The 288,358-nt window shown below is 40.7% G+C and overlaps 1 protein-coding gene and 1 long non-coding RNA gene across 10 annotated transcripts; one reads left to right on the top strand and one right to left on the bottom strand.

The window, feature by feature from the left end:
- Positions 1 to 14,895: 14,895 nt before the first annotated feature.
- Positions 14,896 to 213,151, bottom strand: NOL4 (nucleolar protein 4). Of its 9 annotated transcripts, none has more exons than XM_021292056.2 (12): positions 212,577 to 213,151; positions 177,427 to 177,576; positions 165,987 to 166,098; positions 165,363 to 165,475; positions 161,282 to 161,414; positions 99,666 to 99,949; positions 64,514 to 64,693; positions 63,578 to 63,769; positions 49,245 to 49,358; positions 27,186 to 27,366; positions 23,075 to 23,155; positions 14,896 to 16,861 (listed from the first exon to the last, which is right to left on the bottom strand). In XM_021292056.2, exons 1-12 carry the CDS (start codon positions 212,784 to 212,786, stop codon positions 16,668 to 16,670), a joined length of 1,944 nt encoding a protein of 647 aa, XP_021147731.1. In that variant the 5' UTR covers positions 212,787 to 213,151; the 3' UTR covers positions 14,896 to 16,667. The 9 variants fall into 9 exon arrangements, with proteins under 9 accessions (XP_021147731.1, XP_021147730.1, XP_064909512.1 ...); XM_021292055.2 differs by having other exon boundaries at positions 212,520 to 213,151; XM_065053440.1 differs by lacking the exon at positions 212,577 to 213,151 and adding an exon at positions 211,690 to 211,938.
- LOC110361061 (uncharacterized) lies at positions 118,729 to 127,726 on the top strand. The gene is made up of 3 exons (XR_002417390.2): positions 118,729 to 118,831; positions 126,150 to 126,223; positions 127,568 to 127,726. It is a non-coding gene; the product is annotated as an uncharacterized LOC110361061 (long non-coding RNA).
- Positions 213,152 to 288,358: the final 75,207 nt, after the last annotated feature.

Genomic DNA, 288,358 nt, shown 5'->3' on the forward strand with positions numbered 1-288,358 from the left:
GGGTGGTGAGGCACTGAAACAGGCTGCCCAGAGAAGCTGTGGATGCCCCATCACTGGAAATGTTCCAGGCCAGGCTGGATGGGGCTTTGAGCAACCTGGTCTAGTGGAAGGTGTCCCTGCCCATGGCAGGGGGTTGGAACTGGAAGATCTTCAAGGTGCCTTCCAATCCAAACCATTCAATGATTCTATGAAATGATAAACTAAAGTCTAGGAGTCCTACTTTGTGCACTGACAGACTAAAATATTTTTCCTTGTTTTACATTCTGTATAGGAAGGGCAGATTTTTTTCTCCTATTTCAAGTACTTCAGTGCAATCATAGTTTTTACAATATGGACAGCTTAGTACTGTTTTCATATTTACTTAGTTTGTAAAGTATGTAAAAAACTCATTAGATTTGGGATTCCTCCTAGAAACAATTTATCTGAATAACATCAGCCAGTAGCCCAATGAGAATTGTTGTTTTAGTTATGATTATTTTTCATTTTTACATGTTGGCTTTCATTTTTCATGTCTTGTACTTGGATATTGAACTTTTTGTCATGGCTTGATGAGTTGGTTTTCTTGCTTCATCTCAGCACATCAACAATACTGAAAAAGGGAATCACTTTCAGGTAACTATTCAGTGTCTGTCTAAATTGATTTTACTCCCTTCTTACAGTTTGCAGTAGACATCAGTTACTGGCAACACTGGTAAGCTCCTTGAAGGTCTGAGAAAGGACACAAAGACCTGAATCATCAGGTGAGTCTTCGCTCCAAGGTGTCTGATTTCCCGTATCATTCCTTAGTCACATGAGGCAATGCAGAAGTCTGAATTAATATGTTCATCTCTTCTGCGGGTGAACAGGGCTCTAGCATCCTTCCCAGTGCTTGCTATGCGAGAAGTAAACATGGCTAAAATCCCCCAAACCTCTCAATCCTGAATAAGCGAGATAAATAATATATTTGAAGGGAAGAGCATGTTAAAACATGGTAGCTCTCAGGTAACTGAGCCCATACTTTGTTGCAGATATTTTTCTTTAATCATTTTCCTGGCCAGTATTACTATTTATCAAAGCTCTCTCTTGTTTAAGCTAGGTCTTGCTGCCTCACCGCTTGTGTGCATGGTCCTGCAGTGCAGCCATTATGCTGAATTTGTGACACAAAAGTAATTACTGTGCCAAACCCAACCAGCTGCTGTTTAAAAAAGAAATCCCCCAAAATCCAAGAAACAAAACCACTGGATTGTGCCTAACAATGCAGAATTAGATGGTAGAGGACAGGGAAGCTTAATTCAAGCGTTAATGTTCACCGAGCTAGCAGGGACACTGGAAATGAATGGCAGAGTAAGTAGCACGTTGAATACACGTCTCCCCCAAGTTCGCTCCATTGTAAGAGCCCTTCTCAATGTACAGTGTTGCCACAGTACAAGGCACACAGAGAGCCAAATGCTCACTTAGGGTGAACAAAAGCCTGTCTCCTGCTGTTGCTTAATGCCATAACTTTTATTAGCAGCAAGTGACAGCAGTTTAGCCTCCTTTCCTTTTTCTAGATGATTACATCCTTAAGCCGATTGACTGTGTTGACTAAAGGCAGCTGTTGATCCACACTCCTTCTGCTTACACACACAATGGCACAAGAAGAAAAGAAACGCCAGATTTTGTGTGTTCAGGATAAGCTTGCGGTTTTGATTGCCTGAACAGAGGTGAAAAATTAGTTGCTGTGTCAGGAGCCTGGGATCCCTAATGGCACAGTTTCCACAGGCCAAGGGAAAGCGAGTGGGGAGCCCAAAACTGAGGCTCCCTCCTAAGGTCTCTTTCCCTTCCCTCGTGCCCCTGACATGGGAGGACAAGAGGGGGTGGGGACCACAGTAATAGTGTGCATTTGGGTTGGATTTGGGACACTAACCTTATGAAGAGAAAACCCTACCAAGAAGAGGGAGGATTAGTGAATCAAATGTAAATGCAACCTGTGTTCTTTCCACACAGCTAAATGTAGATGTGTAAAAGTTAAATTTGTTTTATTTGTGTGTGCGCATGTGTATAGTTGTTGTTAATACCTAAATCCTTTTCCAGCACCAAGTCCAGGCAGGTGCTCTGCTCCATGCTCAGGAGACCCTCAGAACATCCAAAGTGGCAGTTGTCATTTTTGTGAAGGCTTAGCAGTGCAATGCCAGTGCATGGGGATGTGAAGATGGTGTTGAACAGTCAGTTCACTGAACCTGCAAGCTATCCTCAGAGCTTGTAATTGGCACTACAATAGGGGATGGCATTGGCAAAGGATTCCTCATAACTGCAAAATAGCTGAGAACCTGGTTCTTGGAGAGGTACTCCCTTTTAAGTAAATTGTCTGTGTGAATTGGCACAAAATTTTACCCAGGAGGAAAGATGACGGTGGAAGTGGCATTGCAGTTATAATTAGCCAATTAAGCTTTTTTCAAGGAAAAACATGTCTTAGATATCACGTTATCTGGTGTAAATTAATGGAAAAAAGCAGTCTCTTTCTGCAAGCTTTTAGGAGACAAATTTCCTGGCTCAGTTTTTATTTGCTGCAATGCACAGTAAATACATCAGTTAAAGGTCTCAGGAGAGGCTGATCTAAAGTGAAGGCTCCTGCCACTCTCTTATCTTAGGTGAGAGGCAGTTTGATGTTGAAAGGAGCATCAAAGAGCAGGTCCTCATTTGCAAAAAGAAAATACAAATGAAGAAAGCGATTTTTTTTCTTGTGCACACACCAGTGAGGCAATGTGGCTGCAGTAAAAGGGTTATAAGCACAAAATTCTGATCTGCACTTTCCTCCCTGACAAAACTGGGGGATATCTGCTCAGGAGCCTCTCTAGCTAATACAAAAACACACACTGAAAAGTTGTTCCAGGTGAAATCCAATTGAATATAGCCAAAATACAATCACAGCTTTTAAAGGGATGGTCATGTGGGAAAAAATATTTTGACATGTCAAACTGGAGTTTGCAAAAATGGTTAAAAAAAAAGGTACTTTTCCTACTGGGAAACTGTGCCATCTGTTTTACTGCTTTGGATGCTGCAATAGGGAAAAGCTCATTTTGTTGTGCTGCTTCTTCCTAGAGGGAAAGACCAAACAACAAATGAGAAATGCTGGCGTCCTTACTAATGTTTTGCTCCTCTCTCTACGTATACCTAAGCTCCCATTCATATTTATGTGACATGAGATGATTTATGCAGCTGAAGCATTGGCCAGACATCCCGCTTGTAAACTGCTTGATTCTGCCTTGTGCAGTGTGAAAATGGATTTATGCACAGTGGAAGAACTTAACAGGGATGACAATTTGATAACTGACATTGTTACGGTAATTTAATAAGAGGAGAAAACCTGAAGTAGATCTCAAAAGCTTGAGTAGACATAGATAATAGCTCACTGGTAAACCATATCCTGAGGAATGAAAGTGCTGCCAGGGTGCTGTCAAATAGGGAAATTCTATTCAGTAAAGAAACAAGACACATTAGTGAAGCAGATGGCTTTCAAGGTGGTAACAGAAGTATGATTGTGGGTCTGAGTTGGAATAAAATGTTTGAAAGGTTCAAAGTCCAATGGAGTCAATACTGAGAAATGGAAAAATGCTTTATCTTTGTGAACATGCCAAAAAGTTGCTTTTAGAAACATTTTGGAAAATTCTGCACCCATTGATGGAGTGGTGTGGTAAAGTATGGTGGATGTGGTCTACCTTGACTTCGGTTAAGCATTTGACACAGTCTCCCACAGCATCCTCGCTGCTAAACTGAGTGAGGTCTGGATGATCGGGTAGTGAGGTGGACTGTGAACTGGCTGAAGGAAAGAAGCCAGAGTGTCGTGGTCAATGGGGCAGAGTCCAGCTGGAGGCCTGTATCTAGTGGAGTCCCTCAAGGGTCGGTACTGGGACCAGTACTATTCAATATATTCATCAGTGACTTGGATGAGGGAAGAGAGTGCACTATCAGCAAGTTTGCTGATGACACTAAGCTGGGAGGAGTAGCTGACAGGCCAGAAGGCTGTGCTGTCATCCAGAGACCTGGAGAGTTGGGTGGGGAATAATTGAATGAAATATAACAAGAGCAAGTTTAGAGTATTGCATCTGGGCAGGAACAACCCCAGGTTCCAATATAAGTTGGGGAATGACCTGTTAGAGAGCAGTGTAGGGGAAAGGGACCTGGGTGTCCTGGTGGACAGCAGATGACCATGAGCCAGTACTGTGCCCTTGTGGCCAGGAAGGCCAATGGCATCCTGGGGTGTATTAGAAGGGAGGTGGTTAGTAGGTTGAAAGAGGTTCTCCTTCCCCTCTACTCTGCCCTGGTGAGACCACATTTGGAATATTGTGTCCAGTTCTGGGCCCCTCAGCTCAAGAAGGACAGGGAACTGCTGGAGAGAGTCCAGCGCAGGGCAACAAAGATGATTAAGGGAGTGGAGCATCTCCGTTATGAGGAAAGGCTGAGGGAGCTGAGGCTCTTTAGTTTGGAGAAGAGGAGACTGAGGGGTGACCTCATTAATGTTTATAAATATGTAAAGGGTGAGTGTCACGAGGATGGAGCCAGGCTCTTCTCGGTGACAACCAATGGTAAGACAAGGGGCAATGGGTACAAACTGGAACACAAGAGGTTCCACTTAAATTTGAGAAGACGCTTCTTCACGATGAGGGTGCCAGAGCACTGGAACAGGCTGCCCAGGAAGGTTGTGGAGTCTCCTTCTCTGGAAACATTCAAAACCCACCTGGATGCCCTCTTGTGTAACCTCATCTAGGTGTTCCTGCTCCGGCAGGGGGATTGGACTGGATGATCCTTTGAGGTCCCTTCCAATCCTGAACATTCTGTGATTCTGTGATTTTAGTTTCAACTTACCGGTGCCTGATTACAGTTCATACAAATCTGTTTTCTATATATGTTCATATGGATATTTTTGCCCCAACAAAGGACAGATGATATAAGGGCAGAAGGTCTGCAAGTCAAAAACACCCCAAACCTTGACAAGGACAACCGTGCAAAAGGCTTTAACATAGCTCTTTCAACCCATCCCTAGTGTCTTCAGAATAGTCCATCAACTGGTACACCACTTCAGTTAAAAGGAATTCAAGCTTACCTACAGCAGTCTGTGTAGGATACGTCTGTAAAAGCGACTTCTCAGTGATGAGTTTCCAAAAACCTAGGCCAAACCAGCAGCTTTACTTTTGAGGTAGGGATGGTGTCTTTTACATGACCACTCTGCTCCCTTAATTAGGACAAAGCAGAAATTAATTATAGCTTCAACTGAAGCTAAAACCCAAAGTGAAGTGGCTTGTTTGGGCTCCTGGGCACAGGAGCTGAGGATGCAGGACCTGGGACATCCTGATCTGTGGTGCACGTGCCCCTTGCAGACACTGTTGTGTTTAACCACACCTCTGCCCTTTCCAAGCCATAGTGATTGAGACGCCCATGGGAATGTACATACACCAGTAACCTCTTCAAAGTGAAAGAAAACCCTCAATTTAGACAGAAACATCTCTTTCATTGTGCAGAAAGAGCTGCCTCTATTTATTTTGGTTATCTCTACCAGTAGGTGTCATGATACAGCAACCTGTGAAAATTCTTGGTGTAGTAGGAGATAAGTGGTTAAATTAACACTAATAATTAAGGGATTTTATTTAAATTAACGGATGTCTGTGGTTAATTTTGCTAGATGCTACCACCCAGACATTGGTCTCCTTGTTTTGCGTGTCCTGCAAATGAAAACCTCTGCCACTACCCAAAAATTTCCTTTTTGATGCCTGTATAACATACCCTTTTCCCTTGTTCCAGGAAAAGAACCTGTCCTTCAGTGGGAAACACTAATAGGGAGGTGGGTAAGTGACTGCGGAGTGACATTCTCTGAAGAAATTAATGATAACTTCTCCTTCAAAGAGACTGACAACAAATTGCACAAATATTTGCTACATCTAAGAACAGTCCGCTTAGATTTTTTTTGTCACACATTGAAGCACACTCACAGCTTTGTCCATTTTGTGATGATCCTGGTTTCATCCTGTCTGGGCTGGGAAATTAATTAAAAGCAATGGTAATATGTCAGAGAGTCAGCCAGGTGCCTGGCTTGCTAGGATCATCTCCATTCAGTCAGGTTGCTGTGCCCCACTGAAGCTGCAGCTGTAAATGTACAAAAGTCATAGGAAAGTATAACTGTAACTGCATGTCACATTTTTTCCTTGCCCTTTCCTCCTGCTACAAGGACACTGAAAGAAAAAAGCTTTTAAATAAGCGTAAAAGGATGTCATATTAATGTCTGCATTCCACAGTGGGGTACATGACCAGAAAGCAGGCAAGTTTTTTAGCACAGGCACACTGGTGTTCATGGAGATGGGCTGCTGCAACTTACAGGGTGACACCTTCACCATGACAAGCCTGCAGAGCAGGACATCCATGCAAGCTGAGGGCACAAATGCCAGATAAGAGTGTTTAGTTTTCAAGCCTTTGCTTGTACAGATGTATTGCAAATTAAAGAAAATAAAGTAGCAGTGATTTTAAGTTGGATCCAATTGCTGGCCTGATGACTTCTGAATATGTTTCCTGCTCCCAATGAAAGCAGCTGTTAACATATTTTGAGTTAGGTTTGGGTTTTTGTTTGTTTGTTTTAATTTATTAATCTTAGCCCTTAAAGACTGTGGTTGCAAAAACAAACAAACAGACAAACAACAACAACAAACAACATCATGTTACATGAAAGGGCCTGTTATTGTTCAGTAAGAGAAGAAAAAACAGAGACTAGCATCTTATTAGGAGTATATAAACCCTCCTTCGTCTAGCCTTGCTTCATGTTCTCAGCAAAGCTCTTGCTCTAAGCTCCAGGGATCATGTAAAACCATTCTAGGTACTTTTTATTATTTTTGCAATCCATATTTTGGAGATAATGTTGTGGTTTTAAGGCATTTGTATTTACAACAGAATTTATGGATTCTTAAAAGTTTAATATGAGAAAATAAATGGAGTCTTATTAAATGGATTCCTCAGGACAGAAGGAAGCAAAATACTTAGGAATATGCATTTCCTCTTAGGGAAAAACCCCAACCCTACAAATTCAGTAAAGAAGCCAAATCGAAGTGAGAACAAATATAGCATGAGGTTAAGAAGGCACCGTGGAAGTGTAGAGGGTTAACCAGGAGGACCCCATGAGTGACCTCTAGTCAGGCAAGACTTGACCAAGATCTTTTAGCTCAGACTCACTGACTACTTGGGTCTTGCTTGAGTGTTGGATATAAAGCAACACTGCAATAAGCACTGCCACCTGCAGAAGAGAATCAAAACTGCTTAATTCTTAATAAAACTTCTTTAGTTTGGCAAGTGTGGGTTTTAGACAGCACATGTCTGCCATGTCATATTGTCATCCTTGAAGGAAATGAGACAAGATCAGTACATTATTTTGGTATCTCTAAATACTTCGGGGAGAAGTCCGGTCTCTGTTGAATTCCTACCATAAATACACTTTGGGAAGAGAGAGTGACAGTGACACAGGAGCCAGTATTGGATAATACTTACCTTAAATCCTATTCCTGCTTACCCAGGTGTTTCCCAAACAGAGACAAAAGTAGCTACCCTCTTCTGAGGCCCCTTCCACAGACTGGTTTTAAAAACTGCTTCCGCTCAGCAGCTTGCAGAAACACAGGTCTGGTTGTTCAGTGCCAAACTCGGCCAATTTTCCACTTATCTCTACTTTGGCCTCAGTTTTAAAGCAATATTCTCACATAAAGTAAAAGTGAAATATTCACAAGAAGAATCTACCACTGTATACCTGCTTGTCATGAATAACAACCACTTCAGAGTGGTTTACCCTTTATTAGTATCCATGCTAAGTCTGCTACTCGGCAACTAAATTTTACAAGTAAATATTAACAAACTAGCTAGTAGGTTTCAGTGAATGAACACAGAGGTTCTGGCACCCAAACCAAATGCTTACTCTTTTTTGAACTGGCAAAAAATCAGTTAGTAGTGAAAAGGCTTTTTACCTTCATCTCAGAGCTATCAGCTTTCTAGAAAGCACCATATAGTCAGAGTATTTGGCACAGAACTCCCAGCTGGGCTGTGATCACTGGAAGAACTATTATAATGAAAGACATGCAATCAACTCTGCTTTTCATCCAGGTAAATGATGTGATTTGTCTGATGTTTCAGCTGAATATCTTTCTTACTGTTTTAGTTGCAGTTACAGCTGAAGTCACAACTTGTCATAGGGTCACCCTATTCTTGAGGTTTGCCAAAGCCTGAACTGAGTAAAGCTATGGCTTAGGTGAACGCCTCTCACTTTTATAAAGATTTTCTAAGCTCTTAGCCTGAGAGCTGCTCTCTGTTCAACAAAGGCCATCCTTTTTCCTATTAAAGTGTGGCCCTAATACAGCTGTTATTCACAGCCTGGGACAGGATTTGCAATGTTTGACCTGTAGGTAAGTCTTTCTAGTAGTTACTAATACAAATCTAGTGAATAAAATGTTGACAAGTAAACTGTGCCCACTCAAAATGTGTCGAGTTGTCTTTGCTCAAGTAACCTAAGAGAAACAGGTCTGGGTCTCCAGAGTCCTTTCAGGACTTGGGGCTCATCAGGGCACATAATGCCTCCTGATTTCCTTCATTGTATTGTGTCATTCACACTGTATTACCATAACAATGACATCCTCTCATTGGTGGGGAGCAATAGAAGGCTAATAAAAAATCAGTATCCATGTTCGTATTCTCATTCTTCCCAACAGAAGAAAAAAGTGGCCTTTTATAGTGACTAGGATGGGCAGATGGCCTTTCTTAAGCAAAGATTAATTTTCACTTCTTTATATCATAAAAAGTAGCATCTAGCACGATGTACAAAGTGACAGCTAATAACCATATTTCTCTCTCAATTTCTTGACAATGGAATCCTCTTTCTAGTTCTAAAATATCAGTCTGGAGCCCCAGTGACAGTGATAGAACAAAATGCCACTCAAAGGTTTTCTGAACTACTGAAACATCCCCAAACTGCCCACAACACCTGAGCCACAGCATTTAAGGGTGACAGAGCACTGGAACAGGCTGCCCAGGGAGGTTGTGGAGTCTCCTTCTCTGGATACATTCAAAACCCACCTGGATGTGTTCCTGTGTGACCTCACTTAGGCGTTCCTGCTCTGGCAGGGCGATTGGACTAGATGATCTTTTGAGGTCCCTTCCAATCCCAAACATACTGTGTGTGATACTGTGTGTGATTTCACAGAGATTTTCCACAAATTCTTCAGCCCAAAAATATCAGGAATGCAATGACCAGCCAAGAAGCCACTAGGAATGAGAACTTTTCTGTAGCATCATAAGTAATCATAACAGCCTGTTCCTTTGCATACTGTAGTAATGGGTCAAGACATTGATACCTTTGGGATCCTATCCAGAGGGACCTTGACAGGCTTGAGGAGCTGACCTATGTGAACTTCACAAAATACAAGGTTAAGTGTAAGGTCCTGCACCTGGGCCAGGGCAATCCCCGATATCAGTACAACTGGGGGATGAATGGATTAAGAGTAGAGAAGCACTTGGGATACTGATGGATGAAAAATTGGACAAGCGCCGGCAATGTGCACTTGCAGGCTAGAAAAACAATCCTATCCCGTGCTGCCTAAAACAGCATGGCCAGCAAGTCGAGGGAGATGATTCTCCCCCTCTACTCTGCTCTGGTGAGAACCCAGCTGGGATACTGTGTCAGCACAAGAAAAACATGGATCTGTTGAAGAGGGTGCAGAGAAGGACAAGAAGAATGTTCAGAAAGACACAACACCTCTCCTCTGAAGAAAGGCTGAGAGAGTTGGGATTGTTCAGCCTGGAGAAGAGAAGGCTCTGAGTAGACTTTAATGCAGCTTTTCAATATATATAAGAAAAAAAGCATCTTTTTACCAAGGCCTGTAGTGACAGCCTAGCGGAAGGTGTCCCAGCCCATGGCGGGAGGGGTTGGACTAAATGATCTTTAAAGGTCCCTTCCAACTCAAACCATTCTATGATTCTATCAGGATCTACATGATTTGGTGTTTGAACTGCTGAACTTAAATCAATAACCATGTGGTAGTTTTTTAGTTGAGCATGATCTCAAGCCCTCCATCAGCAATGTTCGTAAGGTAACACAGTGACAAAGAACTTGGCAGGGACAATGGACAGGGTGTGCCGCAGTCTTTGACACCCTAGTCCAAAGAAGAGGGTGGATTTCCACTGTCAGGATTTCCCCACATAGCAGAAGAAATCTGGACTCTACATACTGTAAATCAACACTAATAATAACTTTTTTTAAAAAAAGGAGCAATTGCATGATTTTGTACTTTAGCACTAAGACTATTAAAGTTTTCCAAATGTGGACCTCAACTGTATGCTGCAAATTAAAGATACATATTAAACCTATAGTTTTGTGGGGTTTTTTGGTATAGTTTAATGTTTGCATTGAAAATAAAAAAATGAGATTGGACAAAGACATTAAAAAGAATTAGCCTGTGCCTCTAATTATTAGAGAACAGAGCTGCAAGTAAAGCATGCCTTGTAGATTGCAGTTTTCAAGTATCAGGGGCAGCAATGAACACTGATAAGGCTGCCTGCTGGCCAGGGCACTCAGGGCTTTTCTCAGCTAGAGGCTATTCCTCTGCATAGCAAATCTTTCGCTCACTGCTACAGAATATGAGGGGAAATAAATAGGTCAACCTTGTGGCACTGAAGCACTCTGAGTTTGCAATCACAAATAAAATTAATTCAAAACAGTTAAATAGAGACATGTTTGAAAAATTAGTATGTTGCCCTTTCTATTTTTTGCCAGTTTTTCCTAGTGTTTTTCCTGCTATGAGTGCTTCACCATGTCGTGACTGAGTGTAAAAAACAAACCAGCAACAAGAACTCATTAGCAACCCTACAATAACAAAACAGGAGCCTTACTCCCCTCTTTCCAAGGGAGTAGTATTAGGAAAAACTTCAATTAAAAATTATTTTCTAGAAACCTTGAAAATTCAGCAACACTGTGACAATGTTTTGTTTTGTTTTGCTTTGTTTAATTAGCTACTGTGATCCACCTCCCTGCTAAGTCAAGGGTTGCCAGGCTCTCAGGGAAAACGAGGACAACCCTATCTGTGCACAATTGGTAGACTGGATCCTTCTCCCAATCCTTCTTACACCATAACTTTATAGTTGGCTTCCTACAGCAAAGGTGTAATTACAAAACAAATTATAAATTACATATATATATATATATATATATATATTCACAATAATTAGAACTCATTTCCATTGTGTTTCAAGACATTATTAGAAAAGGGAATAAAAAACTTTGCATAAAAAAAATCTTTCTCCACACTCAGGGAAGTTAACTGAACTAGGTGGCACAACATAAAGCTTCTGTTCATAAAGAAGTTATTAATTTTACAGCCTTTCCAGCTCCTTTGTGCTCCCCTTTTCAGTGGTGAAAAAGAGACTGAAGTAGGTTATTTGGGTTAGAGTAAAAAACCATTTCTGCACCATCTTCTCCAACATTTGATCCAGTCCTGAGGACAGCACAGCAGAAAAAAAAAATAAAAATCTGATTCTTGAACTTTATGTCCTGCGGTTGGCACATCTGGAGTGCAGGTTATAGGGGCAGGACATTGCAAAGGAGTCAGCATACCTGTTTTGGGCATTCATGGATTGTATGACCTCAAGCAATTCCTTTGCCTTTTGTGTTTGATATTTTTTTATATATAGTACACCATATGACATCATCCTCAGCAATAAAATATGGGGTTGGATGGAGCAGGATGTGTGTCCAAAGTGACCCTTGCTTGGGGACCAGCTGGGCATCATTTTGCTGGTGGGAGGTGGTGAGTCATCGCCTTTGCATCACTTTTTTTATTCTTATTAAACACTTATAAAATTGATCCACTTCTTTTCTTTCCTTGCTTTGGCCCTTCTGATTCCCACCCTGTGCCACTGTGGGGAGTGACTGAGTGACAGGGTGGGGGCTTCCCTGCCAGCCAGGGACAACACACCACAGCCTCAAGCTGCTGTAGGCCATGGGCATGCATTTAGAAAGCATTCCTATACGCTTGCTCCATTCTTCTGCTCTGCTGTATCAGCTACATATTTATCTCTTGTATTTATTAACAGAGCCAGGATAGAGGCTGTGCAAAAAATTAGTCTTGCCCGGTACAGCCATTTTATATTCTTAAATACTTACTCCAGTAACCATCTATGCGGTAATGCTAGATTTCGGCAACTATTTCAGAATTTATTTTCATGTGCTTGTAACTTTTTCAATAGTGCTTGGAGTCAGGGCTAGATTCTCACTCCAGGATCTACTGAGATCAGCTTTTCTTCATACAGAAAAACATGTCTTCCTCATTAACGCCTTACAAGCCACTAAAGGACAGATTCAAAGGAGTTTTGAGAAATTTATGGGAAGCTTTTAACACAGTGCTAAGAACCTGAAAGAAAGGAAATTGTTCCTTATTTCGGTGGAGTTTTACCAACAAAACTTAGTTCCGCTGAAACTGTACTCAGCATGGACTCAGAATATACAACAAGAATATCCAATCCCTTCAGTATAACTGTTTTTCAATAACTTTTATAGTGATGGTCACGTACATGTTCATCTGCTTTTCCTCATTCAGAAAATTCATTCTCCATACAGGATGGGCAGCTTTCAAACTGTCAAACACTTGCTTACCTACGTATTGTCTTTCTGTAGCTTTAGGTACTCACCATGGGTGATATGGCAGTGTTCTCCTTTGATGACAGGCAGCATGGTGCCAACGTGGAAGAAAACTTTTGACTTCAGATCTCTTTTCATGTGTTCTGACTCCAGTTTCCCAGCTGACATTGAAAGCAGTAAACAAATCTGGTTAGTTGCTAAGCTGGTCAGACTGTCCGCTCCCACAGCCTACGGTTGCATCTAAAGCTGTTACCCACAGTTTCTTGCCCTATCAATGAAATCCAGCCTGGAAATCAAGGAGAGGAGAGAGAAGCATGGATAAATTACTTGTCTTCCCAGTGTGGATGTAAGCCTGAAGGGACTCAACCCACTGAGATCATGGTCAAGTTTGGTACTTCACTCTGGGTGGGAACACCTTGAGGACTGAAGGTATTAGAGGTCTTAGAGGACCTCTCCCAAGGAAACTCCAGGATAGTTGGGAAAATGTGAGACTATCCCAAGGAAGCTCAGCACCTATCAGTCTGCACTGATGAAGTTCTGTAGTGAGACAATCAATTTGAAGAGCTGGTGCAAGAAAGATACTGGTTATAAGGATCACACTTTTCTGAAGGCAGCCTTAAGCACTCATACTCATGGGACATGTCCATGCTGGAAGGGACTGGCCTTATCCTAACAGCAATACTTAGGCTGAGAGGATCAGGCATTTATTACAGAAGATATGGAAAAGAAAAGGAAAGGAAAAAAACTCGGAAGATACTTCTGGATGCCTGACTCAGTCTATAGCTAGAGCAAGCACTTCTCCACCTCCAACTGCACCTTTATTTCCTTAAGAAGTCCAAGGGAAGCAAAGAGTAGGTGGCTTTGAGACCTATTCTAGATCCAAGAGGTCAAATTTAATTGCAATTCTTGGTTCTAGACTTGCACACACAAAAGAGGACTGATGTCTATGGTCTCTCCTTCGCAGAATGGGATTGAATTTCAGTAGCCTCTTAGAAGAGGAAATTAAAACTACAGCTGAATCTATGATTGTTCTAAAGAAGAGAGGAATAAACCCAGTGCTTAGAGGGGGAAACAGTTATAGAGTAAAAACCTCATCAGTCTGCTGGAATTTTTTATAGATTCAGGACTGAAAGCTAAGTAACTGCATGAGCCTTTAGAGAAGGACAACAATGGCTCCTATAACAGAAGGTGGCCCTAAATATTTCAGAGAAAGCAGTCAGAAGAAGAGGATGTGTGTGCTATAGAAGACATACTTGGCGAACTATCAGGGTAGGCTGGGGGTGGAGCAGGAAAAAGGGGAAACTAACCATAGGCCTTGAAGGTCATATGGTGACCCCCAACATTGCTACTGCTCTCTCAAGAGGAGTAACTGAGGAAGAGGAAAGAGGAGTCAGAGGGTAGAACACTGAAGTAAATCTCTTACCTCCTCTTACTCTAGTCTCTTGTCTTTACCTGGATTTAGCAAGACAGCTTGGAAAGCAGTGAGGCTGCCCAGTTGAGAAACATTCCTGGTTGGCAAACAGCCTCTTAGACAAACTTCTGGTTGCTGCATACTTGGCAGTTTGAGGCACATTGTCCTGCAAAACAGGACTAAGCAAGCTTGGAAACCTAGGCGTAGTTGTCACTCTCTTTACTGGTGGAAAATGTACGCCGGAGCTTTTCTTCCAATGAGGCCCAAGCAGTAACCTGGCACAAGGTACCTGCTTCCCTCCTGGTGTGCAAGACACAGAAGAAGCTGTAGATATTTGTAAGTGGAAGAGAGGAAAAATGGCACCTGGTTCTCAACAGACTGTTGAATGCCTGGTGAGACAAAAGCTGAGGGAACCACACATCTATGGTACAGACAAGCTATAGGCTTTCACAAGCATGGTGAGAAGTTAGGAGCAAATGCATTGCTCAGGTGGTTGGTACCAACCAGCAAGAATTTGCAACAATATTCTTGTAACCAAGGTCAAATGGCTTTAAAAAGACATCCAATAGATTTCTAGAGAATAAATGTAGGGTGGTAAAATGGTGTTGCCTCCAGCCAACTTAAAATTATAAAATGCTAGTGATTGGATCTCATGATTTATGGACCACCCACTTCTGCTCTTACTGAGGAAATTCTTCATTAATGCGAAGCTCCAACTAGATCAGCCTAATGGATTGACTCACTAATTTTGAGAACAGAGGTTTGGATGTCCACATGAATTGGATCGGAAGGCCCTTTTTCCTGTTTAAAGACAATAATACTTATAGCTTTAAAGGCTAGATCAATTTAAATGTTACAATGTTTCACAATCATGTATTTAAACACAGAAATCTGTTTATTTACCCAAACAAAACAGAGGAAATGATTCCAGCCCTCAGGTTTTGAATTCTCGTTTAAATATGTGAACATCAGTCCACAACTTAGAGATGTTTGTGTATCTATGTACCTCCAAAATACTCATATTTCATAGGCTTTTTCACATTAATATTCACCAACAGTATCACAAAAGTTCTTTTTCTTTTACATAACTGTAAGCAACAGTAATTCTAGAAACACTAGAGAAAAAAAAGCATAGCAATGTCCACAGTTACAAGAAAAAGTGCACATTACTTGGTCACAATCACAGTCATTACTTGGAAAACTATATGTAACAAGTAGATATAAAATATCACTGATGCCTTAAACTCATTGTCAAAAATGGAATTACATAAAATTTTGTACATGAAATAAGGCAAATTTAGGAATGCACAAGAAACTTGTTATTCAACAAAAGCTAAACAACAGAACAGATAGTACAGTAAGCATAAACTAAAGTACTTTTTCTATATACTTAAAAATAAGCCTGCCATAGTGCACAAAGAAAACACCATTAATGTGTAATCAATATTATAAAATAAGAAATAGAGGGGTTGGGAAGAGTGGGGGAGGGGAAAGAAGATTTTTATTATAGTTGCAGCTGCATCCATTTACAGTTTTGTACAGGTTTTAGCTAGGCCTGGGAATTCTACAAATCATACCAAGAAGTGTCATTGACCTTCCTCCATAAGAATTTTGCTTAAATTAAGGAAAACAAAATAAATACACGCAGGAGTGCAAATTTTCAGATTGTCACTTGCAACCTCTTCACATTCATCATCCACGTCCAATCACAACTAGAGGGATTTGTATAGGACAGCAGCAGTGATCATGGAATTAGATGAGCTCGCCATAAGAAATCAATTTATCTTTTTTTTTTCCTCAATGATATGTCTTTTTTTTTTTTTTTTTAAGAAAAAAACCCTCAACTCTTTATTAATTGCTAATAAAGCTGCAATATATTACAGAATGGAGTTGAGAATGGTATGAATGCAGGAAATGCATGCTTCCTTTGGAAGGTATTCTGTAGATGACAAGTTACAGTACATGGGGGAAGAATTATCCAGCATCAAGAGTTACTCGTTGTAGAAAGAATATGAAGTTGGGGAGAAGGGCACAGTCAGGGGTTCAAGAGAGGAAAGGGGGACTTACAATAGTTCCTCAAAACATTTTCAGGACCAGTGAAAAAGTTTACCAAAGTAAAAACAAAAAATCTTGAATGAAAACAAAAATCTTTTGTTTTGTTTTTTATAAAAATTACATTTTTTTAAAATACAAGATCCTTTTAATTGCAATTGTGCCCTGTAGCAACAGGACATTTGGCAACGTTTTGCCATATACTGCAGCTTTAAGTCCAATGAGTCAGTATCACATTCCACTAATATTGCACTTGGATCTTGAACCATTTTTTTTTTTTAAACCATCACAGCATCTTCTGTTTCCTCCACTTGTTAGAACGAGTTAATTTCTAGCCACTTTTTCGATATTTATGCTGACACACTAAAACAAAAGCAATAGGCTGGACACAGTAAAGTACCTCAGAAATACCAGAGGTCGTAGTTCACTTGGAGCACCTTAACACATCACTTTATGGATCAAGAACAGTGTGGCATTATGGTAATTAACTCTCCTAAAAGACTGTGCAGTAACTGAAGTGTGTGCTCTGGGAAATCAAAATGTCATTAGTGGAAACTCTGAGATAAGACCAGGCCAGTGCGAAGGTCACATGACTCAGTTCTGCTGCAAAATAAGGTTTTCCAGTTCATCTGCAGAACGCAATAAAAACGCGGCTGATTCTCGGTACCCTGCCACCAGCTGCCTCACTGCATTTATTTCAGTCGGACTCAGCTGGGGTCTAGAGCTGGAACTACTGGAGGATCCAGAGCTGGTTGCTAACTGCCTCTTCATACTGAGATCTGTTGGACCTGCAGATAACAAAGGAAAAGAAGAGAAGCTTCAGAACTCGCTGCCAGAGACATTTCACAGGTTTGTAGCTACAAATGTGGACTAGCAAAATCTGCTCTCAGCTGAGCGTCAGTCAGAAGTAGCACAGACAAGAAATTACCGTTCAGTTACCAGTTGCCTTGATAGGGACCACAGCAATTTATTTTTATATATGACAGACACCCTTTAAGTTCTACTTATGTAACACAAGGGGCAAGTCCACTGCCAGTAGAAAATCAGCCTTTGGTGGTATCCCAACAGTGCAAGCTGCTCGCACCCCAAGACTGCCCTGGGATCTGACACTGGTGAGTGGCAGAAGGTTCATCTCCTGTGCCTCCCCCAGCTCCAGCTGCCATCATAGCCTTCATGGCAATCTGCACACTTGCAGTTTTTATCACAGAATCTTAAACTTATGTTCCCAAGGTATCTATTTTCACATTTTATGCTTCAATCAGCACGCGGACAGATTGTGAATCCCTTACAGATGCAGATAAATGGCCATTCACATGACTAGCCTTGATGCCGTGTGATCACTTAGATAAATAGGCTGGTGACAATCTGGCTGCTACAGTGAGGAGGACACTGTCATCTGCGGGGGCTGCATACAGCTGGCAATGTATCTCAAGGACCCTGTAAGGCCTGAACACTGACAAGAGAATCTGCAGCCATCACCATGTTGCGTTGGCAGCTTAGACCAATACATTTAGCACTTCTCATCAAACAATATTCTCAAGAACATGTGTGCTGCATGAAGAAGACAGCACTCCTGAGGGAAGTCTGCAGGTTACTGCCATCAGCAAAACCATCTGCCCTCATGAAGTCTGGCTTTGCGTGGAATTTCCCTGATCATTTGACCACAGTTATTAATCAGCTAAGATGTCGGTTGCTTTGATGTTTGCATTTTCCACTTAACACATTTTTTCTTCCTGGGTGTAAATTTAGACAGGTGGAACTGGACTGAGGACTTTTTCAGACATAGAAGGCTACAGATGGCAAGTATACCTATGAAGCAGTTTATTATGTGCAAATCTGGAAAAACACTGCTCATTCATTTTGACAGTGTGGCAAACCTATGCTTCTGGCAGGCAGAAAATCAGACTAGCCTGACCTCAGTATTAACACTCTCCTGGAAACTGGGATCAGGTTATCCAAAGCGATGTATCTTGCTTTCCTATGAGAAAAACATCACTGTTGAATTTCATCTGGACAATGTATGTCACTGCCAAAGCTTTCTCAGCATTGCTTCAATGAATGAACCTTGCTTCCTGAAAATACTTTAAAATTTAGCATATTGAACTACAGAATACAGAACACATCAACTCACACTGCAGAAGTTCTCCTAAATATTGCCACTAGAAACACAAGATTCAAAATGATTCTCACTATCCTAAGCACTAATGGAAAGAAATGTACTGATTTCCAGAAGCTGAAGGTCTGGTCATAAACCTTACTTATTTTTCTGTCTTTTATGTTTATTCAGAGCTACAGCTGAGACGGCAAAGAATGTGGAGACTGCCATGTCCCCACACTCACTGAAGTTAATGAAAATCTCCCCTTGAGTGAATGAAAGCAGAGCTGGGACTATGAAAAGAAACTACTCAAACAGAAAGGTCCTTTTAGATTTTACTTCCTACCATGCAACGGGCGTGAACAGCACTTAGCCTTACAACTCTATTATCCAGTTTTACACCAGCATAAATGAACTGACTTCTAAATGACTTCTAGTGTACAAAGGATAAATAAAAGGACAATTAGCTCAGTGAATTTGTTTCAGTGTGACCGCACGCTGCAGGGAAACCATCACAGTGTGAAGAAGCTCAGAGGATATTTCTAAGTAAAATCTTAACCCAGCACAGGGAGGAAGGGTATACAAATCATAAAGCCAGCTGGGCTGAATGGTTGTAAGAAGCCATTAAAGACTTCTATATTTATTGAGGCGGTAGTGAAAAAGCTACCACTGACATATTGAGGGCATTGTGCTCCATATGAACCTACTTTAACTTTTATGTTCTTTCCTTGACTCTCATTCATGTCACAGCCAAAACCAGACACACAGTATATTGCAGAACAGAGCTTCTGTGGCAGAGCATGTCTTTTTCTGAAACAGAACTGAAGAGCTTCTCTCATTGGTAATTCTGATTTTTAAGTGATTGTATAGGCTATTCTTTTACTCATAAGCAGAAAATACACAGAAATGTGCTTGCTTATAGCTCTGAGGTTTTCCTTACAAAAACTGATGACACAAAGTAAAAGCATTGATTTGAAAGGAAAACTAGGAGAAGATGAGATACCCAGCATGCGTAAATTGGTGTAACTCCTCACAAGTCTATAGGGTCACAGTGATTTACACAGACTGAAGATCTGGCCCTGTATTTCTGGATGTCCGGATTAACTCTTCGGAACATATATCTTTGAATCCTTGAAGGTACTGGAAATAAAGTTTTGTGCAAGTACAAATCTGCAGCCTGCATACACAAGGAACCAGCAGGTCCCAGAACTTCTCTTGGTCTGAGAGATTTCTGCTATATACAGAGTTCTTATATACAAAGGAAATAAGAAAATTTGGATTTTAACTTACCTCAGCTGCTTCAAACTACTTGATTTTTTTTTTAGTTTCTATACACTAGAAAAAAAGGATTTTACTTCACTCCTCAACTCCTGTCTTGTCCTTAACAAGTCACAGTGCTGTCCTCCTTCCCCTCAAAGACCCCCGAGCGAAAAAGCAAAGAAATACACACACACACATACACACAGACACAAGTGTTCCTGGCTGTGGTTTCAGGACAGTGAGTACACACGTGCTTTTTGAGGAAGGGAAGCTGCAGGTGCTGGCAGAGAGGTGAAGAGAATGAGAACAAGCCATGCTTGATGTGGTGATAAGGATTTTAGTTCTTCTTTTAATTATTTTATGTGAGAACTACAACTCACCTCCAAAGCTTGGCTATGACAGCTCAAGCTTTATATCTTGAAGAATACTTCCTGCAGACTAGCCCCAGCATGTGTTACACTGGTCTCATCTTTTAGTAGCTGTGATAGACACTCACTGGCAGTATTACTGATTCTTGAAGGTTGTCCTGGCTGCTATAGGCTAAATATGCTATAACTTACCAATAGCTTCATGAGTCATAACTGGTTGTTCAGAAAACAAGGAATAAATACATCTTATTCTTATAGTGTAGATTTTTCCTGTGTAATTTTATGCAAATCACCTACTGAAACACCGGAACCTCAATCTTACTCATAAATATCCACCACATTTCTTGAAACAGACAAATAAATCACAGATATTCTGAAGGATTAAAATAGCTGGTTAAGGTAGACACTTCATGTACCTCTGTCTTCAGAAGCCGTCACTACAGATGGCTAAGTTTGGAGAAAGCTGAACAGCTTCACCACCATTTCTTTTAAAACTACCCTTACTTTAAATAGAACTATATCCTTAACATACTTAGAATTATTGATTAAGCTGCCAGTCTTCACAGGAACAAGTAAATGTATCCTTAAACAAACAGAAATCTGGATATTTTTGCCATGAATTTTGCAGTGTCCAGTTCCTCCAAAGTAATACTGCACATTTTAGCACACAGCTTACTATCTTGGAGTACTTCAGAACAATTAAAAATCTTGATTGCAAACATCACCAGGTTCCACAATGTCTCTGTGTGCAAGCAAAGACTAAGCACATATCACAGAGATGAAGACAGGATATTTATTTACTTCCCTTAATGCATACTATTATAACTCACAATTGTTACCTCCTGTGTTTTGATAAGAGCACAACATTCTCTTAAGCAGTGGGTTAAACAAATTGCTGAGACAGATCCTTTCTTTTATACTTTTTCAGAAGACTGAAGTATCGTTCCTCTGCCTCTTGCCAAGGCCACCTGATTGACACTTTAACGCGGGAATATTTTTGATTTACCACCTCAGTCCAGTTACATAGACCTAATTTCCCCAGTGAGGTGAAATTGTTCTTGTTGGAGCCACATCAAGCTGAATATAAGAAGTCTGAAAACCCACTCTTCATGTGCTAGACAATCATTTATCAAATTAGCTGCTAGGAATATCTGCCATTAAATACACTGTGGGACAAATGGCTTTTCTGTAAATTGCAAGACTTAAATGGAACTGGCTATTGCCTCATGCACTACTCATTAGCACCATGATTTATATCAAACTCCCAAATATGGGTCAGATGTAGATGTACTGCTACTGATTGCTTAGACATTATCAACTGTCTCAGCAAAAATCCCTTAAGAATTGTATGCTGTCGCTGGGTAGCTACCAACCGTATAATTAACAACTACTGAAAGAATAATAAATGTGTCAAAGACTCTCAAAATGGTTATCACTATTTCAGATAATAATTTAGAATAACAAAAATAATTTTAAAAAGCTGTATGTGCTTAAGCATATATCCTTCTACATTTTCATTAAGCAACATTTTTCATCAGTGAAGAGGTAAAAAGAAGTGGCACTTATTTATACAAAAGTACATTTGCGCATGCTTTGAAATCTCTCTTGTATATCATTTCAATTGCAGCTATTTTCCTCTCCCAGTTTTCCCCAAGAGTGGCTTTAGAAGTATGTACTAAATTCTTACACACTCCAATAAAACTAAATAGAAACAACTATCAAAGTATGCTACTTTTTCCAAATCAGAAGTATTTATTATTGTAATAATGTTTCATTGTGATATTATGCATCTGCCAATGTTTCTTTTCCTCCTGCCTTCAAACAGAGAGCAGATGTGCCTAAAACTATTGTTTCAAGTGCCAGGAGATCTCAGATCAAGAAAACGGGGACTAATAAATTGGAACTTTTAAGCGCCTTTGTCCCTTTTACAGCTTTCCCTCTGGAAAACATGCCTTTACTTAGTTTAGATAGCACAAAAAAAAATGCTGGGTCGCCTGAGGAAAGAGACGTGAAAACACAGAACTGCCTATAGCCACTGAAAATGATGCATTCTCAACAATCAGCAAACACATTGGTTTGTGATGAAATGATTATGTGAGATCCTCCAGGAACGTTTCCTACCCACCACAGGAGATTAATTATGTGGCCTACACCGCTCTTGCCTTGATGGCTGTCCCCTGAGCTTTGTGCAAAGCTGGAAAAGTGAGATACTGGGCAGTACATCCACAGACATTGCCTCACCATTTCTATGGTGGTAGCAGACTAACACCTGCATATGTCTTGTATCTGACAATTTGAAGAGGAAGAGGAAGTGGGAAGTGGAATGTGGGAATAATCTTAATACAGAATTCAGTCAGTATTTCCCAGTAAGAAATTCCCACCTTTGCTACAACATAGATCAAACCATTTAATTTCTCCCAACCCCACATTTTGCCCTTCTTTTTTAATGGAACTTGAACACACTCTCTCAGGTTCCCAGCTCTATCACTCTTGTTCTGCGTCCCTTCATGCCCCAGGCTCCAGCTGTGTTAGATACAAGTTGTTTTGTCTCCACTCTCTCCATTTCGATGTCATTAGGGTAGCACTGAGAACAGAAGACTGTGCAAGAGCAGACCTTGAAAGAGCTGGAGAGAGCAACCACAGCAAAAATCCCATTCAACCCCTACATCACGGCCAGCCATGTTGTGGGTACCTTTAAGAATTAACTACATACTGGATATTCTCAGTTGGACTCTTTTTTTTTCCCCCTAGTCTATTGCTGAGAAGCCCGCACTGATCATGTGAATGCAAAGATTTTACAGAAGGTTACAGCTTCACCAAATTCACAGCGCAGAAATGAGGCACCCTTCCTACTGTCACATGTGAAAGTGGACAAGAGTGCTGGGCGCTCTGTCCCTGCCCCAGAGCAGCACAGCCATGCTGGTCACTGGGGCTCAGCAGCATCAGCTCCAGGAGCTTCCCCCAGCCACCCCATCGTGTTCTGCAGGGCTGCAGTGCCTGAAGGACCAGGAGGCAGAAGTACCAGGAAGGCACACGGGTAAGAGGCCTGGCCAAGGTGGGGAATGGCTGGGAGAGCACAGCCATTGTGGGCTTCTGGAAAGGAGCAGCAGGGAGAGGGGAGCGGTTTGGTGGCAGTCCAGCAGCTACTGGCTGGACCACAGGGCCATTGGTCATGGTCTGTGGGCCCACCTGTGGGAGAGGAGGTTAAAAGAAAAGCCTGCAAGGGCTTAGGATTTGCCTGTGGTGTGAACATGTTCGTATTCGGCAGGAGGACTCACCTGAGCTGGAAGGGGACTGGACGTTTGTGGTGCCTGGGATGCAGTGCTGAGTTGCAGCTGTGGTGGAGGTAGGCTGCAGATCTGTGTAGAGAAACAGAGACACAACAGCTGCTTTATCTTACCATGACCTGCATGGCCAGTCTGCCATCGAGTCTGAAACACCTTCCCTTTATATACAAGGAGAAATGACTGACATTTCTGCCTAGAAAAACAAGCAAGAATACAGAAAAAACAGCCCCAAATCACCTCCAGGAAACCAGCAATGGCAACAGAAACACTTTCCGCAACTCTTAGGGAAAACAGACCTCAGGAAACCAAGTGGCTGTGGAGAGCAACGCTCTGACAAGCCCGCCTTGGCTTCAGAGAGTGCTTGACAGCTGATAGTCATCAGGAGAGGGTGGACAGTGACCTACAGGACAGAAACACGTGGGGAGACAAGGTGATCCCACTCTGTCAGGAGAGGCTCAGGCAGCATGCAGAGCCTTTGATGCTTCTGGCAGCAGCAAGGGACTTTGCTCCCAACAGAGCACTTTGTCTCCTGTTCTCGCCTACCTGCCCTCAAGCTGGGTGTCCCTCCAAACTTGGTCCAGGTGTGATGGAGCAGGGCCAGCTGAAGCCCCTGTGGCTGGCTAAGGGCTGGCAAGCAAATTTTTTTTACACCCACTAGGATACTACATCCTCGAGATTCTCCATTCAGTTCTTTAGCAGGAACTGTACTAGCCTTAAAAAAGAGAGGCATGAAAATCCACCCTTCTCAAAGAGCAGCTCACCTTTAACACCTACGAGAATCGAGGACAATGTGCCCAAAGGCTTCTCCCCAGCCCATGTACAGGCTGACAGAGGTTCTGTCAACCCACAGGTTGCTTGGTGATGGGGTGAAGCTTTCCAGACAAGCTGGCTTGGCCTAAAGGCTTTAAAAGCAGGGGGGAAAGAGACCTTGGTGCTGTAAGCCCTTTCTGCTGTGCTTTTTTCCTGCCCACAATAAAGGAGGAGTCACTGTACAAGCTGTTGCATTCTGATTGCTCATATTGAGTAGTTGCATGAAGGTCTGCCCCATACAGTTGTGTAAGGAGTTAATTATAGTTCTGTAATTAGCCATGTGGAAGGACAGGCTGAGGAGGGAAGAAATGTGACAGCAGGCACCGAGAGGTCCTGAGTCTGAGACACCAAACAGACAAGCAGACAGCTAAGTCTGTAAGATGGGATCAGAGTAGGGATGAACTTTATAGGGGAGGAAATGACCAAATTTAACGAGTCACAGCACACAAAATACAGGCATCAGTTGGGTTACTAGACAGGAGAGCTAATTGGACATAGTAATTATATTACTGTGGGGGAAGGTCCAGAAAAAGATATTCAAGCAGAGAGTTTTATCTAGCTTTTCCAACTTTTTTCTGCTTTAGCAGACTATATTTGTTTATACATACATCCTGACTGAGGTGTACATTTATTTTAACACTAGGGGAACATTTGTAAATCTGACAAGAACATTTGATGGATTACTAAATAGAAAAGGAAATGCATTCTTAAATTACTTCTTAGGTCTTGAAAACAATTTGCAAGCAAATATCCTCTTCTCCAGAGAGGAAACTCATTAACCATCCTAATAGCCTTGCTTATGTTTGGAACAAGAGTTCTTGAAACACAATAACGGTTGCAAACAACTGTCCTGTGAAGTCTGTCAGGAGGGCAATGGTTACCCCTCTCAACTGCAACTCCATCAGCTCCTCTTAGTCTGCAAATTGAAAAGCAAATATCCATGGACATATCAGAGAGGACTGACAGTTCCCAAAGAACTGGCCTCCAAGTCCTCCTATTTCTCCAGCAGGGAAACTAGCTCAGGGAGCCAGAGCACTTTACTCTCAAAAGCCAGGAGATAATTAGGTTGGCTACTGATTGCTTTTGGTTCAATGAAACTAAGAAAGTGATGGAGTTGACTTTGCACAATTTTCCTAATGATGTTCCTGAAATGGCAGGTGGGTCACAAACCAGCAGCCAGCTAGACTGTCAGCATTGACAGCTGGTTTCCAAATGCTGGCACACAGGCTTTCAGTTTGTGGAGCTTACATGTTTTGGATCCTGTAGGATACCTGTGGAGAAGACGGACGCCTTTGCACAAGACGGACACATTTGCACAATGCTCTAACATTGCACAGCCATCTGGGAGAGGCACGATGGTTTACTGCTCTTTCGAAGTAAGAGGACATACAGACAAATTTTTCAAGTGCAAGCAGAGATAGGCAAGGAAGAAGATATGTTTGAGCATACATCACTATGCAAACCGTGAGCATCCACTGGTCTCTTCACCCCAGCGATGCTACAGAGGGCAATGCAGAGCTCTGCACAGCTCCCTGGCTGTGATAGCTGTGCTGCATCCCACAGTTCCTGAACAACCACTGTTTGTCCTGCAAAACCCATCCTTTGCTTTGATTGTAAAAAAACACTGGATTCCTCTATGTTAAAGGTAGAAATAAAACATTGCTTCTAATCAGAAAGCAACACTAATTTATTACGTGGAATTTGTACCTCTTCTTTTTTAAAATTGCACGCTGTAGCAACATAGAATACTTTTCCCTAAATCCCACAATTCACTGAAAATGAGAGTTATGAAAATGTATTCTGTTACAAGCGGTTTGAAGGAAAGTACACAAAACAATTGCTGTGCCTCACAGTTTAAGACTATGTAAAACAGGACAATTCTGGTGGCTTCTGCTGACAAATAACAAATGGAGAGTTTAATCCTGCTCTTAGTTGGGTGAATGAGTAAATGCCAACTGCTTTCCCTGGGAACTGGCTTGGATCTTCTCTGGCTACAATGTAAAGGACAGTTTCAAAGTTCTTGTGCATTTTCGCAAGAAACTACATTTCCATGGCCTGTCTTATTCTTATGAAAATAGTTGATCAGAGATCATATTTAGTACTTCAGATGTGTTTTTCATGCTTATGGAAACAATTGTAATCATCATTATTCACTCTCTTTAAGTCAAAGACTTTTGATAACTAAAATATTATATTTTTAAAGCCTTTCAAAAACTTAATGCACATCATTCACAGACCTTTGAGGCTTTTAGGGATGGGGGGTGAGGAAACAGACATGACTGAAGGTCACCAGGACACCACGTACCAATAACTCCTTGCAGGCTGCAGCCCTGACAGCATTTTGAAAATTCCTTACCATGTTGAATGTACAGGCTGTAGCTGAACAAGTACCATCTTGCCTAAGTCAGCCCACACACCTGAAGCAGGACTCTCTTCAGCCACAGAGGGATCAGCCAGGACAAAAATCCAGGGATTATTCTTGGAGGCAAGAAGCCTCAGGCTTCCAGAGTAATCACTTTTCTCTGACAGACAGATGATACCCTTGTTATCAGAATGGGCAAAACTTTTCTTTCGATCTGAATTTGTATGAAATCAACGTGGGGAACTATTTCAAACAAATAATACACTTTGCTTACATTTGTTCGTTACGAATGCTTGCTCATGTAAGAAAAAAGGAATGCTGTCTAAATAAATGACACCACTGTCCTTTTCAGAGGAACATACAACCTCACAGTGACACGTAATTAATTACCTGTATCATTTTTAGTTTAGCATATAGATGGATATGCTGATTTCTCATTTAACACTCAGTATGCCAGATCATTAACTGAAGTAAATTAAAGTAGCTGGGGACCACATGAGAAATCGAGGTCAATTCATTTGTGCTACAAAATATGGAGCTCAGTGTTTTCAAACTCCAGGCACAAAGATACCAGTGGCCTCATTTTGTGATCAGCATAGGAGAGGACAATAATGACAGGGCAGGTCCTCATAAAGCCAAGCAAATCAACTGAAGATCTGGCTTTTTTTTTTTTTTTTTTACTCAGCTTTGTTAGGGACTTCAGGTTCAGTCTCACCCTGTTGTGACTTAGTCCCTTGAAACTGGAAGGAGACTAGCATGCAGTGAGCAAGTATTTTTGCTCAGCAGTAGCTGTTTGCAGGATTGTGCTCCTGCTCATTATCTGATAATAGCCTATGGATACTGAACCCCTTGGACTGGCTTTCTGTACCGCAGGGGGAAACATACACACGAGCACATATGCACACAGGCACATTTTGTAAGGAAACTCACCGCTGCTAGAAGCATCGTTGAGATTTAGCAGCCCACCTCCGAGCCCTCTGTAACTATGGTAACTGTAGGTCCCATTGCCATTGATGTACAACACCTCCTGTGAGCTGGAAACAGCTGATGTTGAGTAAGTGACCTGGGCTGGCTCCTGTTTGTACTGCTTGTCAGCTGGAGCTGCCTCGTCCTGAAAAAAAACAAACAAAGGTTTTGCATTATTGCTACATTTTACCTCTCACAAGAGGGCCTTTTCCATCAGTAAGACTCCACATCTATTGCTTTCAGAAAAAGCATTATACATGTTAAACAAGCACAGATGTATTTCTGATTGACCCAATATCAGCTGAAAAGAAACAACGAAAATAACTGAGAATACAGGTTTCCTACAAATCTGAGAATATTCATGTATTTGTGCTCCACAAGCGAACCATACTGCTTCTCAAATGAGGAGATCCATCCTCTTACCCTGAAGAGCTCAGAATCTCCTGCAAAATCCAACTCCGCTAGAAAAAAGATATTAATTTCTGAGCACAGGAGCGACTTCTCCGAGCCAGAGCATTGTATCTTTCTTGATAAGACAAACTTATACAAAATGCAGCAACTACTTCTTTTGATGCATCAGACTCAGAAATGACAGAAGGAACAGAGAAGTGGAATAAAACAGCATTTTCTATGTTTGCAGAGGGCGGAGTGAGTGTCCATTCACACAAGGGCCAAGTGGGAAGGATGCCTCTACAAACATGACTTTTAAGCATTTGTTATCTGTGTATAATTAGCAACTGTTTGTACACCATGAGTTCCCCTCAGTGGTCCCTGTTTGCCCCTCAGATGCTTGCATGATATTTAACAGGATTTAGCACAATAGCCCTCCAGTTTACCCTTAAAGGAGATGATACTTTCAGGTGAAAGTGTATTTTTCCCCATCTGCACTTTCTGTAGCTACTGCTTAGAGCACCTCAGCTCCACTCATGATCACAGAATGCCCCTGTGGCAACTTTCATAATGATGCAACTGAAAAAAAGAAAAGCATTTAGAGAAGATTTAATGTGTTTTAGTAGTTGGAAACAAGGAAAACTATCAGTGTGTGACTGCTCAGCCTACCACAGGGACCTGAGTGCCAGAATTTCTGATTTAGTCTGCAAATGTATTTGAACTTTTTCTTAATTTCTTTTAATGTGTAGACGTCTTGTGTTTTTTGTTTGTGTTTTTTTTAACTAGGCCTGATTTTACACTCTTATCTGATGAAAATATATTTCAGTGATTTCAAACAAAGTGGATCTACAGAAGATCAGTATTTAGAAAACAGAGGTGAGAATGTTTGCAGACATTTTCAGAGTAGTTAACTGAAAAATTATCTGTTAGAATTATCTACCCTTTGTACAAGATTTTATCCATTTTATGTCTCTCTATTCTACACAACCCTTTTATGGTTGCTAAATATACCAAACTTATCAACAATGCTATAAAATATGTCAAACCTTTCTTACAGTGTTTACTTAAATATAAGAATGTATATACCAGCACAGAGGCATCAAGTAGTTCAAACAATGTCTACTCTCTGTGTCGAAGCAAAAAGGATTCTGAAGCTGCTTTCCTGTTGTCATTGGTTCCACCTCTCAAATAAGACACTAACCACTTTTCCAAGATGAAATTGTCCCTGTCTTGTAGATATTTGTTGGTGAAAGAGACTTGGGCACAACTGAGATGACTCAGGAGAAGGTATATATATTATTAACAGAAATGTTAATATTTAATACAGAACACTGAACCATCAGATGATTAATTCCATAAACAATCGGAATGAGGCCTCTTGGGCACTAATATGAGCCAAGGCAAAGCTTTGCATTTTTAAGAGAGTTGGCCAAACTGGACTTCTATGCATTTTCTTAAGTAATAATAATTTAAACAAAGGCCCAGTGTATTTTTGCCAGGAATTCGACTTTAATGTCATTTACCTTTTATCTCCAAAGGTCATTGCTGTCTCTTGTAAGAGAAAACGTATTATTTTCTCAGATAAAATATTCATGAGAACTTCATTCATAGTGAAGTTATACCTTGGCAGCAAAGCTTAACTCCTTGTCCAAATCTTAAACACTCTCAAGGCCAAGGATGTTCTGCATCCTTATGTCTAAAACCATATGATACTGCCATAGACTCACTCAGAGTTGTATTTTATTCTCACAAAGATCGGTAAGGGATCTTCTCCAAATTTATCAAAGACTGGACTGTGTTCAAGGGGTGCAGTACAAAGAGGACTGAGCAGAGTATCTCAGGGCCTGTCTCCTTAACCCGACTGTCTGGAAACCACAAATTTGCTGTCCCTGAATTTACATGTTCCCCAGAGCCCCCCCAGTCAGTGCACTGAAAGCCTATGGGTGAGTTTCTTGCAGAGCTGATGCGCTGAGCTTCCAGCAGAGCACAGCAAGCGGGGCCTGGCCGGAGGGCATGGCCAGGGCTCTGGGGGCACCTTGGTGCGCACCAGCCCATGTGGTAGAGCACGTGGCCAAGAAAGTGGGAGACCGAGTTCTGGCTGCTTCTTGCAAAACGCAGTGAAGAGGCGGAAAATTTGGGATGCAAGGTCTTGCTGGCTGTGGTGAGGAGGGGGCCTGAACTCAGAGCTGCCATCTCCTAGCAACCAGGCTCACAGCAAAACTGGGGTGGGAGCAGCAGCTGAGGCTGTGCCACTGTGTGGAAAGAAATGCACATTTCGGAGAGCTACAGAGATAGCAAACAGAAAGGGAGCATGACTCAGTTCCCTTTCAGTGAAGGGCTGTGCTGGGAGGCTTCTAGCCCTGCTGCCTCCTGGCTATGCCCTAATGCAAAATTCAGAAGCTGCTCTGAGTGCGGGAATCCAAGGCTGGGGCTGCGCTGCCGTATGGGGAGCTTTGTACCAAAATAATCGCAGGCCCGTGCAACACCGTGGCATGTCATGGTGTGCTGGCACATACTAAGAAAAGATTTCATGAAATATTGCATGACCTGTATATTGAAGAAACCCTGCTCTGCTCTGACTGATATTCTGAGCAGCTAATGAATAATTTAAGAGGAAATACCATCCACAGCAATACAGATGCTACTGCAGAATGTCATGGCTGTGATACAAAGAGCAAGGCTCACCAGCAGTGTCCCAGTCTCCTGTTCCCCACGACAGTATACACATTTCTTCTCAAAAAGTCTACTCTTCGGGGAAGCAACTCTAGCAATGCCATCACTCCTTTCTGTTCCCCATCTCCTTCACCACCACCAAAATAACACAAAAAAGTAATAGCCTGTGAACATAAAAAACCCTGGCAAATCTGTGCTGCACTGAGTTTTGATGTCAGAAATGCTGTGTATTCCCATTAAGAGAGAGCAGTGCTATTGCCCTTACTCCACTGTCAGCAACAGGCATTGCTAATACGTAAATGTAAATCCCAAAAGCAGTGTGTCTGCAGACCAGCTCACATTGACAATGCAAGGTGACCATAAAGCTAACAGAAGTCCTCCAACAAGTATATAAGTGGTAATGTCCCCAAACTGGCAAAGATGGTGATACGCATTTAACTCCTGCTGTCTACCTGAAGTGTCTACCAGATTGACAACTCTTAGAACACCAGCTTTTAACTGGCCCTTTGTAAAGGTGATTTTTTCCCACTCAATTAGAAGAGAGACAAAAAGGCAAACACATTTTTGCCTCATGTTTCTTGATACTTCTTTAATATGTTAAACTGAAAAATGTGGATTGCATGTTGTTCTTGTCAATAAACACTTCTCTTAGAGTAACACTTTGAGGTTAGGAAAACTCAAGTGCAGATTAGTCTTCAAACAGACAGGCAAGCCAGGGATCCAGTATTTGCATACAGTCTCACATTTTTTCAGCAAAGGAAAAAAATTCATTCACATGAAAAAACAAACCATGCTTTCATGTGCTTGAAGGTTTTTTTTAGCCTCAATAGCTTGTAGTATGGCTTTAGAAGAAATGAGATAATGTTTCATATATTTTTCCCATTTGGAACCCACCAATGTATTTCTGTGATTTTTGAATCAAAAGTAAAATAAATAGAAACACATGATAAAACCATCTAGCACTTTTCAAAGCATACCTAATTAATCCTCACAATACACCTACTAGATAGGACTTTTATCACTGCTTTTCAGAAGGTAAGATTCTGGCAACAGCCAGCACTGCCCAATATATAAAGTGCCTGAGCTCTGCAGCCATAACAACAGAGCGGGATTCTATTTGTGTAACTTAATTTTTACAATAATGGTAAGAAATTCAGAAGTTCTGCCATGGGGCAGCCTGCTGAATCTGCAGGGGGCTGTAGGGCTGTGAGCTCTCTAACCATCTCAGCTCTTGCACAGAGAAGCAGCTGCTGGCTGCCTCTTCCCTCTCCTCTGCCCTGGTGAGGCCACATCTGGAGTACTGCATCCAGTTCTGGGCTCCCCAGTTTAAGAAGGTTAAGGAATTACTGGAGGGAGTCCAGCAGTGGGCTATGAAGATTATTAGGGGCCTAAAGCACCTTACTTATGAAGACAGACTGAGAAAGCTGGGTCTGTTCAGCCTGGAGAAGAGAAGACTGAGAGGGGGATCTTATAAATGTTTATAAGTATCTCAAGGGTGGGTGTCAAGAGGATGGGACCAGACTCCTTTCAGTGGTGCCCACTGACAGCATATAGGGCAATGGACACAGACGGAAGCACAGGAGGTTCCATCTGAATATGAGGAGAAGCTTCTTTACTTTGAGAGTGCCAGAGCACTGGAACAGGCTGCCCAGAGAGACTGTGGAGTCTCCTTCTCTGGAGACATTCAAAACTCACCTGGACACATTCTTGTGAGATCTACTCTGGGTGAACCTGCTTTAGTAGGTGGGTTGGACTAGATGATCTCCAGAGGTCCCTTCCAACCCCAACCATTCTGTGATTCTGTAAGCATCCATCATCGCCTGCATGGGGCAAGGTGCTTAAAGGATGAACCACAGGATTCCTGGCTCCCACTGCGGGCCCAGATGGTGGCCCCTGGAGACAACTGCCATTTCCCTGCCCATGACCAGATCATGTATACCCTGTGCTCCATCTTTTTGAACTTATTTCTTACTGTCTCTTCAAAATCCCTGACTCCTTTTCCCATCCTCCTTACTTCTCCACTTTCATCTTCTACCCTACATGTCAGTCTTCTTCCCTAGCAAATCCTAATCTTTCCAAACAAATCTCTTGGTGCCTGAAACCTGAGCAGCTTCAGCAACTCAAGCCCTTTCCTAATTCGTATTTAATCAGTGTCACATCCACTGATGGTCCCATCTAAGATTTTCTCTCTCTCCTCAAAACCCTGTCAGTCTTTTAATCCTCAAAATTCACAGGGAGCAAAGCCAGGTTCCACAATTAGCCAGGGCAGGTCCTGTTTTCAACTCACATTTTTTGCTAGTAATATCTGATCCTCTTTCACCACTAGTTCCTTAATTCATCTGAGTGGTTCCTTCATATCTCCAGCCTCAGCTACTCACTTCCTCATCTGAGCCCATCCCATAATCTACTTCCCCTTCATCCTTTCTTATCTTTGCTCCTGCCATGATTCACAGCCCCAACTCTCTTCCCATCATTTCTACGTTGAGATCAGATTCCTAGGTGCACCCACCAAAATTCAAATAATCTCAGAATGTAGGAACTAAAATGTTTTGACCATGTAAGCATGAATACCCAGTATCACATCCTCGGCATAAATGACAGCTCTATATTGTCAAGACCAAACACAGAGCCTTTTTTTTTTTTCAGGAATCATAAATACATGTAAAGATCGAACTGCCCTTAAAAGAAAACATTTTCCTCACTGTTGAAAATAGCTGAAGTTTTCTCTGAATGAGTTCAACAGACAGAAGACGTACAGAACAGTAAATGCAGTCCCTGGGGACTGAAGGTCACGAATTTAACACCAAAATGCATACCTACTATTCTAATGGGAAGTGTCAGGCAATCTTAATAAATGATGATACTACCAACTGCTTGGATGACACACATTGTTCTGACAGAACACTGGATCTTTCATTAGCTTTAATTACTTTAAATTAATTCTCTAGTGTTTGACCCAGCTTTTAATTTTGTGACCAATATCCTGGAAGCCTAGACAGCTAAACGTTATTTTGACACATCACAGTAGGCTAAATTTTCCTTTAACACTGCAGTAAGTCTGTTGACTCAGTGTGCTTAGTGATGGTAGATGGTTTCTGCAAATGACGGATGTGTGTTTTCATTTCAGTTTTGTTTTCCATTGCACATTCTTTCTTCTCTCTCCAGTTACTAAGGTTTGTGCTGGGATTACTACTCACTAAATAAAACCTGTTCAAGACTAGGGAGGCCTGAATGAAATGAAATAGATCTACATAATTCACTGAGTTTGGAATCCAAATGAAGTTTCACAGTAGTCCTTTGTATTGGCTGACCTTCATATTTAAAGTACTGAATATTTATAGTCCTTTAAAAAGACAACACATTTTAATATTGCAGGAGGTGTTCTTACAGCTGTGATCTAAGCACGGAGGCAAGGTAAGGTTTGTAGAACAAGCAATACTTTTTCTTAAATCAGGGGAAGAAGTTCTGTGCCCAAAAGCTGATCTAATAAAAGATACAACCTCCTCCAGCAAGCCTTATTTCTCTTACAACACAGAGAGCAAAAGCCAGATTTTCAGTTGAAGTCAGCAGAGTTTCAGTACTCACAGAGAGAAAAGCCAAGCATTTGCTACAGGTTCCCTGGCGAATTTGTGCACAGAAGTTAATTCATGTGACCTGTTTGCCATGCTGCATCATGCTTTCATACCTCAAAACTATTTTGAATACAGTTCTACAAAATTCCTGGTTCCTATATTGAGGGATCATTCATCCAAAGTTAACAGCTACCTGAGATTTTACCTCATCATGCCAGACCCATTGCTAGAATCTTGATAGTCTGTTTAGCAAAATATTTCAAACATACCACAGATATCTTTTATTTGAGGGGCAAAGGTATTATCTGGTAACTTTCAAAGACAGATATCTATATTTTTATATACATATTTACATCCAGATATCTATCTTTGGGTATTTCTCCACCTCTCAGGCTAGTTACAGTATTCATTAAAATGATGCATCCATTGACAGTCCCACAACCTGTTGTCCAAAATCATCAGGACAGACAGATTTAAAAAACAATTGCACCTCTGGACAGAGTCCTTCCCCTTTAAGTTTACTTGTCTTTCATGAACAGCATTCCAGGTCTTCAGCAAGGAATAAGGCACTAGAATTATGGATGAGGTCTACGCACAACCAGCAGAAAGACCCCTGAGGATTCCCCCAGAAGTACTAACAATAAATTTTAGCAAACTGGCTAAAATAAAACACAAAGTCAAATAATATCACAGAACTAACACCAGATATTCTTTAGATTGGGAAGTGTTTTTATAATTCAGTGGTGGACTTAGCAGTAAAATCAAGAGGGCCATAATTGCTGTCCTCAGGCATGCACAATATTTATCCTCTTGTAAAGAACTTTCTGTTTCCCACCCTCTGTCATCAGATCTAGACCATGTTTTTCTCTGCCACTCTCTCTGCATTATTTTCTTCACTTTTCCTTACTTACATCAAGTATGTAAAAAAACGAGAAAGCCTGTTCTTGGGTGACATAGTACTGAATTTGTAGCTCAGTTGGAACTGGGTATTCCAGCTAAGCTGAACATTCATGCTTTAACTGTGAGTCTATAATCTCATCATTACTGGAGAGACATCAGTCTCAGATTAGAGTTTTCTGGCTCCTGCTCACGGAAGCAGCTGCCAGGGTAAGGGGCCATCACCATCCTCACAGGGCAGGGCATTTAAAACAAGATGAGCCATGGGATTCTTGGTTCCCATTGCAGGGTCTGGAAGGTGTCCCCTTCCTAAACAGCCAGAGATTTCTGCCTTTCCCCTGCCTGTGACTCAGGAGTGCACACCCTGTGTCCCACCCTCCTTGAGTCTGTCTGTCATCTCATCATTACATGGAGAGCACATCAGTCTCAGTGCAGAATTTTCTGGCATAGATGTAACATTATAGGAAAAAGTGCTCCTAGCATGCAGATGTAACTGTATTGAACATGTTGCTGCCAGAAGTCTGGGTACTGATTTTGCTATGAAGTCCAGTATCAAAATAGTTTTCATATTTTAGAAAAAAAATATATATATTTTTTTAGATGTTGAGCAAATATTGATACAATCTAATTGAGGTAAATCAGGTGTAACACAGAGTCCAGTTAGGCATCTGAAATCCCTGTAATGCCAATAGCCATGTGGGAACTTGAAGAACGTCTATACAAATATTAAGTTAGCTGCCAAGAGTTCAAGGGCCTCCAAACTGTCCTTCTGACACAAAGTAGAGAGCCAAGAAAAGAAACAACAATGCTTCAGTTTCTGATTGGAAGGGCAGTAGGTTCCTTCTGCTTTCAGGTTATTAACACTGACACGAACTGCCAGCATCAGTGCTGTCACCAGGCATCAAAAATGACACTAACCAGTGTTCAACAAAGAATGAAAGCATGAGACTGACATGGAAAAAGAAAATCAAAACAAAAAGGTGCTGTTGTGTAGAACAGAGAAAAATGAACTTCAGCCTTCTGCATATCTGATAGAATGACACATTACTTATGGAATGGAATGGGTATGTTAACCTTAAATAAAAGGTTAGCATTTTCACATTGGAGTGTTTGAGTCTTACTTTTTTCACCTCTGCCACTTCACCTGCCGAACAGAAAACTTTTTTGGAAGAGGTTCTCAGATGGCTGTTGTAAGGAGTTGTCAGAGAACAATTTTTTTTGGAGCAATAGCAAAGCAGAGGGGTCATTTTTCATAGCCTGTCAGATTTAGCCAGTTCATTATCCACTGTGATAGCAGAAGAGCAATATGAGCTTTTAGAGGTCTCTGGTGTTGTTGGTTGGGCATGGAGACACAGAAGAGCTATTCCTACATAGATAACTGGGATGCAAAGTAACTGGGGAAAGAGAAACTGGGTTCTTCTAAAGGATCATGTTTCCCTCTGTCCAAATGGAAAAGGATAGCACATATCTTTTTCTGTTTATCTAGAGATAAACTTACTGTTCTTTACTGATGTTCTAGATAGCTGCTTTTTAAAATATACTTTCTGTGGTGTTCCTTTCTGCACCAGGGGCAAAGGTATGCTGAAAAGTGTAACTCAATGTAGCAATTACATTTGAGGTGGACTAATGACAGAAAGCGTCCTGCAAGTTAACTTTCTCTATAGCTCCTGCTGTTCTTGCCTTAGGGTGCAGCTATCACCCTTCATAAGATATTTCATAAGTTATATTGGATATAGTCATGCGCCCTATTTATCTAGACAATTTTAATGTATGAAAAATTTAGTTAGCTAATGGTTTCACCACTATTATATGAAAGTTGTCTCAACACAGAAGAGAGGCACATAGTGCAAGACTGTACTGCACATTGCATGCGCAGCAATGACTTCCTCAGTGCAGTTTTAAATGATGTGTCCAGTGACGGCCAGCACAAGATTACAAACAGCCATGGCATGTAAGAGGCAGAACTGGACCTGGTTTGAACACATAAACTGTGCCAATGTCTTTGAGTTTTGGCAAAACTCCTCTGCGGTCATGGCATATTTCACAAAGTATATGTGAAATTTCTCATAGAGAAAGTGGTCCAAACTCAGACAAAGGGACACAGGTACCATGCAAAGAGCAGAAGAATCTTTAGGGCCACCATTTTCTGCTTTGCACAGGAACACTAGAGAAGAGGGGCCAGGTAGAACTTTTGCTCCTTCTCATTGTACCAGCAGAGAGATTTGTCAGGGCCTAGGCTTCATGGAGAATTTCTTCCTGTCAGAACAGGCAGAAGACAAAGGTGGATTTTAACTCTGACTTAAAGAACAGCACAGCATGGACCTTGCCTTGGGCCTTATCATAAGTTACTGATTAGGCCTTGTTTCAATAGCCAACCTTGAGAATCTCCACCTCCTCTATTTGTACCTCCCCACCCACTCTCAGCCAAGATTTTCCTTCCAATGAAATCCAGTTTCCCATGGGAGACTACATCACCAACTCCTTCAGCCTGGTGCAGAGGATGGAGCCAGAGAATACGAAAGGACCCTTCCCTTTCCCGAGCTACCTCCACAGAACTCTCAGCCTAAGACAGCTTAAGGCACAGGACCACGGGAGCAGGCTGGCTAAGCTTGCTCCTAAGAGAGCTCCTTTGGTGTGTGCCTGATCCCAAAAGTGAAGGACCGCATCACAAACTCCAGGGCCTACGATGCCCCTGCTGAAATTAAATTAGCTAAAAATCTGAAGAAAAACAAGTTAAAACTTCAGTAGAAATGAAGTACAGGTTATGTTATGTTCATTTTTATGTTGCTGCATAACCCCTCTAGTCCTTTCAAAGCCAATTTCTTTGCAGCGGCCAGCATCTTGCAGCAGAACACGGGTACATGTTTTTTGCTGCTTCTTCATTGACAGGCAGTACAAATGGAGGAATCGGAATATCTGACCTTTCTTCCAAACAGAAACAACATAAACAGCAAGACAACAATGTCATATTTCCCCATCCCAAGCGCAGTTTTGCCTGCAGGTGATGGTGCTGAACAAATCGATGTATTGCTGAAATTGATGCATGATGACAAAGGCGTAACAGTACTTACTGCTGAACCACAAGGATGCAAAGTGTGAGAAATTCCTCCATTGCGCTGTATTCCTCTCATTCAGAACAAGCCCTAATTTGCCTGAGGCAGCTCCACTTTTATGATCACAATCAAGCATTTTTCTCTGCGTTTTTCATATTTATGTGTACTGTTCTCCAGAAATTATGTCAGTGAGGCACTCCTATAGGGAGAAACATTTCTGTTCCCCCTTGCAAACGTGCCATTTTTTAGTGACTACCATGGGCTGGATCAGCATCATTGTGTTCAGTGCAGGAGGAGTATGGCACCAGAGCACCAACAGAGAAAATTTTAAACTCATGAATCAAATGTTTAGGGAGCATGCAGAGGAAAGTGTGTGGGAGTATCAGAGCAATGCTTGTGCCAGCTTTGCAGATTTATTACTACAATATTATCACGGTCAACATAATTAAACCTCCCACTATAGGTCTCTTCGTCTACTGCATTACAGCTGATATCACTCCCACCACCAACAGCATATTTTCTTGACACAAAACAGCTTTCCATACACCTGCTAGTTCTGGGGTGCAGAGATGCAACTAATGAAAAAGACTTCATTGGAAAATTATGGGGTATAATTTGGACTGCTGAGTGTTTTTACCTATTTCTCTTCTGCCACACATTTTCTGTTAATATCACATATACTGGACTCTGTGGCAGTGGGAATGGACCAAAGCACTTTATATTGGATTCTAAATTAAATTATTCTTCATTTAAAAACAAAAGATGACAGCCTAGACATGAAGCATTTGAGGTTAATGTTGAATTAACTTCCTCAGTTCCAACTAATTAAAAATGTCTGTGTGTTCTGCTTTGAAATGGAAAAAAACAAGTGCACTGGAGATTCCAGCCTATTGCCATATTTATAGCACTGTGTATCTTCCAAAAGTAAATTCTAGTGGGAGTTATAGATAGCTGTCTTTAAAAAAAAAAAAACAAACAGCTTTCTTGTCTGTTAGTGATTATTTTTTTGCATGCACTTAATAACTGGTTCTTGTTTTCAACAGTAGGTTCAGATATTTTAAAGATGTGTTTGATACATTTGGTTGCTAATAATTTTATTTGAAATCTGTGTTAAAATTTGAACTTCAGGTTTCTCAAAACCAAAATTCTTTCTAGTAATTCAATGCAGGATGTCTGTTTTGTCAACACTGCTCCAGGTACTACTTGACTTTTACAGCTTAAAACAAAAAAATAGAAAAAATATTTAAAAAACAAAGGTATATTAAAAAAACCCTGACCTCCCCACCCTGTCTCAAACCATTTATTAGGAAGAAAATGTCTTGCTATTGAAGAAGATCTGCTCTAAATTTTTGACAGAACTTGGTGCACATCCTTTAACTTCAGTACTGTGAGGGTTCTGCATTTTAAAAGATTCAGTAGATAAGAAGTGATGCTTTGGGTTATGGCCTTTTGATTCCCCAGTCGTCAAACCAGAGTAGCACAAGCCATTGGAAGAAACAGAGAAATGCACTTTGGCCTTTGGAGGACGTACTTTCTGATTTGCTTCATTAATGGAGACAGTAAAACCAAAGTTCAGTACGAAATACCATGAGTAATAAGCATGAAATTTGTGCACTGCAGTACAAATCTGTTCCCCAAATATTCTCATTTCAGGGGAGGATTCTTCTGGCACAATGCCTGGGCTGCTGGCCGCAGCCTGCTTGGCTGCCTTGCCCTGTGCCTTGTCTCTTCAGCAGCTGGTGCTGCTCCCAGGCAATGCACTCGGGCTCTTGCTCCCACAGCTTGCTACATTCTCCTTTTTTGTTTTCTTAGAAAAATATGTTTCTAAATTTAGTTTAGAGACATCAAGCCAGTTGTTGAATCACAAACATGTTCCTGCTACCAAACATAGGCAGTCTGTGCATACATTTCTACATACATTTTCTGCATGGAGAATTGCACTGTTCTAACGGAGGAATACATCTGAAACCATTGTGCAACCGGGAGTAATCTATGATTGTTTAAAGTCTTCTAAATCTACTAATTCATTAACCAAAACAAAAATATGCCACTCTTGAAAAATAAGAGTTTGCGCATGCACACCGGGTTTGCATTGATTTCATTAAACTGGCCCACACTCGGCATGATAACAGGGATTTACTCACCAGAAACATTATTCCCTGCCTGCGCTGTACACAGGAGGGTGTGTACAATCAAGTCATTAGCTAAACATAGGAAAGGAAAGACAAAATCATGCTTATAACATGCTTGTCTCTATGCTAGAAACATCTGAAAGACATTCAATATATTCTTGCCATATGAAAGGAAGGGATAAGCAAAATGCTTTCTTTTCCTGGCTTTAAACATGGGAGCTGGAAGAAGAAAAACCCGGACTCCAAAACCTCCATCTCCTACACCTGAGGAGAAAACTTCTATATCTACATTTCCACCAGCCTTTCCTCTTTGTCCCCTTTTACAGGACATGGATATTAAAGACACAGGCTGTTCTGGTCCCTGTTCATTTTCATTCCCCCTGTGGTAGGAAGGGGGAGAAGGTTGTTTAAAAGTTCCTGTCCAATAAACAACCCAACGCTCTATTTCTGAGCCTTCAGCTTTATCAAACTGTAGAATAGAACACTTACACTGGCATCAATTTTACTTCACATTCAAGATCCTATTGCAGCTCAGAGTGCTTAAAGTGTTCTCTGAAACCAGCAGCTTGAAATTCAACCATATATGCTCAGCACGAAGAGCCTTGAAAAATAAAGCATTTTCTAATTTAATGATCTCTGTGTTGAGGTGAAAAATTAGCTGCTCACCTTAGGGCCTCACTGTAAATCCAAGGCATGAAATTATTTGCAATTGCATGCCTTGCACATTATTCCTTTCCAACAGATGTAGCAAATTTAATGTAGGTTGGGCTGCAGCATGGAGGGAGGGGGGTTGCCCTGTGATACTCAGCAGACCCTTCCAGCTGCATCTGCTAATAACAGAACCATACCCAGCACTGCTGAAAACAGGAATTTTACCACTGACTTGAAAGGCAGCAGGATTTAAAATTACAATGCACACCACTTATTTTCCCCTCCTTGACAATGTGGCCAGTGCATTCTGGGTAGGAAGCAAAGTTTCCCAATACTAGTACATAATTTGATCTCTTGACAATAATCCACAAGCAGCTAAATGGTGCCTGCATAACATTTTGTGCCTCAGTGGTTAAAGCATACCATTTGAAACCACAAAAGCAAACCAAAGACCAGCTCAGAAGTAAAATAATCGTTAGGTGGGGAAATGATGGAAGTGAACAAGGCCTGAAATGCAAACTAGCATGTGGGTATCCAAGGACCTTGCAGTTATCTTAGTGATCATTTTGAACACATAAAAAAGGATAAAGTACTGACGTACAGAATTCCCTATTAAATGCTAAATCACAAAGAGATGTCTGAATACAAAAAGCTATTATTAATAAATCTTCTGTAGTGTAAGAGGCATTGAGCTCTTTACAAGTTAAAACTACTTTTGCCTTTTGTGGTTTTTGGGATTCCGGTTTCTAATTGTTTACTTTATGTTAAGTGAACTATCCGCTTCCTTTTGCTGTTTTATATCATCTAAGATGCCACATGCCTCTCATTCTGAAGTCAAAATAACTTTGAGTTTGAATTTTTCAGGTCTGATGTAAATATATAGCAGAGAGAGGACATGGCCCCAGATGTGCCTTTCCCATCCTCCAGAGCAAATTAGGCTCTGTGACACCCAAGAGGAAGGGACTCCTGATGCTTTCTCCTCAACCTCTAACAAGGATGTATAGTTGATATACTCTTCCCACATACTGAATAGCTGTGGCAAAGACTCCATGTCCGTGAAACAAAACCTCTTCTTCATGCTTCCTCTAAATTCGCAGCTTTCTGCCACAGCAGCACTGCCTCAGCAAGGCATTCTCCAGCCTCCTCTGAGAGATATTTTTGCATAACTCTCTGCTTTGTAACCAATATTGTCCAAATCTGCCCTCAATACAAAAACACATCATATAAACAGAATAAAGAGAGCATTTAAGAACCCTACAATTTGTTTCTTCCTTCCTCCTGGGAGCTGCAGTATGCACTGATCAGGAAAGAGAACAACAACATACACAAGGGGACACAAATGTATCTCCTTCTTCCTTCTTTCCTGCTGCATGAAGAGTGATAAAGGAATCAACTGCTCAGTGTGTCAAGATGTAGAAGCTGTGCAGTAAGCGGCACAGCTGAAACACAACTTCTCTGTCCTCAAATGTGAAGGTTTAAGGTCTCTTCCCCCTCACTGCTGAAAGCCAGAGATGGTGATCCTGAAATGGAGGTCCATGCCCTCACTGCAATTCAGATTTTTAATTAGTTTCTTCCAAAACAGTTTCACAGTTACCTGTAATTTGTCCACCAGTAATTTCCTTCCATCTTAACAGAGATACAAAATGTTCCTGGTCTGCAACAGCCAGACTTTTTTTTTAATAAAACTGTACTTGAAGAGTCTTTCTTTAGGTCAGCCTCCTATTACATGCAGAGAAATAGCACCAGAAATTGTGTGGAGGAAGATCATTAACATCTCCTCACAAATCCCAATTTCTTTAAAAATTAACATTTAGCAATTAGATATAAATGGAAGGAAACACAGTAGCAAAGATTTCCAAGTGGCAGTACATATGCACTTTTATTAATATTCAGATGTATTGCATTAGCACAGGACCTGCATCCAGCCTGCAACCGGCACTTGTTTCAAGCTGCTCTATTCAGGTTGCTGCTATGACAACTATCCAGAGGCAAATGCCAGGTCAGCTTCCAGCATATGTACCTAGGCCATAATTGCTTTCTCAGAAACCTAGTAGCCACGGTAGCCCTACTACTCGAACAGCTAAAAGCAATATTGTTAGAATTACTAAATGTTGTAATATTCTTAACACCCTAGTCATATGCTACTGAAGCACTGAAAACTTTACATTCGTCTTCCTTTTATCCCATTTGTCTTCCTTTTATCCCTCAAATTAGAATGGGGGTGAAGAATGTGTTTAAAGTACCTATTTGCAAATTATGTTCATTTATGTTCATCAGTGTAAACCTGGGATCATTAAACTCTCTCTTCCTTGGGGGTTTGATATTATCTTTCACTCCACCACAATGATTATTGATATTTAATTTGCCTGTTTACAAATCACAGCAGGGAAAAAAATTATAGCTGTCATCTTGATGAGAGGTTTCTTAAAAAGTGTGTTCAGTGTTTATCATAAAGAACTTCTTCATGGCATTATAGTGCATGCTAGTCTGTGCACAGTATCTAGATTTGTTCTTATCAACTTGAAAAGCTCAAATAATCAAAGACTTTTTTTCTACTGAGTTTAGCTTTTATATTAAAAAAAAATGGGAGTTTCCATAAGACTCAGAACTATAACCTGCACATTTATCCTAATCTTACATCATATCTTTTAACCCTATGATTAAAAAAGAAAAACAACAACAACAAAAAGACATTTAACATTTATACTGAGGGAACTTTTTTCAGATGCCTAGCAGAGAGTGACATAATTAAGGCAGAAATAGAGATGAAGCAAGTAATACTCTTGGAACTGCAAAGTTGTCTTGCAGCCATCTCCAAATATGATCTCATGTGAAGAATTAAAGTTAGTCTGCATATAACTAGTTTGCTCAGTGAAAGGGAAATTGTCTGTCATGCATACATGGAGACATACACATATCCTAATAGCTTCATTGTATTGCCTCCCATTTGCCTTGTAAATAGTGATAACAAACAGCTGAATTAAATCAAACTAAAGAAATTACAAATTTTACAAGAAAAGTATTATATTCTGATGTCTGTGCAGTGAAGGCATGAGGACAACACCTTTGTCAGACTATACAGTTGTCTGACTTGTTATTTTCAGCTAGTCTCTGGAATGAAAATAAACTCTATCCTTAAAATTCCCATTTTTAAAACATGAAAATGCAGAAAGCCTTTTTCTTATCACGTATATTCTAGAAAATACTGACTGACAAGCACTCTGTGAAGAGCCTACTAACTTAAAAAGCACCTGCTCTGGCTGAGAAATACCTTTGTTAGGACAGGAGATATGTAAGACAACTTTCATTTTCCTCCAAGCTTCAGCTCTCTCTGGGCTCAACTTGTCATTTGCTATGTAACTACAAGAGAATCATACATTGCATGTCTGATTACTTGGGGCAGAAGGATGACAAGTATATGTAGCTTGCACCTTTGACTACCCAAAAAACTCTGCATGCCGTGGTAGCCCTTTGATGACATTGCTTGCTAAAATAAAGGTCAGATTGCTAAAACAACATGGACAGAGTGCAGAAGAGAATCCAGTCCACAGCTTTGTGGTCATATCTGACCACTACTTTCCTATCTACAAATACAATAATGAATTCTCAAAGGCCCAGATTCCTAACTAGTAAAAACCACATGGTGCCAATGAACTTACATCTATTTTCTAAACGATCTGGCTAACTATACATGACACGTACATAAAAAGGTTAATACACTTCTACAGACAGGTATTCTATGACGCGGTGCTTTTCCTGCTCCAATATTCATCCTCACTCCCAGGTGCTCACACTTTGTCTTGATCACCAAAAACTTATTTCAATTAGAAAAAAAATGCTCATTTGTAAATTTTGCAACATGACAGCATGCAAAAGAATAAATTCTAAACAACTCAACAATGATGCAAATGGCAGCTGTTATAAAAACCACTTGTGTCCAAATAAGGGTGAAGGCAATTTTTTGCTACTACCACTCTTATTTGCTTTTCCAAAGAAAGATTTTACCTTTTCATCTTCCTTAGCAAAAACAAAGGGCAGGTCCTCTCATATATTAACATATATAAACTACTATTTCCTCTTAGATCTACTCTTGATTAATTTTCATTGGGCTTTTTGATTTCAGACAGGACAGCAGCAAGACTAATCCACCTCCACTTTCCAAAGAGTACCACGGCCCACCACTGCTCCAGGCTGTTCTGTGACAAGGATTTATAAAAACCCCACCACACACACACCTGTTTGGAAGAAGCAGAGACTAACAATGGTTAAGCTCTTAAAGTGAAACTTCCACTTCTGTGACAGATGACAAGCAGAGCCGCAGAGCCGAGGTAGCCCACAAAACAGCCATCCCAGCCTCTGCTCACCACCCAGGACAGTAACGGCTGGATGAATTTTCCCAGATTTTTCTACTTATTTAACCATTTCTCTTTTCCCCAACCAAGACACAACTTTGTAAAGCGAAGGACACAACAAAAGAAGTAATCCTATTCACCATGTGTAATGAATGCATGTAAAACGGGCTGAATGTTAGCTCTGCTTAATTTGTTTCATGGCTCCCTGCTTGATACTAGTCCAGAACCTCCACTTCAGTGCAAGTGCTTCACCCTAAATGTTGCTAGAGTTGTAATAAAGATCTTGAAGGATTGTCACAGAAAAGCATCCCAAGATATCACTCAGAAGCATGGGAGATCTTAAGATTTCAGATAATGTCTCTTCTATCTCTGAATGAAGCAAGTCATAGAAGTTCAATCCAATTACTGTTTCTACATTTTCTATCAGTTGCCTTGAAAAAAGCCCTCAAAATACAAGACTGGAGTTGCCCTTTTTCAGTATTCAGACTAAGCAGAGATGATTTGGAGAGCAACACAAAAGTGCTGCATTGCCTCTGTGCCCACTGCTCGACCTGGACTGTGGAAAGATCAACCAAAACCAGCCCAGTGTAGTTCACAAGCATTTTACCGTTTGGCAGTAGTAAACTTACACAATTTCAGTGTACAGATCTATACAATTTATGGGAGGGAATAAATTACTTTTAATGTCAGACAGAATAATAAAAAAAAAAAAAGTGGAAGCAACAGAACTCTTCATTCAGGTAATAGGTACCAAATATGTAATTTCAAGGCACTTAAGCTACTGGCCAACTAACAGAGCATGATCTCAAGATAATGAAAATGCACTGTAGTTAAAGAGAGCACATGAGTATCATCTAAAACAGTCAGACAGGCAAAGCATTATAGTCCAAGCTACCATGACCTAGTAAACACATTTATATTCCTCACAGAGAAGCCTCAGAAACAGACAATGATTTTATTGTTGCAGTTTTAAAAACTATGGGAAGTCACTAGTTTCCCAACAGACAAGATCACATTGAAAAAGAATTATTTTGAAAATACAGAATTGATGCCAGTGAGACCAGTTTTCAGTAACTTACTTTTAAAATTGGTTTTTTACAGGCAGAAATTTTCATCCTTGAGTGAGGAAATACAAAGATCAAGTGAGTGGAATTTAAGGTCTACAGGTAGAAGGATGGCTTCTTCCTGCTTCAGACTTATCAGACTTAATTTCACTAGATCAGGGTTATATTGAGCACTGCAGCTATTGGAAATACTTCTAAAAAGTCATTAATAAGATGCACTATTTGTGTGGGAATAAACACACACACAGTTGAAGAGGTTTCTTCTGAAGACATAACAAATCTGTGCACAGGCTTATAAGTATATAAAGCCAACCTCTTATGTTTAATACTTGTGAAAGAAACAGCTAATAGGCATGAGCATGGTCAATATCTGTTCAAAAGAAAAACTGAGCTATTAGAAGTTTACACAGTTTTGACTTTTAAGCTGTTTCTTTTTGCTGAGCAATAATTGAGATGGTTTTTCATCAAACCACTGTTAAACAAACACTGTAGGCAAAACCATATTTTGTTTGGAAATTCAAATTCTTTTACCAAAGTACAGATCTCCATTAGGGTCGTACATGCGGCATGCTCAGAATGTCCTGCTCATGCGCTGTGCCAAGGAGAGGAGGAACAATGGAGAAGAGAAGGAAGAAGCACAAACAAGACAAGAAAAGGAATTCAGGAAGCTGATCAAGTTTTTTCTTATCTTCAGGATAGGGCACAACACTCCCAGTGTTCTTGATACACTCACAATTTATAGGTAATATTCTGTGGTGAGAATGCAAATCACACCTCACTTTGGGGCAGATCACCTCTCTGGAGAATAAAAGGCAGATCATCACTGGGCTGTATGCAGGAATAAGGCAGCTTTAATGCAAAGCATCCCTTCAGCTCTAAGGGCAAGCGCAGAACGAGTGCTCTTACCGGATTATTTTAACAATCCACCTTCCAGGACTGTCTAATGCTTGTCCTCCATTAGAAGATCTCTTGATATAACTTATGAAGTGGTAATTTTCATTATCCAAATCTTATTTCCCCTTTCCTCCTCCCAAATTTCAATTGAAGGGTCCTCAAAGCCTGAGTCCACCCATTGGTATAATGCCCAGTCTTGGAAATTTATATTTAAAAAGGAAAAGTAGAGCCATGTTAACAAGAAAACAAGGTTACATTTTTGTTTTTAAGAGCTATGGAACTGTAAAAACAACATACTGAACCAAACTTTTCCAACCTTTCTCTATTTAAGAAAAAAAATTTAAAATAATTCATTTTGGATACACGTACAAAAAGTAAAGGAAATTTAAAACTAAATAAAAGGAGAAAAATTGGAAGATGAGAAGGAGAGCCTTTTTACCTATAAGGCACTCTCCTTGGATGTGACGATAGAGATCCACTTCCCATCTCGGCACAAGAACCGAGCATAGTAGTGTGTGTTCAATATACCACTCAGAAACATTCTGGAATGCTTTGCTCTCAGTCTGCTTTGTTAACGTCACAAACTGAGAATAAATAATTACATTTCAATGGAACTGGGGATAGAACCAAGATTTTTTACTTCTCTAATGACTTAACTATTCCATCCTGCAGGGGTGGAATTTCTCACTGTAAGTTTTATGAAGCTACCTTACACATATTCCCATATATTTTTTCCCAGCCAAAACTATTCAGCAAATCTATCCTGAATTCACAAATAGTTTTGCAAGCACCAAAGCCACATCAACCCAGCAAGTTTACTGCTTGCCAAATCAAATGGCTGGTACTATTTGCATCTGCCTCCAGAGTGTTCTCAGAACTCACTGCCAAAAAGAGGAAGGAGCTGAAAGAAGCAGAACCCAGCACCTGTTCTTTGTAGGCAACTTTGTTAATTTAACATCACAGCTGTAATTAAGATGATCAGTCTGGAGCCATTCTGCCTATGGATTTTCAGTTCCGTAAGTAAAAATAAAGACATACCTCTCCCCTCAAATGTACCTGCTACCAAATCCTTCCGTGACAGTAACACCACAAATTAAAGAAGGAAAAATCCTTTTAATAAGCTGGTTTACTTCTGTCTATAGTTTCAGAATTGTTTTTCTTTCAATGGCTCTCTGGCTGTTTTTTTAATTGTTACTGAAAAATCAGAGAACAAATAAGAGAATATAAAACCTACACAATCTGTATGAGCACCACTTCTAAACTAAGCCATACTTTACAGTACTTCAATAACGCATGTAATCTGTAAATATTAAGGCAAATGTACCACAATTATGACAATACTATCAAAAAATATAACAGCAAAAAGAAAGAGCAATATCTACTCTCAGCTCCTAAAAGCTATTCAACAGTAGTAGGAATCTTTATTCAGTCACAGCAGGACCTGAAAGAACTCAATGGACTATGTATAAAAGAAAGAAAATCCTTTAAAAGATGCTATTTTCCACCAAAAAAAAAAAAGAAAAAAGGTTCATCTACCATGACTGAAGCATATTTTGAAACCAGTGAGATATCTTACTTTATGAAAATCACGAGGAGAAATAAAGCATAATCATATTTAAAATAAGAATGTTAGACACTCACTGTATCTTTGAAGCAACAAAAATTATCAAAGCCTGGAACAATCTGTCATTTTGATTTTAAAAAATTGAAAGAAATCATGCAATTCTCAGCAAATTAAAAATAATGAAACCCTAACATGCACTAGAACAAGTGAATAATCACATAAGAAAAAAATAAAAGAAATATTGATATAAGCTTTACAAACTCAGTAATAAAGTAATTGACGGCATTTTGGCTGAGATCACAATAACTTTTCTGTTTCAAGCAAACAGGTATTTTCAGAGACACACTATTTCTCCTTACATTTAGAAATGCGTACACATTTTGAAAGAGAATATCTGCACAGATAAACACACTGACTCATGGATACATGCATCATTTCTGTTATTTATGGAAATCATATATCCTGGATGTTCTGTCCCTTTAAACTGTAGTATGCAGAGTACACAATCTGCCCTCAAAATCCACAACCGTTAAAAAGCAAATATATAGCTTTATCCAGCTGGACATTATAAATATAGTAGGCACTCTCATACGGCTTATGGAAATGTAGACAAAGACATACTTGTGTGTTCATTTAAAGAACTACGGCTTTTGTATTTTAATTATTCTTGCTAGCAAGAAACGTATAAGTGATTGCACCACCCTCCTGCATGGCATCCTATGTAAATGAGTCCAGTGCATTTATAAATATGGATGTGGTAGACCCCCAAACAACACAGTACCTGCTGTCTATCCAACCGCATCCTTTTTGCAGCATTTCGGCTTTCACTCTCACAGGCGGAAGCCAGGATACTCTCTGCAACTGCTGAAGTAAGGTGTGAGGGAATAGGTCGTGACTATGAGAGAAAAAAGAAACACAGAAATTATTTCTAGCATAATCCACGGTATCCTTTTTCAAAGCACACAATACCGTCACTTAGGCAGGAAAGTCCGCTCATTGAAATGTAGTTTATACCAACAAAACAGGGAAATGGAACTTGTAAAGATGAAAAATGAAACTAGTTAGATGTTAAAGCTGCAGCTGATCCACAGATCCACGAGCCCTCTCCCCCCACAGCTCTATTGTCCAGAGTGTTTAGTCGGGCTCATTAAGCTGTACTTTGAACAGACAGTGGCATATTCTCTGCGTTCCAGCAGCACCCTGGCCATCTGATTCTTGTTAAGAAAACTGAAAGGCTTTTTATCCTGTACAGCATGTGACAGAGATGAGTAGTGGTTTTTTATAGTCACAAAAAAAAAAAATTACAAGCCAAAACAAAACATAAAACCCCAAGTGATAGGGTTGAAACATCACTCAAAACATAACAGATTGTCAGAACATTTCAGAGCAGTCGCAATCTGTAGTATATGAATATTTGGATCCCTTGCTGCAACATGACTGATGTGATTAAAAAGACTTAAAAAAAAAAATATCTGTTTTTCTTTTGATAATGCCAGCCTTCCAACAATGCAGATATTTTGTGGTTCAACTAGATATGGTTCATTTTTTTCAATTCAAAACCTCTTATTATTAATTTCATAGCACTTACATGTTTTAGATTAAAGGTGCCATGAATACCAAAAAACCAAGGGAATGCTAAAATCCATTGCTGGTCGTGAACTCCAATATGGTCTTCCGTACCAGTTCATTAAGAATAATATTGACACACCTATTTTCCTAATCACATGCAAAACATTCTTTCTAAAAACTGAAGCTCACAATAAAACTAATATTTTTCATTAGTATGCAAAGATATATCTGAACTCCCAAGAAAATAAATGTGAATAGTAACCCAGACTCTGATACACACATAAGCCTGTTCCAGAGACTGCAATTTATTGAACTGGTTCTGGACTTCCATAAGTTTTCAAAGCTTCATTGAACTCCAAAGGACTATGTAAATTTGTACCTACTGAGAAACTGGCTGTATGTCTGGGGGGTTTTAGGTGTTGGTTGGTTGGCTTTTGTTTGTTTGTTTTTCACGTGGTTCAGTTTTTGGTTTTGTTTTGGTTGGTGTTGGGGTTTTTTGTTGTGTGTTTTTTTTTTTTTTTTTAAGTTATACCTTCTGCTAAAACCATAATTATGGACTTGTTATGACATGTCACTGCCTTTTGGAAGCAAGTTTTGAAGTATTCCCATTCAGTTCTTAGACAAGCTTAGAACAGATTCATTATCTTGGTTGAACTGATTTTATGGTTTTTGCAACATTCCAGAAACTGAGGAGCCAACCATTACTAATATTCCGTTTTTACTTTTAAAAATTAAAGTCCATTTATTGACTTTGTATGTGCTGTGCACAATGCTGATTTTTTACCTGACACTGTACATTCTCTAATGCATGGGACCACAGCCTGTCTGGGACCAGAACCTGAAGCAGCTTTTAGAAATAAACAGGGATTTATGGGTCTCCCTCACTCGTGCAATAGGTTTATTTCTCCCCACTCATCCAAGAGCAAGCTCCCTGACACCAGAGTAACAGCTGAGTAAGAAAGACAATCAGAGGCTGCAATACTACAATGAGATATACCTGGATTGATTTGACAGAACAAACTATTGAACTTCTTTCTAGTTTGTACAACAATGCATTCCCATGAACTTTTAAAAATAGATCTAAGAGATGAATGACACTGATGTTAACCCCTGGTGCCATTACAGAAGTTAACAGTGTGGTACAAGCAAACACCTTCCTCAGAGCTGCAGAGGAGGGAGCAAGGCTTTGCAGAAGGTTTTCACTGACAAAGCACTACATTTATTATTTTGCCTCCCTAGAATGGTGATGTTACTCTGAACATGCTGTTGCATCACTTAGCCAGGCTATATCCCTCCGTGTATTTGGCAGCCAAGTATCACTGTACATGCCACTGTTTTACCGATGGTCAAGGTACATTCACCACCTTGGCTGGATGGAAGTCTCAGTGTGGTTCTCTAACAGTGGCCACACAGTGACATTCTTGAAAAATTATGAGTAAACACCTGAATAATTCCTCCAGCTCGGGTCTTTATTTAGAGCTATAACCATATCTATACATTGATGGATTTTTAGAGGGTGACATATGAGCCAAAAAAGAAACGTTCTAAACAAAAAGTAAAACGAACCCATGTTCCTCCAGCTTCTTTGTTTATGGGAGACAATAGGTTTATTGAAGTGTTTTATAAAAGAAAAAAAAATAGTTACCATAAAAATCAAGCAGTCACATGGTTTTATCTGAAAAGGAGTGCAGTGGTTATGTGTTTGCTGTTGAAATATTGAACTCAAAATTAGAACCTGCAAAAATGAGGAAAGCTTCAGGTAATGGAGCATCTTCCTCTTGAAATACATGTTAACCCATACTTTCTATCACTCATCACTGCAGCTGGCTGTTGATATATTCATGTCAAAAACCATCTAGAGAGAACCTTAGGGAGAATGTAATGAATGCATGGTTGAATCATCCAGGGACTAAAATACTATAACAAAGCACAGGAGAAAATCATCTGATTAAGGTTCAGGTTCTACCAGCTTAACTCAGGCAGAGCACTAGTTTGGCACTGACAAACACAGTCCTCTGTCACTAGCAGCAGAGCTGTTAAAAAGGAGATTTTCTGTTCCATGAGATGTCGTATCTGTGAAATGTCAAAATGATCAATTTTGAAAAGCCTTGCCTAAGAGGAAAAAATACTTTGAAACAATCACTTTTTAAAAGAAGTTTCAAAATAAACTAAATTACTAGCCCCAACTTCTAAGCTCAGAGGCTCCTTCTGCCTTAGCTTAAGTTCTTCATCTTCTATACTTCTGATTATTCATGATCTCTAACATGACTACCAGCTATGAAACCACATCTGTAAGAAGCTCAAGCATCCCAGTCGCTATGGGATTCTGAACATTTCTCAATTCCCTACCCAAGGCCTTGGGACACATGGCAAAAACAACATCACTCAGTTCTGCAGAAAGGAGCCTGCAGATCTCAGCCAAAGCCACGTTTTCTGGGTTTCCAGGATCACTTCTACAGAGCTGAGGGCTGAGTGCTGGTTCCTGCATGTTTGGGACTACAGCAGGAAATGTGGGACCCAAGAAGCCCTCATTTCCAAGGGCTCCCATGTTCCCCCCACAATCCTTGGATCCACAACCTGCCCACTGGACTAGCAGGAAACCAGGTTTCATTTTACTGGAGTTCGTAAAAAAAAAAACCTTTGACAAACCAGCATTTCTTAGAGGAAAAAAAGAAAAAGGCATTATAAAATTAAAACCTGACCAGCTTTAACTTGTAGAATGCAGCTAGTGTTGTTTGATACATAATGTTCACAGCCCCATACTGGTATTTTTTCACTTCACAGTGATGTAAGGCAGGAAATAACTACACTGGGACTACCCATGCCTAAAATAATAGAAGCAAGCCTCTAAACTTCAGTCTACTAAAACGAGCGATCACATGGCAAAATTAGAAGGCAGGATAACATTTTTGTCATTTTGAAACAAAGACAGATAGAAAAGAGGCATGTGAAAATTTTACAGAAACTTTCAGGTGAAGAGATGAATAAAACTTAAAGGGAAACCGGTAAACAGCTTAATACAGACCCTCTGAGAAGACTATATGCCTCTGTGCATCACACAGCAGCAGTATATAGAATTCCTTCTATTTATTTAAAAACACAATACTGCTTGTGAACGCACTAAAACAGCAGCCACATTTTGAACACACATTGTTCTTAGGTTTTGTACATCTCTTCAGCTGACGCACGACTAACATTCAGCCTCTAACATGATGTAGGCGAAGAGCATTTCGACAAAAGATGTAAGGGAAATTTGCTATGTTTTATGTACATGCACAAGTCTCTGGTTTTAACATCTGTTGAAGAGACTGACATTCAGGAAGAGGTTGAAATTCTCTCAGTAGACCAAGGCAGATGACCAACCATCTCCAGTCTTCTCACATTTGAAACTGCATTTCAAGGCAATTTAAACCTGATTCTTGAGACCACCACAGACCCTGGAGATGATGATGATGACAAAGCAACAACCACACTTAACCACCATAATGGACAGGAACATTTGCATGGTTTTAAAGGAAATCATTTTTGTGCAAATTATTGACAGATACATTTTTGCAGAATTCTTAATGAAAAGTCAAATTAGGTGATACATCTTTGTAGTCAAATAACTGTTGGTCTGCTTTAAAGAAAATTAAAGCCAATGAAGATCATTTGATGGCTTTTGTGATCTCTAGATCTGGCTCTCAACAATCAAAGCATCTTACAACAAGCCTTTCTGGAGTTACGGAGCAGGTCTGCAAGGTCGCTGACGTTTTAGTAGTTGAAATCATAAATCCTTTGTCCAGATTTTCTAGAAATTAGCTCCAGTAGTATAATCTCTGATTCCGTAAGATAAAAGAGACTAGCACTTTCAATATGCTGTAAAATACCCATTTGCAGTACACCAACTGTATACAGTATCATCAGGTCTTCTGTTTAAAGCAAGGTACCTTTGCAGTATCTTCATGCGAAACATAAAATACCCTTTTTGGCATATTCACAAAATTTCTGTATTTCTATACGGATTTTAAAAAACCTGTGATGTTCTAATTTCAAATGTACATTTTTGGTATAAATGTACCAATTATTGATATAACAGATTAATTATATTTCAGTCAAAACCACTAGGAGAAGTATATTCACCAAAAAGAAGTTAGTAGTCTCCTGTATGTCCTGTACTCCTGTGGTTAGAGATCAGTTGTCTCTAAGGTACCTTGGCACTTTTGTGAAATCCAGTATTTATTTAAAATAAAAGCCAAAGTTGTCATACAGAGGCTTGGTCTAGATACTCTTACATGTTACACCAGTCTGACTCAGTTCTGAAAAAAATAGAGCTATCTGTTATGTCAGATAATGTACACACATGCACACTTGCTAAAATGCCAAACCTCATAACCTGACATCTGTGCACAGATACTACCTTCTAGTTTAGGCCAATTAGCAGTGAAAAAGGGATCTTTCCATATAAAAGTAGCAAGCACATAAACATACAAGTTACTTCATTTTGTTCATAGAGACCCTAATATAAATGGACAAACTCTAAGGTAAACGTGGGAATGAGAAAATATTTTAACTATTACTCACACTTGAAAAAAAATAGTTCCAAATTTTCCAAGGAGATTTGGCATCTGAAGGTGAAGATGAATGCCCAAGATGCCTCACTGACAGTAACTGAGTTTTTCCAGAGGTGCCACTAAGCACTTTGCATGTTGGGCTCCTAACGACATGATACTCCCCTAGTGCTCTCCTGCACGTCAGCATTTCCCTCAGGTATCGTAAGACCAGTTCATTTCCAAAATAAAATATTTCAAATACGCCACAGCTCTTTCATAAGAGCTTATTGAGATCTAACAATGTGTTAAAATCCCCAACTTATGTATAACTGTATGCAATACCTAAATGGCATGTTTTTCATAAAAAACATTCAAAATACTTTACAAGACAGGGTACAGATTATCTTCAAATGAGGTTTTTTTAAATCAGTGTAATGCAGTGAAATGTATGACAGAGAACTCTCCTACACGGCACAGTTACAAAGCATTCAGGAAACTTTCCACAGAGTATTTTTAAATTTAGAGACTGAAGTACAGTACTGCACTCTATTGGATGAACTTTTATAATTGTTAGTTAGAACCAAACGGCAAAATACGAACAACCTGACTGGCATTTTAATGCTTGTAGCCCTGTGTTTCAGACAGGGTTTTGATATATTTTGCTCAGTCTTGTGATCTTGTAATAAATACTCAATTGTAACACCTCCTAAGGAATTCAAAGAAGTAACTAGAAATATTTTCTTAAATGGAAGAAGTTTTTTAAGATGTTCAGTGATGTTCACACTAGTTCTTTAAGTTTTCAGCTTTAAAATACATTTAATTGAAACATTGAGTGTTGCACCCTGATTATGACAGCACCTAAATAGATCCACATATATCTTCACATGTCCACATTCCTGTCTAAATGTTACGTAAGTGACACATTCCAGCCAAGCACTGTTCTGCTGCTGCTGCCACTGCTGTGCTTACAGACAGGGCTTAGTCTGAGAGCAGTTTCTGTGGGGCTAGTGGAAATTTTAAACAACTTATGTGAACAATAGAAAAAAGATCTGACTTCATCCACCTAAACCTCAAGCATTTTTTCTAAACTAGTTACCTAGGGTTCCTTTTTGTTTTGTTCAGACAGGTATCTCCAGAAATTTACCCAGGAGACAGCTGAGGATGAATCTCTCTGTACTGGTTCGTCTAAGCACTTCACTGATTGCTCAGGGAGCCCAAGTCAACTAATTTCTCTAGCAAACAGGTAAGATTACCTCTGTCATGAATTTATCTGGTATTTCAGAGTGAAAGAGAACCCCAGGCATTGTCATGCTGAACTAATCCCTTCTGAGTTAGGTGGGGATTGGATTGGACACTTCAACAATTTACTAGCAAAACTCCAGAGGACTAGGAAAAACTGAGTCTGGTTTAACATCATTTTCTGTTTCTTCTAAACAAATACACTGAACTGGCTCCTCTACTATTAAGCTACCAGCACAAATCACCTAATCAAGTAACATTGCAGCAGAGGTCTTGATCTAAGTCAGAATCACAGCATAAAAAAAACTGACGTATTTACTACTTTTTTTTCTGATTTCAGGCTGATTTCAGGCTGAACATTCTTTTACACTAGATTTTTTTTTTTTTTTTCCCATTAAAAAGAGGGGGTTTTTCTATATCAGAACTTACTGCCATTTTGGAGTGGTTTGTTTTTCTTCTACATTCAATAAAAAAGTGAAATAAATGACAAAATTGCATTCCCGTCTTTTCCTCCCTCACAGAATGTAAAATACTAATTACTATCAGGTTGTTAGGTGCTTTCAATTTTTTAGTTTTCATTCTGTTTCCAAATATCATGCCTTTTTCAAGGCTAACTTCTTCACATTTTCCAAGGTCACTAGAAAAAGTGTAACAGCTTCTGCCACTCACTTTTCCAAACTTGCCTATACTTGCAAACGTTATTTATTGAAAAGCAAAATGTATCTGAGACAGATTTAAGGCAGTTCTGAAAAATCACATCAATATTCACTTAACTGTTCCATGGGAAACAAACAAACAAACAAACATTTAAGAACCTTAGGGAAACTGTTTCTAGATTATTATTTTTTAAGGATATGTGAGACCTACTGCAAAAAGTCAAAGTTGACCAAAGAGAAACTTTAACCTTTTTCAACCAGGTTGCCCATCAGACTTACATTAGCTAACCACTAACAAGAGTAAGATGCTTAGAAAGGAACGCGACCCATCAATGGAGGTTGGGGTATAGTAGGAAGCAACACCTATTATTAATTGTAGATCTTCACATAACTGTTCTTGTGGTAATTTTCTTAATGTTCCCCACTTTATTACTCAAGATTAGGTATGCATCCCTGGACCAACAGACTCTCTTCTGCCAGAAGTTGTTTATGACCTTTCTGGCCATAAAAGGCCTAGAGGACTGAAAAGCAATATAACCGCAAGGGCGGCTGGACCATTCAGCACTAAATTCAATAAATAATGAAAGCTTCCTCTCTCTGAAGCTGAAACTTAAAAACAGAGGCCAGATATCTATCCCAAGAAAATTTAACAAGGCAGATTTCACAAAACACACCCCCTTCTGAAAACCAGTCCCCACCAAAGATGTTCAGTCACCATATAGAAGCACTCCAAGCCACTAGACACCTCTAAAGCATCAAAATCAACATGTGCACAGTTGCAAATTGTTAAAATGCTTCTAACAGTCAGTTGGCACAACCAAATGCAGAAGCAGGGAAAACACATGGAGCTTGGTTATATGTTACTGAGGCTGGCGACAGGACAGAAGGAGCTGGGATGAAGAATGCTGGGATCTAACTGAGGAACTGCCTTCAGGCATAGTGTGACTCCTCTGACACATCCAAATTTGTCTTTGGAGAAGGAAACACATTTCTGACTAGTCTTTTCTATCCAACACATAAGAACACTTAGCCCTTTCATACTGCTGCTTTGTGTTACAGTAGTGCCTAGGAAGAAGGGATTTCCTTTTGCTTAAATGAAATGAAGAATCTCTTTGAGAATGGGAGTTTAAGACCTTGCTCTTGCATTGGGATACACATAGAAAAAATGGTATAACTTTAGAAAGGATACTATAAGATGCAGTTTCAAACTGAATGCAGTAAGACTGAGGAGAACATGAAGATGGGTGGAAGCAGAACATAGGAAGAAAACATAATTATTAAGTTAATTCAGCCTCATTTGATTATCTCTAGCACCCAATTTTTTTCTGGACTGTAACTAAATAAGTACATACCACATAACCACAGCAGCTACCTACTATCTTTTTTTAATTGGTAGTTTTCTGTACAGACGCTGGGAAAATTCTAAAGCATGGATTTTAAAAACATTAGTGAAACAGGTCGTTTGACCATTTCAGGGAGAAAATTCCTCTTGTATAGCATATATAGGTCACAAAACATTGAATGTATATAAAGGAATTCTCATTGTAGCAGTCCTTGATAAAGAGGCAGTAACATATTTTTTCTTTTGCTTATGAGCTAATGAAGAGGGAAAATAAATATTTCTTTAAGAACATCAAGAACTTTAAGAAATTCACAAAGTGCTACTGGAAAGCACAGGTGGAAGCACAACCTAGAGGTCCCATGCAAAAGTCAGTGATTTCAGGACTTGACAAACTTCCCTCACAACGGAAGATTCTGAGCAAGGTCATAGACTTTAGTAAGAGAACATCCTCAATGTCCCATAAGCAAGAGACAAAGTGAGGAGAAAAACAGTCTTACGATTCATGACAAAAATTTTGCTGAGAGATTTGCTTGTGTCAGAATGAAAATGGCATAATTACAAGCTGAACAGTCAAATGGAGAAAGCTTCTCTAATGTAGAAAGGGTACTCTTCATTGGAATATTTGTAAGAAGAAGCTATGCAAGCTGCCTTGAGTCCACAGAAAATTATCTGTCATAAATAGAAATAGAATAACTACAAGCAACCACTTAAAAACATTAATACTAAGAAACATGTTAACTAACAATATGAACACTCATGAGACTGAGTCTTTCCCATCGCCTCAGAGCTAGAATCGGCCTGCTATGCAGCCAGAACTGTCATTTGGATTACAGATGGCAAGTAACTGACAGAAGGAGGCTTCAGGCACGCTTTTTTATCTTTACCATGCAGTCTTACACTAATTTATCTTAGTGTTTACGTTTTCTCTTCACTTTACAACACGACACTGTAGGTAGCTGCACTGTTCCACGCAGTCTGAACTGTCATATGCCATATATGAGATTATTTTCTTTTTCTCTTGCAAACAGATGCTCAAAATGTAGCATTCTGAACCTGAACAAAAAGAAAAACTTGTGTTTAATGTGTCTACAGCAAAAGGCATCTCCTGTGGAGATTATTATCTGACATCCTATTTAATATAAAGACGGTAGCAATACTGCTCCGGAGGAGATCATTATCCTGTTTTGCTATATTTGAGGACAGCACCTGATTCAAATCAACACCAACATGTCCTTTCATGATTGTTTTGAACAAAAGTTATTATTCAGACAAAGGGATTCTTTTCCACTGTCACAAACAGTAAGTACATTTAACATCCAGCCAAGTGCCTCTGTCCATGGTAGCATTTTTTTAAAACCGCTTATAATCAGAATCACAGAATCACAGAATGTCAGGAATTGGAAGGGACCTTGAAAGATCATCTAGTCCAATCCTCTTGCCGGAGCAGGAACACCTAGATGAGGTTACACAGGAAGGTGTCCAGGTGGGTTTTGAATGTTTCCAGAGAAGGAGACTCCACAACCTCCCTAGGCAGCCTGTTCCAGTGTTCTGGCACCCTCACCGTGAAGAAGCCTCTTCTCATATTTAAGTGGAACCTCCTGTGTTTATACCCATTGCCCCTTGACCTATCATTGGTTGTCACCGAGAAGAGCCTGGTTCCATCCTCGTGACACTCACCCTTTACATATTTATAAACATTAATGAAGTCACGCCTCAGTCTCCTCCAAGCTAAAAAGACCCAACTCCCTCAGCCTTTCCTCATAGGGGAGATGCTCCACTTCCTTAATCATGTTTGTGGCTCTGCCCTGGACTTTCTCCAGCAGCTCCCTGTCCTTCTTGAACTGAGGGGCCCAGAACTGGACACAATACTCCAGATGGGGTCTCACCAGGGCAGAATAGAGGGGAAGGAGAACCTCTCTCAACCTACTAAACACCCCGCTTCTAATACACCCGAGGATGCCATTTGCCTTCCTGGCCACAAGGGCACACTGCTGTCTCATGGTCATCCTGCTGTCCACCAGGACCCTCAGGTCCCTTTCCCCTACACTGCTCTCTAACAGGTCATTCCCCAACTTATATTGGAACCTGGGATTGTTCCTGCCCAGATGCAATACTCTAAACTTGCTCTTGTTATATTTCATTCAATTATTCCCCACCCAACTCTCCAGGTCTCTGGATGGCAGCACAGCCTTCTGGCGTGTCAGCTACTCCTCCCAGCTTAGTGTCATCAGCAAACTTGCTGATAGTGCACTCTCTTCCCTCATCCAAGTCACTGATGAATATATTGAATAGTACTGGTCCCAGTACCGACCCTTGAGGGACTCCACTAGATACAGGCCTCCAGCTGGACTCTGCCCCATTGACCACGACACTCTGGCTTCTTTCCTTCAGCCAGTTCACAGTCCATCTCACTACCCAGCCGTCCAGACCACACTTCCTCAGATTAGCAGTGAGGATGCTGTGGGAGACTGTGTCAAATGCTTTACTGAAATCAAGGTAGACCACATCCACTGCTTTGCCATCATCTCTCCACCTGGTTATGTCCTCATAAAAGGCTATGAGGTTGGTCAAGCACGACTTCCCCTTGGTACAGCCATGTTGACTGCCCCTAATGACCCTCTTATCCTTGATATGCCTTGAGATGGCACCAAAGAGAAGTCGTTCCATTACCTTTCCAGGGATGGAGCTGAGGCTGACCAGTCTACAGTCACCCAGGTCCTCCTTCTTGCCCTTTTTGAAGACTGGAGTGACATTTGCTTTCCTCCAGCCCTCATACATCTCTCCCGTTTTCGAAGACTTAGCAAAGATGATGGAGAGTGGTCCAGCAATGACCTCAGCCAGCTCCCTCAGCACCCGCGGGTGCATCTCATCTGGACCCATGGATTTGTGGATATCCAGATTGCTTAATTGGTCCCTAACCCAGTCCTCATCAACCAAGGCAAACTCCTCCATTGTCCTGACTTCCTCTGGGGCCTCAGGGCTCCTCAGGACAGCCTCCAGCAGTGTAGACAAAGACAAAGAAGGCATTCAGTAACTGCCTTCCCTGTATCTTCTGTCACCAGGGCACCCACCTCATTTATCAGTGGATCTACATTGTCTCTAGTGTTAGCTTTATCCAGCATGTATTTGAAGAAGCTTTTTCTGTTGTCCTTGACCCCTCTTGCAAGGTTTAATTCTAAGACCTTAGCTTTCTTAGTTGCCTCCCTTCGCCCTCTGCCAACAGCCTCACATTCTTCCCAAGTGGCCAGCCCCTCCTTCCATGATCTGTAAATTCTCCTCCTCCGCTTGAGCTTGACCAGCAGTTCCCTGTTTAACCAAGCAGGTCTCCTGGTTCCCTTCCTTGACTTCCTACGTGTCGGGATGCTCTGATCTTGAGCTTGGAAGAAGCAGTCTCTGAATGCTAACCAACTATCTTGGGCCCCTTTACCTTCAAGTACCTCTTCCCATGGGATTTCCCCTAGCAATTACTTGAAAAGGCCAAAGTTAGCATTACTGAAGTCCAGGGTTGCAATTCTGCTTGGTATTCTGTTCCTGCCGCATGAGATCCTGAACTCCATTATCTCATGGTCGCTGCAGCCAAGGCAGAAGATACTGATACAGTAATTTAGAAATCAGAAAATAATTTAAAACAACAAATGGATATGTATTACATTTTAGAATTATTCCAGGCATAAACTTAAGCCACAATTTATTCTCTTAGGAAGTTAATGGGAGCTTCTCAAAAGACTTTGGATAGTCATTGACTTGTTTGCCTACCTGTAAACAGGGAAGCCGGACAGATTTCCCTTCAGGCCCAAGAGGACTGAAAACTTTGGCATGAGTTTCAATGCCTTGTCACTTCCATTCACAGGCAGCAAAGTCAATATTTTAGAACGGTAATTTGTTTGTTAAAAAAAAAATAAAGCCCATCATAAACTGTCATGGAACTTTATTTAAAAAAAAAAAAAAAAAGGAATATTTCTGAACTATAAAGATTGCCTATTTGGATCACGTTCCTGGTAATCTCTGCTCCTTTTCCCCTCCCTGGAATAAATTTGATCCTGCAACATTTATTCATATGAAAGTAACGTTTGCAAATGTACACTGAATTCAAGCCAGCCTCGCTGTTATGGGTCAGCTGGGTCATATTGCAAAACAGTTGTGCAAGTCTTTCAGATGACAAAAAAAGAGCCAGTTTACGTAACTGCTCATCAGTGTGAATAATGACAGTAATGAGGCCATAAATTGGAACAGTGAGGACATTTGCTGGTATCAACTGATTTTGTAAGTATTTTCAATTGAAAGTACAGCAAAATAAAAATATTTGGCACCATGAAAGTTGAGCTTGATGTTACTGCATTATTTTCAGCCAGGGTGAGTAGATGCAATTTCAGGCTACTTAGTGTATTGTAGAAAATATTTACTTTCTGTTTTCCTTATTTTATTTTGGAAGGAGATACAATCTGACAGGTACACCACCAGTCAATCTTTGGCACTTTTGTATGTACAGATGTCCTTTATTCTACCTGTCTCTCTTCATCTGCATTTCCATTGTTCAGAAACAGTGGTATCTCCGTGTTTCAAACAATCAAACCATGCAGTCAATTAGAATCACAAACACATACAAAAATTATTTTCTGTTTTTGCTTTTTGTGTTAGCCAATAGTGGTCCTGCCCTACAAATAAACCTGATATTTTGTTCTAACATCTTACACAGCATATGGAAATCATAAGTATTCTGCAGAGACTGCAGGAAAGAGAAAGACAGAGAGAAAGAGAGAAACAGTAAGATTCAATCATCATCTCCAGTAATTTTTTAATGTAATCAGTGGGTTTGCAGATGATTCACTTAAAAAAAAATAATGATATGTTTAATCACTAAATGATATTTATTTGTAATGATGAAGTGATTTTACTGTCATCTAAAGGCAAGAGAGATAGCTAAGGCACATCAAATATAAGGCGTATAGCAACCTAGCTGCTTCCAGCTTTCCAGGGTATTGGAAATATTAAAGTATTTTTAGAGATAATGAAGCTGCCAACTAGTGAGAAGACTTATTATTTACCCACTTGTGTGCTACTGAGTAATATATTAAAATATTAATGTCTGAAAACACCGACAGTTGTATACTGTCATGGCTTTCATGGTCTTTGATGCAGTTACAATTACTAAACCATTGGGATGCTCAAACTGTAAGCTTGATGTCTGTGTTTTAAAACCATTTAATGTGTTTTGCACACCTATATGTCAACTGAAAGATTTCAAAGCAGTAACTGTTACTGATGGGTCATAGGCTAAAATGTACAAGAGAAAAACCCATTGCCAGTGTGACATTACTACACTGGGCATTTGCTTCAGTATCGCATTTCTCTAGAAAGATCTAATTTTTAGAGAGCTCACAGAAATCAAGTTACCAAGGGCACTTCAAAGAATAATCCATCTTACTGCAAGACTTTTCCAGGCAAAAAAATCTCTAACTGTAACCCAATGTAGGAAATAAGTCACTATATATGCCATCATTTGTTCTCCTTCCTTATGCTTTGTTTTGTTCTTCTTTTCCTAAACATTTACACTAGTTCATCTCATGAACTCTGGTGTCTCAAAGCATTTTTAAACCAGTGAACAAAAGGAATAAATTCAGGAAGAATGAAGGAGGGGAAAAGAAACCTCTGACCTGGTATTACCAAAAAAATACACAAACGAAAAAAAGACACTAAGATGAAAACAAAATAGTGCCATGGATTTACATATGGGGTTTTGATGGAAACTAGGGCTGGGTTTTAAATCAAAACTCACCATCTCAAAACCACTTCTTTTCATCCGCCTGCAGGACTTGAGGTAAGTACGTATGCGTTTTCTGGCACGCTCTTGATACTCAGGGAATTGTCGCCTGCATGAGTCAATGATAGCCTGGATCTTTTCTTTGGGCTGCTTAGAGATTGGGACCATTCGGTCCAAGTTTTCATCTACAAACAGCCTGACAAACATCTGTTGGCAAGAGGGAGACAGAGGAGATGGGTTTGGAGGGCGGCTCTCTTCTCTTTCTAGCTTCCTGTCTTGATTACTGATAGGAAGACATTTTTTTCTATCCAGTGAAGAGCTTTGTAATGGGAAGCCAGAAATATTAAGCAAACAGTTCTTTAAAGGGTTATTTTAGGGGGCTGATTAAAAAAAAAAAAAAAATAGACAAGAAAAGAAGAGTCTATAGGATACAGAACTTGTGAGATAAACCAGAACAGACTGTGAAAATAGGCACTACTTAAGTTTCATTATTAACAATAAGCTGTGATTGCTAATCATTTTATTGAACTGAATCTCACTTTTTCTTTGTTTGAACAATTGCTTGGGTTTTCATGCATAATTACACACATTGGGAAAGCAGCTGACCACTGGAAAGGTCTTCTGATAAACTAGCTACAGCCCCTTTCCATTCAATGGGTGACCATGCACATACACACATCCACATACACACAGACACAGGCGCACACACACACATACAAAACAAAGCTTTGTTTTCCTCACTGGTAAAGATGGCACTCTGCCTTAAAATTCTAAATAAAACACAGTAAATCTGTTGTCTGTTGGCAAGAGTTTAATGTGCATTAAAATAATAATTGAAATAAATCCTGCAAATTAAATTAATGTGCCTTCAATATTGTCAAACTTACCCATAAATAAAAATATAAAAGGAATAGTAGAAGTAAACAAGGCAACCAGTGCAAGAGGACTTACGTTAAAAGCTTTCAGCCGCTCTGCTTCTACCCCATCTGATTCATTAACCTTCTCAGGATCTTCCTGCTCATCATGGTCATCCTCATCCTCATCTCCTCGATTCAGAGACAGGTCTTCAGCCCCTCTGTCTACACTTTCATTCTTGCCAGAGTCATAGCTTGAATAGCTATGTGCAGGGGACTGAAAACAGACAAAAAGAATATGTTTGTAAAAATTCACCATGGAAATCAGGTCTACTAATAAAAAAAACTTTATAAATATTTATAAAACTTTATAAATATTTAAAGAATTCCATGATTTCTTTTTCTTCTTTGTTCAACACAAAGTGTTCATAAGAGCAAACAATTCACAATAATATTCAAGTCAGTCCTTTAAAAAATGTGACCAGCTGCAAATTCAGTAATTAGCAAATGAATTACCTAGAATAATTACAGTCAATATGAGATTTTTGCCATACAGCCTTGTTTAAGCACTACATACAGAAGTTTCTTACAAATACCAACTTCTTTGTATTAGCCAAGATTGAAATACAGGGCAGCTGATTTGCACAAAACTCTAAAGGATTAAAAATTAACACTTTAATCCAAAGAGGATTTAAGTAGGAAACACTGATATTAATCCAATCAATATGAAATGTTATCAAGAGCTGCAACAAGTTAGTCAAAATGTGGAAATGATTATGTCCTAGTTTCACTTGCAATATTCCAGAATGAACTAGTGATGTGTAGCTCTATTACCATTTTGAATGATCTTCTGATAATCATATAGTAAACCCATTTTCTATTTGCATATAAGCATTCACAATTTTCCCCCAAGGAGAACATTCAACTTGCTGGATAAATCAGATGACCATCTCATTAAGGTGTATTCACTTTTAGGACCAAAAAGTTTTCAATTACCAAAAGTCGATATAGTGCATTTTCCCTTGTAATATCAAGATTTCAGCTAAGCATTTCCTCTGCACACACTTCTAACTGTAGACCACAAAAAGACATCAGTAATAAAAAGCCCTCTACAACTTAACACTTTAAGATCAAAGTTTTCCCCCAGTCACACAAAATTATCGAAGAGTATCTTCACCAGAGCTGCCAGATTCACATTTAGGTAATTCAGAGCAAAACTTTACTTTTATAATATTTTAGTCCTGTAATATTTCAATATTTTCCTCTCTTACTTCAAAGCATACTGTAGTCTATTAACTTCAGAGAGTCCTGAATCAGGTGCTACATGATGAACTTCACCTATATGCTTTTCTTAGGTGCCTCCTGCCTAAATGTCACCAAAAGTCAGCAGCATAAAGCCTCAACCAAAAATACATTTCAAATACTTAAAATCACATGCCTTCATCAACATTCTGAGCCTCCTAAATTCTCTTTATTTCAGGGGTGTTTTCACCAATCTCGGGATGAAGCTGGGCAGTGAGGTAGGAGGCAAAGGCTAACAAAACCATTAATCTTTGAGGTATAGTTCTTGCTTTATATTCTTACTCCAACTTCTTTTTTTCTTTCTCTGTTTTCATTTTCAGCTTATGCTGGTCCTTTATACACCTTCATTTTGCATTAACTCACATTCATTTCCTTGCCTTAACAGCATTCATGCTCCAAGCTTTCCTTTATCTATCCTCCCCAGACAATATTTTTACGGTACAATTCCCCTTGAGTTTCACTTTCTAATCCCTGATGATCCCAACATCAGATCTTGCAGCCTCTCTCATCCCCTTCCTTGAGTCTCTTTACCCTCTAGATCAGGGGTGTCAAACTCATGTTGACTGGGGGCCACATCAGCTTTGCGGTTGCCTTCAGAGGGCCGAATGCAATTTTAGGACTGTATAAATGTAACTACTCTTACATTAACACAGGCCTAAAATTACATTTGGCCTTCTGAAGGCAACCGCAAGGGTGATGTGGCCCCCAATCAAAATGAGTTTGACACCCCTGATCTATACCACTCTCCATTCCCTGGACTCTTATAGCGGACATAGGGTGAATGAGAAAATATCAGAAGAGCCAGCCTCTGGATACAAACACCTACAAGTAGCAAGCTCAGCATCACCTCTACTCTTCCTACAGCCTATGACTGCATAGTTACAAGGCAAGAAATCAGCCAGGGTTCAGGATGGCAGCCATGAGATGAAATGGGGAGACTCGTGAGACCAGCAAAAAAACCCTGTTCTTTTTCTTGACACACTGATATTTTGTTCTGGAAAGACGATGAATATATAGATTGCTGCCCATTTGGATAGCTCTTCCTTGCAGGAGGTGTTGAATCCATTGAATTAAGAGGCTCCAGAAAAACATGGTTCTATCCCGATAATGGCTATAACTTCACAGAGTGTCTAGCATATATAAGCACCAGTATTTAACCTGGCCAATGGCTACTAGGATGCAGACAGCTGCAGCCTCATAGCCTGTTGTGAAGGAGTAAGAAGAGTGATTTTCCTCGATCTTGAAGAAATTCCCAGAAGAAAAATTTTAAAGAAGAAAGTTACAATTAATTAATTGTTACAATTATTGTAATTGTCTGCACGTGCTATGCAGAGGAAAACCTGACCTAGGCTGAAAGGCTTGTTCTTCTGTACTTCTTTGTTTCACCTTGTACAACAGCTATACAGCATGCAGAGGGCTTCTAGACAATGAAAAAAACACTTCATATGCTAGGTGCCACAAAAAGCTGCAGTAAGCAGAAGCTACTGCCCTGAAGAACCCTAGTGTCTGAAACTCTTCTTCTGAAAACACTTGATTTCACGTGAGTCATTTCATCAGACTAAATCCAATTAGACTACTCATGTGCATGAAGCTAAACAGATGCAAAACTGATTTCAATATGTACATATGTTTGGGCTGGATGCCAAGACCATAAATTATGCACCAGAATTGAGATGTGCATTTGTGAAGGAAATAAATTCAGGCCAAAATAGATTAGATGTGTCCCTCAAAAATGTAATAGTGATTTTTTAATTTTTTTTTTTAAGAAAGCATTGCAAAGATCATTGTCCAATGTCGTCTTCAAAATATTCATTTCTAGAACAACCTTAGCATCCTAAAGGAACCGTGGAGAGTAACACACTCTGAGAAAGCTGCAAGGCAGGAATCCATATTTATTCATTATGGATTTGAAGACGGTATACAGTACCACAAGAAAAGTGGGTTTTTTTTCCTAGCTGTTGCATCAGCAAACTGAGGGAAAATGTTACAAAAGCTCAGTTAAGAATAAAATTTCTACCTTTCTGTATTTCTGCACAGATGAATATTGAGTCAGAGAAGGAACAGACTGTTTCTCCCACTTGTGTTGACTCTGCAGTTGTGCAAAAGCTGATAAGCATTTTCTTTTGGTACTCTATTAAGCAGCTGCAGTGCTAAACAAACATGGCATAGGACAGCAGAAGAAAACTTTTCCTTAGTACACATTCCCCAGTTTGATGTCTTGCACTGTCCTTTCAAAAGGCTGCTCCCACCTTTGTCAGACAGAAACCTGCTCATTCAGATTCCTGTACACCCCTTATCACATCCATTTTTATGGTCCGGCAGTAAACTAGACTGGAGAAGTGATGTTAGTTAAAATGTGTTTGGTGTGATTTTTTTTCCTTTTTTCCAGTCTATTTAAGACCAGGATCAGTTCTTGGCTTCAGTTCATCACCTGAGAGCACAAACCTTTGCGCTGACAAGAGTGTGTGAGCAGGGAGGGGATAGAAGGAACATACGCGTTTCTGCTGGCAGCAATGCAAGATCAGAGCAATCTTGGAGAAAAAGCATTAATAAACACAAGATGTCTCACAGGTGAAACCTTTGTGCTTAACAAACGTGTGTTGAAAAAGAAAGTGACAGCAATGTAAAATGAGAAATTATTCAAGGAGAACAAATGAGGCCCAGGCTAAGGTCAAGAGTATTCCCTTCCCCAAACATTTAGGTGATTATAAAGTTGTCTTAAAAATAGAGAGATGTTGATAGATATATTCTGGTCACTTTGTCCTTACCCTTTTCTGAAGGTTCCGAGTTCATTATTTTAATATCTTCCTTGCAATAATAAGTATTAGACATTTCTGCTTTATAAAAATCAAAGTAAAGGCTCTTGCCTAACAACCTGCTTTCAGGAGCATGTGACAAGAAATATCAACACCTTTCCAATACATTATAAGTCAACAACAAAAGTCACCTGAAGTAAGGTAAGTGTCAATTCATACAAGAAAAGACGTGGGAGGACATCACAGGGTCACGTAGTTCATCTTCCTGCCACAGAACAAGGTCAGAAAATTGTTCCCGTCCACTGTATGTCTGGTTGTTATCTTAAGACTTCCAGTCACAGAGATGCCATGTCCTCTAGACAATCTGCATCAGCGTTCCACTGTCCGCGGAATTATCAAAATATTCTTAACACCCACCTCTGACTTTCACAAACGGTGCTAGAACTATTTCTTTTTCATCTATCTACCACATACTGCAATGGAGGACAGGTGTATGTGGAGAAGAGAGAATTCCATACTTACAAGAATCTTTCAGACATCTAAGGACCGTTATCATGTCCCCTCCCCTCAAATTTCTCTTCTTGACAAATTCATTCATGCCATGAAACTCATGTTTTCCAGATTCGTAATTATTATCACTGGTCTGCTCTGGATGTTCTTTCTTTGGTCTGAAACTTTCTCAAAGAGCAACTCCCAAAACCCCAAATTGTATTCCATTTGAGGCCTTTCTATGAAAAATATATTCTTTTATTGCTTGACTGATTCCTAATACGCTTACAGCAGAAAAAGCTTATCCTTCTCTAACATTTGCAAGAGAAAATACCCCATATATGCAAAAGACAGTAATGCAGAAACCCCACAGCTGCCAACAGAAGTCATGCTGTTATTTTGTAAGAAATAAAGCAGAAGTAATCCAGAACATTAATAAAGATAAAGTCTACTATAGTGTCGCAGTGCCAGGTGGGCTCAGACACTGGTATATGGCCATCAGACATGGTTTGGAGGATGATGCAACCTGAACTCATCACAGGAGGTTTCCCCCAGCAACTGACAGCAGAAGATACTTGGCTATTTCAGTGAGTGTACAAAGACAGCTATGGATTACTGGATTAAAAATTATTCAGCGACAGGATGTTAATTACTGAGACTGGTTGTTTGTAATGCCCAAAAATTTGAAAATCATGGCTTTAAGATTTTTTTTTTTTAAATGCCACAAGGGAACAAAAGGCCCCACCTTTTCGGGAAAAAAAGCCCCTGAAGGAATCATAACAGATTATTTTTCTTTTTTTTCCTTATATTTTTTTTCCTTTTTTTTTTCTTTTTTAATGAAGCTTCATTTTTCACTTTTAAATTACATTTTACATTTTCACTTAGTTGGATGGTGTATAATTCTTTCAGTTGTTACACTAGACACTCGTGAAGGCCAGCATTCCTGTGAGCTGCCTCCATACTGCATGGAAAGGAGTTGTGAAGGAGGCAGAGATGAAAACACTACTGGCTATACATGATTCTCTTCTAGAAATCAGTCTCCGTATTTATAAGAGTTACTAAACAAAATATTTGATGAGTAAATAAAACCATAATCTGAAGATGACAGAGTTCTACTCATTCCCTCAGTCCTACTTCCAATTCTTCCTTTCTTTTCTTTCTACATCTCAGTCTTTCCTCCTGTACTGCTGAATACACAAAAGTCTGTGATTTCAGCAATTAATCTTGCAAATTAGGGGTGCATATTTTCCCATGTGGTATTGCATATACATATTTTTATAGAAACCATTCCTATGATACAGAAAGGGATCAGAATATTCCAAGTAATAGGACAAGAGGAAATGGCCTCAAGTTGCACCAGGGGAGGTTCAGATTGGATATTAGGAAAAAATTCTTCACAGAAGGGGTTGTCAGGCATTGGAACAGGCTGCCCAGGGAAGTGGTGGAGTCACCATCCCTGGAGGGGTTTAAAAGGCATTTAGACGAGGCTCTTAGGGACATGGCTTAGTGCTAGAGTTAGTTTAGGTTATGGTTGGACTTGATGATCCTGAGGGTCTCTTCCAACTGAAATTAGTCTATGATGACGCCAGCTTTGACTGCTTTGAAGACTCTCTTTTTCCAGAATTGTCAATTAAATTAGAAATTTTTTTTTTTTTCACATTTACATGTTTAACTGATTCTAAATATTACAAGGTTTTTGAAAAAAAGTGTAACACTGATTTTCAGTGAACTGACTGTGAGTAAGAAGCATGCATTTTATTTGACATAGAAAAGAAATGAAAAGGTTAAGCCTGTAAGGTTAAGGGAAGATTTATGTCCTATATTTTCCTCTTAAAGTTATATTTGAAATGAATATTGGATTCTTAGAGTCGCACTTTCCTGTGCAAACTGTAAATTTTTCATATTGCATGGAACTTGACCACAGGAGGTAGTGTTTTCTTGTTTTTTTTTTTTTTTTTTTTAAATTAGATGTATAACATATGTAATATAAATAACTCATTATAAAACATAAAATACACTTGGGACATGCATGCCTTTTTAGTATTAAAAGAGATGAAACTATGAATTAGAACGTTCCTATCTCTTTCTCCTCAATTCAAACGGTAAAGCAGGAGGTATAATTGGAAAACTAAGGTTCAGCTACTACCCTAAGCAATCCTCTTTCAGTTTTTATAGATAAAAGTCCAGCCCTCTATTATTTTTCATTAATAAGCCATTTTTTCTACAGTCTCTCTTAAATCCTATGCCTTTCTCTCTTCCAGACTTTACCCTTATTATCTTTTTTACACAGCTCCTTTGAACCACCATACTGTCGTGTGTGTGAAAATCTGCTGCCCATCATTTTTCCTCAATACAGAAAAGACTCTGAAGTCGCAAATACAATTCCAGCATCTCACCATTTGTTTCGAGATCCAATTAACCTCATTTTTATAAACTTGTCACACACTTGCTCATCTTACCCATTTCTTTGCATCTGACTACAACCAGTTTGCTGCCCTTGTTACACCACAATTGGCCTTTCCAGCTCCTTCATAAACTTTCAACCTTGATAATGTGAAGGCGTCACTGCGTATAATTCTGCTATTTGGAGCATGAGGATAACAGCATTTTTACTGGAAGAATGGAGAGCTGAAATCTAGGGTTTCAAAGGTTTGACTCTATAAAAACATTACCTAACATGTAAAGTGTTGTGGGGCAGATTGTAAAAGATGTTTTTACACAAAACTTGTATTACACTGAAATGTTAAAAGATCTTTTCTGTTTGATCTGTGTTAACAATGTCAGCTCTAGAAAGACAACTGTTCAGTTATTTACAATAGGAACTAAGAAATAAAAATATTTTTCTCCTGAATTATCTTTGACATGGTCACTTCTCCAGAGTCATTGTTTTTATAGCAGTTACTGGGAGAACAGTGACTGTTCCTATGACTGTTTGCTTGTTCTTTCTCGGTAATTAGCCAGTCTATATCATATTATCTGTTTGCTTATATTAATAATATTCCTTTCAACAGAAGCACATTATTAGCAATACACAGAGTAAACTGTGACTTACCCAAACACTTTCATCCCAGCAAGATTGATCTGGACAGATAGAAGCTTGGATAATTGAAAGATAAGAAATAATTGAAAGACCCCCTGAAATACAGAACTGCCTGTGGCATACTTTCTCCTTTTAGCTAAAATATAGTCTAGCCTAGGTCTATTCCCATTGGTATTGATTGACATTATTGAAATACATCACTTTGCCCTAATAGAAATAACCTCAGAAATTAAGTAGAGAGTAAAAACAGAGAGGTAACTGAGAATGCTCAGTCAAGTAGATGAATGAATTGTATTTAGAGGTGATAGTTTAATGAGTTTCTTTCTAATTAATCTACAACAAATCTCCTGTTACCTGATTCGGCACCTTCAGGAGGGCTCGTAATCCTTCTCCAGCCATTCTGGAGGGAGAGACTTCCTGGAGGATCAGAATAAGCGTGCCTGAATCTCCCTAGCCCACCAGTATTGAGGGTACCAAGCCAGAGCCGATTTAACAGTGCAGGGGACTTGCCTACTTCCCACAGCTTCTGTTTTACAAATTTGTTTTATTAATGACTTCTAGAACTCCTGTCACTGATGTTGGAAGACAGGTATCTACAATCAAATACTAAAAACCCTAGTTATACGACGCCCAATTACTGGTCATATTGCAAAATGCGGCTGCTGTGTTTTTGGCAAAAATACAATGTCCTTTATGGGAGTTGAACAGTCAAAGCTAAATGGTGACAGACTCAAATAAAAGCCTGAATTATTTTTGCCATCATACGCCATTATTTTGAAGCCTTGAAAGGATCTGACAGTGTTTCTGTGAATTTGAGAAACAGAGGCTGCCATGTAGGGAAGCTCCATCACAAACTTCTGAATTTCTGCAAACCATGAGCCAATAGAGGGTTTAAACATTTCCTATAGCACACGCAAAACCAAACCAGAAGATGTGAATGAAGATGTTATACTCTTGTACAAGCCTACCTTACAGAAAAAAGAAAACGTACCTTATTATCAAAGGTAAGGAATCTTCAGGAGTGGTCTCCTAAGAACAGCACTAGCACAGCTTGCAGGTACTACCATAGTTCTGTGAAGCCAAGCACTTGAGAGTGTCCTATGTAGTTCTTGTGCTTTTGTCAAAATGCATCAATCAAAACTACTATTGGAAAACTACCATTTCTAATTTTTGATGAAATTTTGACTTTTCCCAAGAACTTTTACAGATTCCACACGGATTCCAGAGTCTTCCATTTGTCAAGGTTTTTTTCCTTTTTTTGTGTTCCTTTTTAAATGAAATAGTGACAGTTTATATGAGGATTAAGGAACATTTTTATCACAAAATACATGTCACTGACTACTGAGGTTTATGTTACAGGCAGCTAGTGAGCATTTTTGATGACACATTCTCTGGTCAATTGTTAGACTGGCTGGTAAGAGCTACAAACTATTCTGCAAAAACACTGGGCTATTAACTTATTCTTGTTCTATTTAAATGGAGAACAAAACACAATGCAGGCAACACAATTATGAAGTAACTAAGATGAAGAAGACCTATATAAACCTGAATATCACAATGACAATCACAGTGCAAGCCTCAAGACTCTCATTCCTCTCTTTGCAGCCTGTCCACATCTAAGTGACAGAAGACTAAGACGTAACCGAGCACGTCAGCAGGGGTACAACAAACAGCTGAGTTTCATAGGAACTCTCCTGCAAGGAAACAGCAGAATCCCTGACAAAATACAAACTACCCTTCAAAGAGCCCACTTGCTGGCCAATAGTGCTATACTTATTGTTAGAAAATATCTCAAACTGCTGCTAGCTTTCAAAACAACAGTAGTTGCTGAATACACCTGCAGTCATGGCCTCTGAAGTCTGACTTAGGTACAACGTTATTGTCAGCAAAAGCAGGAACTGAGATACAGGAGTGAAATAATTTATTGAGTAGTAGTTTAAATGTTCCAAGCTTACAATTTTATTTCTAGATTTTTACTTTCTTAGGGGTATCTGTATGTGGGGAAACAATATCATCATAAATACAGAAGAGCACAGTTTCTCGTTAACATGGCATAATCAGATGTTATATTTCAGTCTTGATCGTACTGCTGCTGGAAAACCTAAGTAGAAGAATGTTCTTTGCTTTAGCAGTGAGGAATGCAAACGACATGCAATTCACTGCTTTAGTCATGGTCCTCTTGTCAAACATCTACAATGAACTAGAAAACTGCCACAATCTTAGTTATTTTTTTCTTTCTTTGGTATTGCTTCTGTTCATGCTACTTGGTTTAGTTTAAACCATTTTTCCCAAGCTGCTTTCTCTTAAAGTCTTTCATTCTTTTCTTTCTCTTTGAACTCATTATGCCTTTAGTTCTTATTGCTTCATTCTCCTTTTGTGCTGTTCTCTTGACTCTCACACTATTTCCTTCACATCTTCCTCCCTAGATATATCTCTGCTCCCTCTTGCCATAAATTTATGCTGTGAGACCAAAGTGTTCAATAACCTGTTTTCTTCTTCAACTACAAACAAGAAACATAAGGCTATTTTCTCAAGTCCCAAAGTATGAACCTAAACTGGGAAATTATGTGCTTACTTGTGAACAACATCCCTTGAAGATATGACTGCCAGCTATAGGTCCTTGCTGAGATAACTACAGCCACAGACAATCTGAAGACTTTGTACCTGCCCCTTTACTCCATCACCCTTCTCTTCCTCTCACTCTTTACTATGACAGTTTTCTATTCCTCCAAAGAAGCTCAGGTATACGCAGACTTAGGGCAACAAAGATGATTAAGGGAGTGGAGCACCTCCCTTATGAAGAAAGGCTGAGGGAGCTGGGTCTCTTTAGTTTGGAGAAGAGGAGACTGAGGGGTGACCTTATTAATGTTTATAAATATATAAAGAGTGAGTGCCACGAGGATGGAGCCGGGCTCTTCTCAGTGGCAAACGATAGGACAAGGGGTAATGGGATCAAGCTGGAACACAAGAGGTTCCACTTAAATTTGAGAAAAAACTTCTTCTTAGTGAGGGTGCCAGAGCACTGGAACAGGCTGCCCAGGGAGGTTGTGGAGTCTGCTTCTCTGGAGACATTCAAAGCCCGCCTGGACATATTCCTGTGCGACCTCACCTAGGCGTTCCTGCTCCAGCAGGGGGATTGGACTAGATGATCTTTTGAGGTCCCTTCCAATCCCAAACATACTGTGATACTGTGACACTTCTTCCATCTGCAAAGCAATGGTCCCAAGGAGCAAACACATTCACAGGCGAAAGAGTTCAAGTTATATCAGTAAGTCAGGAGATAATACTTTTTTTTTTATGCTTACTATCACGCTGCTCTCCTGTCTCTGTGAATCCCGGGAAAGCTGAAGATTAAAGCTAAGAAAGAGCCCTCCAGGTTGTACAAAGTTTCAAAAGAAACTTCCAGAAAGTAACAGCTGAGACAGGTGTAGGGATAGTAATACAGCAGCACCACAGGGTTTGTGTGTCGCAAGAGCAGCAGCAGCAAGGGAGAGGAGAATTTGTTTTCACTAGGTAAAGAGAATAACAAAATGAAGGATGCCTCTGTCCCATTCTTGCTTGTACTTTGGTAAAAGAGTGCTGTTTGGGATCCAGAAACTCAGCAACTCCCTATGAAGCCTGCCAAAGGCTACACAGCAACTGGACTTATTAAACACATAGTTACACACTGAGCTGCAGACCTATATTTTCTAATAAGGAGGGAGGAACAGCCTTTTTTTGTCTTAACACCTATGAGTAAGAAAAACACAATGCATAGAACAAAAGTGGGAAATAACGAGGTAGTAAAATGATGATTGGGACAAGAGAAGGAAAATGGTCGAATAGCAGACCTTTCTTGGTGAGCTCTTTCTGAATTTATCAGTTCTTCCCTGTGCTATTTTCCTCTTCCTATTTCATTCCTACAAAACGGCATTTCAGAAGTTCTCCCACCTTTCTCCTTTCCAGTCTGAGCATGGCAAAAATGCAAACATTTGGGAAGAAGATTAAAAATCAGTCAGTGGAAGCAGTGGAGGAAGGAACTCCAATTCACTTGCCTCTATCATTTGGGACAAATTTAGGCTCTCCCTCCTTCAGTTTGTGTTGCTCAGTTACCACAGTCACACGTCAGAACGGATGAGAGGAGACAGTCCCGTCACTCCTCTTCTGATCATGGGAGTCTGACTGATCATATACATCTTCAGAAGTACAGATTAGAGGCAGCATATTGAGAGACAGACTCATTCAAAAAACCAAAGCAAATTGATTAATGACATGCATGTAATGCAAAATAATCTGTTCAGTACTGAACAGCCATTTATGACATGCTAGAGATTGATGTCTTTAAGCGAAAACTAGGAATACAACAGGGCAAAACACAAAGTTGTTGCAAATACGAGAGAAGCATATTGCTTACAGAGAAGTATAGGGCACAACCAGAGAATGAAGGACTAGCTTGTTCTTGCTTTTCCTTTCTGCTTTTTGTCTCAATCTGCTTATAGCAGCAATCTTTTTTCCTTTGTTGCTGAGCTTTATAAATGTCTGTGGAGGTAAATCAGCTGGACTGTGTTAGCAACTAGCCCTGGGAGACAGAGGCTAATTGCCTTCATTATCATTTAAGAGCCAGGTGGGCAGATTTAGAACTTGAGACAAATCAAGAGGGGACAGATGACAGGGCTCCTGAACCGGGAAGACTGTTCTAGGTTTGCAGCGGTCTGAGTAACAGGGCAGCAGCTGAGATGGCTGAAGCTGATGGAACAGATTACTGATTAGTTCCTTACTTAACTACCGCAACTAAATCTTTAGACTGATTTGTAAGAAATGCAAGTAGTTTGAGCCTTCTTGTTTAGGGAAGAAGTAAAAAAGCATTTATCATAAGTAAGCCAGATGTATTGCTTGAGGTTAGCACATGACAGCAACCATGAGAATATTGCAGGAGAATTATACATAAATGCAATCTCTAGCCATTAGTCCTGCAGACGGATGCATCCTTAGGACTGATATGAAAAGAGCACCAAGAAACAGAAACAATAAAAGAACCTTTCAGTCCCAAAGCCACACTGGCTGGGGTCCTGTTAAAGACATACATGGTCTGACATTTTGGGGGTGGGGAATGGAGGACAATATTAATAAAAACATTAAACATAACTCCCAAAAGAAAAGGTAATTCCCGATACAACTATTCAGGGAACCGATTCTGAACTACAACACAGTTGCATTAAAGAGCAAATGTTCTTCCCTAGAAGAATCAAAGAGATCACAGTAGCCTCCTAAATCCCTACCGATATCATTAAGTATCTCCATTGGATCAGAGCCCCCTCAGTACCATCCTGAAGAAAACAGAATAATCCATAAGTTGACCTGCTTGAAATGGTACAGCACTTTCTAACTTGTACAAACATTAGTATATATTTGATAGAAAAGTGAGCTAGAACTTTTGTGTGGCCTGGTTATAAATGAGTCCTGGGATTTTATATGCAGCCTGTTAAACTCTCAGGCTTTTGAGAATAGAACCATCCTGATCCCTCCAGGGCAGCCTGGCATAGTGTAAGCTCCCAGAATAGGTGCTGTTTGGAAAGGAAACTGCACTTCTGAACTTGACTCCACGCTCCAGTACTCTCTGTGATTTCTTGTAGCTGTATAATCTTTGTTTACAGTAAAATGTTTCTGTTACATTGGTATTTAGAGCTCAGAGGGAACCATGAAGCCATCAAGCAGCACAGAAGTTTCCAAGACGATCTAATAGACCTGGACTGTAAAAGCTCAAAATCATTTACAACAAACAGTATTTTTAGCGTCTATTAGGAGAGGTATTTTGAGTTGTAAATTCTAGGGACCACTTTATTACATGCATTCACTTTATCTTACTAAATCAGTGCACAAGGCTCAGCTCTTACCACCATCCAGCAATGTAGAATTCCCCTAGCAAAGTAGAAAATTCTATCTGGCAAAACTCTGCTTCCTCCAAAAAACACATTCAGTCCACATTGTTGTAAATGAAGAGTTCTGGGAAGAAACTAGCTAGAAGTATTACAGAAAAATGCAATAAATCAGAGTGGGCTGTGCATTTTCTAATACTGATATAACGACTCAATGCCTGACTATGGATCAGTGAACAACTATAAAAACTGCTTTGTATCTTGCTCCAGACCAAATGATTTAATCTTCTCCACCCAAATTCAGGAAAAAGGGATTTGATCCTATATTAAGTCCGCTTATCGCATGAAAAGAACTAGCTGAAAAGTTCAGATCCAGATCTGAACTGGCCTAAAGCTTTAAGCATTTGTGTCTGTTTCTATTTGCTTTCTTACATTATATGACTACTACTTTATCCTTAGCTTCCATAGAGGAAACCGAAAGAACAAAAAGGAAAATATATATATATATATATATTTAAAAATAAGTCATCCATATGTCTAGAGAAAGTGGTCCCCTCTCATGGTGCAGCTGCCTGCACTGCGTGCTCACCCATTTTCCCCTTTCACAGAGCTCTATCTGAGTTTAAGACATGCAGTGCTGCGATCTGCAGGCTGAGATCCTTTTGGAGTATGAATGGGGAACTCAGCTTTCATGTGTTGCATTTTACTAAACCCAAATACAAGATGCACAGAATGTGAAGGACAGGAGAATATTCTGTCATTGTCACTGCAAGTAGCATTGACTCTGCTCTGTCATGTGGGCGGGCTGCAGATAAAACAGTAAACAGGAGCTAATTTAAAAAACTGCAAGGCAGGGCTAACTTTAGGGAAGTTCCCCTTTCCTAGTAAATAACCAGATTTAAGGAACCTATGTAGAACGATCTCTTTCACACATGCACTATGCTTCCCTTAGTGCGCCAGGCCTGCTGCATACATCCAGCAGCAGCAGCTGGCGCTGGCATCCCTGCAGCTCTCTGAACTTTGCTGCATGAAACTTGCTTTCTGCCTAGTGAGCTGCATCAGGGACAGCTTGGAGCTGATTACATAGAGTAGAAGGTCATGTGGGGTCAAAAAAACACCCACATACCCAAAAAGGGTTTATCTGCCAAGGTTTGCACTGTGATTTATGTGCCAAGAAAATGCCAAGAGTTTTTATCCCAGGATCTTTACTGGATCTTTATGATCGATTAACTCAACATCGTGTGTGCTAAGGCTCAGGGTACAGTCTAAATTCTGTGGATTTGAAGTTAGCTGCACAAAACAGAAAACAAACTCATCTGCTCTTCTTGTCTTCATTGATTTTCGCATGCAAGAGTTTTCGAGATCCCCTGATGTGCATCTAGAAAGCATCTCAGCTGGTTATGTAGCTAGGCACTGGGCATCAGGAGCCATGAATCTCTAAATGTAAATTTAGAGACTCATGTAAATTCTCTAAATTTCTCAATCAGTGACTCAGCTCACCAGAAGGAATTTGTAGGGGGTCTGAAAAGGCTACAGTGTATTTATGTTGTAGCTAAGGGACTACAGGCAGATTTTCTAAAATCCAAAGGAAAACTTTATGACTGAGAAAACAGTCTCCAGACAGGTTTCCTAAAACACACAAGTACCAGTGCTATTTTTAAAGGTACATACACCATCAAGCTTTAAAATGCCATAATTTATAAGACCAGCAATGTTCACTCGTCTGAAAGGCAACATCTGTAATATTACTTTGTGTATTTTGTTTTTGATTCCAACTTGCTATACTACTCGTCAGTCTTCTAGTCGAGTAAATAGAACAGGATTTCCTTTTGTAGACCCTGGGCCTGCTACCCCTATTGTAGGGCTCTACTTGAACACGAGGATCTGTTCACGTGGGGCATAGGATACTAATAGCAACTCCGATACTACTGTTTTTAAATGGATGTGATGATATGGGCTGAAGTTATTGAGTTTTTCTATGCAGTAAATTCTTTCAACAGTGTGATAAGCAACAAACAAAATACAGGGATGTGACTCACTCTGGCAGTCACAGCTCATCTCTACAAGTCCTGTAAATGAGTAGCTTTAACATCTGCTCAGTGATTCCTATGCAGAAATATCCAGTATATTAAACAGGTTTATCTTCAAAAAGTAGAACTGAAGAACCTGACATCCTATTGACTCATGTCCTAGATGGCCAAGTCCTCACCAGCACCCCTTCTCCATTTCACTCCACGTCTCTCCCTCTTCTTACAGGGCAACAGTTTGTGGCTTGTTGGGGGCTGGGAGAGAACTCATTGCCCAAGCAGCTTCTGCCTCTCAAAATGAAAGGCAGTAACCTGGGTCTTCCTACTTGAGTCAAATGCAGATTTTCACCAAACTTGTGGCAATTCAACATTGTCAATATTCCTACCTTGTCACATCATGTTGAAATTGATCGATAGTTTCAAAGGTTAGGCAGGGACAGACAAATTGACAGAGCATAAAAGACTTTTTTAGAAAACAAAATCAAAACAATGATCAGTGCCATAAACATATTTTCACATTGATACAATAAACTGCACCACAGGGACAGCAAACTGGTATTTTTTCTGGATAAAATTTTCCTCGTAGCCAAGGTTTTAAAAAGCATTTCTTACCTGAGACGTGAGTAAAACAGGAAGTCTGGCATAAAATCTCCAAATAACACTTTGCATCTAAATGTATTTTCATGGAAAGTCATACTTTGAAAAGATCTAACAAGTTATCTTGCAAATTCTTGTCCTAGGTAAAATGAATTTCAAAGTGGTGTGTGGGAGGTATCCATACAGAGAAGAATCACAGATTTATTAGTCATTTCCATAGCACTTTAAGCATGTACTATTATTTTCTGGATATATGTACAAGTATGAACATGCTCTGTGGCATTATTATGTAGTTCACAATACTGAATAAGGCTGGGAAATAATATTTTTTTTCTCTATTTAATGTAATTTAACCTCACTGCTTGACTGAAAGCAAGAAATGTAAAGTGAAGGTTATGCAAAATCTGTTGAAGGCATGAAATAACTTTCATGAAAATTATTTGATAAGGTCACGTTCTTAAAAAAAATCAACTTTCCAAGTAGCTACTTTTATTTAACAAACCTATGAGATGTTAACTAGTGTATGAAGTAATATGTCTGCACACAGTCACTTTCAACATACTGCCTTCCAAAGCCCTGCTCTTAACACATTATGTGTGACAAATGAACCATCCAGTAGTTTTTAATTGTGATCAAATTCTGCATTATATGCTTGATCAAAGTTTCACATGAGCTTCAGGACACCACCAGCTTTCTTTAAAACCACAAAAACCCAAGTTTATAAGCTGAAAATAAAAATTTCTACCATTTACCATGCAGCTCTCCAAAAGCCGGGGGATAAGATACACGGACTACTCTCCTTAATAGCGTTATCAGTGTGAGAAAACTACAGAAGAGCTTACAACCTTTTTGGCCAGAGCACTCGCTTTTTACTACCTCAAACTCCTTGATTTGCAAAAGAATTCCCTGTGAGCCATCCCTCAGCAAACTCCAAAGGGAGGATGGTGTAAGCTACTTTTTCTTCAACCTTCTTCTTCATGAAGCTTTGCCAAAAGTGGGACTGCAGAAAATATCACTGGAGTCTGGCAGGTCTACTCTCACCTTGCAAAGAAGATGGAGCAAAATCATCCAGTTGCAGGACTTCAAAGACCTGGAGAACTTTCTGGGTTTTTTCCTCACTACTTCTTACCAAAGGCTTCTCACTGAAAACTAACCACAAGGTATTATTTCCCCTACCACCACTCTCGAAACATTTTCTAATATGTTCATGCTAATATCTTAAATAAGCAAATAATTGATATTTATCTTGTTAAAATTAAGCAAATACAGTGTAATTGTACACACACCACAGAAGGTATTAAAGTGTTCGAAGTCTTCCTCTCCTCTCAAGAGGAAACACTACATCACTTGGTTTTGCTTTGTGTACTACACCCACGATTTCCAAGGTCAGTATTTCAGTAGGTGTTTTACAAAAAGCCTTGATTTAAACCTGAAGCCTATTTATCTTGTTTTTTTTCCTATTCTTTTCGTGCAAATAAAGCATTCTCCAACCTGACACTTCTTGAGTAATGTTTCTCCAACGTACTTTTGTATTTTCTAATGATTTTTTCATCCTAAAAAAAAAAGTAGCACTGGTCAGTCCTAATAACCACAGGCAAATCCCTGGTTTGGCACATCTCTGAAGATCTACAGCTGACAGGAGCATCATGGGAGCAAAGCTAAGGCTTTGCTGCCTCATGTTTTGTAAAGCTCATGTTTCACAGGCTTTAAATAACTGGAGCTATGGAAACACTTTCTATGAGTTAACTTTGCGCACCAGAAATGGTTTACCTTGGTTAGTTCTTCACTTGATATGATCACTGAAAACTGCACTGCCCTCAATTAACTAAATCAAGGTAAGAACATGTTTTCTTCTGGAAGGATGAAAAGCTTTAGGTTAGGATTAGGGAGGCTCATTAATTTTTGAAATTAAATGCTGCCCTTTTGCTTTCCCATATCTTGGATTCTGCGTTTCCAGCAGAGACAGAAGTAAACACCTCTACCATGTGAGACAGGTGGCTGTAGCCTGAGCACAGCCCACAGATATTTGCCCTTGCAGAGTTAATACAAGTGCTCACATGGGAGCTTTCCTCTGTCATTTTCTGTCATTACTCCCTACTTTCGTCAGGACCTTGAAGGCACCCTCAGGTCTTATTTTTTCTGGCCACTTCTCCTGGGACCTCCACCTCTGTGCCCCTTCCCAGGAGCCCCACAGCGGCTGAGCTATTCTGTGGGCAAGTGGGGACCAGTGGCATCCCCAGCTGCTCCTGTCCTGCTGCCTGCCCGTCTCACACCCAGCTGGGACCTGCTCACCCCCTCCCGCTTGTCTGCCGGTCACTGGGCTGGTGGTGGGACCTGTCCTTGCCAGGAGCCCTGCCTTGCAGGCTGTGGGGTGCCGTGGGGCTATGTCTGCATCAGGAAGGGCACTGATCATGGGTCATGACCACTCTCAGCTTCCTGGTTGCCTTCCCTTATGCAGGAGCCTCGGCCTTGCTGCTCTCTGACAATGCTGATGATCAAATCTGCTCTAAGCACTGACACGCCATGTGCAGGAATAGTTCCCTTCAGTGCTCTGCTTTTGAACTGCTACACACAGGATTATTTCCTTCCTTGTTCTCTGCTTAGAAAAACTTTTGGAATAGCTTCTTCAAAAGTACTACATGAAAGTATTATTTCATCCAATCTAGTCCCATATTCAACAAAATCTACAGCTCTGTAAAAATATTACTAATTTCGTTTTGCAGGCTACTTGCTCAATTAAATCTCCATAGCATTACACTGGTCCTCCAACAGTTCCAGAATTTTTGCTCCTTTTGATACTTTAGCAAAGGTAAAAGCAATAACCTGAAATGTGTGCTCCCAAGATCAGATATGAATGTCTCCTATTCTTGCCAATCTCACCACTTGTTCTAATCAATAAATTGTCTTTCTGAGCCCTTTTTTTTCTGAAATGAACAATGACAAGCAAAGGTCACTGAAGTAAGGCACCGGTAACATAAAACTCAGACTGTGAATTGGGTTTTGAATGGGCACCTTTTGTGACTCCTCCACTGACTTTTGCCTTCATACATTGTAGTGGAAGCAACAGGGGAAACTTCTGCTTGCAGCACAAGTGTAAGAATAGATATTGAAAGTAATGAGATCACCTGTTGGGATAATCCTGTATGAAGAGCTGATCACCATACAGAGTGGATTCACTTTTTGTGCTGAACTCTCTCAATAAGTAATTATGTAGCAGATCACCACACAGGTGACTTGGATGAACTTGAGAGGCTGATTAAAGAATAGCTCCCAACAGCACAGGAGACAGGAGGTAAAAATATAAAAAGTCATTTATGCCAATTAGGGTGAACAGGCAGATGAACGGAGGGCCTAAAATGACTGCATGGCAATGGAAATTTCATGTCCTGGCTACAAAACCATTTCAAAGTAGAAGGAAGGAAGAGGGAGGCTGTTGAACATCCAGCCTTTAACCTGAAGCAGAAGGACTTTGCAGAGCACTGCAAGAGATGTAGTGCTAGCAGATGTAAATTTTTGCCCTCAGCTGTGTATATTCCTTATTATTTAAAGTTTAAAAGCTCTTAATTTTATAATCTTTTTATGTTTTCCATGTTACATGTTTCAGTTAATACTTGCCCCAAAAGCAGTAAATTATAAACACCATGCCCAGCTGCTGTAACACCCATAAGTGGTATGTGTAAGCTACTGCAGGATCTGTTGGTGCCAACATTAGTTACATGGCTTTGGTGGCTGAAGCGTGTAAGTTTTAGAAAATGGCTGCTGGAAAATGAATTGGTAATTTAAAGGTGTGTACAAAGGCATGCTGTCAAAAGCGCTTGCCAGAAACACATGGAAAGTACATAGGCCTATTAAGCAGGACATAAATTTAGCAATCAGCAGAGTGCTCAGCCGAGCAAGCTATATATACCAGCACTGTGAAACAAGGATTGAATGGTAAGAAGTAATATTTAAGGACAAAGTCAAACAACTTGCTTGATACAGATACACAGATGCCCATGCACATATTTTGTATATAAATTTAAAACCTAGATTTAAAGTCTAATGCTTCAGTGATTTCAATTATTATTTTAATTTTGAGTGTTTTTTTCATAATTAAGAAGAAGACATCACGCTGTTATATAGCTTCAGACAATTATTCTGACACTTCTACAGCCTCAGCATCCTGCAGTTCTCTCAGTTTTGGCTACTTACTCATTACTTAGCTCAATCAATGATCCAATCAGCAAATTACTGTCTGTATCCAGCCCAGCTCTGCAAGGCCAGAGCCATGTTCTAAGACACATGTAAAGAAGTTCAGAGACCAAATGTTGGCCTCGTATCCTCAGGAATATAAAAAAGACTACAGCATCAATGTCAATGGAATTAACTGCAGTTTGTACCAATTACTCGACTGTCAGGAGAGGAGGCTATGGGGATGTGCAAGGCAGTCTGAAAAGGAACCAGATGACTGAGTGAAAGGCAACTGAACCCCATTGCTATTTTAGGATGGAACAGGAAGAGTGTACAGTGCTGGAAAATACGACAAAAGGTCAGCGTGAGAGAGACATCCTTCCAGAGAGGTGTACACTGGCACGGACTACCCTGGAGTCCCTACAAGGATGCCAAATGCCCATCTCTATGCAGCTGAATCCCAACTGCTACCTAAAACCAAGATGAAATGCCATAGCTGCTAATGTCTGTATTATATAAATACATTATATACAGGGAAACTATATGACTAAATTTAAGGTTTATTCACATAACTATTAACAATGTAGTCCACAGGATCTCTTGTACATATAGATACATGTTTTCATGATGAGGGATGGATAGATTTATCAAGACAATCAGTGAAATTGTCAACCTCATGGTTCCAGCAAAGCACAAATTAAAACAAACATTTTTGAAAACTGCTTTGAATTCTATCTATGCTAATAAAAGCCGAGGAAACTTTCCAATGGCTATTGAATTGAAGTTGACTCTGCCTTTTTATGCTAACTGAACAGTAATGTCTAGAGATAAGGATTAGTACCATGATTGATGTTCAGGTATAGCACACAGGAAACAAATGACATCTCCAGCTTTCCTGTAGATTGTTTGGCTTTGGGAAAGTCAATGAATTATGTCATGCCTGTATTTACTAATCAATAGACAGTGATGGAATATGCTTGCCTCATGGGACTGATCCAATATTACGCTGATTTATTTTTATTGATGTTTTCAGAGTCCCAAATGTGCTACGTAAACCCAAAGAATTAAGATATGGGAACCTCTGACAATTAACATATTGATGAAGGTGCAAATATCTTGTTCATGTTGTATAATGTACAGAATTTTCTTATTAGAAAGAGTATATCCTAAAATTTAAATTAACTGTTTGAATTATAGATGTTAAATGACAAATGCAAAAAGTAACACTGCTGCATCATATGTGGTTGAAGAACATAACTCTCAACTAAGAAAAGATAATTAAAGGCGAAGCAAAAGTTTTGAAGATCTTGCCACCACTGACACTACCTATATCACATGGGCAGAGTAGTTCAAGTAGAGATAACTGAGTGTCTCACAGCTGAACAGTAAATTCACACAGCCTAAAATAATTTTTATAAAATTTGGTATTTGGCATATATAGTCCTAGATATAAGTTCTTGGTACTATAAACATCATTATAAAGTGAGCATTAAATGGGAAAAAAAAATCAAAATCTAAACATAGAAATGGAGAAACAGAGGAAAAGCAAAGCAGCATAGTCCCTGCCAATTTGCTATTATTATTTTTTTTAAAAAAAAGGAAGATAAAAAGTGATCTCAGCAGATTTTCTCAACAGAGTTTAGAGATAGTCTTAAAAACTACTTACCTCATACTTACAAGAATGATCTTGAATTGGCATAGTGAGTGCAGTAAGAATAAATATCCTCTCCTAGGTTTTATACCCCAAACCGGATGTATGCAGGGATAAATACTAAAGACGATGAAATATAGACATGTAGGCCAGGTTTTTCAACAGCTTATGCCTGGGAGCTGGCACTGTGGGAGGCTAAAAGCCTTTTTGGCTCTTTAAGCATTCAAGACACTTCTACAAAGTCATAGATTATAAGTTCAGAAGACAATGCCTGCACTGCAGAACATCACCTGGGAACTCTTGAACAGGATGGAACAGTTGTCACCATTTTCCTAAATAACATGATCATGCCAAATAACTTGCTGATTAATTAGAACCAATATTTATAACAACAACTACCTTATGTAGAAACTTTCGTGATATAATTAAATACTTTCATATGCATGGTTGGTTACAATCATTGTAAAAATGTTTTATCTCAATTTCAATCTAACTTAAAAAAAAGTTTAATCTGTTGAGTTTTTAATAACTTTGTTTTCTAAAATAAAAGCCAATCTATTAACTGGTAAGAACCAGTGAGATCTGTGATGAAGTCACCACTGTTTTATCTCTAACAAGGTAATTCCCTCTTTGTGTAGCAAGTTTTTCAGCTTCTTGGTGTTTTGTCACTTATTCAAATCCACTATGTTTTCCAACATGTTTTTCCAATATTACATACACCTGTATATTTTTGGTGTTTCCTGAAAGCACGGTGGACACTTAATTGCATTATGTATAGACATGGATTTTAAAAAGCATCTAATGAACCAACACAGAAGCGTCAATCATGTGAGACAGTCATCTTTAAGGTGCAACTGACACAAGAAGCATTTTCCAAAAGATGCCTGGATCTCATTCCTCCATCACTGCATCTCCCAGCTGAGCCAAGAGGGTACAAGGTGGCACATGTGCCCCAGACTCATCTGACTTCTGTATCGCTAAACACAGCTCTTCCTTCTAAGCAACACACTGGGGGAAACAGGAATTTTAAAACTTTTATTCTCAGTCATTGATTACAGTTTTTGATACAGGTCCAGTCCCACGGGGTTCCAACTGCAAAAGAATTTTTAAGAGTATATGACTAGCTGTACAAATTGAGACAAAGATAACATGCATTTAGAGGAGGTCCAAAAAAACTTACATATCACTGATTCAGTACAAAAGGCCCATATGTCTTTTTGAGAGCTGATATAGAGCTCACAGTATAATGTTGAGGACTGAAGACAAGCCATACTGGGGCCGTTCAAGGTAACACATAAGGAAACGAACTCACCTCTCCCTGTTTTTCACGCAGATTCTTTTATTCATCCTGAGACAGCACAGACCAGGAGCTCAATGGCAGAAGGTAGAGGGCAGAAATTCTGAATAGTTCTGCCGGAGCGGGTCCAGAGAAGAGCAACACGACTGGTGAAGGGACTTGAACATAAGACCTATGGGGAGAGGCTGAGGGAGCTGGGGTTGTTTAGTCTGGAGAAGAGGAGGCTTAGAGGTGACCTCATCACTCTCTATAACTACCTGAAGGGGAGTTATAGCCAGGTGGGGATTGGTCGCTTCTCCCAGGCAGTTAGCAATAGGACAAGGGGGCATGGGCTTAAACTCTGCCAGGGGAAATTTAGGCTGGAAAAAAAGAAATTCTTTCCAGAGAGAGTGGTCAGGCATTGGAATGGCCTGCCCAGGGAGGTGGTGAACTCGCCGTCCCTGGAGGTTTTTAAACTGAGATTGGACATGGCACTTAGTGCCATGATCTAGTAAACAGACTAGAGTTGGACCAAGGGTTGGACTCGATGATCTCTGAGGTCTTTTCCAACCCAGTTGATTCTGTGATTCTGCAATTCTGTGATTCTGTATCTTCCTGATGGAGTCAGAGAATTCCCAAATGCAATGGGAAACACAAGAGGAAGAAACACATTACTTCATGACCTCTACCCAAATATAAAAAGGAATCAGAAGCAACATACAAGATATCATCCTGATTTTAATTAAAACGACCATGAAAGACAATCATACACTCTTGTCTACTGGAGCGCCTGTACTCAAAGGTTATGTATCTGTCATTGCAGGTACTTCAACAAGAGATACAAGCTCTTCATAAGCTCCTGATTCACATCTGCGATTCTATCAGGTTTGGCTCATGGCCACTGAAAATGACTGTTCTCATCAGACAAGAAGAAAAAAAGAATAAATAAATAGATAAACATTTAAAAGTGTGTGTGTGTGTATGTATGTATATGAAGAGTACAGCACATATTGGTGCTCATCAGATCCTGGGAGTAGCTCATGGCATACTGATGATGAGAAGAATTAAGAAAACACACAATAGTTGTGAAGGGACTCTGAGAATGACAGCCTGAGACCAAAGCAACTGATGAGAAGCAGCATCTATATGGGAAATATTCCTTTGTACTATGCAAAGACCCAAGCAACAGCTGCAGTATTTCAGAGAAACACTATGAGCTCCAAGAAACAGCAGCTTAATAAAACTCTACACATGCATATGGAATTCATCCAGTATTAAAACATTTCATGAGATGTCATACTTACATGGGTGGAATGAAAACTCACACCAGTTACAGATCCCTGCCTTCAGCTGCGTGTTTTCAAACTTACTCATGTTTTCATATTCTTTCATCAGTGCCCAGTGAAAAGTAAATGTTTTCTGTTTACACAGTTTTCAAATACTAGTTTCCAGGATCTTTTGCTGAGTGTGCAAGAGTACTGTTCGGTAATATTTGTAACGGTCAGTGGCTTATTCACTAACAGGTATTTTTCAAAATTATATGATTGCTCTTTCGACTGTGTTCAGTAAACTTAACACACATTTCATAGTTTTGAATGCTCATCTACATCACCATCCCCTCTCTGCCTCCATAGCTAATGTAGATGTTTTTTTCATTTTGTCTTTGAAGTATTCAAACTCAGTCACTGGTAGAGGCGAAATATAATGCAGGATGTTTTGATGAAACATATGGCAGACAAAACCCCAAGCGGACTGATAAGGATTATTGGAGGCTGTTCTTTTTCACTCCATATTCTGCTGGGAATAAGATACTGCTAGAGACCATCTGGGAAATCCACCTAGCAAATCCCTTGTTGTTGCAGGGATCTAGGGCATCAATGATAATTCCAGTACCTCGCTTTTTTCTGTGGTGCGTTACAGCTGAATCATTTTTGTTTCCTGTAAGGCTGAAGGTTACTTATCAGAACTTCATGGACGTTGCGACATTTAGTGAGCTGAACTGCTGCATATCCTCTTGGAGTAAATGTCTGTTACCAAGGCTTCCTTACAGTCCTCTTTTATGGTAATTGATATTTTTATATATATCTACTATTTTGTTCCTAAAAACAGGATTCCAGATAGGTCTTCCTAGGATTCTGTCCTGGTTTTGTCTGGGATAAGGTTAATTTTCTTCCCAGTAGCTGGTATAGTGCTGTGTTTTCAGTTAAGTAGAAGAATGTTGATAATGCACTGATGTTTTGGTTGTTGCTAAGCAATGCTCATATCAAGTCAAGGACTTTTTGGCCTCTTGTGTCCTGCCAGCAAGAGGTTGGAGATGCACAAGAAGCTGGAGGGTGGAACACGCAGGACAGCTGACTCCAACTGGCCCCATGGTTATTCCACACTGTAGGAGGTCATGCTCAGTATGTAAACTAGGGAAAAGTTAGCCAGGGGGCTGCTGCTTGGGAATTGGCTGGGTATTGGTCAATGGGTGGTAAGCAATTGCATTGTGCATCACTTCTTTTATATATTCTTTTATAATTATTACTATTTTTTCCTGTTCTGTTCTATTAAACTATCTTTATCTTAACCCATGAGGTCTACCTTTTTTTTCTGATTCTCTTCCCCATCCTCCTGCGGGGTTGGAGTGAGTGAACAGCTGCGTGTGATGTTTAGCTGCCTGCAGGCTTAAACCACAACAGAGAATTGAGAAGAACAGAGAAGAATTAACAGAAAAAGCAAAGCTGAAGCAGCAAAAGGAGAGTTAAAAGTCTAGCAATGAAAAGAAAGATGAAAGAGAACAAAATAGTTGAATTCTACTTCTCTTTCCTTCCTCTATTGACCTGTTCACTTCCCTCACATCACCTTGCAAATCCAGTTACATGAATAAGTATCCAAAAAAAGCATTCAGTGTTCCAGTGTACCTAATTATTCCCAGCAATTGCTATAGAGGGAAAATGGAGAGCACACAAAAGCACAGTTTGAAGGTGTATCAAGTATTCAGCAAGACATTTGACTACTGGCATTCATTCAGCTAAAAACAAGATTAGAAAGTGAGATGTTTGTAAGACAACTAATAAAAATTGTATTTATTTTAAAACTTCAGCAATGTATTCTTATAAAAGTCATTAATAAAAAATCTTTGACTTCTTTCCTCCCTTTCTTCAGCAGCTGACTTGGTATATAGAAAAGAATTTAATACAGGGAGAAAAAATTAGGGATAACATTTCAGGGTTATCAACTTCTTGAATAACAATATAGTTTTGGAGGAGTATAACAGGTATAAAGTGGTCAGTTATCAAGCTATTCATCACAGATTAGTTTTGAGGATCAGCTCTTCAACCTCTGCATCTGAAAAATAATTAAAAAATGCAGCTCATTAGCTGTAAATAATATTAAGACTAAACACAATTGCAGTAGGTAGCAATTATCGCTGCCCCATTATATTTTGCTCAATTTACCATCAAATAGTATTTAATATTCCAACAGCAAGATTTGCTCTCTGTCTTTTTCTAGTTAGTAGAGGAGCTGCATATGTGATAATAGAAGGAAAAGAAAGAACTGCAGTGAACCATTTGACCTGGCAGGACTTCAACACAAATTCAATTTTCTTCCTAAGAAAAAAAACCCCAAAACCACAAAAGCAAGAGTTGGGAATTGAAGATATTAATTGTATGCAAGGCCCAGCCTTGGAGGTACCTGTCAGGAAAAAATTCTGTTTGAGGTCAACAGGAATTTGCCTGAAAGGTACAGACTTGGGTCCCCAGGCTGTTAAGTTACGAAAACATCTTGGCTGTAAACAGGGAGGGAAGGAGCAAATTTACGCACCTTACCTCATTGATTGCAGATGCACTGGATAACTTTCTCTCTTGTCTGAACAGATGTCCAGCCACTAAAACCAAGTTGGACAAAATCCTGCATCCCTTCCAGGTACAATTGCTTCTGTTTCAGTATGAGGGACCAACAATTCCAAAGGTGAGTGTGAGTGAAGAGAGACAGCTGGATCTGTGAGTCATACACATGCAATCGAGAATCAACAGCACCACTGTCTGATATTTTACCAATATGCAGTTGTTCCTTTTAAAAAAAAAAACTTCTGAGGAAATTTTAAAAAGGTCACATTAGAAGTTACTCTCATCCATGCCAGCTTTACATTAGCTGGGATTTCATATGCATACGGAGACAGATTGTATTCTCCATTACAGATATGTAAATCTGGAGTAGCTTCATCAACTTCAGTTTAATTGTTCTGGATTTACATCATTGTAACGAATGCCCTGCAGGAAACCAATTTCATTTTCAAGAGCTTTCAATGAACATGAAAATCTGCTACTAAATGTGCTTCCAATGGGAGGAATTAGACATAGAACTGATGTTATCATAGACAAAGAGCTTTGATGAATGTGACTGTTGGAGAATGCTAGAGCATTCATCTTTTCTGACAAACACTGCTCTGATTTTTTCATGCACCTGTAGTTGTCCCTCTTCAAAACAACTTTCTGTTTAGCTATTTATTGTGAGTAACCCCCAAAGTTAGAAGATTCAAGTCTGGAAAAACAGTACTTTATGAATTCAACTTCTTTTTTAAGCAAAAGGCTTGCTAAACCATTAAACTAACATCAATTTTTTGGTACCAAAAAGCTCCTCAGTGGCACGTAGCAATTCCTGTATCAAAGAGCAGCAAAAAAGAAGAAGATCTTTTTTTCTTCATGGGATTATACTGCTTTCTCCAAATAACTAATAAACTGAGTTTTGAGCTAAAAAAATGTGGGCTTTTCAGCTTTCTTATTTTCTAAAAGTAGGGGAGAGTAAAGCCAAGGTTTTCGAAAAAATGGTAAAGCAAAATATTAAGGGCTCAGTCCTTACAATGAGATCAAACTATAAAAACCCTGTGTATGACGTAGGAATAGGGAAAGTGAAAACAGGCCAGTTTTTCTCACTCTTGTGATGTGAGTGGGTAGGAAAAAATGAGGAGATCATAAAACTCCTTGGATGCACTTTTTCCTCTCCTTTCATTAATGTTGTCTATGCATAGGAGAAGAGAAGGGACCTATCTCCTTCCATTGTAGTGTATCTGTCTCCCAAGGAGCTGGAAAAACATTGGCATGCCTGCTACCTTTGCACAAATACGAGTATAACAGAGCAAGAAAAAGATGCATAGTTCAACAGAACATTTGAGCTTGCCTTCCCACACCAAAGATGTGAGATGCAAGCCAAAAAATCTTGCAGCCTTGTACCACCTACACATGATGACAGCAAGGGTGAAATTCAGCTTCAGTTCGTTTGTCATTTTTACTTTTGAATTTCAGTACAGGCTACTTCCAAGGATTTAGTGAAAAGCAGCAATGACAGAATCCATCCGATAACAATTAAGGCACAGCTGGAAGAAGTCACTGACATCTCTCTGGTGCTGTGGTGGGAATGGTGGAAGCAGGCTGGACCCTTGTGGAGCTGCAGGCTCAGTCTGTGCTGATGTCTTGCTGTTCCACAGGGTGCGTATCATGCTGGCTTTGCATTCTGCCCCACTCTTATGTTGTTGCTTGCTCAAAATCTAGTATGCCATTAACTGTTGTAACGTGTCCTGCCTATACCTTTCACCAGACTTTGCTTCCCTACTCATAGGTTATTCGTTAGAGTAGCAAACAGAATTTAATGTTAAACCTCTTCCTAGTCTTAACAATTAAGCCACAAAATAAGGCTGTGAAACACCTGGACTTCAGACTCTTAAGATATTTGCTTCAACAAAACACCAGTTAGTAAAATGTGGCATCGCTTTAACGCTTTCTACCTGACTATGGAAATGAAATAAAATCTAACAATTAAAACAAACAAACAAATCTAATTTCCTCTTATGCTAAAAAAAAGGAAAAAATAAATGACATCTCCAACACCGTTCTTCAACATGCCCAGTTCCCACAGTATTTTACGTCTTGCTTCAAGTAGATGCACACCTGTTTCACATTTCATTAAGACATTTTAAAAATAAATTACTTCCTAAGTGACTCAACAAGCTACTATTGGTCTGCTTGAAAGCCCACTGTAACTGCTGAGGACTCCACTTGCTGTGGAAAAAGTTATATGCCACTTATATTCTGAACATTTCCCCAAGCAAACCTGCAGATGAAAATACAGGCAGAGGGGAACTAGGCAGTGACTTCACATGCCCCAGAGACACAATGTCAGATGTGATGATATTCACTGGATATTAGGAGTGACCTTTCTTATTTTACTAAGATATGATCATATCTTTAAAAAGGAGAATAAGAAAGAAACACATTAAAACTCTACCTTATTACTCAAAGATGGTGTCCATCTGTACCTAAATTCATGTGCATTTTTGGAAACCAGCTGGATTCATGATGTACCATCAGCATACAACAGGATATCTGTATATTTGTTTATTCAGGTCGGGCTGCTTGGATGGCTCTGCCTGGTTTCCTTCAGTAATGATGAGCTTCAGCAAATCAGATGTTTTAAGATTCTACTTCTGGACTAACCACTGAAGATGACTTAAGTTTTAACTAGAGCAGTGTGCAGGAACTTCAAATGACTCTTCACTCAGGATCTCACATATGCTCCGGCTTTCAGATGCAAGGTTACAGTCTTTAAATACCTTCTTAGAGCAGGACCTGTGTTAAAACTGCACAGTCTGCCAGGCCAACCCACCATGGTGTAAATGCATCCATTACAACAGCAGTCTGAAGCTGTAACAGTTGGGAGCAAGCAAGGCCTGGCAGTGGCCCATGACAATAACACTGTTTTTTATATCAGGGTGAAGAAAGAAGCTTGAGAAACACTTCAAAAGCCCAGCATTAAAGGAGTGACAGAAAGTAAAATCTCCCTTTTACAAACTACATGAAAGCTCTGCCTTGTTGTGAACCACTGTAACTCTAATAACACACACATTAGAAAGCAGTATTATAATTAAAGGTCATTGTATGCAGCAATCATTATTTACTGTTCTCTCCTTTAAAACTGCTTTTCTTACCAGACTTAGAGAAAAATTACTTATCTTGTGCACTTCTCCATGCAGCAATTACACACTTGAGCTAAACATAATGCATATTAACTTAGCCTACCATACATCCAGAGGGCCTCAAGTTGTCCAATTTTTCTATTAGAAATTTTGTCTGGTAGAAAGAAAGAAAACATTAGCCAACTGTCTGCAATTAGTAGGTATCTGGACAAAATGGACACATGGTGTGTGTCCTCGTTACCTCATTTTAATGTATCTCTTAGGTATTCATGGTCACTAGCACATGTTTCTATCTGGGAAATCCCAAAGAGAAGTTTTGCATATTAGGAACATCCTTTGCAATACAGACAAAATGAAGTATTTGTAAATCCAGGTAAAATACGTGGCGCAATATAAGTATGGCTGGTTAGCTCAAAAACCTGCTTTCCCATACTGTATCACATTAACCTTCTCATCCTAATGCAGAAGAGATAAATTCATTTAAAAGAAGTAGGCCTGCTATATTTCATGAAATAAATGACGTGGAAGAGATAACACTATATAATGAGCTTCCAAAGTAAAATATATGGGCTAGGAAAAAGCAATAACACAAGAATCAGAAATCAAAAATCTCAGTACTACAGAGACTTATGGTCATACAGAAACCCAGCAATCTCACATGTAAGCATATAATGATCTAAAATAATTTATATGTGCACTTAACTGTTTGAATACATAGAATTGCATTTGCAGAGAATTTACAGATAGTCTTTTGTAGTACAAAGACCTAGCCCTGTTAAGGTAAATTCATGCACAAATTTTTGCAGCTATAAAAAATTTCACTGCCTTCAGTTTAGCCCTAAATGGTTGCAGAAAGTTCTACTGCCATGAACATATGAGTCTTACTGCAGCATCAGTTTCCTAATATCAGTTTAACAAAAGCATACATATAAACTATATATATACACATATACACACTTATATAGACAGATACTTACATATATATATTTAAGACTATGAAAACCCATTTCTTTCTTGCAAAACATTTGTTTCAGTGAATGGGAAAACATTTTGGACCAGGTTTTAAGGTTATGTTCCAATTTGGCAACTCCCTCCACTGCACTCAGCATGTGGTCTTTTCAGACAAATAAGATGTTACCACATATACTCACTGCCTGAAAACGAGGATTCAGAGAGTAAAGTTACATTGGCGACTGAAATGTGATTCTTGTTTAAAGAGTGTTATCAACATCAGTTTTAAAAGTCATATTCTGAAGTGACTGAACAGAGCGTTATTTAAATAGAATACTCTGATAGTTTGAAAAGTCAAACTATATTTATTCACAGGGTTACCTAATCTCCAGTTATTCATGAGTCTTCTCAGGCAAGAAAACTTAATTTATTATTCTTTAAAAAAACTACATTTCTTACAAATCACTAATGACTTCCTCTGTGTACATTAGAGAGACCTGATTTTGGGAAAGTGTTAAGTATCCCTGTTTTAACATCCGAGGCTCTTTCACAGAATGAGGTCACTATCCAGCAAACTTTCCATATAGCATAAGCATACAGTTGCTTCAAATAGATATTGATAAGATGAATATTTTAAAAATCAAACTTCCACAAAGGAGTAACTATTAAAAAAAAAAAACCAACCAACAAAAAAAAAACCAACAAAAAATCATTTTCCTATTAGCTGTCAGATTTACAAAGAAAATATGATGGAAAAATTATCATCTTTTCCCCACTGCTTCTTCTGATCATATTTCTACAGCATTTACAAAATTATCAATCAGAAGTATATTCCCAAATGGTGGAGCCCATCACTACACAGGTGAAGGAAATATCATTCTTGTAAACAGCATTGTGCAGGCAAATACCTACAACATAGTTGAACAAAACTGCTTATTTCCAGAAAAAAAATAAAACTCCCTCCAAAATCTTTGCTTTTGTGGAGGAGGTATAATGCATTGATTATTTTCTTTAAAAAAAAATTTAAAAAAAAAAGAAAAAAAAATCTTGGCTCTAGCGACAGGTCAGAATGGATGCAAGTTCATCAGAGAAATTAGGGTTTCAAATTTAACTAAACATCTTTGATGCAATACCCAAAAAGGAGAGCCAGATAGAGTATGTAGGGAACATGTCAGCCAATAGATCTTCCCTGCTCCAGCCCTTTGCCTGTGCATTTCAGAGTCCTGGCCATTTCAAGCAAGTAACATCTTCTGCAGACTGAATGGGCCATTGTAGAAACTAAAGGAAGTATAATATGTTACTTCCTGCAATGCTAGCCCAACAGTTAAAATATCTTTCCCTTCATTTAGAAACCAGATATTTTCTTCACTAACTTCTCACATAACTTTTCTCAATTCCTTGCCACATAAAGATACCATAAGAATACTACATTATAAGAAGTGGCATATCAGTTTGATATTTAGTGAACACTGCAGCTGATTTTTCTCATGAAAACATGATTAGAGGTTACGCTAAACACTGTTGCTTACCCATCACTACCAATGATGCCACTATTCAGGTCTAATCGTGTCTGATAACTGTGTAACTGTGAACAGCTGGAGGTTAGATGCTCCAAGAGCACTGGGAGAATTCGTAGACAGCTTTATAAACAATCCACATACTTGGTGTACTCTGAGTAAAAAGGATATGTGAGAGCTACCTCCTAATAACTTTGTTAACCTTACTCGTTCTTTATTTTGTTTCCTTTTTGACAGAGAATTAGAGATCTGGCTAGTTCTTTGTGGTACTCTAGTCCAAGTGCATCTTCTGAGTGCTGCACCCAACTGATAGTTAGGCCTTCTGCATTTTTGAAAGTTAATTAGCTCAGTAATGGCCAGAACACTTTTCTGGAGGCCCTGAATTGCCAGGGGAAGGCAAGAGTATCGTCTTAATCAGGCCCAGGGCTCGTAAAACATTCTCTATTTCTTTAGCATGTAAGATAACGCTTAAGGTAAAACAGCAGTAATTATTTATGTGAGTGTATATGTATGTATATGAAACACTGAGATGCTGCACAGTCCCAAATACATTGATGGTTTTTGTTCCTTCTAAAAATATTCTATAACTTTTTAAAATTTAAAAAGAGTAGAATTCATCTGTAAAATATGAAATTGGCCACAAAAACAGTCTTTTTCTCTATACTCAGCTTACAAATCTCTGACAATTTCTCGTTTATCCCATGAGTGTTTTCTTCCTGAAGTCTTCACTCCACATTTAACAATCTTTACTTCATACCTAATAAATTGTATACTTAAATGAACTGTAAACATCAACATGAATTTCACCAGGACAAAAAGGGGAGACAAATCTGCATATTGTTGGCAGTATAGAGTGGGTAGCATGACAGTGAGCGATGAAAGAATATATGAATGTGGGGAATGATTCAGGCCTCTTAGAATTTGCAGAAAAACAAAGAATGAGGTGGCTTTGATTGTGATCTCAATTCATTACAAACAGATTTTTAACACTTTTTGATACATTTTTTTTTTTGCATCTTAGTTGTAACTGATTAAAATTGGAAATGTAACATTAGGTTATGTTCTTGTTTTAGCTATAAATGAGTTCCACTTTAAGACTCCTCCCTTCCTTCACCAAGCTTATTTGTGTATTTGCAAGAGTAATGGCAGAAGCTGCAATGTACCTCAGGCAAAAGAGCCTGTGTGTCTATCAGTATTTGGGTGACTGGCTTATGAAAGGTTCATTGGAACAATGTGCCCTGGAGCAAATGAAGATACTGTTCATATTAGCCAATTTGGGACTCGCTGTACAACAGTTAAAGTACTGAGTAAATCCAGCACTGGAGTGTGTACACACTCTGAGACCAGAGCTGTTCAAAACATTTCCAGTAAAACTAAAATTTGTGGAAACAAAAATATGCCATGCAGATTTCATAAAGATTTTATGGAGAAGGTTTTGGGACACATGATTTGCTAAACTGGGATGGCCAAGAAAGAGAAAGCCTAACAATCTCCCATTTGGTCTCCCTTCTACCCATCAAAACCAGACACTAGAGTTAAAAAAATGTTTCAAGTTTTTATTTTTACTCTGCAGGCAATGAAGACAGGAGTTAAAACTTTAACATAAAGAAATGTTGTTCTCTAGACATCAGTCATGTACGATCCCTTTCTGGATACACCTAGAAAAAGTGATTTTCCATATCACTCCTATTTCAAAGCCCTGAAAAAAATGTGGCCATTCGAAGTATAACTATGTTGTCAGATTATTTTGTAGTGGGCTACTGAAAGCTAGTGGCTAGCATTAATAGTATTTGGATCCAGTATTAACATCCTATTATTGCCACTGTAAAAGCAGTAATCCAGTTGGGAGTTAACAGATAAAAAACAAGAACTTTTCACCAATAAGATCAGTGGATAAGTCAGGCCATTTCTTCAGTAAATTCAGTTTTCTCATGAAAAACACCTTCCTAGAAAGCTAGCTATCTAATCTATATGATCTGTCTTTATCTACAATATAACCATCCTTGCTTCTCCTTACTCACATAATGGAAACTACAGAGAAAAGCCTTTAGGGGGATTACAGCTTCTTAAAGCAAACTTGCCAGTTTTAATTCAGGTTAGGTGCCTGCAAATAATCAAGAAGGAACCAAATCAGTTCCTTTCAGATGCTGGTAATTCACACATAGTAATTTGTTTAGGCATACACACTTAACACTCATACGGATTCGTTCTACAGATACATAATATATGTAATGAGATGGTCATCTCTAAATAATCATAGATATATGTATCCTACTATACATACATATATCTATGTATTACATTATATACATATCTTAATATATATATTTCAAACGGATAATGCAGACAGTTCTCAATAAATGGACCAATAAAATTCATGCATGATGGAGAACTGCACTGGTTTTTGTCAGTGTGTCAGCAGAATATATATGCCTATATATATGTATCCACCCATGTACATCCACAAAGACTTAATGTATGTATGCATCATATATGTGTAACAGAGCATACAAAGCTTTGCATAGCATTTGAGTAATGATGTGACAAACATTAAACACATTGCATTAAGTGCTTAGCTGGGAATAACCTTTTGTTTGGCCTCACAAATCTTTTCCTTTTCTAAGCTACACACTTCATATCTGGAGCATGTGGAAGCATCTTACCTTGCTTCCATTTTCTCTTGCCTCCCGTTCCATCTTGAGATCAGAAATTAGGAGAGTCTTGTATTTGTTCTTTCCATTACTGCTGTGATCATCTAGTCTGTATTCTGAAGTCAGCTGAGCAGAGAGGGGACTGTCACTCAGGTTCAGAGGCTGCTCATCCTGCTCCAGATTTGTTTTGCCATTACTGTTGGTTTCTGCCATCTCCCTGCAGTGTGTTCCCCCTGAAGCATTGGAACTGTGTCCCACGGTCTCATTGCCATTAAAACTCTCTGCGGCTGAATCATCTATTAAAAAATATATATTTTCAGTCACATGCCACATCATCACCTCTGTCCAGTTCAAACATAATTTAAACCTTCACAATGTTTTTCAAAATAGGATGAAAATGGTTTATATTACTAACACCAGTACATTTCTGCAAAATGTACACACACATTCCTCCGTGTTTGAAAGCAAAAACTTTATGTAAATCCACAAAATATTACTAAGTTAAAGGAAATTATCTGGGCTGACACCTTAGTGTCACTATGTACACCAAAAGATAATTATGACAAAGGAATTTTAGGGACAAAGTGTTAAAGTCTGCCTTAATCCATCTGTCCGTCCATATGTCTATAGATCTATATAGATTCTTATACCATGCTCATCACTGCAGTATTGCATATTTCTGAAATCAACAGAGATGCACATGGTACTGTGAGAGAATCTAATTCTCAGGTTCTAAGGGTGCAGAGCAGCATATGTCATATTCATAAACATCCTCTTGCACATACATACAATGTAAATACATCTGATGTATTCACTGCTGGCAGTAGAGATTATACTGGAAAAGCTGACTCCAGAAACTAAGATCTTATCTTTGTTTCGTTCAGGTTTTCATCCACTTTTTACTCATTCATTGTGTGTCTTAATATATTTAAAAATACTGCTCAATAAAGGACTAAATTATCGACCTGAAAGCTGCATCTGAAAACTCTGGATGTGGTGTTGTTACTCCTAAGACTTTACAGCTGAAATCTATGATTACCGTCTCTTCACATGCTTATGGTTTTGTGTATCCTGTGTTTGCCAGCACTGCAATTTGCCACCTGTGCTTCTACTCAGCCCTTCTTTACTTCTAAACAATCTTTTGGCCAACAGGCCACCTAGTAAAATAATTCATCCTTCAATTGATTAAATGTCAGCAGAATTTGGCCCTCAATTTGCTTACTTCTTGTTCTCTAAAGCACCTCTTCTTTGCTGGCTTACATGGTTTTGCCAGTGGTGCAAACACCTGCCCAGGGCTCTGCAAGCCTATGCTTATCGCAGAGTGTGAAGCTGGAAACAAAACCAGGGGGTTAGCAACCAGAAAAGTGTACAGATTGAAACTGGAGATACATGATGAGATGGACCTTAATATATTAGTACCTTCATGTACCATCTGCTTTTGGGCCCTTCTAAACAACTTCCACGGAAAAGAAACAAACACATTTACGTACACATGGAATTTCAAAAACACCAGGACACATTCTTTAAAGGATGTGCTCAGAAACACTCCTGTTTGAAACTACATGATCAATCAAATCGTTGACTCTCCGTCATTAATACAGTAAACAACACAATTATTTACCACCCTCAGATCTGAATTTTAAAAGTGAAGAAAATATTGTTTAAATGGGTAATGATCTAATTCAATTAAGTACTTAGAGAGCCATGGACAAGCCATCATACATCAGTGGCTTACTTGCTATATGCATTCAACACTTTTATGTCATAAAGTATACATGACTGAGCACACATTCTGAGCATTTTTTAAAACTTCTTTGTTTTGTAAACCTGCAAAAAAAATCTAGTTGCACGAAAACACATAATAAAAATCATAATTTAAATGCTGTTACTTAAGGAACGGGGTTTTTTTTGTTAACAAAATGCTTTATAATTAATGGCTGCAATAAAAAATAAAGCTATGTTTTGGTATGTACCACTTTCATATTACCTCTCACAAATACAAAGGTATATACAATAAAAGGCATAACATTCCTAGAATAAGACTTTTATATGTGTACACTAATTCAACTTGCAACAATTGAAATGTTCTGATTTAAAAACCTGGGGCTACTTAGGGATTTCAGTTACGTAAATTAATAAGGTGAGCAAGATTTATCCATAATAAATTTTCTGTCATGCCCTGAGAGTTATGTGTTACAGGGCATAACACATTAAAAGGTTAAAATTCTAAATGCAGTTTCAGAAAAATATATGAAATTTTATTATTCTGAACTAGAAAATAGCATTCTAATACAGTCTTTAAAAAATAGCCATATTTACAATTAATTTTAAAAGTTCTAGGATACCAGAAAGAAATCCAGATTTCTTTATTTAAGAGAGAAATCCTTTGGTTACTGCTGATTTGTGTTTAGGACTGTTAACAGATAACTGGCTTCTTGATTATCAGTTTAACAAGTGACAGTTAGTTTCAAATTAATTAAATCAATTACTGAATCGGTCACTGAGTGAGAGATGCTCCTCCCTTTGAAGGGCTCAGAAAATTCCCTGCTGCTGGGAGCATAGAGAGGAACAAGTGAGGAACCAGAGGTTGCAAAGAGCCACCTAAAATCTGGGGGCACTGGTTACTCTGCAGCACACAAGTCTGATCCTTTGGGAACTTCTGTGTGCTGGCACCCGGGTCGTGCCAGTGCAGAGGAGCCACTGCCAAAACACAGAGGGCTAAATGAGAGTGAGGGAGTAAGAAGAGAGTTGTGCCTAGAGCCAGATCCAGGAAAAAACAAGTGCAAAGCAAGGATGTTGGTTTTGGCTTGCAATCATAAGCAATAATGTTGGTTGGTTTTGTTGTTTTCATTTGTTTTTTTTTTTTTCCTGTATGATGAATGGTGGACAACAAAAACTTAGGTGTGTGAGGCTGCTACAATGCAAAAGAAAAAAAAATAATTAAACAGATGTTAAAACAACCATTGAAAAAATTCCTCACATGAGTAAATGTGAACAAGCATTATAATACTTTGAAACAAGAACACAGTATTTACATGATTTTAGCTTTGCTTAACAAAAGCTTAGTTACTTGATGGTAAATCTTAGTTTCTACTATAAAGTCAAATACCTGCTTTTGTAGTCATTTAACCTTGCTTGTTAGAAACGGGAACTATTGTCTGTCAGGATAATGTTCAGGAGAATGGCTACAATAGCTATAAATCACACTTTTGCCAAGTAAACATAAATATGTGTTACCATAAAAGAGATCGAGAAAAAAATAGTGGTTTTTCACTGGTAGTTCCTTACAGATGTTACCAAGGTAACTAAACGACAAGGTTTAGTACATTTCTCATCCCTGGGCAGCTGGTCTATTTTCGTCAAGCATAAGGCTACTCTAATGCAAGAGTTTCTGAAGTATCAGAAACACGGACCGCATCAGGAACAACTGGTTTTGGGGAAAAAGGCAGGAGGGTCCGGCCCAGGAGAGGAAAGGTATGTTCACCCCCAGATACGGTTTTCTCACCTTTATTTATCACATCTCAGCAACAACAAACTGCTAACACAGAAAGCTTGTTCTCTTACCAGAATTTTTTTCCTCCATCCTGCAGAGGCGGTTTGGGGAGAGCTGTGTGCAAGCCTTGGGGAGCCAAGGCTTGGCCCAGCTATGGCTGCTGGCGAGGGTCACTCAGGGCAGCTTGCCAACAGCTCTTCTGTCAGGACAGGGACACCACTAATGGTAGGCACTGAGGGGGAGAGGCCGGGGACCCATCCCTGGGGCAGCGGAGAAGGCTGTGGGAGTGCAGTTGGGGAACACAGTGGCACCCCTGGGACCTGCTGACATCATGGTGGCAGTTGGGGCAGCCTGGGCCCGGCCCCTGCCCCTCACCAGAGTCCCTGCGGAGGCCAGGCCCAGCCCGGGCATGCAGCCATTAACATGGGGCAGTGATAAGAGAAACAACAATATTTTAGAAACCCCTAGGTCTAATGTAGCAAGACTAAGCATAATGTAACAGAAACCTAACAGAGAAACAATAGCTCTGTAGAGACTGGACATGAGGCAAAGAGGGATGTCCTTGGCTTGCAAGCTGGGAAAGCGGAATGTTCCACTAAATGAAGAAAGCTACATGACTTTTGCTGAGTAGCAGCACAACATGACAATACGCATGCTCAAGAAATTAGGTCAAGAAGCCAACACCAGGGGGGCACCAGGCTGTGAAGACCACTGGGGACCACTAAAGACCCCTGATGAAGTTTGGGTTTTATGGAGAGACCTTCAGGGAAGCACTGGTGAGGCCACACCTTGAATACTGTATTCAGTTTTGGGGCCCCCATCACAAGAACATTGAAGTACTGGAGAGAGTGCAGAGGAGGGCGGTGAAGCTGGTGAGGGGTCTGGAGCACAAGTCTGATGAGGAGCGGTTGAGGGAACTGGGGCTGTTCAGCCTGGAGAAAAGGAGGCTGAGGGGAGACCTTATCACTGTCTACAACTGCCTGAAAGGAGGTTGTAGTATGGAGGGGGCTGGTCTTTTCCCCCACGTAGCAAGTGATAGAACAAGAGGAAACGGCCTCAAGTGGTGCCAGGGGAGGTTTAGATTGGATATTAGGAAAAATTTCTTCACAGAAAGGGTTGTCAGGAATTGGAACAGACTGCCCAGGGAAGTGGTGGAGTCACCATCCCTGGAGGTGTTTAAAAGGCATTTACATGAGGTTTTTAGGGGCATGGTTTAGTGCTAGAGTTTGGTTAGGTTATGGTTGGACTTGATGATCCTGAGAGTTTCTTCCCACTGAAATTATTCTATGATTCTATGGTTCTACGGAGCCCGTCACAGGTGCTGGGAGCTGTGAGGGAAGGGAGCAGAAGGCTTCCCTGCCCCTCACTGCGTGTCAGGGCAGTCACAAAAGAGGCTGTGGGATGAGTTTACATCTTCATCACCTCCCAGGGTCACCACTATCCACAGGCATTAGCCACGACAGTGAGTGATGGCCTACTTGCTCCGGGGAGGCCACATGCCCAGGAACTGCAGTTTTCAAACCCTTACCCTGGCACTCTGGAAGATTAGAAGTGCATCTACAACTGTTTGTGTTACTTAAACCTGAAAAGGGAGAGTGATTCTGACTGCAAAACACATATGCGTTTCACTTCTAAAAACCACCCAGCTGGTGCCTTACCTACACAGAGATCCTTCTCAAGGGATCAAAGAACATCACTCATCAGAGAAACACTCCAAGAGCAGACTGAGGGTACCTCTGGATTGGGCAGCAGCCTCCTTGCTGAAGCAGGGATCACTGTCTAGGCTTAGGCATGGACTTCTCACTCATGGACCGGTACTTCTTAAACCTGATGCCAAGACCTCTTTCTACCACCTTGCACAGAGCTCCGCACCGATCCTCTGCTCTGACCAACACCCTCTGGGCAACTTTAGTCCAAGTATTCTCTGTGTTAGGGATAATGCTCAAAACAAGAACTGCAGTGATTGTCCTACTTGAAGTTCATTTATTATTCATCACACTGCATTAAAGCTTCCAGCTCATTGTTCTAGATCACCTTGAGGCCAACCAGACACAAAGTTACACCGGCTTTGTTTTTGCACACTTGAGAAATCCAGGCTCCTGCCTGAGAACTCTCCAGGCTCACTGCAGTCACCACAGTGTTAACTTATCCTCCTGCATTTGAAGGAAACTGTGAAATGGTGGAAGACAGTGCCAAAGAAAGCCCAAGCACACAGATGCTCTGAGTATGAATTTTGATTTTCAGAAATTCTGCATCCTTCACTTCAATTATCTGCACAGAATTTCACATTATCATGGCCTAAACTTCTGCCAAAACCCAGTTTCTCTGTATTTAGCACCGCGGACTCTACAAGGTGATTTCCATGACAGCTGATAGTTTAAGGGCACTCTGATTTAGAGCGGACACAAAGTTTTAATTTATAGGATTATATTCTCCTAGCAAACAATATCTAGATTTATGAATAGGCAAACAGCATCTATTGCTAGAATTAGAGATTCTCCTGTTATATATTAAAATACAGTTCTTCCACCCAGAGAGAATTGACTTCAGGCCAGATATGCCAAATGCTCAACATTGTTTCAGTAAGAGTGCTTTCTGAAAGTAAAGCAAATTGAAGTGTGCATCAAATCTGGCTGGAATAACAAGTCCTTCAAACATCAGTTTTCTGAGAGCACAAATATAAGATTTAAACTTTGATATAAGGATCATTGAAGTACAGTGAATCTCAAACCAAGGTACATACATACAACTCTCACTTGTCTCCTTGAGAGAAAAATCTCCAGATGTTTTAAAGGATCTCTTGCATTACTCTTAGCCATCTATTTCATACTATAAATAATCCAAATAACCTAGACTTTTCATATTCCTTGCAAGTAAATCAGGAAGGAATCAACAAGCCATTCTACATAAAGACAGATCTACATAAAGACAGAATCCTCTCCCTCTCTCAAACTAGTTCTCAGGCTAGAATTCAATTAATATTTAGAGCATGCTTAAATAGTTTACACAGCTGAGATTTCAGCTACCTGAAAGGTACTGCATATTTTACTAGTCAGTAACCCATAATGTTGGCCGTCAGCTATAACAGCAGTAGTGTGACTCAGTCCAACAGCCTTACAGCCACATGGAAGCTCAGATCTGAAAGGACAGCCGTGATGACAGGTCAGGGAGATAAGGAACCCTCTCATTAACATTAAGAATGAAGTAAGAGCCCCATGACATGGAAGCAACTCTAACATAGCTTCCATTTTGCCATGAAGCAAGGCAGATAGTCTACTCAGGAAGCAGACAAAAGAAACAAAGGAAAGGCAATTAAACTTACAGCACCTTTTGAGCACCTCTTTTGAGATGTTCTGACCACATGAGAGTGTCCCACAAGCCAAAACTATTCCTGGTGATAATAAATCCAATTAATCACACCAAGTGAACGAGGCAATTGTTGGGGCCACTTTGTTCATGCTGGTCTAAGAGGTGAAGATGGGAGAGGAGCACATATGCAGCCCGAACAGACACGGATGCTCCAAGGCAGCATGCACAAGGGTTAAATGAACACTTTGAGTGGGTTGCCTGTTGACAGAGCATCTCTCAGAGCTGCAGCTACTGTAGGATGGGTAACTGTTCTTTCTAAAAGGAGGAGGCTGGATGTGAATGACTTGAGTGGGATGAGTGAGACTGAAGCTGCTGGCTGTGCAAGAGCAGGCTGTCAAGGTGATGTAGAGTGCCGACTCACAGAAACTTCTGTAGTACGAAATAACTACGGAGACTTTTCTAAAAGAACTGGTAAAAAGGTGAGGTCACATTTCACTCCCACCACTTTTCACAATGACCATTTAATCCCAATTTGTCACAGTTATGTATTCAGTTATGCTTCATTTACATCACAAGTGATGCTTCAAGCAAAAGTTTAATACATAACTTAAAAGCCAGTCAAAATCAACTATATCTATTCATCTTCTCCATTCCCTTTCATATTATGACAAAGAGCAGGGGTTGAATTAATGGAGGTACAAAGGTGATTTCAGACCCTCTATTATTCCCATTTTGTAAAGCATAAGAATGGCCATAGTTGGTCAGATTAAAAATCCATTTAGTCCAACATTTTATCTCCAGCAGGGGCTATTAGGAGATGTTTGGGGAAAAGAATAAGGAAAGCACATACAATTCTTCCTCCTATGGCTTGCTGAGCCCTTAATAATTTCCAGCTCAAGGTCTTTCTGAGCTGGATGTGGTTTCCAGCAACACACTGACTCTCAACAGATTTCTTTTCCATGTAAATATTTCGTCTCTCCTTGAACTTGCGTAAACATCAAGCACCCTTCTCTGCTCCTCCAAAAAGTTACAACCACTGTTTCTGTTCCCACTAGAAAGTCAGGACTATGTTGAGGAAACAGGAACAGGAACTAAGAGGTGGGCAAGAGCTTTTGCAGAGGACAGAAGCAGGGTGATGTGCACAGAGCTCAGTCCCTTCAATTCACAGTGAGACTGCATTTGCTCCATTGCAAGAATATGCATTAATTGTCCTCTTCAGCTAACCTCACTAATGTTAATAATGCTTGTTCTCCTTTTGATACATGTAGCTTTCCTGACCTGGTTGGCTTCTGAAAATTCAGCTATGGACCTTGCTGCACTGAAATTTGAACCTGAGACGTCTATCAGTTTTAGTGTGATGCCAATAAATTAATCTCTCACTGTTGTTTGCAGTGGTTGAGGAATAGGTCAGGAGCTCTTTCATATGATCAATCACTGCATGTGTTTGTGAAAAGAAAAAAGAACAAAGTAAACTACAAAACTAATCCTTAGCACTGTCAACAAGAGTACAGTAAACATGATATACACATGCACATATACAGTGGAATCCGTATTAGCCATGCTGTAAATCCTATTTCATTATTAAACAAAACCCCCGTCGATTCACAGTTTTTTCCACGGATAAATGTCTCTTCTTGTTGGAGGCACAAAACAGGCAGATATTTTATTCAATTATAACATTAAATAACAGAACAGTGAACAACTGCCACTCCATGACATCAGCAACTATCAGAAAAATAATCCTGCGCTGTCAGTCACAGTGATATAGAAGGGCTCATTTATAAAGCTTCATGAGTGATCGCATGCTTACTTTGCCTGCAGAGCTACTGTCCCTGCATATATATAATACAACAAGGAGATGAAGCAGAATGGCTATTAGGAGGGTAGTGCACATGGAAATAACCAGTTGAATAGCTCACTGGGTGCACAATCATCTTATTATCACTGTGTCTCTAGTTTGTAGTTGTGCTTTGGCATTTCCACTTCAACAGACATAGCCCTCACTGCCTCTGGGGAGAAAAATCTCTGTCTTTCTCTTTACTCTGGAGAAACCTCTAGGGCACTTTGTGTGGCAAAGGGTTTATCAAGCAGATCTCAATACAGAAAACGTGGAATTCTTCTAAAAGTTTTGGTGTCACATATGGGATCATATTTGAATGTTTGCATGTCATCTGGCCTTGAGAATTGTGGCTTAGAGCTCTGTCTCTGGACAAGCATTGCAGGAGCAACTTCTCACTCTGATAATGTATCAGTGATGCCAGAGGTATTGCCTTCAGCTCACCCCAAACAGGACACCAGAGCAGTTTGTTGATATGAAGCTGGGAACTGAGGAAGGCTGGCAGACAGGCAGGAAAGCAGGGCTCAGGACAGACTAACTCCAAGTTTTGAGATTCACTGAAATTCCAACCATGGACAGAACACATATGCGACAAAGATGCTTGAGATGGCAACACGCTAAGGAGAAATGTGAAGTCTTTTCCTTAAAGTGAAAAGAGGTAACCTAAGAGATCTCACCCACTCCTCTTTCTTGCGCAGCCTGGAAGAGGCTTATGCTGCTCTAGCTAAAGGCTGCTGAGAGCAGCAGCAGCTGCTGCCATTCCTAGCAGCAAGAAGGATCTGGTGCTATGCCAGCAACAGACAAAAAAGTAACATGTAGGTTCATGTTTGGTGCCTAAACATCAACCCCAACAGGGCTGAAAGGAATCATATTCAACTTATCTGCCACTCAAACCTACTGCATGTGTGTGATGTCATATTTTACTTCATCAGGATCTGCCAGAAGATAAAAACAAAGAGGAAAGGTCAAGTTGGAGTCAGGAGACGAAATTCTCTGCAGACTGGATACTGGCATTTTTAATAAAATCCTTTAAAGCCTAAAATTTAGCCTACCAGCTTTGGTGTGTTGAGTGGGTCTTTCCTTCTTGAAGGGTGAAGCCCCAAACACAACCAAGACAAATGATCATTTAGCAGCTCTGCACCCCGTCAGCAAAGGCAGCAAGGATATTGGGGAAGATGACCTCAGGCTCATTAGACCCTCTCCATCAGTAAAACTGGGAGAGAAAGAAAGGAGAAGCCTTAAGAGCAAACAGAAATTACTGCTTTGTGCTTCATACATCCTTCTCAACATTTCACCCAAACTCCTACATGGGCCTCCTAGTACAAATTGCTGGGTTTGCTTGTCTGTTATAGTTCTACTAGAAAAAGAAGCAGAAGGTTCCCCTTGAAATATGAAAAAAATAATATGTCTGTTAATATTTTGCATATCACTAGAAGACTACAATGAACTAGAAATAAGAAAAAATCTTACATTACACGCCCCCCTTGCCAAAGAACAACAACAACAACACTGGGAAAATCTATGCCCAATTGTAAGAAAATCAAGAGTTCCACTGAAGTTCAACAGATGCTCTTATTATATTTTAAGTTTTATTTCAGAACCATTCTGAAGAAGACTTGCAAGCATTCTTTGCTTTATATTTGTAATGTATACACCATCTCAGTGGCTACAAAGTAGCTATTTAGGTGCATAAAAGAAAGAGTAACTTTAAGTTCAAAATGCCCTGTCAGACCAATATTTTGGGTACCTCTATAATAACGAAAACAGTTTATTCAAGTTGACAGCATAACTCTCAGTAACAATATTTCTACAAATAGTTTGGACTCATTAGACCTTTAACCATCGATTTTGTAGCTCTGTAGTTTGGGATTTCAAATGACAATTTAATTTTCTTTACTTTTTTACACAGAAAAGTATACTTTAAACACTTGTATCAAGTAAATTAAAGCCATTTTGTTATTTGCAACTGTATATTAAAAGCTAGGACATGAAAAATCCTTCATAATTAGAAGTGAAGACATTTCCTACCGTTTTTGTAATTTTTTACCAGTTTTCATTTGATAATGTTGGTAAAATCAACTGGTTTTTTTTGCAAAAGGTTTGGTTTTCACTCTAGAATAATCCTGTCACATCCTTTCCAATCAGTTCTCTCCACTCACACTAACATTAAGGCTTTCAGGAAAATTTCCGAACTCAGCAGAGAGTAAAGTAAGTGCCTCTAATATTCACATACTGAAATTCAGTTTAAAAATAGGTAATAAACATGTAATTGAGAACAACTAGAAGAAAAGTACATGAATTATGAAGTAGGAACTTACAGCCTTTGTACTTCGTCATAATTTTAGCATTATGAACAGCGTCCTAAAACTTCCTTGATACATTAGGAATGTGGATGTTAGTGAATCTAAGAGGTCAGAACACTAAATATCCAAGTTTAGGACTCCATTAGGGTTGCTGTTTCCTTATTTAATGACTGTGATGTAATTAATGTTTTTGCTGAGACAGAATATCAGTGAGTCAAGTGTAGGATTGTGTTACAGACAGACTGTGGGTTTAGCAATTCAGTGAAGAATTCCAGAGCTTGGAAAGCTGCTCTTATAAACTCAAGCAAATCAACATTTTTAAGGGATATAAATTGCATGTCCCTTTCCAATTCAGTTTGCTTTTTATTCTGTCACTTTAAAATGCTTATGGATGTCCATGGCAGAATGTATAATACATTACTGTTTCCTGATTTGAACATGCCTTGGGTAACTACAGTGTCTCCTCACTGCTTGAGTGAAAACAGTATTCTGGTCACGCAGGGCAACACTCCATAACAAACTTGATGGCCTTTCTCCATCTGGCAAGCAATCATTTTTGAATTTTTTACCCATTATACTTTCCTAATTTTATTTTTCACTGTATCTAGTGAAAGTTTAAAATATTCAGCATCTACCAAGGCTTGGCACCAGCCCAAACACCAGCAAAAGAATGCAAAAAGGTAGCAACAGCCACCAATGCTAAGGAAGCTTTACCTGAACACAAAAATGTTGCCATTGAGGTGAACGAAATGAGCCTATTGGGAGTCTCCCTAACACGTTGATTACAATTATAGGCATCAAACAAAAGGGAGAAAAATAAATAGTGATGATGACTGGTCTTCCTTTGATCAGTTCGAAAAATCTCTCTCACATAGCAAATGTCAAAACTGCCATGAGAAATGTACATGTGTTTTCATACACCAGGCATTAGAATTAGCTTGGGAGTTTACAACGGTTATTACTTTTTCCTACTAAAAAATTGCATGGCCCAAGACAGGAGAATCCATAATCCTGTAATATAACTTTGGTTGAAAAATGACAGATTTGCAGACTCTGTCCACAAACAGCCATGATTTGAGGTTTTTCCACCAACTGGGTGATATCAGGAAGAAGATAGCAGACTTCCCATGAAGTATTTATTAATACTACAGCAAGGCCTCTTCTGCCTTCATTCAAGTCATCACGTAAATCCCAACTGCCTCATAACACTACACATAGACATGTTGACACCCAGTGTGACTGGCAAAATTAAAAAATGCTCTTTCCTTTTCAGAAAATCTTTTTGGCAAAAATAAAACTTTTTTTTTTTCAGAAATTATTTTTGGTACAGATATGAAATTTTTTTTGTTTGTTTTACAATTCCCAAAATATAGCTGAGCATTTGGTCACACGTCATCTGAAAATGGACTAGAATAAGAGGTATCGGAAGAGAAAAAAGAATGATTTTGCTAGATGGTCTGTCAGCCCAATAGCTCTGGCAAACCAAGTAAGTACGATTCAATGCCCAGAAACTTCTCAAAGCCCCAAGTACCTGACAGATAGTCCTGCCATATCCACTGTTATTCCTCAGTTGAGCTGTGGACTTGAAATTTTCACTGTCCAACCACCTGAATAAGCACTGCATCTCTTGTTTTGAACTTTCCCTCCCACTGCAATTGAACAAAAGTGTAAATGAAAGATGGGAAAACTTGAAAACTCTTTGTGCTTGAAAAATTTGGCAGATTTTTGCTTTAATGTCAACATCATCTTCTTCTGTCGAAGAATACCTGAGACAGCTCTAATTTGAAATATCTCCAACAGATGGCAAAACCCACTTGACAAGTGTGGTGAAAATCACTGGTGTGGAGTCCTTTTTATGTAGATGTCATTACCCAATTCTCAAGCAGTCTGTTTTCCCAAAATGCACTTCTTTTTAACTTCAGCACTGAAATCTGCAGTTTCTGGAGTTTCCTACACTTGGAGTCCCTGCCAAACTCAACACCACATATGCTGCTGTAAAAGACTGAGGTAAAATACAGGGAGTAAAGGCTGAGCTTTTGTTTTGGAAGTGGACTTATGATGACAGCACATTTGCAGACATTAAAAGGACTGGTAGTGTTAATGCAATTTCTACATTATGTGGTAACCACAATATGAGCCATCAAAACAAATCTTCAGTAGTTTATACAGTAGCAAAGGGCACAATATAAGGACATTAGTGAATAACATGGCACTCTGGCCCTTGGACTTGATACCCAAAACATAGTTTTGATGAGATCATGTTTGGTTTGCTGCTGTCTGGAAGCGTTCACAAATCACAGATGCAATCTGCTGCTGTTGCCATCAACCCACATATCCAGCTGTCTTCTTCTCCTCAGCATGTTTCAGAAAACAATTTCAACCATAATGGCTAGAGAAATGACAAACTCAAAATGACTGATTATCCACCTAAAGACAGACCATTAAAGGGGTCCACACCAAGATATAATAACTAAACTATTGTCAGTAATAAAGTTGCGGTGAGAAATTAAAATGCACAATGCATGAAAAGACTGATCACTCAAACCTTCAGCTCACGTTCATTCTCATAGCCCCTGTAAAACTCCAAGTGGACTCTTCTGGCAACAGAATGACAGAAACTCTGGATTCCCATTGTATAACTTTCTACCACAATTGCAATTTCAATACTACTGATGTTATAATTTGATATTTGGAATCTAGAATAAACCTCAGCATTGTTCTAGAGGATGCAGGTATATCCCTCATGCTCCTAGTAGCCACCTACTCTTATGGTCTCACAAATGACCTCTGGAGAAGACTGAAAAATTCAGTTTGCTGTGGCTAGAAGCATACAAAACTAGAATAATTGAGCTACAACAAGAACAATTCCACTTCTTTTAGTATTTGGGCTGTCAGCCAGACAGCGTGTGGTATCTCAACTACCACTAGAACCAGAGAACTTGCTCCAGGAAATCTTGGTTTCTCTCTCTTTGTATTTGGCCCTGCTGAAAAACCACATTGCTGTTTTGGTTAGCTCTTCAGCTAATATAAAGAACTTAGGGCGCAGAAAGCCAAAATGCCAGCAGCACAGCACTGAGAAAGCACTTTTTAATCAACTCATACAAAGCTGGCCAGAAGAACACCACTCAGAGGGCTGAAATCTACCTCTAGATGCATATGATCTTAATCTCATTGGAGTCAACAGAAGCCAGTGTGTGCAGCCTGGGAAATAATTTATTCCATTAATGAAATTTACATACAATTAGTGGCTTCAGAGTTTTACTTTTGAGGAGAAAAAGAAAATAAAGAGGTTTTAAATAATGAAAATATTCCCATGTGGTTGGCTGTTACTGTTCCAAATTAGGGGAAACTGTCATCTAAAAAGACATTTTTTCAATCCTTGCTATTTGTCTAAACAGAAGAAAAATACAAATATTAATCAAAATATTTGAGCTTAATAGACTTAAACTTCTTGTTTCAGCTGAGGATACACTTCTTTCATTGAGGGCCACTTCTGCCGTCTTCAAATTGGTCGTTTATAGTCTCTTTGGAAACACAACATATATACCTACCCTGTTTCCCCAAAAATAAGACAGGGTCTTATATTAATTTTTGCTCCAAAAGATGCATTAGGGCTTATATTCAGGGGATATCTTATTTTTCCACCAACAACAATCTACATTTATTCTTCAACAAAAAATCAACATTTATTCAAATATAATAATGTCTTCACATTCTGGAACATCAGCATAACTCTCCAAACCCTGAATTCCATTAATTCCATTATGAATTTCTTGTGACTCTATTTCCTTTAGAACCATGGGCCCCAATTTCTCATGTCTAGCAATGGCACTTTCCTTAAATGAGAACCTCTTGTCCATGGAGCCTGCTTGTAGCGCATTGGCAACACAACTGTCAGGTGTCAGTCAGGTGTCTGCTTTTCTTGGTGAAGAGTCTATCTGTCCTGCTGCATTCTATTGCCAATTAATTTTACTTTTTTACATGTATAGCTGCCTGGACACTATTTACATTGACTTATTTTATGAACTGTAACTAGGCCTAATTTTCTGGGCAAAGCTTATATTTGGAGAATCCTGAAAAATCATGCTAGGGCTTATTTTCAGGGAAACAGGGAGCATTTCAAAGGAATTACAGAGGCAGAGATACCTCAGGAAAAAAAAATGCCTTGCAACCAATGTCACTACTATTACTTTTTTCTTACTAAAATGTGACAGATAAATCTCTGATATGGACAGACATATACATTGCATGTGTTCAGTTTTGGGCCCCTCATCATAAGAAGAACATTGAGGTACTAGAGAGTGCAGAGGAGGGTGATGAAGCTGGTGAGGGGTCTGGAGCACAAGTCTGATGAGGAGCAGGAAAAAATTCTTCATGGTAGGGGTTGTCAGGCATTGGAACAGGCTGCCCAGGGAAGTGGTGGAGTCACCATCCCTGGAGGTGTTTAAAAGGCATTTAGATGAGGTTCTTAGGGACATGGCTTAGTGCTAGAGTTAGATTAGGTTATGGTTGGACCCGATGATCCTGAGGGTCTTTTACAGCTGAAATGATTCTATGATTCTATAATATAAACTTGTTATTTCTGTTATTGATTTAATGAGAACACCAGCAGCAAGATCGCTGCTGGGACAGAATAGGGTTTGTGATTTTATCATATTTGTGGATGCAAAAAGACAGCCAAGTTCTGTAAGGTACAGCATACCACCCAGGAAATGCTGAACACCTTACCTATTTTTCCATGAATGAGTATCTCAATGAAAAATGGACAAATTGTTAGTCATGAATTCCAAAGGGAGGTTGTAGGCAGAAGCGATGCTGTACAAGTTGGTGGGGAGAGTGTTTTGCGATAGTGACAAATGTTTCAAGGAAAGAGAGTGACACACTATCAACAATATTTTTCTGATTGGTGTCATAATTCAAAACCTTGATCCGACGAAACAGTATATACATTAAATCATCCCATTTACTTTTACAGAATCATGGAATGGTTGGAGTTGGAAGGGACCTCTGGAGATCATCTAGTCCAACCCACCTACTAAAGCAGCTTCACCAGAGCAGATTGCACAGGAATGTGTCCAGGTGGGGTTTGAATATCTCCAGAGAAGGAGACTCCACAAGGTCTCTGGGCAGTATTCCAGACACAGTACTCTCCGAGCAGAGTACTCCAGATGTGGCCTCACCAGGGTAGAGGGGGAGGAAAACCTACCTCGACCTGCTGGTCACACTCAGATGCATCGGAGAGTATAATGTCAGCCAGTTCACCATCTAGCCAGCAGACAGCCTGAACGCTAGGAGAGAAGGCAGTTCAGAGACACAGGAAGAAGGCAGTTTGGGGAGAGGACAATACCTGCAGGAAGCAGGAATGTTAGCCAGAAAGGGAATGAGGAGAAAAGCCTGGGCAGAGGAGTGACCCACTGCTATGGGGAAGCCAGCAGCTCTCCCAGCAGGAGTGTGCCGTGGAGGAGCCCTGGCAAAATATGCCAGGTCTATTATTCTTAAGAGTTTAGGGACTCTGACATTTTTCTATACAGAAAGCAGAGTCACCTCTGCTTTTTAGTTTCTGATAACTCAAGAAAATCAATTTTATTGAATTGAAACAGATTTTATACAGGAATTACCTCAAGTTTGGAGGCCTTGATGTGAGCACTCTGTACCAGTTGTACCTGCCCTGATATGATACAGTCCCACTGCTACCAGGAGCGTTCCCATTGTTTTCTCAGAGGAGAATGGAACACAGGTCATGGGTTTGGGTGCCTGCTTGGAACCTCACTGTGCTTCCTCACGTTCAGTTAGTCCTGTTTACAGTTGGTGCTTAAAGCTGTCTAGAAATGTAGATGAGGAATTCAAGTCTCTTTGTGAAAACTCAGGCCTAATAAAACTTGGACCCACTTCCTAAAATCACACATTTTGCAGAAGACAAGAAAAAGCTGAGACATTTGACCAGCCAACATTATTCCATACACAAGTTAAATGCTGGAGAAAAAAAAAAAAATGAAACACATCATGACCTTGAGATAAATAATCCACCTTCTTGGCTAATTAATTTAATAAAAGGACACACAAGGTAGAAAATTTGTGCAGTTAACTGTTTAAAAGTTTTTAAAAGGTGTAAACAACTATGTTAAAAGGTGTCACTCTAAAACATAGCCTCCCAGTGGTGGTGAAAATAAACAATGAATTCTCTGGCTAATGTTTCCTTGTGTTATTTTATCACTGATTTTTAATTAGTAATTTAATTTGACAGATAATATACACTGATTTCTTAGTGCTCACTCTAAAGAAGAACATTTGATGAATTTTTTCTTATCCTGCCCCCCTCTTTGCTTGGCATTTGTGTGTACTCCCTGTCACCCATATGTCCACCACAGACTCAAGCCTGAACAATGACTTATAAGCTTCCGTACCTTTTATGTTTATTTCTATAGTCCTCCACATAATAGATGTACACTGGCTACTCAGTTTTTTAAGTATCAATACAAAGAAGATAGACATTATCTTTGTTTATCAGTTCTGTTACTATTTGGTAGACCAGCCAAACAAAAGAATCAGGGAAGACCATTCTTGTACTAACCAATCTGGAGCTTGTGTGTGACTCTTTCTGTGCTGCCCTGGGAGGGCAGAGAAGAAACCGACTGTCCCTTCACTGCCTGTTCCATGGACCCAGGGAATGCAACACAGGGCTCTCATCAAATCAGTCAAGATGCTTTCCCTTTTTACTCTATAAACACACACAGAAATGCAACATATGCTGCTTCTTTTAGTGGACTGTGTTTATTAGTTTTTTGTAACGATAAACATTTTAGATATGAGAAAAACACCTATCCTTCAATGTGAAAACAGATTTTTTACTTTCTCGGTATTGTATTAGCATGAATCACTAATGGGCCCCATTAAAACAAAGAGTCTATTTGTCTGCATATGAATATGCAAGTATGTATTGCAGAAACACACGCACACATGCATTTTATACATATAAAACACATATATGCATAAACATATCTAAGATAATACTGTTATATATTAAATAGCCATTAAATAATGATGAAGTTATTTTTTATTTAAAACTTAACAGAAAAAGCATGCACACTAAAGATGGAAAAATACATAGGCTGAACCTATAAACTCTGCTGAAAAAAATAAGTTTAGGAAAAGCTCACAGTAATCAAAAGCAGACAGTGAAAATCTTACTGCAAACAGTCTAGTTTAAAGCTGGGAGCCTTGAGCATCTATTAAAGTGAAATACAGGACCATGTCAAAGAAAGCCAGAGCATTAACATAGCAGAAATGGAATAGCTAGAATACCTTCTGTTTAACTCTACCGGCAAGAAAACAAACACACAATTCACACGCTGCATCATGCCACACACCACCTTAATTTAGCTACATTAAAATGAGTTTTTCTCAAAGAAAAGCTTGTATTATGACTATACCTTTAAAAAGCTCATGTTTTCTCTGTTTGGGCTTTAATATGAAGAAAAAACAAGGCTGAATCAGTAGCTGTAAATTTTCATGCTTAATTTGATAGCTCAGCACTTTTGCAGTTGAGTTTGCAGCACACACAGATCAGTTTCCTCATGCTTTCCCGCTTATTTTTCAGCACACAGGAATTCCTGAGCACACTGCACAGTGCACACACAATTTGTAAGGCATGCTCATCATCAGTTGCTCAGCTTTATGCACCAAATGAGACATGCTTCAGGTTTCTAGGTGCGCGTCTCACGACGACGTTTTAAAATTTGATCTCCTAGTTTCCAGGGAACTGAGGCTTTGAATCTATATTGGAAATACCACCTGAACGGGTGAAACTTATTGGTATTCCACACAGCCTCCTGCTGTCATACCACTGTTGGCATGGGACAGTCTTCACCAAGACTTAGAAAACCTCATTCAATATTCCTCTCTGGAGGTTCTGACACTTACTGTGAATTCTGCTCTTCAACTTAAATACCAGTGTCTGTGGCAGGCCAATTCTATCATTGCAGATACAGCATCCCTCAGGCGAGGTCCAACCTTTCTCTCGCAGTGCACCCAGGGATTAGCTTGACTTCCCCTAAATTCTCTCCAGTGCACAGTACGAGCTAATCTTTCCTGTAGGAAGCAGGAGACGGGGTTGCCATGACAACAGAGCACATTCTAGCAGTGAGACCACTGAGATGAGCTGAAAAGACGACAGTGAAACATGCACTCAGCCTTCCTCCGGGACTACGGGCTTCTTCCTTCAGGATTTAATTCCCCTGTAAGTTTACTGGCAGGCTGGGAGGCTGATTAGCTATGTATTTTGCCACGAGGAGATTACTAGTTAAGGACATGGTTGAGAGATCATAGCATTATTTAGTGAAGCTGCCATTCGCGCTTATGTTAAATTGCTGATTTTTATAAGCAGCGTGGCTGCTTTTAAACCACTACTTGTTCATACACATTAGTCCTACACTTAGCCCATGCTAACATCTCACTGTATTAAGAAAAAGAAACAAAGTCAAAAGCCAAGTCTTGCGCTTCAGCTTTGGTTTTCCAGCATATTAGGCACGTGCTCTTTCTTTAATGGCTTTACACTCAGACACACACAAGCACACAAAGAGCACAGTATAACATCTGTGTTTGAAGCTCAAAGGTTTCTGCCGATGGGGGAGGGAACACCGAGAAAAGCAAATCACAGTGGCCACGTGTCTTATATAAACGACAAAACAGCCATAATGAGCTTTGGGAGCCCTGTTCATCAGGCAAAAGAAAATTGAGTCATCCATACTGTAAATATCAGCTATTTATGGCCCCAGAATAATGTCTGGATCCTATGCTTTAAATATTTTTTTCTCGATAACAGAAAGCTTTTACAGTCTCTGCATTTCAACAATTTACACATTTTTAATTGCTCAATCAAATGTTAATGCAAAGGGGTTTCTTTGTGTTTTAGTTTCTCTTACAAAACCACACAACATGGTATTGTGGTAAATTCTCAGAGGCTGAAGCATGACTGTCTCCTGTTATTTCAGACACAAGCATGTCTCAGCGAGCTTCCACATTAAAGAAGCAGCAACTGAGAATGTAAAGCCAGTTTCTAATTATGTTTTTACCATCCATTTGCACAGAATAAATTTCTTCCTCCTTAGTGCCTTCACTTTGGAGCATATAACATATGGCTACACACAGGACAACCCATCAGCCAGCAAGATACACCCGTCCCCTCAGCACCTGTAATGGTTTGCCCTGTCTCAGTACTAAAAGAGCTAGAGATGAGACAAATCTACACCCTCTGAATCCACCTCTCTTCTCATAAAAGAAAAGAACCTCCATTACAGTCTCTAATACATGAAAGAGCCCGGTGGCTGCATTTAGGCAGAACTCCTGTGGGTATGGGGAGGGGTGGGGCAGCTGAAACAGTGGGCAGTTTATATACATATAACAGCTTTCCCTATAAAGTAAGTTATACAGTAGAGCTGGAAGGTTAGTCCCAACTAACAGCCTCATTAAACCACAGAACGCTGGGAATAAGGCCTTGGTTGGAGCGGGAAGGTGCCATTTCAGGGAGGCACCTCACTGCCTGGAATGGGTAAGGAAATTGTTAGGAAGTGTGGGGCAACAGGGCAATGGGGAAGTCTTGGCTGGGTCTCCTAATTGTCACCAAATCACTGCTTTTTCCTGGTACTACACTAATCGCATTTACAGTGAGAAGCCCCCAGATGAAACCCAGTCAAACAAAAACCATGCAATTTATTTTCCATGGCTAGGCAATATTGCACTTCTGTAGCTTTGAAAAGTACCTCAGTGTTACATAACCCTTACGGTTTTACCTTAATTTAGGTCTTAGCATGTGCCAGGCATATACAGGCAGAAAACAGGGTCCCTCTGAATCTGCTGGCTCTGACTCGTCCCACAGATTGCTATGTAGATGAATAACACCACACAGTATAGCACCTGTATTTATTACCATCTAATCAATGTTAGGTTTTTATTATTTTTTTCCACTTTTCCACTCATGGTCTAAGCAACTGGAGAAATGCCAAATCATGTAAGTGACATATGGTTTCGCTTTTGAAATCATCCAACCAGAATTCCCAAATACTGAAAAATCTTTGGCTAAATAATTTTCAGCTTGAGAGATAATATTTTACACCTTCAGTTCCACTGGGAAACACTGATATTTGTAGGCATGCAAATTGGTTTTGAGGAAAAAGGGCATATAATCAGATGCTGAATGATGTTACAGATTTTTCCTGTCATATGTTGTCTCCTCATAATGTGAAAAGAACAGTTAACAGCAAGATTAATGCGGTGAAAATAGCTAAACTACTATTATGGTTAATCAAAGTGAAGTTCTGTTTCTTTTTTGTTTCACAAACTACAACTGTAGAAAACAATAAATATTGCCCTTAGAATGCAAACTTTCATTTCCTAATGCTCATGTGCAGAACTTCCACTTAATAATACTGAATCTTGTGTTTCTGGAAATTCAGTCTTTCAGCCAAATGCAAAACATAAGTTCTATGTTCCTTAGTTGCTTGACCGGGAATGGACTCCCATACCAGCACCCTAAACAAGTAGCATCCAGTTACTAAAATGGGTCCAAATTTACCCTGACTATCTCCTTCCCATTTCTGGCTGACATTTCTTGGGTTTTATTTCAGATGAATACCTAAATAATTCCTCTAGCAGCAACACACCCTCCCACACACATGTGGAAAAACAGAAGCACTTTAAATGTGCAAAGTTCAGAGATCTGCTGGAACATCCAATCCAAGAGCTCACAGGTATCCCCACTACAAACATATATCCCTGGGTATACCCAGGGACAGGTAACAGTTTTGGTGTACCCAGGCAGAGCTTGCCACAACAAGGAATAAGAGAAAATGAAAGGTGATGATACGTATTTAAGCAATCTATTTAAGCAATGTACAAGCAACATACTGCAAGCAAAGATGTACACTTCTAAGGCTCAAGTAGAAACCAGCTCTAGGTCCTCAGCAGAAACAAGCTGCTCCCACTGCTCTTATAAGTCTGTTCTCTCTTTTCCAAAGGTAGACTCTACTTTTATGAAGGGTGGAGTCTGAATTTGGCCTTTTATCTACTCTCTTGCTTGGGAGGGGGATGAAAGGTGAATACACAACAGCCACTTTTCCGCTCAACAGGACACCCACAGTTTAAAGACAAGGCATGGGAGCTCAGAAGATACATCCTCCCCTGTGTTTCTGCATGAATTCACACCTTTGGCCACAAATGAGGAGTCTGAGGATTTCATGTTGAAAATAAGGAGGGAAAAAGACAGAAAAATGAAACTACATATAAGTTCAACACAAAAAGCTGACATGAGAAAGTGAAGGTTTCTGTTTTGATTTCCCATCTTTTTCTTTACTATGCTTATCTGTGAAATCACCATTGAATTCTCACTTTTATTATATAGTTTCTGTACATAGCTGTTCACAGAGTCCTTTGAAATTGGTGGATGAAAGGAAATATCAATCTTATTTTTCAGAACTATTCATTTGAGATTAAATAGTGCTAAATGCTGAGCCCTGAACAAAAGCTTTAAGCACATGTAAGTCTTGCTGCAATAGAGCAACAGTGCCCAGTACTTTATAGGATCAAACCTGTGATTTGGGGCTTTAAAACCCCTAATTCTCTATCTTTACCTTTCTCTTTTTAAATATATCTTGGTAACTCAGATACTGCTTTTGTCAGATGAATTCCTTGTACAAAACACTGAGTGACCTTCAGTCCTAAGGTAGTGGTAAATCAAGAAGCCCACACCAGCACAAGCTGTACCACCGCCTTCTGACGGCAAACACCCAGTTTTCATATTCTAAGCACAAAACTAATGGCGCAGAGCTAATAATCAGAATGAACCTAAATACGCAAATGAAAAAGGAAATTTTTGCTTTTGCACTTCGAGAGTGTAATAAAACTATTCTTCAACATAATCTTATTTTATTTTTGGAAATGTGTGACATAATTAAGCATTTCCCTCCTGTAATTTTGTCCACTGGATCATATAGGCAATCAAGACCTATTTCTGGTACCTCTTAGACTGTTTTTCTCTACCTGTGGTTCCTCTCAATTCACTGACTTTACCCAAGGTTTACAAATATGAGTAGGTATTAGCAGAATCAGTGTCCAGGAACTTTTAATCAAATTATTTTTAAGTAATGACACATATAAGAACATACGATTTTTTTTAATAATCAAAATGATGAAAATTACTGTGATTTCATTCTAGCAGCCAAAGTAATTCATACACAAAAACTAAACCAGCTTATACTTGTAAAACTGAAATATCATTTTGTCTTCTTAGGCAAATGCTTTGCATTTTGGGAATGTAGTGCCAAATATAGAAATACTCATTGACGGGATAAGCTACCTCATTGTGAGACATGGGCGATATTAAACAACGTTAAACAAAATTATTTCTACACTGAAATAATAAATGCAAGATTAGGTCAGATGTTCTCAGTAAAATGCTCTTTTTTCTAGACCTGTAAGATTAGTTTATCAGACTGAGAGTGGTGGAGAGGCACAGCAAAGATAAAAATGCTCTTTCAAATGTCTGCTGCTTATATATCTTCTAAAAACTGAATTTTATAACTGTCTTAAACAGGCAATGAGGTTGGAATGAGAAATCTCCAGAGGTCCCTTCCAAATTCAACTGCTCTGTGATTCTGTGAGTTACATGGGCTACTTTGTGGCAGTATAGTCTCTGTTGAGTGAGACCAACAGGAAAAGATTACACCATACTTATGTCTGATAGACGTTCTTATTCAAAAAGACCATATACAAAAAATAACAATTACTTTGAAATACATGTTGTTATTTCCAGCAATAAGCTTTTACCACTCTCCTGCAAGAGGGTAGGAACAGATAGACTCCCCTGACCCTGACACCAGGCAACAGCTAGAGGTGTGCCTGATAAGAGCGTGAGCATGTTTCCCTGGCTTACCCTCCCACCACCCAGCTATCTTTAGGTTGCACATTTCCTAAACCTGGCCTTCTATATGTTGCCTACATAATGGACCACACTTGGAAGTAGGTTCTGACTTTTGGACAGCTAGAGCAGACTGACTTGTGTCCATGCTGCTCGGTGCAGGACAAGCTTTGTCCACACTGCAGAACCCTTAACCTGTCTGTCTCATCTGCTCCTCACTACAAGAAAGACAATGAGGGTCTGGAGTGTGTTGAAAGAAGAGCAATCAAGATGGTGAAGCATCTGGAGCACAAGTCTGATGAGAAGCAACTGAGGGAACTGCAGCTGTTTAGCCAGGAGAAAAGGAGACTGAGGGGAGACCTTATCAGTCTCTACAACTTCCTGAAAGGAGGTTGTAGCATGGAGCGGGTTGGTCTCTTCTCCCAAGCAACAAGCAATAGGACAAGAATAAACAGACTCAAGTTGTGCCATGGGAGGTTTAAATTGGATATTAGGAAAAATTTCTTCACAGAAAGGGTTGTCAGGCATTGGAACAGGCTGCCCAGGGAAGTGGTGGATTCGCCATCCCTGGAGGTGTTTAAAAGATGTGTAGATGAGGTTCTTAGGGACATAGTTTAGAGGTTGGCTTGACAGTGCTAAGGTTAATGGTGGGACTCGATGACGTTAAAGGTCTTTTCCAACCTAAACGATTCTATGATTCTACAATCTGCCTGGTAACCCCAAAGTAACCAAATCATGAGACAGACTATCAGAGTCTTCCACAGCAGCGGTTGTAAAAGTACAACAATGACCCTGCATTGTAATGTCCAAGTCCTTGAAGAGACTTGGTTGTCATGTTCCCAAGAGTAGCCGGAATGTGCACTGCATGGACACGGATTGCATGATCTGGGCATCAGACCTGGGTCTGAAAAACGCAAAAAGCCTCATTAAAGTCATTAAAGACTCATTCTTGCCTTTTAAAGCTCTTCAAGGAGCTCCATTATTTTCTTTTTTTTTTTTTTTTGTTCTTTGAGCCTAGGTAAACTTTGGCATCTACAACATCCTTTCGTAATGCACAAAAAAGTATCTTCTTTTACTTATTCTGGTCCTGACCTCTGTCAATTCCATCTGATGGCCCACGCATTTTGTATTATGAGAGACAACAAATAATTTGTCCATCTTAATCTTCTTCATGCTGTTCACAACTTTACAAATATCAGTCATGTCCTCTTGAATTATCTTTTTCTGGGTTAAAGAGTCACAGACAATGTAGTTCCTTCTCTCATGGAGACAATTTTGTATGTTTGGTCTTCCTTATCACTTTTCCCCATACCTTTTATTCTATATGCTTTTTAGAAAAGGGAGGGCAGAATGGCACCGTAGGTACATAAATTTACACAGGGATGTGACAGGAATATAAGAATTGCTATGCTGGGCCAGAGAAAGTCCATTTAGCCCAATATCCTGTCTTTGATGGTGGTGAAAAAGGAGATGCTACTGTTCCCTATTTTGCTGTCCATTTTTTTCTTAGCAGATCCAATTGTTGTTCATCTATATTAAGTGTCCTTCTATCTCCAACCTTATCAAGGTTTGTGTGCCAGAAAGCTTGTCTACTTTTTCCAACTGCACTAGCTGATTTAACATCTACCTACAAATCACATTTAACCCATATCTCTAGTGCTACTTCTACCAATTCATAACACTATTTTTTCCAACTGCACTAGCTGGTCTAATATCTGTCTACAAATTCTGTTTAACCTGTATCTTTAGTGCTATTTCTAACAATTGGCAACACTCCATCTGTTTGTCAACCATTACAGAGCATGGATCTGATGTTTTCCTAGATCTTTTTACTATCCCCCCAATAATATTTTCCAAGATGGTAACAGCCATTTGATGCAACTGTACACTTATATAAACTGTGGACTGTACTTCTTCATTACTTCACATTCACCACAACTGAATTTCTTATGTCATTTTATCATCCAGTACCATGAGATTCCTCTGTAACTCTTTACAATCAGGATTCATTTTATGATACTGAGTACTATAGTCTTGTCAACAACACGTGTCAGCTTGCTCTCCAGTCTTTTTCCAAAATGTTTATGAATATTTTGCACAGTAAGAACGCTCCTGCAAATCCATTTAGACTCCACTGCTACCTCCCTCCACTGAGAAAACATAATATTTATTCATATTCTCCATTTCTGTTTTTTTCAGCCACTCAGATACTATAGAACCTTTAGGAGGGGCCTTGTTAAAAGCCTTTAGGAGACCCAGAGGGACTAAGTTTTCATCCCTGTTGCTGAGGCCTACCCACCTTCACACCAGATCTGCACTGGAGCAAGCAAGCGGGAATAGCCCCGCACAGGCCTTGCAGAGAGCTAACAGTTCAGCTGACAGGGTGTTTGGCCATTCCAGTGCTCCAGCTTGCAGACCCTGACCCTCTTCTGTTCAGCACACAGATGTACCCTACACCAGGCACAAGATCAGGGACTCTATAACACGCTAATACTTTCAACCCTTAATGGGTTTGAACTCCTGATTCTTCCTCGGTACACTGTATTTCTACAATTAGAATTTTGCTCCTGCATAGAAACCCTGTTCTTCAGGGCAGTTTCTACCACTGTGACCAGTGAAGACCTCTGATTTTTTTCATTTGCAGTTCCCTGGATACCAGCTGCAACACTGAAAGATTCACATTCTCTGTCTTCCATTTCAATACAAGATGCTTTAAAGGTCAGATCATTTCTGTCTACCTAAATATAAGTGTGAGAATTAAACTATAAATTCTCAAATAGAAAATTTAAGGAACAGGCACTTAAAATACTTAAATTAAATATGATATGGGTGCTATCACAAAAAGGTTGCCTTTAGCACCACGTAAATTTGGACAAATGAAAATGTTCAGCAATGTAAAACCTATTCACACTCTGAGATAACAGAGCCAATTTCCAAATCGATGTTTTTCCAAGTTCAGTGCTATTCCTGTTACACAATGGTAAAGTATATGCTCTTAATTTATTTCTCTTCTATATCTGTTACTTTTAATATATACATTTAACTCTATTGAAGAAGCTCATTGATTTTTATTTAGCTTTATTCATGTGAATTTTCCTCTTTAGACTTGTGTCTTTGTGCATAATCTACCCAAATGGAGCAGGCTGGCATCAGACCAAAAAAAAAATATTAAGATGACCAGTGTAATTATTGCTTTCTTGTTTTAGTGAAATCCAAGTGTTTATTGTTCCAGCATTGAAAAAATTAATATACAACCTTTAGTCATGAAAAGAAAACCTAGTCTAAATTAGCTTTATAGAAGTAATTTCTGCTTCATTGCTGATATTTATGATACTATGAGATATTGATTAATTTTAAGGACAATCAGTAAACATGCTAGGGCTTACTTTTCCTCTCTCAGTCTTCTGTGCTTATTTCCCACCTGTTTATTTCCTATCCAGGAGCAGAAATAGCTCTACTGGAATATGTCTTCTAAATACATAAATAATTTCCCATTACCTAAGACAAAACAAAACAAAAAACCACACCAACCCACAGCATAATGCAATTGCAATAGATATTATCAGTATGATAAATGCTTTTCATAGTGCTCATGGTTTCAAATGAAATTAATTTTAGAAGATGCATCAAATTTCCTTCTTATTACTCCAAATCATGTCACTACAGTACTTTGGATGACCTACCGTGCATTTCTGTGTTTGAATGTGTTTAGGTCTGTTTTCAATGTAACATGAAGTCTGATTTCCCCTTATATAGTATTTGGTGTTTCTAGAATTTAACAGCTCTTTTTTACATATAGCAATCTAAGTTACTGTTAAAGAGAAAGATACTGATATTTTAAAAAATGCTGGAAATACAATGTAACAAGACATGATGAATGAAAGGTCTGTAAACAGAAAGCTTTGAAAGACCAGTCATGCCAGGCAGGAAGTTCTATTTAATGCTCCCTGAAGAATTTACGAATTCAGAGCAGGATAACATGTTTTAAGTAATTTCTTTCTTAAAGATCAAAGAAAATAATGGAGTTTACATAAACCATATTGGCTGATGATGTTTCTCTAGGAGCTCCCATTTATGGCAGATGCACAGAGATATCAAGATGAAGGAACAAGAAAAGTGACACCATGTTAATGGCCCAGCAAAGTCACAAAAAAGCATCCCAACCATTTATCTCCTAAAATCTATGGATGAATATTTTATATAAGACCAAAAGAATCAAAATCAAAAGTGAAGCAGTTTATGTTTTCTTTCATAACTATAAAAAGAGGTAAGAAAGATATGCTAGCCAGCTCTGGCTTTACAAACCATCATAATCAAGGATCATACAGTTTGGGAAAAGAGTTGAATGCTCAAGTTTTCATTCTGGTTCAGTATATGTTGCTATATTTGTAAGAAATTTATCCATATTATCCCATGGCTGCTAGAAAGAAAAATGTGGAAGAGAATAAGGTGGAGCTAAGGAATGTGCAAGCTGTGAACCAGCTGTTTTTCAAACACCCAGTTAGACAGGTAGATCTAAGGCATTCTAAGCATCGCTGATCTGTACTGGAATACGGGCATCAGTTCTTTGCTTTGCTATGAGGTGCATCTCTGGAAAACTTACACAAGATCCTGCAGAAATAGCATGTTAAGAGGACATGAGGAAGACTATGAAGAAAACTTTACTTCCTCTCACTATTTCCACCTAGTTCTCAAGCTCTGCTAAGTTTCCTCAGCAGGTACATAAAGAATAATTCTTTGGCCCTGGTAGGAGCAACAGCTAAACTCAATTTCCAGAGGGCAATTATGAAACTGTCATTTAAATTCTCACCAGAAGAGACAGCAGTTGACTGATTCAGTATCTCAGCTGGCATTAGACTCAAAGAATTATATGAAGAAAATATTCCAAGAACACCTATCCTGCAGTAAATTATTTTTATATTGCAGGTAAATAAACAAAAGCTGAGACATGAGAGCATTACCTGGGTCATAACCTTGGTTGCTTACTTCATCTGCTAGCTAATTCTCACAGATAGACATTAAAGCTGAGGAACATCTAATAGGGACAGAACAGAGATGGCACCATAAAACTGATCTAAGAGCATTCATTGTAGAGGAGGAAAGTGGGGGAAAAGAGATATCACATCCACAGGGTATTCTAATGCTCAAAGCACATGGATAGTAAGCAGAAAAAAAAAAGACTATGTCAAGACGGTGATTAATATTTTCTTCCTCTCCTGCTTTGAGAAAAACAAACATTTAATCAGTGAATTTGTGAAAAATAAACTCCAATAGGCTGCACAAAAGTACTACCTGAATGAATAGTACTACCTGAATAAACTTCTATGGACTGTCTACCCCAAAATATCAAATAAAAATTAAATAGTCTTTAAGTCCCAGCTGAAGTGAAAACTTTCCCTGTTACTTCTTCCCAATGATGGTGCACAACTGGTCTGCAGTACACTACCAGATAAAGCACTACTTTTATAATAAGGAAAAGGCCTACAGCAAAATCCATTAAAATCTGTGGGAATTACTGCTGTGACTTCAGCAGTCTTGAGAAATGGTACATCTTGCAACATCGGTGCTCTACCTGGTAACAGTTTGCTCACAGCAAAGACATGCTTTTAAATGTATTCTCTAGTCACAACAACATAAATTCTGTGTATGTGACCTCTGAATACCTTGATTAACCTTGCTTACTGAAGATCTAGTCTACTGATGACGTGAAGGTTTGCATCGGGGCCCAAGCACTTCAGATACAGATGGGGAGGATGATGTGACATTCACTACAAACAGTAGGGACAAGCAGCGACAAAACCATTTGAGGGTCCCATGGTGCAAAAGACCTTCTAATTAAAGACATGAAAAATATGCAAAGTTATACTACATCTTAAGGAATTCAAGTGCCATTTCCTTCCCAATCCTCCATCTCATGGCTGGTGCCTCTGAAACAGAAATGCTAAGAAGTCTACTGTGAGTCAAAATTGGTGAGGCTAATATTGATGGCTAGTCTTGGTACCAGCCTTGCCCCAGCCATGTAGTGCAGCACTGAGATGAGTGGAGTATCATTGTTAGTTCCCACCTACGCACCCATTCTGAAACTCCCACTGGCAAACACAATTCAGGAAGACTGTTCCCCACCAACGCTCAGATTACATAAAGGCTTTGATTACATCGAAATGAGAATGACAAATTTTTTCCCTTACATCTCAGGCTTGAAGGTTTTCAATGAAAGAACGAAGTACCTTTTATTTTTTAATTCTTATTCACATTTCCTTACAACATATCATTAAAGGCCACGGATGCAAGGAACCACTTTCTAAAGCCAGCACCCTGTGGTACTGGTTCCTCAGTCAGAAGGATGGATGTGTGCTTCTGTTTTTTTTCCTTGCAAAACTGGAAGGATGTTGCCGGTAGGCATGTCTCGCAGGGCTGTCTATGACACCTGTGTCTCCACTGAGCTCTGCCTCCCAGGTGTGTACGAGTGCATCACTCTTGGCACAGAAGAGAGAGATGAGTGTGGCACCAGCAGCCAAGCTGATGGGTCCAGCAGCAGCACAGAGCAGCCACTAAGAAGCACGCCCGAGCATCGCGTCCAAGCGCGTGCTTGGAGGAGGCAGACACATGCAACTCAGGTAGTGAGTCCCTTACAGTTTACTTTTTTATATTCAGGAACACAATCAAACAGAGTCAGGCTTTGTTTTAGAGATATTCTTCTTGCCATCTGAGAAAAGTGAAGGAAGGCTGCATCTGGAATATTGTGTTCAGTTCTGGGCCCCTCAGTTCCAGAAGGACAGGGAACTGCTGGAGAGAGTCCAGCACAGGGCATCAAAGACAATTAAGGGAGTGGAGCATTCCTTATGAGGAAAGGCTGAGGGAGCTGGGGCTCTTTAGCTTGGAGGAGACTGAGGGGCGACCACATTCATGTTTACAAATATGTAAAGGGTGAGTGTCACAAGGATGGAGCCAGGCTCTTCTCAGTGACCACCAACGATAGGACAAGGGGTAATGGCTTCAAACTGGAACACAGAAGGTTCCACTTAAATATGAGAAGAAACTTCTTCACAGTGGGGGTGACAGAACACTGGAACAGGCTGCCCAGGGAGGTTGTGGAGTCTCCTTCTCTGGAGACATTCAAAACCCACCTGGACGCCTTCCTGTGTAACCTCATCTAGGTGTTCCTGCTCCGGCAGGGGGATTGGACTGGATGATCTTTTGAGGTCCCTTCCAATCCCTGACATTCTGTGATTCTGTGACATTCTGTGAAAAGAAAGTGAGAAAGTGTTGGCGGAGACAAGAGGGAAAGTAGAGAGAAAAAAAGGCAGAAGTGAAGAGCAAAGAACTTGCCTATTTTTTGCCCTCAAATAGATTTTCTTTGAATTGTTTGCTTGGTTAGTTTCTTTTTTAAGTATTTGTGCTTAATATATGCACACATGCAAGTGCCTTAGCACTTACATGCCCTGACTTGTATCAGGTCACCATTATGCCAGGCATTGTACCCACACATAGTAATAAGCTCCCTAGCCTAATGCTTAATCAAGCAAGACAAAAAATAAATGGATTTAAAGCAATATTATCAGCACCATTCTCCAGACAGGAAACCAGACAAACAGAAATCAAGCAACTTGACCAGGGCAGGGGTAAGTAGGAAAGAAATGCAAACCCACTGAATCCTAGTTCTGCATCCCCTCCTTTCATGACCAGAGCAGGGCTTGCACTCTGGTCACTTCCACAGTGATACTTTTGCTGCCAAGACATTTTCTTCTACAGCCCCAAAAAGATTAATTTTTTCAGAGAGACTTCATTTTCATCTGGCCTGTTTGTTTCTTTGTGTAACCAGTGGTACAGGCAATTGGAGGATGTATGACAGAAATTCAGGTTACAGTCAGCCTTTATGTTGGCTCATTACGACAATTAGCAGAAAGCAGACTGAAAATCAAACAGCAGGTTTGCAATATAGCATCCAACTGAACACCGCCTTTTCTTCTTGTTTTGCTACAGATTGTCTCCCTGATGCTTTGTTAAGTGAAGGGAATCCCCTCACTGCCTCTATCTGCAGCACTTGCTTGCTTGACACTATGAAGTGCATACCATCAAGTATTGGACATATAGAAGTGATGTCTGGAACTCTAAAAACAAGCACAAATAATCACAGTGGGTCAAGCAAAGGTTCATCTTGCCAAGTAACCCAATTCTAAGCAGATGCTGAGCAAAAGAGCATCAGAACAGTAAAATATGATGATCCTTCTAGTACAACCTTGCAGCTTTCAGCAATCAATACTTAATGATCTTCTCTGAGTAAAGATTTTAAAAAACTGTTTCAAATAGCCGTCAGTTGACCTATGTTTCAGGACTATGTTCACCCCACTTTTGAATTGTTCATTTTTTTCATCTTCTGCAACATTCTGTGACAATAATAACAAAACTTAATGTTATCCTGTGTGCAAAAAATGTCTTTTGATTCTTATTATCACACTGTTTGGTCATTTTATTTAGTGTCCCAACTTTCTACAGCATGAGAAACAGTGTAGAATAATACCATGTTTACCGCTATACACTGCTAACAACTGTACAGACCCCTGTCATATACTTTACTCAGACATCTTCTTTTTTCCAAACCAAAGAGTCCAGGAGTTTATTTAATGTCTTTTCATTCCGTGTTACTTTCTATTTCTGTCCTTCTTCACGATATCTTCTCTAAGCTACAGCATCTTGTGCTAGTATCTGTTTTATAACGTCAGTTTTCAAGGTGCAATAATGCAATAAAGTTAAAGGAAGCACACAGAACATATGATAATGAATTTGTATTTTGTATGTAAAATATTTTATAGTGTTTAAACAGAGTTTGAAGTAGCAGTAAAGATTTTCAGCTAACATTCCTCTATAAGTGTACAAATATGTGATCCATTTATGTATAAAAGATTAGGAACTACAGATTGGCAAGTTCAAATCTGCTACTCTTCCATATAAAGCCATCAAACACAAGGGGTTTCGGTGAAGACTCTTCTGCAGAGGAACATACAACCTGTTTGTAAAGCTCAGATCAGTGGGTCTGATGGGCTGGACTCTCACTACAGGCTTTTAGGGTACGCATACTTATTTCCAGCTAAGAAATCCCACTCAGGAATACAGCAGTATGCATTAAACTCTTCCCTCCCCTTTTTAGCACACATCTATAAGAAGTATCAGAGAACACATCACAGATGACCTCAGCTTTTGTATGGTACAACAAAGGTCCCTAGAAAAACTCAGTCTCAAACAGTATGGAGTGTATACAACTGAAGTTACACATAGAAACAGGTAGGAAGCCAACGTTGTTCAGTCAGTAAATGATAAGGCATCAAAAATGGGATGCATCTTAACTGTGCTTCCATATTACAGATGTCATACTTCAGGCTTTAGATTTTCACAGTATGAAAAGATACTGGCAGTCATGCAGTGGTTACTATTCTAGAAGATCCCCAGGAGACTGTATTTATTTTGGTAGAAAACTGTTTCTGAGGATAGCTTCACGGGAGATCCAGTCCATCTCTTCCGGAGCTTCCCAAGGGGACAGCAGTCAGACAACCTCACTTCAGCATCCTTCAGCACAACACAAACAACATCATGCAGGACATTGACTCAGGACAAGCAGACAGCCATTGTCAGTGTCTCGTTAGGCTGTCGTGGGAAGCAAAGGCCTCAGATAAAGGGATATTGGTATTCCAGCCACTGAATCTATGGTACATATAAAAGCCACATTTTCCCTGCACATATTTAAATGTATATTACTCAATACCAGAAGGAAACTCTTTCCAAGGCTTTTTTTCATCCAACTTGCAGCACACAAACCCCAGTCCCATCTCTAAGCCACAGGCCTGAGGCCATTCTATTTATAGACACCCTAGCCTTAAGTAAAATACACAGTATGTTGACTCAGTTAATAAACCAGCACCATAGATGGCTTTCTCCAGCGTATTATCCATATCCAGTTCACTGAGTCTCTGGTACTTAATTAATGCGTTTAATATGAATACAGCATCTAAATGCTTTAAGTTGCCAAGGCTTCTGATCTCACACATAAAGTGACAAGAACTCCAGAAACTTGAGTTATTTATCCATAAGGTTCGCATTCATTATATCAAGTGCCCCAAATTAGAAGCCCAAAATTCTCAACATTATTAGAGAAATCATACATATATACATAGGTACAGATATATCCTGAAATTTGCATTTTGTTTAGCAAAATGGATTTTTGCATTTCATTTAGGTGTTTCTCCGGGTCTTGCTTGAATAAGCATTTCTGCTTACAGTTCTCCTAAAAATCAACTAAATTTTCTGGAGAACTGAAACAAAAAATGAAACAAAAAATGCTTTTATGGTCCTGAGGATGCTTTCATTGTGAATTCAGTCAAATGTGATGGCTATATCTGCGAGCCTGAGAAAGGGCTGGGAATCTTGTAGTGAACAATATCCATCTCATTTACTCCTAATGCCTGAATTGTGTTTCTGGCAGAGGTCCCAGCCCAAGACAGTGGTGAGCAAAGCGAGTGCTAATAAACTATCATTTGATTCTCATCATCTCCTCACAGGGAAAGGAAGGCGGGGGACAGAAATTTGCCATATTCTGCTGAAGGGAAAAAGGAAATAAGGTGCCTTTTCCTAGTCTAGATATTCCTTTTCCCCCCAAACATACTAATTGCAGAAACAAAAAAAAGAAGCTGTGAAGGTGTTCACATAATGCTGACATATAAATAGATACGGGGAATAAAGCTTTGAAGAGGTGAATTGCCACTTCTGGGGCAAGGATAACTAGGAATCAAACATCTGGAAAAAATGCCATGCTGTCTCCACCCCTTCTGCCATATAATTTAAACACTGCATTTTAGAGCTAAAACCAAAAATGCTTCCATTAGTTTTGCTACATTGAGATTCTGTAAGTAATGCCCCATTAGCCTCACATAGTTTACATCTGTTTTTACTTAAATATGAAAAACATGACAGCCCATGCTCACGGTATGTCTTGTATCTTTCTGTCCCTCACACTAATAATTTTCAGCATTTGCTTCTCTCAAGTATGGGATGTTCAGGAGGAAAGCCAGACAGTCCCAATATTTTGCCTGTTGCCCAGCACTTTAAGAACTACTCAGGGTTGTACAGAAGCTACAGTCATCACGAGGTCTCTACGGGGGACCTAGCACCAGAACAGTTTGTAGGGACTATTAAGAGACAGATGATGATGATGATGATAACAATTAACAACAACAACAACAACAACAACAATAACAATAATACTCTATAGCTTTTTTCCAACCAAATTTCTCAACACTAGATGACAACAGATAAAATAATTCTTCAATCAGGAGCTGAGATATAAGGTGGTGAATGGACAGTAATGAATAGGACAGACAAATGCCTGGAGAACGCAGCCCTTGCCCTTGCTTTTGTCAGCTACTCTGGCTGTATCTGTTTTGCTCTATCCAGCTTCACTGGCAAGGCTCCTTTGGAGCCCTGACAGCAACTTAAAATTACCCTTTCCTTGTAACCCCAGGGAGGGCAGAGCAGCTTCATGGCCTGCTGTCCGCAGAGGGGAATCCCTGTTGAGTTGCTGGATCCAGACAAGCGCAGGAAGATGTGATTACGCCTCCCAGCACTTTCAAGACTGAATCTGCTCTTTTGCCTTTCACACAAAGGATCTGAGCAATTCTCAAACTGTTCAACGAAGAAAGCAAAGATATTCTTAAAAGAACTAATTTCACAGGTCTTTCTTAAGGAAAGCACTGCCCTTTTCATGTGGCATTTCCTCTTCAAAGTGAAGAAGGAGAAAAACAAAATAGTTCCGTAAGAGGCTGTCCTGGTTTTGTTAAAAACAAGTTTCTATTTCAGTGAATTTTGCCTGTCAGCTAAAGCCTTCATATTAACTGCATTTTCCTGGAGAACCAGACACATGTTTTGGTAAACCTAGCAATGGAATGCAAACTTATTGATAAGCACGGATGGACATCTCGCGAGAGGGGCGACGAGAAGCAAGTGAGCAAGAAACTGACCAACTGTGTATAACATTCCATTCACGTGAATACTTCATATAAAAGTGGGAGATCACGAGGATCTCGTCCCTTTTTTCCCTTTTCCCTTTTTCCTTATGGCCGACATTAGGAGAGGACCTTGCTAGTCATCCCTGAAAACTGAGGCCTAGTGAGAGACTGAATCCAGCTCCGATTGGCTGCAGAGTCTAGTCCAGGACTTTGGTTGCCGGCTCTGCAGTTGCTGAGACTTTCAAGATTGGTTTTGTATATTTTGTATTATTTTCTCTATTCTTATTAGTAGCATTAGTAAAACATTGTTAATTTTTCCAACTCTCTTCTCTCTGTCCTTCTTTTCCTCCCAATCGCCTCTCCTTAGTGGAAAGGGGAGAGAGGGAGGGGCAAAAAGGGGGAAGTGGGGGGGAGAGGGGGTTAACGATACATCTGCCAGGGTTTTATCGTCACCCCGCAATCTTAACCCTCGACAGAGGCAATGAATGAGAACTATCTTGGGCATGACTTGTGTACACAGTGGCCATTTAGACATGGGTTTACCAATTCCCTTTGTCTAACGATTTACCCAGAGTTGTTTTGCTATCACACTAATGATTTCCCCTCTTATTAAAGAGGTATACTCATACCAAGCACTCTGACCAGAAAGGGGCTTGTCTGGACACCTTCATAAATATTAAGGTTGGCAGATGTGGCCATCAGAATTTTTGCTATTATAATAAACAGTCTGAAAAAAAGACAGACTTTATAGATTTTCCTTTTCTTAAGCAGCCAGACATCAGCTTCTAACTTCACACACACAATTAATTGAAGTCATCAAACTATCACTGACCTCATCCTTCAGTGAGGGAAGGAAACGAGGCACAAGTTAACAGCTAGTGCTAGGCTAAGAACAGGGGGAGTACAGCAGTCACAATACAGTCAGTACACAGACAATATTTCATTACAAGACAAAATACACAATATTTCTACTGAGATTCATCCCAGTTCCACAAAGCACCCAATTCAGCTAAGTACACACGGAAGTTTTGCAAGTGTGCTGAATTTGCATCCTCAGCACAACAGCTGATTTCAGTGATACTAGAATGATAGAGTGTCCTGGGTTGGAAGGGACCCACAAGGATCATCGAGTCCAACTCCTGTCCCTGTATATGACAACCCTACAGTTCATACCATGTGTCTGAGGGAGTTGTCCAGTCTCTTCTTGAACACTGTCAGGCTTGGGGCTGTGACACCTCCCTGGGGAGCCTGTTCCAGTGCTCCACCACCCTCTGGGCAAAGAACCTTTTCCTAATGTCCAACCTGAACCTCTCCTGGCACATTTTCCTGCCATTCCCTTGGGTTCTGTCATTGATTGCCAGAGAGAAGAGATCAGCACCTGTCCTTCCTCATCCCTTTCTGAGGAAGCTGTAGCTGCAATGAGGTCCCCTCTCAGTCTTCTCCAGACTAAACAAACCAAGTGACTTTAGCCGCCCCTCATATGGCTTCGTCTCCAAACCCTTCACCAACTTCATAGCCCTCTTCTGGACACTCTCCAGTAGCTTAACATCCTTTTTATTCTGTGGTGCCCAGACCTGCACCCCGTGCTCCAGGCGAGGCCGCAGCAGTGCAGAGCAGAGCGGGACAATCACCACCCTGGCCTGGCTGGCAATGCTGTGCTTGATGCACTCAGGACACAGTTGGCCCTCTTGGCTGCCAGGGCACAATGCTGGCTCATGTTCAACTTGTTGTCGACCAGAATCCCCAGATCCCTCTCCACAGAGCTGTTCTCCAGCATCTCGTTCCTCAGACTGTATGTACAGCCAGGGCTGCCATGTCCCGGGTGCAAAATCTGGCACTTGCCCTTGTTAAACTACTTGTGACACCACCCTCTCTCAAAAAATTATTTTAAAAAAGTATCCCCGCTTGTCAGACACCAAATAAGAAGCACTGTCAGCTGAAATCTGAGGAGTCTGACGCTTCTTCTGAGACTGACAGGCTACTGTTTCATGACTTGTGAGGCCACAACAAAGAGGATGTAAAAACACTCTGCTGAGCAGGAACAGATAAAGCCATGTTTAACCATCAGCCAGGTCTCAAATGAATTTTCTCATGCCCCAGCCTGATTCCCTACAAACTCTAGGTAAGGAGCTCATGAATCACAAGGCAACTGTGAGTTGCACATTTTGGTTGGTTAGTTTTTGTGTTTGTTCCGACCAAGAAGCAGTATTTGTCACCTGACTGCAGAGAAGTTTCTGGAAAAAAAGTCATTCATGTACCATGTCCCCCTTTTTGTCCCAATGAATATATTCCTGTTCTTGTGATGAATAACTAGGCCTACAGGAAATATAGTAATCTATTTCCCACTTGTCATTAGAAATTTAAAAAGCATCATACAAAGGTCACTTAAAAGAGGGTTTGAAAATTGTTTTCTTTTTTGAGAAATAAAAATAATCCTCAAAGGCAGATGGCACTCAATAATACCATTAGAAGCCATTAATTGTAGAACAATTTCATTAAAACATTGTTTGCTGAAAGGTGAACCACTAAGAAATATTTTGTCTCGAGTGAATTACATTATAATATACTTACTTGGGGAAGATAGTTGGCAATATTTTAGTCACTTTTCTTTTCAGTTGTGAATTTTACATTGTAACTTTTCTCTACTTCAGTTAAATACTACTTCATTATAAACAACACTAAGAGGTTAAAAATTCAGATAACTAAAATTATACACCTCACAAAGCAAACAATTAATGTTTTATAAGAAGCACTTTCTTTTGGATGAAGCATTTTTAATACTTACAGAAATAATTGATGTTGGCAGAATTTTGATATCAGTAGACCTCTAGTGGCTATTACAGTAATTGATTATTACGTTACTTTAAAAAAACTCTCTTCAGAAAACAAAACGGGGAAAAAAACCACGCAGAAGCAAAAGTGCAACAAAATGTTATTAGAATCCAAATACCATAATAAAGGCCTTATTTCACAACTGTTACCCAGCAAGTATTTAGAGGCCCAGTTCTCCTTGTTTTTAATAAAACTACACAGCTAAATACCTTTACAAATCTAGTCATCAAAACCCCAATCTGAGTCAGCAGTGGATGTTTTAAAATTTCCAGAGATTAACTCAAAAATATTTGCCAAACACCCTGGAGAAGCTATTTACAGGTTGAGTCTTAAAAGGGAGTGGAAAGCCCTTCCTCGCTCCCCAGCCAGGGGACATGTCCTCACCCTGGCCAGGCACCGGCCCTCCTCACCCTCCTCATTGTTGGGACAGACCTCAGATCTGCAAATCAGAACTGGCCTGTAGAGTGCTGTGGACTGTCCCTAGCCTGGACTGGGAGCTGTGGGATAGGAGAACACTGTCACATGGCGCTAGCCATAGCTAGAGTCAGCCACTGTCAGTATTTGGGAAAAACACAGTATCACAGTATCACAGTATGTTTGGGATTGGAAGGGACCTCAAAATATCATCTAGTCCAACCCCCCTGCTGGAGCAGGAACACCTAAGTGAGGTCACACAGGAACATGTCCAGGTGGGTTTTGAATGTCTCCAGAGAAGGAGACTCCACAACCTCCCTGGGCAGCCTGTTCCAGTGCTCTGTCACCCTCACTGTAAAGAAGTTTCTTCTCAAATTTAAGTGGAACCTCTTGTGTTCCAGCTTGATCCCATTACCCCTTGTCCTATCATTGTTTGCCACCGAGAAGAGCCTGGCTCCATCCTCGTGGCACTCACCCTTCGTATATTTATAAACATTAATAAGGTCCCCCCTTAGTCTCCTCTTCTCCAAACTAAAGAGACCCAGCTCCCTCAGGCTTTCTTCATAAGAGAGATGCTCCACTCCCTTAATCATTTTCGTTGCCCTACGCTGGACCCTCTACAGCAGTTCCCTGTCCTTCTGGAACTGAGGGGCCCAGAACTGGACACAATATTCCAGATGGGGTCTCACCAGGGCAGAGTAGAGGGGAAGGAGAACCTCTCTCCATCTACTAACCACCCCCCTTGTAGTAGACCCCAGGATGCCATTGGCCTTCCTGGCCACAAGGGCAGAGTGCTGGCTCATGGTCATCCTGTTGTCCACCAGGACCCCCAGGTCCCTTTCCCCTACACTGCTCTCTAATATGTAATTTCCCAACCTATACTGGAACCTGGAGTTGTTCCTGCCCAGATGCAGGACTCTACACTTGCCCTTGTTAAATTTCATTAGGTTATTCCCCGCCCAACTCTCCAGCCTGTCCAGGTCCCGCTGGATGGCAGCACAGCCTTCTGGCGTGTCAGCCACCCCTCCCAGCTTAGTGTCATCAGCAAACTTGCTGATAGTACACTCTATTCCCTCCTCCAAATCATTAATGAATATATTGAATAATATTGGCCCCAGTACTGACCCCTGAGGCACTCCACTAGATACTGGCCTCCAACTAGACTCCGCACCATTGACTACCACTCTCTGGCTTCTCTCCTTAAGCCAGTTTGCAACCCACCTCACTACTCTACTGTCTAGACCACACCTCCTCAACTTAGCTGTGAGGATGCTGTGGGAGACTGTGCCAAAGGCTTTACTGAAGTCAAGGTAGACCACATCCACCGCTCTGCCATCATCCATCCCTTTTAATGATTCATTTAATGATTCATTTTGGCTAAATGGTTGCAATTCAGTGCCTAACAGCCGCTATAAAACAAACAGGATTCCCTGCAAAGATTTAGTAAAGGAACCAGTAAAGGCCAGGTCTTGATGACCTTTGAAAAATCAGGTTACCTTAGTCTGGATTGGCTATATCAGATGTGGATTGGATGCCTGAATATAGGACACTCAACCCTAAAAGTTTAAGCCTTTGTTAATTTAGTTTGCTTATTTAGAGTTTTTGTTGCAACATGACTTCTCCCTCCATTATCTGTAATGTGGTACAGGGGCCTGGGTACACACTTAAAATCTTTATCTTTCTCACACTTCTCAGACTGAAAGGGTTGGATTTTCAACAAAATGCAGAAAGGCACAGAGAATAAGAGGACAATCTATACGAACACATCTGAATATTGGCCATCTTACGGTTGCCATGTGACTAGCTAAAAGGCTTTCATGATATTTAGGCCTAACAAACACTTAATGGCTTTTTCAGATGGTATTAACTATCATTTTCTCTCAGGGAATCCAAGAGAAATTGGAAGGTTTTATCTCCTAAGGAGATACACTTAGAATCATACAGGATTAGTAAGAAAGCAGTAGGAAAATTAAATTCTCATTGCCCAAGGGCCTCCCATTTGCCCATTTAAGAGGCTTCATTTTAGTTAGTTTGCACATACTATTTCTTTCAGATATATTTTAAATTCAGAGTAGCTATCATTTTATCTTCCCCACATAGTGTTGCATCTTTACAAAGCTACTATATCTCTTCTAAATCAAAATTGTTCAACAGATTTTTTGTGTGATCTCCTTCATATGCTGGTAAAAAAAAAATGATGAATCATATGTATAATCAGAAAAGTTAGTTCTTATTTCAAGGACAATCATGTGCCCCTATGAATGAAATCTACTGCCGTCTGATGGACCTTTGCACCAATGTTACTTTCACAACCTAAAATGGTCATAAAAATGTAATTCTGCACCACCTATGTAGGTTTAGAACATAAATTGTACTAGAAAGTATCTTCTGTACATAACCTTACACATATTTACGTACATAAGGACAGAACACACAACACACTCAAAAGGTTGAACCTTTACTGTGCCACAAGGTCTGAAAAAAAGAATTGAAGGCCTACATCATCAATGACAGATCATTTGAATGAAAGAAACACTGTGGAAATGAATGTAAAGAGAACTGAGCACACACAGGGAAGTGCAGTGATGTAAAATGTGTGTACCAGAGCAGAAATCTCTCCCTCTAGGAAAAACTGCCAGTACCCACTCATTGAAGATATTCTTGACTGATTATCGTAGGCTGAGCAGTTCAAATTCAAAAAGAAAGAGTTTAAAACATTTGCAGCTAGGCATTCATACTTTCAAAGAGCTCAGCAGATGATCTCTTGGCAGTCTATGTCCAATAGCTGTCTATTCAGATAGGATGACGGCTGTTCATTATCAAATAATCTCTTTGCCTAAGGGTGTTGCCAAACTTGTTAATGATAAGTTTGGCTGAGCAACCTGGATAACACTGGAAGCAATATTACTCTGCAGAAACTTTCTGCCATGTGCCAGCAGAGATAACCTGCCACTGCAAGGTTGGTTGAGCAATAAAAAGAAAAGTGATATGTATTTTTTTTTTAATATAAAAAGAGCTCCAAGTGATTTGGCTGATTTATTTATGAGGATTCTTTGCATTGCTGAGCAAACAGCTACAAATTGGAAATGAAAAAGTGTGTTAGTTCCCAGTATTTAACACCTCTCTGGATCTAAACATACCATGAAAGTGCACTGTTTCTTATTGTTTAATTACTATTAAAACGATATTTTTCTTTCTTGTCCAAACCCAGGAAGTATACTGTGTGTAAATGAGATGAGCTTAAAGCTCAGATGATTCTTGACACATCTTGCCAAGACAAACGTTCATCCAAACAGCTAAAATTCCTGTTCCTTACCCTGCTCCTCTGAAGCTTCCTCAGAGCCTGAAGCTGGGAAGAACCAGACCTTCTGGCCCACCTTTGGCTCTTCTATATGCTCCTGGGTACCAGCTCTTTGGAAAAAGAGCAGTGGGAAGCCACAAAATAGGGAACAGCTTCATTTAACAGAGTTCTCATTGCAAGTAAGCACACGAGTGCCTCTACCTTAGAGTGAAGTCAATATGGAGTGGCAAACTGAATGGGAATGAAGTTTGAATGCCCTTCCATATGTGTTTGATTTTGTCCTGAAATGGAACAAGAAGGGTGAGAGTGTCCGCAGCTCACATTTGAGAGCTTATAAGAAAAATCTGTGTTTTCAAGGCATTTTCTGGGCTTAGCTGATCCTGACGGGACTCCAGCCCAAGGCAGACCCTGCAGTAGAATGAAAATCTGGAATAAGAGTAATCAGTGAAACTACCAATTCTGCTACCAAAATTCTCTGTGTTTTGCAAGGTTCATCAGTACTTTTCAATTATATAAAACTCATTTGGGCTAAAGATGTGTATCTGTGATCCATGAGACTCCAACACAAAGACCTGAATCCTAGGTTCAAACTTAAACATCACAGACATTTGTTTTTTTTAAACAAAGACTTTAACGGGTTCATTTATGACCATGTTTAAAGCAAAGAACAAAGGAACTCAATGTTATTTTGTGTTGTTGCTGAAGCTTGCCTTCATGGGATCTATACAGGTGTAAGGAGAAATACATCATGATCCAAAATCCAGAAGCAAGGCTTCAGCCCTAACTTGAAAACCTTAACATCTCACAGCTTCCCTGCGGCTTTTTATGTAATCACGTCATGCAGTCAAGCAGAGCTCTTATGAGAGAGAATGCTTGTGGTCTATCTTCACAGCTGTCCTCTCCTTTCCTGCACGAACACATCACAAAAAGGGCCCATCACACTTCAGGCAGAGCTGAGATGTAGCACGCAGAAAGAAAGGGCTCTTACTTCAGATACCTTCGGCCAATCCATACACTCTACTCTTTCTCGTATCTGGCATGTTTAGGGAAACTAATTCAGCATAGTAAAGACTATCTCACAAGATGTAGGTGGATCTTAAAATACTCTCCAGATTTCTGGCTTAGTGTAAAAGCTGCTCCTCTTTAATATCAAAGGAGTGGAATTGTTGAAAGAAAAAAAGATCTATATATAGTCAGTGCTGAATCAGTGTGAACATCCAGGAAAAAAAAAAACAAAACAAATAATTTTCAGTGTTTAGAGCCAAAAAAACATCCTTTCCTTCCAAAAGCTGGTAACATTTTATTAAAGAGTAGTGCAGATTTAACTTAAGATGGAATTTTTTCCACTAAATCTACAGCTCCCTCCCACTAGAGCTTGTAGTTGCCAAAAAGCTCCATCACTACTGTTCATGCTCATGGGAGGAATATGACAGTAATGTCCTCTGTCTTCTTTACCCATTCACCAGAGTTCCTGGATACATTATTTACAGCTGTCAATAAATTCTAGCATCGCCAAATTGGTAATTCAATTTATTAAACCATATCTTTTGGAATATTTTGTTTTCTTTATTTCACAGTCTGCAAGCTGTATTCTGGCCTTCATTCATATTGCTGGCAAATTCTGATACCTCCAGCTTCTAAATTATATATATTGCTGTGACTCAAGGCAACAGACATTCTCCTTATGTCAAAGACCCATCCCCACCTCATTTCCTCAGCTCCACTGGCCTCCTGATTTAAATAGGGAGATGAGAGAGTCACCTTTCTGAGCTTTGCTATCCCTGCTAATAATTCTAAACATTCTGGATTAATGATGCTCTGAGTCACTGGAAATGGTTGTCATTCCTGTTGTATGGATGAGTACATTTAACAAAGATGGTAATATTCCCCCAAATGTTCCCAATTGAAAATGCTTCCTTTAGTGTTACTACTTAGAACAATAAAACTACTGAATCAGGCCTTCCATTTAAATGCACAGGCAAACACCTTCAGATTGCTTTGAAAAGATACTCCGCATGCAGAGGGTGGGTGGAGGAGGTGACAACATCTCTTCTGGAACGTAGACAACATAATTCAACACACCACTTATGCTGTGTTACTGACTCGCTGGTATTCCAAAACAGGTTTGTTGTATTGAACTCAGGCATGTGTTTATCACAAACATCTATGTGGTTACCTCACCATTTGAAAATGAGAATGGAGAGAGGGTGGACATCAGAAGGTATCCTTTGGACTTATAAATTGTGCCTAATAATCAATGAAGTTAAGATCATATTTTTCATACTTACAGGGATGCACTGACAACTATCAACTATCACAGAAATCAATATTGTAGACAGAAAATAACAGCTGTTTTTAAACAAGGTCAGAACCTCATTTGCTTATAAACCAGTGGAGGCCCATTGAGAATATGATGCAAGACATCTAAATTTGCCTGCACTGACATTTTCCTTTCACACACTGGCAAGTAATGCTCTTTTAAGCAGCTTCTTTGTGGAGTGACTAGAAGAGAACTTGCAAACCTTCACCAAGAGCAGCACTTTCAAAGGCAGAAATGGCAGAAGAGTGCCCTCTCTCCTGCTGCCTCTCTGCAGGAGTTAGAGGTCTAACTACCACTTATGCCTCTGCCAGGCCCTCACTGCTCCCTCTCTGCCTGTCTGCCAGACAACTCCTTGGAAAACTGTTTTTCTTTGCTGTTAAGACTGACTTTCTCTACTCATACTCAGAATCCAAGCCACAAAGCAGTATGAAGATAGCTTACCATTTTATTCATGCTACTCCAGTCCATTCTCATTGAAGTACATGCCTCTCAACCACCGGTACCGCTTTCTTTACTACCACTCTCCTCTGATATGACATAGATTCAGCTGGCAAATAACCAAATATGAAGTATTGAGGAGAAATATTTCAGACTTCTTTGGACTGAGAATGAAGGATTATTGCAAAAGCTGTTTCTCTCCCGACAAACCCCACACCTTAGAGACAAAAAAGCCTCAGTGTTCTTTTCCAGTAACTACATGAACCTGTGGAAAAAACTGTTCCTTATCAGCTTGAAACCCATGCATAAAGCTTGTCACTCCACAGTCCATCTTTCTCCAGTCATCTTGATGTTTAGGTGACAACAAGGGGGAAAAAAAGTATTTTAACAATGTAGCTGGACAAAAGAAAGTTTGTAGGAGGAAGGAAGTGCCTCCTGATCATCTTCCAATAACAAGAACATCCAGGTTTAAATTATTAACCCCATTCTTCCATTTTGAGACCTTTAAAGGTGCTACATTATTGGCTGCCCAAAGAGCTATGGCAGTAAAAATAGTCTTCCACCTGTGATGACCCTTTTTTTGTAAAAAAAAAAAAAAAGCCTTACAAACTGGAGTGTATGAGTTCTCATAATGATTATTGCAATCAGAGAATCATAGGGTGGTTTTGGTTGGAAGGGACCTTTGAAGATCATCTAGTTCCAACGCCCTGCCATGGGCAGGGACACCTTCCACTAGACCAGGTTGCTCAAAGCCCCATCCAGCCTGGCCTGGAACATTTCCAGGGATGGGGCATCCACAGCTTCTCTGGGCAGCCTGTTCCAGTGCCTCACCACTCTCATTGTAAAAAATTGCTTATGTCCAATCTAAAACTCACCCTCTTTCAGTCACTCACCCTTGTCCAGTCACTACAGACGCTGGTAAAAAGTCTCTCTCCATCCTCCCTGTAAGTCCCTTTTATATATTGAAAGGCTGCATTAAGATCTCCCCAAAGTCTTCTCTTCCCTGGGCTGAACGACCCCAACTCTCTCAGCCTGTCCTCATAGCAGAGGTGTTCCCAGCCCTCTGATTATTTCTGTGGCCTCCTCTGGACCCACTCTAAAGAGGTCCCTGTCTTTCTTGTACTGGGGCCTCTAGAGCTGGATGCAGTACTCCAGGTGGGTTGTCACAAGAGTGGAATAGAGGGGGAGAATCACTTCCTTCAACCTGCTAGCCATGCTTCCTTTTATACAACAAGAATACTATTGGCTTTCCGGGCTGCCATCACACATTGCCAGCTCGTGTCCAATTTTTCATTCACCGGTATCGCCAAGTTCTTTTCCATTCTCAATTCATTCATCCTCCAGTCTGTATTGATGTTGGAAATTGTCCTGACCCAGGGGCAGGACCTTGCACGTGATGATCTTGAACTTCATGAGGCTTCTACAGGACCACTTCTCAAGCCCTTCCCTCTACTGAATCAACTGCACCACTCAGCTTGATGTCATCTGCAAACTTACTGAGGGTCCACTAAGTCCCACTATACTGCTGATAAAGATATTAAATAGTATTGGTCCCAGTATGGACCCTTGAGGGACACTATTTTTTACTGGTTCCACTTGGACACTGAGCCACTGACTGTAACTCTTTGGATATGGCCAATCATTGTACTTAAGAATGAAACCACCTAACGAAGGAGATCATTTACTCATCAATAGCAATGGTCAAGTCCACACCAGCCTTATGTTCTGCACTCAATCTTTGACCTGCCCTGCAAAGCACCACTAGAAATGGCTTTGAAAGGAAGCCCCTAAAATTGGTTATGTCCTGTATCAAGAAAATACTTTGAAGGATGGAAAGAGCTTCACTATGATTTCATAGATGTGTATATACAGAACCTATTTCTGCAAGAGACGGCCATCCAAATTTATTTTTGCTGTTGCTTCCCTGGAAGAAGAAAATGCTGCTAAGCTGTTGTAGCCACTGCTGCCCCTCAGATAGGACCTACAGACACTGACAACCACAGCTCCTTGCTGTTGTTTCTGTTGAACAGGAAAACACAAGGTAGCTTTGATGGCACACACCTTGTGATTTGTTTGAAACACATTCAGACAAAAACTTTTCCACCCAGACCAAGACAACAAGAAAGCAAGAGACACAATTTTTTTTTGCCCTAGAGCTTCAAGAGGTATTGGAATGTATCCTGCTTTGGTTGGATTTACCCTTCACAGAATTGACTCTACAAATTCAGGCCCATGGTATTTCTGGTGGTCTCTAATTAGAGCACAGGAAACTGTATCATCTGCTTCATAACAGATTCCCGTGCCGTAAAGTTCTACCTCTTTTCAGTGTTCAGTTCATTTTACTTATAAACAGATGACTATAGAAAGAGACATATATGTGATAAGAGAAATATAGATTTATAAATATTGTTATAAAACCTGCAAATAGCAAATCTATTCATAGTAAGATACTTCTGTGTATACTTGAATTAGCTTTGTGCTTGTTCCATATTGTGTAATGAAATATAAAACAGGGCCAACATACAACTCAATGCTAAGATTATTTTTAATAACTGCTGCTGGAAAAATAACCTTGTCAAGGTGGCAAGCTCAATCTCTGCTGCTCCCCAAGCAGCCTTCCTAACCCTCTGCTCTCTGTTTTTTTCCTCAGAACTGATTTCTGTTCACATCTGTGTGTACAGTCAGGGAGCATCTACCACATACTCACATAGGAAAGCTAAAAAAGTTTCAAATAATCTTCCTGCCTCGAAGGGTGCTGAAGAAGGACAGTTTTCACTCAGAGCAGGAATATGGAGGAGTCAGGAGAGTGATACTCTCCTCATTTTCTCATTCAGGTTCAAAGTGTAGCTAAGTTCCAGAAGGACAGGGAACCGCTGGAGAGAGTCCAGCGCAGGGCAACAAAGATGATTAAGGGAGTGGAGCATCTCCCTTATGAGGAAAGGCTGAGGGAGCTGGGGCTCTTTAGCTTGGAGGAGACTGAGGGGCGACCGCATTCATGTTTACAAATATGTAAAGGGTGAGTGTCACAAGGATGGAGCCAGGCTCTTCTCAGTGACAACCAATGATAGAACAAGGAGTAATGGGTTCAAACTGGAACACAAGAGCTTCCACTTAAATTTGAGAAGAAACTTCTTCACAGTGAGGGTAACAGAACACTGGAACAGGCTGCCCAGGGAGGTTGTGGAGTCTCCTTCTCTGGAGATATTCAAAACCCGCCTGGACACCTTCCTGTGTAACCTCATCTAGGTGTTCCTGCTCTGGCAGGGGGATTGGACTAGATGATCTTTAGAGACCCCTTCCAATCCCTGACATTCTGTAATTCTGTGATTCTGTGTAATTGCAGTATTCCCACGAGGCAGTCAGAAAGCATGGGAGACTAGATTTCTTCCCGACTCACAAGACAGGAATACCTTTACAGAAACTCATTATTGAGAGAAAATCGTTCTGCAGGGCAGGAACACTTTAAAAACCAAATAGTTATTTCCCTTCTATCTCTACACAAATTAAAAACCTCAGATACTGATACTGCAAACATCTGCTCTCTCCATCATACGTGTGTACTTGATGATCAGTTAGGTCTGGGGTCTTACCAGGCAGTCTGTTCATGCCCTGGTGTCAGCCAGATCACAAGTAACACACAGTCCTACAACCTACTTCAGCTAAGAAGCGATGGACTATTGTTCTATTACAGTATGCTGGTTTGGTGGGCCACATGCCTGATTTGGGACACCCCTGTTGTCGTCCTCCCTGTAGCCATATTGCAGCATCCTCTCCTATTCACAGAGGCTCATATCAAGCACCTACAAAAAATAGCATATTCCCTAGAAGGCACCAAAGCCATTCTAACAAAAAAAAAAAGCCATAGATTGAACAGAATTGCCCCACAGACTACCAAGTGGACTACTCAAAACCAGGTGGTACTCTGGAAGGGGGTCCAAAAACCAAAAAAGATTAATAGGCTACCACCACCCACCCAAGTAAATTTTCCATACAGTAGAAACTCTTCCAAAAAAAAAATCCGTACTTCTGCATGGCCATGATGGTGTCAGAGCTGCCTGTAAAAGGCTAGAAGGACAGGAGTGTATGCTGTTTCCTAGGTGGAGAAGAAATTCTTTCTCAGAAAAATAATACTTTTATCATGTCCACCCTCTCCTTTGTAAAGCTACATTTAAGCAAACTTCCAATGAAATCTATACTTTGCAATGTCAACAGAGAGAATTAAGTTCAATAATCACCATGGAACCCTCTTTCTTAAATTACTGTGGAAATCTTGGCCAGGCTGTCATCTTACTCTTTGAAGTCAATCCATCCCACATGCCTTTTAATGTCGTCACCACCATTTTCCCATCTCCTTGAGCAAGCAATCATTTTTGGCCCTTTTTTCCAAGAGAGTGAATGGAAGCACGCTGCTGAGTAGCTGATTCAGAGAATAGAAAAATATTTGTCCTTGCTAACAGACTTTGTAACATCCAAACTTTTAATTAAAATAGGGCATATTTGCAGAAGATTTAACAATATGTGCAACTGCAAGTCTGTGACTACAGATGTACAGGAATAACCAGGGATAATAGTCTGCTCCAGGAAGACACACAGTTCCTAGATAGCACACGTAACTAGTACAGAATTGCAGAAATGTAGCGGAAAGAAGGAAAATAGAGGAAGTCACTGAATTAAAGCTTATCATCTCCGCATAAACTGCATTGATGGTGTAATTAAAGAACCAGTAGGAATTTCAGCTCTCACATTAACTACTGCAAGATCTGTTCAACTGCCCAGAAACTATTATGAAAACATGTAGGATGAAATCTTGTCTTCACTGGAGTCTGCAGAAATTCTTATCATTTATTTAGTAAGATTTTAACTGCAGCAATATAATTTGGGGCATGATCATGCCGGACACACTTTCTAAAAACCAAGTCACTAAAAGTCAAGGTTCTTTCAAACTTTTGATAAAAATACAGTTCTTGGACAGTTAACTCAGAGGGATATTTTTAAAAGTTATCAATTGCTTTTAGATGGACAGAAATCCAAGATGTTTGCCAACCTGTAAATTATTCCAAGACTTTTTTATAGATCCTCTGTAAACATGCAGGGAGTCTTTTTTTAAAAGAGAATTGACAGCTTCCATTTACTTTTTACCTCTCAAGACCACCTGTCTGGTCTTGCTATTTATACCACCTCCTTTTGAAGGAAGCCTATTTCTCCCATTGCATATAATTCATATTAAGAGTTTCCATATCTTAGAGTTCTGTCTCTTCATCCTCTCTTTGACAGGCTGCAGCATCAGCTCCCTTCAGAATAACCATCCAACAGACACTTAAGCAGTGTGACGTAAGAAAATCACTGCATCTCTTTGCCAATTAAGTAATTCAAATTTTAGTGCGCTTCATACTTTGGTTCTTGCTGGAAGAGGAACTTCATGTAACTGAAATGTTATCTCTCTATTTTGATATTGCAGAGGAAAAAACAAAACAAAACCACAATAACAAAAATTATTCCCTGTCTGTATCTCCTAATTTCTTTCCCCATCAAACCAGTAATAGCAATTATCACTCCTAAGAATTTAGACCAGTCTGCTGATATCATGGTTTTATGACAGTGTTTGTCAAAGTACAAAATCAAATTTTCTAATCAATTTTTGCTCCACAGTACCTATTACTGTTGCCTTATTTAAAAGCTCCTACTGAACCACAAGCTTTATTCTGGTTTATGATCTCATCTACAACTGCTTGCCAATGTCTACGGTCATGTGAAATCCAAATTTCCAGAGTATGAAAAGCTAACACAGAGGTTTGAACTCCACCTTAAAGTCAGAAGTACTTACTTGTTTTACACAAGTTTTAGCTATTTATAGCAGGGATCCAGGGTGGTTATTAACCAGGATCACTCTACCGTCTGCTTTGGGAGCAACTCTGCCCAATGAAGCACACAGGACATCAGGACTGCTAAAAGTTAGACTTCAGTAAAGCCTTTGACACAGTTTCCCACATCATTCTCCTGGAGCAACTGGCAGCTTATGGCTTGAACAGGCACACTCTTCACTGGGTAAAGAACTGGCTAGATGGTCAGGTCCAGAGAGCTGCAGGGAACAGAGTCAAATCCAGTTGGCGGCCGGTCACAAGTGGTGTTCCCCAGGGTTCAGTATTGGGGCCAGATCTGTTTGATCTCTTTATCAATGATACGGATTAAGAGATTGAGTGCACCCTTAGTACGTTTGCAGATGACATGAAGTTGGATGTGAGTGTTGATCTGCTGGAGGGTAGGAAGGCCATACAGAGGGATCTGGATCAGCTGGATTATTGGGCTAAGGCCAATTGTATGAGGTTTAACAAGGCCAAGTGCCGGGTCTTGCACTTGGGTCACAACAATCCCAGGCAGTGCTACAGGCTTGGGGAAGAGTGGCTGGAAAGCTGCCTGGGGGAAAAGGACCTGGGAGTGTTGATTGACAGCCAGCTGAACATGAGCCAGCAGTGTGCCCAGGTGGCCAAAAAGGCCAACAGCATCTTGGGTTGTATCAGGAATAGTGTGGCAAGAAGGACTAGGACAGTGATTGTCACCCTGTACTCCACACTGCTGAGGTCCCACTTCAAATCCTGTGTTCAGTTTTGGGCCCCTCATAATAAGAAAGACATTGAGGTGCAGGAGAGAGTTCAGAGAAGGGCAACAAAGCTGGTGAAGCATCTGGAGCACAAGTCTGCTGAGGAGCAGCTGAGGCTGTTTAGCCTGGAGAAAAGGAGGCTGAGGGGAGACCTTATCGCTGTCTACAACTACCTGAAAGGAGGTTGTAGCACGGAGGGGGTTGGTCTCTTCTCCCAAGTAGCAAGTGATAGGAAGAGAGAAAATGGCCTCAAGTTGTGCCAGGAGAGGTTTCAGATTGGATATTAGGAAAAATTTCTTCACAGAAAGGGTTGTCAGGCATTGGAACAGGCTGCCCAGGGAAGTGGTTGAGTCACCATCCCTGGAGGTGTTTAAAAGACATGTAGATGAGGTTCTTAGAGACATGGTTTAGTGCCACAGCAGTCACTAGTTCTCTCGGAGATGCATTAATCTGACTCCTTGCTTGATTCCACAAGCAAGCAAGTTTGTATAAACTAAGGTACTGAGGAAGGACTTAAGATACAAAGATGCAACTGTCCCCACGACCAGGAACTTCTGTAGTAGACACTGATCTCAGGTCAATATTTCTGCTGGAAAACCACATTCCAGCTGCAAGACCAGTGCACTAATGAGTTGTTTTCCAATGGAAATGGAGAAAAGCTTCTTGGAGCTGTCCTAAGGCATCAATTTCTCTTCATTTCTGTTCACCTAAGTCTGAAAATTGTATATTATATAAAATTTGGATTCTTCCTTTATGTTAGCTTGTATCTGAATTTATTCTAATGGTAATGCCAAACCCTACAACTAAGGCTCTACAGTGGTTTCTCAGCATCACACACAGTCCAGCCCACAAAGGCAACTAAATAGGGTGTCCTCCTGCACACCTTCTCCCAGAGTGGGTTTGAGTAGCTACTAAAGTCTATCTGTCTGGAAGGGCGTTTCTTCAGTGACCGGGACTGGCCAGTGTCCACCCGGCAGGCAGCAGTGGAGGGACTGCTTGAGCCTCACACATCTCCCAAGCTGTTAACCAGTTACCAAGTGCTAAATAAATCTGTAAAAAATGCCATGTGTCCATGCTAAATGTAATCATTCTTATATCTTTCTGTCTCCAGTCAACCTGGAAACCATCACTTCTATCTTTCTCACAATAATGAAGATATCAGCATTCATGAATACTTGGAGGACACTACTGGAGTCCGGCATATCCTGAACCTTCCAGAATCATTATATCATTTCTTCCATTCTGTTATTAGGAAGTGCCAGAGATTGCATGTCCCTCTGCCTCTGAATAACAAATATTGTTACTACTTGGCAACTTTAAACCAGATATTTAAAGACACTGCTTCACAGATCTCAGGAAAATACATATAACCACTTCCTATGTGTTAAATATTAGAAAGTTCTCTAGTGCTGAAAAAGTACTACTCTCTTTTTGTAATCAAATATTTGCATTTGGTTAAAAACTTACAACCAATTTTAGACATTCAGCATTACAAATATTTTATCAAACACAAAACATTTTGAAGAAATTTCCATTTAAAAAAATATCTTTCACGAGACAGCTCAATGTCTCCAGGGAATTTCCTGCTCAGAAAAAAAAAAAAAAAAAGAAATTAATTGCTTCCTTAATTAAAATATCACACAGTGAAGAATTAATGGCTAATTTCAATTTTCTTTAAAGCACATTATTTTACATTCCTTTTACTAATATAAAAATGCTCTATTATATTATTCTATGTTAAATGTAATAAGAAACAAGAAAAAAAAAAAGTAGTCAATGTCTAGCATGCATTTTAACAGTAGTTATGAAAAAAAAAATCAATCTATACCATAAGGAAGTAGATCAAACTAAATCAAGCAATCTGAGCACATAACCCTGCTAGAATCAACTGGTGCATATGAAAGAATAAACTGGGTAAAGTGCCTGTATTGGGAAGCAAAACTAAATCCCTATACCAGAATGCCCCTTTCTTAATTTTGATGTTACAGAGAAATGGGAGGTAAAAGCCTGAGAGATGCTAAGATAATGAAAAAGAGCAAAGAAAATCAACCAAAACCAAACTAATGTTTTCAGAAATCCCACTAAGATTAGTTACATTAGGGCTTGCATACTGAAATCAAAAGCAAATTGGCTCCCTTCACTACCTGTGTAAGGAATACATAGCGTGGCTGGTTAGTATCATTGTCAAAGTGAAATGTCTGTTGACAGAGGACCTGGACAACACCGATGCAACCCACAGACCTGTTTTGAAGGTGCAAATGGGTAGAGGTCTGTGGCTAGCATTTTACACTGGGGTAGGCTTCACTTACCACTAGATTGCTGATGTAACAAAGAATGGTTGTGAATAGAGTGAATGGTCTGCAAGCATTTTAGCATTACTTGTGAAAAGAGAATTCTAATTTCTCAGCTATTATTGGCCACAAGTATTCCCTGATGCAATTAAGGAGTAATAGCTGAGAACTTGATTGTAACCAACAGTCAGTAGTTTGTTACTAACAAGGCAAACATGACAAACAATTTTGAGGCAATTATTGTCATTACAAGCCACACTCGGTTGTTCAGGGCAAGAGTAATAGAAAGTGACAGTTGTGCAGCTGGAAGGGCAATGCGGGAAATGGGATTGTTCTCTGGTTGCAACAGACCAGTCAGACTCTAGCAGAGAGTCTGCTCAATGCATAATTCATGTCTAATAATATTTTAGTCTCTAAAGCAAATTAAAGTATAAGATAAAAAATAAAGCCAAGTCACAAAAAAAAAAAAAAAAAAGAACACAAGTTGTTAAGAGAGAGGACACACACAAGTAAAATGGAGCAGGGGGGAGACATTCAGCACAGCCAACTCACAAGATGCTTGCAAATGAAAATACAGTAACTGCATGTTTTTAAAAGTCAATTGTAAAAGTAATCCATTTGCTACACTTCAGTGAGAGGGATGCTTATGTCCAATTCCTGGCTTGAGACCCTTGTCTGATTAGGCAGGTCCGCAGAGTTAGTGAAGCTCTAGAAGTTCTTTCCACTAATCTGGAGGAAGGAAAGAGTGCTCTCCACAGAGAGACAGCGACACTTAATTCTTAACGAATTTGAGTTGTACAGAGAGTCGAAGGAAGATTTTCATCTATGGTACAATAGAACTTCCTTATACATCAGCTCAATATTCTGATGAAAATGCCCATACCCACTGGCTCGTCAGCAGCCAGTACATTAAAATACTTGATTTGCTGAAAATTCCACCCAGGTCTCCTTAGTGATGTTATGGACTGAAAGTTTCTAACACAGCTGCACCAACATTTCGAACTTTTGCCCAGGCTGGGTACAATGCATTATCACTGACATCATAACACGGACATCATGCTGCTGCTCAGGTGTCTTTACAACGTCACTGGTAGTGCCTTTTGCACTGTCATCTCTAAAGAAGCCATTAAAACACCACTGAAACTAGATTTCCACAACTCTCTGTCTCTCTGCTATTGTTTCACCACCTTCTCCCTCCTTCTTAAGTGTATTGGTTTATGCAAATAATATTACATCAAAGCAAATCTGATGGGCCAAATCACCCCAAATCACCCACTGAAGCAAAATAACAATAGTATTTTATGCCAGGTTGTCAGGTTCACTTAAACTGTGCTAAGGTGAAGATGATACTAATTTTCTCAGACAGAACAATATATTATAACTAACCCTTTGTCTAAAGAAACCTTTGCGATTTTGGCAAGGGCAAGATGGGCTTCAGTATAGCCCATAGACTTACTCAGAAACATGTATATGTGACTGTGCTGGCTTTTGCTTTATTCAGTAATGAAGCTGTTGCTTGCAAAGGGTGGCAAATGGACAGCTAAATTAGAGCAAGATCCTAAAAGACTATGCATAAGGTGCTGTATTGCTATTACAGCATTGCCTGAATGTTACTACGCTCCTGTCTTTTCCACTGCCATGAGGCAACCAGATATCTGAGATCTCTTTCAGAAGACTCTTGTTCACTGTTCCATCCTTAGTCACAAGAAGTGAGATTATTGCCCAAAATGTTGCAAGTTTCGCTGTCTCGAGCAAGACTGGAAGGTCTGAATACATGAAGAAATTCAGTCAGCTCTCCTGGCCTTATCTCAAATGTCATTTTAAATGGTCTGATATTTCACAAAAAAAACAAACAAAACAAAAAAAAGGTAGAAAGTGAAATTGTTTTTCTATACTCTCTATATGCTAACAGCTTCACTCCTTCATTCTTCATCAGCCCAAACCCTCACTGTTAAGCAAAAATTACCTTTTGCTTTAGAGTAAAATTCTTATTAGCTTTGCATGTGCAATGGCTTGCAACTTTTATAGTATTACAGCTGTGTTAGCATGGATCTACAAACTACAAATAGAACCAGTCAAGCCACAGAAAATCCCTAAAATGAAGAGGCTTTCTAAAAGTATATGAGGTTGCATGTAGGAAAACTGGCAGGCTGATTTTTACTTTACTTTTAATATTGTTATTAAAGCTTTACAACTCCATGTGGTAATTTAACTCCAGTATACCAAAGAAATGTCACTGCTTTGTTTTGAAGCCTAAAGAAGTCAAGCTTTTAAGTAAAAGACACCCAAACTCTGCGACATTTCAGCTAATCTTCAGTGGGCCTTTACTGAGGTCAAGTGGACTCAGACCTCATAGAGAACAAACGTATTTGTAAAACCTTTCAGTGCATGAACAGAAATTAAAGGCACAACACCCACCAACGTAAATTAATTTTGTAAATTGATAATGTTTCCACCGAAAATCCTTCATTAGCAGCAAAAAGGTTGCTGTGGGTTTAGTGCTGGGAATCGTCTGCTCTCATGTTGCCTTTGTTACCACTCGCTCCACTCATCATGAAGAGCAGGGCCAAAACACAGGCCACAGCAGAGACTGTTCACTCCAGTATGCTCCTCCACCAACCTGTCTTCACTTTGGTCTGCAGTTGATGTTCCAACTCATACATCTTACACAATTTTGTGGAGAAAGAAAAGTCAATGTTTTAAGGCAGGGAGTCTAGGTTTTAGTGGAATAAAGACAAAGGCAGAAAGAAGTATGACAGTACAGCCAGTTGAGATTGGGAAAATGGATTAAACACTTGGCTTGGACTCAGTTCATAGAAAACAAACCAACAGCAAGCACGGGTACAGCAAACTCTGCACCCCTGCACAGACGCACAGTTTTGACTAACTTAATCAGCTAATGTTACTTTTTTCAGGTGAAGCTGTTGAGTGAAGATTAGAACTTTGATGCAGAAAACAGGTATTTAGATTACTGACTCCAACACTTGTACCTACCACAAACACAAAATCAGTGAAGGGAACAGTTAATGTGACCAGCCACATCTCCTATGTCTATATCGCGGAAAGCCTGGCAACTTGAACATGCTGGAGAAAGAGAACTGGCATCATCCAGATGACCACAAACTACCTGGATGAATAATCCTCCATTGTATTACACTGCTATTGCTCAATTTTCTATAAATTGAAAAAAATACAACCATGAAAAGGTTATTATTAATCTCCACAGTTAATATGATAGCACAACTCCTGTCAAAGGTTGAAGTGTGACATATTTTGTCATAGCTAGCTGCTATAAACACAGTCTCCATACAGTGCCTGTGAGAGGGAGTTCTACACAAATATGTATAAACATGCAACTACCGTTTTCTAAGAACCAGATTGAAGAGAACATAGTCTCTCCACCAAACCCATGCAAAGCACTGATATGTTTTGATGTACCTCAGTACAATGAGAAATACTGAAAATAAATGACTTCTACATCTTGCAGTGAGTTACAATCAAATAGTCTCATCCCTGATTTTTATTTGATAGCTCACATAGTGAAATCCCCCCAAAAAAAACCCATAAAATTTACACTTAACTCTTGTTACTTCTAGATTTGTGCATATTCTTAATTTCCTCTAATCAGAGCATCCCCCTACACTTCTCACATGTCTTAATAACTAATGAACCACCACAGTGAGGGAGAAAATGCATTCGGCTGCTCTGCACAGGGCTCCAGCTAACAGGCAACGGCAACTAGAATCCCATTTTCCCTCAGGGCAGAAGCTCTTGTTGCCCCTCTGACAGACCTACCTAAAGGTCAGTTTTCACTAGAAAAATCATTTCTTTGCAGGTTGAAGCACTAATTTTTTTTTAAAAAAAAAGACAAGCTCCCCTACTTCCAACTCAGTTTGCTAACCTTGCCTGCTGCCTGTGGTCTGAGACAAGGGCAAAAGAGTTTGATACAGCAACATCAGAGTCCCTAGAGCATTATTAGGAGGATGGAGAATGAGTGACAGCTCTTGAGTGGAAGCTTTGCCCACAGATGAGTGGTATGCAGGGCTCGCTCCAAAGAACCAGCTTAGGACAAGGGAGATGTAGCATGTATAGGGAAGCAAGAAAACAAGGGCAAGCAACGGGAGAGGGAGCAAAAGAGAAGGGAATATACCAGCAATTTGCAGCCCTATTATCCAGCTGGCTGCTAGGGAAAGCAGCTCTGAGGCACTGGTAACCAGAGAGCCCTACCCCATTCCCAGCTGGGGAGTGAACCGATTGCAAATTAGAGCTGCTTTCCTTTCCTAACTCCCCAGGGAAGAGCAGCAGCTCTTTTCCAACTCCTCCCCCATCGTTGCAGCAGCCCTGCAGGTGCTCAGGATGCTATTTTCAGCCATTCACCACTGGCAGGTGTGACTCAAGGTCCTGTTATTTAAAAGCATACAAAGGATAATGTAAAGTGGGAACTGTCCTTCGTAGTATTGTAGCAGCTTCAGTACTGCAGATACAATTTACCAGCTCTCCCCACTTTTCATTTCTTCCTCAAATCCACATTATTTTTCAAGCTTATATGCTTTACACAAGGAGTCTCAGGAAGCCTCAGCACATTTGTAGAGCCCAGTGCAGTACCAGCAGCCATCTACTGTGAGCAAACACACACATCCACTCTCCGTATTCTCCTTCTCAGTAGTTTTTCTACCTACCGTGACATTTCTGGGTGAAGAGTCTACTGCTTTCAGCTCATACTGTGAGTCTCATATTTGCCTTTATTCTATTTAGGTTCAAACAACCTAACCATGAGAAATAGAAAACACAGAGTACTAGACTGGAAGACAATGAGAAACCTCAAGTCAAATCTTCCTAGTATGAGCTCTGCAATGGAGTCCCAAAGCCAAATTCCCATCTGAATATGATGCAGATATAGCCCCAAGGGAAGAGAGTAAGCAAGCATCTTATTCCTTTGATGCAGATAGCATCAGCACTCCACTATGCTCTCATAAACTGAACTGGAAGAGGCGTCTCCATCTATCCCTCCGTGGTGTGGCCCAGCGCACTCTTATGCTCCTTGAGGGTACATGGACTCTGTTTATATCCTAGTATCAAATCAGTCGAAATCCATGGAAAAAAACAACAGATGTCCCTAAATATTCTCATGCCACCTGGCATGGAAAGCCAGGTAAGCAAAGTGACAGAATGGATCACCTTTAGGTACACTAGAGCGGTCACTAATCCACCCAAGGCAGCAGTTTTCCTAATGATCAAGTCATTCTCCCAGTGATGGCATCCTTGGGGCAGCAGAAGACCTGTGCAGCAGAAGACCATTCCACCACAGATACCACTCCCAACCGCGTGTGCACAGACAACCTTACACAGCAGTAAGTTTTCACCTGCCAGAACACAGCAAAGACATTTCAGACAAGCCAAATGCCAAGTGTCTTTATCTGTAGACTGAATGTGGTGACTGACATAAACTCCCACGGACATATAGGGTGGCTAGAGGGAAGTGGGCAGGAATCACCTTAGACACACGAATTCACGTTTTGGTGATTATTTTGGTGTATGTGCACGATAATTAAGTATTATATTTGTAAAATTTTACAGCAAAGGCTGTGATGGCAAAAGGGATTATATTACTAAGTTCATTTAAGTTCCTTATTGTCTCCCTTTCTCTCTGTTCCCACTTCCACTCCCCTATCCCTGTGCTCATTAATTTCTTTCAGCCTTCTTTTTTCCTGCTTTCTCTTATCATTCTTCTTTCTTCCTCCTTCTCTAATGCCTTTCATTTCCTTCTTCAGCCTCTTCTCCCACATCTGAAAAAGCAGTGTTGCTATGAGTAGCCACACTCAGGTTCACTACCTGACAACAGCTACCACAGGAAACCTGTAAAGCACAAAGAGCTGCTATTTCAGATCTATCAGTAGTTGCTTTAGCCAGAAGATGCAGCAAAAAATAGGATTGCCTTAGGAAGGTGAGCAAGTACCATCTGGGAGGAAGGAAAGGAAAGCTGAGAAATTTAAAGCAATTCTGTAAGATCACGCTACCTGTAGTTCAAAAACCACAGTGCATTTTTTCCCATACATGTTAAATAGCAAGTGACAGTTTTCTAGCATCTTATCTTTGGTACTAATGTTCTAATACGATTAGATGCGGCACATGAATCTGGTTGCGGCAGGTATTAAGACACGTATGACAGGTATTTCTTCACAGGTTACTACACTGAGCCATAATTTTTATTTCAGACATATGCATGCATACAATTACTACTAAGAAACACTCTATATATGTGAAATAGATTAAGTATATAGGTAAGGAAAAACCCCTAAAGCACAGTTTTGCATTGAAAGCCAGATATACAAAAATGGCACCTTCCAAAGTATCCCTGAAAACTCTGAGGAGTATTATTATCGTATATTAGCCCTGAAAAGTCAAACGTCAACAGGAAAGTGAACTGACCTTCCCTACATGTTGTGCGTCAGAACTTTAGTGAACATATGTACAGAGAAATTAAGTCAAAACAAATTTTGTGATAGCTTGAGGACAGACAGACAAAAGGCAGCTGTGGTTAGAATCTGACCTACCAAACCATCACACTCTTCCTCCTCCTTCATTTGTGCAGAACGCAACACAGCGGGAGGTCCTACCCATCACCAGATCCTATCAGCCACGATGCAGCACATCCTCTCTCACACAAATAGCTCACCAGCCTACAACTGACCATGATGCAGAACGTGGAAAGAATCCAGATTAACTGTCACATTCTATATGTTTAGTGTTCAGGAGAAATTTAAGAAGCAATTCTGAACTGACACACAAGATCTGAAAATTACAGAGTAACAAACGCAGAATACCATTATGGTGTATCTAATAGTGATAGAATAGACCTGCACTTTGGATATTGTGCATTTGTGTGCCTTCCATGAGCCACTGTCACAATCTATAGTAGACAAACTGTGTGAGCTCCACAGCCAAGGGGAAAGTTCACTCCAACCCAGGCTTCTATAAGAAGGGCTGAAATCACAGAGTACACATCTATGCATCTTTTATGCATCTTCTTCCACCACTTTCACCAGCAAATTAGCTTTGTGTTTTACCTGACACAGAAATAATTAACATTCAGGTTTACAATGCTGCTCTTTCTGCTTTCTCTTCTTTTACCTCTATTTTCCTATTAGAATTTGTCTTTTCTATCCTTTTTTTTTTTTTTTCTGAATATCACATCCCAGTTCCTAGTTCTCAAACAACCATGCTTCTGTCACACGCCTCTCCTTCATTTCATCCAATGAAAACAACTTTCTCAGCCTTCTGTGCTGCCTCAGAAAGGTTTGAGTTTCATTTCTCTTTATGCCTGTGTATGGTCACGCTACATATATAAAAACAGTAAAATAATAATACTTGACATATAGTGGTCTAAACATTCACCTGTTGCCTAAGCAACAAATAAATTAACCTGAAAAAAAATCCAACTTCATTGTCTTCATGCTGAGACATAGGGAACATATACTTCAAATTACACACTATGAAGAAAAGGACACAGCAGGTACTAAATGAAGGCACAGAACAGGAAAAAGACAAGGCAATACCACATTTTCTGGATGAAACGAGAGCCTTACCATCCTGCTGGCCCTGGAGGTTCTGAGGACTTTGCATTCTCTCTTCCAGATTTGAACTGAGGTCAGAGTTCACAGCTGACATCCTAGTTGAGTCACTCATATCAAACTCATCACTTTCTATAGAGCTTTCATCCTGCAAATTGAAAGTTGCAGAGTCGCGTCAGAAAACATCGTATACCGTCCACATTACATGTGCAGTTTACTCATCCCTGTTCCTTTCACTCACACCTGGTGTGGAGTGTAATCATGCTCAATCTTTGTGTATATAAGCAAACAAGCAGAGCACATAAAGAAGAGACAGGAAAGCACAGCATTGATGTAATATGATCATCTGACAAATGCAATTTGTTCAGCTACGAGGATACTCCATTACTGCGCTCTTACCTGTTCCCGAAGTATTTTGCAAAAGAGGGTTAGTAACCGGAGACCCCATACCAAGTTCTTGTCATTTAAATTTGGTTGAGGATCCCTGCCTGAATCCTCTACCTTCCTCAAGCAAGGTTGATAACCCCGTGATGACCACTCATGGTAAGGTGTTTCCAAATGAAAACTTGACCTAACCATCACCAAATTTCCTTGACAAGATGTCAGCCTCACACTGCTACTGTGTTTAAAGAAGCATCTATTTAAATGATAAAGCTTACAAAAGTTCTGAGCAGGATCATACGGCAGTCAATGGCAAACCAAAGCAATATAATAATTTGAGAATAACTTGAGATTTATTTTACTTCATACGTCTTTGATACGAATTATCCATCAAGTCTAATTACAGAGTCTCTACTAGGGATGACAGCAAAAGGCAAAAAGAAAAAGTCCTGATCAAATATTCTGTCCCCAGTTACAAAAGAAAACCAGTTTTGGACCTAGTCCAGCAAATGTTCACATACGTGTTTAACTTTACTTTTTTCAGTCCCACTGAAGTTCACGCTTGCACTTGTGAATTAAAAATCAAGCATTGACAAGTCTTGCTCTGTAAGCTGCTGAGGCAGCACAAAAACCTATGGTGATATTTTTTTAGAGACAACTTTTCTGAGATAACTACTCCTGTTATGAAGAAAAGCCATTTAAAGAACATACAGAAAAATAAGTCAGATAGCTTTGTATCCGCTAAAGATTATTTCAAAATACTTTTCCAATTAATACACTGGTTTTTTTTAAACAAAAACTGAACTTTAACTGACAGGATTCTGATTAATTTTTCTGGGTTGTTCACCAGAAATTACTTAGAAAAATAGTAATCTTTAGAATACGATTCACTGTGTATCTGTTGTGAACTGGTTTCTACAGATGCTAACACAGCTGCTTTCTTCTTTCAGAGCACTTGGCCCTTGAATCAGTTCCTCTCTTGGGTGTCAGTGATGTTTCCAGCTTGTATGGGTGTTTCTTTCATTTTCAGAAGGGAAGTTCACTGCAGTCACAGCTCCTGTTGAACCATGAGGAAGTGCTGACAAATGCATTTCAGGAGTGAAGGTGGGACAACACTCAAGGCGATGCTATTCTGTACTGTCACACCAGGATAATGAAAAATAATGAAAGAAACATACCTGGTTATCAAAGTTTTGTAAAAAAATGAAATGGAGGAGTGAGGGCTTCTCTAGTGGGCACCTGTTTGCCCTGCCCAGATAAGTCAGGAGAACCCCAGTTAGAGGAGCAACAAAAACCCAAACGCTGCCCTTACACAAGAACCATGGGACGTGGTGCCCACCAGCCTCCTGCCCCAGACAGACAGGGCCAAGGCACTCATCAAGCTGGTTCTGAGGTTTTGGGAAAACACATGCTGCCTTCTCAAAGAGCAAGGTCAGAACGCAGACTCTCACAGAGCTTCTGGACGGTTGCGCCTCTGTTAAGGCACAGTGGTATTTCTCATTGATCCCTGCAGGAACCAACAAGCAGCAGCTTATATTTTCCAATTCTGAGGTTAGGCAACCTGTATGGACTCCCAGAAAGGGAGCTTTGGCTATCCAGTGCTTGCACACATGGGATGCCTGTGTTTGTCTATGGCACTTCGCTGAATATCTCCACTTCACTCACCAAGCTGTGTAACCATTTCTCTGAATGTGTGTGGACACCCAGGCATGGGGAGAGGAGTGGAAGCCACTGGCATCTTTACACTGGTTGCAGCACAGCTGGAAATTCCCACACAGTATTAGTTCTCCTGTTCTTCCCTTTCATCAATGACCTCAGCTTAAAAATGATTAAATGAGGATCAGAGAATTAGGAGCCTTTCAGTCACTGTGCAAGCTAGTTGTGGGATCCAAGTTTACTCGTGTCTCCATTCCACCCCCTCCACAAGAATACAGATATGATTGACGAAACCTTGGAAACAGAGCCTTCCTACAAACCCAAGCATGTTTTTTATGTGTGTGAAATGCATGCACCAGGAATCTTCCTGCTTTGTACTATGTTTTCACTGCCATTTTTTTCTCAGTTCAGCAAATGTACAGCACAGAGAAAAGCAAGTTCTTACCAAAACTCTGCTTTGAGAAAAGACATAAAGATTATCTTGAGAAATTTCATTGTGGCCACTGGCAAACACACGATTACTAAAACATACCAAAAATTATGCTTCTGTTCCTAAATCCAGTGCTTCAAATATTTCATACACAGTAAAATTAGGGTGACGAAACCGACCTAGACAGGGAGATACTAAGCAATGGTACTTCCTGCTGCCACCGTGTCATTGCCACTGGTTCATGCAGATGAAAAACTGGTTGAACAAAAATTACAGTCATCAGACCAGAAAGACTGCACCAAAACATTCAGGCTGTAGAAGCACTGCGGCAGGTAGCCCTGATCCTGCATGAGTGCTTCACCCTGTTCTGAATAATTCTCAAAGGGAAGCAGTGGAAAAACTAAAGAATCCTTTAACTCCTAAGGCTACTTCAGGCACAAAGCCTCTTCTCTCCCACTGTTAAAACCCTGTTGTCACATTCCTGAAAAGGGGCAGCGTGCAGAGGGGAGACTCAACAGGTGAAAAAGATGACCAGGATGTATTTGTGTGTGAGGAATGCAGAGTCTCCCCCCACACCCTCCACAATTTTAAAAAAATAAAGGCACAAGTGAAACAAGAATCCTGATATTTCTACAAAAGTGATGAAATCCCCATTCCATGAGGTGTTGAATAATTTAGAAATCTCCACCAATAGCCCATATCTCCTTCTTATGAAACTAAATCTGACTGACTCCACACAAGTCAGGAGTTGGTCAAGGTCTTTAACATAATCCAGCTGCTAAGGTTGCTTTTGAAGGTTTTCTTTATTAAAAAAAAAGTATATTGTAGTCAGGCAGAAGGACACAGCATGCAGAACTGCTTTTTGCCAGCACATAGCTGGGCTTCTAACTACTTGGCAGCTCGAATGGTAAACGAACACATTTCTAGCAAAATGAGTTTATTACAAGTAATTTGGTAGGTGCCATCCAATTGATGAAGCACTTCTTAAGTGCTCTGAATAAAACACAGAAGTAAAATAATTTGGGGGAAAAAAATAAATGCAATTCAACTCCAGTTCTCTCTGAACAAGCCAGAGTATCACCCCACTTCTCTTCCTCTATTTTTTTCTGTATTTTTATTCAAAGTTTCAAAAGCAACCCTTATTCTTATTTATCAAGGTATTTGCCTTGAAGATTTAAACTGATGTGGTCAGGGCTTCAATCTATCTCACTATAATGTGTTGTATCCTGGCTGCTAACCCTCGGAACACCACTATGGCTTTCATTTCAGCTGTTGAAGGTATTGCTTTCTGGTAGCAGACAATGGAAGTCACTGCTGAGCACAGCACCAAGCCTCAGGTGAACATACTGCCCCCCTTAACCTTTCCACTGGTCCAGACAGTAAAAGGGCACCTGCAGGTGATTTGAGGCAGTAAAGCATATTACCCCCAACCATGTAAGGGTGGTACGTCATGACATTTTCTCTCAACCTGATTACTTGCACACAGCCTTGGTTTGGTTTCAGACTCACTATTTTAGCACTGATAAAGATGGGATCAAAACCTGTGTTCACTTCCCTGGCTACCACAAAGGCAAGCACCTAAGAACACAGGAGAAGAGAAAAAGAAACTTGGAATATTTCAGGTTTTACCTCATCTTGTTGTGAGTTTAGTAGCTGCAGCTTCATGTGCTTCATATAGGCCATAGTAATTGGCATGTTGTAATCAATCATACTCGTCACCAAAGTTGGAGGTTTTCCATTATCTGTAATAAAAATATTTATTATGCATTATGTTAATTGTGGAGGCCACTTCAGCCTACTCTGCAGTCAAAGTCAGACAGTTACATCATTTAGTTCTAACTTTGGCATTTTCAATTGCTTGTAGGCCGCACAGACAGAAGTCTCCTGAATAAAAATTAAAATCAAGTTCAAACCACGAAAAGTGATACATTCTTCTATCCTAAATGGCTACAACACATACCTCCTATCTGTTCCTTTCGTTTAAGCCCTCATATAAACACTTTCATAGCAAAATAAATTATCTCCTCCAGATAAAATAATCTTTTTCTACTGAGGGTGCCTATGGTATCACACTCCATCCTTAAGTGAAAGCAGAAGATTCACTACCTTCCAGCTTAAGTAAATGAGATGATCTGACTTATTGAACTGTTCCAGTCTACCAAATTTTTATGAACTCTCTCTTAAGCTAGGAAAATATAAATGGGTATTAGGAATAAAATGACTTTACATTCCACTATTTGACACTAAAACTACCTTTATGATCCGCTCCATCTGGGTTTAAATGCATTCTTTTCTGGCACTCTGAGCAGCTCATTAGAAATCGTGTCACCGCTTCTCTCGGTAGGAAGGCATAGGTCTCTGAAATCTGAAATTAATAACAATATATAGGTGTTATTACACACACCGATTGAACATGATTTAACAGAACTGATCATTAGATTTCCAAATAAGGCATATTACCTTATGATGCCAGGAAGCACAATGAAAGCACGTTCTGCATAATATGTAGGATTTCCAAGAAACATCTCTCCAATCTGCGTACTTACCATCTAATGGCTAGTAAAAGTCGATACTGGAAAAAAAAAATCCACTTATATCAAAAGGGGTTTGGTTTTCTGTTTACAGTTTTTTCCAATTTGCTTTCAGCAAAAAGATTCGTATGTAACAGGCAACTGACTGCGGGATGTTTCTAAAAAGAAAAATTAAAAGCAATTTTTTTCTTATAATTAATCCCAAAAAAGAAAATGCTTGGCTTACGTGCCCTAGCAGCGATGACAGTCTCCTTGCTAAGTTTAACTTTGTATTTGAACGGTTTGGGAAAATATGCTTGGAAAGTTTGTGATTTAATACTACAGGGTAAAAAAGTTATTTTTAGTAACAGTTACAGAGTTTAGGGGTCACTTGATCTTAGAGACCCTGCTTCAGCTGGAGATATCTTTAAATGACAGTTTTTGGTTGTTTCCTCCTTTCAGCACTACCATTCTTTCCAACTACATACATGCAAGCAGGCATCAGAGGGATTTCTCTTCTTTTTCAAAAGGGGAGAGGAGGAAGCAGTTGTTGCTGCTTTTAAAGATTACATTCCCTCCAGCCTCCCCCAAGGATGCATTTGTCTTTATAGACATTTTGCCTTGCTGAAAAGGACCTGGAGGTGCTGGCCAGTGCCAAGCTGAAAATAAGCCAACAGTGTACTCTCTGATCACAGATAAAGCAAATCTCATACTGGCAACATTAAGCGTATGGCAAACAGATCAAGAAAAGTTATTACCCTGTTCTACTCAGTGGTGGCAAGGCAGCAGCTGCAACGATGTGTCCTGTTTACCCCTCCACAGGTCAAGAATGCTACTAAGAAGCAGGAGAGGGATCTGTGGCTGACCACCACGGTGGCTGGAGCCTAAAGCAGGTGACTTGAAGGAAAGGTTGAGAGTGTTGTATTTGTTCTATGTGACAAAAGTAGGTTATGAGGCTGTGGCAGAATGCAAGCCCCCTCTCTCCCCCTCCCTCCTTTGATATGGAAGGAGTAGACACATCTCCCTCTCTCTCTGCTGCTTGAGGCCAACAGCTTCTTTTGTTTGGCCCCAGAGCCCCCGGCCAGGGCCGTTAAGAAGGCAGCGCTGAGGCGCCAGGGAGTCACTGGGCGCCCATGGCCAGTGTGGGGGATGTCTGGAAGCTTCAGGGGCACCCCACAGCCAGTGTGGGGGTGCAGAGAAGCTTCTGGAATGCCTACAGTCAGATCTGATCAGCCTATAAAAATGGGATTCTTGTCGAGACTCCGCCTCTTGCGCGGATCTCTTGGAGCACGAACCAGATGCTGCCACCGAGAGCTCCCCCCGGGATGGAAACTCCGCTTGCCTTGCATGTGAGTAAAATTTCTCCTCGCAGGATTACAAGTGTATCTACTTTCCGTGTACATTTGCACATATATTTATACTTTCCGTGCACATTTGCACGTGTACTTTCCGTGCTCAATACAAGCACGTGTATAAATTACTTCCTCACACAATCGCCAGTGTATTTTCCTCCCGTGCTTCCACATAACCACGTGTAATATTCCGTGCACATTTGCATGCGTATTTCTCCTCGCAGGATTGCGAGTGTATTATAAATTTACCCTTGCAGGATTGCGAGTGTACACTTTCCGTACTCAACACGAGTACGTGTAGCCCTTTAAAGTAATCCCACACTGTGTTCAGGCAAGTGTGTACTCTTCCCGGACTCAGAGATGGCTCCAGTATTGTTTTTGGTGAAGCCACGTGTATGCACACTGTGGACCGCCTGTTGTATTAGTTGATGCTCCTTAATAATTTTCCTCAACTGATATCCGAACCTGCATTCAAGTCACTTTTGGAGTGCTAAGACCGTGTTTCTCACCGGTTTAATAAAAGTTGTTTTGGACCCTGTTGCCCCTTAAACTAACCTTGGGGTGCCTCCGTGACAGAGGCAGAGAAAGATGTAATTGCAGCCTGCCGCTGCCTGACCAGGACTTACAAAACCTGTGGAAACTCTTCAGAGGGTGTAACCAGGGACAGCAGCCACCAGCTGCAGCTTGGGACATTCAAACTGGATATCAGGAAAAACATCTTCTCTAGGAGGCCAATGTACTGGAGCAAGTTTACCAGATGGGTGGAAGAATCTCCACACTTGGATCTTTTTAAGACATTACCAGGCAAAGCCATGGCTTTTCTGTGATTCATTATATATGTTGATGTATGTACACTGAACAGTGCAAGTGTTGTAAGGAATCTCCAGCCCTTCTTTTACCAGCCAAGGTGATTATCTTGCAATGGAGAAAATCCCCAAAGACTGACAAAGTGCCACAACAGAGATTAAAAGAAAAGTCAACTGATATCTGCTTGTATTCTCTTATTGTAAAACCTACAGCAGGATTTGATTTCCTATCAAGCACTACATCAATGCAAGTCTCTATAGCAAATGCAGAAGAATGGAGGTGGCATGTATGAAAGTGTGGATACAGAAAGGACAAGATAACTTTCTTTAACTGGATGTAAATGGGATTGTATACCGTGCAAATCACTCGTGCTCCTCTCAAGGGTGCTAAAAGGAGGAGGACTGGACAGTTTTAACTCTCTTACACTCTTCTCCTTGGCTTGTCACCTACTTAATCTGTGTTGAAACTTATGTTTCCTAAAACTCCATGGACCAAATTTATCAGTGACAGTATTTTTGAAAACAGGTGGAGTTTAAATTATTGTTTGTTGATGTGACAGGAGTCATGGAAATATATGGAAATGATGCAAGATGCAAATTATGCCATCCTGTTTATAGTATTGTTGCTTAGGCTGTTAATTGTTGTTGTTGATTTATATAACAAAAAATCTGATTTTGAGGGCATAGAGGGGAATTAGTATAAAAGCAAAATTTGTTCTGCAATGAAAATTGGCAAAAATTTTCTCTGGGCCTGAAACAATTTATCTGAAAATGAAGGCACTAAACAAAGACACTTTTGAGTGGACAGTCCTACCCCAAAAATATTTTCAGATTATTTTTCCTGTTTTTTACCATGGAACAGATGCCTATTTACCTTTCTAAATATGAAAACATTGGTTATGCACATGCTTTATGAAATCTAACCAAGAACTTAAAATCGCTAGAATTTAGCATTAAGAAAATTGTTACATGTACATACGCAGAAACCTCTCGTAACATTTAACACATTTAGCACTGTATTGAAACTAATGGAGCTTACCCATAGGTTCATTAGTAGCCTGCATTTGATAGGAAAGTTCCATTTATTCTAATCAAGCATCTCTGACAAAATTCCAGTTCTGCTCAAATAAGATGAAAATCCTCTATGGAAAGCAAGTGACCTAAGTCCCAGATTTTATAGGTATGCTCCACTGACTATAAGGGAACCTGGTCTTATAACTAAATTTGTCCACGTGGCAGATGCTTGTGTCTCCAGCCTCCCACTGCAACACAATTTTAAGGATGCCCTTCCCTAAATAACACCAGTTTTCACCAATTTCTTCCCATTTACTTTGCAATTTGAATCAATCACAGTCCAAGACTTCAGCCTGTATAAATTGGCCTAATACAATAACTATGGCATTAAAAGAGATATACAGAGGACATAACCCACAGCTTTCCTTATTCTTGCTGCTTGAATATGGGCAAAAAGCTCCTTCCAATTTACAATGCCAGGAAGCTTACAAAAAAAAACCCCACAACCTCATGACCCCCAACAGTGCAGACTCCTGTTTGCCTTGCTTGCTCTGGCCATGCTCCCAACCAGCTGGCTTAGCACCAGCTGTAGCCAGGAAGATCTCTGATCAAATTAGCACAAGGCCGAACACAAAATCCTGTATTTCACCCCTCAGTGGAGCTTACCAGCTTGTGCAAAAGGTCGAGCTGATGTAGTTCCTGGAGCTGGCTTTCATGTGAGTATTTCAGAGCACAACCCTATACAGAAATACTTCAGACAGTGGCCTGACTTCATCAGGAAAAATCATTTCTGTCCTCTATGCCATCTGAAAGCAAGCAATAATGACGCAGTCCTCACTGATATTCTATGCTCTCACTGCCTTCAGTGGCCCTGCACCTAGCTCTCTTCTCAAGGCCATTAGCTAACAAAAACTCATCTTTCAGTGATGTGCTACAACAATATTGGTTTCTTGCATTTACACACACACAAAAACGCACACAATTCTACATTTTAAGAAAAAATAAAGCCAGAAAATTGAAGTGGGGGATATCACATTATTTACATCCACACACTGTCAATGCACACAGGCACATTTTTGGCATGACTTCCAAGAAACTGCTCATGCATGCGCCTGTACCCATCAAAGAACAATCAGTGCTGATTTACCATATTGATAAAATTACTTGATAAAATTGGGGGTATACTTTTTTCAAAAATTAAGCTTTAGAAGTAACCTTACGTGATTCCTTATTCCTACTAGTGGTTTTATTGCACTTTAGTATTAATCTCATATTGCTTGTAGAAATGTGTTACCTTGTATTTGGATGTATTCTGTATCATGGACAAAGCAGAAAATAAGCAGATTCTAGCGGGTTGGTGTTTAGGTATTGTGTACTAAGCATAGCTCTTACAGCTGAACGCTTTTTACATTGTAAAGGGAAAAAAGTACATGAAGAAGAAACTAGACATCTGAAGCATTAAACAAAGAGTGCAAAAATCACAGGTTTGTTTTAGCTTCAGAAGTTACAGAATAAGTAGCAAAAATTTCCTAACAATACAGTCCATGTGCACCTACACATATTTCAAGTCTGAACTCAGAGGAAAATAAAAAGTTGACTTCAGCAGCTTCAGAGTCAAAACTTTTATGATCTTATCTCACCGTTCACAAAAAGACCCTGATATAATAGATTTTTACATATATCAACTCATCCAAAACATCGCCCAACAACAAAGGCCTTCTAGACCCATAATTTACCCTCATCCTGTTTACTGGATCCCATGAAGAGCACAACTACCACAAGGTAAATAATCCAGTACCTAAGCATGTAATCTGGTTTACGTTTGTGCTAAGTGATACATGCCCTGTCTATAAGAAGCATATTGCATTTCTACTGCATCACTGCAGGCAGAGAAAATGGGCAAGGGCTCCTTTATACTCTCCAATATTCAGATGATTTAAGTGCAGAATGTTGTGATGATGCAGCTTTCAGAGCTACATTTTTATTTGGAAAATTAACAAGCTCCAAACTGAAAGCAGATTTCAGGACACATATGGCAGAGCGGGAAAGACAAGTGTGAGGAGCATGAGTGAAATCTTACAAGTGAACCTATTAACCCCTCAAGCATTAACATGGAGAATGTCTGTGTAGTCTGGAAGATATGATGTGTCAGAATAGAGAGAGGTTTTTTGTTATGTGTGTATATTTTTTTTAATTAAGGAGAGTATGAGGGGGAAGATGATCCAAAGAAGACTTCCAAGAGAAGAGAGAGAGAGAGGGAGAGAGAGGAAGATTATAATCTGTCCTGGGCCCACAGCCATCAAACCAGGTGGTAGAAATTGGTTTCTTGATGACCGGAGGGCAAACCAGCCAAGGAAAGATCTCTCCTGACCTCAGCAAGAGGTCAGAATAGAAGGCTGACATAGGAAAGCACATATATTACTGCTGGGAGTTTTATCAAGAGCTCGCTACCCTGCTATATTGGGGAAAATGCTGTTCCTTCTCGTGCTAAACTTGTGCTTCACAGCTCCCTTCCCTTCCCTGCTCTCCCCACATAGCAGAAGCCTAATTCTGTGAGGGGAAACAATGGGGAGCACCTGCTAGCAGGACCGCTGCCAGGACACCCAACACTTGCCCTTTGCACAGAAGCAAGAACAAGTCCATAGAGTGAAGCACACAGGACTCAGCTGTTTCGTCATGCACACAGGAACAGTGCGGATGCAAGGATTTAAGCGTGTTAAGACCCTGCACAAACCTTGCCTTCTTCTGCTTCCCCAAGGACAAGGCCTGCCCTGGATGGAAACCAGCCAGGCCCCAAAGCTGCTTTAACCCTGTTTGATCAGGGAAGTCGTACTGGAAGGAGACGATGTTATTTCACAGTGAGAACTGTCAGAAAATTCTTCCCTGGGGAAAACATGTTCACTGTGATGCTCAGAGGGGACTCACAAGCACATTCATTTTTGGGAGGAGAAGAGAGTCATGGCACATCTCACAATCTGAGTAAGGTTTTTCTTAGGACGAGAAAAAAGAGGGAGGCTACTCAACAGCCTGATCCCAAACCAAGAAACACTGATTACTGCAACAGCTGGATGAAGCACAGGACCTCAGACATTGCCCCACACCTAACAGACTCCTCTTGTGCCTCAGATGTTATATATTTATGTACTACATATCTGATCAGAGTCTGGCCTCAAGCTGCTTTCCCTTGACACATCAATATGTCCTCCATGTTTTACAAGCCTGCTTCTCTTCCAGTTCATCAGCCCAGTGCTCTTTTTTCATTCATGGGTTGGGAGTTTTATTACCTGAGCCATTTCTCCTGCTCAGACATCACAACCCTCACTCACAACTCAAGTTCACTGCCATAAAGTTTCAAGGCTTTGCACGGTGCCTACACAGTCTCAACAGGCAGATACTAGATCATCCATCACTGGTAAGAATATTAAAGTAGAATATGCACATAGAATCTAAGGTGCTTAAGGTGACTGTGAGACTCACACAAACAGTTCTTGGGTAGATGATGCACTTAGTTTTGGAAAGTTTGTCTAGATATAATATACAGAGGTGAGGTACTTACTCTGTTATTAAAGTGAATTAAAATCTAACATCTTTTTTAAGAATATTAAAGAAAGTAAAGAAGACCTACTCTGAAATATGGGGCTTGGTGATTAAACCTGGCCCACCTGTACTCATAGCAGGGCCTGAGAGGAGGCAGAGATGTCTTCCATCTCCAGACTCATCACAGACCATTTGAGTCTCTTGAAAAAATGTAATAAGGCTATTTTTTTTTTCCTGGTTTGCACTGAATCACAAAGAATTGTTCTGACAGCTTGAGCCTGTTGCATTATGCTGCCACTGTAGTCACAACTTTTCCCAGTTACTCCCACCTCTGATATATCCCCTCAGCACTTGAATCTAAATTTTAGACACAGCTGAATATTTTGAATCAAGAAATTCAGCTCTCTAAAGGCACAGAAAGTCTGCTGTGCACTTGTTACACGCATTTCCCAATACACCAGACGGATTCTTTTCCTGAACACTTCTGTGTGTCCCCATCTCCACTTTGACGTCGCAGTTCTCCTTTCAGGGTGGGATGCCGATACAAAAATAAGTCCTTTAGGACAGAGAGTGAAAAGTGCTATCCCAAAGCAATGTGGTTCCTCTAGAATACTGAGCTGCAGCAGCAAGTGCAAGCAGAGTCGCCCGTACAAGGAGGATCCTCTGTACTTTCTCCCAACTGCTTAATTATAGAATCATAGAATAGTTTGGGTTGGAAGGGACCTTCAAAGGTCACCTAGCCCAACCCCCTGTGATAAGCAGGGACACCTTCAATTAGATCAGATTGCTCAGACCTCCGTCCAGCCTGGCCTTGAATGTCTCCAGGGATGGGGCATCTACCACCACTCTGGGCAACCTAATTCCTTTCTGTTATATTAACCTATTCCTTCCATCAGCACATTTCACCCCAGCTCCCCTGGAGCCCGGCAGAGGACCCACAGGAAATGCAGAACAAGCAGGGACCTGTTTGGGCACCACTGCTTTCCTTGGCACCAAAGAACATGCTCTTTTCACCTTCTGTACCTTCCTAGTCACCAGTCCCCCTGCTGAGCAACCGCCTTGGCCAGGCCTTGTGTCACATATCCTGCCTTTGTCACAAAATTATCTCTCATATCAAGGCCCTCAACATTTTCCCTGTTTGTAAACTCCCCCAGGAACCAGGGAACTAGCTGACATTATAAACATCGTCTTACGTATTCCTTCAGTCTGGCATACTCCAGATACGGTTTAAAGTTCTTGGTTTCATTTTATATATATGTCAGGTCCTTTTTTTTTTTTTTGCTGATTTAGATCTACCTACAGTTATGTTGGCAAGGAACCCAGCCCATCAATCTTACACTGTCTACAAGTCGGGCACTTGAAATGAGCACAAAAGCTGCCAGTTAAATGGGAAGCTCACTCTTTTTTGAGCATTTTCAAGGTTACTTTCCCATATCATCTACACAGACTTTGTACAATTCCCTTCTCATTTGTTAGTGTGCAGAGAAGAAGAAAATGGGACCTTCCAATACACTGCTCTTTTGAGGTACCAAGCACCACATCCTATTTATCTTGCTGTGCAGCACTGCTGTAGGAAGTCCCACGGAAAACAGTTGTAAAAATTCCATTAATTTCCACACAGTTAACATAAACAAGTCAGTGCAGATTACAGGTTCAATAATTGAGTCTGTAAGCTGTTCTGGACATGCTTTCAGAGAAACATACTGATGTATTTTAGCACTCCAACATCTGGGGTGACTCTATCAAAAGTTTAAAATGCCCTACCTACTCCAAGTTCATCATTCCATATAAATGCAAACAGCAGTTAACTAAGTCATCTTTGACAATTTCATTACCCTCCTAATCATGCTTGAATGCTATTAAAAATTTTGAGTGGAGCAGGTTCACTATTGAAAACAGGTATTAACACATACATAAGCAAATAAATTACTTGAAATCAATATGTTACAATGCTCAGGGCTAGAGCATTGGTTTTTTAGAAATACTCAGGTACTGAAAATCCGTGACAATATTTATGAACTTCAGAAGTTTAGCCATTTTGAACTGAAATAGTGGTGGTTTTCTCCCCATCATTTCTCTGTTAAAATGTTTCAGTTATCCAGCCAGAGAGCCAAGGAAATGTGATCATCACATTCCATGAATTATGAATAACAAATAGCAGTTGTAGCACACAGTTTGTGAACCATTCTTCCTGTAAAAATTCTTCACTCAAACTATTTGGAGAATATTTATGCATGATAAATATATTCACAGATCTCAAGGATGATTCACTTTTGACATGTGAATAAAGAAACAAGACTAAATTAATCTTGTTGCCAATTCACTTAATAAAATTAAACCCCGCCAAAGTACATCAGTTTGATTTATAAAGCTTTTAGGGTATAACATTTTGTGAGACAGTTACACGAGACAGTATCTCTTTCCTCCTGCAGAGCCACAGAGGAGACAGACACTGCATGGCTTGCTGGAACAGACCAACAATACAGCTCACCATTTTTAATGAAGGTGTTTTCATGGACAGGTCCAGTAAAGGAGAATGTATTTCCCTAGTTAGTCTGATAGAGTTTGAAGCCTCTTTATTTAACCTAATTCTCATGTTGGGACAGAGAGCAAGAGTTGATACCAGTTTGTTCTGGAGTCTTTTTCCTTTTCTTAATCTATGGAAATCTTTAAGAATTATATACGTGAATCCTGTCCTTGAGAAATATGACTCCATGCCCTTAATAAACAAATATGCAGTGAAATGAATGTACAGATATTGCAGACTCCGGTAATAACACAAACGCACATTTGAGCATCTTTATCCTCCGCTCATAACAACGTAATAAGCTCAGCTCTTAGTTACGATAAAAGTTAAGATCAAATGAAACTACTGTGTAAGCTATTGAATCTGCACAAATAGTTCTCACAGAAGAGACACTAGTTGTCTTTCATGCTGTTCACAATAAACAAATTTATTATCTGACTTGTAATCATGGGATTCTTACAGCAGTAAATATTGTACTTGGCATGTATTTGTAGGATGCTGACTTGAAGTATTGTATTTATAGTTGGCAGCATTCCTTATACTGGTATAATATTCTACAATGTTTGTGACCTACACTGTTTAAGAGCATATTGAAGTAAAATAAACTAGAAAGAGGTCAGTGAACATATTACTTTTCTAATGCTTTCTAAAAGAGAAAACCAAGTATCAAAATAGCCAAGGTGACAGGTTAAAATTAATTTAGACAGTTTGTGTTTGTTCACCCTGAAATATCACCCCAAGCCTTCCAAAGCATACCCAGATGACTGGTGTCTTTCTTCATACAGCTATCTTAAGGTCAATACCACAGAGAACAAATTATAAGAAATCTTGCCAAGAGCTTATCCCACAACAAACTGTCTGAAATAGCCTATAAATAAAACATCTGTGAAGGGATTCATAGATACAGAGTAAAGATTGTTATGTATCTGAAAAAAACAGTAATGGAAAAAGAGCTATTTCTTATGGCAAAAATTGAAGACGTGGGTATCAGAAGCCTGGAGTTCCCACACATTTTGGTGACCTTTGAAGAAAAATGCCTGACACAACTGCAGGTTGTTTTTAAGGTGAAGAACACTGTGTTCAGGGTGACAGGTCACCTCGGGGTGCTGTGTGCAGCCCCCCACCACCCCTTTCCCACTGGGCCCATGGGGAGAGAAGCCTCGGGTGCCCTGCACCCCAGCCAGGGCGGTGGGAGGGGCCCTGGTTGGGAGGCCCTGTCCTGCCGCCCTGGCAGCTCCCAGTGCTTCAGCAGCTGGAAACAGCTGGGCAGGTGGATCAACACCTTGGGAAGGTACAGTAAATGTTTCATTAGTTCTCCGTATAAAAATAAAGTGTTATATTTGCACCACTAACCACAAAAGCTATTTATAGCTGTTTTAAGGCAGTGGATGAACTGGTTAGGTCAAGCAACAACATGCAATTAAAACTCTTAGAATAATAATTTCTCTGTACTCAACTGGTTTATACAGGTGTGAGAGCTGCCCTCTCAATACTTCTTTCACTGTACTTAGCTTTCCAGCCTTTTGAATCCAGGATATTTACAAGTTTTCATGCCATTAAACCATTAAGTATACTTAGTCTGCAGCCATAAACTATAAGGCAGCTTCATTCATATGCTGAAGTACAGCACCTCATTTAGCAAAGTTGTGGCAATACCTTCCAAGTCTTCTTTAAGACTTCATCCATTTAATGACAATTAATTAAGATAAAGTTATTAGAGAAATTGTCAAACTACTATAGAAATAATTAATTCCCTGCTTGCACCAATGACGAAATCGCTACTGAAGTCAATGGATCTGGCCCTTTATTGCACAGAAAATGTGGACCTCGTGATTTCTAAGCTGCATGTTTGCATGCATTATTGAAAGATCTCTGAAAGAAAAAAACACACTACAAATTTCAATTCACACTTTTAGAGACTGATGCTCACTTGTAGTTGTTACTTACTGCTTTATACGTCCTCTTTTGTCCAGCATGTTTTCTGATTTGTTCTCCATTAGGCCCAGTTTCCACATGCATGGAATAAATAATGTCAAAGAAATCTTCTACGACGGCTACCCGCCGTAAAGACAGCTTCTCATCTACACCTACTCCATCCTGAAAAGAAAAAAAAGATAAAAGAAAAAGTAAGGAGGATGGGATGAATAGATGAATTATTATAATCATGGGACACATTCTCCGTTTTTAGCAGGGAGTTAAAGACCCTTCCAGAGAGATCTGAAGGTCACCCACTCTGTGAATGACAGAAACACTATTGCAGGAAAGGTGCATGATTAGAAGGATCATACAGACCCTTGCAAGAAGTCCATTTTGCCAAACCAGGGCATTTGGTCTCTTGGTAGCAAGTGATTTTTCACTCACTCCAGTAATTTAAAAAACAAAACAAAAAGTACTTGTGTTTCTTTCTCCAAACGCACAAACAAGGCAGGAGCGTTCCCAAACACGTGGCACAGGAATGCATCATGCAACTGTTAATAAGAACACAACAGCACTTTTATGCCCTCATTCCCCTCACAGTAATTCTGTACCTAGCATTTCATAAACATATTTAATAAAAGGTTTTAATTCACAGGTGACAGAGCTGACTGTAATTATGAATACGAAGGAAGTTGTTACAAACAATTTACCCTCGCAAAACCTGCTTGAAGATACACTACATGAAGACATATCACAATATGAGGAAAAGGGATCTTTTTAATATTTGTGATTTTTGCACACAGATGTCCAGTTGGAACTGGTGACACAAAACTGAGGACACCTACCATCTGATTTTCAAAAGTGATAGTGCCATAGTAGCTAAAGACTTCTAAAGAGAAACAGTCCCCAATGTCTCTGAAATTAATCAGTGCAGTTCACTTCCCATCTTTTTAACAGGAACATCCATACCAGGTTTGTTTATTTGACAGGTGTCTATGTATTCAATCCTAAAGAAAGGGCAGGAACTGGGATTCTCGTTTTTCCAGGGCAGGCATCTATCAAGCGGGCTGTGTTTTGTAATACAACATAAATATATTAAGAATAAAATAAGAATGGCCAAGTCACTTGTACTCCAAGACAGCATTTGAATTTAGACCTCTGGAGGCAGCAGAGTCACCTGACCTTCAATGTGTATTTTAGGTGAAAAGAGTGCTCCAAACTTAACACATTTGATAATAATGCTGCTGTAATTCATGCGATTACTGCTGCTGTAATTAGTGCCACAACAAACCTGATTTATATTTACCCTCTTGTGACAAAAAGCATGCAATTCTTGCTGCGGTGACCAAATAAAGATGAAAGATGAGAAACAAAAAGGCAATAATTACATATGACTCCCAGACACCATCCCCCTGCTCCTAACTTCTTGCTAACTCATTTCAGTAAGTTTGCTGGAAGTGCACAAACATGATTTATCTTTCTCACTGCTCCTATTTTAATTCCAGCCCACTTACTTTTATTTTTCATAGAGTTCATTGAAAAAACCCAAATAATCCAAATGGCTCCAAAGAACTCCCCAGGGTGACACAGAGGAGGTCTGACACATTCTCAGTACTGATGGAGAAAATGTCAGTGCCTCTATAGCATAACTTTCTAAATATGCATCACTCCAAATAATATCGGGTTAAGAGGTGTTGATACGCTACCAGCCAGACGAGTTTTGTCCTGTCCTGCTCCACTATGCCCAACCTTCTTCAGAGAGGTCCCTGCCCAAAGCTATGTGGTCCCTTCCATCTGCACAGCAGGTTGTGCTCTTTAACCCCAGGGCACAGCTGGAGCAGAGCAGAACTGCATATGCTTGATGAGAGGATTGCCATGAGCCTGATGGAAGTGACCGTGCTGAGGATTCAAGGTGGGGGAAGATAAGGAATTTGCAGTGCAGTCTCCACCACAGGCTAAAGCCTTAGAGAGATCAGCTGGGAACAGCTGTCCTGAGGAGGTGGTGAGGCTCTCATCCCATGAACAGTCCCTAAGATTTCACTAACCAGCAGCTCAGAAATTTTGTGGCATTGTGACAGGTTCTGGTATTAAGAGTTAATTAATTCATTAAGAATTTACTTGGTATCGCCCACCACTATTGCCCAATATTTTTTTAAAAATACTTTAGAGATTAAGCCAACATAAAATCCAGATATTTGCAGCTTTAATCTTTAGAGGAATTCACATGTGAGCGCTGTAGGGGGGCCTATCTTCAATCATTATTTTCTCACCACCCAAACGGCACGGTGGGATCCTTAATGATTTCAAAAACCCTTATTATGACGACAGTGTTATCTCACACCGCTCTCTGAACACTCAGAAGTTTATAGTGTTGATTAACTGATAAAGACTTAATCTGTTTATTATTAATGAGTTTTGGTTTAGGAAATTTCCTACGGGGGAGCTCTCTTTTTAAATTAAAGACAAATGCATTACAACAATGTTAATTTAAAACCTGAGATGCCACCTCAGTGGAGCTGACACATGCAAACATTAAGGCTACATTCAAAGAAGAAACTCAAAAAAGAAACTCATTCTGCAGCTTTCGGTGGCCACAGTGTGCAGTGCTCTTTTGACATGGTCCTTCTACCTTCTCTGGACACTGACACCCAAGAGTAGGTAGGCATGATGTGAGTGTGCTCTTGAAGCTGCATTTTGCCATCCAGCTGAAAAAAACATTAAGCATTGCTACTGCTTCTAAAAATACAGGGAAGTAAGAGCTGCACAAACTCCCTGTCACCCCTCCTAACTGAAGTGCCAGAAAATCAATACAAACTTGCCAAATCTTGCCAGTCAAAAAAGGTAGGGAAAAAATGGTTTACACTGAGCAGAAACTGCTTCAGGGGAAGACAGTACTATTCCTTAGCATCTACATCTGTAACATTATCATGACTTTGTCTGTGGGCCTGGACATGACTAGGCCAGCCTTCATTCTGCTTGGCGTCACATCAGGCAGTGGGGCAGACCTTGTTTCGGAAACGCAGCAGCGTTGCACAAGTTGCTGCGAGTGAACTGTTGCCCATCTGGCAACAGGCGATGCTGCACTGAGACCTAAGTCTCAGCTGTGGAAGCAACGCACCAGATGAGGAACTTGAATGAGAATAAGGTAGCTGCTTACAGAGAATTTGATATCCCAGTACTGACATCCCAGCAAGAAAAAACCTGGGCAAGTGATACAACCCCAAATCTCCAATTAAACCATAAAGTCTCTGAAGTGGATGCAGTTGTATCAGGATTTCCTGCCATATGCCATTACGCTCCACTTTTATCCTGAAATTGCTATCTGATAAAGGCATTAACAAAACAGCTTTATAAGCTGGCTTTGGGTAAAAATGTTCACGGTGCCTAAGGGGACATTTTTTTAGCCTCAGCTAAGGCTAAAAAGAGATGAATGAGGGACTATATGATAATGCTATTCAGATGTCTGAAAGGCTATGAAATGTCCACAAGGGACAGGACAAGTAATAGGCTTAAACCACAGCACGGGAGATTTACATTAGACATTTGGAAAAACTTATTATTGATGTGGATAGTCAAGCACAGTAACAGTCTGCCTGGGGAGGCTGTGGCATCTCTGTCACAGCAGGATTTTGGGACCAGGTTAGACAAATATCTGTCAGTTTGAGTAAATCCTGTCTTGGACAGACTAGATATCAAGTTCCTTCTTGATAACTCTTATGACTGAGAAGCTTAAACACCACTTTCAAAATGACTGGGTACTAACAACTCTAGAACAGCAAGGAGGATATTTATAAATCACTGAGGTATTTTCAGGACTTTTATTCATCATGGCAAGAGTCCAAGCCCCGCTTTCTAAAATGACTTAAGAATGGAAGCCTCACCAAATGTTTCTCTTTAAGAATGGCACATAAACTCTTCAATCTTTCAGGCTGAGTTTCATCCCACCCGTTCCAGCCATCACACAGGTACGCCCCTATTGTAAACCAGTTGTCTCAGACTCCTCTCTGGCCAACAGCATGACAGGCACGGCCAAAATACAATTCATGCTTAGAGTTGCTGGATCGGTTTCAATGTCTACCGGTGAGAAGTTACTTAATTTTACCCTTTGCATTGCAGGGTTTCCTGTTTATTCTTGTTTTTACATTTATTCAGCAATCTTCCTGTGTTCTTAGGATAAAAAGAAATAGATGTTTCTTTTCATTTTCAGCCCTACAAATTCCATTTGTACTCTGACATTGAAGCTGCTTGTTTGTTTGCTTTTAGATATCTGCACAAAGAATAAATTTCTGGACAGAAGTGACTTTTTCAGAGAGTTGTGCACCTCCAGGAAAGTGCTAAGGAGCCCTTGGAACAAGGATGCTTGAGAAGAGAGTCAGTCTCTTTTATTGAGGTGGAACCTACAGGGCTAGGGGGAGTAAAGAGAAAAAAGTTTGCCAGTCAAGTGAACAGATAAAACTCTTAGCCAAGACAGCAAAAAGATCTATTAAATGAAAGGCTGTCATTTTTACAGTCACTTTGCAGAGGAGAACAACATTTAATACAAGTCTTTCAAATTAAAGCCTCTGAAACAAAAGTGCTTGCAATTTCTTGCTTGAGAATACCCACGCTACCTTATGTTGAAATTTCTGGGGGGAAATAGGTCTCATAAAACACCTTCTTGCTTCACGAATGAATATAACTATCAGAACTATGCAGTGTTTGAAAAATATTCCTACAAATACACGATAGACTGAAATAGAAAATAAAAGTAAAGGCTTGGTTGGTGGTTTTATAGGAAATGTTCAGGTCTATAAAAACCTCTGTTGTAAAAGCATCAAAGCCAGAAGCATCTAGAAAACATTAGGAGTAGATCGAAATAACAATCAGCCTAAACGTTTCATTACATAACATAAATCGTATACAGATTTAAGACTGTTTTGAATGCAGAAATAGGATATGTAACATTTTCCTGACACATACAAGTTCAGGTGACCGCAGAGTTGCAGCACATTTGTGTCACCACACCTCTGCTGACTGCTGTTGCCTTCTGCAGTCCTGCCAATGCGTTTCCACTGGCTGGGAAGCAAAGTCTTTTGCTGAGTAAAATACCGTGCTCTGAATTAACTATATCCATACAGAAAGTTTTGCACTTAAACCCCATCTGCTTAGCCTCTATGTAATGAGCTTCTGATGTAATTGTATGTAGGTGTTTTACTCCCTTTGTTTTGTAACTGTTAGGAGGAACCAGTGGTAGTTTATGTATAACACAAGCCTTAAACACCTGTCCGCAGAAATAAGATAAAAGTAAGTTATCAGGTTGAAGATCCTGCTATACAGCATTTCCTTTACCTTCTTGCTCAGTAACTGTAAAAAATATTAATATTTTAAACCATTTTAGAATGTCTCTTACTAACATAAAAATGAACAAATCTAGCTTCATCAGCACACTGATTTGAATTCCCAGGTTATTAGTATATCTATTTGAATATCTAACTCATTCCTGTCAGTACAATATAAATCCACAGCAGATTAAAAGTTATAAGTATTCGATAGGTATTATTAAACAGCCTACAAACAAATAAATTGTTCATTTCTATCCAGTTCCTAATGGAAAGTGTCTATAACAGCAAAAGGGGTATTAATCATTTGAAATTTATAGTTTCTGTTGCCCGTTATAGGATCTGTTCGAGCAGCAAATCTCATCTTTTACCAGCAGATGGAGACAGGAAAAATCAGAGTTGCATTGAAGCAGATACACACCAGAACCATTTCCAGCTGTCCTCTCTCTGGAACCTTTAGAGCAATAAACCCTACAAAGACTAAACCACTACGGTGGGATATGGCTTCAACAAGGCAAACTAATTGTGCAAATAGATAATGAAAATTAAAAAAAATAAAGTTAATTAAAACAGCAAATTAATATGCCATTTGAGATGAAAGACTAAAACTAAACAACACACACATAATTTGGGTATTTTATGAAAGCTGTAAGTGAGAAGTCCTCTGTCTCGATGAGGGAGATCAGGATACCCAGTAAAGAAAAGAAACACCTATTCAACACTGATCAGAAGTCCCTTTCTCCTTTATTTCTTGGACCAGTCCAGATGACAGGAAAGCACTGAAGCAAATCTCTGTCTACAAACAATAAAGGGGTGAATGCTGACTGACATTTAAGTAACCTACAACAACGATCCTACTGAGCCATTTCAGGTGAGGCCATCATCTGGTGTGAATCACTACATCTATTAAATTAAGCTCTGGCAATTAGAGATAACGGTTTGTAAAACCCAACTCTCTAAGCTGCAAAGGGAAGGTTTGTCACTTTTCTTTCCTTAAAGTGCAGTAAAATTGGCCTGGAAATTATTTCACAATAGACAAGATACCTTCAAAGGCCCCACTGATGTGAAAAGTATAATGAACTGGCTAGTGGTCTGTGACATAAATATTTAAAGCTCTCTCCATATTGGAGACAGGCAGAAACTTCTCTTTTTCATCTTTCTTCAGAAGTGTGAATGGATAGGCAGACCTATCACAATCAGTGTTAGTGCACGAGAAGAGCTTTGAAATGAAATGTGGAGCGTGTCTATGGACTCTTGTGAAAGAAAATAAGCATGGGTACATAAGGCCACAGGCAATTTTGAAAAGTCAGTTCAAGATCAAATGCACTCAGAGCCCTGAAGGAATGACAAAGAAGACCCCAGTGAGAAGTACAGCACAAGCAGAGCCCTACTTGCAGTTTACTCCTCATAGTTAAAGAGTTACTTCTTAACTGAGGTCTGAATACTGTCTTCCCTCAGTGCACTAACACCTGAACATTTTTTATTCCTTAGGTGTTTAAACATTTACACAACCATTTTGAACAAAAATGGGTCACAAGACAAGCCACCTTTTACTATTTGTAAAGTCTGCTGCTGCACACAAACCAAACACCATGAGCTGCATCTGTGTGAGCAAGTGGAGCAGCCAGGAGCAGCGGATCTGCAGAGCAAAGCAGTTGATACCAAGGAGCTGATGCCACACCGTAGGTATTTCAGGCTAGCTCTAACCTGGGCCCCTGCACTGGACACCCACTTCTGGTTGCAACCTGGTAGGTGCACGCCTAGAGCAAAAGCAAATGCCAGTTTTCTTTTATTGAAAGGAATCCAGTTCCTGCACTGAAAAAAAAACACAGCAGTGTGAAAAAACAACAGTGTGGTCAGGAGTTATGTTTCAAAGGCAAGTTCCTTCTCCAAACTAAAATGTCAGTGTGCATGCAGCCATAACTTACTAAGGAAGATGACAAGACAGAATTCTCACACGTGCACACTGTGATGAAAATTACCCAAACCTATGAAGAAAGATACTTAAGTATCTAACTCTGTGGCCCCAACATAAGAAGAATATGGACCTGTTGGAGCAAGTCCAGAGGAGGCCACAGAAATGAGCAGAGGGCTGGAGCACCTCTTCTCTGAAGACAGGCTGGGAGAGTTTGGGTTGTTCAGCCTGGAGAAGAGAAGGCACTGGGAAGACCTTACAGCAGCCCTTCAGTACTTAAAGGGGACATATGAGAAAGCTGGAGAAGGACTTTTTACAAGGGCATGTAGTCATAGAACATGGGGTAATGGCTTTAAACTGAAAGAAGGAAGATTTAGATTAAATATAAGGAAGAAATTCTTCACCATGAGGGTGGTGAGGCACTGGAAGAGGCTGCCCAGAGAAGCTGTGGATGCCCCATCACTGGAAATGTTCCAGGCCAGGCTGGATGGGGCTTTGAGCAACCTGGTCTAGTGGGAGGTGTCCCTGCCTATGGCAGAGGGTTGGAACTGGATGATTTTTAAGGTCCCTTCCAACCTAAACCTTTCTATGATTCTTTGATTCTATGATACTCAGTGAAAAGCATGTGACAATTCCAATTAAAGCAAAGCTGTGATTAGACATAGAGGAAGAGTACATGTAACACCTGTGAGGAGATGGCAGCTTGCACTTCAAAAGTGAACAATTTTGGTCAGTTTCCAACACCAAAAAAAAAATCTAGATTCATTTTAGAAAAACATCTAGAAAAATAATATCTGATCTTACGCCATTTTTAATACTTTGTTCAGAAGCCTATATTTTAAAAAAGCAGCACTATCATTTTTTTCATATAACCAGATTGTGTTATTTCTTATTCCCAGAAGGATGCTGTCTCTTTTCTAGTGGGTTAGTTTTCTATTAGAAATAATTAAGTTCTGACTTTGAAGTCTATTTTCTGAAAATACTCACTACAGTTCTGAAAACATCCAGCACATTTCACTTGCCCGCTTCAAACTTACAGTTTGGTAAGCGGTTGAGAGCTAATCACCCCAGATAGGACACTGACAGAAAAGTGTGACATAGCCAGATTTCACTGAAGTTTTTGTTTGAGCTCACTTTCATGATCAAAGTTTTACTGCATTTATTCCTCCTTGATGACTCATTAGAGGATTCATCTAGATATGAGAAACTTGTACCAGAATTTTCTGTAATTGTCTGAATTCTAAGCTTAAAAAACTGCCAAGACTTCAGGTCTACCATGAAACAGGAAGAAAATGTGTGAAAATTCATCCCATTAAAGTAACTTGTTATTCTTTTACTGAAAGTAAAACTGACCTAAAGGTAAGTATTAGGATAGCTACAAAATAAGATTTCTCCTAACTAAAAGACGCTGAACAAAAGTTCAAAGAAACAATTTTGAGGTGGTAACCTTTCTGCCTACAGATTTACTTGTTCAAAAAATTGTAAATACACCATCAGGATAAGACAAAAAACAGAAGGATAACAACTCAGTGAAGCACAAGTGACCACTAAGTGTACAAATACTGAAATGACATTCCCTTTAAACACGTTTCCACATCTTTTTACGCTTCCAACATTTTATCTGATAATGATATTTGCCAAGCTGTAAGCAGTTTCTCCAAGACTTTCCCAGAGAAGACTGCAACGACAAGCCGAAGGCTTAGCCAGGGAACTGCCTGTTCAGTCTCACAGGTGATCGGGAAGGGTCAGCTACTCCTGGAGAGTATTTCAGAGCAACCTCAGCTCCCCACTCTGACAGCTCAGGGCACCGGGCATTAATTTCCATGAAACTTTGTTTCTAAAAGTTACTAGCAATGACTATACCTACAAAACTTAGTTTTACTTTCATCTCAAAATAGACAGTTCTTTGTATCTATATAGCACTTTGGTGAGCATGAAAAGATTTGCTTTTCCCAAATAAGGTTACCAGGATAAAACAACTAATTCTCCTTAAATATTTTTGACTGTAGGGGATTTTAAAATGAACGAATGTGAATCCTAGAGCAGACCTCTTTCACGTGTTTTGGAATGTCTTCTAAATTATAGTATCTGGTATTTTTATAAGTTCAGCAAAAATAAATGGGAAAGCTACTAACTAAATATTAACTCTTAAGATTCTTGTCATGTTCCAAAAACAAACAATTACACAATTATATTTTAAAGTGTGCTATACTTTACGGGAACTCTCATACTAGGGGAATGCAATGTAGATCTATAATGCCACCTTTTTTCAGACTGATGAAATGCAACTACTGTACACCAAAAGTAACTTAACACTAAAGTGAAGCTTAAATAATGAGAATTCATTACCTTAAAGTGCTGCCTGTGAACTTAGATATATATTTTTCATTATATTCCAAATACTCATAAGCCTCTGATGCAAGGGTATTCTTAGAGGGAGGTTTTTTTAATAAAAAATGTGATATACAAGTGTCAAGAGTTACATACTGCAATCAGGTGCCAGGAAGATACCACACCACAGACCAACACAGTTCAGTGAGAAAACTTCTAAAAAAATAAAAAATTGCTTCAAAATCCTAGTTAACTCGTAAAATACCTCAAAAAGTTAGGGGAACAGGATGTATCGGGGTTATAATGCTTTTGTGTCTAGATCTCTGGGTCCCAATCCAGCATGGCTTTTGTCCTTTAAAGTTGCTTCCACCTGCCACATCCTGCAAGGACCAGCCCTGGGGTCGGCGGGAGATGAAGTGTGTGACCTAATCTCTCCTATCGATGTTCCTGCGACAGCTGCTCACTTGCTTATACAAAATGAGTTCATGGTCTCAGCACCGTTCCCAGAGGACAGCTGTCTCCATCACCAAAACCACTGCTACAACGGACCATTAGGTGCCATTAATTGGTAACCTCATTAGCAACATCAGTAAAGACACTGGGGATCATATTTTAAGCTGCACTGGTGCTTTGCAGGCAGCTTACGGTAGGAACAGATGAGAAAACATTAGCGGCTTGGCATCACCCGTACAAAACCTTGGTGCTGATATAACCCACATGCAGGTTCAGCAACCTCACTTGCAAGGCAAATGCACAACTGTCCCCAGCTCTAGTGCCAAAGGGGACAGGAGTGTCCAAGGCACCCCATTCTCCACAAGTGGCCTGGTTCTCTGACCACATTACCAGTATACTTCCCACGCTGGAAGAAAGCTGTTCACTGCAGGGAGTAATGAGCTGCTTCCAAGACTAAATATTCCTGGAGTAAAAACTAGCATATACATATAAACCCAAGGGAATGGCAGGAAGATGTGCCAGGGGAGGTTCAGGTTGGACATTAGGAAAAGGTTCTTCACCCAGAGTGAGGTGGAGCACTGGAACAGGCTCCCCAGGGAGGTGTCACAGCCCCAAGCCTGACAGTGTTCAAGAAGAGACTGGACAACTCCCTCAGACACATGGTGTGAACTGTGGGGTTGTCATATGCGGGGACAGGAGTTGGACTCGATGACCCCTGAGGGTCACTTCCAACTCAGGACATTCTATGACTCTATGATGAACAGCCTCTATTGGAGGTCCCTCAGACTTCAGCAAGGACAAATGGGCAGGGATTACAAAGAGGCCAGCTGTAATTGCACTAGGTAATGTTACCTGACCAAGGATAGAGGCCACTGGGGATGCAGCAATCAGATTTGTACAAAAATGAATTACTGGGTCTATGCTTCTGCCTGCAGGCAGTGTTGGCAGCAGTGGTGTTACAGCCCTGATGATCTATGAACATAAGCAAAGGGAGAACCATAGGGAGAACAAGTGTCTGCCCTCAGATGAAGCAATACGCTACCTAGAAAAATCAGGCAAAACATTGGACACACAATCTCTCCACCGGGTCTGAAACAGAAGCAGCAAATGTCATGTCAGATATTGGCAATAAATTTTCAGTGTAGCCAGCAAACGCCATGAATCAAATATCTAACCATATTCTTCAGGAAAATGAATTATGAGGGGTGCAAAAGTTACCCTTCCAAAAACACATTAAAAAACACAAGTTTTTTGATCCTATCTCAGACCTGAGGGGTGGCTTGTACACTTAAAAATATCATCAAACTAAATTAATTGGTAAAGAAAGATTTTTGCTTTTTTGGTACTGGTTTTGTTAATATGTGTGTGCACATACCAGGTTTTACAACATGACATGACCTCAGCGGATTTATGTGGGGCTCTTTAACAACTTATTTGTTGGCTTTTTCTTGAATTAAATTACATTTCCCTAATTCTGGGCTTGTTTTTTTTTTTTAGTTTGGTTTTGGTTTTTCTTTTTTTCAGTCCTACAAGAGCACTTCTCTGTCCTGGGTAACCTAGGCAAGAACAAGTGCCAGATGCAAAAACCTGTGTCTCTGTGAGGACACACTGCTGCAGACAGTCAGATCATTTACACCATTTTTTTTCTTCTCTTTTCTTCTTCCTCCCTTCCCCAACCGTAAACAAAGTCAACAGCATGAAGAGGCCAATCCTTGCCAGCAGAACCAAGTTTTGAAAAACACTGCTCAACCATATGTTCAGTCCTGACCAGCGTGATAGTTGGGAGGCTGACATCTGCAGATGGAGAGTTCATGTCACCATTCAGCACAAACATGCTGCTACTGTACACTAAAGTCAATATTAGCCAGACTTTGCTTAGGAGAAATTTTCAACACTGTTCTACAGTTTTGCCTTGCCAATTAATTTTTGCTGCAGTGATGTAAACAAAATATATATCTAAAAATCTCTCTATAAAAATATATATCTAAATAACTAAGAGAAAACTGGGGGTGGCAATTGAAAAAAGAATCCTTTACCAACCCGTTCAGTTGTCTCCTTTAGAAGGAAAATACTTCTGTATCAAATAAAAAAATGAAGCTGTTGGTGTAATAGAAAACACTTGCTAATGTTACACATGATGAACCTTCATGAAAGCGCACCAAGCTCTATTCATTATACACTATACAACCATCTAAAACAGTCTCCTGAAGTTCTCTGAGGACCCAGTAGACTCAATTTTTCTCTAAATAAACTCTATCAATCTTTCAATAAGCACTGTAAGAATGTACGTGTCATTTACCTTACCTAATGCCCTTCTGAAAGTAGTGAGAATACTCAAATGTTTGTGGGAGTGATATTGGTTCTTCTTACAGAAGCAGTAAGATAAAATGTATTTCTTTCCTGATACTTTTTACTTTTTCTTCCCCTTGTTCCTCTCTCAGTCTACCTGCAGCTCCTGATTCAGTCCAAACACTTTTTTCCAGCCTTAAACAGACTTATGGTTAGCAATTTCCACAGGGACTGTTTGCATGTTCTCTCAGGCGTGCTCAGGCACCGCCACCCAGCACTGGGAATCAAAATCTGCGTCTGTTCTACCACTGGCAATGAAATTCAGTGGGTTTGTGCTGGTTGTGTCCTTTGTTCAGACCTTTACTCCATAGCAATCCCCTTCTTCAAAACCCTACACCTAAAATATTTCCGTGTACTTAAAGCCTATACTTAAAAGATACATTGATTTGCTTTTAAATGTTTTGCAGTTTTATTGAACGTGCACATGAAATTATTATTATAATTACAAAACAGCAGAGTGAAAGAAAGAATTTTCCTTTTTCATGTTGCTTTGAAACTGAAACGGATATAGATGTCTGGATTGTAAGTTCATAGTAGAAAGAGGTTAGATCTTCAGTTACACAAATGGTGCTCAAAACATTCCCTGCACCAGCTCTGAAGCACACCCTAAACAGCTAACAGTTCAAAACAATGGTAGTTACAAATAACAACACTGACTTCACAAATGCTGTTTTATCAGGTGAACTTCGCTTATTAATTTTTATAAACATCAGCTTGTTAATTTTTTTAGTGAAGAGGTACACCCCAATTCTGATCACCAGCAACACTGTGCACCATGCCTTTTCTTTTTTTTAACAGAATTAAAGAAGCAGTCAAATGATGGAAAACATACTATTTCCTCACCATTACTGCAAAAATATGTGTTCTGAATAAGCAGGTAACCAGATTTACCCAACATCTAATGCATGATAGAAGATAGGAAATCAGAGTATTTGCAAGTTAAAGGTTCCTTATTAGTTCGATGTTTGCAAGTCTCTGCCTTAATCTAGGCATGTCCATGAATTTACCACTACACAGTACTGCTTTGCATGCTAATATTAGTATACATAAAGCATAGTTGGTGAAAGAAAGGGAAAGATGCAGATGAAATATTCTGCTCTGTATAATTAAAGTTTATGATTATTCTTTCATATTTGCAAAAGTTAATACACCAACTATACGAATCTTCATAAATATCAGTACAATTCTGTGTTCAAAACATGAACCAAGCGCTCTATTAACATTTTTTTTTTCTTTGAGTGTGTATCCTTACTTGCACTTTCTCTCTTTACATTAAAAGGATAAAGTTTTAAATTTCTCAGCTGTTTACCAGAACAGGAAGAAAAGTTGAAACATAGCATTAGAATCCAATTGTTTATTACATACAATATAAAGACTATACTTCTCATCAGATTCATCAGAATTCAGTGATGTGTCTCCTAATATCTTAGTTTAAACTAGTGCATTCACAGAATCACAGAATGACAGAATGCCAGGGATTGGAAGATCATCTAGTCCAATCCCCCTGCCAGAGCAGGAACACCTAGATGAGGTTACACAGGAAGGTGTCCAGGCGGGTTTTGAACGTCTCCAGAGTAGGAGACTCCACAACCTCCCTGGGCAGCCTGTTCCAGTGCTCTGTCACCCTCACTGAGAAGTTGCTTCTTCTCATATTTAAGTGTAAACTCTTGTGTTCCAGTGTATACCCATTGCCCCTTGTCCTGTCATTGGTTGCCACCGAGAAGAGCCTGACTCCATCCTCGTGACACTCACCCTTTATATATTTATAAACATTAATGAGGTCACCCCTCAGTCTCCTCTTCTTCAAACTAAAGAGCCCCAGCTCCCTCAGCCTTTCCTCATAAGAGAGATGCTCCACTCCCTTAATCATCTTCATTGCTCTATGCTGGACACTCTTAAGCAGTTTCCTGTCCTTCTTGAACAGTAGCAAAACCATAATTCACCAATATTAAGTGACCCACCCATTTTCTCACTCCTCTGTGTATACTGGCTATATTAAGATAATGGGACATAGCACTTGGATGTCTTCAGTAATAATAATGTCAATAACATTTCTCTTCCTCTCGTTACATACACATGCAGTGTACAGTTTGACTGATGGATACAGCCATCCATCCCAGAGCCAGCTATAATTCATCATTCAGCTTGCGATGTGCTATGGGGTCTCTTGAGATGAATGGCACCATACAAAATCGGGGATGCAAGAAAAATCAAATGGTCACTCAGGCCATCCACTGACAGTATAGCAACTGTCTTCTGTTCCTCATGATGTACTTTCTTCTGTCTTTTCTTAAATGACTCTTCTGAGGCAGCTTTCATCACTGCCTCTGAGAGACTATTTTACAACTAGTATAGGTAAGAGCAGCATCTTTGGCTGAATCCGTGCCAACCGCCTGCCACACAAGCTTTGCAGGCTGCTGTGCTGCTGTTCCTCAGTTATGCTCACCTGGAAGACACGCACAACACTAACACTCACTAGGACTCATCTGGGGAACAGAGTCTCTCTGCCACACTAGATTGTATCTGCTGAGAAAGAGTTAGCAAGGGCCGCTTAGTGGCAGTGAGGGATGGGTGATCACCTCCCTCAGGCTCTGCCAGATCACCGCCTTGTTTCCAGCACAGCTCTCAGTTCCTGCTCGCTTCCTGCCTGAAACAGCTTCCTTCCAAGGCCTCCAGAGAATTCTTTCTTCATGAATAATAACATAATTTAAAATCCCATTGAAGACTCACATTTATTTTAATAAACTATGTCTCAGGCTCCAAAATTGTCCTGCTCTCTCAAAAATGATGCTGTGCCTGCAAAGGACTAGGGACATATCACCATCAGTTTTAGTTCCTCAGCAAAGCTGATCCAGACATCATAGTTTCGCATACATGTCAGAGATGGCTAAGGGTATAAAGCTTCAAATCTGCGTTACAAGGAGAGCCAACATGTATTTTCATCCTACTGACAACATGAATGACAGCATTTTAATTCTGCTGAACAAGGCATTAAAAAGGACTGAATTTGAAAATGCAATATTTTGTTTCTTTATGCATCAATTCAACATTAAACTGCATCTTCTGAGATGCTGCTGTGCCTGCAGGAAGCCGCAATTTGCTCTTCCCAAACCTCCACCTCTTCCTCACATCAGGCTTGACTTTTCCTGGACTACATTTCCCAAGGCACACTGCAGGAGGAGATCACGTGTATCATGAAACATTTAGTAAAATCAAGGATGCCAGTGTAGTAGGAATTCTTGTATCACATCTGTCTCCTTGTAAATACATTGCACCCACTCATTTGCTTGCACTTCATAGCAACGCTAACTCCAAATAACCTAAAAGGCTTTGCAGCACTTGCCCCAACAGATACAATCAGCTACAGGGCCTGAATATGCACTTAATCTACACCATTTGAGCCCTGTCTGCTCTAAGAGAACTATGCTGTTACTTTATTGATGAATCATACCTGCTACCCAAGCCACATATAAAGCTGGTTCTCCTTCACTAGGAAAGCTCTGAATTCAAAATCCTGCATTGACAAGTGCCAAATCAGCATAGATCACCAAGAAGATATTAAAAAGACCACGCAGACAAGCTCTGTTCTGTTCTGTGCAAATAGCCTATTACAGTACTATATTTTGAGTGCTACAGTCCTCAGAAGGAAATGACACAGTAATTTCCCATCAAATCAAATAATTTCTAGCATAACTTTTCATTGTGGATATTCTGCATGTATCCTGGAATTTAGTTTCTGGGAAGACATCAGGCACAGCTGCATGTCTGGTAAATATGTGTGTTTGTTTTTACATATGGGTGTGTGTGAAATAAAATTCAATTTGATTCAATAATACATTACTGGCATGACAAGCTGGCTAAACACTGCCTAAGAAAAATGAACAGACCATTGAGGTAGCTGTCACCAGCTGGTACAATGCATTTAGGATGGGGCTTCATTCTGTATCTGGGGTTTTATCCCATCTATCTATTCACCACTGCAGCCCACTTCCCATCTTGCTCAGCTATTTTTAACTGCAACCTGCCATCTGAGAGTACTTCACAACACAATGCCATCATTGTACTCTCCTTCTTCAGGGGTCAGGAATACTTTTTCTTCAGGCTTTTTGACAAACACATTTTATGATTTCTGATAATATGAAAAAAAAAAACCAAAAAAACAACCAACCAACCAAACAAAAAACCTCCTGAAATACCTTCAGATTTGGGATGTCAAATCAAAAAGCATTGCCCCATTTAATTTTCTCCTATTAGATCTTCTCATCAGTTCCTCCTTTTTATTTTGTCTTTTTTGGTTTTCCTTCTTGTTTCCACTTACACTGAAGCAGGAATGTCTATAGGCTACATCTGTTTCAGTTCTGCATATTCACTGAAATAAAATAATCTATTAAGATGACAGCATCCAGTCCAGCATCCTATTGTTTGCATTCATCCTTCCCAGACCTTAGTTATATTGGGTATTGTGAGTTACAAAGAGAGAATCCTAGAATCATAAAATGACAGAATGTTTTGGGTTGGAAAGGACCTTAGAGATCACCTAGTTCTAACTCCCCTGCCATGGACAGGGACACCTTCCACTACACCAGATTGCTCAAAGCCCCATCAAACCTGGCCTGGAACACTCCCAGAGCATCCACAACTTCTCTGGGCAACCTGTTCCAGTATTTCATCACTCTCATAATAAAAAATTTCTTCCCTATGTCCAGTCTAAATCTACTCTCAGTTTAAAATCACTGCCCCTTATCCTGTCACTACATGCCTTGTTTAAAAAGTCTCTCTCCATCTTTCTTATAAGCCTCCTTTATATAATATATTGAAAGTCCATAATAAAGTCTTCTCTGAGCCTCCTCTTCTCCAGGCTGAACAACCCCAGCTCTCAGGCTGTCCTCACGGGAGAGGTGTTCCATCCCTCTGATCATCTTGGTGGCCTTCTCTGGATCACCTCTAACAGGTCCATGTCTTTCCGGTGCTGAGAGCTCCAGAGCTGGACACAGAACTCCAGAGCAGAGCAGAGCAGAGAGGCAGAGCAGAGCAGAGAGGCAGAATCACCTCACTTGATCTGCTAGTCATGCTGCTTTCAATGGTGGTGATGATCATAATCGTTTAGAAAGAACCATTATGATCAACTCAACCAATGCTATGTATACTCAAGCTACAGAAACTCTCTGAATTATTTCTTGTGAGTTATTGATGCTGTAGGTATTGTAACAACTTATTTTGCATTTTGTCCCCACGGAAGTTAACCTTTTAGAATTATGGGGCCAAGAAATAATGGCATTGATGTTGCTTTCACATTTGATCCTCCCCATGCTCCTGTGTTGCAGCAGAAGGAATGCCTCGTGGTTGTGGTGAGATGTCACCTGGGTAATATGATCTTCAGCAAGCCATTCACTAGAATGCTCTCCTTCTCCAGATGCTTTATGGTACAGCACACTCATGCAGGGTTTTTTCATATTAAGCTTTTACAATCTGATTTCTGAACTTAAGAAACTGAAGCTTCTAGGCTCCCCTATTATGCAGCCAAGCTTTATACATTTGAAGACATATTCAGTGTTCCTATCTCTGTAATTAAATTTTAGTCTGTTTTTGTTATTTTGAGCACCTTCTGAAATTTTCTTCAAAGAGCTTACGAAGCATGATGTTGAAAGGATTCTGCTGAATTTATATCCTTTGTTTTCTCCTCTTTTATATTGATCCCTTTAAGAATTATTCAACTGATATTTGAATTAATGAAATAGTGTATGGTAAATCACTAAATCAGTCTGAAAAAACTTACGATCGAGGAAAAAAAACACAGTTTCCTGGTTTCTAACTAAGTCTACAGGTCCACTCGGGACATTTGCAGAGTTTAAATTGAAAGTTCTCAGACGGCAGCCTGCAAGACCATTCCTTGTTTATAAATCAACAGTATCAGTCTCCAGAACCACACTAACCACTAGTATTTTATATACTTATCAGTCAAAAGGCTGATAATGAAATACCCCTAGTCCTTGAGAGACTTTGAGAACTGAAAAGGAGTTTTTGCTAAGGCTGACAATCTCTTATATACAGCTATAGAGTTTATTAGTTATTTTTGTTTGATTTTTTTTAACACAGAAGTAGAATTTTCATAAACATTTGACTGAAGATGGATTTTTTCAAGAAAAAATGACAAACACCATGGGACTCACAATGAAACTGTAACAGTTGATAACACCCTATTTTTAAGCTATTTCAACTTCTATAAGGAAAAAGAAACCTTCCTGCTCTTTTCTACATTAATATCTTTAGAATACAGATGCGGTTTTTGTGGTTAGTTCTTCACAAAGGAATTCAATTTTTATTTTCATGGATGATCTTATTATTGATCAGGTATATTACTATCTTTTTAGGTCTCAGCTGTGTTCTGTTGAAGACGGAGTCCTCCAGCTATATTCAATTACACACAAGCCAGCATTTAATGAAGCTGATAAAAAAATACTTTTCTCATATTACGGCTGAAGAAGAAACTTCTTCTAGTACCTGAGGCTATGGACATTCCTCCTACCCACCCCCTCTTCCCAATTCCTGGGCTGCCACATTCAGCTACACAGAAGAAGAGACTCACAGGTCTCCTTCAGAAGGACAGACCTGGCTTCAAAATGTATCAGCTTGATATTTGCACACCAGGGACCCAAGACCACATTTTCACTTCATAACCATATGCAAACATTTTTATTGCCTCTAGTAGCGACTTCAGCACCTCGAGGGCCAAAAGTTGAGCAATGCTATTTTTCAGCGATAGCTGTAGCTGTACACTATGCTACATACCATACAGCTACGTACACACAGTAAGAGAGCACCAGGGCTGGTAAGCAAGAGGTGTCTCAAGTGCTGGGGTCTGGCAAAAGCAGAAATAGAGGGTGAACACTAGCAGTGACAGCAGCACGGGGTTTTATTTCCATTCCCTCCACCTCAAGTCACACCAACCACAACATGTCACTATTCACAGCAAGTATTTGTAGCTGCGGTGCCGCTGGGCAGCCCTACATCTGCCAGCAGGGTCTCATGTGGCATCACGTCACGGTACGGTGAATTTACTTAAAGGAGACTCGAAGCTTGTTTCCAAAGACAAGGGTTTCCCTGAGCCAAACCAGGAGGCCTGTGATGTCCACGGGTTGAACGGCCATAGCGCAAGCACACTGCGGGTGTCCGGGCCCGCCCTGATTAAATGGGTACCAGCCATACTGCTGCATCTCCACGGCAGCACCCACCCTCTGCAGGGAGAGGGCAGGATGGTGTAGGAACCCACCCACATGGCTGCTCCGGGCAGAGAAGGAGATCATCCACCTGCCTTCAGCGCCAGCGTTATTCTGGGTGCTACCAGTGCCAGGGGCAACCACGCTGGGCGGGCACAGGGCCTTCGCTGCGCTGAAAACCCACCGGAGCTGCCATTTCACCCCACGCTACCAGCCGCACGCACGTTTAACCGGCGGCCCGCGGGATGGCGGCTGCGGGCCGGGGCGGGTCCCCCTCCGCCAGCAGCCCTTTCTCTGGAGGGCTGGCGCAGGCTCGCAGGCAGCCGGCCCCCGCGGGGGGCAGCCCGGGCTGCGGCGGGGGGTGGCGGCGGGCGAGGGTCGCTGGCCGGCGGGAGCCGCACAGGTGCTGCCGCAGCCCCGTCGCCATGGGAACGGCGCGGCGCGGGGGGGACGGTGCCGAGGGCGCGGTGGCCGTGGCCGGCCGAGCCCCCCCGCCATCCCCCGCTCCCTTCCGCGAGTGGGAGTGAGGAGCGGGTGTTCGTGTGCCTACATGTGTGTCCCGGAGGTATCCCACTGTTGCCATAGGAACAGGCGGGGGGAGGCGATGGCGGCACAGCCGCACCCTCTCCCCGCTCCCCCCTCCCCCGTGCCCTCAATGCCAGCCCAGGCCCTGAATCAATTAATGGAGCCGCAGCGGCGGCAGAGCCAACACCGGGCTGAGGGGGAGGTGGGGGGAACGGGCGGTGGCGCTGCCCTCGCCCCGGCCCGCCCCTCGCCCCCCAGGGCAGCCCCCGCTCCCAGCTGGCGGGGCGGCCCGGGCCGCCTCCCGCGGGGCGGCCTCGAACCGGGGGACTTAGGGCCCCGCGGGGCGGCCCCGGCAGATGGCCCGTGCGGCCCCGCCGCGGTGCGCCCGGGCAGAGGCGCTCCGGACGGCTCCCCAGGGACACACCCGCGGGCTGCGCAGCAGCGGGGACGGGGGGAACCACCACCAAACAACAACAAAACCCCAGCCCCGCGCGGCGCGGCGGTTGTTTACGGCACCATATGGCTGCAGGGGGAGGGGGGAGGGAGATGTCTGCCGGCTGCGGTACCGCTGCGCTCATTATGTCCGATGGAGTCACGGTCACCCCGGCCCGCCGCCCCCCGCACCGCAGCCCCGGGGGCGGGGGGGGACACACAGAGGCGGCTCCTCGCCGCTTCGGCTCCCATCTCGCACAGATTTTTGGGGTACAGCGTGCCCGGGTAGGAGGGACCCAGAAAACCCTCTGTATTTGCAAGGGATGGTTTTAGTACCAGGGAATAAAAAATAAGAGCGGTCTGGCTGCTCCCGTGCTGCCGCTGAGGAAAAATTCAGACCCTTCCCCGAAGTCTGTCTCTATTTCTGTGACAGTCTATGTATATCCTTTGTGTAAAGATGAACGCATGGGAAATAGCTCTATTTCGAACCACAACACTGCAGAGCTTTAAATGTAGAAGGAAAACGCAAAATAAAAATAAATGTCGCCAGTATTTTTTTGTGGTTTGGTTTGAGATGAAAACCTGACCCATTTCGGGGCATTTCTGTTTATTGTTTACATGTATTAAGAGCTGGAACTGAAGTTCTGAGCACCGAACGCTACAGCAAGATCCAGAGCGATTAATGCTTTTTTTTTCGGAGTGAAGCAGTCATTCAATTCTGAGAAATCCTTCCTGCGCGGCACTGATGGAGGCAGGACTGGTGCAGCGCATCCTGCCTCTGGAGAGCTTTCCCAGCTAGGGGCAGGGAAATGCTTTGAAATGGCTTTATGTCTTTCCCCTCAATGATTCATAAAATAGGTGCTGAACCTTGGTATTATTAGAGAGATAAAATCTGCAGACTATGGGGTTTGATAATAGGCAACTATACTGCTATCCATATTACCTTGTAAAATTGAAGTATTGATTTTTTTAAAGCATGGTTTGCTACTTAGCCGACCAATCCCACTACTATTGTAGTCAGTGGGATTTTGCTATTGACTTCGGTGGGAACAGGTTTTTGCCTTTAAAATGCTCTATTTCACATTACTATGGTAATGTCATTCTGTAGTTGTTAAAATCGGCCTTCTTGGCCTTGAACATTTTAAAAGACTAATGTAGAAATTATTTCAGCTCAACTTATTCACCTCATTTCTGCTCATGTCATGTCCAAAGTTTTGTTTAGATAAATAAGGCAGATAACTTATTGCTCCAGCTGGTTGTGGGTGGATTGGACTGAATAGATTCTCCAGTTTCATGGTTTTTAAGGTTTTTTGTTTGTGTTTGGTTGGTTTGGGTTTTGTGGGTTTTAGTTTTGGTGGTTTTTTGATTTTTTTTTGGGGGGGGGGGTGTTTGATTTATTTTTTTCTTTTGGGAGGGTTGTTTGTTTTTTGTTGTGGGGTTTTTTTTATTATTATTTTACAGAAGCCTACATTTAGAAACCCATTTGTAGACCTCCTCTATGTGCAGCTTAGACTGCATTTGGTTGCTCACCAGAATAGTCTGCTTTCCAAAGAAATATTAATATTAAAATGCAGCCAGCACAATGAATGGTTCAGTTCAATTGATGTTGCACAAACGGGCTGATCCTACTGCCCATAGATAATATATATTTGAATATTGGTACCTGCCATTGGATTGGAATTCAAAATGAGAAATGGCAGGCCTTGAGGTCTGGAAATAAAGGCAACACCAGGAAAAAAAAAATGGTTCTCCACTTATTAGTAAATAATAATCTGCAGCAGCAAAGACAAATGACAAGGACTGAAGAAAACGCACAGTGCTACGGCCATCAATTAGATATTGGGGCTTTGACACAATGGCGAACACATTCAAGTTCAAATTGCGAGGTGTATCTGTATTAATTATTTGCCTGTTTGGATAACAACAATCTTTTTAGTGTCTAGCAAGGTTCTGCTTAGCTATTTTCTGCTATATCATGCTGTGACACTCATTAAATTCAATGTTGACTAATAAACTCCAATTTGAAATAATTGTAGAGGAATAGACATAGAATTTGTTCCAAATTTTGCTGAAATACAATTCCCATGAAAAATGCCCCCCCCCAAAAAAACATCATGTTTCATTTTCCTCACATTTTCCAGGCAATTTTAATTGTTAGGTAGTTAATATCTTAAGGTGGCTCTGTGTTTATAGTTGGCCAACAGATATCCTTAGCTGCCTACATACTGGTCTTGGAGACTCGTAGTTTTATTACCAAATTAACAGGAAGCATCAGCCTCCTTTTACCTGGTTTACTTCATTAGCTTTATTATAATTATTATTGTGAAATGTGTGATATGTGTTTTCCAGGCTTATTTCACTTTGCCCAGCCTCTACCTCTACCAAAGCTGACTTTTTTTGCTTTAGGATGCGCTCCCATGGAGCTATTAGGCCCCAGTTTGTTTATACTTGATTGGCTTTAACACTTTACTCCATTTGTTCTCTCATCTCACCTTTCTTCCAGTCTTATTAGAAGCAGGATCTCTCTAATGCAAATACAGATTTCAAATACATTTCAAAAGGCCAAGGAAAAGGGAAAGAGATCTGGATTCTCCCCATGGCAGATGTCCTAATGCAATATCCACAGAGAAGGGAGAATACTTAAAAACAAGCAAAAACCTCAGCTGAGGACAGGTGCATGTGTTGTATATGTTTAGTTGGGAAGGGGAAAGGATGAGAGATGTACTTTTAAGCAACTTAAATATAAGGAGAATTTAAAGGACGTTTCTTTTTTCCCTCCCTAAACAATCAGAATATGTAGATTACTAGAATGAAGAGCTGTCTGTACAGTGCATTGTGACTAGTGCAACTCTGGCACTGCAGCAGATAATAACCAAAGCAACAGGGTGCTCCTAGTATTATTTTACAGCTGAATTTGGCCTTCCTATAATTAAGCCCTTCTAGATATTCTTACACATTTTATAAACATGCCTATACACTTACGAAGCACTGGTCCAGCACATTGGAATACACTGTGGCAAAACCTGGATAGCAGTTACAGGTAAATTATTGTTTACTAATTAAAAAAACCCTTCATCTGAATGTATCCTATGGAGAATTCAGTCACCTCTGCCCAGTCACCGATACCAACTGATGGGGATATTGAGTGCACATGGTGGATGGTCTGTGGGTGGACTCCTCCCCTGGGCACTGGCCATGATAAAGCCTAAGCACCACCCAAGGACTGCATTGTGTCTTCCAAACAGGGGCACAATCTTTGTGCCAAAAACATGATTCACAGACCTTCTGCTGGTCCTGTCCCAGGAGATTTCATCCACTGCAAATTAGGATGACAGAACTGGTCCTTCAAAGCCTTGATGATTTCACCAGCTTGACTCCTTCCAGCTTTCTACAGCTACAGTTTTCCAGCTCTTTTGTAGGTCTGTTCATTTACTCTTTTGAGCTATTAAGCAAAGTACTAATGCACTTTAAAATATTTTCATATAACCATCTATATTGTACTTTATTTGCCTGCTTTCAAATTACAGCAACCGTGACAATGCAAATTTGTTAAAATTCTTGAAGTCTGTACACGTGAAAATTTTCCTGACTTTACATTTATTAAGAATTACATTTCTAAAAAAAATCTGGTAATTACCTGTAAATTCATTAAAGTTCAATGCTAAGTAGCAGAAAATACATAGTTCATTAGAATTCTATTAATTAAAATGTTCTACTCATTACTCTTAATAAAATTTGACCTGCTTTCTCCCATTTAAGAATGCTTTTTCCTACTGAGTTTTTGAAAGCAGTCCTTTTGGTTCAAGTTGAAAATGGAGGTTTCAATTAGGAATATAGGGAAAACAATCTTTTCAGTTCCACAGTTTCCCCAAAGTCTGATGTATCTTGCCAAAATTCAGCTGATTTAAAGAGAATAATAGTAGAATTTGCGATATAAAAGGTCAGTTAAAAAGGAAGAAAGTAGTTTTATTTTAACCAATTTTATTCAGCTCTAGACCTAGCTTATTTTATATTGCTTTGTTATTTGCTTTGATGCAAATTTAACTCCTTGAAAGCTCATTATATGCCCAGTTCATCTCCCAGTTACACCAAAACAATGATAACCAGGCCTTGTGCAATGGTAAAACACAGCAGAGGATTTGTGTAGGTTTTCCAAATAAGCAGGGCCAAAGTCCAATGAGTTTACAATATAGGTCTTTTTGAGAAGTTCTGGTTTTTGCTGCAGCATCCATGTGCAACTCACTACCTTATCTCCTTGTTGCATAGTCCCAAACTGAGACAAAAAGAGGTAAATAGATGTGATCTGTCTGAAGAACAGGTTTTAGACGGATGCCTGGAATTGGAATACAGCACTCATTAAAAGAAGGCTGAGCTGTTTGCTTGCTACAAATGAAATACTTTAGTATTATGGCAACTCTGGCTGTGGGGCTCTGCTGAACTCTCAGAATATAAAAATAGAAACGATATCAAAAGATGTCATTAAAAAAATGGCTATGTCTAGATTAAGGGAGAAAAGAGCAATTTACATTCTTTTTTCTTTTCCGTTGTAGTTTCTTGAGAAATGCAATGGGACAGGTCATCTAATTATATATATGCCACAATTGCTGGTGAGACTGGTCAAAAGCAAAATCTTCCAGAAATTGTCATCATTTGAATGAGCTAATTGCCTCTCATATTTGCAATTAATTCTCTGGTAATTCTGCTCCTCTTTTTCTTCCCACCCTAGTAAGGGTTTGGTAATAGTTGCAACAAATATACACACAAAAATCTAGCACAAGTAGACATTAATACAGAGGTGAAAACAGCACATTAATCCTCATCACAAGGGGAGTAAATTGGAAAATGGAGGTGGCTCATTGCAAATGCTCTGTGTAAATCACAGTAATCTCATGCACTGGTCCGCATCGGATAGTGCCAGAGCTCAGAAACTTGATGATCTCCTTCTTTCTTTCGGACAAGGAATATCATGACAGCAACAAGCCACAGAAACCGCTACAGTCAAACTGACCAAGGAACCATCTAGTCATGGTCTCCAAGGGAATCTGTGAAAGACGTTTCAGAGCTCAGTAATTAGTAAGTAGACAAATAAATCTCTAAACAAAATACAGTGCATCCAGTTGCATTGTGCAATAATGACTGGATTATTTTCCTCTGCTATAGCTTCAGCCAACTTAAGAACACACACCTAAAAGTTAATAATCTATTCATGAAACAAGAGCATGAAGGCTCAGATCACCAGCAATAGTAAAATTCAGGACAAAGGGGAAGGGGATGGGAAGATACTGGGATTTCACCATGCTCCACAAGTCTTTCCTTGTGTTGACTGTGTGGGCTGGAACGTGACTAACCCCAGTAGATGCTCAATCAGAGTTTCTCTAGGGGCTGCAAGGCAGACTTTCCATTCCCAACACTACAGGTTATAAAACAATGCCCTAGCTTTGAATTTACGTTTTGAGATGGTTGTCAAAAGTCTTAGAACATAGGATAGAATTTAAAAGGGTGGCTGGTGATTTTTCTCTCTCTGCTGTTCACGAGCGTATACACAACACCGTTTCTTTCAGCTTCTACCTCTTTACATGTCTGTTTTCTACTGTGCACTTTCACTTAATGTTAATCTTTCTGGGTGTTGTAACCACTAAAATATATTCCTCTTGTAAGTACCCCTTTGCTTTAATTACCTTAGTTACCTTCTCTGGACCTTTCATCTGTCATAGCCTTTTAGAGGTGAGGTAAATACACTAAGCATGTTACTAAAGGCAAGGACATACCATTTAATTAATGAGACGGATAAGTTTTCAATATTATTCTCTGTATTTTTCCTAATGCTGATTTTTGTTTTCCCTGCTATGCTTATTGAAGATACACTTATTATTTGAAATTATTCCTAAATTTTCCCTTGAGATGCTCTAATTCTATACCTTTTAAATGTGATTGAAAAGCTTGAATTCTTCCTTTCCTTTTCAAAAAACTAATGTCGCAATGGCATAAAATGTAAAACATCTGGCAATGGTCTACAGGCAATTCTGCCTGCCATGATTTCTGCATTTTTCCCTTTGTTACAGTTATTTCTATTTTCCCTCCCAATTCTTCCTTGACTTGTTCAACCTAATTAATTTGCATTTCTGTTCAGTGTTGAAACCCCTTCATTTGTCCAAGTTTTATGTTTATGTATGTATACATATATACTTGCATGTGTCTATATACACACATTGGACTGCATTTGTATGGCTTGCAAATGCCTCCTATGGCTTCCCAACTCTTCACTAGCTTTAATTTGTCATCATAGCCAAAGTTTCAACCCTGCTTTAGTAAAATCAGTATCAGATTGGTTTCATTTCAAAAGGAAGTCAGAACCGAATTTTCACCTGAAAATTATTTAAAAGCCTTTCGAACATGACAGGTTAGAGGAACATAATTAACCCTTACAAAATGCAAACTAGTTGCAGCAACAAGGTATAGTTGATATTGACACTTAGCAACCCCATTTTTAATGATTTTCGTATTGATTTTTGTTTCTGGTGTTGAAATATGGTTCACTGGTCTGTTATTTCTATGAACTATCTTTACCACCTTTTTTTTTCCTCTTTCTAGTACATTTTTGGCCATCCTCCAGTATTATTGACATATATAGTGGCAAGTGATATATTTGAATAATATTTTAGTTACTTCGTTCTTAAGTTCTTTCTTCTTGGATTTGTATTAGTCCCAGCGACACACTGCGATTTAATACCTTGATTTGCCATCATCTCTTTTTTTTTTCCTCTGTTTCCGACCATTCCTCAGTTTCATCACCTGAAAAATATACATGCAGGACAGGTATTTCCTCATCGCCCACAGCAGAGAAGATACATGCTGAAAAACGAAGTCCTGGGAAACCTTTTTATGCTCCTTGTCTTTCCTGTCTGCTGAAATCTCTGCCCATACCAGTGCTGTTCTTCTCTGATTGTATCTAAATACTTGTAGAACAACTTGCTTGTTACTTGACTTGTGTCAGCTCAGGGTAGTGAGCATTAGTCCATCCACAAGTTTAATTTCCCACATGCCAACACAATGCTGCTTTACCCTATAGATGGGTCACCATTTAGTGGCAGTTACTTCAGCTCTGAATCTGCTTTGAACAACAGTTTTCTACTAAGCCCACCTGGCAGTATTGGTAGTGGTATGCTAAAGTCTAGAGGCAACAGAGAGCAATCATAAGATATGCGTGTTTAAAAATTGTGAATTAGAGTCATAAGTCATTTAAGTGCAAGAGATCTCACCTCCTAAATTTTCTTAAGTACAGTCAAAATGTTATCACATCCATGTCTTCTTGTATTAAAAAACTTTGGGGCAACAAAATTTACAGAACTTCCAGACACACAGATCTTACTGGCAATATAATGTATATAACCTTTCATTTCCCAGAGGAGCTTAATTACAGGCTCTCAAGTGAAAAAGCTTGAATGAGTTTCATCCTAGGCTCAAGTAGGCCATTTAATAAAAATTGTCCTTCCAAGTCTATACAGAATATTTATTTCTGAAAAAATTCTTTACTTGAGGTTAACTCTAACATAGATCAGATTTATTAAGTAAAATGTTCCCTGCGGATACCCCCTTAAGTTGAAGAGTATCCACATATACAACTAAATGGTTCAAAGCCTACAATTCAATTTCATCAACTAGCTTTAATCCCTGCAGATGCACATAGTAAGTGTCAGGTTTTGCAGCTTAGAGAGTTATTGAATAAGCAGTTAGAAGCCTGCACAACTATCTGCAATAAAGTTGATCATCGGTAAGAAAATCCATTTGCATCCAGGAATGCTCAATGCTGTAACTTGTAGCAAATTATTCCTGAATATTTGCAATGCCTACCTGGACATTTTATGTTTATAAATCATTTAAAAAACACCTTGCCAGTGGAAATGTAAGGTTTTGAGGCTCATCTATTTAAATAGAACAAAAAGGTAATTTAAGAAAGCTACAGGATCACTTTCACTGCTGCTGTGGGACAGTGCAAACAACTCTCATGCACCAGCCAGTATCTCCTGAGTTTTCTGAAGTCAGAGAGGCTTCTGTCAGGTTTAAAATGACATATACAAGATCAAAACATCTTTTATGTTCTGGAAAGCTCTACTCATTTTGGAGGCTGTGTTGATCAGGGCCAACCTACTCAACAAGGAACAAAAGATTCCTGTGATGCTCTGTGGTGCATGGGAGGCTGCAGAATCTGGTAGGATACTCCTGGATAAGGGTCCCTGCCACACCGTCTCATGATCTTTCTCCACATCTACCTTATTTATATCTCTCTTCAACATTTGCCCTGTTTGTTTTGTTCCTCTTTTACCAGCAAACTCTCAACAGGTGTATCCTGCATATGGGGAAATATCAAGACTCAAATAGCTTCCTTCAGACCAAACTCAACAGCTGCTTGTTGTCTCCCATCCACAGCAGACCAAAACTCACAGTTCAATGTCAGTCAATTTTAATTTATTTCTGTAGTGTAAAATGAAATTTGAATCATTAACTCCCACATTCATCCAGCATTAGGAGTAGCCGCCTTCTCACAGGGGCCTGTGTTCATGATAAGCCCTCTCTGCATGGCGTCTTTCTGTGTATATATGTGTGTTGTCTCCCTGGATTGTGTCTCCTGTCTGTCTAGAGGGTTAAACAAGAACAACAGTGATCACCCCAAAAGTTAGGGAAAGAAACAGTCTCCATAAAAACATCAGAAAAAGCCCAGTTATGCTGTAGTGATGCCTATCAGCCCACTTTAGCTCCAACCTGCTGGCAAATGCCTGCTTACTCCTCACTGCTCACGTAGCTTTGTAGCCACAGAAACAACCTGCAGTACCTCTAAAGAAAACCGGGGCTGAAGTGCCTGAGCTGCAGTCCCCACCATGCTGCGTCGTGACTGAACCCAGCGCAGCTTCGCCGACAAGAGGCTGAGGGTAAAGACACTGAAGAACCAAGTTCCCTGTCACCTCGGTCTTCTCAGCAAAGGCTCACAGCAGCACAACAATTAAACTGGGAGGTTTTATTTTGGATCGCTGGAAAGGTTTGGGCTTTCAAGCCATGAGTCTCACCTTTACTGGGGACAGCACTGAATTTGTCATCCTGCTTTGTTATATGCCTTGGATGGATATGTCAGCAGGAGGTTTCATTATGGTATTGCTACACTCTATTTAATGTTTCTAAAGTAATGATAACCATTTCTAGCTTTACCAAAGCAGCACTTTAAAACGTTCCCGCTTTAAAAATTTGCTCTGTTTGGCTCATGTTTCTTCAGAAAATTCTAGGTCAACATTGTTACCAAGAAATCTCAGATCCTCGTCTCCCTTTGCCTGTCTCTCGCACACATGCATGTAGAGATGGCATCTTACATATGGCCGCTCTAACATTTTTAAATTTCAGGATAGAGTTATTCTCTTTATTCACAAACACTTAATTGAATGCCTGCATTAAGAGTTGCCAAATAAACCAGTTTTTTTCCATCTGCTATGACCATTTTCCAGCACCATCTCTCTGATTCACCAGCATCCCCCTTCACCGAGTCCATCGGGAGGTCTGCAAACAGCAGGGCAGAGGCTGCGGGTAACGGGAGGATACGAAGCTCCGCAGACCTGAACAGGGGTTAAGGAACATGTGGTGGGCAGTTAAAACGGCATGGGTACAGCAGGGCTCAAACACCGCTTCTGAGCCTGGAAGGTGCATTTAACAGGACTGTAAACTACCACAGAACTGTACCTTGGGATAAATTACAGCTCACCCTCAACATCACCTTTCTGTGGCACTTACTGCCATTATGTGTTGGCAGTTCAGCAGGCTACAGAGCTACCAATATATATTTGACAAACTTCTATTTTTTATATTGATGGCTACAAGAAATGGGGAGAAATGCAAAGAAGCAAGCTTCAGATTGCTATAAAATGCCCTGAAATAATGAAAAATTTAAACTGTAAGATAATCTAAAGCATCATATTTTCACATATAAGTTATTTATACTGTGATCTGTTTTTTCTATTGCTCATAACCAAAGTAATTTATATAAAATCAAACAAACTATAAACTCATCAATCCATCTACTATTCTTCATCACTAAAAGAACAAGAGGTGGGCTGTGATACAGCCGGTTCCATAGAACTGAGTGGCCTATAATTTTAAGCCCTAAATCCTGTAATCAGATTCAGTAGTACAGCCCTGCACCTGTAGAGCCTCACTGGTCTGCTAGCGGCAATCCAAGAGGTATTGGATCCTCCTGGAGGATCTACGCATTTAACTAATCTGAAGAAAATTTGGTTTCTGAAAGAAAGATCACACTATCCTTACAACTGGAAAATATAAAAGGAGACACAGAAACATTCATACATAAGGCCTGTGGTTTCATAAAGTCAGTGGAGTCATTGCAAATTAATAATGACATAAAAGCAATCTGAACTTGGCCTTTAAGATTATATTCTGTTAGTTTGCTGATACTGTGTAAATTCTATATTTGAGACATATCCCGCAGTCATCTTGGCCCTTCTTTTTTAAAGGAAAGTTCTGATTAGAATGGGCCGATTCAGCTTGGGCCATTATTTTGTAACTTATTTTTAAAACAAGAGCCATTTTAGGAGCCATAGTTGTGTCTAAGGGCAACATCAAGCAAGACAAAGAAAAGCAGTGAAAATAAATTCCAAATTGTCAATTGATAAATAGTTCCAGTTAAAGAACTATGAAGAAAATACACAGAAAAAAATCCACCATAAAAATCCTGTATACAATTGGAAAAGATATTATACTAGAAATGTTAGTTCCACACATCCTTATGGATTGTGAGTACTAACCAGTAAAAGTCGATACTGTCAGTCACTTGGCATATTTGTTGGCCTAACAGATTTATACCATAATTTCAGTATTTTCATAAAGTGCAGTTTGGGCTTAATTAAAGAAAACCTACCATGATAACAGTAGCAACCTGAAAAGTTGCGTAAGTGAGAAACTCACTGGGTAGCACATAGAAATGCCTTACTGTGGGTTGTCCCACTCTGGACCTAAAATGGCTGTTTTGCAGGGGATGTTGTTGCTTGGTGACCAAAAGCATATCTCCTAGGCCACAGAGGAATGTGAACATTCAGAAATTGATTTGTTCCTGTTGCTCTTGAGGAGACCATACACGTAAAACAGATCAAGCCAGCACATAATCATTTATGCATTCTCTTTGCTGGCATGCTTAAACTTGATATTGAAGAGAGGGCTGTGATTTTGAGCTAGTTACCAACCAGGCAAGGGAAAACATGAATGATACCTCATGCGCTACTGCCCACAGAATATGAAAGTAGACCAAGCTTCAACTACTGTGAGAGTGCAAGACACCCCTGCTTCAATTAAGTCTGTGTTGTACATCTAGCCTGTTCCGGTGCAACCTCCCAGTTGCTATCAGGCTCTCTTTCTTTCATTAGAATCAAGTAGTTAATTAGCCCCAGCCTGTCCTCTCTCCTTCTCTCTTTCCCTTTAACGCAGCAGTAATGATGTCTAATTACCAGCAGCAGTGGATTACAGCACCATCAGGAGCAAATCTCTCTGGCTGACAGCAAAGCTGAGCAGCAAGTCTTAAAGCTTCAAGGAGAGAATAATTCCTAATGAAGTATTTGAATATTTGCTTATTTTTGACCAGCTTGTGACTGTAGAGTCCAACTTGTAATTTCATCCATCCTGTCACTGCAGAGGGAGTGCTCATGCTGCCAGCAGTGATTAATTTTAAATTTAAATTACTTTTACCTATGGTGAGATCAAGTGATGGACAAGAAAAAGGAGAAGATGAGGAAGGGATTCACCATTTGCGGATCTGTTACTGTTTGTGGCTCTTTCTGTGGACTGGACGAGCTCAAATGTACGGGATAACAGTGAGGAGAAAAAAAAGTACAACCAGTGGGGACCTTTCTAAATCCCTATAAATTAATAAACTCTTAAATAATTAGTAAGAGTTAAAGAAATGAGGCAATGGGCTTCTAAGGCTTATCAACAATTGCGGTCTGCTAAAAATCCAATCTCTTCCCCTCTAATTTGTCTTTCCTGGCTGGGTGAAAGCCCAGGCCTTCCTGAAGTCAATAGGAGCTTTGCCACTGGCTTTCTCCAGGCCAGGGGCTGCATCCCCATTGTGTCACGTGAGTTGTTTCAGAGCCTTCAGAACCTGGCAGGGGCTGGCCTTGCCCTGGCAATAGCCTGTACAAACCATTGCCGCCCCACAGGTCTACTTAGATACTCCTCTGCCTTTGGAGATGGGGTAGTGACACCAGATTCATGGGTTAGGGGGGTGATATTTGTTTCTCAGAGCTGGCTGTTGTATGAGGGTGATGAGTATCAACTTTTCTCATTGATGTTGGACAACAGAGTTATGTTAGCCAGCAGGAGGAAATTTTATTTACATGCAAGACCTTTTCCATAATGGTCTATATGTCATTATTCAAATAATGTATAGATATTCAGCAATTGCTTACAGATAGGTCGTGCTAACTTTTCATTCTTGATTTTATTGGCAGGCATTCTTATTTCATTAGGATGCCTGCTTGGCGGCTTAAGATAGTTACTTCTATATGAATATAAATACGTATATAGGGAAATATAGAGACATTCACAGTTGAGGGTGATTCCCCCAGGTGAACAAAGGTAAGACCAGCAAGGCAATCAACCTCTGACTGAAATGTCTGGAGGAAAAAAATGAGAACATTTTTTGTGATTTGATCTGAAAATAAAATAGAAGTGGGGATGCAAGGTGGGACTCCAGGCTCTCATAGCATAGCAAAGGTGACAGAAAATAGATAAGCTGATCATCATTGAGTCTTGTGTTTCAGAGGCCCAGAAGAGCACTTAACTATTAGATTCCATCTTGTAAAATTAACGTTAGCCTTTTTATTTAGTAGCATCATCAATGCAATTTTTAAAAATACTGAATTTGCCTACCGTTTTGAACTTGCAGTGAAAAGGATATTCTTAGGAATAAAAGATCATGCCTACTGGCTCTCCAAAAATTATTATTCCAGAAGCAGAGGAGATATTAAAAAATACTGACCTAATTAGAGACTTCTGCTTTAGACAATGTTTTCATTATAAATTATATCTACAGTACCTGCTGGGGTCAGAGATTAGCAATCAGTCATCTAATTGTAGAATAGAAACCTGCCACATAATCTGAATCTATAGGCGGACCTAGAACACTTTGGTGAATGAAAACCATAGAGAGGGAGCAAACTCTGTGCAGCACTTCTCTTTCACTTTCAATCTTCATATTTGTAAATTCCTTAAAATTAATTTCCCACTTCTGCCTCCTCACAACCAGGACAGTGGTGATGACAAGGGGGCAAACATAAGCCAGCCCCCGGGAATGCCCAGGTTTGTGACTTCAGTGAGGCAGAGAGAGGCAGATTTCCCTGGCAGCCTACGTCACAACCCAACCCAGAATACTTTCCAAGAAGCCCCCTTTGCTGCGCCACCCCGCAACCTTCCCGTTAGGTCAGAAAAAGCTGCCACCAATAATAATAATAATAATAAGAATAGTAATAATTAAAAAAAAAAAAAAAAAAGAAAAAAGAAAAAAAACCCCACACCTCATCAAAGAGAGTATTGCACATCCAAGCCAAATGCCCAGGCAGGAACATTTTTAATTGCCGGGTTTCCTCTCTCGGCTCCCCCTCCCCGCCCGCCCCAGGCACAGACAAAAGCAGCTTAGCTTGCGTGACCCAGAGCATAAGAAGAAAGCATCATGATACATTAAGAGAGTTCAATAGGCAAAACCTACTTGCGGCCAACAGTCCCCATCTTCTTAAATAGGCAAATCTGTCGCTTCTGCCACCACCAAGCATAATAGCTCTCCCGCTGTCAGACCAGCGCCTGCCGGGGGCTGCCCCGCTACCCTGGAGCATCGAATCGAGTTTTCAGCCTGACGGCTGCGAGACCCGTGCAAGCCCAGCCAGAGGAACAAAATAACACCCAGCCCTCCGTCATGCGGACCCTTTGTTGAGCATCCTCCCCTCTCCTCGCCGCCGTTCCTATCGCAGCCGGCGCTTCACAGCCAGCCAGGCACGTTGGTGCCGCTCGGCGGCTCAAGGGCTGCGCGATAATCATAATTTAAATATATATATATATATAATATTTTTTTAAAAAAACACTGATATCCCGGGGAAACCCCCCCCAGATCACCGCCCGGTGCCACGCTTGGCTTTGTGCCAGGCAAGGCTACCCCCGTGCGCTATCGATCAGCCCCGCCGGCGGCGGGGGCCGCTGCCCGGGGCGGCGGGGCCCGGCACAATGGCCGGAGCGGCGGCGGCGGGACAATAGCCCACCCCAACCCCGCCGCGGCGGCCCAGGGGGGGACGGGGAAACGAGGAGGACGAGGAGGAGAACGAGACCGACCCGGCAGGGTGTGTTGTGCGCACGATCGCTTTAAATAAAAGGACCCACAAAGACCTCGGCGGTGCATAATGTGACAGGCAAACGCAACATGGTGATGATGACTTGGGGGAAGAGGGAGGAAGGAGCCAACTGTGGCTGCGGCTCCCCCTGTGCCTCTCGCTCCCGGAGCGGGCTGCAGCGGCCGACATAGAACAAGGAAGACAATTCTCTACTAACCGTGGTTTTGACTGGCACGTACAGCACTTGCTTCCCTCCTCCAGCACCACCACTGACCTCGTCCGGGTTGCCGAGCTGGAAGCCTTTAGATTTGACCCAGAATTTGAATTTGGCATTATCCGTGGAGCTCGACTCGGAGCCGTTCAGGAGCTGGACGATCCGGTCGTATTTTTTACGGGTCACCGTCTTGGTTTTTCCTGAGTCCCCGTAAGTCCTGAGACACCAGTCTTGAAACTGGCGGTACATGTCCCGGTCGCTGCTCTCCATAATCTCCTAGTACACACACGCACACATGCACACGCCGGGGCGCACACACACACGGACACACAGACACACACGCACACACGGACACACGCACACGCCGCCCCGAAGCGGGCCGGGGTGCGGGGCCAGGCCGCCCCGCCGCACTTTGCACCTGTTCACCCAGCGCTCATGAAAAATGCATCCACCTCCGAGCCGGAGCGAAGGAGGTCCCGGTGCAGGCAGATCCCAGCGGATTTTTTTTGTTGTTGTTGTGGTGGTTCGGGGGCGTGGGGGGGCCGGGAGGGGGATGGGTGAGGGGGGCAGCAATCAATTCAATAGTGTGGCAATGTTCTCCTTTTTTTTTTTTTTTTTTTTTCCACAGGAGGCAAAATGGGTCTGATGGAGGCTCCTCTTATCCTTCCACTGTACGTGATCAGTCTCTTTAATAATTGTGCAAGGCAGGACTATCCCACTGGCTCCAGCAGCGTCTTACCCGGAGAGGGTTCGAGTGGATAAATAATTAAAATCCTATCCCTCGGCTTAGAGAAGTGAAAAGAAAATATTTACTCGGATCCTTCTTCTTTTCTATACATCAGCTGCACCCGGATTCACCCTGGATAGTGCAGGTGAATTAAAAAAAAAAAAAAAAGGAAAGAAGGGAAAAAAAAGCCCAGCCTCCTCCGCCCCGGCAGCCCTCGCCTGCCTTCTCGAAAGGCTGTCTCTGTCCTGGCGGGCTGTGCCTCTCCCCCAAGCCGCCCCGCCGCGCAGGATGGAGGAAGCACTGAAGGGCAAACTGGTCTCTTTGCTCCCCCTTTATTCCAAGGCTGGGCGGCTTTGCTTTAGATATCCCCGCTCCGGGCATGAAGATACGGGAAAGAAAGAAAGTTCTTACCTGCTATTTTCTAAGCCTAATACATCCGATCCACGTTTTAAGTACATATTTTTAAATAAAAAAAAAAAAAATGGTCTGTGAGGTCTGTGAATTTTCAGATGCCCTTTTAGGAATTTTCCTCTATTTATTCACTTAGCAATCCCAGCAGATGGTGAAAAAAAAAATTAAAAAGGCAAACCAGATATATAGGCGATAGGCTCGGATATTGGACCAGAGGAGAGATCAGTCCCAGGAGGATGTTGGTAAAGGAAAGGAGGCGGCCCTCGGTCGCTCTGCCAGTGTAACGATGGTGCTCACACATGTAGGACTCCTCGGATGCGGGGTATCCTTTGGTCTCTGGGCTAAACTGGCTACAAGGTATTCAAGTAAGTTTGCGTGCGGATGCCGAGCAAACCCCCCTTTTTTTAAAGGGGGAAGAAGAAGAAAAAAAAAAAAAGCAATCTTGATTTTTTTTTCCCCCTCCCTTTGCCACAGTTTCAGTTCACGCCGGAGATGTCCGCGCTCTCCCCGGTCTCCCCCGCCGCGCCAAGCAGGACACCCCTCCGCGGGGGGAAAGGCGCCTCGGCGGCGCTCCCTCTCGTCGCCTCTCCGCGGCCGCGCCCGCCCGCGCCTCCGCCATCCAGCGCCCGGCTCCGCGCCCCCGCCCGCAGCCGGCACCTCCGCGGCTGGGGCACGCGTGCGACCCGGGCCCGGCCGCGGGCTGCGCGCCGAGGGCTGCGCACGGACGTGCTGCTCCGCTCCGCCGCGCCGCTCCCCGCGCTGTGCTGCGCTGCGCTCCGCGGCGGGCTGGCGGCGGCGGCGCACCGGGCCGGGCCCAGCGCCGCTCCGCGCCCCCCCCCCCGCGCCCTGATTGGCCGCCGGGACAAAAGTTTCTGTGGCGACGGCGGCGCGGCGCGGTGACGGGCAGCGCTGTCCCATGTCGGGATGGCGAGCGCGGCGCCCCCGCCTCCCCGGGCGCGGTGGGGCGCGGGGGCCGGTGCGGACCCGGCCGCGGGACGCCGGGGGGGGAGGGCGCGAGGGGGAAGAGGCGAGGGCAGCGTTTCCATGGCGATGTCTCCGGGCGCAGCCCCCTCTCTCCCCGTCCGCAGACGGAGCGAGCGGATCAGCTGACACATCATTAGCTTAGGACCTAATTACTGCTTATTGGAGCAAGAAACGCGCCCAGGCCCGCGGCGGGGGGCTGGCGGCCTCCGCGCCCCCGGCGGACGCCCACCTCCGCGTCCGCACCGCCAGCCCGCGCACGCCGCAGCCGCCGCCGGAGCAGGGGAGGAGCGGCGGCACCGCGCACTTTGCGGCGCACCGGCTGGCGAGGCTGCAGCGGACCGGCGGGGATCCCTGCGGGGACACGTGGCCGCCGCTGGGCCGGGCTTCCCCTTGGAAACGGAGAGCGAAGCCCCTTCGCGGCGGCCGCCTCCCCCGGCGGAGCGGAGGAGCCGCACCCCCACCGGGACATCCGCTTCCAGCGCTCCCCGTATCTCCTGTCGCTTCCGCGACCCTCCGCGCAACCCAGCCCGGCCAGCTCCGGGGGGCGCAGCCGCGCGTTGAGGCCGGGCGGGGGCTCGGCCGGCCGGAGCGGCGGCACCGCACCGCACCACGGGCGGCGGGGCAGCGCGCCATGCTCCCTCGCCAGGGGCGGCCGGCTCCCCGTTCAGTGTTTGTCGTGCGGCTGTTGGGTGGAAGGGGAGGCTAAAATGGGATGAAGCCCAAGGTCGTGTCCTTTTATCTTCAGTTGCGCAAAAATGAAGGGGGCTGCGGGGTTCCCAAGCTTTAACTCGGTGTCCTCTGCAGAAATCTCGTCCGTGCCGGGATTTCCTGTCACTCAGGGCCTGGAAAGAGCCGGTGCAAAGTGGATTTGAGCCGCCCAGGCTTGGGCAGTGATGAGCACTCTCTGCTTTCACCACTTTGCATCCCGCAGGAAAAGGCTGCCATGGGCTGCAGTGCCAGCAGAGCTGTTTACACCAAAGCTGGATTTCTCATGCAGAAATGGAAGGTGCTAAGAGAGCCTGGAGAAGCCCTTCCTCACACAGCCAGCCAGGCTGCGCTGGATCATCAAGTCGGCCCCACACGTGGGCATGTCAACCCAGCCTCCATCTCCCTGCCTGACCTGACTTGCATGAATCACTGCTGCTCTTCTCCTTCTCCCTTTCCCTCTCCCTCCCGTCCTGTGTTTACTCTTTGTTTTTCTGCTTTCTGTCTAGAAAAACTGTCACAGATACAGGCAAAGCCGGGAGAAGACTTGTTTAAAAGCAGCACGCTGAAGGATGTTGGTGTAGCCAAAACCTTTCCTGGCATCTGTAAAATCTGAGAGGACAAACTGGGACAATGGGCAGAGAAGAGCCGGACTTAGAGATAATCCAAGGAGGCCTGAGACTTTTTATGGGCGGCAGGGCCTGTAAATTATCTTGGCAGCCCTGTTTTAGTGTTCGAGGAGCGCGGGACTCCCTTCCATCACAGAATCTGGAGGAGAGGCAGTAACAAAGGAACTGCTGTGCAGAAGGGAATGAAGGGAACCTTGCTGAACCCTCACCCAGCAGGCTTTATGAGATGTAACATTGCTTTAATGTGCCATTCTATCTACATTTAGAAAAAGGGTCATAACATAGATTGGGCTGCACTGCTAAACAATCCTGTCAGATAATTGTTCTCAAACCAACCTCCTGCTGAGGGTCTCGGCAACTTCCATATGACACTGATATCGTGCTATGCCTGAATCTAAAGTAAGCTCACAAAAGCAAGGAGGGGAAGGAAGATGTGATGTAGTCACAAGTGGTGATACAGACAGTTATATCATGGATGAGTGAAATGCTTGAAATAATATTGCAGGAGCACTTTAGTCTATCAGAAAATATTTCCATATCCAGGAGTACTGCTTTGGATCACATAAAGAACCATATGCCTTTTCAGCAGAGACAAATTCTTAAATTCAATCGAGTTTGGATCATGCCTTAAAAAAAACCCAGAAATACTCATTATTTTTTCAAACTACTTAATGAAAGGAGAGAGAGTAAAAAAAAAAAATAGATGAAAACCAACTGTGATGGGGAGTGGGGATGGAGACTAGAAACTACCGTAATATTTAACTCAGCTGCATTTGTTTCTTTGTTTTAGAGTTAGTATTTTTTGTTGAGAGGCATGGACATTTTATTACTGCTTCCATTAAGTACCTGGGCAGAAGTCCTAGGAGCATCCTGGAACCCCACCATGCTAGGCAATCGATCAGTATAGGACACAAAAACTATGCTTACCATGAAGAATTTGTGATTTAAATATGGTCAATTGGCATGGTACATGACTTCACTTTTATATAAATGTACATTGTAGGATATATTTGCATAACCTATACTCATTACATATGTCCATACCTATTTATCTGTAGTAACCTGAGCAGAATTTATATGGCGAGTTTAGAATGCAAATTTTTAATCCCCAGGTTTTAAGTCATCTGAGGTTCTAAAATTAGTTCCATAAGATTATACTTAAGTAAGGAAAATTGTGTGAGGTTAGATTCACCATTCTGGGGTTTTTTTTTTGGTATCAGAATTAACAGGGTTTAATAACAAAGACTGGAATCTCCTTGCAATGAAAAGGACTTGCACAAATTCTTCTGCCAAGACTTCTAGTGATACCTCATTACTCGGCTGAACTTGAAGAATCTCCTTTAGCATCCTTGGGGAAAGGGGCTGTGTCAGTCCTTCAATACCATGGACTGAGGCTCTTCTGCATTCTGCAGAACTCACTTGCCTTTGTCAGAAAATTGAAAGTTTCTGTCCCCTGGTTTGGAGACAGCCTTCCCATGGCAAATCTGTGCCTTGCGGGATTGTTTGCTCTGCAGCCAGCCAAAACAATACAACACCAACAGATGTGTGAACTTTTCCATTCAGCGTAATAAAATGTTAGTTGCAAAACTGAGTTTTGGTGATTTAAATTGCCTCATGTGCATCAGGCTGTGAAAGAGGTTTAAAATAAATCGTGAATAAGTTATAAATATTGTATTTTTTTGAATTAATCAGCTCTAACAAGTCCACTGGCAATAGAAAGTGAAGACTTAAGCAGAATGGGGCCTGATGTCTCTCATTGAAGTTACCCAGTGTTTCTAGATGAAATTACAGTGCTGCTGTGCCATAGCACTGAGTCCACAGAAAAAGACTGAGAAGACACTTTAAAGTCTTTAAAACTTGCTGAAAAAAAGCAGAAGGCTTTTGGCTGAAATCTACCATCTGACTTCTGCCAAAGAGGAGTGTTCAGAAAACGTGCACCATAGTATTTCAGCACAGTGCTTGATACGGAGGTACTGGATGGTTAAGCATAGCCTTTGAGGGTAAAAATTTTCTGTCTCTTGTTGTTTTTTTTTTTCACCAACATAGTTAGAAAAATTATTTTGACGCACCTAACTTGCCATGTGCATGAGTTACAATGGAAAGTCTGCTGTCTGTGCAGACCGAAAGCCTTCTTTGCTGAACTGAGAGAAGATGTGCTGAGGGATAAAGAAGCCGCAACTCCTTACTTTGAACTGAATACCTGCTAGCACTTTTCCTCTCTTCTGGAGACAATTTCAGTGGAAATCTTTTGTCACGTCCTTTACAGCCCGGTGATGGCAGCAACAATGAGCACTGCCAGCTCTAAGGCTTGCAGAGGCAGAAGTCAATGTTCACACATCGCATGGGCTTGTCTGTGCAGTCTTCGTTTGGTCTCGGGGGTGTGACAAAACCCCCCAAGCAACTGGATAATCAGTCACCTCATTACATTTGAGGCGGTAGGACTCTTCTGTGACATGGCTTCCACAAGGAGGAAACAGCCATTGTTCCACCTACTAATATTAATGGCAAAAGACTGCTCTATGAAGTTGTTCTTAATAATAACTCCAAGGAGTTTGCTGTTTAGAAGACCAGAAACTAGAGAGGTGGATACTTGGTGGTCCTAATGTACGAAAACTGCAAGTAAATGAACACCTCCTGGTCTTTGATCTGTTTACTGAGTGAGCTATCATGAAGCAAAGCCTGAACTATTAATCACTGTTGAATATAAAGGTTTCTTACAAATTCTCTGTCGTTTCCAATCCTGATTTACTTTTTTTCAGTTGGTTTTGGTCAGTTATGGCTGAGTTTGGAAAATTAAGAGGGGGTAGACCAAAGCATTGACTCGGAGATGGATGGTACGAACATAATAGATTGCTAAGTCTTTGGGGGAAAGAGGCTGTGTGTTCCTGGGTTTAGAAAGAAATGGGAGAATTGTGCCATAATTGTGGTTAGGATCTTTTCACACAGGCTGATGTTGATGATGCTGATGAGAATAATATTGGGTTATATTCCATCTTGTTTGGAGACATTTGGAATCTCTTATGGAAAATACACAAACTCACTTTCCCCTGCTGCAGTTAGAAAAATTCAGTCTCAGCTTTGTTCTACGAAGCTGCTTTGCTTTAAGTAGCAGTTCTGCAAAACATAACTTCACATATTTCTTTTACTCTATGCTTTATTACCGAGAATATTTGCATGAAAACAGGGTCTTTGTTTAAAAGTTCCTGCTTCTTATTCATCACAGCTCGTTGGGTTGGAAGCAATTATGGTACCCTCTACAGAAGGCTCCAGTCCCTTCAGAGCAGGAAAATATAAGGAGGAATAGACAAACTTCTAAGAATCTAAGCTCTTGTTTTCATGCAAATGTCCTCATTTCCTTAGTAATAAAGAAAGGAAAAGGGGGTAAATATGTGACATACAGTGGAAAAAGAAGGATGTTTCAAATGTGTTCAGGTTTGTATGTGGGCATGAAATGTTCTTTAATGTTATAATGATGCCTTACATTCAACTTTGCTTGCTTTTATCCTAAAGGAGAAGGTGTGCAAACAGGATTCAGATTTTTCTTTTTTTATTTTCTGTAGGATTTTTTCTTCTTTCTACAGGTGATATATATTTCTCAGCCAGAGCAATACCAATATAAACCAGCTACTGGAATACCACCCAGTGTGTTGTCTAAACGAAGCCAGGACTAATAAAGGAGTGCTGAAAATGCTACCAGCCTGTATCTGTTAGCATTCACAACTTTATTGCCATGGAGGAAGATGTGATAACTGGAAATTTTGCCAGAAAGTTACAGCTACGGTTCTACATCCACCATGTCAGGCGCTACTAGACAAAGCCACCAGTGGAGCTGAGTGTGATTAACCAGCTGGCACTCTACTCCTTGCAATGGGAGGAAACTGGAGAAAGAAAAAAAGAAAAAGAGAATTACTCAATCTGAAATATTTGGCAAAATGCAACATTAATCCCTCCCTGGTGTAAAATACCATCCAAAGTTTACTTTTGCATCTGATGTAAAAGTAAAATCCAAATTTTATTTTTGCATCAGCAGCATGGAGTCCTCCTGCCACTTGACAACATTAGAGACTGCTGAAGACCGAAATAGAAGAAACAGCTGTCATGTCTAGTTGCAGTTATTACTTCCTTCATTATTTTATGGGTTTCAGCTCCTTAACCTAATTGATCTTGCTTCACAGGTGAAATTGGCTCAAAGTACTTGCCCAGCTTTTGCCATTGTGGTTTTACTATAAACTAGCTGTGCTCTTTATATGAAAACGCCAGGCACATTTTGCAGCAATATGCATAGGATCCCAGAATGGTCATTAAAAAAGTGCCCTTTCAGAAACTGTCATTACTGGTAGCTTTTGATTTGCTAACATTTACGTGCCATTTCGATGTCCTGAATAAAGTTATCATCAAAACACCAAGTCAGTGCCATTAGCGTAAACTTTAAGCAGCAGAACAGTATAAATAGTATCTGCCCTCATGTGACTTTTCCCCACTCAGCAAATGCAGCTTATCTATTGCACGCTCCTTACACTGGTCTCTCTGTTCCTGTTAAACTGCTGAATAAATTTTACTCAGTATAACCCCATTCTGAACAATAACAACAAAAGAAAGATCATTAGTTTAAAAAAGCTGAGACAAACAACCAAATAGATTAAATAAAAATAATTCTCAGAACAACAGAGGATTTATAAATAGAAGTGGGGTACAGATCTCCATTAATTTACCGCAAGTAGAATTGGTTCAGACCCAGGAAGCTGTTTTGGTTTTCTTTGGAGGGCTCTCTTGGTTGTTTGGGTTAGTTGGTTTGTTGGTCTGCTACTTTCTGTGTGCTCTGCATAACAGAGTTATTCCTTACATCTCAAGAGCAGTTTTGTTTTGTTTTTTAAAAAGATATGTACTCTCTCTGTGAGATCAAGTACTGCCATGGTGCTTCTCAGTTTTTGATGAGAAGGAAAAGTCCATTTTGGCCTTTGCCTCCAAACTTGGAAGACTCCCTACTCTGTAATCACCCACTCTGTTGTTGTTTTTAGCGTGGGCAGAAAGCTACCTATTGGCATACTAGTGACTTTCAATTTTGTGCATTCATTTTGCTAATTAATCAGAGGAAACAGAAAAAGAACATAGGCTAGACCAAAGCTTGTCCATCATACATTAGTTCATACTGGCTGACCCATTTGTTCACCTTGCTTTTTTTCTATAATTTTTATTTACACACCTGAATTCGTGGAAGAGGTGGTCCCTTAGCCCGTCACTTGCTACAGGCCTCTGAGAATTAAATAAAATACAATAAATCCACCTGTAGGTGCAGTATTCATGGAAAACAAGCAGGAGATTTGCGAACTTACTACAGGAAATAATCCTGGTGTGTTGAAGGCAAACAGTCTTGCTTCTGTTCTCAAAGCCTTCCCAAAGCACAGATACAACACAAGAAGTTCTCTCATCAGCCCATTTAAAAGGCTGAGCTTGAAATATATTCTAAAGGATAACTAAAGTTAAAAGACCTTTCCAGATATCTGTCTGTAACTCTGATATTGCTAGTGTCCTGGCCATGGTAGGTACCATTCCCAAACAGGAAAAGAGACATGTCCAGAAAGACTGTGGAGTGTTGTAGAAAAATCTCAATATCTTAAATGCTGTCTGGGAAACAAAGCAACGGTCACATATTTTGGAGTGCATATGAAAAATAGTCTGGTAAGAGGGTTACTGTGTTTTGTTCTCCATACCTGAGGTACAGTTTAGTGTATCTAGAGAAGCACTTGATGTGCCCCCCTTCTTCAAATAAGTCAATTTCCCTGTTGCACCTAACTCCTGCCAGATCAGCCCTCTTTCAGACTGAACATAACTACGCTTAGGATCTCCAGACTCACGTCAGGGCTTGCTATATACATATATACATATATACATATATATATACATTTATAGCATTGGGGTCTTGTCCATATGTATAAAGGCTCTTTAAAAAAAAAAAATAAATAAAAGAAGAGTAATGGTGAATGTAAACTGGCAATCCAAGGATGTGGGTCAAAGAGTCAATGCCCTGTGCCTGCTGCGGGATTTCTCAAAGTAAAGCTGTGTTGCCTCAGTACTGGCAGAGGTGCAGTGGTGACTGAAGCAGTGTTCTCTTCTGAGGTCTCCATCGGGGACTGGTGGCCAATGGAGAGGGGCTCAGAGAAGGACTACAAGACGGGAGGGGATGTCTTTCAATGAGAGGTTTAAGTAGATCAATCTAGCTTAACAAAGACAAGGTTCAGGGGAAAGCTGATTGAAATTTATAACTTTCCCATCACCCTATAGAAACAGAAGAGTAGAAATTTGATAACATATGGTATTTCAGTCAAGTTGAAGAAAAGTCTGACAAGAACTAGTGAAATCTGAAACCAGACACATTTTAACATGCAAGGTAATTAATTATTAGAACAATTTACCAAGGATTGTAATGGATTCTCCATCACTAGACATTTTGAAGTTGAAAGTGATTGATTTTCTCAGAGAAATGCTCTAATTTCTACAGGAGTTAACTCAAGAAAGTCCTGTAAACTGTGTAATACAGGAAAAAATAGATGATCACAAATGATATTTCCTGCTTTATGATCTATAAACTTGCACTGAATAGCTAATGCATAGCTGCCTATGTCCTTTATGTATGTATGATTCAAACATTTTTCCCTTTATTTACATTTGCTTGGGAAATGTACAGCGAAGGACTATAACATAAACTACATACTTGCTGTTCAGATGGGACATTCTGTCTGGCATATGGATTTAAATTTTCTAAGGCTGGGAAGCTCCTAAGCATCATCTATCCTGAGTAACTCCAGCAAAGAATACCACCTTTCACCCCACCATTCCTCCACTATTTGAGGAGCTGATGTCTAATTGACAGCAGCCGTTTCCGAAAGTCGTATGGGTTATAATTCACTGGGGGGGTGCAGGAAGAAGGCGGATGCGCCGCTCCTTGTCTATCTCAGTGGAATGTGAGCTCCTGATATTTCCAGGTTCTTTTGTAAATGACACCCCAGACCTAGCCTAAAGATTGAGGTCCTGCCACCGTTGAAGCCACTGGACGCCTTGACTTGTATTTCGGTGAATTCTTCTGGATGAGCCAAAGTGATGCTGCATTTGCCAAAATATCAATTAATATCCACGGATTTTGTTATGCAGAACTAAATGTAAAATAAGACACCATTGGACCTCTCTGACCAGGACCTCTCCACGCCTGATCACCTTTCACTGAAGTGTATGAAATACGAAGGAAAAAGCTACTTTAAAATAGGCAGAGAAATTTTTGTTTCGATACTTGTCCAAGGTCTTCCCAGCCGCTGCATCAAACCGTACTGTCTAAATCCAGCAGAGTGTCTGATTCTGAGCAGTGCTCAATGCAAATCTTACTTGACCTAGAAAATTACTGCTCACAGGGGAAAGAAGAACCCTTTCGATATTTTGATGGTAAGTCATGGAGACCAACTATACAGAGAACTGTAAATAAACATTACTTCAAAGTGTAGCTCTGGGCAGTTCAGTATAGTTCATCTGAAGCCATTACAACAGACATAGCAATATAAAAGAGTCAAGATAGGGGAGGGAGTGTCTTTTATTACAGCCAGAAAACATTAATACAACAGTTGTTCTAATCAAAGAGGTTACTTACTTTTTTCTCGCAAACTTTGTGTCTTTGAACTGCCATGGCTACAGTGCTGCCGCTCTTTTCTGCATAAACAGTACTGTTAATAGAACTGATTTTATATACAGCACAAAGTACTCGAGCTGAGAAATAAAACAAAAGCAATGATTATATACATTGAAACATGCACTTTAAAGAACAGGTGAGAAAACTAATTGTTACATTTTCTCAATGTTTTGGGGTTTGTTTTTTGGGGGGCCAGGGAGTTTTTTGCTTGTTTTTTTTAAACAAAATGACATTACTAATTTCCTTACAAAAGTCTGGAAGTTCAAACTCCTAGAAATAGCAATAAAAATAGTTAAAAGAATCTGCATGTTGAACTGTCATTGTCAGTTATTTACTTCACGGAATATAGCTTTTTATGAATTTTATCCATGACCAAGTTGAATCTGTTTGCTATAATCTTGTACCATCTCTTTATGAATAAAGATCAACTCATAACTGCTTTTCTTAACTTTATATCAAGATATGATGAAGATAATTTTTGAAAGTCCTTAATTTTAACCAAAGAAAAAGTAAGAGAAGAAACACTGGATATCTCTTTTTTTTTTCCTGCTCATGTTAGTAGCAGCAACACTGTAACAGAAAACAAAAATATTCCCCTCTCCCACCTTCCTTTCTGGACACAAAAACAATCACTCATTTTCTAGGTGATTGTAATGTAAAGCTACATTTGGACTAGCATGTTAAACACCTGGATGAGACTCAGCTTGTACAGGGTATGACTGATTCAGATGTGAGCGATCCGACTGCCGCTGATGTGCATTAACAGCATAGATTAGTCAGTCAGCCCTGTGCCAGCATTCAGGTGGCAAAATGAGCAATAAGTGGCGATGCATTGTAGAGCATTAGAGATTTTTGGAGGATGAAGGAGAAGGAGGGAAAATTACTGCTGTTTGCAGTGCAATTTAACAGGTAACAGCAACGTTGGCAGAATAAAAAAGCACTCAGAACCACACCTGTTTGCAATATTGGGTCAATTAGGTGATTAGAGAGTAAGCCCAGATCAAGGTGCTATTGGGGCAGTTCCTGCTTCTGACATGACATCCTGTCTATTTTTGCTGAGGACATCCACAGTGGCCTGATATTTTATTTCTCTGGCTGAATTATTTTGATTGCGATCACTAAATATTTAGTCAGAACTTCTGCTAATAGCAAGGAACAAACATACCTTTGAGAAAGGTGCTCAAGGTGGTGAGTGTGGTCTGGACATTCAAGATAAACTCACTCAGAACTCCTCAGTTAGTGGATAAAACCCAACAATGCAGGGCAATACTGACAGGACCCTGCTAGGCTGGACTCTGGCACTGCCAACATTTAACTGCTTCACACTTAACTTTTAAAAACATGTTTTGATATGGAATTTTGTAATCATTCCATAAGGGCATGTATACCAGCCAGTTCCTGAGGCATCAGGATGGCCAACACTACCTGCCCTTAGCAGCAGCTTCTAGCCATGGCAGAGCCCACAGTGGGCTGATTGGCCCTGTTCCCTCCTCATCAGATTTTTGACACAGAATCCACGATGGTTTAATGTGGAATGGATTTCTCTATACTTGACATATTGCCAAAAACTTTGCCATGCGCTCTTCAAAGATCTTTCTGTAAAAGAAAGATGTTTTAATGAGCAGGCAGCATAAAGTCGGGCCGCTTTCTTCTGGGGTTTTGTATAATTGCTGCCAGAGACAAGTGTAATGAGCCTGGCACTGGGGAGCCCATGGCTGTTCCTTCCCTGCAGCTTCCCAGCTGACCAAGGCAGAGGGATGCGGACACACCTTCTCTGAAAGGACAGGTCCCACACTGTCACCCACAACCTGCTGGAAAACCCACTGCAGGCCACACAGGTGCCAGTCACTCTGTCGTTCCCCATCCCAAGGTCAATGGAGCGTTAAGGCAGAATTTTCCAACCCAGAGATCAGGCTCTCTGGAGACCAGACACATCTGGAGAGGTACAGAATGCAGAAGGGCAGAGGGGTGAGAAGGAATCCCTCCTGTAGTTCTCCACTTTGCAGGGGCAGAGGTGGGGCTGGGGATGCAGCAGCAGGTGGGGAGCACCCAGCCGTTGCATGCTTCACACTCCCTGTGCCTTTGTCCTGCGATCCTGCCTTTTTCTACTTTTCAGTACACTTCCAAATATTTGTTTTATGAATAACAACAGACATACAGTTACATTTGTCTGCAGAGGTGATTATTTTAGAATTGAACACTTCAAAAGCTTCAATTTGCCAATTTCTGTAGATAACTATTTTCAAATAAATTACTTCCTTTAAAGAGGCAGTTTCTTTGTGACAATGATGCTCTCATGTAGGAGGACTCATAGTTTTACAACTCAGCCAGAAGCTGAAGCATTTCTTGTATGGCTCAACCCAAAGTACACTCATGGTTTTTAAGATGGAAGAATCCACTTACTTTCTCATCAAATCCATTGTTCTGTACAACACAGGTCACATCGTTTCATCTGGTTTCTTAGTAACCCATAACTCTCAAAGCATATGCTTAGGAAGATGGGCATTTTCCACATATTTAGAAAAAGTATTTATCAGGTCACATGTGAGATGGGGCTTTCGAATGGTGGGTTTAGTCTCTACCTGTAACTAATCAGCTGTCTCTCAGCTGATGAGATAAAGCTAACAAGCAGCTTACTTAAGGGAGGAAGCCTGCTAAAACTAAAGAGACCAGGTCATGTTAAGGATTATGCTGTGTTATGCAAAACTGAGTGACTTGCCTGTTATCTAGGTGATGGTAGAGACCTGGCAGGAGTCAGGTGGCAAGATCTGGTTTACCTGTTTTGCCTTGTTTGCAAATGGTTTAGTCTCTTTAAGAAGAGTCTCAGAAGTGTTGCCTGTATTCAGTTCAGCTCACTAGTGTGCCAGCCTGCTCAAGGGAAACAGAGGGCTGAGGAGATGCTTGCTGAGTGGAAAATGTTTAGCTGATGCAAAGGTTGTTTTACTACAGCAATCTTTGCTGACCTAGGTGAGATATTCCATTGTGGTACATGTGCATTGTCTCTTAAGAATAATTGATGTGGTTTCATAGACTATTTTATCTGTATCTTCGTCCTTGAACTGTGTTGCAACACAGTTGCAACAACTACAAGAATGTAGAGACTTTACCACCATGCAATGTAGAGCTCTGTATAGAATGGGCAATGCCTAAAACTTAGCTCTTCTGTAGTTCTTCTAATTCACAAGTGAAAGCATCTGTACTACCAGGTGCTTCAAATCTTGCTAGAGCTTCTCTTAAAGCTTCGCAATACCAGGTGCTGTACACAAATTGGTTTGCTAGCTCCTTCCAACAAAGTTCTTGCCATCTGTCCTTGCAGTGCTCAAATGGGTCTCTTAATCTGACAGTATGATTGTTCACATCTATAGAGAGGCTTACACAGACATGCTCTCCCACTTTGTAGTTCAGGCAAAGATCCAAAAAACAGCTGAGTATCCAGGGTGTAAATCAGGCAGAACTTAAAAGGCACTTCTCACTTGTATTTGTCATTAAAACCCTTTTGTGGTGTGTATGAGCTTAGTACTGTGATTCTCTTACAGTTAAAGGCTAAACAAGTCCCGGAGGCTGTCTCCCCTCCCCGTGAACGAGTGCCTGCACTACACTAGATGGCACTGCTTAATACTCACGTTTTCCTCTCGTCTCTAATGATCTGGAGCATCCCACAGCTGCAACTTCATCCGACTTCAGCCAATGCTCTGAGGTCACCGGTGATGGGGTCACCTGCAGAGAGGTATTTGGAGCAGCCACCTAACAAGGCAGTAGCAATGGTCACTTGTGCTTAATTCATCTCTTTACCCTAGTAAATGGGTAAAGCAGAGCTTTCTAGAGATTACACACTTCAATTAATACTGAGTTCTGACATTATCTTTGACTCTTGTTAGCATCCACCATCTCCTTTCTCTCATGACTGAAATAAAAGGCATTGATAGAATTGCAGCAGGCATCAGTCATTTTGCAAAGCAAGAAATATGAGTGATAATAGAGCTGTTACATACTGATCAATAAATATGGGGAGAGGACAAGCTGTGGAGTAACAAATTTCTTTGTTCTCATTAGCAGCCTATAGATTTGACAGCGGACAACTTCCGTAAAGGTCTTCAACTAATTCTGAAGCTTAGTTCTTCTAAGGAAGCTCTGATCAAAATTTAGGAATACTATTGAACAGTCCTAGGTTTTGCCCTTCACTCATTATTAAATTGCTGAATCTATCTAAAAGGTGAAAACATAGAGTCCCACCAGTATTTGTATGTACTTTTGAAAGTATGATGCATGCTTACAAAAGTCAAACATCACATTTCATGACTACTGTATAGCTTTTGCATAATTTCAAAGTGTGTTGGAAAAGCAGTTATTAGTTGAAATACTGATGTATTTCGTATTTCTCAATACCAAAAGTAAGAAGAGAGCTAAATGCTCTTCAATGGGATATTTTAAAATCAGCTGGGCCTAGAATACATAAAACAGACTAAAGTTATGTTAGAACATCATGAATATTTCTGAAAGTGAATAGAGTCCTGGAAAGGGGCAAATGGGATAGTGGTCTCAGGAAAAAAAAAGGGGGGAAGTAGAGAACTATGGTAGCTGTAGATTGCCCAAACTGATGCCAGCTCCTAGAAAAAAAAAGCACACGTAAAAAGACTGGTAAAATATTGAGAGAATCACAAAGAAATAAGTAACAGACTACGCTGGTTCCTTTGGGAGGTGTCAGGCCACCTTACTTTCTCTGACATTGAAACAAGTGCTTTAGCTGGGGTGACACATCAGAGGCATCTTGTCTGTTTTAATGCTGACCCATTTGGTCTCTGGCTCCAGCAATGGAAGTGGGAGTTCAACTTGAAGATCACTCTGGGTAGAAGGGACTGCAAGTGCACATAGGGGTTATTTAGAATTTAAAATATCTGGAAAAATGGATTAAGAATACTAGGTGGTATTCGATAAAGGTATGTAAGACGCAATACATTTGTTAATTGATTATTCCTCCCTAAGAGAGGATGAAAAATAAATGGCTAGGTAGCATTTTCTTCAGCAAAGGGTCTTGGGAGAATACTAAACATAAATCATAACTGTGCTGTTGCCACCACTCCCCCTAAATCTCCTAAGAGTGGGAGACACAGACAGAAATATAGATTGCAAGACACATGGAAGATTCTTTTTCCACTCATCATTGATCAAGTCTCAGCTGGAGCACTGTGCCTGGTTTTGGACGTTATACTTTAAGAGCAATGTGGCACACTTGGAGAGCATCCAGAGGAGAATAACATGTTCTCCTTAGTAAAGAACATAACCTACAAATAAAAGTGGTGGGTTTTTTTCTTTTTTAAGTTATCTAGATTAAGAAAGAAAAATCTGGAAGTGGGAGAAAAGGAATTATTACAATTTTCAAGTACACAGAGGCAGTTTCAGAGAGGAAAGGACTCTCTTCAAATATGGTAGATAAGAGCAATGGATTTAAATTGGTGCAAGGAAGACTGGAGGTTGGTGTGAGTGAAAGCTCACAGGTATCCAGCCTTGAAACAGTGAAAGGGATGAGGTAGTCCCTTTCTGTCTTGTTTCTTATATTATGATATTTAATAGTAATTAATACTGACAATTTTCATTTAGAAGATACAGCTGTGTAGCTCCAGAACCTGGATCTGGTAAGCTGACAAGGCTGATGCTCTATTTTGAAGACTCCAACTTCAAATTTTATTGGTGTCCAAAGAGTGTTCTCTTTTGTTGTCTTCTTATAGCCATGCTGAATTGCCCATCAGAAATAAAAATCATGGATGTGGCTATACTTTCAAGACTTCCACATGGAAACGTAACACATTTGTTTTTTTACACTCAAACCAGATTATGAAATAAGATGAAAGGAAGAAAACTTCCAGAAATAATTATTAAGTAGATAGCAGTACTTTAAACATGATAATTTACATGTTGGATTTTTTTTTTCAGTGGCTCAATAAGTAGCAGATGTAGACTAAACCTTTTAGCATGGCTACCAGCCAGGCCCTACAGCAGGTTTATAAGCAAAGGTGTAAATTGAGCTTTCTGGAATTCTCCATCCAGGCTTGAACCAAAGCTTGAAATTGGAGCTCCACAGGGGGGATAACCCTGGGTGGGGGAGAAATTGTTTCGTGCAGCTGAGAGGAGGCTGTCAAAGGGCTGGAAACTGTGTGGCTAACTTCAAGAAGAATGAAAAACAGACTCCTTCCGAAGTCAGAACAACTTTGCTATCCCTCAAAAAATTAATTAAGAAAGGAATTATTAAATTTACTGTACTATAGACTTTTTGTTTATTTGGTTGGTTGGTAATATTCCTCCAATTAAAATTACGTACAAGCTGAAAAAGGTTGGATAATCCTGCTATGGGACTACTCATCCTATACTGCATGATAGAACAAACAACTGTAGAGAGGAGTCATTTGATCTAGAAAGCTGTGTCAAATTTTTTATTTGCCCAGAGTGTCAGATTTTCATGAGGTACTTGATTTTGCCAACATTAAAATGCGGCAAAAATTTCGTATTCCTTGATCATCAAACGGCAAAGGAGAGAAAACAGGGAGACATCTCATGTTAAGTCCGAAAAATTCTTCATCCTTTTGTTTTCAGCAAAAAAAGATATTATCTTGTGATTCAGTCTTTCTCCCTGGATAAGATGTTGATTTTTTGAAACATTAAGTCTCATTGATGTGATTAAACAGAAGACATGTTGGATATGAATACATTCATATGTTTGAGGGTGTTTCTAACTAGAGACTTAGTAAGAGATGTGAGTGGATACTTTAGGAGTCTTGTGTTGGGAAACGGGCTCATGTTCTGTTTTCAAATCTTAGTTCTGTCATGTTTTCAAGCGTTGTGAAATTTGTGCCCAGCCTCAAATGCAGCACTGCAAAGGGTATTTTTCTTCTCTAAACATTGTTGGGCAGATGACAGAAGCCTGCTGAACCTTAATTTAAAGCTCAGGTACAAATAAATTTTAACTCTATATACAGTAACTTTAGTGTATGTTTCAACTGACATTAAGTGCCATTTTACACAATAAATTGAGCCATAACTGAGTTGTATTTGAAGACGGTAGAAATGTACACTTGAAAGGAAAATATTCAAAGGAAATAATGTTTCCCTAGAAAAGTAATTTTAAAACAAATATATTTGCTTTTCATGCCATTTATCTTGATTTCTATATGAGAAGATGATTGCACTATAGATAACAAGGAGGATGGGTGAGCACCTCATGGGTGTTTCAAATAGGTGTTGTTTTTCCTCTGCTTGCCTTGGCACTTGCTCTTCCATCTCTGGGGTTTCCTCACACAAGTTCACTGACTCAATGTCGATCACGCTGGGGTAGCCCTGGGCCTGGAGAAGGGTTGGAGTAGATGACAGGGTGGCTATATGCTGTCCACTGCAAATGCTGAAGAGCCCTTGAGAATATAACCTCCTTGTTTCTCTCAATCCTGTTAGATGTTTACCTACTTAAATACATCTTGAAAACCTCTCTCTAAATGACCTACAGGTGTAAATCTCATTAGAAATCAATAGCTATTTTTTTTCCCTAAGTGATCAATGTACTTTCTCAAATCCTACCCATAGATTTAGTGCATATACAGAAAGATAACACTCACTCACCTGAGTTTCTTATGGCCTATATTTGCTGTTATGAAACTTCTATTTTTGCAGAGTTACTGCAATCCACACTCACCAAGGTAACTGTGCTGAAGAACAAATGCTGGTTTGATTGAAACTCAGTGAAAACAAACTTAGACAGAGACTTTGCTTTTTTATTCTTGATATTATTTGGCTTCTGAAAAAGTGACTAGTTAAAGGACCACCTCCTGCTTATCTAGCAAAGTGTTCATTCCTGGGTGTGTGGAAGCTGCTGTGCAGCAATTAGGCACAATCAGAGGGAAAACACTAAATGCTGAGGTGCTGCAAATAGGCAATGTTTATTCTTCCCAGCACTTCAAATTGGTTTTGTTGTATACAATCATAACACAAACTGGATATTGAAAATTTGTGGTTCAATGATTCAAGCTCTCATCTGAATTGGCACAAATAATTCAAAATGCTTTTCCTGAAATCTACTTTAATGTTGAAAATATTGCTGATTGGCACTGCAGAGGTACATCTATTTTATTCATAAAAATGCCCAAAGTTAACTTTAATTATTTCACTTCGCAGCTAATAAATTATCCTAGCTCAATAATGAAGTGGTCTTACTGCTGTGCATTTCATATAAGCAGCAGCCATCACACGCTCATAAAGAAAAGTAAGTTTTAAAGGTCTTTTAGCTACTTAGAAGTAAAATTTTACGAGAGCTGCTTATAACAGCCAAAATTTTATAGAGTATTTCCTACATGAAGCCCTTAATGCTTTTAGCTTTCTGAGAATTCTAAAATTTACTTAGATATTTTTCATACTGAAAAGTGGTGTTTCCTAACTCTACTTTTTGGCTACAGGACTATGAATAAACACTTACATGAAATCAGTATGGTTTGATTTTATCTCTCCCTTCCTGCTCTGCTCTCTTCCCTTATTCACTTCCAAAATGATTTTTGAGAAAGTGTGTTTTAAACGACAAAGCCATAAAGTGCAAAGCTAGCTACCTCTATAGATGAGGATGCTCCAGAGCATGGAGACAATGTCAGGCTCTTCCTGCAGACGTTCCTTCCATGCTTCTGAAAATTAAAAAGGAGAGAAGTGTTAAAGCTGGATTTCACAACTATCAACTTCCAGTATTTAAAGGGACTTGTATCTTATGACTGAGGCTGCACATTTTTTAAATTATCTGCATCTTGTGTCCGTGCTGGCTATTAGGAGAGCATGGCAAGAGGGTAGTGGTCTTGGCTAGATATGTTCACAAATGCAAAAACATGCACTAAATTAAAACTAGGCATAACAATTGCTTTTCAGGCACTTGCTGCCAGGGGCTGCACGTTTCCTAAAATCCTTCCTCCAGATGTGTTATGTATACAAATGCTGGGCATGCACATGTGTAACAAGTCTGAGTGCAGATGGTTTTGGTATCCTAATGGTGCCACCTTTTTTTTTTTTCCCAAGTTTTCTCCCTTTCTGCCTGCATACAGATGTGGATCTGGAGGAGAGAGGGAGGTGGAACACGCAACAAAAGTCTCATGGCTGTGAACTGTGGAATAGCATTCTCCTTAATGTTTTCTTCCTTTCAGAAGCTTGTACGTGCTATTTTAAGTGTCCCAGCAGCTTGCACAGGATAGAAAAATACCATATAGAAAAGCCAGGCTGGTGCATACTACAGTAGCTTGAGAAGCAGATGCTGCCACGTGGGAGCTGCCACCAAGCCCAGCAGTGAGGTGGCCCGAGGGACCACTCATCCCCAAGCCCTCTTTGCACAGCCAGCAACACACTCCAGGCTGGCTCCTGCACTAGGTATTTTGTTCCTAAAGGAAGAACAGCCTCAGTTTAAAAGAAAAAGTAACATCTCTGTCAGTACTGATGGTGCAACAAAACCTATATAACTCCAGTGAACAAGTGAAATAAATTCACCACTCTGTGATCCAATGAGACTGTGTCCCAGTGTGTTTGTCATGTTGCTCCATGGTAGGTGGTGGCTTAGTTGTTGTTGGCGGTGTCTCTGGCTGTACAGGCTGCAAGCAGTCCGCTCCGAAGGGATGAAAACATACTTGTGTCATGGGCAAACTATAAATCATATTTATAAAGAAATTACTAATGTGGTTTCAGCTGATAATATGCTCACACGCTACTTTCATGCATGTTGCATATATGTACGGTATCTCTGGTAATCTCCATGCGTAGAAATGGGCAACTTGCCGAAAACTATATTTGATGAACAGAAGCTAATAAAGTACTGCTCGCCACCCAGGCTCATCTCGTGCTTGTTTTGTTCCTCATTGTGAAGTGCAGCAAATTTAACCAAAAGTGGCAGTTTTGTAAGGGGAAGAGGGGGTACAGTCGAGGCTATTTATGGATTTGACCTTCCCCAGTTGCAGTTTATGTTCACATAGCAAATGGCACTGAATTATTCAAACCGTTTTGGAGATGAAATCACCAGATTACTACTGGGTAGCTGGTGAGTTAATAGTATTGAAGTGTGGTTCCTGTTTTATGGAACGGAGAGGTGGAAAAAATAAAAAAAAGAATGCTGCCTGTAAACTATAACACACTCTGCAAATGTCCCTGTTAACTTCTCAAAGGCTGGAGCTTGATTGGCATAGTAGCCTGAGAGATAGGTAAATGCTCATTTGGCAGGCGGGGAAATTATGTTATGGAAGTATCAAAGCATTAATAGAAGTGACCTTCCTCAGTCCTCCTAATCCATCAGAGCTACAACTAGCATCCATAACATTTCAAATCTCAACTTGATTTTAGCTGCGATTTTCATACGTGTTTTAAAAATGTTTACACGTCCTTGGCTGCCTTCGGAACCTTGGACCAAATATTCCATGTGACTAGAAAAATAAAGATGAAGCAAAACAATGAGAACTTGAGTCCTAGAAATTTCAAATGTGATTCATTTGAATATTTCAAAATTTTATAAAATAGGTTAAAAAATGAGTAACAGCTTCCTAATCTTCCCCAGCCCTACAAAACAAAAATAGGGACCTAATGAAATCCAAATTCCATAAGTGACTTCCAATATGCATTTAAAGCCTTAACAGGAACCTTTTGTATGTTGAACTGGCCTCAGTCAAATGCTTCTCACCACTTGTCCTTCACTTCATGCTCAATACACGACTCTCATTGTGCTGAACAGAGGGTTGCATGCCCACACGGAACACCAGCAGTTTGCTCAGCAAATTGTAAACACCTCCATATATCTGCTGAGATAAAGCTGAGCCATTAAGAAACACTTCACTGAAGCACCTAGACTGATGCAACACTTATCTGCACTAAAATTATAAGGACTGAACTTTATGAAGCAAGGGAAATTAAACTAATTACACAAGAAGGGCCCAATCTGAAGCTTTTATCTGCACTAGTTTTTCGAACCACCATTAAGTATAGTGCAACGCATGTCTGCTAGACCTAACCTTTCTGGTGTTTGTATTACTATTATTAATTATTATTAATAATTATTATTGATGTATTATTATATTGGAGGAAACTCCTCACAAACCCACCACCAGCCCAATTCACCATTGATATCCCCAGCCTCAAGCTTCAAGGTGATGATTGAAGCAACTTTTAAACATAATTTACTATTAATCGATCCACAAGGTTTTGAACTACATGTGTAAGGGCAATGAGAAACGTTATGCTACTTTTGAACTTCCAGAATTGGTTTAAAACCTATGTGCAAAAAAAAAAAAAAAAAAAATATATATATATATATATATATATATATATATATATATATATATAAAAATAAAAGGGGCAAGGAAAAAAAAGTTGTTCTGCGGGACATCTGACCAACTTGGCTGCTGAAGCCCAGGAAAATCATTCGGCTCGCTAAGCAAGATCACTTACTCTATGCAGATAATACTGGTTACAAAAACAAAAAAAAAAAAGAAAAAAAAAAGAAAAAAAGATGGCTCCAGAACAAGCTTATTTTCATATAATAGCACAAGAATACTCTTCTTTAAAATATGTCTTGTCAGGGATGCCTTTTTACAGAAACTCGAAAGCAATAGCATTTTCTACACGCAGCATCCTACTATGCCGCAGCTTCTGCATGCTTGATTGTAGCATAGGCGAGAACTCCTACCTGCAATAAACCAAAAGCAATAAATGTCCACCCCTGAACTCTAGTCATGATTTCACCTCTCCTTGGGGAATGTTCCTTCTCAATAACAAATCGTCAAAGTGAAATAGAAAATAATTTCATAGCTCTTGGCTCTTCAGTTAGCAAGGACTCAAATGAGGCCAGCATTTGAGACCAGAGTAAGCAGCCAAGAATAATTTAATAGCAAATCTACACAAGTTATACTTCCAGAGCACTTCAAGTCTCTTTTGTGGCAATTCTCAGACGAGAGATCTCATAGTCACTGTTCTCTGAGAAATAATGGTCTCAGACGACAGTTACAGCAAGTAATTAACACTACATAAACTTTTTTTAAAAGGACCTTGTAGAACAACAGTATTCCCTAGGAACAGAGTGGTGAGGAAACAAGTTTCAGTGATGTCTTACCCCACTCCTGTGGTTATTCTTACGGTGAAAATAATTGCCTGACTTGCAGATAGATATGGGTACCTCTTCTCCCCATGAGTGGTAACCTGCTGGTATTCAATGTTTCAGGAAGCAAATATTCCATTTTTTTTCTGCTCCATCACAGCTGGAAATACATACAGATTTATACTAGAGCAAACATGAAATTTTTAATACTTGGGCCTTTTATCCAAGGCAGAAGTACCCTTTTAATACTTCAGCCTATTGTCCAAGGATCTCAAAACACACTGGACTTAAACATCAAGACTTGAAACTTGTGAAGTTATTTCAGAAATGGAAAAGCAGAAAAAGCATAGAAGGAGAAAAGAACTTGCCTGTCATCGCTGCTTGAGCCAGTAGGACATTACAAAAGAGACCTCAAACTCTATGAGACTTGCTTCCACTTGAAGTAGCACTTCATTTGTACCCTGTTTCCCTGAAAATAAGACAGGGTTGGTATTAATTTTTGTTCCAAAAGATGCTTACTTTTTTACATGTATAGCTGCCTGGACACTATTTAAATTGATCTTTTTTATTAACTGGAATAAGGGCTTGATTTTGGAGTAGGGCTTGTGTTTTGAGCATCCTAAAAAATCCTGAAAAATCATGGAAGGGTTTATTTTTGTGGTAGGTCTCATTTTCAGGGACACAGGGTAGTAGCATAAAGTGTAACACCAGAAGTGTTTTGTAGGCCAAAACCCAGTATGTCTGAGGACATGAACTGTTATCCAATAAGCCCGTATTGCACAGAGAAGAGCAACAAGACTGGTGAAGGGACTTGAACATAAGACCTATGAGGAGAGGCTGAGGGAGCTGGGGTTGTTTAGTCTAGAGAAGAGGAGGCTTAGAGGTGACCTCATCACTCTCTATAACTACCTGAAGGGAAGTTATAGCCAGGTGGGGATTGGTCTCTTCTCCCAGGCAGTTAGCAATAGGACAAGGGGGCATGGGCTTAAACTCTACCAGGGGAAATTTAGGCTGGATATTAGAAAGAAATTCTTTACAGAGAGAGTGGTCAGGCATTGGAATGGCCTGCCCAGGGAGGTAGTGGACTCGCCGTCCCTAGAGGTTTTTAAACTGAGATTGGACATGGCACTTAGTGCCATGATCTAGTAAACGGACTAGAGTTGGACCAAGGGTTGGACTCGATGATCTCTGAGGTCTTTTCCAACCCAGTCGATTCTGTGATTCTGTGTAAAATTACCGATGCTTAACTGAACTTTGCCTTCTAGACAAGATTGAAGACACAAGGAGATGAATAATCAGCCATGCCCCTTAGCTCCCTGTTCAGTTAGTTTTCTCCAGCATTACAAACAGGCCTGGTTTTGGATTTGCGTGTCTTTGGCTTCCCTTGTTCCATCAGCCTCATTCTGTCTGCTGCCTTCTCAGCTAGGCTAAAGCTTTTGGATTTGTGTCCCTCCTCTGTGAATGTACTTTGCACTGTTACCAAGTCACTTCTTGATCTTCTCTTTGCTAAGCAGACTGAGTTCTCAAGTCTCTCACTTCAAGGCTTTTACTCCAGCCTTCAAAGCAATTATCCAGGGCCCATCTTTGTTCTAGACTTTTCCTGTTTGTTTCCTGTGTTTTGGGGTTTGTTTTGTTTGTTTAAGCACCAGCAGCAGGATGAAATTATGTGTACTATTCTAGTAATGATGATCCTGATGCCCCATTTAGTGGTGAAATCTTTTCTCCTCACAAGTTGGCTGTTCACACACAGTGCCCATCACCAAGGCTCCCATCACCCTGGGAGCTCCTGCTACATTGCCTATTTCTTAGGGCACTCATATTTTCTTCCATGCTGCCCTTTCCTAAGATGTCGTCATCCATTCTGTAGGTATGACCCCACTCCTTTGCCCTGGGTATGTAACTTAATGCATATGGTGTGAAGAGAAAATCGAGTAAATCGCTATAACACTTCTTCTAACTCAATGAAGAAAATTTAAAGCCTAATTTTAAGAAATGAAAAACATTCTCCAGTGTCTTGAGTTTATTAGCTCCAAATATCGAATAAATCATAAAATCTCTCATTTTTTACTTTCGGGAAGTTGAACTTATATTCGTCAACTCGTGGATTAATATTCTATTTTGCAATAAGGTTGGAAAAAACAGCAATTAATTAACAACATTAATAAGTGAACAACAGATGACAGAATAATTATTGTTTCAGTACAAAAGGGTCTCTGTTAGAACTAAAACCCTTTGAGGAGGGAAGAGAAAAAAGGCCATATGCTAAAGGCAGGAAAGTAACCAGCAGCATAATCATTGCTAGAATCTGATCTTGATAACCTGCACTTACTTAGAAATCTTGTCCACAAACAGAAAAGACATGACTGCAAATTAGTAAAACAATTATAGTCAAAGGCTATTTATATTTCAGGATAAAACTCAGTGAAAATCTTTGCCTTCAGAGACTGTATTTGTATTGAATTCCAGGTAAAATTCCCAGTGCAATTGATCAAAAAGACCTTTGTTTTCACCAAACGTGCATCTGATCAGTATGTGATAAATTTGAGCTGCCAGGTAGATCAATGGTTTCCCTGGTAAAGGCCAGAAATTAAAGGAGAGCACCACTTCCTAAGGTGATGAACAGCACTTGGGCAAAGCGCAGAGATCCCATACTTTATAGAAAGCGAACCAGACCCTGCGTTTGCACAGAGCTCACTTGAAGTCACCATGCTCACATACTCAGCCTTATCTCAGGAGTCTCATCTGAACAGTGTAAGGAAAAGCAGCCTCCCACACACATGAAGACTTCCAATAATCTAGCAAGCTGAAATAAAGTTTTGGGGGGGGAAGAAGAACCAGATCCTGCAAACATGTGCACTCATCCATCTCTATGAATACCTGAGTTGTCCCACTGACTTTATAGGGTTGAGTGTCTATTGGGTTTACCGGCAAATCTGCAGCCTGGAACGGTAAACGCCCTGGGTAAAGAAATACATTTGGGTTCTGCCCACAGAAAGTCTCAGTACCTGGGCTGAAAGACTCTTACAACACTGAAACAAATAAACTAATAATCATTCTGTTCTGTACAATAAAACTGCAAGTTTTACTGTGCCTGCAACAACCTACAATGTGGTGTCCCTGACCTGTGCTCAGTGCAGGTGGGAGGCAGTGCCACCCTATACAGCCTCCCTGGACAAGGGCTTGGTGTTCACTTGATCAATCACCTATGTCCCAGGTTAGAAAAGAAATCCTGATTAACCTCTTCCTGAGTAAGGAGAAGGGATAGTGTAGGACACAGAGCCGTCTTTGGTATGTCCTTGTCATGCAGCACAGCCCAGCCTGCTGTCCTGGAAGTCAAGAATGAAGTAGCTGCACTGACCCTGGACCATCTAAACGCAGATGTCACATTCTGAAAAAAATACTCACCCTCCAAGCCAACTGATAAGACTGGAACAGTCAAAGCAGCTTTAACCTAGAGAGAATCAATCCCAGTTTAAAAACGTCTCCAGTAAAGTGGCTGCTGAGTCCATCACGTTACATATTGGTAAAAGTAGCTTGAGTTTCTTGTCCTATCCAAGTTGCTTCATTTTATGCCTCTGCTAACTCCTTAGCCTGCAAATTCCCAGAACCAGAAATGTCCTAACAGACTTTTCTGCCTGTCATGAAATGCACTTATTACCTCTGCATGGGAAAGTAATTTCGTCTTCTGATTTACAGCAGTGATATCTGTGTGAAGCATGGTGACTCTTAGCAGAAACTGGCAGGGTTGTTGTATGCTAAAAGTTAGTCAGTGATTCCTTTCTTCAAGTCAGGATGTATTATTCTTCTAGTTGGATTAAATCTGTTTGGGTTTTGTTTGTTTGTTTTTTAATAGACCAATGCAAAAAAAAACCAGTTCAATATTTTTTGAATTGTACTAACTAGGAATATTTTGAGCCTGATTTTATGATTAAGACATAGTCCTACATAGCACACTGTGAACAGAAATGTTGTGGATTGGGGGTCTGTGTGGTATACAGAGCAGATCCTCCAATCTGGTCACAGTACCCTGTGTTATGATAACGCAAAGCAACCATTAAGTGTGTTTAGCTAATTGTATGAGGAGTCCTCAGCCCTGGAGAACCTCTGGGAGATGTGAGACAACTGTAGGATTCATGCTAATCTGTACCCGTGGCCTGGTGTGAGGCACCGCTGTGAAAATAGAGGTATTCCCAATCTAAACTATGGCTGGTGTAAATGTATTTGTGTTAAGGCCATGGGCAGATGACATCAGCTGGACACAGATCTATCAAAGAGCAGAGGCTGGAGGTTCGAGGCAGGTTCTGAGCATACAAAAAAGCTCTGGGTAGTGCCTTCTGCGCTGCTTTTTCTTTTTTTTATCATCATAAAGACAGAGTCTCTGCCCAGGAAGTTAAATCGCTTCACTTGATTTTGATATTTGAAGCTGAAATCTATTTTCAGGTCAAGTTCACCTTTCACAAATGACATTCTACTGGAATCTTCCTGGGTTTCTGCAGGTGAACCACTGCCCCAGGGATCAGTAACACGCACAGAAATTCAGTTGTCCAAATGCTCTGATCTACAGCCTGTTTTTCAGGTAGAACCAAGAGAAATCAGTGCAAATATTTCAACTCGAACAGAAACCAGAAGTCTCTTTTGCTAGAAGATGTTCAAAAAAGGAGCAGAATTGTTGGCATCCTGACAACTCCCACATCACACAGACAGGAAAAGCGCTATCAATGCAGGCCTTCTTCTGGATCAGCTTCAGCCTCTTTCCCACCCTTCCACCTGCACCACGATTGACACAGCCAAGCTGCTGCCAATGCTTCAGGAACGTTCAGGATTAAATCAGAGCAGCGTTACACATTAGCAGGGAAAGCCGTGTCAGTGGCAACTCATTTAATAAAGGTATTCCTAACCATCTGCATGCTGGAAGTGCTGTAATTACAGACGGGCAGCAGCGTTGTAGCCGCGCAGGGCTGGCAGCTCAGGAGCCAGGGCGGCAGAGCCGGAGGCAGCTCTCCTGGCAGCTGGCCGGCCTTTGCACAGCTCCCATCCAGACCCTGCTGCTGCACAGGAGCTTTCTGAGCAACCCGTGAAAGCCCAGGGCAAGAGGCAAACAAATTTATCTTTGGGAGAAGACAGAATGCTGCATGGCAATTAAATTTGCCAGGCTCTGCTGTAGTGTGATGTACATGAGAGGATGCAGATACATATTCTAGGGCAGTCTACTTTCACGTTGAAGCACTGGAAATGTTCTTTTACAAACAATAGCATTAACAAGTCTGTCTTGGTGCAAAAAGTAGTATTTATGAAGTATAGCTTACAAGGTTTGGTCTGGGTTTTTTTGTTTGTTTTGAGCTTTTTTTACACTGAAAGGAGTATGCAGCTTTTAGCACTATTAGAAACACAAATACCACTTCTCCCCAGACGTGATATAACAGACATCTTGTTTTCTTAACTCAGAAAAAATACAGAACAGAGCATAGCTGAAGCAAATAGAAGTACTATGGACTCCCATTTATTTTAAAGGATTTCGGTTCAGACCCCTTAAGACTAGGTCCCACTGGTCTCAATGGAAGTTATTTGTCCCTAAGAAGGAGAGCTGTACAGACCTTGATTTTCACACGATTATTCTCTTCAAATGCATTCCCTCAGCTTCCCAGGGAATAGAGGTGGACAGGGTCCAGACTATGCCTTTCAACTCCCAGGTATTTTATTTGGTATTCTGCAGTACTGCATTACAACATGGTCACTAAACTGCAGGTAGTTAATTTTGGATCCTGCCTACAATCATCTGGGAAATCTCCTTTTATTATTGTATGCTCAGATACCATCATGATCCAAGTCCCTGGGTTGATCAGTGCAAATAGCTAGTGAATACATGTATAACCTCTCCTGATTATCATGCAGCTGTACTGTGCAGTAGCTTTCCTCCATTTACTTTGTCATTGCCTGTTCAATGTTCCTCTATCTGCCTCCTTTCGAAAAGGAAATCTTCTTGACCTCAATCAGTGTTTCTTCAAACTCCTTCCTCCCCTGCCCCTATCAAGTTCATGCTTCTCCAACAGCCTTTAATGCTCATTCACTAGGGCAGATTGTCTTCAATCACCTTCAGTCACTCCCCCATCCTGTCTTCCTATGGTGGGACATTTGCTGTGTCATCATACCAAGCTAATCTTCAAGACTGACATCTTATATTCAGGCTAGTAGTCTTAAGTGAGAGCAAGTATTTGCTTTCAGAAGGTGGCCAGAGATGCCAGGATAGTTACTGCCTTCCTGTGATTTAATGCAACAAAGTTTTACACTGGCTTTGCACTCTGACATTTGATTTTCTGTTGTAAAAATGAATGTGTGATGGGGGAAGGTGGAGAGAAAGAGAGCTACCAGGAAGCATCTGATTTGTTTGGTTTTTCCTGAGGTAGCATTTTCTGCTTGAGATCTCTACTTCCCACACAGAGTTGTATGAACAATCATGGGGAACAGCAGATACAGTGAGTAGACCTCCACTTTCTCAGATTAGTCAAAGGCAAAAAGAACCCCTCCATTAACACAGAGAAAAGTTCTCTGCTTGTGTCTTGCGCCTTAACAACACCTCCGCTGCAGGAAACATCAAACTTTCGAAAACCAGCCTTGCACTACACCATGCAGGCTGTGCTGTTAATAAAGAGAAAAGGTTTCCTTCAACCAAAGAGGCTTTGGGCACATGGGCGAGAGCTGTGTGGGGTTTTGGATGAACAGTCCTTACAATCCTGAAGGGTACTGTTTGTGTAAGGGTGGACAGCTTGAAAAAAATAATATATTTGGTGTTTGCTCTGTGGGGCATGCCTGAAGGACACTTCTGTAAGGATAGATGTTGCCCAGGACACTTCCAGAGCAGTTAAGAAGACATTCAAGAGGTGTCACAGTGTCACACAAAAAGGGCACAAGGACCTCTGGGCTCACTTTTTGGCAATTTCAGAGTTTCAGAACACCACAGCTTAGACAGATGCAAGACACCATCACCACAAACACACCGCAACTTGGTGCTAATGAAGTTGTCTTTATTAACTTTGCCAGCATAAGAAGGAAAGAGAATGGCTCTTCTGGAGGCTGGAAGTGTACACAGCTGTACATAGCACACAGATTTGCAGAGTGCATGTTATCCTCTGTGCTACTATACAACAGAGCTTCTGCTCTTGCAGTGATGTGTCTGGCCAGGTAGTTTCTGATAGGGAAGATGAAAAAATTGAACTGTACTTCAGCCATAGTAACTTTAAACTCAAAAGTGTGAATGAAGAGCTTTTCTTCTTTGCTGTCAACATACATACTCGTTTCATCATTTGTATTCTCCCCACCCCTTCCAGCATTCATTCACAAGGCACAGGGGCAGAAGAGCCCAGACCCAGACAAGGAGATTTTGTGCTTACTGCCATCTCCTGCTTCAGCTTTATAACCTCATTCTTCTGCAGAGACCAAACTGAGTTTCATCCATTTCAATATCCCAAATTTCTCAGCATCTTGAAATAGTTATGTCCTATTAGAAAAGCAGACATCACCTTATATTATCCACTGATTACCCCACAACAAAGCCCCTAGCTAACCAGAACTGAGCTCTCTCTTCCTATGAACTTGTCATTAACGTCCCAGTCCCCTCCCAAAGCCCACCAAGTCCCCTGCCACTGAGCTGGTTTACTCAGCCCACAGCCAAGGATGGCCAGGAAGGTTAATGGTGTTTCCCATTTCCTTCAGTTCCCTTGCTGGCATGGCAGGATCCCAGCACCCTCTCGCGCCACTTGTTCTTGTGCCAAAACTGCTCTTTAGCTTTTCCCTTCCTGCTTTGAACTCTTCTGAATTACTTATGAAGAAGGATCATATAAGCTCTACAGTCTTTTGCTGAGCTAATTACTCTTGTGTGTATTCCCTCATAGGAGAGTGACTGCCCTCAGCCATCACCTTTGCCTCTGCTCCAGGCTGGCCACGTCATTCCTGACTGAGAGTGACTGGTATTGAGGGATGAGATCTCTCCAGAGATTTCTGTGATAGCATTAGTAAGTCTTGCTCTCTCTTGTCTAATGGATTTTGTGGTCACCTTTTTTTTTCTTCACAGCCAACACATCTCAGTGGCTCATCACCTTGTAACTAATAAAACCAAGACTTACTCCTACTCTGTCGTTCCCAGCTGATGAACTCCAAGAAATTTCCATGATTTGTCCTGAAACATGGAGACTATTACTTTGCTGTTAGGTAAATTTCCATTTGTAGCCCACTAGTCCTCATGCTTGTTCATTAGGCCTTCATATAATATTCCAGCCCTCACTCTGTTGGCAGTGCCTCCCAGTCTGGTGTCAACAGTGGCCTGCTTTACCTCCCTTCTTGCGCTTCTACCACTAAAGCACAACAAGGGCAGCATTAAGTCTAATCCCAAAGCAACTCCATCACTCGTTTCCTTCCTTGCTGATAGTTTTTCCTCCAAGAGCACACATGGCCATCACCCTCTCTGGAGCCACGGGAACAACTGGCCCCAAACCCACAAACCTTCTTCTCTCTCAGACGCAATATCATGAACACAACATATTCTGTAGGTGAAAAAATCTGGCAAATGCCAGGTGAGGTTCTCAGGCCTCCCCAGCTGAATTCCAGGCCTGGTTTGGCACTTGCCCTGCCTGGGGCTGTCAATAGACCTGGCCCTGCCTGCCAGGGCCAGACCTTGTGGGCCTGCACCCCATTGCTGAAGGCACAGCTTGGGCTGTGGTTGCCCTCATCTCCCAGCTTGTCCCCATTGTGGAGCCACCAGCCCTTGCTGTGCCCTGGCCACTCTGCCAGGAGCTGGGTGTGCTGCTCCTCAGCTTTGAAATACACATGGCACAGTGAGAGCCTGAGATTAGCTTGGTGTCATCTTCTACTTCACCTGCCTTCCTTCTTATAGACAGAAAAGAGGGATCAAAGGTTTTATCTCAGCCCCAGTAAATTAATCCCTTGGTTTAAAAGAGTGTTTTTCAGTGATATGAAGAATATCTTTCAAGCAGCCAAGTGAAAAGTCTGCATGGGCATCCACATTTTGAAAGCATCAGTTAAATTAGATGTTGGGAGAGCGAGTAGGTTAACTGTCAGATAAGCTTTACACTAAATAAACATTTTATAAATGTATGGGTGTTGAGCATTACTGCAAATTTTTCTGCAGCTTGCTTTCTTTAGTTTGTCCTTAGTAGAAGCACCTCCCATTTTAAGTATATCACAATAATTTGTGATAACTGAGTACAAATCTTACTCCCTAATTGTCTGCAAAGCTAGAACAAATATTTCTGTGCATTTTTGCATTTTGTATTTGCACACTGCTTTGCAATGGTGTCTTTCCTTGCTCTGTTTAAACTGTCTAGCAGCTTACTTAGGCCATTGTTTTCCCCCCTACCCTGTGTTATTTCAAGGTTGACATGATGACAAAAGCCACTTAAGGATGGCAGCTAATAAGACATCTGCTTTCCCCTAGTGAGGGACGGCTTTCAAGGCAGCCGTCAGATGAGGGTTGGTAATAGGATGCATTACCTCTTGACTCAGGGTCACTGCTTCACCTCTGATCCTTGTCAAAAGCAACCATAAGTTGTTATCTGGCTGTAAATCACTAACCTAGGAAAATGAGTTGATGCTTTTGCTTTAAGTCCTGCTGACAACTATCTATACCACAATTAGGCAAAGTAGACAAGATAGAAGGGAGTGAGCTGCCTTGTCAGCCCATGATAGGGGTCCAGTGGGACCAGTGGCTGGGCAGAATCACTGCTTCCAGAGATCGTGTCAGTGTCCAGCACCACCAGTTCCACAGGCACAAGCCACATTTTGGTGTCAATAAAAATAGCAGTAAAGCAAGGCAAATTTGCACAGGGTTTCACTTTCCTGTTGTTTTCTGGAGTGCTGCTAATAAGAGACATCAGTGCCCATTTAGCAGAGTATACTTTAAGTAAGTGTGGGCTAAAGAAAGGAAACTGTAGGATAAAATACAGAAATTTTCAGGGATCTTGGAGTTACAGCGTAAAGTGATGGTTCACTGTTTGTCTGCAATGTATGCAGCCCTGGGATTTGTGCTGAGTTTGCCTGCTTTGTGATGTGTCTGCAGATACATCATGCCAAAAATACCAGCCAGCTGTGTTACACTTGCAATATAAAACATTATATATTTCATTCTTACGTTCTTTATACCATTTGTCTCTTAAGATAGGGCACAGGTAAGATTTAAGTCAGCAGGAGTTTTAATAACTAGTGCTGTTAATCAGTGAAATGTGCAAAGTTATCAGGTGGTCAACATTAGCCATTTTCACTACATATAATTATCAATATCTTTCTTGATTTGAAACCATCACAATTACAAGATTATTCATATAGATCACTGGGGTGTTTTTGAAGTCTTTATGGATGTCAAAATGTAACCAGAACTTAATCCCAGTAAAAGGGCATATTGAAGCCCTTCATTTGTGGTGATTAAATCACATATTAACCTAAAAGGACAGAAGGTCTGACATCACTACCAGGTAGTTAATGATTATGCTTCCTATTGTCTCCTAATATTATCTTGAAAACAGTCATGTCATGAGGCCTAGACATCACTCAGAGGACCTTATGCCTTTTTATTTTCAAGTGTCCAATTATAGTATATGATCAGAGACACAGAAATATGCATTAATTAAATGATCTATTAAATGTAAAAAATGAAGTAAGAAATCTGCATTTTTAAAGTCAGTTCTCAGGCAAATCCCTAAATACTTCCAGGGCGATCATTTGTTTGATAAATTATTTCAGACAGAAATATCCCAAAACTAGTAGAAAGGTATTTATTGCAGGAAGGTATCCCCTGGGCTCTGGTGGGAAGAGCACAGGGGCAGCTCCTCAGGCTTCCCCCCTGTCCCTGCCCTCATGCGGGTCACAGCAGATGCTTCGGGGGCAATACCAGCAAGGGGCAAACATAGCAGGAGTGTTTCTGCTCCCTTAGTGACTGGCAAATTAAGGCCTCCATGAAAAAAGGCATCTGTAGCCAACCTATAGATGATTGTTTTTCAGTCTTACTGGTGTTACAGGAAAAGATGTTATTTTTTTTTTTCCAACAGCTGATTGGTGTAATGACTATTGTTCAGGTGCTGGCCATCTGCACGTGCCTGTCCATGCTATAGCTCAGCTCCTTGGGGCTTTATACCAACAACAGGCTTATGCAGATGTTTCACTAGTCACGGTGATGGAAAATAAATGCTGAGGGCCTGAAAACCTGAGTCTTAAGGCTTTGCCCATCAGCCAAGACGTTTACAGGGAAACTGGGAGAATTGTGTGCCATCTACCTGACTAAGGATATTTGTAAGAATGAGCAGAAATGGTGGTTTGAAGCTTTTATGGGCTGGGAGCTTTGTGCTTGGGAATCAATCTGTTTTCTTAAAAAAAAAAAAAAAAAAGGTAGTTCTTTTAGTCATGACTCCAAGATATATTCATTTTTGTGAGAAACTCTTGCGAGGGGTGCGTGGTTAGCTGCTGGTGCCCTGGCTGCAGCAAGGCTCTGCTGGGGTGCAGGAGTGCAGCAGGAGCCCTCCCTGTCCTGGGGACATGCCCACAGTGTCAAATAAAGCCAGCATGGTGGCTGGGGGGTGTGGGGCTTGGAGCACCCATAATGTGATGCAGTGGGGCCAGGCAGCCATGGACACAGGGTGGGGAGGATTGGAAGGAGGCAGAGGAAAGAGCATCGGAGAAAGTGTTCCTTGGGACCAAGCTGCTTCACCTCCTCTCCATCCAGATGATTTTACAAATAATATGGGAGCGAGGATAATGGGGAGCTGCAGATGCTGCCTGGCCTCAAACGTCTCCTCTTTAGCCTGAGCAGCCTGCCCTAATTTCACTGTGTGCCCAGTCCCATCTGTACCCACTGCCTCACACACAGGCGTGCATGGGTGTTATGACATTGCACATACATTACACAGGAATATCTATTTTATACCTGCACACAAAATGAATTATGCCAATTGACAGCTAGGTGCACCTGCTCCAAAATAAGAGTGTCTACTCAGGAAATTAATTGAAGGTAGTTAATTGCGAACAACTCCCAGTGCAGCAAAGCCCTTAGCATAGAAGTGGGCACGACGCTACCTGCTGTGCTCCTGCCTCTGGCTTCTCTGTGGAGAGCGTGTGAGAATTTGTCCTCAGGCTCCCAGGGAAGAGAAGACATCACCACATCACCCTGGCACATCTTTGGTTTGGCCACTTGTACAGAATTTAAGCTGTTGTTTAATCAAGGTGTTTAAAAAAATGGATATCGTTTGATAAAGTGATGATTAATCTTCATTACACTCCTCTGTGATCATCACGGTAAAGAGCTGCACTTGCATGTCTGCTTATCATCTCTTCTGAAAATTGTACTGGTAAAGACTTGATTGGGGATTAGATTTTGTCATCAAATCCCATTTTTGTTCACATGCAGAAAAAAAAAAAAAAAAAAAGGACTTGCTTTTGAGGGAAAACAGAAGTAAAAGGAAAGCACAAATAATGCCGGGCAGTTATCCCTGACATTCATGTAGTGTCGTGTATGTCCTTGTGAGACACTCACACAAGAGAAAAAGAAAGGTGTTGATTGAAAAAGGTTACAGGAATTCTTCAGGCATGAAGCCATCTCCAGGGCAGCAGAATTGCTGCAGTGTATGAACAGGTTCTGCTCTCACTCGTCTGTGCTCACAGGCTTAGGGCACCATTTAACCCATTTGCTTGCTGACACTTTAATTCCCAGCTTTGATTTTCCCTTCTAACAATAGCATGAAACTAGAAAATTAGACCAACTGCTGGGTTTAGGAAAGATGTTTGCAGTCACTGCCCTTGCCATCCAGTCCTTCACAGAGGAGAAGGGCACTGCACTGAGGACGTGGACATTGGCTTGGGGAACTTTGTCTCTGTTTGCTGGAAAAGCATGGCTGGCACTCATGAGGGGCCTTCTCTCATCCCTGGGCATGACCTTCTGCAAAACTAGGAAGTCAGACAGATGGACAGAGGATGCAGATGCAGGTAGAACTGACAGGGTAAGGACAACTGCTTGAACTCTGTTCCAGTTTTAACTCCATGAAGAAGAAAATCCAAAGCCTTACCTCCCCCCCACCCCTCAAGAAAACAACCAACCAACCAAAAAAAACCCATAAAACCATTGCATCATCTGTGTCAGTAGCAGACACTTTGCTTTCAGTTTCTCTGGTTTCTAAGCATTGGGATTGGCACAGGGCATGTCTTCAGGGTCCTTTTCTTTCTACAGGCCGGGCACCTACAATATTATTTCCATTCAGCTCAGAGCACATCATCCTGCAAAAAGGTGTGCAGACATCCTCACAGTCCCTATGTCTGGCAGACCTTGCACAGCCAAGGTTTCTGAAGATTGAAGTCCACATACAGAAACATAGCCAAAGAGCTGTGGAAGAACTGGCATTATATTGATGTGAAATTGCAGCAGAGAGCTGGAGGTGTCTCTGTTTCCCTGCCCTTGCAGTGCTGCCTAACTTGCCTGAGGTGGCCTGGGGTGGCCTGGGGTGGCCTGGGTCCCACTGGGGTTGCCTGAGGTGGCCTGGGTCCCACTTCATGGCTTGCAGTGGAAAACTGCTGTTGTTTGGAGAACACAACACTCCTGAGCAAGGGTGGTCATGTAGCAGGGTTGGAGCTGCTCCTGCAGTTTCTGAGCATTGGCATGAACTCGCCAAGAGCACAAAAGGTCTGGGAGTGGAGCTGCCTCCTCTTTGTACTCATAGGCATAGTCTGTCCTGTAATTCTTGCAGATGAAATTGTCTCTGCCACAAGATATTAAAGATGCATGATAACATTAGCATCTTCCAGCATATTGAGCTGATTATGAATCTAAAAAAAATGGTAACAATGTAAACACAGTCTGGATGCTTTTACAAGGCACATAGGCAATATAGAGACAACTTACTCGCCAGGGAAGGCAGCAATGAATGGAGTTCTTGTGGGCTCATGAAGTTGTCTAATATTACTTTGCAGCATGTGATGAGGCATTACTTGACCAGAATAACCCTTGTCCTGGCTGCACATGTGGGAGCATTGACAGACATAACACCTTTCCTCTCAGAGAGACTGTCTTCTGTGCAATTTTATCATAGTCAGAATCTAGAATAAGAAAGGCTTTATATCCCTCACACCTGAAAAGAAAATAATATACTGTGCATTGTGTAAAGCTGCGTTTAATTACAGTTGTATGACATAGCATTGGCTACTGCAGAGAGCGGCACAAGTATTTGTTGCTGCATTGCTATTTGAACCCAGCTGTTCTCACGTTTTTGTTGGAAATCTTATTTATTTCCTCCTGCAGTGCTGTTTTTCCATGATCTTTCAAATGCCTTCCTATTTCTCTTTTTGTCTTTTGTTCCTGAACTGAGCGCATTACCTTCCATTTGCTGAAACTAAAGATGTGTAACAGTTCTCCTTCGCATACTCTGGACAGCCTACTCCTGTCTTCTTTAATTCCAGGAATTTCTTTAAAAAGAAAGCACCCAGGTTCCAGGGAAATTCTTTGTGAAACTCAGGATTATGAGCAAGCGTGGCAGGACTGTGTCTAATGACTCACAGGTGCAAAAAATGTACAGCCACTTAAGAACGGCTTAAAAGCCACTTGTGCGTGTGTGAGAAAGTCTTAAGCTAAACGCTCATCTGACTCTGCAGTTAAGAGCTTTGCGGGTCTGTGTAGAGGTTTAAGGAAAACTCCGGGGGGATGTGCACGTATCTGCTCCCTCTCCTGGTAAAAAGGGCAAAGCACCGGCGGCGGGAATCCCTTCGCTCCCGCCTCAGCCCGCTCCTCCCGCAGCCCGCGGGGGTCCTGCTCTCCTGCCTCCTCCTGCGAGGCTTCGTGGTGGAAGATGAAGGTGAGAGAAGCAGAGATGAGAGGGCTCGGGTTAAGACTCAAGGGGTATCGCTGCAAAGCGGCGCCATTGAGCTGTGCTGGGCTCCTGAGGGATGGAGGGGAGGCGGCGCGGCAGGAGAAAGGGGTTTGCGCGGCTGCTGGGAATGCACGCTGAGGTAAGTGGGAGCCAGGAATTAATGTTTCAGGTATTCGTCTTTATCTCTGATAAAAGAGATTAGTCGGAGCTAGTAGTGGAATGATATTTCACCCTTAATGTGCACAGATGGGTGTCAAAGAAGTTCCTTTTTCCTGGGTTTCCCCGTAGCAGAGACTCAGATATACATTTCAGAAATTCTTCTAAAAGAAATAATTTATTTGCAAAGTACAGCGTTGAGCAGCTTGAGCTGTGTGCCTCCTGAAGAGGGATCCTCAGCAGAAAAAACCTCAGACCCTTATATTCGTCCAACCCAAGTCCCCACCCCCTGTGCATCACTCCAGGACAATTGCAGAATTACAATCTGGGATCTCTCCGTTCTTCCTCTCTCTTTACAAAGCTTTCTCCTTACAGGACTTTTGGAGGCTTCTGAGTTTGGGAGCCTAGCCTGGCTAGGTGTCTGCACACAAGATCTCAGGTGTCTCAGGAGCTGATTGAATCCATTTAATGTCCTACATGTGATAAGCCCATGTTGCTGATCACTGGGAGAATAATTCCATGTATATGTAAACATCAGAGGTACAACTTTTACAGTAATTTCCAGAACACCTACTGTTTTAGCATCTGAATTTGAGGAGGGAACTAGCAACTAGACAACAATTTATTACCACAAATTCTCAAGGATAATTTAGATAAATTCCAAAAATTAATCAAAGCTGGGAAGACAAAAGTAACTGCAGGAACAACAAGGAAATGTTCAGTACTGTATCTATAATGCTGGAATTCATACAAAAATTCAAGTTACATGAATGAGAAACCACACTCTAAAAATAATAGTTAAAACCAAACATTAACAGGATATATTTTGGGGAAGATACACTTGGCTGTATAAAACTTCTGGTCCGTGCCACAGCAGTCATCAAGAGATTTTGTGGTGAGCCCGCGTGCTCCTCAGATGTGCTCACACCCTCAGACACCTAATGGGCATCTCCCATGTAACATCACCTTCTGCACGCATGGGCAAGATATCTGTCTGGGAGTCTGTGTGCCCTCTCTTCACGGGCTGCCTGACTCCCAGTCTGAGCTTCCTTGGAAACACACAAGGGAAAGAAGTCCGGGGAAATGAAGTGTAGGGGAAAGGGACCTGGGGGTCCTGGTGGACAACAGGATGACCATGAGCCAGCACTGTGCCCTTGTGGCCAGGAAGGCCAATGGCATCCTGGGGTGTATTACAAGGGGGGTGGTTAGTAGATCGAGAGAGGTTCTCCTTCCCCTCTACTCTGCCCTGGTGAGACCACATCTGGAATATTGTGTCCAGTTCTGGGCCCCTCAGTTCCAGAAGGACAGGGAACTGCTGGAGAGAGTCCAGCACAGGGCAACAAAGATGATTAAGGGAGTGGAGCATCTCCCTTATGAAGAAAGGCTGAGGGAGCTGGGTCTCTTTAGTTTGGAGAAGAGGAGACTAAGGGGGGACCTCATTAATGTTTATAAATATATAAAGGGTGAGTGCCATGAGGATGGAGCCAGGCTCTTCTCGGTGGCAAACAATGATAGGACAAGGGGTAATGGGATCAAGCTGGAACACAAGAGGTTCCACTTAAATTTGAGAAGAAACTTCTTCTCAGTGAGGGTGACAGAGCACTGGAACAGGCTGCCCAGGGAGGTTGTGGAGTCTCCTTCTCTGGAGGCATTCAAACCCGCCTGGACATGTTCCTGTGCAACTTCACTTCGGCGTTCCTGCTCCAGCATGGGGATTGGACTAGATGATCTTTTGAGGTCCCTTCCAATCCCAAACATACTGTGATACTGTGAAATAGAGGCATGTTTAATATAAAAATGAGTATAGCTGATTTTCAGGAATACCACTCAAAGATTATTCTTATTCATGAATTTCAGTATAGGAGGCTGAGTTCTGTCTTGGTTGTGATGTGTTAAAGATGATATGACTGACTTGGTACCATAACAGCATGTCAAAATATGTTATCGTGGTAAGAAACAGAAAACGGTTTATTGTTGAGACCAATGTTCAGCAGTCTAGCTGCATTTGGCAAAGTGCTTAAATGTTTGTTTAAAATTAGATTTATGTCCAACCAATTTCAGTGGGACTGAAATAAAACCCAAATGCTTCACTTTGCTGAGAATTCAGGCTCAGTCTCATAAGCATTCCCCATCGCTACTGAATTCAGTGAAAGCTGAGGGAGCTTTTCAGCCAGTAGAAAAAAAAATAGCATTTTACAAGGTATGAACTCAATGCAACAAATGATATACCTTTTCCAACATGAGTGAAAGGGAGAAGCACAAAGCCGTACTATGTTTAGCTGAATACAAGAGAGGCACACTGGAACACAGGGGTTATATTAGGAAGGCCTCCAAATTTTTTATATCACTAATATACAACGTTATTGTAAGATGCAACTTCTGGAGGCTGGGAACTGATCTAAGTTAAAAGAGAAAAATGAATAAACAGAGCAAAGAAAGCACCAATGTTGGTTTGGTATATCATATTTAGTAGTAGTTGCATGTTACGCAATACATAAATTCAGAAATTATTCAGGAACAGCTATGCTTCAGAGAGCTAAGGGACTGGAAGTCCAACACTCCTATTTGTTCACTGGCTTAGCAGGCTGCAGACAGCTGTAGAATGTGTATTCACCTTACAGGTGACCTTCTTTTTAGTTGGGGTTAACCATTGTGCTTGTTCAACCCTGGTCATTTCCTCCACAGAGCCTGGTTCTGCTGGACAGTTCTTGCACTTACGTCTGGAAGAAACTCAGCTGAAACCACAGTTCTTATTATATTGAAAGTGTCGGGCTGGACAGGAACCATGACACCAGTGTTAGCCCTACAGCCATCCTGAGGCACTTACTTTCTATTTCGGACTGACCTGTTATGACTATGTCTATGCCCTTCCCAGTGTGGAAAGGAAAATTTGATGTGCCAAGATATTAGGAAGATATTCTGAGTGTGATCCCACTGCTAAGCATTTCTATTGCCTGAATTTTTATCATTATGGGTCATAGTTTTAGCTCGTGTGTGAAAGATACATTGTGAAACTGCATAAATTATTGGTTTGAGGAATATTAACTGCTCACCCCTACAGATCACTAGGTAAAGGTAACCAATGGAAAGGAAACCAGCAAGACTCTACTCAGGGTTTGGCTGGGGGGGAGTGTGTGTTTGTTTTGATTGTTTGTTGTTTTGTTTTGGATTTTTATGTTTCTTGTGGATGGATATGCCAGTTTATAGTTGGGGTACTGCCTTGTTTCTGTTTCTGTCGCCTTATAAAATTAATTAAAAACATCACCTGGATGGAGCACCCCAGGTGAGCCCCAGACCACAAAATGAGTCTGTGTCCTGAGGAAAAGAAGGGAGGTTCAGGTGCTTGTGAGTTTATGGGAAATGAGCTATTACCTGCTCAGGTCCCTAGGAATCTAGATTTATACAAGGTAAAACTACCATTGAGACTGGCCTTTAATGGCTAGCTTGATTTTGCTAGTTGGTTGAACAAGTGGAGGTATAAAGGAGTGTCATGAGTGACATTCCACGTGGTGCTTTCACTTTTAACAACAGAAAACCTTGGGTCTGGCTTCCCTTTTGTATGTGAGTGCTTTGGGCAGGATGATCCTCCCTGCGGCCATCCAGGACTCACCAGCCTAAAACCTGCCCTGGGTCTGCTGAGCTGGAGGAGAAGGGTGACCAAAGGGGGCTTTAGCCTGTTCATTAGCAACACCTGATACAGTATATCTCCTCTGGGGCAGGATGGAGAAGATGCCACAGAGCGTGACCATCACAGCTGTATCCAGCTGCATCCAGCTGTATCCATCCAACAAACCCCAGTGAAGAGCAGGGCTGCAGGGAAACACAAATCCTTCAGCAACCTGAGACACACATTTTCTGAGCACAGTCCCTGAGCACTTCATTTCCCAGTGCTGTTGGTCACAAAAGTTGTCATCCTGATTTAAGAAGCTGCTATCTACGGCTATATATAGGCTGTTCTGTGTGTGGTTCAAGACTGAGCTCTTCACATACGTTAATATCTCATGGTGTCATGCAGGAAATGTTATCATTACCCATGGGTAATCCAGCACACAAGTTAGGGCCACAGCCCTGCAAACAGTGCTACACCTGCTCCACTGTCTTAGAAAAACAGTTTCACAAAATCAACAGGACTTGTCACAGTTATATCCCCAAGGGCCACTGCTTTCACAGGACTGCAGCATTTGTGCTTTGCTGGGAGGACCCGTCGTGCTGCAGGCAGGGACAAACTGCAGTCGCCGACAGAGGGGAACTGGATGAAGCTTGGATGTGTTTTTTGTGAATGAAGGTTATGTCCTGGTGACCCCCTCAAGCAGAGGGGCGGTGTTGCTAAACGTGCAGTCCCAGAGGCGAACAGAGTGCAAACTCATCTCTCCCCACAGAACACACATGCGCAGAGCGGCCCGGAGAGCACCAGACGCTGCTTGTTAAAAATTGGCACCTCTTCAACACAGCTACCAGTGATTTTTCCATAAAACACATTAAGATTCAGTATAAATGCCTTTATGGATTTCACACCACATTAAAAGGAGTTAGTGATTGACTACATTCCCAGTAGCTTATTTTTCATCCTTTGACAGCTGTTAACCAGACAGAAGCATTATTAGTTCAATTTCTCATGCTGTAAAATATTTGGATATAGGACTTTGGCCAAATTTTTCCTTCTTGTTTCTGGTTTCCTATCAGAGTTGGTTAGATTGTTTTGACAAATCTAGAGTGTAACTGACACAGCATCTTAACAAGAATGCTGGGTTTAGAGCCAAGTCTCCAGGTTTGCTAAGCAGATTTGAACCTCAAAGCAAAGAGCCACAAGCTCTAATTTTAGCACTCCTGAGCAAAGTTTCAGGGTCATCAGGGCTTGAATTTGGTTTTGCTCTTCAGAAAAATAAGAGCTGCTTGCAGAATGTGGGTATCTGATTCGAAAGTAGGATGTCCCTGCCACGGTCAATAGATGGCATATGAAAAATAGATTTTATGCTAATGCTGAGGCAAATCTGTTTTTTCCTTATGTAGAATACAGACAGGACAATATCCTTCCTGTTCATCAGTCTTTATTATTAATTGCTTTAGAAAACTTCAGTGCTATATGTGTGTCTCCTGGAATTTGCAGTCTTCAAAAGCAAACTCCCTTGCAATCAGGTATCAAAGCTCTTTAAGTGTTAAGTATAGAAATAAAATTATTTCCCTCAATAGCACTGGCAGAATTGACAGTGTCTGCTGTGGCACCCAAGGAATTTACATTACTCAGGCATTATTCATAATTTCAAGCAAAACGATTGCACAATATCAGCAAGGGGACTGTTCCACAGAACCCAGTCGCGCTCTTAGTCAGTCAGAGGCCGTGCAAGGCAAGAGCATCAAAGTCAATGAGTTGCTCTGCATTTAATTCAGAGGAACCAACACTAGAGCCTGAGCATTTCCGAGATGCTCCAGTGTTAAAATGGTGACAGTTCCCTCCTGGGGGCTCTGGGCTCCACCAAACCTCTAATGGTAAGTGGAGGGGCTTGCTAAACCCAGCTCTGTCTGAAAGAATTTCTTGTGGTGTGGGAAGCAAACACCTGAACCCTTCTAGTGTATTTGAATATGAATTACACAGGCTTGTCAAGCATGTAGAAAGTTTTGGACTGAACACAGAAGCAATTTTAACACTTACTTTCCTGGAATATGGTTATTTTCAAATCAAGTCTGACTTTTGAAATATAAATGTTACTAGTCATAGCTAAATTACAAAGTAAGTTCTGTTTTTCAAACACTTAAATGCCTTTTTTTTTTTTTTTTTAATAGGCACACTGGAAACAGGCATACTGCAGGAGCATAAAGCATTCACTGGTGAGCAGCATAAAATAACTATTGCAACTATTACATTAAGTATGCAATTTTAACATTCTTAAACAATACTAAGTACTCATTTCTTGTTCCAACTAAATGTTTATGACTTTATATGCAGATATATAATGTTCTAAGTAAGCTAGTGGCAGATAAACTGTACATTTACCTTCCCCTCTTAGAGCCAAGGTAAGCTTATAAGATTCACGTGTTTGTTTTCCATGCCATGGGGAGGTGTGTCAATAAGGGAGTTCTTCCTGGAGCTAAAAATCCTGGTGAGGCCTCATAAAATGAGCAAACAACAACCAATCAAGGACAAAACAAAGCTGTCATGTCCATGTCAATCACAAAGAACATGTTAGCTCTGCATTCACATTTCCATTTGCTGGAATGTCTCAGGCTCCGAGGCTCCCCCCCTGTGCCCCCCACAGCCATTCCCCCGTGCCCAAAAGCAGCAGAAACTTCTAGACTGATGGACCACTGTGGTCATGTACAAGTCCCTTGGCTGACAGACAGGGCCCCTGACCAATGAAACTCCTTGGCTGAGAAGTTTCTGGACCACTGCCATAAATGACTACAGTTCAGATTTAACTGGGGTATAAATGGAGCCCAGTGGAGACCGCATTGTGAGCTGGTCTTCCCTGGAGCAGTGGATCTTCAGTGGAAGACTCCTCCTTAGACTGGCCACCTAGGGAAAGTTCCTTGAGGACTGAATCACTTTGCCTTATTGGTAAGCGGTTCTCTGGGTACCCCTGAGAGTCCTCACTTTGTAAGAGTGGGAAGATGGGCATTTTGAATCATCATTCTAGAGATTCAGGATCCCTTGAGTCTGTATCTGCTCTGTAGTAATTAAACTCCTAACCAGTACCTGAATCTGTGTTTTATAATGATGTAGTCAGAGTCCTGAATGATTTTCAATAAACCTCGTTTCTAGTTGGTTCTCTGCTAAACAGTTCTGGTTAGGATAAAGTCTGTTGGGAGCTTATCACCTGCATAAATTGATTTTTGGGGTGCCTTTGTGACACTCCTCACTTGTCCAAAGGCTTTCTGCCAGGCTCTGGTGTGTGTGGGACACAGCTACACCAGGCAGGGCAGGGCAGATGTCCTCAAACAATCACCTAATGAGTGGGCCCTGAGCAGAAAGCGAGGTGGCAGCGTCAGAGCGCTAAGCCCAGTCTAACTGACTCTTGCAAAGCCAGGCTGAATTAACCCCAGAGCAGCACTGCACGAAGAGGGTGACGTGAGGCCAGGACCTGAGGCGACACCTGTGCCTGCCACAGCCCTGGTCGCTCCATGGCACCCAGCAGGAGCTGGTTGATCATCGCATCATGCACATCACACTTGTGTCTCTCCTCCCTGTGCAACTCAGTGTCTTCTCTGCATCTGTCCCCGCTGGGATGGGACACTATGGGGTGGTGGAGGTCACACAGCAAAGTGACTGCTGGTGAGGTCCATGTATGAGGCATTAGCACCCATTACTCACACGAATTAAGACAGAAATCTATTTTTGTTTTCCTAGGCTTATTCACATAATTAATTAATATCTCAATAAGCCAAGAACAGGCAAAGACGTAACAGTATTTCAGTGTCTTCCCTGGGGAAACACTACACAGAGGCAGCACAATTAATTTAGACAAGATCAATTTAGATAGCAAGTTCATTTTAATGGATAGAAGCAGAGACAGGAGCACCATTTTTCAGGAAACTATGAGAAAGTAAAATTTCCTTTCCCCTTACCTGTTGTTACCTGTTGTCCGCCTCTATCAAACATATTTTTTGTTTCAAGGCAAAGATATGCAGAAAGCATGGCAAAACCTCTGTTGAATTTCTGCAGATTTCTGGGACATTCAGGCCAGGTAACAGTGATGACTGAACAACTCATTGGTGCTTTACTGTGTAAGGAAATTTTTCCCCCAGCTTATCTACACATTGAAACTGTATCAAAGCCTGAAATAACACGATATCTGGCTTAACAATTTTGAAATCAGTTCTTTTAAGTTTTGTTGACATTAGAAATACAGCTTCCCAGAGCTAAGCCAATTAATTAATTAATTAATTTGCATGCCTTGCAATTACCTGACTGAAGACGGGAAGAAAAAAAAAAAAGTGGCAAATAATCCTCGTCCAATTTATAAGCAAAGTAGGTTACTGTAAAGTTGTCCTTGTCACCGAGTGCCAAAGTGCAGTATGCAGTTCTCACCTCCTTGTGGGTTGCCATCTGCCATTGCATCTCCCTCTCCTTCCTCTGTCACCCTGTTGGGGTAAAGTTGGACCGTCAGGGGCTTTGGCAGGCAGTGCAAAAAAAGAGAAACACCACTGAGTTTCCTACAGGCCGGTGCAGTCTGCTTCTAATAGTGCTTCAGTCTCTGCCTGCAAGAAATAAAGTTAAACAGACCTTGTCCTGCTCCTGGGCTCAGTCCCCAAATTGCTGTAAAACAAATGCACCTCTGTTCAGCCCAAGAGATTGCATTTTTGCAGTGAAATATTCTGCATTCTCGCACAGCACTGCAACATTCAGTGACCACACCACACTGTAGAGAAACAGGGCTCTTAAAGTTTGAATAATGCATCTTCAGGCATTTAAAATTTGCTTCCAGTGTTTGTTTTCAACAAAGTACATCTCTTAACAGCTCATGGGAGGCTATTTATTGCAGTGTGAAATTCTGCCTGTGTTTGCACAGTTTAGGCTCCACTCAAGGAGAATTTCACTTAGAAATCATAAGGCAAAATGTAATCCACTGATTGCCATGCAACAACCATCAGATCAGATACGGAGAAATATCTGCTTTCTGCCTCAAGAGTTTACTTGCATCCTGGGCTGGTTTTGCAGCACACACTAAATGATAGTCCCAAGTGTTACTGACCAAGATCATGCATTCTCTGAAATATAGAGCAGATTTTAACAACTGTTATAGCTATAGGATTTCAAGGAGAGGAAAACCGACCGATCATGAATAAACAGCAGGTCCCTGTTTGCCCAGAAAATCTCTCCTGTAGCCATTTTAAACCCTCTTTGCATCCAGATGGGTATTTGCATTCCTGGCTTTTTAGGAAAATGAAGCAGGACATCGTGTAGACTTACTAGTTTATGAAGTGTTAGTTATAATGTATTTTTATGCTCACACAAGACAAAAGCTTCAACCTTTTGGACAAATACTATTCTGTGAAGACCATGACATCATTAATGTCAAATGTAAGGCCTGAATACTGGGCAAAGGGAATGTTCAGGAGAGGGTCTTTTATACATGTGATTCCATATCTGCCATAATTTCTTTGTCACATCACATTATAACACGGGGAAATGAAGCCTAATGAGTTTTTAGGCAACTCTTGCTGTAACCTATATTTTATTCTATTTTAAGTCTGTGAAAACGTAAGTATAAATGAAATAGCCATGTCTGGCTCTTTGGAGTTAAGTAGGCAATTAATAGAAACCGGTGCAATCTAAGCACCCTGACTCACGCTCCCTGAGGCGAAGAGCTGCTGTGGTTTAGGATGCTCTGTTTTGCAGATTAGCTCTCTCACAGCAGTGTCAGCAGTAAAATGTTTGCACCTCAGCCGCTGCAATGCCAGAGCAGATGTATCACTGTAAATTCATCTTCATCAGAGGTTTAAACCAGCATGCCCATGCCATACCATGAACAAATGTTTTCTTCTTCCAGTTCCTCTACAGAAGTGCTGTTTCTAGGTGCTGGGACAAGGTTGATACGTGGGGGTGACAGGACTGGATTTGCCAGAGCTTCTCTGGGTGCTGTGCAGCCGGTGGGTGCAGGACTGCGTGTCATCATCCATAGCAGGATGTTTCTGCAGGTACCTGGCTTGGTATTTCTGGTAGAGCAATGATTAGCAAAAGAAGGACAGGTTTTTCTCTGCAGTCCACTGAACAACTGTCCATCTTTCCCACATAAAAGCCACTTATCCCCATCAGTGCACTGAAAGGGAATATCCTTTCATCACCCCTCCCACAAAAGTGGCTTATTTTACAATGAGATGTAAAAAAAATTCACACTGAGATGAATTAACATTTTTTTGCTATGATGTGATGCAGCAGCCTTCCCCTTTCAGAGTCATTCATGCAGTTTTACCCTGGACAGCATATATAGATCTATCTGACCAGTGGCCTTAAGACTTCACACAAATCTGCTAGGCATTCAGCTCTAATACCCTTCACATGAGGTTACTGGTTCAGCTTGTATCTATTGCTTAATCAATGACTAATAAAAATCTAGCCACCACCAAACTGCTGCTTCAGCTAATAAAGGCTTAGTCTGCTTTGCCTGAGTATCCTAATTAATAATAATGAAATAATTTAAGTAGATCTGATATATTTGGAAGTATATTTTTTTTTTTCTTTTACCAAAATGGGAACTCAGTAATGCCTGGAGTTTTATTCGTCACTGGATTACTTGTTAATTGGAACTGATTGCCTGAACCACTATTTGTAACTGCAGCTCTCCCTCTGCCCGGTTTAGGAAAAAACCTTCAACATCACCACCAACAAGGTTGCAATGTTTGCTGTAGCAGACAGATCTCAGTAAGATACTGAAATCTGTCCTGGGTAGAAACAGATTTAATGTCCATCCTTTTGCCCTAGTGGGTTAGAAACACTGACCGACAGCGTCTTGCCTTCTGCAGACCGATAAAGATAATAGCAGCAGGCTTGGTTTGTGCCAGTAGCAGGCTGTAAAGGGAGCCAGCAGCCTTACAAACACAATACTAAATAACAAATAGAGTAATTTGCTGTGTATTTCTGTTGCCTGTATCTCTGCCCCACGGAGAGTGCTGAGCTGCTGCATGCTGTGGAAATCTCTGCCTGGGCTGTAAAAAGTCAGTGGACCTTAGCACACAATAGTAAGATTAACAGAGACAATTTTGGGAATCTGCTCTGAAACAGCTAGATTCCTGTCTCCTATGGGCCCGAGGATTAAATGGCTACTGGACAACCAGAAATGCTGGAGGTCTGTTGAGATAGGTAAGCATACTTCTACCTGGCCTGCAAGCAGTGGTTTCTAAATAAGCTTCCAGAAGGGTTTAGATGGAAAGGACTGCAGTGACACAGAGGTAACGGCTCTTACAGAAACATTGCTCTGTGGCCAAAGGGAACAGATTGATCTCCCAATGACCTAGCAGTGAAACATCTTATGTTGCTTTATGTTTCCATGGTTTGAAAATAGGCAAGAAGCTATAATGCCTTATGACAAAAACAAATTACTCAGAGTAACACCCTTGATGGTTATAGTGTAGGAAATGTATTTACTAGAATTTTCCTGCATTGGTCCCTAGAACAGTTTTATCCTGCTGTCTTTTTGGGAAGAAATCTGTCTGCAGTATGTAAAACATGCACCTCTTTTAAAAAGCCTGATAGGATCCTTTGTAATTGGTGGCTGATTTGTATCCTTTGTAATGTGGTATGCAAATGTTAGGATACTTTTCACGTGATTTCTAGTCATGCTCATTAGAACGACTTTATTCAGGAATGCCTGTTTCATCCTCTGCAGATATCTGCTGTTCTCTTGCCAATGGGGTGAATGAAGAAAAAGTTAGAAAAAGTGCATATGTGGCATATATGCAGGTCAAGGGTGATCTTCTTCCAGATTGTGTTTTTCACAGAATACAGAAGCAGAATGAGTCTCAGCCATGCACTCAAGTGCTCTCTCTATTATCTTTCTTCTGCATATGAAACTCCACTGAGTTATAAAAATTGCTGACAGTACTTCCTATTATTTTAGATTTTCTTTTCCTCCTAAAGGTTATGTAAGCTGCACAAACCAAACTGACCTGATGTATAAAAAGGGCATTTGGCTGGAGGTTCACTGCTTGGGTATGGCCTGCTCAAACTGATATTTCGAGCTCAAGCAGAGGAAGCGGGCAGAAAAAGAGCAGCCTGGAAAATCTCCCTGATATATGTTTCTGAAGGTTCAAACACAAATGAGGCCACATTCCCATTCTGAGCTCTCACACATGAAGAGGCATGGCCAGCTCTAGGCAAAGGGAGCTGTTGCTAGTAACTAGTGGTTGCAAAATACATGTGAACTACAAGCTTTGGACCTGGTATAGGTGCAGCTAGGGGAGGCAAAAGGATGCCTGAGGTAGTAGTTACTGCTTGAGGTATAAAGGGAGGGGAGAGGATGAACCCAGAAGCTGCTCTGTGCTTCCCCCTACCCCACATGCTGCATTTCAGTCACAATCCTTCCCCGTTTTCTTTTCGAGGAGGGTGCTGGCCAAGGCAGACTGTCACCTTCCAACCCTGAGGTGATAAATTCAGTTTGGCCCGTCCTGCTGGGAAACCTTGAATTTGCTCTATAAGGAAGGCTTCCGTTCTCCTGGTAACATTTGATGGAATCGCCTTGAATTCCTCAAACTTTGCTCGTACATACTTCCCCTGCATTCTGTTTCCCTTCTTTTTTTGTTCTTCTATGCTATTCCGGCTATGGCACAGTTCAGTTCTCCTTTTTCCCCCTAATCAGCTAAGTAGCTTTAATACCAAGTCTTCTTTCAGGATGGATTAGGACTTTCCCGAACAGTAAGAGACCAAATAAAATTTGCAGTGCAGCTCCATTACCACAAAGTTCAAAGGTATTCATGGTTATATATCAAAGGAGAGGATTATAGGTAAATCTTGAGTTAAGATGATTATGCATGGTTTGGGTAGGAGCCACACCTGGAATTATGAGCAGTTCCAATTCAGACAGTAAAAATCTGTGCATCTATAAAGAAGAACACCCCAAAAGTAAAGTCCATGGCAACAAAAATTATTTTGGACCTCAAAAATATGTTGTACTACATGGCAAAAGTATAACGTAAATTTTGTATTGTCTAGTGTAGTGAAAACTCAAGAGAGAAACAAGCAGGGTTTGTAAATACTATCAAGCCAACAGCATAAATGAAAGAAGGGAATTATTTAGTATCAGAAAATAACAGGTCAAGAGGAAAGGGCCTCAAGCTAAGAACAGGAGATCTTAGATTACAAAAAGCTCTTCATGGAGCAATTAGATGGTCATATACGTACCTTAAAAAAGTTGGGAAAGGTGTGTTTCCATTTTTAAAAAGTTTCTATTAGAGTAACGATATCAAAGCAAAGCTCTGCTGAAAATTGACTGCACTAGCATAGAATGGGTCTTGCTCTTAGTTCACTGACTGAATAAAGGCAGCTAATTGGGAAATACCTCTGGTGCCCACATCAGCCTGTACTTGCTATATTACACCTCTTGCAAAGTAGGCATAAAATGATAATATACAGTCAGAATAAAATGCTGCAGTGAGCTGCACGCTTATTTTACTGATTTGTAAATTTCTGCATATGGCAATAGCAAATCCATTTCTCTTGCTATAGATGTTTAAGTACAATTTAAAGAAATCAGTCAGAAAAAATTATGTCTTTTTCAGAAGGCAAGACTGTCCTTTAAATATGAGGGAAAAGGCTGAGTGACCTCAGTTATGACACTGTTATCTGTTCTTTCAAGCACCTAATTCCTCTTCCCAGTGAAATCAATAGGAATAATGTTTTCCCCTTCTACTCTTTGTATGGACAATTCGCCCAAAGCATATGATAAGGTTTACTTTGAGGTTTTCATGATTATCTGCAATGTAATCAGTAAAGTCAACAGTAGTCTGGAAACAGGATGTACGGAGTCATTTAAATGTCTTTACTCATCAACAGAATAAAGAATTTGACTGGATTCTCATTTGTTAATTTGTTTTCTCCAGATGGATAACACATCTCTTTGTGACAGCACTTCAAAAAGAATGCATTTAAGGGGTTACTTTATTAGAGCTTATTCTATTTTTTTCAGAGAGAAAGTAGCAGATATTCTTTAAAAAAATTAAAAAAAAAAAAAAGTAAAAAAGGTAAAAGGTTAGAACATTATTTTAAAACGAAAACCACATTTCTTGCCATAGCAAAATATTTGTAAGGCAGGTCAAGTTTGGGGTTTAAACTAATTGGTAATATTCCTTCAAATTAGTTATGGATTGTCACAGTCAAAATCTGTTTCTTTACAATAGCATGGCATTTTCTATCCCTTAAGTTCTCATAGGAACATGTAAATTCTGTTGACAGTTTTTCACAAAATCTGTAAAATACGTACCTGAACAGGTCTGAAATGTGGATATAGCCTTAAACTATTTATCAGAAATAGAAAATTTAAAATGTCAAATTAGGCCATTGACTTTAAGCTAGCAGTGCCAATTGGAAAAAAAGGCATTCCAAGAGCTTTGGAACTGGGGATTATAAGGATTGACTAACTTAATTGGCTCCAGAAATCTCCTGAAGGCTTTCATATATTTCTTATGTGAAAGAAATAAAACACTTGCAACCAACCCTACTATGCTACGTTTGTGAAATATGTCTAGAGTCCTTTCTGCTCTGGAAATGTTTCTGGAGAGTGTATTCTACAGATGGAAACATAAAGTACCTGATACTGCACTTACTCCAAGTTGATGGTGATATGAATAAAACCCTAGAGAATCTCCTCAGCATAAAGCCTGTCTAAATGGAACCTGGAGTAGAGCCTCAAGAAAGTCCTTCCTCCCGTCTAACCTACTAGGACAATCTCTATTAACATTCAGTTCAGATTAGTCAGTGTATTGTTCTAATAACTTATTTCTTAATTGCATTCATTAAAAGTCATCATGACTTTACAACATTGTATGAAAGACTGAAAGTTAATACATATTTGAGTCACATAGAGTTCAAAAGTAAGAACATCCTAGAGACACCCTAGGCATCCATCAAATGAGTGAAGAAAGATAAATGATGCCATGTAACATTATCCACTTAAGTGCCACTACCCCACCTGTAAACTAATGAGAATTCATTACAAAGATACCAGAGAAAAGCAGATTACCTTGGATTTATGGCACAGTAAATCTGGTTTTGCTTATTGTCTGTTTGTTGTTTTCAAAGTCCTCACAAAACAGCCATTACCTTATTTGTTCTGCTCTCCCTGAAGTTGAAAAGCTTAGTATTAAAAGCCTGATTCAGATCTGATCCAGTTTATCAATCTACTTTTTGAAACACCTGAGCTTGAAGCAGGGATGCTTCTTCATCTGCATTTTCACGCCATCTCTTGCAAGCATCAACTGGTCACACAGGCGAAGTTTTTAAAAAGTGATGACTGATCATAAATTTTCTTTAAAATGTATGATTTTTCAGGAAGTATTTAGTGCTGACCTGCAAATGGTAAAGAAGAGCTGGAAGAGACTGTGGACAACTGGACAACCAGGAGTGATAGTCTGGAGAAGGAGAGGAGGAGGAAAACATATGGCAGCTTGGGAAGATATGCAAGAAGAGGTGAGTTAAGAGTCTAGTGTAAGATGGTACAGAATCATTTTGGTTGGAAGAGACCCTCAAGATCATCAAGTCCAACCATTAACCATGCATCAACCAGGACAGACAGCTCACAAACAGATTAACATTGAAAAAAAATCATTAACCACAGGACAGAAAAAATGGGGTGTTAACTATTTTGGGTCAGAATTCCACCTTCAGTAAGCAGCTTCAAGAAGCCTCTTGCTAAATAACTGTGCCCTTGCCCACCAGTTAATGCATACAGTGCCAGCCCTTCTCAGACCAGGTTAAATAACAAGTGAGTGGTTTCACAGTGAAAATTCCAAGTCTCCATTTGATCATGTATTGGAAAAGTAGAAATAAATATATAACATAAAGATGTGGGAGAAAGTGTGTGAGTGAAGACAGAAGATGTAAGGAAAAGTATTTCCATCTTTTTCCTGCCCCCCTCAGGGCTCACATATTTACGTTAACCATTATAAAGAAAAATTAGTTTCTTTTCAGAGAGATTGTCTGAAGTCTTTGTGGCTTGTTTTGGTGGCTCAGGCCAGGAAAAGAAGTGTGATGTCCTCTGAGGCACATTGCTGGATGTGTTTCTATGGGAAACTGCCAGCCTACAGACAATGTTTGAAGTCAGAAAGCTTGACTGCTGACCTCTGTGCTGGTAAGGCATATGTAGGTCATGTGTTCACACAAGAGCCCCCTGTCAGACAGGAGCTCCTTACTCTTGTCAGCATTCTACCACTTAAACGCTATAAGGTGTCCATCAAGGCCTATCAGAGTAAAGCTCATTTCAGTAATCCCTGCAGATGCACAGTTAAAAACTTTAAAGCAATGCCGTAAAATGCAGTGGTCTGGCAGCTGCTGTAAATTGTATCTAAGTTGGGCTGGATCAATAAGATCCAAAGTCTTCTCATATTTGCCTTCCTTACACTAGGAAGAGGCTCTAATAAGTTTTATTATTCTTTTGTCTTAAACAAAGATATCATGGCACAGAGAAATAGAACATTATCCCTTCCACATAAAGCATGGAAACCCTTACCCACAGCATAATTATCCAGTCAAGTCTACGCCTGTAAATGTTCCCTGCTTGGTGATGACTGCAGCCAGTCCCCTTGTCTCCACCCCATACTGAGGTGTCCTGTTAAGAAAGAAGAGAGCTCAGCAGTTTAAGTTCTCACTGGTGAATAGAAATCTAGCTGTTCCCTAAGGTTTATAGTACATGAGGAATAAATTCTCTTGCCTGTAATATTCTGGCAAGGAGTACTTTTTGGAGATTGATTAAATGCTTCAGCTTTGCTCAGTCTATTAATCTCAGCAGCCATTTATTGCTGCGTATACTACAGTGCATTGGGGATTATCCCTTAAGCACTGTGTGTAGGAAGCATGTAGTAGTGAGATACAAATCTTGTGTCTTGGAAATGCTTCTCTGGAAATGAAGAAAAGGAGCTGTCAGTAAAAGCCAGGATAGTTTATACTGGCACTGGATGCCTCAACCTTTTGTCATCAGTATGGCAAGCTCCCATTTTCCTACATCAAATAAGTGATACTAACTCAGAACCTGTGGTGTAACCTCGTGTACCACTGCTGCTACACCCTTACTTGTCTGCTAACTCCTGGTGATACCTGAGCCAGTGGAAACAGGATTGAAAACACTGCAGATTTCTTAGAACAATATGAGCAATTGCTGCTGTATATTGGCTGGAACATTCAGCCTCTTACCCCAGTGAACTGTTACCAGCACCTGCAAATGTTGCAGGTATTATTATTCTGCATATTAAGCACATACTTAAAGGTATTATAATATGTGCATCCTAGTGGACTAAGCGAACATATATCAACTGCGTTAGCACTGAGACTACCAACATGAATAAACCAAACCATAAGAAGCCTCTCACTGTGTCTTTGACTACTTATTTTTTCCTTTGTCTTGCAAAAATGGGTGTTTAGCTGACAACATTAGCTTCAGTGGAGCTATGCTGGTCTGCAGTAGCAGAGGGGTGGACTCTTTGCTTCTCAGCCTCTGTTACTGACTTTGAGAAATCATCTCAGGACTGTCACTATCTAAATCCTTTACTTGGTTGGCTGCTTAATACTGGATTGTCTTTCACATCAATCACAAATAGGCATAATGCATCAGGAACGAATTTCCTCTGCACTGTGTTTACAGTATAGTTAACCAGGTTGTATTTACCTTTCTAGTTATTTGGGTGAGTTTTTATAGTACTTGTTTGAAAGAGCTTGATAGTAAGCAACAAGGCACGTGAACAGAGAGAGAAAAGACAATGTGACCAGAGCCTTTTGATGTTCCTTGCTTTCTGACTTCTGTTTATCCTGCTCTAACATGTCAGCTTTTAGATGTTTCTGTCTATTTATGCTCATCTGTTCTCCCTTTGTGTGCTCCTAAATCTTTGAATCATTGCCTTGCTAGCCCACCAGAGTTTTTTGCCTACCCTGCTTCTAGACCATGCTTCTGATGGGACCCATCTTCCAGACTTGAACCCTCCTGACTTACGGGAAAAGGTGGTGTAGAAGACAGAATAATCCTGAAGCATGAGAAGGATGATTTACAGGCCTGTATGAAGTCATTGGATTTGAAGTCCCCTGGAAATTGCACAGATAAGACCAGCAGTTCTCAGGGCACCTGGACAGGCTACAGAGATAGTTTCCTGACGTGCTACCCTGGCAGTGACATGGCAAGAGTTTGGGACATTAAGGAGACTGTGATGCCTTCCAAGAGCACATAGAGGAATTCTCTGTCTCCCAGAAGAGTGACCTGCTTTCCTCTCACACCAACCTGGCACCCAGCCCTGCATCTCTGCTGCCTGAACATTCAGGTCACCAAAAGCCCAGATGAGGGTTCTGTTTCTCCCCTGTTCCTTGCCATCCTTATGTTACTGCTTCTCTTTGAGTCTTCAAAATGCTTCTTGACTTCAATCAAGAAAACCCCTGCCTTGCTTCTGTTTCCCTGACCAAATAAGCCCCAAATCCATATACCATCACATATGTATTTGCCACTCAGTTGGCTTCTCTTTTTCAATAGTGGAGGCTGCCCTTGATCTCAGTCCCCGATGCCACCTCTTCTGGTCCTCATTGTATCAAATTATTTTCTAGGTTCCTTAACTAAAATTCAGGTTTATCAAGAACAACTCATGTATGATTATCCAATGTATGATTTGATGAGGAGGGTATTGATGCCAAAAATTAGTGCTGGATTCTTACATCATCATGTTAATTTTGGGAGCAATTTTACAGCAACAGAAATCAGTCTTCCATTTTATTATCATTAATTTTCTTTTTTTTACACCCATTAGTTCAGTGATGACAAAGGGTTCAATTTAAATTTTTAGCAGCTTTCTTTCTTGTACCCAATTTATGATTGCATTTGTTTTAAAAATGGTTTTGTTCTTTTATTTGAGAACAGCCAAAATGATTTTTTTTTTCTTGCTTTTCCTTTCTTAGATGAGCAGGAGTCTTAAGCAGCTGGTGGTTTCTGCAATAGCCAAGCCTTCACCAGTCCATTTTAGAGCTTTGCGTTGTGGTCACATTCAAAACAGAAGCAAGCAATACACTGCACAAGTGCAAAGCACAAACCTCCCATGATCATTCCCAAGAGCAAAACAACCAGAGTGACACATCAAAGAGCAAGTGCTGCAGTGAACTTCCTCGTGAAGGGGTAGGGTCACGTTTTCCCTGTTCACATACCAGTGACCCAGCACACATCTCAGTAGTTCTATGGGTCAGAGAAGAGTATCTGTGTTAAGAACCTCAGACAGAAGCTTGAGAAAGACATAACTCCAAAATTTCCCAAGATTTCACGCAGCACCTCAGGTCATTGAAAACTAAGGGACAAAAACAAACAAACACACAAATAAACAAAACCACACATGAACCAGGCTTTTAGTTTTGCCAGTTCAGCACCTGTGACATCCCTCAGAAGCATCAGGCTTAACCATCACACGGTTTCCATTTAACTGAAAAGTAAAAAGTGAAACAAAATTCAGATATCTCATTGGAGTTTCCAGCTCTCTGACACACAGAGAGTTTCTCAGACTAGAGAAAGTGAAGGACAAGTGAAAGTGATAAGAGCAAAGAAATGAATGTGTAGAGGTGCTAGAGAAAGAAAGAAGGTTTCAATCTGACCTGGCAGCCACTGGAAAACAGCCTCAAGATAACAGAGCACAGTCTGACCATAACAGAGAGGGCAAGTAGTGGCCATTGAGACAGTGTGGCAGTGCAGGGCATTATCAATAAGCCATTATCACTATTGTAAAGAAGAGCCCGCCAAAGCTGTGACCTCTTTGCCTCCCTTTACCTCTGACTTCTCAAAACTTTAAGATATATCACAAAAGTTTGCAAGCCCATATGCTACTAGTCCCTAGTACTTACGCTACCAGGAAAACGCGTTTGGCTACCCTAGCTACAATATAGCTCAGTCTGTCAGAGACCAAACTGCTCTCAAAGATGCTCTGAATCTGATACAGACCCTCAATATATAGGTGATTCCCAATAAAAAAGACTGTTCACCAAGACCCTAAGCATTCCCACAAAAAGTTCTTGCATTAAATTTAAACTCATCTTTAACTGCAACACTATACTCCTACCACTTACCCCCTTAATTTCTCTCTTTGCATAGTTCAAAATGTCTCAAAAATGTGTGTATGCACATTTGGCGATATTTGTTTTGATGCGCATCAAGGACCACGGAGTGTTATTTTATTTACTTAGTGAAACTGCATCTTGTTTACTGATTAAGCATCTTCTACTTTATTCTCATCAGCTCTTTCTAAAATTCACAACAAATCTATATAGTTAATGAAGCTGCTAATTCTGAAAGGCAAAGCATTCACACCGAGTATGCAGTTTGAAATAAAAATGTAAAATCTTTCTGAGGGAAAAATTTTGGACAATGCACAGAAAACCTTACTAGACCTGTCAGTGAAGGCTCTCACATACTTCACCCACTCTGCGCTACAGGTAAACAATGATCAACATTTATGAACACACACACACACACAGAGGCTGCAGAATGGCGCCTCCCACCCGTCACACAGACCCCCTGGCGCCTGGTGGGCTGGTGTGCACTGTCCCATTTTAACGCTCACATGGATATGCAGAGCACGCAGAAGGAATGCTTCACAACTTCAGATTTCCAAGCAGTATTTCAAAATCACCAATGTGTTCTCTCTCCAGAGCAGGTGCACCAGGCATTTCAGGTTACCTGCTGCTGGCAGCTTTTGTTAAGGAGAGGAGCTTGTGGGCTCTTCAGCCCATCCCGAAATTTTCAAAACCTCTGTTGAGTGACCTCGAGCTCTAACCTTTGGTCTCAGTGTTATGCAGGGCACAGCACTCAATTGTAATTCCTAAAGAGAAAAACCTACTGATGTGCTGCAGATGCTTCAATAATGGTGACACAGGGGTTATTTTTTTTTCTGTCCAAGGGAAGGTTTCCTCAGCCATGACTGTAGAGGAATAAGAAGGCAAATGCTAATAGCATTCATCTGCACACTAGTAACCACACTGGAAAACTTTTTGGGTTTTTGGGTTCTTTTAGTTTCCATTAGGGAAAACAGATTGCAGTTTATTAATATTCACTCACGGTCTTTCACAAACAGATCCACATTGCTGTTGCTATCAGCCACAAGAGTTAGCAGAGAAATATTCATTTTGTTTCTAAACTCAGTGGGTTGGTATGGAGACAAACAGTATGTGCTGAAAGCACAGAACAGTATTTTTGTAGAGCTGCCTCTAACTTCCCATAGCTAGACAACCCATACGATGGGCAGAGAAGATACCTCTTCATGGCAGCATGCAACACAGCCACAGTGGTCCATTCAGCGTCAATCTCTTTGTAATTAATTAGAAGCAGCTAGACATTGTGAGTTTCCCATGTGCATGTTTCCAGGAAAATATCCTTTGACAGTCTGAAATAATTCAGCCATCATTGGTTGTCCCAATTCTGCTGCAAAATCCCTTCCGACCAATCTTCACTTCTGCCTGCACAAGCTAAATTAGTAGAAACTGAGATAATGAATACATTTAACAGACATAAAGCCAAAATATGTCACACTGGGAAAAGGCTGAGATGCTTATTACAAATGGAATTTTTACAAGTTTATTAGGACCTGTTTAGAAGTCAATGAACATATAAATAAGTGATTTATTTGATATAGTGTACTTCGCCAAAGTTTCAATAAGCTTCTCAAAGAAGCAAAGCCTCTTGAGAAGAGAGAAGGTGTACTAAGAAACTGTCACACACACACACAGCCCAGTTAAAAGATGGGAAATAAGAGACCAGGTTTTGCAGCAGAGGTTGGTTCCCAGATACTACCATGGAAATCTATGCTAGGGCTTGTGCTATACCAGATGTTTACAAGTTATATAGCAAAAGGGTTAAGGGTGAAGTTGCAATGTCTTTGGATGGCACAGATGTTCAGAGTGAAGCTGACTGCAAAGATGTGCAAAAAGGATTCTTGCTGTATTTTATTAATTGGCAGCAAAATAGGAGATGAAATTCAGTGTGAATACATACAATGTAACATACATGGGAAAAATAATATTAACTACATGTATATGGTGATGGGGTATAAGTTAGCTATTACCACTCAGAAATGTGGACACAGAACAATTTTTGGTGGCCCAAAAAAGCAAATTGCATATTAAACATTGTTAGGAAAGCAGCAGAGGAAAATAACAGATAAAATGATCATACCACTGTAAAAGCCTATCACGCATTCCCATCTTGAATCCAGCAGATGTTTCTGATCACCCGCTTACACAAAGAGCATAGAAGCAAAGGAGAAAGCTGTCAAAACCATAAATGCATAGAGTAGCTCCCATATGATGGCAGAATAAGTGGGAAAGCTTCATCTTCCGAATGCTTTGTAAAAGGTGAGCATGGAACAGTCTTTCACTATTTTTCATTATTCAATAGAGCTTCAGGGCTGTAATTTCAAATAAAGAAAATGAAGGATTTTTTCCATGTAGGCCAGAATTGAATTATGAACCTTAATGGCACAGGATATTGTGCAGGTTAAAAGCATAAACAGTTTTTTAAAGAAATTACAAAGGATGCAAAATAGACCTATTGATGTTATAAAGCAAGATGGTCTGAATACAGTCTTCAGGCAATGAATTAATTCTTTTTAAGGTCTTTTTCAACATATGTGCCCCATTTTAGACACAGTATTGAGCCAGTCAGACCTCTAACCTGGCCTACCATATATGTGCTTCTGTTCTTGCAGTTCCTGATCCTGGAAAGAGCCAGACCCAATGCAGAGCTTTTCAGAGATGTGATGCTTCTTGCTCTTTGTTTTCTTCGTTACTATGGAGTTTTCCCCAGCACAGGTCTCTGGAAGGCTTGAGTCAAGACTGAAATAGGACAGTTGAACCTGGGAGGGGGGGACTGCTCAAATGAACTTTGAGGTGCTTTCCAGACTTTTGATTTGGTAAACTCCATTGCAGATAAGCAAGGAGATGTTGCTGCTGCTTTCTGATTGCTCAGGAACAGGGTACCTAGGAGAAGTATGTCCACATCAACCACTATTTTATCCTGAGCCACAGATTCACAGTCAGTCAGCAACGAACTCTCGTGGCAAAAGTCAAATCATGGTATTTTTACATTTATGTGAGAAGATATAGAAAATGTAGATTTACAATGACCATCAACAAAATATGCTTCCAATCCCAGTGGCACAATCTCAAAATACACTGGGTCCCCCATCAGCCCTAGAGAGCACAAAATTCTGAGGGAGAAATCATCACAATGAAACAAGGACTTACAGCAAGATAAAAGCCCACTGCTTCTTCATCTCTACCTATTCCAGAGCAAATAGTGTGAACAGTTAAAGAGAAACATCTCATTTCAATGGAAATCCTCTCATGTGGAGAAGTTCTGAGTGTGAAATTAGCTTGTAGGGGTTTATAATTCCAAAATTTTCCCTTGTCAGATAGTCCCCCACAAAGCTTAAGGCCATCTAATGGCTTTCATTATCATCACACAGTTAGTATAATATTGAAGAGGCAAGTAGAGGTCCCCATTAGAATATATATCCCCTATGTAGGTGCCAGGACTGTAGAAAGCCAAGGTCTATACTGTACTAAACTTGTATGTTAGGAAGACATAAGGCAGAGATTTTTATCCAGGATGGCAAATCTAGTCGAGTCTTCAAAGACAGACCAATCATACTGCAGCAAAAGGGAACAGGCTACAAAATAGCCATCAAATTACTTTGGGGAACTTTCTAACTATTCTTCTGTGTAAGTGAAGTGATTTGTTGTCTTGCTATTCCTCCTCGTATCTCAGTAGATCTCGCGGCTGATAATTACATTTTGTTCTTCATTAAAATGGCATCCCTTTGCTAAAGTCTTTGCTGGGTTAATGAGTTAGGCAGTCAACATTTGGTGGGATTAATCACTCCAGAGTATTCAAAAGCATCTTCGGTATTGCCCAAGGAGGCTGTTTTGGGCTCAGAAAGCAGGACACATGGAGGAAGAATTTGTGCAATTCAAGCTGGAGTCCATCTTTCTGCTGGCATTATCTGAGCTGTTCTGTTATAAACCTGGGGTACTTGGCTAAAGCTACTTACCTCCACACTGTTGCGTTCATGTCTCTCAGGTGACATGATCATATATATTCATGCCAATAATGCCAGCTCGGCAAACCAACAGATACTGCTGCCTGTAACTAAAAGCACCTAAACCCCTTATTTACCCATGGGCTCAGTTTTGCTGCCTTAAATCCACCAGGCAATATAAGAGCTGCTGCTTTACTGTAAGTGAAACAGTTTAAAAGTGGTTAATTTGACGAATGTGGTACAAACCTGAATAACCTTTTGCCAGTTGTTTACTGCACTTAGTTGTTTAAAGTAATAGCTGATAGGAAGGCTTGGATAGCTGAAGAACAGGGAACCAAAACTGATTTAAGCACGTGCCCTGGTTTTGGCTGGGATAGAGTTAATTTTCTTTGTAGTAGCTGGCATAGAGCTATGGTTTGGATTTAGTATGAGAAGAATGTTGATAATAAATACACTGAAGTTTTGGTTGTTGCTAAGCAATGTTTATATCAAGTCAAGGACTTTTCAGCTTGTTATGTCCTGCCAGTGAGAAGGCTGAAGATGCACAAGGAGCTGGGAGGGGACACAGCCAGGACAGATGACTCAAACTGGCCACAGGGATATTCCATACCATACAACGTTATGCTCAGTGTGTAAACTTGGGCAGTTGGCCAGTGGGGAGTGATCACTGCTTGGGAACTGGTTGGGTATCAGGTGATGGGTGCTGAGCAATTGCGTTTGCATCACTTGTTTTATATATATTCGTATACATATATATATATATATATTTATATATATATATAAATTTTCCCCCTTTCTCTCCTATTAAACTGTCTTTATCTTAACATATGAGGTTCACCTTTTCTTTATGTTCTCTCCTCCATCCTGCTCAGAGGGAGGAGTGAGCAAAGAGCCGTGTGGTATTTGGCTGCCTGCTGGGTTAAACCACAACAGTATGTATCCGTACATAATAGATGAGTGCATAGACACAGTGTCACTACTCTTAGGCTGAGAGCTCCGACAGTAGCACTCTTCTGGCCCCAGCTTTGCCACTTGAAGAAGTTATTGTGTCTCTGTACGTATGACCACCTACTGGCAGGAAGGTTCCACAAAGCTCATCACCAGGCACAGTCAAATACATGAGCACTTCTCAGTCCTCATTGGTGTAAAATCACCAAGGTTAGCACAGTCCAGCTTCAAACCAGCTGCACGCAGGCACTTGTGAATGTGTGAATCTGAGGAGGACCTTTGCTAGTTTTGCTGTCAGGTGGAAACCTCCAGCACAGGACTAGCGGTGCCGTGGTGAGGAGAGTCATCTGCAAAGAGAGTGTGGTTGAGCCCTGCCTGAAAATCCTGTAGCCTCCAAAAGATGCAGTAGTGGTGCACTATCTTCATTTAGGTAAGAGGGCATTTAGGAGCAGGCAAGCATGACCAAAATGGTGCATTGCATTAATGCAGAAACTGGACAAATCCCTGGAAAACTGTGTGTGCACAAGAAGATTCTCACAGCTTTCCGTGAGGTCTGCCTTTTCTGCCAAGTCTGTCACTCTTGGTTATTCCTGATTTAAGTCAGCAGTGTTTATTCAATTATAGAAGAGGTGGATGGGGTGAGGAAGTGTATGCTTTGCACGAATGTTAAATGCAATCTACCTGTACTCAAGAATTAACATTACTATTTAAGCAGGTCAGTCTTTAAATCAGTTTTGTTAGCCTATTCGAGTTCTGATCCTTTAAAAAGTACCTTACTTGTGTCAGCATGCTGAAGACTCTGATAGTTACATTTTTTATGGGGAGAACACAGGACGATGTGACTTAAACAATGTTCTGGAGTCTATGTTCCCATGTAGCTCAACTTACTCAAGTAAGCCATGCTAAGGGTTTGTCATTGTGTTAATATGATTCTAATAAGAAGTGGACTAATACTATAATAGCTTCGGCCTAACATTATTAAAGCCTGTTATTTCTTTGCTTTTCCTATTACCTAATTTGTAACTCACACTGGGTAGTAACCAAAGTGCCTGCTGGGAGACTTTTTAAGTAGGTTTTCTTTGCAGCCCATTTGCTTTCTTGTAATTGAACAAGGTGGGGCTGAATCTGCCAGTCAATTTTAAAAGGCTTTTTATAAGAATGTTATGAGCTACTACCTCATGTTTAGAGCTGCGATTGCTTTTGAAAAGGACTATCTTTTCAAAAGAGATCTCACTTCATCAAACAGTGGAAAAGTTTACTTGTTTTCTTGAGATACAATTATCCCTGGGGTCCTAGAAGGGGTAATGGTGAAAAGGCTAAATGAAGCTGAAATAATTTATATCATTTATGTCAATTGATCAGCTGACACAAACAGTTGCAGCCTTATTTTACCACATCAGAGTATGGAAACTACTGTGCCTGAATTCCTCTGTGATTTCTGATGGGTTGTTATATACTCATTTGTTAAGGTTCCCTAATATGTTTGCTGTCTGTAAGGCTCTGTTCCATGTTATTAATATTGGACCACTACAGCACTTGGGAAAAGAAAAACTGATCAGGATCAGGGAGGAAATTACATTTCTCCCCAGTTAGCTGGAGCACCCAAAACATGATTCACCCTGATGATGCTATATTCTGTGTCTCCGAGTTATTCCTCATCCAGTACCAGCACTACGAGGAGAGTAAATGCCTGATCTGGTATACAGTCTGCACAAAGTTATCCCTTCAAAATTTCTAGAACAAATGTGAAGCAGCGAGGTGAGTTGTACTACTTCAGTGCCTCACTGTGCAGCACTTCAGTTTCTCCTTGTAAGGTACCTAAAGCCTCCCGTGATTTCTCTTGGAAGCACAACATAAGACAGTAAGTCCCTGATTATTTAAAATCCATCTGCTTTGCTATTAAACTGATATACTATGAAGTCTTATCCTGTTGCATATAATCTCCCTCCTTCAGAGCAGTTCAGCAGATGGACCACGGAAGCTGCCCAGCAGCAAGTTGTCCACGCTACCACTGTGAAATACAAGATGTGTGTCCTCCCCAACGCACTGCTGCTGAGCCTGACCCTGGCTGCCGTGGATGTGTGAATAATACAGGAGTTTACAGACAAGCAGGGCTTTGTAAATAACATAAGGGCACTGCTGCTGGTGATAATGTTCTCCCAGTAGAAGCAAAACTCTGTACCACAGGTCTGGTATCTCAAGCACTACGTCTCTGTGAGACATGAAAATATCGCAGGGGTTGTTTTATAAGTTTTAGCAAACAGGTTTAAACATTAGCTAAAACACCCTGGGTCTTACTTTCATGTCATCACTGTCACTAGTAACAGCAGGTATCTCATTAGTGGCATTGTTTTCTAGCTGACACACCAAATATCACGGCATTGCCACAAAACTCATTACTAGTCATGTTTGAACTGACAGCTTGTGGAACCAACATATCTGCAGCTTGAAAACACACCAATATCTGAAGATATCCTTCTCCTATGGCATGGTGTTAAGTGTCCATGGTGTCTTCTCCCCACAAGAGGCAATGGCCACCATAAAGTGCAGCCTCACCTACTCAATCTGTCCCACAATGACTCAGGAAAATGAACCCTGATCCAGCTGCAAGGCTGTCAGCACAGTTTACTTACACCTGCCTGCTCTCTTATCGCTAAATAGGGTTCTCTCTTTACTTCTCTCCACTGTAAATAATGCACAGAACAATTATGGTTCTAACAGTGTCCTGTGAACACCTGAGGGCTGAAATTAAACACATTTTTTTTTTCTCAGAAATATGCATGGACTGGTGGACACTTTGTCATGTATATGTTTTCTTTTCTTTCTACTAGTGCTATTTCCAAGTTTTTTGTTGACATTATTTGCTGATTGTCCTTTGCTTTTAACACCATTACATGGCTAGGACAGGTGCTAGGACAAGTCCATGGAAGATTTTCCTGTGAGTTTGCTGCTGCACGAACACCCAGATGATACTGCCTCAGCACCATGGATGCCACTGTGTAAGACCTTTAGCAACCCAGACACCATTGATGCTATACGGAAACCTTTGACATCTACACATACGCTGCCAAATCTTCATCACCCAGGTACTGTGAGGTTAGGAAAAATCAGAAAATGGAAGAATCCAGCCTCTATGTCTCGCTGATAACACCAGATATAATACTGCTGCTTCCAAACCTGTCCTTCACTATAGCAAGTCCAGGTCAGCTGTCTAGGCAACACCAAAGTGCTGCTATCAAGAAAGAAGCATTCTGTGCATTCACTTCTCGTCCTGCTCCCCTGCTATCAAATATCCTGTTTGATTTGCTGTCACTAATTTCTTAAAGTATAATTATTATTTGACTTTATTTCATACTTTGTCGTTTCTCTTCAGTTCTCAGAAAAGACTGGCAGTTGAATGTTATGCAACTTTCTGGCCTAAATTATAATTAGAACAAACTCTGCCTTTGGTGACAATTTTTCCCCACAGAATGAAAGAACAATATTCACTGTAATTTTTCACGGGACTGATACAGAGTTCAACAAAATAAATGCGCTATATACTAAGTATTTGAACTAGTTGCTGGGTAATTCAAAAAAATTGGGATATTATAGGCAGTTTTTAAACAGAAATATAACATTCTTCAATTTTGTCAGCTTTTCAAATGCTTCTGTTCCACAAACTGAAGAGCTGAACAGGAAAGAGCTTTCAGATGAAAGGCACAGATACAGCTACAGAAGAGATATAAAAATAATTTATTTGATTCATAGTCTCTTCCTACTTCTTTGTCTTCTAGTAGCTTGAAAAATGCTTGGCTGAGTGGAGTTTTATGGTTCTTTATTTTGAAGAAATACTTATTTTGTTTTAATAAATCAGGGCTTTCCTATTTCCTCTATAAATCAGGGAAGTGAAGCAATCCTATTACTTTTCTTCCACGTACAGTCAGATGACGGAGTCTCTACTTGTCTTAGTGTTACAACTAAAGTCAACAGTATTGCCCATTAAAAAGCTGCTCTCTGAGATGAGCCCAAGGGCCAGCTCTCTTCTGTGGCCAAGTAGGTGTGCACTCGGGGTCACACAGCATAAAACAGGACGAGCTGGGATTGCCACTCCAGGGGCAAATGTTTGCTCGGGTAAAAACACTGACCAGCTGCTGCTGGTTAACTAGTTGTTAACCTCTGTGCTTGTTCCTTCTGCTGCCAGCCACTAACAATACCTAGCCCCTGGAGCTCCATTTATCTGTTCTGTCTCTGTTTTCACAAGAGAAAATATAAAATGCCATGCACTTCAGCTGACCTTGACTTTGTAAGATACTGAATGTATCCTTGTGCCCTTCAGCCTGTTCTGTTGTAATCTAAATGTAATTTATTAGAGAAAATGGAGCCTTCTTTCCACTACCTACCTGTACTGCACACTTGGCACTAGCATTAGATGGAGAATACTTTAACCATGTCTCAGACCAGATATAACTATCCAGTCTTTCCCCTGGTGAACAGTTCTGTGTCTCCATCAAAAACAATCATTTCATGAAATTAAATCCACTTTGTTCAGTCACTGAGTCAACTGCTCTCCAAAGCCAAGTAGTTGTTCTTACTAGACTCTGACATCTTACTGCTCTTCTCTTTCTTCTGCAGTTTCAGAATCAAAGTTCAGATGACTTTTCTCTTAGGTATTATATGATTGTAACGGATATAAGAGTTGGTCAGAAGATTGGATAAGCAGATCTACAACAGCACTTACAACCTGTGCTTAGCCAGATTTAACTTTCAAGACTACAGTGAATAAGAAGGTCAGAATGAAAGAAAGGAAGCAGAAGACTGAAGAGGCAGAGGCAGAGTTGAAGATAGCCCCAAGGTACCAACCCCAGGCTGCAGAATGGACTGAGGTGGAGGTTTGCTGTGAAAATATGAGGAGAGACATTAGAAAAGGAAGCTGAGACTCAGGCTCCAAAAGGGCCAGTACCTTGTCCATCCTTTTTGCTCACATCCACACAGCCCTCTCCACCAGCTGATGTTTCAGGGTTAGAGAAAGGGTGTGTCAAGGTTTAAGGCGTTGTGGCCGCAGCAGCCTCAGTTTGAATCCGAGTCATGGCATCAATAGAACCTGTCACGGTTTCTCTCATCTCATCCCCATACATTCTCTCTCTCTGTATGGTCTCATTCCCTGTACAGTTCTTTTTTCCTGTACAGTCTCGTTTCTCCCTGTACGGTCTCACTGCTCCCCGTACGGGCCACCAGTTAAATCTGTCAAGGTTTAAGGCAAGGCAGCAATAAACCGTGGCAGACGCTCCCTGTTACCCCCTCACTTTCTGCCACCCCCTTCCTTTAGATCAGAAAGATGATTGGAAAGATAAGGAGAAAGGAAGAAAGAGTTAGACTTCAAGTTGGAGATTTTTAAAGGGTTTTACTAATGCTACTAATAAATAGAGAATATATACAAAATATACAAAACCAATCTCGAATGCTGGATGTGGAGTTGGCGTCACTCTAGCAACAGGAGCTGGGTGTGCAGAGTTGGTGGCTCCAGCAGCTGCAGCTCAGGCCCCCGAAAGTCATGATTGGGACTTCACAGCAAACCAGAAACTGTTTGCAGGGATGCAGGGCCTGAAGTCTGTGGTTCACAGGCAGACAGGCAGGGTCCTCTCTAGATGCCGGCCATGGTCGAAGAGAGCTTGACCCTCATGATTACCCTCTTATATAGGGGGTATGATGATTATGGGGTGGAATATTTCAGTTGGTCAGTTTTAGTCACCTGTTCCATCCACCCCTCCTCAAACACGCCCCTCTCACAATGGAACGTGGGAAAACTTATCAGTCTTTCTTGGCTACCATAGTAATAAATCTAAACATGAGCTTCTTCAGCATTCCGTTGGTCTTCTTATGAGCACCGAGTACAGCATCCTAGGAAAAATGTGCAGGCTAAAACTCAGAAAAGAACAGCCACCTAGAAGAACTTAGCTGAAAGAAAAATCACTAAAAGAGAACTGGTCTTGATTTTAACAAAACCAGGACAGGGTGTGAGGTAAAGCCCAGGTTCCTGCAGGATTTTGGGTGAGCTGTGGAGTTAACTGCAGGCTTCTGCTCAGAAGGGACTGGTCTTTTCTCCTTTGCAAAGCCCTTGTGGCCACTGTCCCAAATCCAACCCCTGCTCCATAAGGCTAGGAGAAACTCAAGCCTGAGCTCTGGGCTCTCTCCAGCCACCCTCGTGTTAATGCTCCTTCCCGGTCAGCTTTGTCTGGAGAACCTGGGTTCTGCTACGCATCCTCCCCTGAAGTCCAGCCCAGCCCTCCCAGGCTTAGCTGTGCCCCAGACAACAAATTCCACAGCAGAGAACTCTTTTTGCAAGCCTCAGCTTCCTTTGGTAGCTGCCTCCCAGCCCCACCTCAACTATCACTCTCTTCCTTGTTTTCTTCTCTAACCCTAACCCAAATTCTAATCCTACTGCCACAGCCCCTGCCTAGCTCTCCCCACTGAAGGAGGTAGCTCAGTGCTTTTCTCTGCCCGAACCTGGAACCTAAAACCCTAACCCTAGAGTGACCCTTCAGCCAGGTAACTAGCCATGGCCCAGACTACCTCAAAGGAGAATTGCAGCTCTCAGTTTCTGTCCCTAAATCTCTTTCTCATTCCCTAAACTTACCCTCAGGAAAGATTTGCAGCTCTTTCCCATCTGAAGCTTCCTCAGTGGAGAAGAAAACGTAAAAATTAAACTTCAAGTAAGAACAAGGCTTCATACCGACCCCACAGAGCAGATTCTCTGGACTTGCCCCTAGCCCAATACTCTGCATAACTGACTGGAAAACTCAAATCTCTGCAGAGGTCTCCAGAGACCTCAAATGTCTCTTGGTACAGTCACCTGGTCCCCAAAATCAAATAGCTGGCAATAGAAAAATGAGAAACCAAGCAGTGAATGAAGAAGCAGCATGTCATTGCAGCTTGCATGATTTTACAGGATTTCTTCTACTTTAAAGTCAAGGACTCTGGGAATAGAAGAAGGCAAAATGCTAGAACAGAGTGTACACGGCAAAAATAAATTGCGTCCTTCCGTGATGCTATTATCAGAGCTGCAAAACAGTACTCCAGAGATGCTGCAGGCCAGATCCTCAGCTGCTGCAGCCTGAGCGAGTCCTGTACCCAGCAGGGCTGTGCAGAGCAGGGTGAGCTGCCACCCCAGCCCTCCTCGCACACTCTCGGCACAGCACCGCTCTGCATGGCAGCGGCCAGCACCAGTCATGCAAGTGCAAAAGCAAGTGTTCATAGCATTTCTTTTCACACATGGAATTGGGTCAAGATTTGGTTTTAGATGGGCTCAATCCACAAATACCGGTGAAAACAAGCCAATGACATGTTGCACCAAGGGAAGGTTCAGACTGGATATCAGGAAAAATTTCTTCATGAAAAGCATTGTCAGGCATTGGAACAGGCTGCCCGGGGAAGTGGTTGAGTCACCAAACCTGGAGGTGTTTAAAAGATGTGTAGATGAGGCTCTAAGGGACATTGTTTAGTGCTAGAGAGTGTCTCTTCCAACCAAAATGATTCTATGGTTCTACATATCATCAGGTTGATAAATGTTTTTGTTCTCTGCATAGTGGTAATATGTAAAGAAGACAAATCCTTCAGTTTCATACAGATCTGAGTAGCTTTTTTGGCCTGAGTAAAAGCACCATAATTGTATGAAGACATTTGTGAAGATTCTTAGGACCGGGCCCTTTATTAGAAGAAACTGTGCCATAACAAAATACTATGGTATACTAGCTTTTTGATTCTGTATTGGCTACACACTTTAATATTAAATTGCAGAATTAGATTATTAACAATTATGTTATCCCTTGTGATTTAAGCTGTTTGTTAGACAAAAATCATGGGTACATAAGTTTGGAAGAAACATAGTTCTGTCTCTTGGAAAAGGATCAGTTCTGTGTAGCATACTCCTGAAAGAAATTTGCCTGTCCTTCTAAAACTTTGACAATGGGAATTCTTTAAGAAACCTCTTCAAAAGCTGCGATATGCTGAGAAAAAGATCATCTAACATATATCTCTCGCTGCAAATCAATTCTCACCTTACTTTTTGTTGATATGGAGATGACTTGTTTTTCTTTGCAAGTCTTTTACACAGTCAAAGAATGCTACCAGGTCATCACTCGGCTTCCTTTTTTTCTCGTTTAAATAGATCTCATCACTCCTTTTGCTCTTCTTTGGTCATCCTTGCATTATTTTTTTCTAATAGTGTTCCAAACTGGGCACACAACCCTAGTAATTAGTGCTAAGTAGAGCAGAGTAATTATCCTTATATTCACCAGAATTACATTCGCTTGGCTTGTAGGGCAGTAAAGTCACTGCAGAGGCAAATGGTTTTTTTTAGCAGCAATGCACTGTTGACTCATCCTCCGTTCAGGATTCACTGTAGGACCCAGAGTCTTGCCTCCAGTAGCGCTGCCCAGCCAGCTATTCTCCACTTTGTACCTCTGCACTTGACTTCTTCCCCGCTAAAAGGAGTCCTTTACATTCTTTATTGAATTTGATCTTATTGATTTCAGAGCATTTCACCGGTGAGGCAAGACTATTTTAAATTCTAATTCTGTCCGCCAAAGCGTTCACAAACCCTTCCATCCTGATGTCATCCACAAATTTTACTCTCTGTTCAAATCATTGCTCTCCTTCAAGTCATTAATGAAAGCACTGAGTAAAACTGACCCCAGACAGACCTTTGTGGGACCTCACTTACAACGTTCCCCTGATTTGACAGTGATTCATTGATAATTACTCTGGACAAGTGGTATTTCAACCACTCGTGCACCTACCAGACTGCAGAGTGATTTCAACCTGGTCTCATTTGTTGGTTTTTTTTTTTTTAGTTCAGCATATAACAACATCATGTGGGACTACATCAAAAGATTTTTAAAAGCCTTACATCTGACACTTGCCATATACCAGCTAGGCCAGGGTTGCCCAACATACACAGCCTATGGACTGTATCCTCCAAGTTAGTTCGTGTAGCCCATGCCCAACTGGCAGGCATCTGCCTTTCTTACGTAGGCAGCAAATTACCTTGTCCTAACAAGACAGCAGCAGGGCTTCTGCTGACCATCTTCCCCAAAGATGGTCAGAGGGTAGGGAGGGATTCACCTGCGTGCAGGATTTTTGTAGTTCTGGCCCAGTAAATCCAGCACCCACGGAAAAATAATCGACTTTTGCAGACATGAAGTGTTTTGTGGGTATGAAGTTTCCCTACGAGGTGGGAAAAGCGAAACAGCTCCTGTGTGCCTCCCAGAGACACCATGTCACCAGCAGCACTAGGAATAGGTGCCTATGGCACTAGGCTGCCCTAAAGAAGAGATTAGATTCATTTAATAGGATTTATTCTTCAAAAGCCTTTGTTGCCTGACTGTATTCTACATGCTTAGGAACAAACTGTATTTGTTTTAAAGTGTTTCTCACTGACAGTCCTAGCCTGGCTCCCCTGAAAGTCCCTATTTTCTTCATCTTCTCCTTTTTAATGACAGGTACTACGTTTATCCACTGGGATTTTTCTTCTAGCAGCTGTCAAAGATTATTGTAGGCACTTCTAAGACTGCTCCAGTGATTTAAATTTGCCAGCACAGAGCTCGGCAGACCTGGCTGACTGCAATGTATCTACATTTCTTAAATGTTTCAAATGTACTCTGTCCTTTATTTTGGACTTTTCTATACAACTATTAAAATGAAGCATGCTAAGTTTCTGGGTACCAGCACCTTGTTTGTGACTAAAAACCATCGAATATGTCAACCTTGGCATCACCTGTTGTTGCCTACTGAGCAGCAGACCTTTGTTCAGCCTTCTGTTTCCATCAACCTTTCAAACTTGCCATTACAATTTGTCTCTGTGTGACCCATTTGGTCCTTCCCATCCAGGCACCCTTTTTTCCCCGTATCCCCTTCTGTACAGTTGTTTTTGTGTGATCCCAGCGTTGTTTACTTTACAAGGTGAGCCTGGCAGTGCAGTAGGGTGTTTTGATGGTGCCAGGGCTCATTGCAGTCACAAGGACAGAAGGGAGGCTGTGCAGCCACACAGTACATCCCTGTCACGCCACATAGTGTATACAGAACCAACAAAGCAGCTTTGGCTACTTTAGAGCCCATTCATGGACATGTTATGCTCTCAAGATCATACAGCTTCATATTAATCTCCTGCACGTACCTACATTTAAAGTATAGGCCACCATTGTTTTGAGTGTCTGTTCCCTTAAAGAACTTGCCTTTTTATTGTTTTAGATGGTGGGTATGGATACACGTAGTTGCCATAAGGATAACTCCCATTTTTCCTTTGCAGATCTTCAAGTATTTACAAGGGACCCCATCCTTTCCTTTTGCAGGTGGAGGAACAGGAAGGAAAGGGCAGTGCCAAGAGCCACACTCTGCACAGGCTGGGTTAGGAAATGAAACCGGGTTGCCAAATCCCATCCCAAATTCCTGCAACAGCATCACGTTATCTCCATAGATGAACAACTGACTTCCCTCGGTGTGCATAAAGGTCTTGATGATACACATTTAACTTCACTTCCTGTTTTAAAACGCTGTGTGCTCTTTAGCTGTTTGGCACAGACAGCAGCAATGTGCTAATGAAATTTAAGTCTCTATAAAGTCCTGTATTGCTACAAAGCATCATTACAATATCCACCTTCCAAACTCTTTAAAGTTAGAGCTTTTGCATTTGCAAGATGTAGAGCACAACAGTAATACAACATACCCTACATCAATGCAAGTAACAACAGTCATAAACTTGCATATATCAGCTGACAATAATTGTGTAGCACAATGTTTTCACTCTTTCAAAAGATGACTGCCACTGCTAGAGTTCATTATTTATTGAAGATAAAAACTGAAAAGGGAATGAAATCTTTTACTGTTGTACCTGATGACCTTTACTGTTTTAATCCTCTCAGACAACCTGAAATGCGATTGTTTGAAAGAATGCTATCTGGTGACAAAGCACTCTTGCTTCCCCACAGTACGTATTTGTCCATCTTTCTCTCTCAAACAGTTGTGTCCCTCTCAGATTCCCTTCAAGCCTGTTATTTTCTCTGGTAGCCCGGCTGGACTCGTATGCCGAAGGTGGGAGCCCACTGGGGCTCAGCTGAGAAGCAGTGACACAACGGCAGCATTAAACTGAGGAAAGGCAGAACGTCTGTGTTTCAGCAAGTACGAGTAAAGACCCATAACACTTGCCACTAAAAAAGTTTTAAGTTCTTCTTGGAGTAGAATAAGCAATGCTCCCAGAAGGTGTTTTAAAAGTGTTGGATGTGAACAGTACCCTCATTTTGCAAGCCAAAAAAAAAAAAAATGTCTGTTGCAATGTATTTCTGGTATGGCATGACCTCTCTGGGACTGCCACTGTATTCTGAATAAAACTCATGCAAAACACTTTAAAACAAAGCTACTAATTTAGTAACAGACTTAATCACAATTCTAACTTCCAGGTCACTAAATGAGACCAGAGTCACACGTGCAATCTGGTGCTAAACAGTTGACACAGTTTCCTGCTTCTAAGGAGCAAATAAATAAAATTATTAATAAGAAAATTAGAAAACCACAGTGCAGAAGGTGTTTTGTAGTTCTCTGCCAGCACATTACCCACTAAAATATTTTCTTTCTATAGAGCAGAGATCCTATTTCTTTCTGTGACATTTCAGTGTTAAGCGCTGCATTTTTCCAGATTGAAGTATGGATCTTATTCTCTGCCCTGTAACGAGTCAAGTAAACCACCAACATAACAGTATCAGTATTTTTACTGTTATTATCTGTATCCTGGCACTGACGACAAGTTAAAGATCATAGTAATGATGATGTATCTGAAAGTCCAGTTTGGATAATGTACCCAAATGGAACAAATTCAGTTTATTATTTGATTTCACAGGCACTTAATCATTTAAAACGATGCCTAGTTGGCACAGTGATAGATGAACTAGGGAAAGATTAGATTTGTTAGCAGTGACATTAAGATCAGCACAGTCTGGTGTGATTCCTGCTCTCTTCACATTCTTTTATATACAGGAGGTGTGACCTTCTCTCATTTTTCAGCAACAGGGAAGTGTCAAATTAGGAACCCCAGAAGCTGACACCAAATGGTGGGAGGGCTGCTTGGTCAAAACGTGTGGTTATCATGTCTGTCATCTTCATTGTCAGAGAGCCATTTATGTTATCCAAGAGGAAATCAGCTACGTCTGGAAAACTTGAGAGGACTGTCACAGAGTTCACAGGTCTTCATGTTATTAAGTGTAGAATGTAGGAAAGTCAGCAAAGGGTTTGTAAACTGCTTGACGAATTGCTGGCTAGAAAGAAGAGCTGGTCAATGTGTGATAGGACACCTTGCTTAGAAGGTGTGACGGAAAGGTCAGGAGTGCAGGAACTACTTTGAACTTCAAACAAAACCACAGCTGGCCACACCTGGGACACTTCCCTTGTGCTGGAAGGGAACAAGACACAGCACACAGTACAGGTGCAAATTAGACTCCTGTTTTTTTAAGGATGAGACATCTGAAAAAACTTAAGGTGAAATATAATAGGACAGCTAAGGAAATGACTCCTGGTCATTCTCATTGTCCAACCTTGTAATTAGGGGCTTAACCTTATGCCTGAATGGGATGAATCTTGAATTTGACTAATATTTGCACTTGACTAGTGTTGGTGACAAGCCTAGGTGAAGCTAACAAATTTCAGAGTATTTTCTATCTTGTGAAATCATCCAAGTGCATCCACATAAAGGGGCATGAAAAGGCAGCTTCTTGAGGAACTGCTCCCAGAGATATGTATAAAGGATCAGCAAATTGTGTTGCTTTGCAGGCACAAGAATTAATGAGGGGACAAGAGTTTTCAGGTGTTTGATTGCAGAAAGAAGCTTGCTCCAGCAGACACACACCAATGCCTCTCCTGCAAGGAACAGATGTCTGAAAGATACCTCACAGTCACAGGCAACACTCACACTGCCCTGTAACAAATCAGGATTTGTATTTTTACCATCAGCATCTCA

The sequence above is a fragment of the Columba livia genome, chromosome 2 (assembly GCF_036013475.1).
Source record: "Columba livia isolate bColLiv1 breed racing homer chromosome 2, bColLiv1.pat.W.v2, whole genome shotgun sequence".
NCBI classification, from domain to species: Eukaryota; Metazoa; Chordata; class Aves; order Columbiformes; family Columbidae; genus Columba; species Columba livia.

Bases quoted from the DNA above. Each gene is read 5' to 3' on its own strand.
- NOL4 (XM_021292055.2), bottom strand. From the start codon at position 212,786: ATGGAGAGCAGCGACCGGGACATGTACCGCCAGTTTCAAGACTGGTGT. The intron at 177,577-212,519 runs GTTAGTAGAGAA...TTTTCTTTTCAG, and splicing joins ACGTGCCAGTCAAAACCACG to GATGGAGTAGGTGTAGATGA. The intron at 64,694-99,665 runs GTAAGATGCTTC...GTCTGTTTTCAG, and splicing joins CAAGAGAAAATGGAAGCAAG to TCCCCTGCACATAGCTATTC.